At 38.4% G+C, this 250,590-nt stretch overlaps 1 protein-coding gene and 1 long non-coding RNA gene across 4 annotated transcripts; both read left to right on the top strand.

Annotated features, from left to right (window-relative positions):
• The first annotated feature begins 118,847 nt into the window (after positions 1–118,847).
• Positions 118,848–165,478, top strand: LOC116999549. 2 transcript variants are annotated; one of them, XR_004418580.1, is made up of 6 exons: positions 118,848–118,919; positions 120,963–121,040; positions 163,136–163,308; positions 163,747–163,838; positions 163,939–164,417; positions 165,316–165,478. It is a non-coding gene; the product is annotated as an uncharacterized LOC116999549 (long non-coding RNA). The 2 variants fall into 2 exon arrangements; XR_004418579.1 differs by having other exon boundaries at positions 164,171–164,417.
• Positions 165,479–165,555: 77 nt separating this feature from the next.
• Positions 165,556–239,097, top strand: RET (ret proto-oncogene). Of its 2 annotated transcripts, XM_033066415.1 has the most exons (20): positions 165,556–165,628; positions 206,552–206,800; positions 208,360–208,641; positions 209,115–209,356; positions 210,377–210,578; positions 211,013–211,212; positions 215,370–215,628; positions 216,790–216,915; positions 217,689–217,799; positions 220,322–220,441; positions 221,074–221,330; positions 222,111–222,258; positions 225,436–225,543; positions 227,006–227,220; positions 227,316–227,438; positions 229,026–229,096; positions 232,954–233,091; positions 234,941–235,040; positions 235,975–236,122; positions 238,030–239,097. In XM_033066415.1, the coding sequence occupies exons 1-20, from the start codon at positions 165,583–165,585 to the stop codon at positions 238,185–238,187; spliced, it is 3,303 nt and encodes a 1,100-aa protein (XP_032922306.1). In that variant the 5' UTR covers positions 165,556–165,582; the 3' UTR covers positions 238,188–239,097. The 2 variants fall into 2 exon arrangements, with proteins under 2 accessions (XP_032922306.1, XP_032922308.1); XM_033066417.1 differs by lacking the exon at positions 238,030–239,097 and having other exon boundaries at positions 235,975–236,971.
• The last annotated feature ends 11,493 nt before the right edge of the window (positions 239,098–250,590 follow it).

Below are 250,590 nucleotides of genomic sequence, written 5' to 3' on the forward strand. Positions count from 1 at the left end.
TATTACCTAGTGAATGGGAAATTCTGCTCTGGACTTTGAAACAGACATTTTTCTCTCTGTCTATACATTCTCTGTGTGGGAGTATGTGTGTGTACATACGTCAGAACTTACATGTTTTTATTTCTATATTCGCTCAACACTGCTCCATTACTTCTCCTTTACAATGTGTTTTGTAAAGCAGAATGGTATTTTGATTTTACAGAAGTCATCTTCATGTAGTAGGCCAAGCATTGGTGCCATGTTTTGCTGGAGTGTGATTTTTATATACCCATAGGTGTGTATATATATATGGCTGTATAAAATCAAACAACACCTACATAATTGCTTACAGAGAGGGAATGAGGTTTATATAGCAATTTATCGCAGATTTTGTCGGTGAAAAGGAGAGAGATGATCCTGCCTCCAGCCATGGCTCTAATCTTTTCATGAAGGGAACTGTCAGATGGGCTTTGAGTCTTCCTATCTAATTGTGTCAAAGAGTTTGTATCCTGTTTCTGGCAAAGAAAGAATAAAAACTGTTAGTTTTTCTATAAATATATATGCATAAAAAAAGAAACAGCCTGACTTGAGGATTATTTCCTGCTTTTCTTCCTATTCTTCCTTGAAATGTTCAGAGATCCCTATCAGTGTTCTGAGATGTTAAATATTGAACATCAGCAAGTACAGAACAGTAAGCCTCAAAATTGCTCAAAAAAAAGAAGAAAATGGACAATGTAACTATTCTCATTTTACAGATCAGAAAGGTCTATCTTAAGGATTATGGACTTTACCTAAGGCTGTAAAGAATCCTGGCTGAGCCTGCAATCAAATGCAGTGTATCTTGTGTGTCTTGTTCTAATATCTTATCTATGAAATGATGCTCACTTTTAATTCACAATTCACCTATGGGTACAGTACACTGCAGTTCAAATTAGATGATTCTTGTGCGTAGGTATGATTTTTAACACTCAGGTAATCGGTTGGAAAGGTACATCAGAAAATGTGTGTGTAGGGGGGAGGAAGAGAGATCTGTCTGTTGCAATGATACAGCATCTATGAGGATGTGCATCATTTGGAAAAAGAGCCCATTAAGAACAGCAAGCTTGAAAGGCAAAACAAATGGCAGGATACATGAAGGATTAGTTGGATAGAGCATCTGTTATTAATACTGAACAGTACTTTTTGAAAACAAGTGTGAAGCTTTAGCACAGTGGTGAGAATTAATTTTAATGCCCTTCCATGAAGCTATGTATGAATTAGAGTAATGATTTTCTTTATTTAGATGTAATATTTTCAGTTCTTGCTTTATGAGAAGCCTGAATGCAAATTCAATCTGGAGTGGTGAAGTGATGCCTGGAACGCTGGCTCTTTCTGATCCTCTAGAGGACATGGTGTCTGGTATGGTACAGCAGATCCCTTCTTTTGGGGACAGTTAATGACGTGCTTGATCAAGGAAACGCAGGCTGGCAAATGCTCCTCTATTGAATAGTAAGCAATGGAAAATTATCAGGAAACTGTGTACTTCTGGAGAGATTTATTGATCTAATTTCCCTGCAGTGCTGATTTCTGCATGAAAACAATATACCTGTTCTCAGGACCCAAAACATATACACACAAAGTATAATTGTGTCTGGCAATTTTGATAAACACACATTGTTTTCAGAAGTCATTCTCAGATAGCTCCAAAGCATGAGCACACCATATTGTGATTACTGCGTGTCTGTAGCAGACTAGGGTTTGAAGGGTTTCTAGAATGCTGTTCTTCAAAATGTGCAATAATCATCCATTCCTTCTTAGAATTTACTTGTCAGTCAACAGCGACAGTTGTGAATGTTTACAACTGTTGTGAACATTAAAGGTTGAGTACATTCCATACTGAGGTCTGTACAGTTTTCCCTTGACTACAAACACAGTTTTATGAACTTCTAATCATAGAACTTCATCAACTTGAGATCATGCACAGAAAGGTTCAATTTCAGCTATACAATAAAGATGTTCATTGCTACAGCCTGTCCTCAGGTGACTGTTTCTTTAACTTGGTAGCAGCAGCATTCATGGAAGGATCATACACCACCATGAATAAGCATATTTATAGTTATACTTGAATATATTTATTATTTATAAATACAAGCTGTACTATATATTGAATGCACTGCAGTACCTCTAGCCTTTTTATCTGCTTTGGGCACGCAGTGGGGGTGAAAGGACACATCTCAGCAGGAACACTAGGGATTGGCTTTCATTTTTTATTGTGTCAAGAAGCTTGGTTGTCCTCCCTTCCTGTGTTTAGACTCGAAGCAGGCACTAAGGAGGAAAGGTGCCTTTCTCTGTGCTAATACTGAGAAAGCAGAGACAGAGATTTATGTCATTTACAGCATAAGACTTCTCTAAAAAAGGAAAAAAAAAGATTAAAAAAGCCCATCTTTCTACTTGACTTTATGCCTTGCATCATTGAAATGCATTTGTAGATCTCATGTTTGCTCGAGTCTCTGGCTGTCCTTCTGTGAAGTGAGCAGCAATTCTAACTTGTTAACTTGTAAGTGGAAAGGTCACTTCTCTGTTTCTGATTAGATGGCAGGTAAATGGGAAAGATGGATTGTTGGTGTGTGACAGGAAAGACCAAGCAGCATTTCTTGGCTGCTCATGGGCAGGCAGATGTATATGAGAGCACTGACTGTATGGCCTTGGCTCAGGGCTTAGTGCTTGTGATTCTTACAACACGACAAACTCCTAGCTGTGTTGGAAGTCCCTGGCTAGATTAACCCAAATGGATTTGAGATTTTGCTTAACTAAATTAATTAAAATAGTTTCAAGTCATATTACTATACATAACTACGCAGGCAATATAATATTCTTTTCTTTGTGTAAAAATTCTTTTCTGAACACAGAAGATGCCTAAAGGACTGAAGTATCATAAACACCCACTGTCTTTCCAGCGAGTACCTTGCAACGGTTCTGCCAGTTGAAACTCCAGTGGAAAAATTATTTTGCAAAATTTTATCATCAATCATGTGGATATTTTCACTTCCTGAAAGAACAAGAATGGAACTTTGGGCTTTGAATTGGTTAATTTTTATGGCTTGATGTAGGAAGAAAACTTGCTTACTTGTGCTGTCATTTTCTGTTGATACCAAGCTATCAGACTATGTGACATAGTACTAGATGGCCAGAGTACAAGAACAAGCAACATTTTCTAATAAACTAAAGCTGAAATGGGATGAGCTGCAGAATCTTCTATGATTGCTGAGCTTTAGTACCAGCCATATAAAAATACTACACCCCTGCATCCCCAAAGAAATAAGTGTCCTATCTTCAATTATAAAATAACAGATGAATATCTGCAATGATTTTTCATCTTAAAGCTACAGAATCCTCATCCATGAGGTGAGAGGGGCTGGGCTTTCCTCTCTGGGGTCTGCAGGGTGAAGAGCTGAGTGGCAGCAATGTGTTCTAGCTATTGGCTGCCTTGTGAGGAGGTGCAGGGCTTGGCTTACCCTGGTGCCCAAGGTCCTCAGACAGACTTTTGATGAAGGACAAGAATGCTTTATGTGGCCTTGTAGCCTTTGCAAGTCCTAACATGGCTAGATTGATTGGAGAGTGAGGAAAATTTGTCCATTAATTGTTTGTTTCTTATGTGACTAATGTGGGTGTTGCCAGACTCTGTGTGAAGGTGTGTCTGAGTCTTCTGTTAGGTAACACCGATCAGCTCAGGCCTAGAAATGTATACTGCCCTTAGTGTTTTTGTTTAAGAAAATCATAATGTTTTCTGCTGTTCTCCAGACCAGAGGAACAGGCAGTAGGAAAATTAGTCTGTTTTCTAGCACAATTCTGTCACACTTGGAGCTTTTTGAAGGTAAGACTGTAGTGCTAATTTTTTCAAGTGAAAGTCATCACTGATGGCTCCCATTTGTGTGTGTGTCTCCCCTTGTTTTTGTTTAGTTTAGTGTTTTTCTTTTTTTTGGTGCGGTGTATTTTTTTGTTTTGGGTTTTTTGGGTTATTGTTTTTACCCTGTTTGTTCCTGTAAATCTTTGTGTTTCTACTGTTTTCACTAGGATGCTTTGTGTGGGAACTTTGCAGAATTGCCCTCTTTATATCCTTTGAATTATAAATGAAGCAAATTGAAAATAGCATTCTCGCTTTTAAGCATTTCTCACACACTAACTTTTCCTTTTGGCTACTTTTTGTGGTTAATTCCGCCACCAATTAAGAAATAAATGCAGGCAGCTACTATCACTTGTACAAAGAGGGATGTAAAAGCTGACTGCTTCAGGATACATTTAAAAAATCAGCTAGTGTACTGGTGTTGTTTTATATTGTAATGACTAGAATAAGGTTATTATCAAGTTATGTAAAAGAAATTTCCTAATTTCCTGTCTCAAAGAACTCTGTGTAAGAAGGGTATGTGCTACTTTCTTAACTTCTCCACGTTGTTCTGTTGTCCACTGTTTATCATCTTGAAGCCTTCAGACATGTTTCCCAGTGAATTTTCCTCTTTGTGAATATGTTTGTATAAACTTGATTTATCTGCACCTTGGTTTTTGATATGTGGACTTTACAGCCCACATAGCCCTGACAAGGTTTTTTTTTTCACTGTGTCAATTGTGACTGAATGTTGAAGGAGTAAGGATTTTTTTTTTACTTGCTATGTAACTATATTGAATCAGCAGGACAAAGTACATTTAAAATTAATTTTTAATTAATTTCCTCTTCCCTAACATAACCTTTCAAGCAAAACCCTAAAAGCTGCTTTTTAAGTAACACATGGAGAGAGCAGTTAAGTGTGTGTATGAAAGATTTTTGTGAAGCAAAACCACTACTTTCCCAGCTGGGATCTGCTTTCAAAATATAAATATATCAGAGACACACAAAAAAAGCATTTCTTGTATGACAGCAGTAGCAAGCAGGGGGTCTCAGACCATTTGCTGGTGAACAAGATTACATATCATAAAGCTGTCATGAGTTGGCACTAATTTGACAGTTTGTTGGCTCAAGAGACTCCAGCACTGTGAATGCAGGGGATAGAAATGTTTCTGTGATGCCACGAGGTTCACGTGGAGGGCATTGATGAATGGCAGACAAATTGGATTCTTAAGTAAAGTTGTCTTGTGCTGGGGGGAAGGGAGCATGTTAAACCTGACAAATGTTGGGTTGCAAAATGTGTAATGGAAGACAATGGGAGAATGAGGATGTCTTAGAAGTTGAAATATCTGTATTTTTGCTATTCTCTATCCCTTTGGTGGGCCAATTTGAAATATTTTAACCTTGAAATGGCCTGCATACTCTGCTGCTTTATAGAACATGAAGTCTTTTATACCAGTCAAAACTTATTGGCTATAACTGATAAGTTTGGGCAATATGCAAGCTATTCTTTGTCTCAGAACAAATGGAAGGAGAGGGAGTGTGTATGAGTGTCTGAGGAAAAAAAGTACATGAATAGATATCAAGGGGACTCTTCTGGGAAAAAGTGATGGGCAGACAACATGGGGGATAAATGGGAGGAAGAAAGAAATGCTCATGGGCAAACCTTTGAAAAACAAGACTTCTTTTGTCAGGACTGCGTTTTCACGGAATATCAGTAGAATGTTTCAAAAGCCATTTTACCATGTTTTCCTGACCATTAGTCAAATAATCACTTTAATATTTGCTAATGTATTTGTTGCACTTTTCTGCAAAGTGCCTCATTCATGTTGCTCTTGGGCTTTTTCTCAGCCTTGCTTACTAATCCATATGGAATACTGGGAATGTTCAATGAGAATTGCTCAGTTTTTAAAAAGATGCATAAAGAACTGGAGCTTATTTTTGAAACAACCCAAACAAGCTAAAAAAAAAAAGTATTCTATGGCTTTTGCACACCTGAACTAAAGAAATTCAGGTGATGTTTTCACAGATAATATTTACTTTGAGATCCTTACACTTGAAGTTGTATGTCATGTAAGCTTAGAATGGCTGCAGACATTTTTAGCCAACACTGTAGATAGTGCTTGCTCACAGTTTGGTAATTTTTCTTTGCATGCGTTGATTTGTAATTTTTTTTTGTTGTTCAGTCAGACAAGCAAGAGATGAAACTATCAGTTTTTGAAGAGATGATATTTGTATTTTTTTTTCCACTGTCTTCACACTGTGCTTTTTTGTACTTAATTTGCCTACAACCATTGGGCAAATAATCAGTCTGCTCTGTATTGTCTGCTCTAAATTAAATATTGACTGGATATGCTGGTTTAACAGCATAAACTTGCACCAGGACAAGCCAATCTAATTTGCACACTGAAACTCGCTCTCACATGGTTTAAAAACCTGTATACCTGTAAACCTGAACAGAGTGTAATAACATATATGGACTCATTATAGGCACAAGTATTCCATGTACACCCTGAACAGGTTTGTCAGGCAATGTAGTCCTACACCAAGACATGGGTTTATGTATGTGGGTTGTTATAGTCACCATATCTTGGTAGAGTATTTATTTCACCTCTATGAGAATCAGCTAGAATTATTGCTGAGATATTTCAAGGTCAATGATTGTGCTCAATTTCAAACACAGTGTGAGCAACTGAATTTCTATAGTAAATCCATATGTTATTTCAAGAGTGGTTACATAACTGAAGCAAATGGAAAAGTTACTGAGTGACTGGAGAGGTCTAATGCAGGTGGAAGGAAAGTTCAACTGAATCTGCTGAATTGTCTTTCCTAGTAGCCTGAAGTTGCATAAAAATCCGGACTGAGGTTTGTAACCCAGAAAAGACAAAGGAAACCTAATAAAATCTATTTAATCAGGTTTAGGAGAAAAGTATTCTGCCCAGTTTTATCTGTCTGTATCTATACATAATAAAATAGAGACTAGACTAATCTCAGAAAACCAAGCCTGGGCCATAGTCATTGCAATGTCTGTCTATCATTAGTCTCTGGTAGGGAGATTGCACTTCAGAGTGTTGGGGAGTTAGAGATCCCTGCACAGGTGAGGGTCTGAGCCTGACACCTGGATCAGAAGGAAACCTCCAGCCCAGGCACTTGTTTATGCGCAGTTTTTATTGATTCTCTATTGCTTTCAGTGTCTGATGTGCTGAGGTGAGGAACAGAACAAGAGCAATTGTTTGTGCCTGTTCAGTGCCTAAGAAAATCCATGACTAAGGTACATTGAGTTGCTACCAAGAGTAAGAAATAATGGAAGTTAAAAATCAATATTTTGCTTAATTTATATTCTTCCAGTTTCCTCCAAATCACTGATGTGAATGAAGGGACTGTTCTCCCATCAGGAGTGATTGGTCACTTTAACTTTTCCTATCAGTCTGTACTGGCTGTTTGATTTTGATAACCATGAGGTGAAGTTAGCTGTTACAATACACTTATTTAGTAATGCCATAGGTCTTATTTTATGACTAGATAAGTGTTAGAAAAAGTGATAAGTGTTAGAAAAAGGCTAAAATGTAATCTGTATGTTGAGGTGCTTAGACTCCTTCCAGAATAAAGGAACAACAAAGAATAAGAACCAACTCTGTATCTCATCTCACAGACAGAGGTACCTAATCTTACACACAATCTTGGCTCAAATATCTCTATGTTTAAACTTGAACAAAAAAATCTCATGTCTGTGATAATAAAATAATTTAGAACTATGGGTTCCAAGACGGAGGTGGGGGGAAATAGAATTCATATATTGTTTTCCAGTAGAGTCCTGAAAAAAACCAGATTGATTTTTAGTTCCACTACGTGATGTCTTGGGCCAAAATTATTTCACTAATGAAAATCACCACTTACGGCAAGTGAAACAATAGGTGTAAACTACTGAAGGCAGCCTGCTGCTTATTTGCCCACATGCTTGCATCTCATTGTTTGTCTGTGTTGCAATAAAGTTGAGCTTCAAATGGAAAAGCACAGTAGTTTCTAGGCAACAGCTTAAGTAAACAGGGCTACATGCTGACTATTGGTCACTTGGTGGTAATAGGATATGAATGACACCCTGTGGAAAATGCCCTGTCATTTGTTAGCTAAATGTTGTGAGCTATAAAACAGAAAAGACAGAACAATCTATTGTAGACAATGCATGGGAAGTGGCCTTCCTTTGGAAACAATTAGAGATAAAAATCCTTTTTATTCCTGAAATGTACAGAGCTGGGATCAGAGGTGTTTGCCACCTTCCCGAGCCTGTGTTTGAGCTCTACCATCTGCAATCAGTCACAGAAACTGTTTCCAGGTGGAGGCAGTTGTTTTAACACCATTTCTTTGCTGAATTATCTGGATGAGGAGCTGAAGTAAAACTGTAGCAGCTGGTACTGATTCTGTATGATAGAGACTCTTGCTTGGGATAGAAGGTGGGTAAACTTACCTGGGATAAACTGTGTAAGAACTTACCAAGGAAGGAGCACAACAATAGTACTCTGAGGAAATGCCTGAAAATTAGTATACAAGCTTGAATATCCAGATTTGAAAGATGTCCCTGTCTTGGACTAAAACCTGTGTGTCCACATCCCAGTGTCTTTTTGAGAGCAGATAAACAAGTTACTGAGTACAACTAAGAGACAAGGATTAAACAACACACTGATTTGGCCCTTCTTTTTCTACCAGGAAAATTGAGAGTCCAAACCTTCCATGCAAAATTCCAGAAGAGACCTCGGTTTCTCAGCAAGACACAAAACTCAACAGATGGGAGATGGTTGCCCACTGAGCTACTCTATGAAGGGAATTAGTAAGCCAAATGAGCTGCACACCTACACACTAAAACTTATTTCTGTCCCAGAAGATGTCCAAAATGTAGATTATTTTTTATACTGGGGATCTTGCAGTGATTTAAATTGTAATAATGAAAAACCAGCCAAAAAAAACCCCCAAACAAATCAAACAACCACCCCTCAAAACATGACCAACCAACCACCCAAAAAACCCTACCAAAACCCCCACAGCACTATAGCAAAATACTAAGTCATTTAACAGTTTTCTTTTGAGAAACAGGATTGACTAGTGATGTGCACCATATGCAGGATGCTAGTGTTGTCCTCCTTGCCTCTGTCTGGCAAGGGCTCTGCCCCTGTCCTCCCTGGAGCTGTGCTGTGTGTGAGTGGAGGCTGTTTTACATGGAGGCATTACCAATCTCTCCTGCTGAAGCTGGTCTGCTCTCTGAGAATTCAAGAGGGACTCTAAGGATTCAAACAGAGCAAATGGAAAAGGAATGGGGAGCATTTTGTGAGCTGTAGGAGGAAATCTGTTCTTTTAGTGATGAATCTTATAAAGTCACTTCTGAATATACTCAGAACAAGAGCTTTTGCTTTTTTGAGTGAATGTTCTTGTTACTAGGATATCCTAAAAATGGATGAACGGGGCAGTGTCACTGGGGTTGAAGCTGATGATATACATTACTTATAGTATGGAGTTCAACTTATTCAGTGTAGTGTGGGAATGTCTGCTAGGCCAGGCCCTCAGCTAAAATATCTAAAAGTACTTTGGCTTGTGTGTTTTAACAAAATAGAAATACAGAGTTCTGGATCCTTCAGTCTTCCTCACCTACCTGATGTGCATGTGCAGAAACCAAGCCCTAGGCAGATGGACAATTTGGAAAAACAACTTATCGGAGGAGTTTAGGCAGTAAGTGAAGCCTATGATTATTATAATCTTGAGCCTATGATTAAAATTGTGGCTTATGTTCCTACATTGTAGTAACTCCAACTTTCAGAACAAAAATCCCTCTTGGATCTCAAACTTGTTTTGCATCTCACTCTTTTGTGCATGAAGAGGACATGAATGATGCAGATTTCATGGTTGTCGAAGCCATGCAAGAACGAAGCTGCCATAAGTATGAACATTTTGGCTGATGAATTTCAACTGATGGAATAGATTTTAAATGTTATCTATAATGACAAATCTTTGCAAGGCTTTGGATGCTCTGGGGAAATGTTGATTTTGTTATGCTCACCTACTCCAAACCAAAAATAAATTCGTAGAACGACAGTAGTAGCAACAAATTGTGAAAATAAACTTTGGGCCAATTGGTGGCTTACACCACAACTTTAAATTATATTTGTTATCTGGTTCCTTTGTGAATGAGTAAAATCTTCACTGGCTCTGAGATGCAGTTAGTGCTTAGAAGAAACAGGGAATTATGCCATAATTAGAAAAAAATACATGGGCAGGGTATTGGGAAGAAGCAATTTTGCTAAATTTAGTGTTTATATTCTCATCCTCTTCTCAGTAAGTAACCATGCAGATCACCCCCTCCCCCCACTGTTCTTAGTCAGCTCTGCTTACATCTGTGCTTGGTGTTAAGCATCTATTCTGGCTGTTATCTCCTCTTAGGCTGCACAGGATCAAACCCTGAAAGTTCAAGACATTCCATCTGCCTTCTGTTAATTACCACTTTTATTCCTTATGATTCTGCTTCTTTCTAGGGGAGTTTTTTTAATATTGCTTGCAAAGGACAATTTTCTCTAGTAAGATATGTAAGCACAAGGCATTGTATTGATCTTTTCATGACCTTTTCTAGTAATAACATGTGAGATGTACTGCTACCTTCAAAGAACAGAGTGCATTTTCCCAATATCATGGAAGATTAAATATTGCAGTGTGAAATGTATAGTTCATTTAAAGGCATGTAAATACTTTTTATGGCATTTAAGAACTTTAGACAAAGATGTGGGGGTAGAAAGCAAAACAAACATTTGTAAATTTGAAAAAAAATCCCAGCCATGACAAGCCAACAAAAGAATCCAACCAAAAATTCAGCCTCCCATCATTATAACACAATTTCAATTGTGCTTACACATAAAATCCAACAGTAATGCTAATAAGCTTAGTAGGTTTACAAATACTGTACTACCAACAAATGCATGCATATTTTTACTTATTATCCACATATTTCTTGTAAGGAAACCAGGCACTGGGAAGGGAAGTGGCAGGCTAATATCACTCATGAAATCTGCTTGGGGTGCTCTGTAGAGGCAGCATGAGCTTCTCTCCACATCTAACTGCTTTATTTCCACTACTGCTGACTTCCTTGTGCTCAGGATCAGCAGTGAATTCTGTATCACAAGGCAACTGCGGGCTTATGACAGAATTGGAAGGTCTCTGTGAGAAGCTGAGGGACATGCCTCTGTTTAGGCTTTGTTGGTGTGCTTTGTCATGTATTGCTCCTGAACTAGATTTAAACTGCTGGGTTGTTGCAGGAGCACTGCATTCATCCTAAAAACCTGGTCTGAATAGCTGAGCACTTTGCCCAGCAACTAAAATCTGAATTTCCTTTTTTAGCAGTGGTGCTGATTAGATTGTCTGTCTGCTTGGATTTGTTAGCTTCAATCTCACAAGTGTGGTAGGTGCAGCTAGGCATGGGTGAAGAGTAGACTTAAGTATTGTAATTCTCCTATGTATCTGTTCTTCCTTGCTTTTTCTCTTTACACCTGTGTGTGTGTATTTTATTTTTCTTTTCTTTCCATTCACCAACCAAATGGATGAATTCTAAACTTGAAGCAATGAACCAGCATGTCTGGAAAAGTTTATCTGAAAGTTTTCTGTGAAAACTCATCATCTCTGTGTGTGCAGGAAAGGAGGCCAGTGCTTTTAGAAAAGAAATCTCTAGAAACAACTTTTATTCTACTGCACTACTTCTAATCACACCCTACAATGTGTTAAGACATCAGAAAGCCAAGTATCATCTTACCCTGATCTGCATCTGGTTTCTCTTCAGGCAGTTGATGAGAAAAATGCTAAAAAATATTCAACTGATGAAATACATATTTCTCAGCTTCAGCATGTAGAGCTTTCTCAGAAAACAAACTCAGGAGAGCAGTCTTGGTGAGCAGATCCACAGCACAATAGTCACTGCTAAAGATATAGATCTAATTAGGATGTAGTCCTAATTAGAATGCATTAAAAAAGTTGACCATATGGTGATAAAGATGGATAAATTGTGAAACATTCTTGCCTAGTGTAGAAAAATATACTTTTTTTTAAAACAATCTTCAGGGATTCATGGCTACCAAAGACCTTTTTTGATTAAAAACGTAAGAAAGTGCTACATTTAAAAGCTGGGGACATGTAGTGCTTGGGAACACAGTGGCTGATACCTGACCCAAAGTAGATGTGCTCTGTTACAAAACAAAATTGAGGAAATTGTAGAAACCTTGGTTTTTGTTTGTTTTTTTTCTAAGAGTTGGTGTAACTGTTTGCACTTAAGACAGAACCTGGTACCAATTCAGGCAGAATCATCGCAAAGCCACTCCCACCTTTCCCATGCACAAGTAAGTATTTTAAACAAAAATATTTTAAATGTACCACCATTTTGGAATTATTATTTTCAATTCGCCACTCCCCTTCATGTTCCAGTATGAATTGCCTGCTTTGGAAAGTCACAGTTTGTGTGTGAGTGTATTTGTGTTCACAATGCTTTGTTTTTCTTAAAGCAGAAATAGCAGTGCAGTATGAAACCTTGAGTAACATCAAGATTAATGTCCAGGGGTTCCTAGAAATTATTATTTCTTTTACCTGGTTTCTGTTACCTGATGAGCCCTATTTTTCTCGGGACACAGCTATCACCAGTCCAATAAAAAATAATAGCCAGAAATATACAGGGAGGAATTACAGTATTTCACATTTGCCACTAGAGAGCTGGAAGGAGCTTCAGACAGACCAATTTTGTCCTTGCAGCTGCCTGCTGGCTGTTAGCTTTGAAAATACCCTTGTTACAGAAAATGTGGGTAACTGTCCTGAGGCCCAGTTCATTTACTGCACTCCAAAACTGCAGTAGAAATGCACTGTAGAGGCTATTAAAGAGGAAACCATCACCCAGAAGGGCTATTTCAGACCTTCTGGCTGGTCATCCTGATCTCAGAGGTTGGAAAGGAGCAATGAAGTAAAACCCAGTGTTTGGGTTTGTACCATTCTTACCATCTTTGAGATAGAGACATAACTGTTATGGTCGAAAAGATGTTACTGCATCAGGTCAAGCTTCAGGTGGTTAAGTTGGTTGCATAGTCTGTGTGTGAAATAATGGTATTTTAACCAGAATAATTTTCTTGATGAGCAAAATCAAGGGCTGAAGTCAGTTGGTGTGCCTCATCAGCATGCCCAGGATCCCCAAAGAATGGCTGTGACGGAAACAAAATTGATTGCTGCAGAGTTGCAAGTAAGAACCTAGGTTATTATAGGTGTCTGGTATGTTTGCTTGTTTTCTCCCTGCCACCTTCCCTTCTTTCAGAACATTAACTTTTATTAATCAATTGTTTCCAATGATTCTTTGTGGATTTGGAGATATTTTGGACAAATATCCAATATTTTGGAAGATAAATATACCAATAAACTTTATAAAATTATTTTTAGCTATTCTCCTGCATTGCTAATAACATTTTTAAAAAGAGTGAAATATTAATTAAACTAATTTACTCTTCTAGACTTGCTGGACTAGTGAGTAGAATTGTCCTGCTCCTTCACTTTGATTCTCCTGGACTAGTACATCTATTTTGCTTTTCATTCCCCTTAGTAGTTACACACTTCATGAAAATGAAAATACAGCCTAAGCATTTGGATTGTGAAAAATCATTCTCCCTGTTACTTTCTTCCAAAACAATCATAAACATGACTGAACTATGTGAGTCTCCTTCTGTAATAAATTGAAGAAAAATTAATATCTGGCAAAGACTGACCCCTGTTCAACTTTTCATAGCTCACTCACTTTATTGACATTATTCCAAGGATGACAGTGATGTCTCTACATATCTACATGACAGGTTATGGAATTTTTGCTAATATATTCTCTATGAACTTGTATTAGTTTTGTTTCAAACACATGTTAATAAGATTGTGTTATTAAGTATAGAGTAGCATTTCAATGATATATTTAACCACTTGGTTATTCTCCTTAATGCCAGACAAGTTTCTAAAAATTCTTTTTAATGTCATTGCATAAACTCTAGCCAAGGACAGACAATATCAATCTCTTGACTAATGTCTGTGTGAGTCCTTCAAATGTTTCTCTTCTCTTGCCAAAAAGAGTGAGGAAAATATATGCTGACAATAATTCAAAAACTTCTGTGGTCTCAAGAGTTTAGGCAAACATTTAATTTGTAATGCAGACAGGATAGCTGATACAGTTCATGTTGTCTGTGGACATGAGCTGCTGCTTGAGTTTTGGCTTTCCCATGGTACCTATACACTCCCCCTTCTGTATTCTGCATTATGTTCTTGCCTTCCAACAGTCTTCACTTTGTACTTAAGGACCCTTTTCTTGTTAAATATATTTATGAATAAATGGGGGGTATGAGTAAGAGAATGTGAGTTCCTGGGGAAGATGTGTACCATGTATGTGGAAGTACATACTGTGAGAATAGGTTGTCTATAACATGTGGGTGTGGATAACTTCCAGACACATCCAGCTGAGTGCAGACTCAGGCCCTGGCACCAGCAGTCTGCTTTAGAAGGCTGAAGTTAGCAGGTGCTTGATACAACTGTGTTGTACATCAGATTGCTTTGAAGGCATTCCATTTTCCTGCATGTCCTCAGTTAAATTTAAAGGGCTTCTACAAGGGTTAAATTCAGCTGCATGATTCGTATTCATTTTCCATTTGAAAACTTCACATATTCCTATCTCAGAAAGCGAGCAGGTATATAATGATTAGAGGATGTGTTATTACTCCCTTTGCCAGGTACACAACCCAAAGGTAAATTCTTCTGCCAAGGAAATGGTTTCTATAGAAATATTGGTCCTGTGTTCAGGAATGTTACATGAATTAATTAAAAAATTGTCAGTCACATCTGACTTGACAGGTTCGAGTACTTTATGCCATTCTTTTCCTTGTACCTTTCTCAGCTCTTTTCCAGGTCACCCCTGTTAAAACACACAAATACACAAAAAAAAAAAAAAAAAAAGGCAACAAAGGAACTCCTTTTGTCCCAATTCACTTCTACCTTACTGAAGATACAAGAAATTTTGCTTTTTGTTGGTTGTTTTATGTGCTTCAGAAACTATTTTTAATACTTCAGGAAACTGAGCTTTAAAAGATTTAGAGACTGCTGCTTCATAATGGAGTTGTAGGTTGTGGAGAGGAATTGGTTAATGGAAATGATCCATCTCAGCTCACTCAGCCTTTCCATTATAAAACTTTTCATTAAATGCTTGTAGTGTTGATTGATAGTAAATATTTGGTCTCTGCTCACCGATTCGATGCATGGCACAGCACAGGACTTCTCCTGCAGCAGGCAATTAACAAAAAATCTCCTTTTCAATTATTTTTTACCTGCCAGTCTCTGATTTCACCACACCATACTTCAAATTTTCTTGCCTCTGAAATTTTAGTGAAGATAAACAAGCTCCTGTCTGAAATATTTCAATAGAGCTCTGAAATATTATATTCCCTTTTGCTATCACTGATTTTCCTTTTGCCCCTGGGGACAAAAAGAAGTGATGGTGTTATGATTTCAGCAAGAGAGGTTCCCGGTAGCACTAGAAATTCAAAGGTCCTATAAATGCCTTCAGGAAGATGACAGAGCTGATACCAGATACCAAACAGCCCTGCAGTTGAATAAAGAGTGGGTGCTAAGGAAAACCAGGTGGAGAACACTGAACTTTAAAAACATCCCTCGAAGACTTTAGTCTTTTCCTTGAGAAGGTGAGAAATCTGAGAAAGATCTGTGCTTTCAAATCATGGTTGATGCACTGATTGTGCAGAACACACTGTGGGGTGAGAGAAGTATTTTCAAGGGTTTTGGAGACACTAACATACCAGTCAACGCATTCTGTAATTTTTCCTATGTACATTCAAACCGAGGAGAATTGTGTGTAATTCACATTGAAATTCTAGCTATTCTATTTACTACTTACCTGTATGTAGAGGAGTAACAACTGTCAAGTCTGGTCTGATGGCAGTTTTGCCAGATGATTGCTAGATACTCCTGCTGACTGAAAAGAAGAGAATGAAGCCTTTTTTTGGGGAGGAATTAGAATAGTTAGACCTGAAAATTCACAGTAAAAAAGGATTGTTTTGAACACCACATTTTCCAAAACACTTCTATTAGCTGAAATGTTGTTTCTGTATTCATTTAATTTTAAATGAGTCTAGTTTCATATTAATAAAAAATATTCCTATGTTCAGTGGCCCATATTGAATTACTTAAAAAAATAAGGTAGATAGATATGTTTAAATAGATTGACTCAAAATTATCCCAATTTCAAGTCCTCTTTATGTTTTTGCTTTCAATGTCTCAAAATTTTACCCTACTGTTTTGACCACAGGCACATTTGCTCCCCCTCCCATCCCCACCAGTTTTCTTGAGACAGGAATAATAACTTTCAGCCAACAGAATTTATAATTTAGTTCTTTGACAAGGTCAGTGTCTGAAGCCATGTCAGTTAGCTGATCCACAAAAAAAAATATAACTCTGCATATATTGTCAATAGGCTTAGAAGTATGTACACATGTACATAAATTATCAGAGAGCTCATCATGCAATGAGAGATTAATTTTAATAACTTTGTGAGCAGTTTCCATAAATTTGGAGAGTTATCCAATAACCCATAGAAGTAGTTGAAAAATCAGATTGTCTCTCAGAAGTACCTTATTTGACAACAACACAGGTGAATAGATCAACTCTGTTATTGATGAATATTAAGAATTAGATCTGAGTTAATATGTTAAAGAGTTCAATGCAACCCCTTGCTTTCCAAAGGTCCCCTTTATTGACTATTGCCCTACTAACCTGTTCCATGGCAGGAAAAATGAGTGATCATTTGCAGTAAAATATGGTGAAAATACCTGCAATCCTCCTGTTCAATTTCACTTGGCCTTCTCAGTAAGACTGTGCTTTCATGCTACATTAATTCTGAACTTAATTGAGTGCTGTCATCTGTGTGCCATTTCACTGCAGGGATTGAGCCTGGAAAAAAAGAAAAGCTTTATTGATGGAGTAGGGGAATGTGCTGGCAATTACTTCTTGAAATGAAGGAGTGTGCTTCTATAACAAGTATGCCCTCATGCTACCTGATCAGACTAATTGTGAAAGTTGATGTAAAAGCAACTAAAATTATCTTATATTGTTAATGGCATGGCTGAATTAAGTTTTTAAACTATTAACAGAAATGTAATGGACAAAGCTTTGTGAGGCACATTTCTCTGAATTTCCAGACACAGTTCTCTCTCTTTTCATATATTGATTGTAGGAATCAAGTTGCCAGGTACAGAGTAACACATGTAAACATGAGTATTTTGGGGTCTGAGCTGTGGATTTTGCTTAGGTTTTGGCTTTATTTCTTGTGATTTGTAATTTTCTTTCTTGGTCCTGAGAATGTTGAAACTGAACGTGTGTGTGAATAATCTGAGTGTTGAGGCTGTAGTGTGACTTTAGGCAATGGTTCCCGACAGTGCTTTGTTTGAGAGCTGCTTGGAGCTTCTTGCAGAAACGGTTCCTGTCATACCTGGCATGCTCAGTCACCCAGGGGAACTCTCTGCTCGTTCACATGATGTGATTTGTGAACTCCTGTTTGGGAAATAGGAAGCATTTTATTACCTGAGCTAGCAGGTGCAAATATATGTAAGCCTGTGAAACGTGGCAGACCATTGCTTCTGTGCTACTGTGAACTGTAAAAGGTTTTGTTTAAGTCACATAGAATGAGTTGGTGAAACTCATACAGTGCAGGTATCACCTTGTCCTCCTAGAAAAAGCGTTACAGGGATGAATATTTAAATAAAAATGTCTTTTTTTTTCTCTTGTCTGTTTTGAAAAAAGAAAAAAAGGGAGACTTTTGGCCCACTTGCTGGGGCTTAGATTGTTGCCTGTGCTAAAAAGGCATACAAAGCACTGTGCCAACTACTAGGAGGAAAATTAAATCTATCCCAGCCAAAATCAGGATGAACTTTTGAATGGTAATTGTGGTTTTCCTTATATTAATGAAGATTTAGTGATCAACCAAGCACAGCATTGTAGGTCAGAACATTTAATTTGGTTTCTCTCTGTATTTATTTTGTCATTTCTAAGCTCCTTCTCTTTACGTAGAATAAGACTGCCCCTGATATTACTTCTCATTTACCTTCTATGAAGACAGGCCATAAATCCAAAGACTTGTAAGGTTACGCCTTTGCTAAAGCTGAGTCCAGCCTGAAATCTCTCTCAGTGACAGAAGCAGAGTTTCTGCTGGTGACTTTCATTTTCTAGTGAGCAAAAATTACACAGAGAGTGGCTGAAAATTCATTATTGCAGAGCAGGGTTTGACTCTGGAAAGAAGAGAATTATTTCTCCGTTTCAAGTCCAGCTGGAATTTTCAGCAGAGAAGTAACTGTCCCCCTTGGTTACATGAACACTATCTCCCAGAATAGATTCTGCCAGCCCTTTTTAGGGATTGTAAGTCTTATAGGCTTGGAATAGGTAATTTTTCCTTTCATTTGTACCCAACAGAGCAGAAAATGCTGTAAAGCCATTGAATTAATAGGTTATATAACAGCCTTTGTATGCTCCTTAAACTCTGTTCTCATCCCACGACCATTGAGCATTGCCCACTTTCTGATTTTTATACACCCGTGGGACATACACTTCAATCCAAGAGCTTGTAACAGAGACTCCTTTACTAGTAAAATTCATTATATTCTTTAAGAAAGCAAAATAAACTTCCCCATCCTTTTTTGATGAGTAGTGCCACTAAAGATAAATCTGGCTTTGAGGGCATTCTTTCTGCATGGTAGGAGTGCCCAGTGTGGCAGTTTTGTGTTTTATAAATTAAATAGCACAAAACCATCACAAACCTGGAAAATTTTAACTTTTTGATGCAGTAATGTGCCAGGAAACCAAGGTTAGTAAAGATGTTTTAATATGTTTTTGTTAAGTTTGAGGGTTTTAGTTTACTGTGAAGAGAGAGAGATAGGAGGTTTTGCAAATTGTGGTACCTGGTTCTAAAACCTCTGTGCTCATCTCCCTTGCTCTCAAGAGTGCAAACTGATATGAACTGTGTGTATTTCTTGGTTTCCTTGATTTCTCTTCAGTTTCCAGATTCTAGTCTTTTGTGATTATGGCTCTTGTGGGATTACAAATAGTGAGATGACAATGTGGGAGTACAAGTGTACAGAACAATGTTACTGGTTGAAAACGCAAGCTGCAGTCTCCTTTATGCTGCCTTCAGATAAAACAATTGATTGCTCAGTTAACAAGCAAACCAGAGCCTGGGGCAATCGGTGTGTTGGATTATCTAAGGGATAAGTGGGTAGATGGGTGACAGAGCACATTCAGAGAAATATGCCACATGAGATTATTTTCAGAGCAGTATCAATGTAAACAATACTTTTCCAATAGGAGAATGCGCTATTCCATAATACACTCAAATGAGAATGACTTTTGGAATTAGCACAGGTAAAATAATTGAGATTCTCTTTAGATTCTCGTGCTTAAATCAGCATTGCTGTTCAAATGTCTTATTCATACACAGCATATGGAATTGTAACACTTGTACACCTGTGCTGCCTTGAAACCTCTCACACAGGTTGTCCATATGCCAGCATCTCCTTTGAGGAATTACATGGTGATAGTTTTATGTTTTATGTTTCAGAGATTAAATTTTTGATAGGTTTCTGCTTGACTACTGTTGCAATACAAAAATGGATAATGTTCTCTCTTAAGGCCTTGTTATTTTAAGGGTCCTCTGCAATGTCCATTGCACAGTTAGAGTACTTACTTTTCACAAGGTGTTGACATGTGCTGAAAGCAGATTATATTCCTAGAAACCACTGTCTCACACTGATGCCTTCTTGCTCTTTCCCCTTTGTCTTTGCTCCTCCTGAATGATAGGAATTAGCTAAGTTCTTTATGTATTTGTTGCTGGAAAACCTTAGCTTCTGATAGCTCAACTTGAAATGTGTCTTCCCAGTGCAGATAAAGAATCTGTCTTTCATATATCTGGACTTGATTGCTTTACTTAAACAGAAGAACAGAAAAGAAACTTAAATGAAAGATATGAGTTTAATGTCAAAATAATGTGTATTTCCTTTGTGTGTGTATTTCTTGTAGAAAGATAAGGGTGATGCGTAAAGGTGTTTATAATGTTGCCTTTATAACACAATCTAATGACTAATGCTATTGTTGGGATTGTTCTGGATTTATTGGATTCTGCACAAGTGTCACTTTAAGACATGGAGAGCTTCCTTAGAGAGGTATAGGTCCATTGTTCTCAGTGTTAAAATTTCACTTATCAGTTTTCCCCACACAGATCATTAAATAGTCCTAGGGGAGGAGGAGGAAAAAAAGTCAATAAAATGTTGATAAAGCAAACTCCAAACCCTGTCTCTTGCTGAGTCTTTTGTGCATGGAATTGCTAGTTACTGTTGAACTTTACTGGAAGATTAATCATTTCTGCTTTCTGTAGCAAATGGGATCAGATACTGTGGGATGAACACCATTGCCAGATTTTTGTAAACAACATAAAAAAGGGACAATTTAGTGATGTAGGGGTTACTGCCTCTGAAATATTTTTGTATTAGGTCTTTTATTCCATTTTCTATAACTTTCTAAAAGGACTGTTAAATAAAAAGCATACAACTACTTTCCTTCTAACAAACATCTTTGATTGAGTCTTCCCATAGCAAAATGAGATGAAAAGAGATGAAACTTATTTGTAGGGGGGAAAGGCTTGGCTAGGTATCACTGATAAATCAGGTTTGGGAACTGTGGGTGAGAGGAGGACTTAGTCACTATGTGGATAATTTTATCCTAATGGGCTGAAAGTCAGATGTTATATAAGGCAGTAATTAAAATATTACGTTGCAATTCTGAGAATGGCAATCTGTTTTTCTAATCAATAAATGGTGTCAAACAGCTGAAGAGCTGCAAGTTACAATTCCCCAATCACATGTATGGGGTTATTACATTGCAACTGTGTAGTTAATCAATTGACTAACATCTGTGAAATGTCTCTTCTGTTAGACGCTGGGAGTTTGTCTTTTGGCTAAATTCCTGACTAAGACTAAATGCTGGTAAGCTTCAGCAAGGCTCTGAAAAGTGCTAATACAGTTTCTGGTCTTTTTTAGTTGGAAACCAAAGTCAAAGTGTGAATTGGTGTGCTTTTCTTGAGGCCAGTACTGGATGGAATGCGACTTTTCTAGAGGTGACATGCACCAATCTAGGGAAAGAGGGGAGGAAAATTACAATATTCAATTGCTTCATGTTTTTTTCATCAAGGATATGGCCAAGCAATTGTATTATTTGCATCACTACCTTGGAAAGACAACATTGTGATGCACTAACTAATGTTTTTAAAACACATTCCCAAAGACATTCACCTTCCACTGCAGCCCTTAAAGTGAAGGAAAATCCTCCATTGATTCACTAATTAAGATATTTACATGGTAGCTGCTGAATTGTTCAAAGAGGCATTTATATTGTCTACTTGAATTACCTAAAGACAATTGAGATACTTCATGGTAAAAAGTCTGTTCTTGTCTATGGCTGCTGCCTGGTAGAAAGCCAATTAGAGTCAAAGAGCATGAAAATTGCAAAGAGAGATACGTTAAGGAAATTAGTAGCTCTGCTTCCTACAAAAAGCAGAATACATGATGGGTCTAAAATAGATGCAGGATAAGATCATGGTAGAAGTGTGGGAAACCAGCAAGGAATTGTGTTGGGAGTTTAAAAATAATAAAATTGGTATTTCCAGAAAGATAAGTTGTACCTTATTGCCCATGAGTATTATAAGGGCAGATGAACTAAAAGGCCTTAAGGGGGCGGGTGCTGCCTTGATAAAATAGGCATCTTAGGAGCATGAGGAATGCTGCAAAACAAATGGCATCCTGTGACAGCTGGATCACAAACTGCCTTAAGTTAAAGGTGTTTTCCACAAGGCCATTATGATACTGTTTAGAAATGGAAATCGCTCTTCAGTTGGCTACACTCTGGGCTGTAAGAAAGTGAGTTTATTTGTAGAGTAGTGGCTGGGAGAAGGTGGTGGAGGAGACTGTGTGATAAAGTGTATTAGGTAGGCAGGAAAACTCACTGGCTCCTCACAGTGGAGCACCTCCTGTGTGCTTACCGCATGACCCAGCCAAAGGATGCAGTTCTGAAAGCTGCAAGCAGCAGGAAACGCCACGGCCTGTGGAGCCATGGCCTCCTGGAGCACTTCACTCTTTACAGCTCCCTGAGAGGTGTTTGTGCTCAGGTGGGGCTGTTCTCTTTCACCAGGCAGCAACTGACAGGATGAGAGGACGCAGTCTCAAGCTGCGCCAGGGGAGATACAGGTCGGATATTACGAAAGAGTTTTTCATGGAAAGTGTCCAGGGAGGTGGTGGAGTCACCATCCCTGGATGTGTTTAAAAAAAGACTGGATGTGGCACTTGGTGCCATGGTCTAGTTGAGGTGTTAGGGCATGGGTTGGATTTGATGATCTTGAAGATCTTTTCCAACCTGGTCATTCTGTGATTCTGTGAATTCCCGCCACAGCCGTGTGAGGGGAGGCTGCTCCAGGCCGGGCCTGGGCCTGGGCCGGCACTTCTACAGCGGATCCGCGGTGCCTGGCGTTGGGACATTGGTGTGGAAGGCTGGCACTGAGGTGATGAGGTAGAGCATGGTGAGAGCCCTGTCATGGCAGGCTCAGAGCTGGGCTTCTGATCCCAGGAAACCCCAGGGTGCTGTCAAGGAGGACAGCTGGGAAACATGGATGTGTCAGCACCGCCGTGCCATGAGGGCAGGAGTGGAAGCTCTGAGGAGCAACCAGTGAGCTGCGGAAACCACCACGGGGGGATGGAGCAAATCCATTGTTTTGTGGAGGATTGCCTTCAACCTTATGGCTTAATTTGCTGTTTAAGTGTTGTGATCAGCAGTTTTCTGAAGTGTTTCTGGTAGACAGCTGCTCTCTGCTACTGGAGGGGAAATGTGCACTGGGTTTCAGCCCATTGGCAGCAGTGGGGTGTGAGAGCAAACACCAGTGCCCAGCCAGAGAGAGACCCTGAACCAGGCTGGGCAGGCTCTGCCACTGCTCCTCAGTGCTTGTGCTGGCAGCACCAGTGACTGCTTTTAGTGAATATTGGCTTTACACAGAGCATACATCTCAGCAGAAAATATCACCTGACTGAAAGAAGCTTGGGAAATAGATTTTATCACTAAATTAGGATAAAGGGCTTTTTAGATATATTTGCAATTAGCTCAGAAGCATATTGTCCTTGTATTCTATTGTTTGTGATTTTTATATAGTCTCCTGAGAACATATTGCATTGAAGTTTTAATTAAATTAACTAATATATGATTTTGAAATGGACTCAACTGCTGCAAGGTATCTGTGAAGGTTTTGGGCAGGAAGGAAGCATGGTACAGTATCACTATGACTGCAGAGGAGATTGTCTCATTGTTGGCATTAAAAGCCCTTTCTTATAATCTGACTACACCAGATGGGTTTACAATACATAATCCAATTCGTTTAACTAACTGTGACATGCATAAACTTGAAAAGCCAAACCATGAAGACAGCATGCTATCTGAGGTCATATTTGTGTTTTAAAAGTGGAAACCTATTCAAAGTTGGTAGCTTTTTTTTTTGTTGGCTGCCTTTTATAGATCATCCGAACAGTATTTATCCTGCCCTGTATACTAGAACAGAGTCAAGTGAATTTTGTAGTTGACTGTTCCACAAAAGCTTCACTATTTTTTTTTTGCTGGGTAGAGATGCACATGGCCTCATCTTCTGGCAACTGCAGCAGTTCAAAAGATGAAGACAAACCGAGAATCTAAGGGGTGATTGTGCAGGCTGGCAGAGAAGACAGAGGTGGAAGTTCATTCCCTCCAACTTTCCTTGCCACACTGGATAATCATTTAGACCTGATTCTCAAAAGAACAAAAAGCCTGAAATCCCATGACTTTAGTAGTCAATAATCCTTATGCTCCTAGATACTTTCAGGTTTGGACTTTAGTCTCTCCTTGTGTTTGTTCCTCACCTTATCTTACTGGGTTGTTAAATGCTTGAAGGACCCTGAGGCACTATGACAATCAGGTAAAAGATGCTAATGCTACAGAAAAACTAACCTCACCCTCTGCTGTCCCATATCTCACACAAAGACTGTTTGTTCATTTTCTGGTAATCTTCTGTTTATACAGCATGTGCTGTATACATATCCATCTCAGAATTCTTTTATGTTTTGGTGACTGCTGCACTGTATACCTTCAAACTGGTTCTTAGAATTACTGGACTTCCATCAAACTATGTTTGTGTTATGAATCACTTATAAATACTTGAAACCTGATCCAGTAAAATTCTGTAGGCATTCAAAAAGGAAAAAAACCCTGATATTGGTACTTTAAGATTCAATTAGATGTGCCTCAGAATGAATGAAATCTAGACTTTAGTGCATCTCCAGTACTCCTTACGCGATTACAGTAAAGGATATTACTAAGATGGCACAATTGCTGGAAATTGCTTTAATATACTGAAATCTTGTTTTAATTTTCTAATGTCAGCTTATTTCTTCTTTTTCCCCTGAAAGACTGTGTATTTGAGTTAAAGCAATGTTGCAAGTTCTTGATTCTTTTTCTTTGGCATATGGAATGTGGTTAATCAAGGTCAGCTTCAAGAAGCCAAGTGAAGTCTGTCAGAGGCAATATTTATGAATGGACTTTCACTCTGCTGTAATTGAAATTAATGTTGAGTCATTCTTTCCAGTAACTTCATGAACAGACAAATGTGAGTTGACAGAGGGATAAGAGGCTCTCCAAGAGATAGCTCAAGAAGTGGCCAGGGTTATATATCACTTCCTGAAATGATAATACAAATGCTAATTGATCTAGAGACTCTCCTGGAAGTCATGTAGCAAAAGCGTGTTTTCATTTTTATCAGGGACTGCTATTTGCAGAGTGAGTCAAAGAGAGCAGGTGAACAAGTTTAAGATACTTATTTCAAGGTTAAAGTGTACTTCCCATTAAAGTACGCAGTAGTTGTATAATCTTCATACAAAAGGTTAAAGCTGGGCTTGGATATTATCTGCAATAGGTCTCATAATGTGTTATCTGCACTTTCTTGTTATATTGAGTTGCTTATTATGGTATATAGTCGTATTTTGTGAGATCTGTTTGCAGTACAAATCTCAGTAAAAACATCTGCACTCTGTTGGGACAAAACAGAATCATAAAAGATTAGGGAACACATAGGACTGGAACAAATAACATTTTGGCCATAGAAATTATTCAGAAGAGAAGATTTGGAATTCATTTTAATCCCCTTAAATTCTACACAGAGACTGTGAAAAATAAGGATTGGAGAAAATGAGAGAAATGCTGTGAATTTAATATTCCTTTGGGGTTTTTGTTTGAGGGCTTTTTTAAATTTTTTTTTTTTTTTTGGTTGGTTGGTTTGAGTTTTTTTGAGCCAGTAGAGTTTTCAGATATCTTGTTTTATTGAAACCTAATGATCTTATAGTGTTGATTGGAGTGAATTTTAAGTGATTGAAAAACTAATTTCAATTAAGAAACAACAATTATGCTCTAGAACTACTTTTTCCTTATGTCTGAGGCATTGAGTACACGCAAAATTTGTATTTGTTAAGGCTTTTGTAAGGAGTATATTGTTAAATAGACACTCCTCAAATAAATGCTAAAATAAGTTTGAGAAGACCTTGAAGTTAACTTTCCTTTCAATCGTTTTCAATTTTTTGGTCAGCTGATTTTTTTTATTTTTTATTGGTGGGGTCTCTGGATCTGTTTGGAGTTTTCAGAGAAATATTTCTTGTTGTACTTTGAGTTTTGTTGAATTTTTTTTGTTCCTGAACAAACGCTATGAAACACATAGATTAATATTTTCTGTAACTTTGACTGAGGCATGCTAGAAATCTGTTGAAGCAGCATGAGGACTTAGCATTAGGAGACTGTGATAATAATTTTCCGTTTTCCCAAATTTGATATTCTAGACTTATTTTCTTATTTGTTATATCACTTATTTTAATTGCTGATTATCTCTGGACACAGAAGAAAGGTTTTTGCTGAGCTATCAGTCTGTTATGTCACTTGTGGAAGATGAAGTAGAAACCAGCAGGGTACCTGGAACTGGACAAGAGCTGGTGTCCTCTCAATTCTGGCAGCTGGGCATATGCCAATGGTACATTTTGCCTGCTGTTTTCTTAGGAGGCTTTTGTTTGTTTGAGCTCCTCAAGCCTTCTCTGATTTAAACAGTGTCCTCTGCTTGCTTCTGAGGTTCATAGTCAAAAACAAACTACTGTTGCTTGGAGGGGATTTAACCACTTATTTCCTTCTTGCTTTTCAGTCACTGGTAACTGTGCTCCTACCAGTTATCCTGCAGCTCCGCAGTCATCTTCAGAATACTTTTTGAGGAACTGTCCTCTAACTCTACCCATTTTTTGTGCACCTACCTCACATTCTTGGAGAAGTACTGTTTCTTTTAGGACCTGACATGTCTTTATGACCTTACTTCCTGATGTTTTTCCCTAATGGAAGAGGATTGACCTGGATTTTTCCAGGCTGCAAACGAATGTCTACTTCTCTACTTCTCATGTCTTATCTGCAGCTCCTTTGGAATTTGGCATAGGCGGGTACAAAACGTGACTGTGCCAAGAGCGTTTATGCCTGTGCTGGGAGATGGTACAAGTAATCTTAATAGCACTGTTAGCATGTTTTATAGCTCTGTTAAAGAGCCTGTCATCAGATGCTATGTGGTGTGGACAGGCTGAATCAAACAATCTTGTCCTACAGGAGAAGTCTTCCTATCACTGTGATTTTTTTTCCTGTTTTTTTCTCTGCCTCTTAGTTAAATTGAATCAAAATGTGTAATTTTAAGTGCAGGGTTTTTTTGTTTGTTTTTAGTTTTGTCTTTTCCCTATAGAAATTTGGATTCTTAAACGAATAGATGGAAAATTATGAGGCACAATATTATACCATCATGTCTGCTAACTATTTATACGTATGATTATTTCAAAAGCATACTTCTTCCTGTAAATTCCTCAAAGGGAGTATTTTATTACAACCAGCACTGTCTAGATTTTAGGCTTGTAATATTTTTTCCCTTAAGTGCAATATACCCAGAAAAGATGATACAAATAGTATATTTTTGTTTTCCTGTGCCTTGTTATCAAATACCTCACAAATTACATTTTCTATATGAAGTAGGATGCATGCTTTTAAGCATTAGTAAGAGTCATGTCAACCAAAGGGATAAAGCCCTTGCTTATCAGCTGTGGAATGGAAATAGCACACAGAATAATTTTTAAAGATCTAAACATTTGCATGTACACTTATTTCTTGTCAATGCTGGATTTACTTTTTAATTTCTAATTTATTTTACTGTTGTTTTGATTAACACATTAAGGTTATCACAGGAATTTGAACAGTTCTTCAATCTGCTGAAACAGAAGATTTTTGAGCCTGTGAATGTTATAGACTTAAAATTTTTGGTGTGAGACAGGACCACAAATGAATGATCATTTTTCACCTGCAATGAGTAATACAGAGTACAAACAACCTGTGTAGAGATTTTGAAGTTGTTTTTCTTAATGAGGGATTTTAGAGGTGTGATCATTTAGATATAAATATTTTTAAAGCTTATTGTAATTATTCATTTGCAGTGACAAGACACAAATTTTGATCTGCTCAATATGGATAGAATATGCATAAATTAGTATTTTGAGTAGCAAGATTATCACATGCACCTCAAAAGCTGAGTATAAATATTTATCTGCAATGAGTGATGTATTTGAGCATACATTTTTTAGTTAAGCAGAAGGGGCTGTAGATTTGCCTGTGTTGTCCCTGGCTATGGCTATGTCCATGTCCATCTGTGTGTCACATGAGCTGCTCTACAACCCCTGCTTTGGCTGCATCATGGTGTGATGTTTGTGGAGCATTTGGTTGTGTGTGATGGAATCGTTATCTGTGATTCTCCCTTGGCACCCAGACTACCAATGCAAAGCCAAAAGCACTCCAGAAGCAGAGGATGTGGGAGTCTTAGTTGAGACCATGATTAGAAACTTTTTTATCTGGTGGGAAATTTTCCGAGAAATAATCTTAAACTTGAAATTTTTCGACCTGATTGTGCAGCTCTGTATTTGAATTCAGCATTTTCCAAATTCTGCATTAAGGCTGACATTGCAAGAGATGTTATTTTGAACTAAAAATATGAACTCTTCACTTTTCCACATTTATGTGAATGTAGCTCAATTGTAGGATTAAGACATCAACAGTAATTTTCCAGAAAGAAAAAAAAAAGAGGTGATGTTCTAGACTGATATAGATTTTGATGATAAAAATCTGTGCATTAGGGGACTAATGTTTGGTTCACTGATTTGTTGTAATTGCCTATTTTCTATGTAATCATGCATGGGAAATCTTGTTACCTTAGTTCATAATTTGAAAAATGGTGATTTTTCTGCCCCTAACTGCAGAAATTGCTGTACTAAATGCAGTTTTACTGCACTGTGAGGATGTTTGTAAAGTGACATTTTTGATTTATAAAATATGTAACATGGGCCTTAGGGTTTTTTTTTGTAGTTGAAAACATTAGGAGAAAGGTTTGTGTAATGAGTCTTTATTGCCTTTTCACGGGATTATGGCCATTAAAAACAGATTTTATGGATCGTGTCTGGATTTTAATTGCATGACAAAATATCTTTTTTATATTAAGTAATTTGGATTGACAAGAGTTGTTTTACCCATTTTCCTGAGTTCATCATCATGCCTCTCTAAGTTTCTTAGATCTTGGATGTTTACCAGCTGTGAGTTTGCACTGCTCCATTGCCTTAGGCTCTGTGTGTTTGCATTCACCTCCAAAGTGCAAAGTGGGTGTGGGACATTCCTGCTTAGAACTGAAGGGCCTATGTTCCACTCAGGCCAAATCCAAACTGTTGCACCTATGTTCAAAAGCTGTGTTTGAACAGGGCCAGTATTCAGTGGTGACACCAAGCATATTGCATTCCATGGAAACAAGCTCTTTCAATAGTATGATGCTGTTTCTGTTGGTGTAGGACAGGGAGTTGCTTCAGCTGCAACTACAGACATGGAAGAAAGAAAACCCCATTTCAAGCCAATGCATTTGTTGGAGGTCTTAATTTAAATCTGCTGCTCTCATAGGGCCAAACTGCATGACAATCAGTAGCAAATGACAAGAATATTCACTGCCATACTGCCTATCGCTGTGGACTTTGCCAGAAGTATTTGTCTCTTACGTGTCTAATAATTTATAAAGGGCAATAAAGCTGTGTTGGAGAACTTTGTGGCTGTGATGTGCTATAGTTCCAGGCTAGAGATGATTTACTCCACCTGTCATCCTGGAGAACTGCTGTGATATAGTGCCCAGGTTGCTGCTAAAACATCCATAAGCACCTACATCATATAGGGTGGTATAATTACAGTATGTAACTTCTCAAAGCATCTGTGCATTTATAGATTGAAATAAGCTCCAATCTTCCATGCCAACTTTTACCAAATTCATCAGTTTGCCCTGCAAGGGTTGAAAATCTAGGAATTCTATAAGAAAAAAACTTTGTGCTCAGGTCCTGAGCCCTTGAGCTCCAGCCTCTGGCTACCATGTATCATGAGGGATTTCAGTTTGCTAAAAGTTGTCCAGTGACATCGTGTTTTGTGCATGTTGATGAACAGGCATTGCTTTGAGCTAGCTAGCAATAATTCTTCACAGCTGATCATCTTTGTCCTCAGCCTGCAGAGACAAAGTAGTTGTGTATGACTTTCTTGAATGAAAAAAAAAAACCAAAAAACCCTCAAGTTATAAAGGAACTAATTCCAAAGTACCCACCAAACTATGGAATAGAAAAATGTCAGTATTAGGCTCAGGCCAAAATAAAGAAAAACATGATAATTTATTTGGTGAGATCTTCTGAAGTGTGTGATGATGTTCTTGTTTGCTGCCTAGCAACAAGGCCAGCTTTAAGAGTAGGAAAGTATGTGCCTGCCTAATCTACCAAGAGTAACTGTCTACAGAAAAAAGGAAATAATTACAATCCTTAGTAATAAATTAAGGGATATTAATTATTTTAGTAAGTTGCTTGCAGTTAATATTGGCAAACAGACAAATGCTGAACCCTATACAGAAAAAACAGCAAGAAGTTGATCTAATTTTATGGTGAAGGCAAGAAAAGTTGCCTAGAAACATTCAGTTCCCATACTGAGTAGGATTAATGTACTGCAATAATACACATGAGCTAATGTGAATCTACCCCTGAATGTGGAAGGTGTTCTTTTCATAATTAGTTTACATCATAGGTTTCGTGACTGAATGGAAATGCATCATCTGGTCTTATACTACAGTACTTCTTCCCCAAAGGTGCAGGGTTATAGTTGCAGTAGAATAACTTAGATATCTCTGGATATTCAGGCTAGATGGTCCAAAATTACAATGTTGCTTGGTCTTACAGATGCACTTACTGCTCATCATTCTGTATTTTATTTCATGTCATTAGAGGTAGAAGAAGGTTTTTACTTTAATGTATTAGTAATTCCCTGTGTGCAGTTCCATATTGCAGTTCCTGGAATTTCCTCTCACAAAAGAAGCGCTCCCATTTCTGATTTTTCAAGCTGCAGCTGCATACCTCAGACAGCCAAACACTTGTATTAATGTCTGTGGTATCTTCTAAAATGTTCCCTGTGATTCAGTTCTACACAAGTTTTACAGCAGGCTCATAATTTAGTCAGCTGAGCACGGATAAGGGTGGCTAGCTGCTGATGCTCACACTTCACTGTGTCAGGGATGCTCAAGAACAGGGTCTGTTTTAAGCATATGTGTTTGCTAGGCTGTGCTGACAGAAGAGAGATGCCATTTATTCCAATCCAAGTGCTTCATTTTCCTTTTTAATAGTGTAAATACAATAGTAAGGAAAACCTACGGCACTTCTTATTTCCACACATTTTTTTCAGTGGTAAAAGTAACACTGCAGTATTGCTGCAAGTAGACAGAAGGCTTTTCCTGATAACAGATGGAGAGGATCTTGACCTATCCTTTGTCAAATATCACATGAGTCAGGCTACCTGATTGCCATCAGGCTGCGTGCCTGGGTGGGCGCCAGGGTGGTCAGGTAGGGTATAACAATGGCCATTCATCACACCCAGCCTGTCTCTCCCCTCTGTCAATAAGATAAAATGATCTAATATAATCAACTCTACAGGAGACACCAGGCTTGCTGGTGTTTTGTTCTTGGTGGAGAACCTTGTAAAAACAAGCACACGCAAATACAAACAGGCCAGGAAAACTCCCAGAACATTTCCAGTGTGGTAACTGATAGCAGTCATATTCATGGGCTGAAGTGCTTTGAGGCTCTTCTGGGGTTTGGGTTGTTTTGTTTTTTTTTTTTTCTTTTCCCTGTAGTTGTGGTGTCAGGAAAAAAAAAGTAAGGATGTTTGTTTGTTTGCTTATTGCTGTATTTCTGCTGCAACAGATAATGATGTGGCAATGGCAATGGTGCCACATGGCTTCTGCCCTTGATGGTGGCAGAAAGGAGCCAAATAAAGGCAGGTAACAGTGAAATTATGTAAGATAGTAAGGGCTGGACTAATCCTGGGAAAGATTACTGTTTGAATTAAACAGGCTTTGAATACTTTTCTCTGTGCTGTTTCTGGTAAATTTCTGATTAGCTATTAGCTGTTATGTTGACTTTGCACATACTTGCCTTTGTGTCCTAAAATATTTGTCAAAGAACTGTGTTCATCTCATGGGACTTGCAACAGCCATGTCCTGTTAGTCTGACAGGAACCTGCATTTATTATTTGAAATGAGGAAGATTAATGTAACACCTTATCTCAGTAGTTGCAGTTTGATGCCCAGAAGCCTGGATGGTCCTGCAGGCCTTACCCTACTATGAGCAGATTTTGTTATAGAGAGAGACACTGAAAGAAAACCTACCATGAAGGATTCATGTAGACAGTTCAAAAGAAAGAAATTTTCTTCCATGATTTCCATTCTGTGAACACAGGACTGTCAGGCTTAGTGAGTTCAGCAGCAGTTGAAGATGTCTACCACATGGGTGAGTACCCCCACCATGGTCTGGATGGCAAAATGGGCTTTTCTGCTTTGAGAGGTGGAACACCCAAATAATTTGTCTGAGGGCTCGTTATTAGCTATTTAGAGAAATGAGAGTAGTTAAATGTCTCTCTTTGTTCTGTATTTTTGTTTGTAGGACATGTAATTTCTTTTAAAAACTCAACTTTTTATATTTTTTATACCACATTTCCTCTTCATACTGGCAAATACAACAGGGCTAAGCTTAGTTCATTAAAGATATCTTATAGAACACAGTACCTTGTACTGTAGCTTTTTATTAAAATGGAAAACATTCAAAAAGCATTATATAGCATTATAGATGTAAAATAAACTTATATACATGCATTATACAATATATTTCATATAGCAGTGCCATATGAAAAGTGTATATGCTGGCTGTGTATGTGAGTGTGGCTTCTTCAGCTTCTGTGAAGCTTTGGCTATTTAGACCATCTAAGAAGTGTATGGTTGCTGTGCCTAAATTTAATTTTCAAGACTTTGACTGCAATTCTTATCTCTTGATAATGTTTTAATAAATGCAAGTGTTTCAAGGCCAGTAGGTAGCACTGCGATAATCTTACAGTTTTCCACATAACAGCTGCTAGGTAATTTTATCTACATGAAGCCCATAATTTCTAATTCTGTTCAGCTCTAGGCTTGTTCCTGTTGAAATTAAAGAAAAAAAATTGCCCTTGATTTGAGATCATCTAGATGAGAGCTGATAGACCTGGGCCTTGCTGTCAGTCTGCAGAGCAGTGAAATTACTGAGTGTATTTGAGAGTGCTTTGTGCTTCCTCTGGTTCTGTTAGTCAGTTTTGTTGTGCCTCACTACCCAGATTCTACTTGGATTAACACCTAAAATTAAGTGTACTCTGTATTTTTGGTGGAGTGAGAAACCGCCAAGTATAAGGAAGTTGAATGGCGGGGGAGGGAGGAAGGATAAATAAAAATGACTGGTAAAATATGCAGCAAAAATACCCTCCTCATTTTTAGAAAATAGTAAATTGGGAACTTGCCTCCTTGCCAGTGAAATACTCTATTACATTGACATGAAAGGATTTAAAATGCAATGAAATCAATAAGATATTTATTTCAAAAAATTAATCAAAAGCAGAATATTTTACATTAATTTTCAGGTGTTAAAACTGAAGTAAATTTGGCCTTGAAACTATATGTCAGTTTTTAAACTTTGAAAATATTGCAACAAAACTTTGACATCTCCTTTTTTCTCCCCTTTTTGAATAAAAATATTTGCCAGAGTGGTTGCAAATTTGAAAGATACTGATAAAAATAGGTTTCTATTCTTCTGCTGAAAAATTACTCTGCATTTATTTGAGTACTTGAATTTCTTAAAAAAAAACTTTCAATGATATGACTGTTCAGCCTACAATGAACGTTACAATCTATATTCAAGGCATTAGTATTTAACGTGATCTATTCCAGGAGACCCTAATTCTAAATATAACTAAATGTAGATCACAATTTTCATTCTGGAGTTATGTTTCTAACTATTTTTTTTAAAAAATGATGGCTTTCAGAATTTTAAGGCTTTATTTCAGGTGTATTGCTCTTTGAACACAGGATGCCAGTCAGTTTGAGAGCTTTTTACTGGCTACAGATGGATTTCTTCTCTGAGGTGTCAATAATATGAGTGTGCTTTAACCCATTTTTGTTGAGCTGGCCATGACTGACTTAGAGAGCATGAAGGCAGTGATTTGCCTGTGTTTTTTCCAGGTACAAAAAGGGAAATCCCACCCTTCTGCTTCTCAACCAATTTTTCTGCCACCAGACAGCAGTTTGCTGCCTTCTTAGCTGTTTGCTTTGGCAGAGGTTTATTTTGCTAGCTTTGCAGCCCAGAAATGCTGTGTTGGGAAACCCCATGGAGTGCTGGAGCAGTGGTGGGGCCAAGGGGAGCCCCCCAGCCTGCCAGGAGAGAGCCTGTCCCTCACTGCCTCACGCCAAGTGGATCAAAGCTACAGGAAATGCAGACAGCCCTGTGTTTCCCAGCGAGGTGTGGTGCAGATGCTGATCAATATTACAGTGTGACCAACGTCGGTAATTGTGTTAATGAAAGCTGCAGTGCAGATGTTGGGCACCTGAGTTTGTCTTCAGCAAACCATATTGCAAAGGTTAGCTCAGTTCAATAGGAATGTTCAGAAAACTGGAATTCCTATGGTACAAAATCCTCACTCGGTTATGTTGATGTTTTCATGTACTTAGTACATCCCTCACTGTGAAATACCTGACGTATGAAATACTTTCTCAGATGCAAAAGCTGACTTAATTATTGGAATATTATTTTCCATAATCAACATTATTTGAAGATTTGAAGATTTTAGATTTTCTAGATTTTAGTTTTCTTTCTGCCACACTAAGCCAGTGTTCAAATGTTACATTGTAGAAGAAGCAATACTGACAAAACTTGTCTGTTGGATAATCTGTTTATACAGGGCTTGTTATCCTAAGTGGCTTTAATGGCACGCTGCCGACCATGTGGAGATCCAGGGGAGATTGCTCCCACTGTGGGAAATATGATGTCTCTCGGTGTCTCCTCAGTAGGATGGTTCTGTCTGGCTGCTATGGGCTGATGGCACCATCAGTTTTTTTGCCCGTGAAAGCCTGTGGAGCTAAATTCAGTCCTTTAGGAAACAGGCATAGCTTCTTCACTGAAGGAGTCAGTTGATTTTTTTGCCTGGATAACATCTGGTCTGAATCTGGCCTCTTGTGATATAATGAAATTTGAGGTAGAAATAGGAAAGGCAGTTCAGAGACAATGTCAGAGCTGACCCTCTAACCTGAAAAATAATTATAAATAAATATATATTTTATTAAATAGTTTTTTTTAATTAAGTTTTTTTAATTAAATGTTTTCTCAAAGGTTTGGAAATATTTGGTCTAATTTTTAGCATATTTCTGCCAATTTATATCATAGCCCATTTGTTCTAGAGTTGATATTAGAAAAAAAATTGCTCATGAGTTACTTAGGAAGAAGTCCAATTTTTATAGTTTAAATCTTATTAAAAGTGTCAATACAGACAAGTGGTTCAGATTCAGAAGCTGATATATGCTTGAACTTCTGGGCATGTGCCAGATAAATTCTTCTTACCCCTGCAAGGTTAATATATTCAAATATCTATAACCAGGTTGGGTGCTGACAGTCAGGACAGTCTATAAAAGAAAATGTAAAGAGGCAGAAGAGTATCTGACTCATGGGATGTTTCACAGCTGCATGGCTGTAGGATGCACTAAGCCATGCAGGTGGTGTGGACAGCCTGGCTGTGTGGCATCACCCCAGCTCAGTGAGAGGGCTGGATCTACCCAGTGGGAGGGTGCAGTGAAGATGGAACTAGATGAGGGACAAGAGACATAATGGCAAAGAGGGAAAATACTATGAGATATCAAGGAACAATGCCAGGCAACAATCCAGGGTCCAGAGAGGTGGTGGAGCCTCCATCCACAGAGACACTCAGAACTCCACCAGACAGGAGCTTTCTTCAATCAAAATTAATTGTTCTCTGACCCTGCATTGAAACTTAAGACTGTGACCTCTTATTCTCCAGGCAGCAGCTGACAGAACGAGAGGACACAGTCTTAAGCTGCTCCAAGGGAAAGAGGATAAGTTGATATAGGGAAATAGGCTGGATATTAGGAAAAGGATTTTTAGGGAAAGGGTGCTAAAGTCTGCCTGGGGAGGTGGTGGAGTCACCCTGGATGTGTTTTAAAAAAGACTGGATGTAGCACTCGGTGCCATGGTATCGTTGAGGTACAAGGGCATGGGTTGGACTCCATCTTAAAGGTCTCTTCCAACCCAGTAATTCTGTGATTTCAAAGGGCTGACTTCCATGACATCAGTTTTTCTTTTTCTCTCCTCATGGTGCTAACATGGTCATACAGGAAACCTTTTGTATCTCATTGCTTGCATTTGGTGGGCATCACAAATAATTTCAAGCAAAACAGAAGAAGTTGTACATTTTTATATATACATACATATATATATATATAATATTATATATATTTCTACAACAGGTATTTAAATTGGGACCCTATTTTCACTAAATCAGTACTGAAGACAAGACAAAAGAACCCCAGGTATTCAGGCTGACCAGGACAATTAATCTTTTGTTTTAGGTTTAGACTTGTGTGTGTCTCACACTGTTCAGCAGCTGGTGTGGATACCTGCTAATGTAAAAATACATTATATTCAGGATAAGATTTATTGCATTTGCTCGTTTGGGGCAACTTCAGGTATGCCAAGTTTCTGTTTTGTGATAAACCATGTTTGATGAACCTACTGCTTGGAGAGAAATGGAGAAAGAGGTAATGACAACAACAGGATTTGTGTGTTTGGGTGATATTTAAAGTGGTGTAGTCTGACTTTCATTCCTAATGTTCATTCTCACAGTTTCATAAGAAGAATGGATTACAGTTTTGATCTGGTTTAAAATGAGCTTCAGTTGATCAGGTCAATATAATGATATAAAACTGAAATAAAGAAAGTGATAACATTCATCAAGAGAAGAAGGAATTGAGTTTCCACAGGATGCAGCCTGCCCTGGAGCTCAAGCACTCCATCTTGAACAGAATTTTTTAATGTGATGTGATTGCTAATATGAGTCACAACGGCATCCATTAGGTTTATTTTGGAACCCTAAAAGATGCGTGAAATTCAAATCCAGATGTGGACTGGTCAAGGATTATGATTCATCCTTCCATTTAAGAAACATAAAAATTATCTCTCATAAACCTTAGATGTTGGATCAAGTTTTATCTCAACAAGTGTGGTGTGTTTATATTGATCCAACTTCAGCACAAATAAACAAGTAAGCCATGTATAATTTGGGGGTGCACTGAGTGTAAACCTATAGTTTTGTGTGTTTTTAAAGGAAGCTCACCCAGTAAAAGCACAATCTGGAAGTTAAGGGCATGCCCTGTCCCATTATGAACTATTTGCGTTTCCTGCTTAATGTATGATGTCTGTGAAGGGGTTAACACACACAGAGCTACAGCTTTCTTGGCAGAAGGTGTCCTTGGGACAGAGATGGTTCAAGGGGGAGTGATGATTTGCCTGTGTGAGCTTTTGGTAATGTAGAGCTTTTAACATCTTTTTGGAGGGTTTTGGCAGAGGATTCTCTTGTGGCATCTGACAGTGCAGGAGATGTCTTCCTCCTGCTGCCAAGTGCCATTTCACTTACACTTAGTCAAATTAATGTCTTCCATTTAATAAAGTGAACTGGTTTTCTAATTTCTCTCTCTAAGTCTTTAACACTAGTACTGTAAACAATAGACAAACCATAGAATTTGTTCCAAGGATTGATCTGGAAACCAAAATGGAGACAAATAATGGTAAAGACCACCTTTGTGACCATTCAAGCTTTCTTCCTTTACCAGTGGTAACTTCCTTCCTGTGGGACATGACCTTGCCTTTTTGGGACAGCACAGTGCTGTGAGCAGCTTTGGCACAGCAGCGATGACCTTTGAGTGCAGTGTTTGCTGGTGCATGTTTTGTGGGCCCTCACCAACTCTGATGTGCTGTGCGCTTCATTTGAGATGAAACATCAGTATTATCTTCTTTCATGGCAAAATGCAACAGTTTCCAGTTACTGCTTGCAAATACCAAAGCATAGCAGAACCTGCAATTTACTTTAGGAATCATTTCCATTATCAATGAATCATCTCCTTTTTTTTTTTTTTTTAATTAGATGAGAAAGGCAGGCATGCCAAGTCCCAGTGCACTAGCACATTAGAGAAAACTTATAATCAAGATGTGTACTTTTCCACTAAAGTACCTGGTGCATCTCTGCAGAAGAGCAAATTATTTAAAATATTATAGCCAAGGAATTCCTACATTCAATGATATATTAGGTTATTACTGTAGGACTTATGCCTGTTCCATTCCTTGGCCTTTCAGCAACTGCACTGTTGTTAATTTGGTCTGTTAATTTGTTAATATAGCTCTGTTGTTAAAAATGGTTATATTTTAGTTGAATATAATTGAATAGCATTTCTAATGAAAAATGCAAGATTCCTCTTCTTTTTGGGTAATGTCATCTGAAGAAATGTAGGGACTAAGAAAATAGACACAATTGCTACCTTTTACCATGTTGTGTAAACTTAAGAGTCCTTACTGGTCTTCCCTAGGGACCACTGTCATATACTTGTCTAGAAGATGCTCAGACTAGCCTTGATCTGTGAAATGACACCGCCTTTTGCTTTCCGTTTCTGTGAATTGCCAGAGTCTCTCAGCAAAATACATGTCTAAAAATTTCCCATATGCATTTTGAGTCAAAACAAATCTCTGGAATATGTAAACAGATATTGCTTTTCTGAAAACTAGTAATTCTTTGCCTGTATCAATTCCCCTGCATCTGGCTAGATATTCCCTCCTTTGTGCTAGAAACAACATCTGTGTGTGACCACATGTTCAGCTGTATTACAAAACTCATCCAGATAAGCTAAATAAAACAAAAGAAATTAAGAAAAAAAAATCCCAAAAAGCCAACTTATATGCACTATGGGGTTTAAAGAGGTCTAGCTAAGTAAGGCTGAAGCTTGGGACTTCCTTTTGATGAGTTTTATCTCAGATGCTTTACCACAAGTTCAGGATGCTGTAGAGGATGCTGACAGACCTCATTCTTTTTCTTGAAGATGAGATTGTGTATTTCAAAAGAGTTGAGAAATCACCACAGATGGATTAGGGCAGAACACATTTTTTCATCTAGATCAGTCTTTCTAGCTTATACAACTAACCTCATTTGGAATGACTGAATGATTTAAAATTAGGAAAGGTTGTATTTCCATTAATATTCTATTTTACACTTTACCATAAAATCCCCCAACAACCTCCCCCCCAAATAGTCCAAAGTCTAAGAAAGGATAAAGAAGTCATTAAATAAAATTACTCTGCAGAGCACAAGGGTATCTTTTTACTCCTTTGGAGGTCACCCAGCCACTGTTGCTCTCCTGTGCTTCCATGGTTAGTTCTCAAAGCCTGGCCATGGTGTGAGCTCTGTCAGCTGAGCCTCTTGTGGCTCCTATTACAATAGTGAGAATTCAGAAAAAGTGGGAGTAGAAGAAAGTAGACTTATCTATTCATCTTTTTGTCTAGTTTGTGCACCCTGCTTCATGTTTACCCACTCATGTCTATCCTCTCTTAGGGACAGAATCTCTTCTCCAGTTTTAAACTGGAGCAGTGCTGTGCTCCAGCTGTTCCTGTGGAATTTCAGGAGACAATGATGTATTTCAAATCAACAAGATTTTCATTCTGTCTTCCTTCTGCCCCCCAGTTGCAAATTCCTGATCTGATTCCTTGTTAACAGTCTGACTGGGAGAAGGGAAGGAGCTTTCTTCAGCAACTGCATGTGTTTTAGTGCTAGTTCTTGTACATGTAGCTTCCTGCATATGAGCAACTTATTTCTTATGAGTTTTATTTTCCCAGGTAGTGTTGCATGATTATCATAAGGAATTAAAAATATCTTTGGAAGAATTAAGGTTTTATTAAGACATAGTGAATGAATCTACTTACAAAAAATTTATGAAGCATAGATACTAGAAAATTGACCAAGAATGGGTGGCGGTCATGACTAGATTCTCAACTTTAACCCGAAAAAACTGCTTCTGTCTCTCTATAGAAATGCCAGACTTCATCTCTGAAATGTTTTGAGATGCTTGAAAATTGCTTAGCAAAGATTAGGTATGATTATTTCAATATTTTTAGGTATACAAAACTTGTCAAATGTAACTAATACTAACCTTACCCCTAGAGGGCCTGTGCAGTTTACTATTTCTTCCTCTGTGTATGCATCTTATGGGAAAGGTCCTGTGCAAGAGCAACATGTTATTGTAGTAGTGTATCAGAAATATTTGAGGCTTCATTGCCAGTGAGCCCCAGGGGCCTGTGCACTGTTTGTTGCTCAAGCAGTTACAGCAGAATAGCAGCCTGTTACCAACTGCCTGAAAACTCCTGAAACCTTCTGCCTTTGTTATTTTAATTCCTTTTTTTTTTTTTTTTCTTTTTTTTCTGTGGTTTAGTATACTAGAAAACAAGATCTAAGGGGCAGAATTTGCAGGCTTTTAGCTGTATGTCTGAGGTACAGTAGTTCCATATTGGGGGTGGTATTGCATTACTTCAGCTGATAGGTTTGTGTGTAGACACATGTACATTGACTACAGTCTGGTTTATGTCTTTCAGCTTGCACCTGATAAATTGCAGAAAGCAAAAGCCCCCTACAAATACTAAATAGGGATAAGTGAAAACAAGCCACGAATTTGTTCCATTAATGGGCTCCACATGTTCTCAGATCTGCCTTCATATTTTGTCTATTTTTTTCCCTGATCAGCAATTTGAGAGCTGTACAGCAAATTAAGAGAAGAGCTTTCAACAACCATAACTAAACATGAAACAGTTATGATAAAGAAGTGCCTTTGGATCCCCTCAGATTCAGAATGAATGGGGAAAAAACTAATTTCCTGAAGAAACTTTTCCCATTCATTCTGCATAATCTCCGCTAACCCTGGCTCCTATTCTCATAGGATGATTCCCCAGTCAGCACATCTGCAGAGGTGTGCGGTTACTCTGCTGTGCTACAGCCCAGAGCACCTTCAGCTGTGACTTCCACTTCATCTCACCCAATTTAACTCTCCCAGAGTACAGAAGGCTAATAATGAGCAGGTTGCCATAAGTTTTTAGAGAAGCAGCAGGAAACATCTTAATGCAACTGTCAGTCTGTGCACGTACTGTGGACGCTTGCTCTCTCTGATAGCCTGGAGCTTAAAAGCGCTGTTCTCTGCCAAGGGAGAGGCGGCTATCTTCAATCTGGCATCTGAAAATGACAAAGTGATCTATCAAGCAGAATTAGGAGCACAGATCCTTCCTGTTCTGTTTAGCTTTGTAATTTAATCTGAGTCAAACCAGAGGCCTGGCCTGAGGAGAAGTGCTCCTTCAAATCTAATGAAGCAGTCCCCCAGATTTACCATCATGCAAACATTAATATGTAAACTTCCTATGTATATAAAAGATAAAAAGGCATATTGTATCTGGTAGAAGTTACTTTTCAAGGTATGCTAATTCTGAAGCTCTCCTTCTATTGGGATTGTTCTTCACACTCTCTGCAGGCTTTCACAGCTATCTTTCTTTTTTTCCCATGTGCTCCAGAGATCCTGGCTGAATTCCTACCCTATGCCTAGGCATATTCTTCAAAATAGACTTAGAAGTGTCACATGGAGCTTGTGAAAAACTTCTCTGGGCTGCCAGTAACTTGGAAGATTTGATAAGTCTGCTTATGACTTCATTGATTTTTGTCATGACCCTTCTGTTTCCCCATACTTTTGTCTGGGGAATGAACTTTGTGTTTTCTGTACTAGACGAGTATGGTCTGTAATAAGACTACCCAGACATTCTTGTTGGAGTGTTTTTTGGTTGAGTTGATTTGTTTGTTTGTTCGTTTTGTTAAACTTTTTGTGTGTGTTGAAAGCTTGATAAAATACAAGCTACAATGACAGCATGTATGTATGTAAGATATGGCAGGTAAACATGCAGTAGAACGTGTGCATAAAGGAGGAACTCTGAATTCCTCAGATCAGCATGACTTTTTTACTATTTCCTATTTCTCTTCCTGGAATGTTGTTTCATACCAGCTGTGCAGTGCTGGTATAATTATGAACATATTTATGATACATATTTAATTAAGAGACCAGAGGTACTGTTATTGAAATATAGCATTTAATATTTACCCCTAAAATGGCGCATACAAAAAATCACTGACCAAGCATACTTTCATCTGACTTCAATGACTTTATTTTTCATTCTGCCTTGCTTCTCTTCCACTCCTGCTTCTCTGTGTCATTCCTGGTTTTTGATTGTAAGTTTTCTGGTAGAACCTGTCTCTCATCTCGTATCTGTCTAGCACATCACAAAAGGACATCAACTTCAGAGGGCTTTCTGGGTAAAACTGTTAAAACCAGAAATCTCTCTGAAGGATAGTAAAATGAGTATGTTCCTTTTGTTGCTGCTCAGGATCTGGTAAGAGATCAGCTAAGGTATGGAAGCCTAAATATGTGTGACTTCCTCTTGTGGACCCATTTATAAGCCTGAACTTATTATCAGGGCTTCTGTGTTTGTTAACTGCACAGCAAAGTTTTAAAGATGACATTAAAAGTCATTACAGATGCTAAAACATTCTTAAATTTTCCCCAGTAATGCAGTGGAAATAATGGCAAATAATAGAGTAGAAATGCTTTAAAAACAACACCCCTGATGAAAGTTGTGAGTACCTTCTAAAAATGGGGTGATTTGGCTGAAATCCTAGGCTGGCAGAATCTTATAGCTGTGCATTTTTAAGAGAAACACCATTTAATTGTTCATTTTCCACTGAAGTTCAATATTGGTGCACAGCCTTAAACCAAACTCACTCAACAAATCTCTCTTTGGGCCATTTGAGTTCAATAACCTAACTTGGCTGTGGAGATTTTTTTACAACAGCTAAGCTCAGGCTGGATTGCCTGAGGCATGTGTTCCATTCCCTACTTTAGCCTCTGCTGCTTTCCTAAATCCTTGGGAAATTTTGAAAACTGAGTTTCCACTCGGAATGAAACTGGCTGTCGGAAAACAGCACAAGCAATAAAGTGTAGCAGAGTAGTGCATGAGTTTAGTGCAAACTTCAAGTTTCTTTAGCTCACTTGTGGCAATCTTCAGCAATTTCCTTTTTTCATCTAGCATAAGAGCTATTAAAAACTGATACACAAATGAGGTAATGTCAGTTAATTTCTTTAGCAGAGTACACAGATAGCAATGGAATATTCCTTTTCATCGGTGATGGGGAAGGTTCTGGGATTCTCTCTTTTATCCCCATGTCATTTTGCCAAGTAATTTTCCAGTAATTCAGGAGTTGGCAGCCATGAAAGGCTGTAGCAGGAGCAGCTTGATGCTCTGACAGCTGGATGACTCCAGCATAGGCAGTAGGCCAGTAAGGGCATTGCAAAAGTGTCCTGATTACTCTTCGGAATGGGGACAGCAGGCTGGTCTTTCCTCTGTAGAGTTCTGTCAACCTGATGTGATCTAGAAACCACTTGACATGTCTTTGCATCCCTGGTTTTATTCCATGCTGCTCATGCCTGTAAAGGCATGTACTGACTAAGCTATCCAGATGTTTTGTGTGTTTGAGGCTGTTGTGGTTTTCTGTATAGTTCCTCTGGTCAGGTCCATTTGCTTGACTCTTGGAAACATAGCAACAGATAGCAACTAAAAAGAAAACTGTTTAACTGTTTTTCTTTGCTGGAGTTTTCCTTGGAGATAGCTTTTGCAATTTGTAGTAAATGTTAGAGAGCCATGGTGTTTGACCCTTAGTATTTCCTATGGAGAATGCACATGTGCAGATCACTTCTTCCTCCCAGGTGTCAAAGGCAGCTGAGCTGTGATTGCACTGGAACTTTGATTCACATTATCAAAACACTGAGTACAGAATCACAACTCATTCCCTTTTGCTTCCCCAGATGGATTGGATCTTTTAATTGTTTCGTACTCCACTGGTTTTTTTGCCAGGAATTATTATGCTTCTACATATCCCTGACAAGCAAACCTGGCTGAATGAAGACCTGCTTGTCATCAGTAGATTCTAAGCATGCACATGTTTTATATATCAAATCTGGAACATTTTTAGTATAGACCTCTTGAGTGTAGGATCAGAAAAATGTCTCAGGTTGCTGTTGGCACTTTCTTTCCTTATTTAGTTGAAACCAAAAATTGTGTAGTTGTTCCAGCCTTTAAGAATGTGTTAATTGACCCAAAGCCCAGAAGTGGTCAGGGTACAAGCAGCAGATAAGAGGCTTTTCTCTGTCAGTAGATAAATTGACACCACCACTGAAAACAGTGGCACAGCGTTAGTAGTGCCACTCTGCTCTCAGTCTCAGGCAGTGTGCTCAAGTCCGGTTCTTTTGGACACCATAGAACAACCATTTCAGGAGGGAAAACCAAGCTTTCCCCCTTCTCCATAGCCTTGGGCTAGAACATGTATTATTAGGAAGGAATGACTCATATAAAAATAGCAACTGTTCTCTGGTAATGGGTTCTTGGTGGCTAGGTTTATTTTGGTATTCTTTTTTCAGTTCATGAGAGAAATGTGTTCTTTTGTTTGTTGGTGTCTTTTTTTCCCCCCTTCACGTGCTCATAAATTTGCCTTATTTGGGAGATTTTCTCACATGCAAACAAAAAATATGCTCTGTTCTGCCAAAGTTCAAGTTCTTGCAGAATAAGAGATAATGAAAAATTTCAATGAGGTTCCCAGATTCCTGTAAAACATGAACAAAAACATTGCTCCTGAAAGGGTCGAACTTTCAACAAGGATTGTCGAAGACAGGCATCAGTATGCAAAATTCATCCCAGGTGGCAAAGGCATAAAAAGACTGAAACCAGGGGTCACAGAATAGGAAATATTGAGCAACCTTAATAATAGGTGATGCTATCAGACTTGCCTATAAATAATCCACATTGTCAGGAAACTAATGGATATTCTACATTCAACATTCCTATGAGTCAAGAGTAAGTGGTTCACCAGATTTTCATTATTGGTGTGCCTGCAGCTTTGTTTAAGTATTATGCCTGCATTTGGGACCAGGGAAAGTTGTAAGAATCCTTTCACCACTGGGTGCTCTGTCACAGCCACCTTGCCTTGCACAAACAGCTGAAATCCTGTAAGTGTATTTTCAGAAGAGTTGTTGCCACAGCTTGGGAAATGGAGTCAATCAATATGTTTTATAACTTTTTGTGAAAGATGTCCACAAAAGATTGAGAGAATTGATGTCTATTTCAAAAATAATTTTGAAAAGTAGGTGTGGATTTTGCTTTTTTTTTTTTTTCCTCCAGATGCAGGGAGAGTTTCTACCACTTGCTGGCAGAGGGGGCTATCTGTCCATGGTTGGCAGAACATCCTCCAGTCAGGAAACACAGCAGGGGAACCAAAGTCACTCTCAGGAGCAGTGTGGTACACAGGGCAAGGAAGCAAGAAAAACATGAGTTTCAGTGATTTATTGGATATAACAGACACCCTTCCTTAGAACCTAATGGGGAAGGGGAGGCAATATTTGACCTTTTAGATCACTATTTACTAATATTTTTCCCCCAACAAAATATCTGTTAAATGTAGATGCAGAGGACAGCCAGCAAACTAACAAAAAGGGTCAAAGAGCAACATTTCAGCCATTGCAAAAAGGTAAAGAAGAGCTGTACAAGAGAAATTCTGATGTTAATTCAGCTTTAAGGCTGTAGACATTGGTAGACTTATTTAATTCTTCAAGCCTATTCTTCAATTGTGCTGATACGGCCAATTTAAAAAAAAAAACAAAAAACCTCTAGATTCTTAAGTTTCTGCTTCAAGATTCCAAGAGGAATGAAAGATATATCAAGGAAACTGGGCTAGAATGGCCAGTAAACAGTAGAAATCTTGTTTGGGGAATGCTGTGGAAAGTGAAAATGTTAATTTGGTGAGTGCCTCTTTGTTACTTTGGAAATAGAGAGGGGGAAAAAGATTTTTAAACAGCAAAAATAAATACCTGATAAGATGCCTTAATAATGAAAGAAGAGAGGTGCAACTTGCCCTAAACAAGCCTAATTCTGTAGAAAGCCGCCTGTGGCTACTGAGTATTCTCAATGAAATACAGGACTTTTGTTGGGTTTATCTATCCACTCATTGACTCATGTGTATAAACTAGTTCAGTCTGAATCTAAGGATTAAAAGAAGTACCAACACCTTCTGTTAGGAAGTGAAGGAGTTGGAGAGAATGCAAATGACCTCCTGAAGACTTGGGTGGGATTTGACCATGCATCCTGGCTATGCTGCAGCATCCAAGTGCTCAGTATGAGCTGGTTGAACTAGTTGCCCACATATTTTCCTTTCAGGTGTTTCTTTCCCTGCTGTTCTGTGATCTACCCAGGCTCAAGCTTGCTTAGGTGTGTGTGCAGGATACTGCAGCCACAGCAGGGGTGGAGCAATTAGGCTGCTCTTGGCTGGCAACCAGAGCGCTGCAACTTGAAAATAAGCACTGTTGAATTTATGTAGGGTACACATTTCAGAAGTAAGACACAAGATCTGTACATTTGAATACACAGTCTGTATTTCTTCTGTGTGGGGTGTAAACTCCCCCTTTCCTGCCCCACATGTCTATGTTCACTAAAGGCCACAGGGAAACCCACATAATTAAAAGGCACCAGGGTCATGAGCTGGTTATGAGGCAATTTAGGTTTCTTGTACAGGCCTGCTGGGTCGATAGAGATACAAGTCTGCTCTCTGTAGGAACAATGATCTTCTTTTGTAAAACATGAAGGAGAAAAACATGATTTAGGAAAGCTTAGTGCCTCACTGAGGCTTAATTGCATTTTCAGAGATGCATACAGCATTCTGTTTCACTTCAGGATGCACAGGACTGGTCCTGTCACCATGAAAGTACTAAGTGTGAGATGTATCACAGTTAAAGTAGCATCTCAGTTGAAAATAACATCTGAGTAAACATTTGCTCAACTGAGAAACTGAGTGTGGAAAATACTGCTTGAAAAGCTCTCATTACTATGAAACAGGACTAGGGGGAAAAAACCACAATTTCCTGAAATTCCATTTGGCTTCACACCTCTGTGGTTCTCAGAAATCCCACAAGGAGTACGTGCTTGGTGAATGTCAGCTGACTTTAGAGAGTGAGCATGTGTGGGGTGGCAGATTTCAGTCACTCACCTGAGCCAGGAGCTGTGCTTCTATTGTATCAATACACATTCATCAATCTTTAGTAGCTCCAAAAACTACATGGGCAACTTAAACTGTATAACTGCTTCTGATGCTCACTGTTCAATATTTTTATCACTTTTCTGCCCCAACCTTGCTATAGAGATAGTGAAAAATGTGACAGTGCCCTTTGAGATTAACAATGATGTCAATTTATAACACTTACCAAACACGTTGATACTTCTACCGAAGCTCAGTCTTTGTGTATCCATAGGCAAGTCAGATGTCCAGAGGATGGCTTGTGACTTGCAAAAGAGTCATAACTAGTTTACATATGACTTTATTTACACATTTTACAGCTTCTCTCACATTCTGTTAAGATATTTTAAGAGTATCGGACAACAACACCAGAATTGAAGTAAAATTTTTTCCTTTTTTTGTAAAGGAAAGAAAATTCAGATTTTGATTGTGCACCTCTTATGAGAAAAATGAGTTCTCAATTTGGTCCTTTCTAAATGAAAACAAATGGCAGAAGGAAAGGAAGTGCAGACTATCCGGATGGTGAAATTTCATCCCAGGGTTAATGTTTTTCGTTATCAAGGAACCAAACAAGATCAAATCTTCAATATTTTAAATTGATATCCTTTCGGTTTAAATTTCTTGTATTCAAGATTTATAGTCTTCATTTGAAATATATTACTTTACCTCTACCAGCCATGAGGGAAAGACTAATACAAAGCCAGTACAGTTCAACAAAGTCAGATTTTCTTGCAGGCTGAACCTGTAGCTTAATCTAGCTGGTGAATTTCAACCTAATGGCATGGCATGTGATGCATTTGATATGGTTAATTTTCTTTCAGCTTTTTCTGCTCAAGATGCATTTATTAATCCATAGCTCAACTGCTTATATTAATGTTTTCTTGAGAGTAAGATGGCACCCACCTGTGACAAATTGTGAACAATGGGTCATGATCATGATTCTATTTAGTGCAGCCTGGCAAAGGAAAAGCAGCATGCACTTTGAGTAGTTGATACTGCTTTAAATAGCATTACATGGAGTGGTGTGTCCCAGCTGTCCTGAATCCTAACACGGCTCTCCCTACATCTTTGTATGAGGTTAGATCGATCTGTTTCTCATTTAACTAACATCTGAATTCTTCTGCAGGTGCAGGATTTGTTCTGATGTACTCCCTTGATCTTGACCCATATCTGAATAATTGAGGATTGGGTAGAATCTTTTATAAATGAGCTAATCATTATACATTAAAGCCTATTAGAGTCAATTGGTTTAATTCCCAGTAGAGCTAGTGAAGTCCTTATCTGTGTCAAAATCTTCACAACAAAAGGACTGCCTGTAGCAGAGAAGATAAGCTTCCCCTCCCTTTCCCCCTTCTGATGGTACTTTTAAAGAATCTCCTATGCAAAGGTGGCCATGTGGAATTAGCTGTGAGAGCAGGTGTCAGACTTGTCAATAACTAGCTAAATGTCAACAGTTTGTGTGGGGGGCTTTTTTAATCCTTTAAATGATGCATGACAAACATTGGTACAAGGGTGCTAATGGCAAAATGATTGTAAAAGCATGTGTGCCAATGTTTACAACTCCATGAGCAGTAGTTCAACAAAATTAGGGTATGTAAAATCTACTGCAACACTGGAACACTCAGTGCCTACTCATAATCCTGTCTTCAGAAGACATTGGACCTCCCATGCACCTGCAGATCAGGCCTACAAAGCCACACTGTCTTTTCTGAACTCCATGTGCAGGACACTGCTAGTCTATAACCCAACTGCCTGACATTTTTGGTGATTAACACAGAGATTGGAAATTGGTTGAACACAGAGATTGGAAATGATGGTGTAATATAGAGTGCAAAAATTATGTCTATTTTTTTAATGGCATTTGTTTAGTTGAAAAAAGAAACAAAAGTGGGGATTAGCATACCTGTAATCTGGAACTAACCAGTAGGGAAGTTAAGATTTATGATGTGATAACTTTGAGAAGGGAGGAATAAAAATCACTTGCTATAGAAAGGGATTTTACGCAATAAACAGTAGATAAATTTGGAGTTTCATTCCATTTGTTTGGGGATTTTTTTGAGGTGGGATGTGGTTTATTGGTTTTATTTTTAAGTGTTATTAAAGAATGAGTTAATGTATCTTGTTATAAATGTGGAATTAGGAATTGGTTACTGATTTTAATAGGAGAGGATGTTTTCTTCTGCAATATCTAGAACAACACATAAATAATATACATAGTTGGTTCAATGCAGATTTTGAGCACTAATATTTCTGCCAATAACCTCAACCCACATATGAAGGAACTAAATTTCTTGAGTGAGAATGGGGTCATTCAGCCTCTCTGCTAATTTACTTCTTGTCCACTGCCAGGCAGGCATTGCCAAGTACAGTGCGTCAGATTGCATGGCAGGAACATGATATGTTTTATCAGGATCTGCCTGCCAAAGCTAGTCCACATAATATTTTGAACTGCTTTCAAACTACAATTCCTAAGAGAGGGGAGAGAGGCTGATGCTCTGATCTTCCTCATTGGTGACTTTTTCTGTTGCAGATGTATTAAAATATTCTTTAAATAAAACCAGAACTTCCCATTCATACAAGAAGGCAACATTAGTTATATTACAGTTCTTTGATAGTATTAACCATAGGAAAAATTGGAATTTTATAACCTCATTTTCACCAAATGAATGAGCCTCACTGGGATGATGTAAAGCTGATTGCTATTTGTTTTAAGTTGTGAAAGATTATATATTCCACTTACTGAAGAAGACAGGGAAGTAAATAAGAGGAGGGTCACTTGAACTTTAAGACATATGTAAATTGCAGCACGGCTAATTCCTGGAAAATTATTTTTTCATTTATCAAGATAGGAACAAAACTAGAGCACACACTCACTTTGGTGGCCTTGTTTTCCTGCGTTCATGAAGATAAAACATGTCCCTTAAATGATGGGTTAAGAAGGAACAGAAGATAGAATTTTGGAGACAAGGACTCTTCAGGAGTAGCTATATAATTTCTATGTATTAACGTGGTGCTGCTGTAGAATGTGCACAAAGATAGAGCCCACTAAATGCTTGTCAGTGGGGGGGACAGTGTTTGCCCCAGCTTTGCTGCAGGTCCCTCCCTTTGCAGACAAGGAGCAGGCTGAGCTGCACGTGCACTGGGACAGAGCTGGGCTCCCTGTCACAGCCTGCCACACACCACAGCACAGCGGGGCTGCTCTGGCTCCTGCCGGCTTTATGGAGGTCAGCCTGACTGAGAATCACAGCATTTGTCCTGACACTGCTCCTTGCCTGTGTTCTCAGCCAGGAGCACAGCAAAGAAAAATTGCATCTACATTAACTGTGGAAGAATTTTCTGAAGCTGTCCTAGAGGGCACTAAATCAGTTGTGCTATCGATTTTGTAGAAAAGACAGCTGCAAAGCAGATGTAAGGACTGTGATAATCAAAATCATTAGCTTCAAGCTTGAGATAATTTAAACTACTTTGTTGTATGCTCAAACAGATGAGCAAGCCTAGTGAATTATCTAATGAGTGCACAACCTAAATATCTGGTTAGTGTTGTTCTTAAAAGACCTGAACAGAAGATGAACATATGAATATAATGTGCAATTGGTTGAGTTAGCTTGGTAAAATTTTGGTCCCATCATTCTGTCCAATCCAGCTGGAGATGTTGAGAGAAGGAATGGCTCAGAATAACCAATATCTCAGCCCTGTCATGCAACTGGTTATAAAAACTAGGTGCAAGCTGTATTAACAAAGTAGGTTTGTAATTATTTTTCTGAAATCTGTGCAGTATCAAAATGGGGTAGTTTATATTTTTTAATGTAAATTGTATTTTCAATAGCTACTTTTATTTTGAATAATTCAACATAAAAGCCCTCTCATAATATTATTAGTTGGAAGCACTTCTTCTTTGTGTATCTTAGCATCTAGATTTGGGAAAATAATTGAGCCAGTTGAATATACTGGATTTTCCTAAATGTCTGTCAAAGAACTTTCTTTACTTTCAGAAGATGGTGGCTAATTATGACAACAACACAGACAATAATGAGGAAATTGCTTTAACTTCTCTTCACTTGTAAAATGTAGACCTTTTCTCAAAGTAATGCTTTCCATCTGGCCTGAGATTTCACCAAGCTGCTGGATCAGGGAAGCAGAAGTAAGAGGTTTGATGGCTTTGCAGCTTGATGTTCTCATTGCCATATGAAATATGGAGAGTGTATTGTGCTGGGCTGAGTCAATCAGTTGAATATACAGATATACTGGGCTTATGGGCTGTAGTGGAATGAGTGTTTTGGGCCTGTGTTCTCCTGTGGGGTATATGGGTTTAGGCAGCAAAAAGGGAGGGCAGGACTACTTTCTAAGCTATAGATTTTTGCATTAAACTGCTGTGTACTGATCATTCTCTGTACTTTGGTAGAATTTATGGAGGTAAAGTAGTTTTTGAAATCCCTTTGTTCCAAGTTAAGATTTGCATGGAGTTTATTAATGTGTGGAAAGCATTTTGGACACTGACAGTATGGTGCAAAAATATTTGGTTGTTTTTTGTAGCTTAGAGGATGACTCTGTACCAGATGGCAAGTAAGAAGGTCCATGCTTGTATAAAAAGTTGAAAAATTTTCAAGTAACTGTCTTGAAAATGGCAATTAGTTAAAAAAAGATGTTATGTAGGTAATAACTTTTTGATGAATCCTTTTAGGAGCAAACTGTATGGGGAGGATCAGCAAACTGGATGAATCTGTTAGAATTTTCATCTGAAACTCATGTGTAGAAAGCATCCCAGATAGTCATGGCCTTTGCTGCACTGTATGTCAAGAGTGAAATGGTGGTGTGCTTAGAGAAATGTCTTCTAGCCACCCACAGCATTTCAGGTTTCTGTGACCTTATTACCATTTCTCTCTTCATGAAAGCTGGTGATGAAAGTGCACTCAATAGACCTCTTACCATTATCCAGCCTGTTTCCTGTGATCTTCTTAAAAGAGTTAGGGAGAATTCCTCGCTGGGAAATGAATCTTAGGGTTAATGCAGTCTATCTTATCTCAGATCCCACTGGGAGAATAGGCTTTCTGTAATTCAGCTGCAGGTTATCCCTTCTTTGTGCAGACAAGATGGATGGGGAGATAGAGCTGCTTGTTTAAAAAAAAATGACCAGAGTAGGTTTTTGGAAGACAAGAAAATATTTGGTTCCAGTTGGGCACATGAGCAGAAGTGTTTGAGTGTAATAAATGGGATGTTTTTAGAAATGATCATGTTTTATTTAAAGTAAGACCTTTAGAGAAATAAGGAATCTACATTACTGAAAGCGATAAAACCATGTTGTCAGGGTCTGAATGTAAAACCAGGTTCTGCCTCATCCCCCAGTCATTACATCTGTTAGCTATCTCCTGATTAAATAAAAGCTCTTTTAGATTTAGTAACTTTGCTCTGGATATTGTGGCATCACTGTGCATGTAATGGTTTTAATAAATTTCATTTATAGAACTAAACAGAAAAGCAGTCGCTGGCAGAGAGGGCTCTGGCTGCAATATGTTAACTCTTTGGAAACCCATTGTCAGCCAGCACACGTCTGGAAGCTCACCTACACCATTACAGACAACTGCAAATGATTACTGTGGGCTTAGGTGGTGTTTTAGGGTTTTGGAGGTGGTCATGTGTCGTTTTTTGTTTGTTTGTTTTTGTTTGGGGTTTTTTTGTGGGTTTTTTTTGGTGTTGTGTTTCTTTCTATTTGTTTAATTAGGATATATAAAGTAACTGGATAGTGCCTACAGTTGATAATACACAATTTTATTTGTTTTACCTTTACAATGTGGGAATTTTTAGTAAAGATAGAATTTCTTATAGAATATAAATTTACAGCAAAATATTAGCCCGAGCCTTTTTTTTCTTCCTGATGTGTTTTGACCTCAGCCAGCAAATTAACACCACCCATCTGCTCACTCACTCACTCCCCCTTGGTGGAGTGGGGAGAGAATCAGAAGGGTGAAAAAGTGAGCAAACTCCTGGGTTGAGATAAGAACAGTTTAATAGCTGTGCACCTGCTCACTGGCAGAGCATGGGAAACTACAAAGCCCTTGACTTAGGGTCAGCCCTGCTCAGCAGCAGCCAAACATCAGTGTGGTATCAACACTTCTCAAACCTGAAACTAACCACTGCACGGTACCCAGCTACCAGGAAGAAAATTAACTCTATCCCAGCCAAACCCAAGACTTTAGATTTCCAAAAATCCCAGAGGGTGCATCAAAAGTGTAAAATATTTGGAAGATAAGAGCAATCTGAAAGAACCATGAAATAGTAAGCCTATTCTCTAGACTCTTGACCTGCTCTGGAGCTGACTGTAAGCCTATCACATCTGTGATAAAACAACACATCTGTGTTTTAATTTATTTTCAGGTAGGAAACAAGGCTCTAGATCAAATAAACACATTTTTGGTAGTAAAAGGTAATTTTTGTGTGATCCCAGTGAATGGCTGCTAAGTCTACTTTGTGTAAATCTACAGAGAATATGCTAACTTTCAGCTGCTTGGCTCTAAGCTCAGACTGAAACAGGACAGATGTGTAAGTCGGGAGGTTGCCAGTTCAAATTCTTCATGTTGGCCAAAGGTTTAGTGCCGTGTGTGTATGTATTATAATTCCTTATTATTCATTGTGTGTGCTGCAGATAGAAGGGAATATATCCACTAGAGCAGAACCATCGTTTTAAGAGTAGCTTCATTATTTTGTGACAGCAGGAAATTGCAAGATAGCAGTAACTTTTATTCATAGGTGTCATTCTCTGATGTATAGCAATAGCACTGGGAGCAGCCCTGGGCCCAGGCCCATTCTGTGCATGTTAACACCTACTTATCTGATTGTTCCTTCAAGAACTTTGGAGAGGGAAAACCCAGAAATTATTTAGAAGTAATTTTTAGGGAATATGAAAAGAGAAAATGAAGTGTGTGTAAGAGATTTTGTTATATTTTCCTCTCAGATTCCAGAAGCAGAATCTGCACAAAGGAAAGATCTTCACTCTTGCATACATATTTCTTCATTACCCTCCTTTGTGTGTTGCCTTTTCAGGGACAAGGTAATACTGTTTTTAGGGTAAAATCTACCTCAATATGAAAGGAGTATTTTACCTTTGTGTAGTTGTTGTTCATGGATAATATTGATTGCTTTTACTATCACTACTTACAAGCAAGGTATTACACCTTGCTTCCACAGAGGACACCAGGCAGCTGTGTGGCTTGCTTGCATCAAGTTATTGGCATGTACTTGGGAGATGGTGGGCTTGAAATTACTCTGCAACAGGAGCCATCTTCTTGGAGACTTCTCCAGTGCAAACTGTGCTGATTGAGTAATAATCTCAGGGAATTAATTTTTTTTTTCCCCCAAATGAAATTTGTTTCAGCATATCTGGGGGAAGAGAGCACTGTGTTCATCAGCAAATTACTTCTCTGTTGATATTGCTGTTTGTACATGGGTTTTGATGAAAGAGATAAAATTATCTATGAAAAATGAACAAGCCAAGTGCTTTTCCATTGACATGTGTGAACTTTGGGTCAAAGCTAAGCAGAAAAGGGTGATTCGGTTTAAAGGATTGAGCTTGGGGAAGAAAAGTAGCAGAATTAGAAGTCAGATAAACTTTAACATTTCTGAGGCCAATTCTGCACCTGCTATCTTTTCAGGGGTCTCAGATCATTAAAGTACTTTACTTGACAGTCTAAGTCACTTTGTGACTTTGGAAGAACTACTGTTATCTTTTAAAGAATAGGAAGTTAAAGTGTGTCTTACTGGCTTACACATTAAAAAATTACATTTGTTCTACTTGAGTCAAATTTGAGCTGGCGATTATCACCTCTTTTCATTTGATTACCTCAAAATTATTTCTTCTTTTTTTTTTTTTTTTTTATTCAGTATGTTCTACTAAAGATCTCTAAAGTAAATCTTTCTCAGTTTTTGAAAAAAGATGTATCTTGGAATCCATAATTTTCATGCAGAGGAAAAAAATGGGAAAGCAATGATTGATCAAGAAGAGAAAAAAATCACCTCTTTCCCAGACTACGTGTTATATTGATCAAAGGTTCATTTATCCTTCAATGGTTTATGCCTGCTTTTAAGTCAAAAGTAATTTTGCTGCTACTTCCATGGCAAAACAGGTCTCCTTTAATGGCAATCTGATTTGAAAGCTCACCAACCTGTAAGACCTGACATGAAAAGAAGATTAACTAAAATAGTCTATTAGATACCTTGGCAAATATATGCTGTTTTCACAATTTCCATTGCTCTTCATCTTGCTCTTCCAGTCAGTTCTAAATTGGGCATTCGAGACAATTTTTATCTTTCAGCTCTTTCCTGTAGGCAATGTACTACAAGTACATAATGAGTGCTGTACTAGTGGATGGCTCTTGTAGCCTAAGCAGTAAGTTTTGCTCTCCTCCTCTCAGTGGCAAGCAATTGGAAGCAGCAGTAAATAACTAGTGACTGCTCTAGCTTTCAGGAGCCCAGCAAGAACATATGAGAGACATTATCTCAGCTGTGAGGGACAGAAAGTTATTTGAAGAAGAGTCTCTTTGAACAGTGGATCTCCTTTCACACTTCAACAGGTGTCAAGCTACTGCTCTAATGTCTGGAAATTACTCCAGTGACTGCAATGGCCATAGCAGACCAGACTGAGAAAATAGGAGTCCAGAGGTTGTACACAGTTCTATATTTTGTGTCTGGATAAAAGATGAATAAAATGAGCCTAATCTCTGGATTTGTACTTGGCTACTATCTGCAAGACATGCATAGCTATATAAAATGCAGGAATGAAATCTTTAATTAAAAATTTTCTAACTATATGAATAAACCAAAGATGCTTTAAGAAAGTGGTGGATGGAGCCATGGGGAAAAGGAATGGCAAAAAGAGCAAAGTACATGTGCAGAGATTCTGGAGTGAATCACAGCACTCTGGATGCCTAGATATGAATTGACTTGAATTCAGTGTGAAAGTGGAGAGACAGTCATTGACCTTTTCAGCTGTTTCAAACAGAGCTGCACTGTGACAGGGGTGTCCAGAAAAGATTTGCTGTGGCAAAAAGACATGCTTTGCCTATGGGCAGGGTCAATAGGCTAGCAAAGTCAGCCCAAAGCTTGTCAAGACTGATTACATATCAGAAACGGCTCTTGGGTGCAATTTATTGCATATTTTAAACAGTGTTTTATGGTGTGGGTTTCTTGTGTTTGTGGCGCAAAGAATAACAAGGCTGATTGTGAAGTGCTTTATCCCATGATATTGCTAGACTGACAAGGGTAACACAAGCTTTGGTTTGAGGATGCCAATTGTTTTATGGGAGGAAACATCAGTTAAAATCTCATGTGTTTTAATGTTCCTTTTTCTGGATCAGCACTAAGTAAAAAAGTAGTCACTAGCACCTTAGGTTTTGGGGTTTTTTGTGATTCTACCTTTTGTTGTTCTGTGCTGTGTACTATTTCACTCTGTAAATTCTTAACTCAGTCAAGAATGGGTAGAGCTGCCAGTTTCAACTTAACAGAATGCAATGGTTTTCCTTTTGATATTCTCAATAGGTTTGAATCTTACTAAATGGAATGAAGTTACACATTATAATCTAATGCAGTAAAACTAAAGTAGCAGAGATTAAAGCTTCGTCCTGAAAGCTTGAGTCAACGTATAAATCAACCTTAGCAAATTTTTTTAGTATCCTACGTTAGAGGTCTTTTATGAAATTATCCCCACACCGCAAAACTTACACAAATTTGAAAGGTGTTTTAATACTGAGCTGCAGGTGAATAAAAAATCTCACTGCCAACAGACACAAACCCAGCCACGTACATTTGGTGAGTTGTAGCAGTTCTAGACATAGGGCCCCGCTGCCTCCGACTGACATATTTCCTGCTAAAGGCTCCATCCTATTAAGAAGGTACTATACATACTGTACAGGTCCCCTATGCTTCTCTTCCACATGACAAAAGACTGTATTTGTTGTGCCCCTGTTTGTGAAACAGAGACACTGTTCTTGGAAATGAAAAAGGAATTAGACCATAAAATGTTATGGTCCAGTCTGAGCTGCCAGTACCTCTGTATTAAGTTGTGGCCCATGTGAGTTATGAAATTCAGATATTTCTGGTTAATATGCTTGCAGTAGGCATATTTACTTTGTCAGAATTGCTCTGACAAAAAAAACTGCTAACAGCCATGTTGAATAATTTTAAAAGAACAGATGTAAATGGGCTAACCAACAGTTTCTGCATAAAAGGATTTAGGTTTTTAGTTGATCAGGAATTGAATTTGAGTCAGCAATTTCATGCTGTTGTGAATACTGAACAGGAGTTTATAAACAGACATAGAATCTGCATGACACATGGAATTGCCTTGCCCTGCTTGGCATTGGTGAGGCATCAATAGGGATCTATCTTCATATGGCCCACAGTTTCATGGAAGATAGCCTGATTGGAAATTCAGAGAGCAGTGCTGTAAGTAAGAAATGTGTTGAGAACGATATAATTTGAAATCCTTATGCTGAAAAGGAACATGAAAGCAACCCTCAGAGGTGCAGAAAGGCTAAACTAATGCTTTTTATCCATATTTTTAGAGACAGAAAATAAGGAAAGCTTATGGTGATGGAGCACTGGCTCTGTCACTATGGATGCTCTCCAAACAGATTAGAGAAACAATAGGAGAGACAGAGGCATGAAAAGAGAAACTACCCAAGTTTTTCCAAATAATGAGAAGCTCTAGTACTGCCTACAGAAGAGCAGCTGAGTCAGAATGTAAGTTTAATTTGTCAAATGCAGCTGATAATTCTTTTTATTATTTGCTGAGTAAACTCAAGAACTTTGAGATGACTTCCCTGCATTTTGTGTATCATTGAACTGAGTCATGCAGTTATGAGTCACTTACCTTTGGATGGAAGGGAAACTACTCTTTCAACAGTACTAGTGTCTGCTGCTTGTTCACTGGGATTTATTTACCTTTTAGCTACAGTAGTGCTTCTATCCAGAAACCTTTCTTCTTTAGTTATCTATTTCTGTTGTCTGTTTTACAGAGGAGTTGAAGGTAATGGTGACTTTATGCAATGTGAAATAAACTGCACTATAATACTTCATGCTGCTCATCAGATTCTTCTGGTGTTATTGAAGTCTGCAATCATCCATGGTTTTTAAGACTAGTGTATATTTTTTGTGAGTGTTGGAGAGCTACTGTTTCCATTTCTTCGTATGCCAAGCTGTCTATACTGTACAGTAGGCAGCATGGATAAACTGTGATCAGGAGAGTCCTTGAAGGGAAGAAAATGTTTTTGGAGATCTACATCCCTAACCCTTTGCCCTGATTTCTGTGTATCTGGGCTGTAAGGGAAGGTAGCTTTATGCAGTTCAGAGACAGATTTTGAAAACCACAAAATCTTCCTAAACCACTTCTTTAAGAATTGCCCTCTAACTTACTTCCCAATGAAAGGTGTTGCTGGCTGTTTTGGCTTGGTAGGAATGTGATACTCTCCTGCCAGCTTCAGCTCAGGAACTCCTGCTCCTGAGCTTTGTGCTTGGAGCTGTCAACATTCACTTTGGCAGCAGCTCCACCTGGGTTTAAAATAACATCAAGCTTACTACATTTTTTATATCTCCAATCAGCATTTGTTTGCATATGAGCAATGGGGGGGGGTTATATCTAAACTATATAATTAACAAGAGAGGTGAGAGGAGGATGAAGACCAATTGACTCGTGCAGGTAGGTTGCACTCATTTCTCAAGGAATTTCAATGCACACCTACTTAAGCCTGATTGAGGAGTTTACAGGAGATCCCAAACGTAAGATAGCAGTGGGTCTATACATATTTCTTCATGACTGCTTTTGCTGGCTGCTGTGGAGCTTCCAGAATGCAGATTTTACACTGCTGAAGGGATTCCTTCTGTCTTACTCATGGCACTTAGTGCCTATGGGGTCCTACAGGAAACTTGTAAAGCTACTGGCTCTGCCTCATTTCACAGCTGCATCTGCAGGAGAGCACCTCAGAGGCTCTGGAGGGGAGAAAGTTGATACCTGCCCATGCAGTGAGGAGATGAAGAAAGCTTTAATGAATTAGAAAAGTTCGGGGGAATAGGCAGTGCCCAGTAACTTCACAGCTGTATTTTTTATTCTGTTAAGTGTTTATCACTCTCTAGAACCATCATGAACTAGAAGTCGTATGTTTTGTATCAGCAGGGGGGTTTGTGGTGCACAATCATACCATGTAGCGAGCAGTCAGGATACAATATCTTATACCACGATCAAATATCTGATACCATATCTTATACCATGGTTTCATGCTTTCTATCCACCATTTTTTGCAAACTGGATTTTAGTCAAAGGGAGGATGGGAAACCTGTTTCTGGAGAAATCATATAATGAAATGGTGCCTGGTTTCTGCATTGCTTTTATACTGCATAATGCTTAAACTTCTTCATAGTCATGTAATCAAGTGAGGGAAGATAAACTGTTCAAGTTTCTAAATTATAAAACCACTATTATTTCCTTCTTATTCTATTTAATAGTTTTAATAACAAACTTCAGTGTTTATTGTATAAGCCAAATTAAAAGACTATATTTTAGAGATTTACTCAGAGTAACAGAAGAAACAGAGTATGTAGCATGTTCCTCTCAATCAAGGACTCATTCTCAAACATTTAATTCATGTTCCCTTTAGACTACACTCAGAATATTCCTAATGGTGTGGATTTTTCTTTTAGTTATCAACAGTTAAAAAAATAATTGTTCCTGAAGATATTTAGACCAGGATTCAAATGAAAATTATGAGATGGCAAAACAGAGAATGATAACTCTTATTTCAGTTTTAAAGTTGTAACTTAAAGAGAATGTAAGATTGGTAAGCATGAAATATCCTTAAATGCAAATTTGGCTTCAGTTTCTGTGTTCCATATGCTCTTGTGACCCCTTGATATCTGTCTAAATTAGGCTAATAGTATTGCCTTTTTGAAATTATCCAAGCAAGGAGCTGTAAAACCTTTTTATTGAAAGAACTTTTTAGCTTCTTAAACACATACAAAAATACTGTAATAATAAAGCCCACAAATTGTACAGCAATTAAAAGAACAAAAATAATGTAATTCTGTGATTTATCCATGAGAATGATACAGCACTTTTAAACTTAGCTGTGATTCAGAAAACCTCTTGCAGTGAGTAAAACCTATCCTGTGATCCCTTCACCATCAGCGTACAAAACTTATCAAAGTACTGCTTTTTTTGTGCTCCTTAAAAACTAAATTTCTGAGAAGTCATGAAACATTCTTGGTGGAAGAGATGTTTTTATGCTTGACAAATACCTCCTTGTCTCCCCTACACTTGCAAATCTGAAGTAGCTTTAGCATTGATTTGATATATTATTTTTTCTAGACAGTAAATTTTATTTTCTTTCTATATGAATGACACTTGCGGTGAATCTAAATAACAGGAAGTGGAACATGGATCTAATTTTCCAATGGAATTTTTAAAATATCTGATTCAATTATCAGCATGAATTTTTGCTCCTTAAAAATAAAAGGCAGATAGAAAGGATTGAGTGTGAATCCAGATGCAAGTTCAGGGCAGGGAGGATCAATGTGTATGGTTTGAAAGGGGCTGTCAGATGCTACTTAATGGGGGACACAATTGTTGGAAACATCAATCTGCAGCTGAATTTATTTGGCTTTCAATAGCGGATAGTATTTCAGATAGAAACACCTAATTGGTAGTATACAGTAAAAGTGGCACAGTAAAAATGTCTGGCCTGTGTGTTAATTGCTCTGTCTGAATTAATACAGCCTTATTATTTATTGGAATACAGTAATCAAACCCGCTGCTGACTGTTACAAAGGGGGGCCATTTCAATTAACAGGCATTGCTCCCAAAGGGGCAGTAAGGAGACATAAGCAACAGAAGTGTGCAGGTATTCAGGGCAGAAACTGTAAATGAGAGAAGGAATGGCTCATTCTTGCAATTTTTGCACATGATTGAGGCATGAAAGGACTTACCCTTTAAGTTTGAGTGGTCCTGAGGATGGTTTCTTGTATCTTTTGTTGTATAACAAATGTTATACAACATTTCATGTTGGCAGGTGGTCGACTGGTATTGGCAGCAGACATATTTATTTCCTTGTGGGTAGAAATCAAATCCAGCAAAGCCCAGCCAATCTTGGTTCATCACAGTTACTGAAACAGGAGCTCAGATCCATTCTCTGACTTTCTAAGGGTAGCAAGGTAAATTTACATCTCCTATTGCTTGCCATATAATGTTTGGATGGTGTTGCATGCTCCATGTTTTAGGTTTGAGGTTATTCTCATTTATGTCCATATTGACGTAATGAGTCAGTGAGAGGGAGAGAGGTGGAGCAGTGTACTTCTCTAGCAAAGCCTTCCCCAAGAGTAGGAGACTCACTTGCTATGTATTTCTTCTCTACCCCACTGAAAACTTCCAAAACACAAGAAAATTCTTAATCCACTGAGAATTTGTGTTAATGGATAATTTTTTAGTCTTCTAAATGAGTGAAAAAAAAATCATATGGCTTTTTTGAGGCCAGCATGAGGTACATGTGGTCAATGTAACTGAAAAAATGGTCTCAATGTAAAAAAACTCTTACCTCAAAGATGTGATTGCAGTAATATGTGTCTACCCCATCAGTTTCTTTCTTGCCATTTGTTTTATGGACTTATAATACTGTCCTTGAATTGCCTTAATAGTTAGTGTTTGAGCATTGTTAGTTTTGTTTAGTTGTTTGGTTTTGGTTTCTCTAATAGGTTGATTCAGGACTTCAGGATTTTCAGAACCCCCTTGGTCTGAGGAGTGCACCACCCCTGAGCAATGCATTGTGTGGCTTGGTGTTCTTAGTCTATATAAAATATTACACCCCAAATATTTCATTTAAATGAAATATTGTGTGCTGTCAGTCTGTGTTACATCGGGTTAGGGACTTTACATGAGGAAAAGCTATAAGCAAAAGCAAACTAAAACAATCCCAGTACACAATTAAATCTACTAATTTTCCAATCTAAATGAAGACAGTAAAATATAAGCATATAAAAGTCCAAAATCATTGCATCAAGAGAGTTGTTTATAGGTTACATATTTCGACCAAGACACAGCTTTGATGAAAAGGAGACCTCCAGCTTTTCAACATATCACATTGCTGAAAGAAAGGTGAAGTTAAACATAGATTTCAGACAACAGATGATAGATTTCAGAGCGGAGGTGATAGAAGGTTTGGTGGCTGAAGTGGAAACCGGGCATAATTTATGGGAACTAGGTGTTTTGGAACTGAAGAAAACCTTCAAGAATCAGTTTGCAAAGATTCTGTTTTCTATGAAGGCACTAAATCATAGAATCTAGAACAGTCTAGATTGGAAAGGACATTAATGATCATCCAGTTCCCATCACCCTGCCATGGGCAAGGACCTTTCCACTAGATCAGGTTCCTCAAAGTCCCATCCAACCTGACCTTAAACACTTCCAAGGATGGAGCATCCACAGCTTCCCTGGGAAAGCTGTTGAAATGCCTCATCACCCCCACAGTAGAGAATTCCTTTCTAATTCCTAATCCAAGCCTGCCCTCTTTCAGTTTCAATCCATTCCCCTTTGTCCTGTCACTATATACCCTTGTAAAACTCCCTCTCCACCTTTCTTGTGGCCCTATTAGGTACTGAAAGGTTCTTTAAAGTCTCCCAGAAGCTTCTCTTCTCCAGGCTGGATAACCTCTCCCAGTCTGTCTTCATAGGAAAGGTCCTTTGCTCCTCTTGGAGGCCTCCCCTGGGCTCCCTCCCAAAGGTTCATGTCCATATGCTGGGAACTCCAGAGCAGGATGCAGTGCTCCAGCTGGGTCTCACCAGGGTGGAGCAGAGAGGCTGAATCCCCTCCCTCACCCTTCGGGCCATGCTGCCTTGGATGCAAGTGCTCTTCTGAAGTGTTCATATTTGTTTGTTCATGTGTTGGGTTTCTCATCCACCAACACTCCCAAATCCTTCTCCTCAGGCTGCTCCTCATATTTTTGGTTTAAAATCATGTGAAGACAGTAAAGGAAATACACAAATTTTTCTGCATCTTGAGTCAGCATCTTGGCTCTTATTACAATATTGTTTTTAAACATTCATACTCTTGTTTTGTTTATATAAATTGTCTTGCAGTACTGTACTAGACTCTATCTGCTCCTCCTCCAGTGGAAAGCTGGTCTAAAGCCAAGGTTTCTTGAGTGTTACAATTAAATTCTTGATGTAAAGAAGCAATGCTAGAGTGTGGGTATGTCTATGGGTGTACATATTATCAGTGTAAAAAGTCCTTGTATAAGTCAGAATGCCTAGTGGTGAGGAAGATGGCACAAGATGAATTTGCAGGATGGCTCTTGTTGCCCAAAAGGCTACGGTGGTGACAGTGTGGGTGGAGGTTGATTGGAGTTGTTTTTTGCTATTTTCCCCCATTAAAGGCTTTGCCTTGTTTCAAAAGATTAACCATCAATCCATTTGACTTTTGTAAATATTTTAAATCATTAGTAAAAGAAGCTTTTCCAAGGAACTGTGATTTTTTTTTTCTAGCTACCAAAATCTAAATAAAATTTAGACACATGAAAGTGTTGGTTTGAAATAATATAAACTTTATCAATAGTTTTTTTTATTCCTGTGTAATTTTCTGAAGTCTTTGATGTGATAGAATTCACAAATGTTTGCATTTTTTTCTAAAAAGAAGCTAAGCTTTAATTATGAGTCAATTAAAACTAAAATTTTTTGTCAATACATATTTGTTTTGAGTGAGTTCAAATATCAAATGTAGTTTGGAACAGCATGCAGTAGGCTTAAGAGCATCTTTATTGTGATGAAATTCAATTTGAACTGTTCCTTATCAGGCTTTACACATAAATAGTTTTCCTGTAATTTCTTCAAACCTTGCAATCAATCAAATCAGTGGCTTAAAAGACTTAGCAAAATAGTATTTGACTCATCAAAATATTATCACATATTTGGAATAGAAGAAGAATCGTTTAGAAACTTTGGACTGCATGTGCATGAAATCCACTTTTTCTCAAGTATTCATTGGTTGGAAAAAATTATATTGTTGTATGTAAGGCCCCGAATTAGCAAACTAATTAAAAACTTGCCTTGAATTCAAGTGGGTGTGGTTTCAGGAAAGTTTGATTTACCAGCCTGTTGCAGAGCTGGGAAAAAGTTGATACTTTATTCTAAAGAAAAGTTTCTTCATTAAAAGAGAATGAAGGAATATCAACAACCCCATGTCCCCCCCGCTCCCCAGAAAAAAAAAAAAATCATTATAAAGCACACACCCCAACATTTCATTGTTGTATTTGTTACTATTATGAGCAAGTGACAGTGTCAAACAGTCCAATCGTATCAATATTTGGTGCAAGTCAAAATTTCTCCTTAAACTAAGTATTACTAATAAATGCAGGATATAAAAGTATATGATAGTCTTTAGGTTTTGTTATATCAGCCTTCGCAAATTCTGATATCAGTTTATCAACCTGGAAATAATAAGAATAAAAATAAAACCCAGAATAGAGGTGTTTTTTTTTACATTAGGCTTTTGAGTTAAAGGATTAGAGTTACATTTGCAGTTTTCTGGACTGACAGGAAGATTAAAAATAGCCTTTTTGAGAAAAAGGTCCTATTCTTATAAGAGTTCTTTTAACATGACTTCAGAACCTAAGGCTTTAAAGCACTTGCAGTGCTAGATGGAAGCTTGCAAGGGGCTTGTATTATAAATTTTTGGAGGTAGGAAAAAGATTTCTGATTTATCATATCAAATACTATATTCTTTAAAGATAAAGACTTGTTTTTATGTTGCTATCATTGGGTTCTGCTCAGCTCGTAATCTGTGAAATCAGCAACAAAACTCTACATATCTATAATCTATTTCTTAAAAATGTGTGGCAAACTTCTCAGGGTTTCAAAATAATCATACAAACTGATCTTGCTGTGTATGGAACTAAATAGGTGATTAGCAGAGAAAGAACAAAGAAAGTATTAAAATGTTTCATGGCTTGCAGCACCTTGAAAACTTAGCTTTTACGAAGCTTTCATGTTCTTTCTGCCTATTTTCTCTTTACAAATTACTAGTATTCTGTTTGTATGAAGGTGCTACAGTAGTTATCTTAATAATTTAGAAGGTCATCTGTAGAAAGAGCTCTATATTTTTTATATATATTTGTATGTTTTAGAGAGTAGGTGTCTTTTTATGATTCCTCTTAGGTTAATTATTCTGATTAGCTCCTGCAATTAGCTGAAGAATAATGGCTTTGTCTTAATGGGCGTTTTCTTCTTACTTCAATTTAACCCTCTTTTGAATGTACTTCTTCAACACAGTGGGATGTATAATAAAAGAGCATCTTAAGGTATATTCTGGTGCATTTTGGAAATCTATCAGCACATGAATGGGTTACTATTATTATTATATATTCAGAATTTTGTTCAATCAAAGCAAAAAAAAAATCATCAATGTGCTTTAGTTTGCAATAAATTGGATATAGGATTTATAAATGTATTTTAATGGTAAAAAAATAGACCCCTAAGGTATTTGGTTGGAAAGGACTGGTCTACATAGGAGCTAGGAGAAGGTGATTTGGCTACATCATTTCTTTCACAGCTCACTCGCTGCCACAAGAAAAATGCTCTTTTCTGTATTTTACCAGTATTTAAATAGCTTTGGACCAGCTTTCCATAGAAGGAACAGATAGAACCTATTACAGTACTGCAACAGAATTTATATAAACAAAACGAGAGTATGAATGTTTAAAAGTAATATTGTAATAAGAGCCAAGATGCTGATTCAAGATGCAGAATTTTTGTGTATTTCCATTACTGCCTTCACATGATTTTAAACCAAAAATACAAGGAGCAGCCAGAGGAGAAGGACTTGGGAGTGTTGGTGGATGAGCAACTCAACATGAACACTTCAGATGAGCACTTGCTGGGCTGCATTGAAAGGAGTGGGTAGTGATTCCTTCTGTATTGGCTGTCAATTTTGTGATACTTTGGCTATCTCGCAGTAGTGACTGCATGCTGGACCTGCTCCTTCCCTGCTTTCTACCTGTGCTGAGACTCACTCCCAGAGTCTTCGGGCCCATTTCCCTGTTTCTTGACTTACACTGCATGCACTGTGCTCTCTTTAAAATCTGTCACCTGTGCAAGATTCTCTCTTCTGTGGTTTCAAGGCATTCCCCTAGTTCTCAGGTGCATAAACCTGGATATACTGGTTCTCCTGCACTCTCTAGCACATTTTGTGGAAATGAAAAATTAATTTTCACCATCACAAAGGCAAAATGGGGCAGCCATCTTCTGCCTCTTCAACTTCCTCATGTAAAGAAATGGAAAAGTGGTAGAGGAACACTATGGAAAATGTATTCTTGTTTCCAGTATCATGGATGTGTCCACAGCACAGCGGTAAGTGCCTAGAAATTCTATCAGTTTTATTTGGTGTTGCATGTTTAGAATGATGATATTGTATTTTTCTTATGTTGAGCCTGTCTAGAATGATCTCGGTTCTTTGCTCTCTCTCCATCAGTCCTACCCAACAGTAATTAAGCTTCAGTGGGCCTTTCCAAAGGCAGGAGAGTTTAAATATCAGTAATTTGATCTGCCCTGTTTACTGATCTCTGCTGTTAGCTGAGTTGAAAGCGAAATGTTTTAATTAAAACGATTGGCAATAAGTTGGTATAATGCCATAATTTGCACTGGGCCTCTTCTAGAAAATGACTTAACCTCTGCCTCTGTTGCTAAGGCAACTAATGGACATAATTGTAACTGGGTGCATATAGACAGCAAGTGGAGGGTCTAAAGCTTTTTTAAATTGCTGTGGTATCATGATGCTGAATATGATTAAAATGTGATGTTAGTAAGGTACACACAGAAGTGTCTCTTCCATACTTTAATTTTCACATTTTAGTTTTTGGTACTGTTTCACGCTTCTAAGCCTTCCAGTTTGGACTCTAAAATCTCATGATGTCATACTTAAGTTCATTAATGCAGCACTGTATGTGTAATAATTTGTGATATAATTTGGAAATGGCAATGGCTATTCTACTGGGATTTAGAATAATGTGTTTGATGGAATCTTATCACCAATCTATATTGAATCAGTAAAGAGTTAAGACTTAGATCATACATTGTAAAGTATCCTGAATTACATTTTTAGAAAAAATCCACAAAACCCCATCTTTTTCCTCCTTCACTTGCTGGACCTTAAGGTTCTTAATGAACCTGGACTCAATGGTAAAAGGGGGGAATTTTTCTGAAATAGCCTTAGGAGCTCTGACTAGAGCTCAATAGATGCCTTTGACTTGATGTTTATCACTGCTGACCATGTGGAGTTTGATGGGGTCTATTAAGTAATGTTCACACTCTGTACTTTCTAATTTCCCCTGTTTTCTGACAATGAAAAAAACTAAAAAAGTAGAACACATATTATGCTATTTCTCTACTGGAAAATAGTCAAAACTAGAGTTCAAGGAAATTACTATTTTTACTGAGAAGAAAAAAAGGGTGTACTTTGTGTACTTTCCTCTTGACCTGATCCATGTGTAATATTTAGGCTCTTAAAGATAAAATTAAAGAGAATGTCACCATACACGACAGTGCGAAATGCACACCTCAGAAGCATAGATTTAAGCTTGTGCAATCACAAATCAGAACAAAGGATTTAGTTACTTGAGGCCTTTCTCCTGCAGCATCCTGTTTACTTTTCCTGTCTTTTCTATGTGTGTGCAGTGTACTCTGAAAGCTGAGACTGGGAGAACAGGGAAGTGGCAGAGTGAGGAGTACTTAGATGAAGGGAAAGAGGTGCCTGAAATATCATAAAACTTAATTGCATACCTTGTTTGCTTTTTCTTCATTCCTCTATTAGTACATGTAATTGGGCAAATTAATTTGAAAATGTATGCAATTTATGAATTTATACCATCACAGGAATGAAATAAACGACAATTTTTTTTGGCTTTGTTTGCTTTTAAAAAATATTGCTGAAAAGAAATTTTATTCCAGAATTACTAAATTATTCAACCAATATATCTTGAAAATTTAGAGCCCGAATTAAAAACTTCTTTCCTATCCCAAACTGCTTCCCTCTGTTTTCCATGAGACAAAATTAGACTTTGCAAAAAACTTCATTCAGTAGTTTTACTGAAAGCTTTTTAGTGCTATAAGACCACTAATTACTTAAGTATTGACAAGCTGTATATAAGTTATTGACAGGGGTTTTTACAGCTTGGCAAGCATTTTAAAAGAGAAGACACTAAAACAATGATTGTATAAATGGCTTTACTAAAATATTTAAGTTTGGGCCCTAAGGCTAGAACTCTGAAAGCACTTGAAATTATTGAACTTCATGGTACATGGCTGTCAGATTGAAAGTGTCTAACTTCGTCACTTGTGAAAGGCCACTTCATTAGAAAATTATGAGCTTACCTTCTCATGGTGAAGATTTTAATAAATTCTTTGCCATTGTGGTTTTTTTCCCCTCTTTGCTTTGCTACCCTCCATATATATGTATATGGAAAACACTTCCAAAGAAAACTCATTTATGTTAACATTTAGGAAACTAAAGCAATCTAGACTAACAAGACCCTATTAGGGACATGGAAAATAAAAACAGCATTCTCAAAATATAAATTTTGGAATATAGTTTCCATGTCTCCCTGTCCTACCACAATGCCTGTTAAGAGGGTGGAAAGGGAAGTTGAGAACAGGAAAGGGAGAAGGTGATCTCCCTAAATCAAGAATGGAATACAGGGAATAATCCTCTATCATAATAAGTAGTCTCTCAAGATGAGTGTTTCAAAATGCCTCATTATCTATAAAAGCATGGAACAGAAAGAGGAGGGAAGGGACTTAAAGGCAAATGTCACATGCACGTGCAATTACAGCAGCTGATGAAAGGCAGCCATGTATGGGTAAGATGTGGGAGGAATGAAGGCTGAACTTATTCTAACTTCTCATATGCTTTTGCTGTGAACTTGCTGGGCAGTCAGCTGTGCTGGTCATCAGAGGTTATAAAAGCACCAGGGCAGGCATGTGTGCTCCCCCAGAGAGGCCAGGGAAGCTGCAGTGCAGCTGAACAATGGATGGATGGTGGTGGGAGGTGTCTCAGGCCATGCTTGCTCTCAGCTGCAGCTATTTGTGGGGATTTCAGGGCATGTCCCTACAGAAAGCTGTGCTGACATAGCTGGGGTGTAGGAGAAACTCCTTGTCCTGGATTCCCCAGGCCTGCAGCCCAGGCTGGTCAGAAACCCCAAAGGAGGATGGCTAAGTCTGGCTGCTCTGCCAGTGTAACTGGACTCCTGGCACTGGCTGGGGTATTCAGCCCCTTCTCCTACATGTGCTGCTCTCTACTGTTTTGCCTCACAGGGGAAGTTTGTGCCATCTGCTTTACATGTTTCCAGTTCACAACGTGCATTTGTGATCACTTTTCTACTGATGATACCCTCCTCTGATATTTGTTCTTTTATACAAGTAAGATATCTTATTTCTTTTCAAATTGACTTCTGCTAGTAAAAGTCCCCAAATGCTTGATAAAAGACTTGCGAATTGCAATATAAAAATTACACTTCTATACATAAATGTTGGGGTACAAGTTCAACAACTGGTAAAAATATTTATTCTTATGTTTCTCGTGCACGTAACAACATGTCCCTTGTGAATTAGACAGAAAAGGGCAGAATTGGCAAGTGAGCTTCTAAAGGAAAATGTTAAATGGTTTTGGAAAAGAAACACAGTGTATATATATATATATAATTTTTGAATTTAAGATCACAGGTTGATTTTGAAAAGGAGGAAACTCTGAAAACTTAGAATAGGGAAAGAAAAGTGCAAAAAAAATTAGAATGCAGCTAGTAGAATCACAACAATTTCAGTTGAAATCAATAAAACTGCATCATCTGTGTACTAAAATTGGGTTTTATCTTTGGTTATTGAAAACTGCAACATACCTATTGAAATGAAATTGTGTGGTTATATACCCTTATTGTTACAATGAATGTTATTTATCATTTATAGTGAAATGATAGCAATAGATCTGAAATGTATTAGTTTTGAGCAATTGGAAATACAATTCTCATTACTTACAAACCAGGTTGTGATAGCCTTTGTTGAGCAGTCCTACTCAGTGCATGAAGTTCACTCTGAAACTGTATGTGGTCTATATGCCTTATAGGAAATTCATTCGTGTGTCAAGGGCATTTAGTTGCAATTACATACCTTAATATTGCATTTTAAATAGTACATCTGGGTGTGACAGTGCCTACAACACCAGAGTTAGATGGTAGCCACATAAAAGTCTGTATAAGTACAGTTTGGCCTGTAGAAACCTTCTAATTTCCTGTTAAACTATGCTGAGTTACAGAAAATGTAGACATCTATTCCTGTATAAAGATATCTGTGCCGTGCACTTAATGGATAGTGGTTCTGCAACCTGTGTGTTTTGGCAAAGCAAAGCAGAATACTAGCATTTGGCAGCTTTGAGTCACCCACAGTTTTTTCTTCACCTCTGTAAAAGAGTGAAGATTAAAGATTAAACCATCAGTGCGGTACTTTTTCCCCTTTGAGTGTAGAACTCTGCATTTAGAAAAATCCCCTTTACTGGTATGTAAGATGAAGTAGCATGGTCTGATTTGATGAATTTCCAGAACAAGTAGAGTTTCTGACTGAGGGTGTTGAGGGATCACCATTGATATGAACAATTTAAGACCTCTGCAAGCTCTACCTTTAAAGTTAAATTCATGCTATTGTACTATGTTGCCAGTACTGCATTTTTCCTCTGTAAGAACGAAATAGGAAGTTTTGAGGAGAAGGAAGTGGTATTTCCTAGAACAACTTGTTTAAGGCCAACTCTGTGTACCTCAGCAGCCCAAATGGGAGGGAGAGAGACTCCTCGCCTTTCTAATCTTCTTTCCTGCAAGATTTAATCGATCTTTGCACAACAAACACCAGACTATGAATATTTAAACTCTGGCTTAATAACTGCCACAAAAATCACCGCAACCTAGATCTGTCAATCTCCACTGTTGTTTTTTCTCCTAACAATTAAAATACTTGAGTAGCTTATATATCATCACATTCATACTATTCATAGTTTTAAATTTTCTCTTCAGTAATATTCAAAATAGATGAACAGATGACTTTTAATCTTAATGGCAGGGGCATGGCCCTGAAGATTTTACACATATTGCATTGCTCTGGGGTCTCTCTGGGCACAAATGAGTTACAGCACTGGTGGTGTAGGTGTCGATATCATGTCAAACTCTTCAGCAGAATGCTACAGTGCACTGTATTATGTGTATTTCAGGGGGAAGGAACATTTGAAGAAATTACTAGCTTAAAATGTAGTATACATCATTTGTTCATTACCCTAATTCAAAGCTTGCAGAAAAACCATGTAGGAACAAACAATAGTTTATAAATACCAAAAGTGTCATGGTTTATTAAGCTTTTTATTCTGGGGATTTTCCTGGTTAAAAGCAAAACCCTAAGAAATTGACTTTTCTCTCTAAGATAAAGTGCAAAGCTTATGTTTTTGTATCTTAAGATATGATACTGACTAACCTGTAGGATGACAAAACAGTACCACTCCTGCATGACTGAAATTCATGCATTTGAGGTCTTAGGGACTATTTGTAAGGAAAACACTTTTCAGAGTAGATTGAAAAAATGGGTTTGGGACTAAGTGATTATTTTTAAGAGTTTGGAGCTGTCTAAAGCTGCTTAAGGATACAAAATAGTTAAGAGTCCTATGGGAAATAACTTAGAGGGAACAAGAGTAGACAAAAGAGGATAGAAAATACATTAATTACATAGCTTTCACCATATCACATGGTTATCACTGTGATGTGTCCCAACATAGAAACACAAGCTGTGAGAACTGCGTTTAATCTGTGTACTTGCTTTATGGATTCACTTTCAGTGATTGTCGGTCAGAGTTTTTTTCCTTAATTACAACAGATACCTACTAATATAGTCACAAACTGAGAATAAGCAGACTGATTCAAGGGCACATGGAAACCCAAACCAAATTGATTCCATAGCTCTAACATGAGGAAGATAACTTGGCCGAATTGTATGCTCCTGTCACTTTCCAGATTTCTGTATCAGAAATCTGTGCTGAAGGCTGTAACACTTATCAAGAGGCTGGATCCTTCAAAACAGGCGCATTCTTGATTTTCTAACTCCTGGGAGTAGTTGCACAGTCTCATCTTTAGTAAGGAGAGTTTGTTGTGCTAATGAAGTCCATTTCTGACCTCCTGGAGAGTGAACCATGTGGAGGGTGAATCTGAAATGATCACAGAATGCTACACTTGGAAGGCACACCTGGAGGTCATCTAGTACAACCTCAGAGCCCCCAAGAACACAGCAGTCAGGGTTGTGCCTGGGCAGCTTTCATAGATGTCCACTCAGGGAGACTCCACAAAGTCTCCTGGACAACCTATTCAGTGCTCAGCCACCCACACAGTAGAGCTCTTCCATGTGTTCAGGTGGAGCTTCCTGCATATCAGTTTTTGCTCACTGCCTCTTGGCTTGGCACCAGTGAGCAGAGCCTGCTCCATCCTCTTGGCAGCCTCCCTTTGGATACTCATAGACATTGATAAGGTCCTCTCTTGGTTATCTCTTCTCAAGGCTGAACAGACCCAGCTCCCTCAGCCTTTCCTTTCAAGAGAGATTCTTCAATCCTTTCATCATCCTCATTGTCCTCCATTGCACCAGCTCCAGGATCTCCTTTTCTCTCTTGTACAGAGAAGCCCAGAACTGGACACAGCACTCCAGGTGAGGCCCCATGTGGCTGAGCAGAGGGCAGGATCAGCCCTCTTGACCTCCTGGCAATGTTCTTACTAATGCACCCCAGAAGGGGTGACAACTTGAAGGTTGTTGAGGATGGGGCAGAAGTACTTAGGTTCCACTGATGATTATTTTGGATCAAAATTTTTTTCCTGGCAACCCTTTTGAATTTGTAGCCATTGCTGTATTACTATTGAGTTTGAAGAACAAATCTATATCCATTATATTACATGGCTAGAAGAGAATATATTCACTGAAAGTTGTTCATAAAGATCTTCAGAAAATGAGCTATTGACCCAAAGTAGTAGAATTTGTAGTTCAAAAAGATAACTGGCACTAATTTCTAATAATTGCTAAAATTGTATGGAGGTGTTTGAAGTCCACAGCTGCTCTACAAGAATTCTTTTACTACATCTTGGACTACAGGCAGTAATAGTAACATTAAAACCCTCTAATCTAACTAAATATGCAGCTTGAAAATACAATTACTTGATGACTCCTGGTAAAATTAAAGGCAAGTCTGGAAAATGTGGCAAAAGAAAACTTATGGTTGTGGAAGGACTGTTGAATTTCTTTTTCCAGCTGCAGTATCTGCTGCTTAACAGTTACAGAACATTAATATGCCAGGCTTTTGGGAATACTAGCCATGAATTTTAATTGGATGGTCATCCTCTTGCAGATATCCAAGAGGATATGCTGGAACAATTTTCTAGTAGCATTTCATACAGAGAAGATGGAAGATCAGTATAGCAGAATCCCTTTTAAAGTTCAAAATAAAGGTCAGCCAGGACTCACATCTAGACTGTTACTTCTTTTATGTTTTGTTTCTACATTTGGATTATTTTCTAAGTGCATGTGATGGTCAGAGATCTCAGGTGATATTCAGCCACAAATAATTTTGCTCCACCAGGAGGATTCAAAGGGCATTCTCCTAAGCCTGATTCTTGAGTCAGTCTTCTACTTCACCATTAGTGTGAATGTTGTGTCCCCTTCATGTGTGCACAAAAGACATCCATGACACCATGGGAATATGGGCAGGAAGAAGAACGTAGAAGAAAAGAACTTGGAAGGGAAGGAATCCAGTAGTGAAGCAAATAGTAAATGGTTTGTGTCCCAGTTATAATTGTAGGGGAGGAGTTGCAAAGAATATGTGAACTGAAGGCAACAACAGGCTAAAAAGCTCTCTAACAGGCCCAGTGAAAGGGTGATGTAAACCAAGTTGTATCAGGCTTTGTTGGCAAATTGTAAATAGTTCTGTGTGGTTGTTGTCCTGGATGAGAAGACATTGTGAAATTGTTCCATTCCATGCTGCCCCAGTGTGTCTGGAATGGGAAGCTTTTTACTTTGGTCTGCTCAGAAGGCAATCAATAACCCTAGGTGTTCATGTTTGAAGGAGTGAGGTGCAGAAAACAAAGCCATGCAGATTTTTCCCATGCATTCAAGGAGCTCTTTTTGACTATGTGGTCAGCAGTTTATGACAACTAGCTTTAGCCACTGTTGCAAGAAATTGAAAATCTAAGAGCCAGTAAGCTGGATGTAAGGGGTATGAATTAAACTGCCAGTGATTTCATGTCCCTTCTCTTAGTACAAGGTGTATGGCCAGGACTTATGCAGATTTTCCCAGAATGGCATTGCACCAATGGGAAAAGTGATGTGTTAGTGGTGTTCATATTTAGATCTGTGTTTGGTAATGCACACAGAGAATTCCCCAGGCAATTTGCAAAGTTCAGGTCAGAATATTTCCTTTGCTTGATTTGTCTTTTATGTCCATTTAGGCTGATTGCCCCAACCTGGGACTGTTTAGATCCAGGTAGAGTGGCCACCTGTCTTCAGGAATAAGTGATATTATCTCTGTCCACTGAGGACACAGAAAATAGGATTGGTTCTCATTTGCCTTGAGAAGACAGATCATTAGTAACACCAGGACAAGTTTTACAAAGAAGTAGCTTGGGGAAGTGAATACTTTCATTTTCTTGTACTCCCTATCTCATCTTTTTTGGGGTATGGTTTTCATAGAAAGGTATCAAATGCTGTGCAGAGATGCAAAACAGTCTTCCTGGGTCACCTCTGTTAGCGAGTGATTCCTGGAAGCTAAAATCTGATTATGTAGAAGATTGTGTCGTACTCTGGGAAGGTCTGGGGGCAAAGATTGAACAGTGCTCTGTGAAAAAGTGCTGGAACTAGACAGTTAAAATAGAAGCCTAGGCTTTATTAAGATAGTACTGAGAAATGGAGATAAAGTTTTTCTGTCAACCTAGATGATAGTCTTGTGAGATGATTTTATCTTAGATTGTATGCTCTATATACTTCAGCTTTTCCCTTTTAATTTTCCCAAATAAAACCAGTGATTAAATAACTCAAAATCCCAAATCTGGCAAAAGGACAGTACTTTCCCCTTGCAGTTCCTCTGTTGTTGGCCCCAAAGCCTTGTGGCTCTAAACACTGATGATGCTATTATTCCAGATTTCATACTGATGTGCAAGTCACCCCTTTATACCCCTTTTTCTACCCTTTGATTGTAACTTTTGTTTTGCAGTAGGGGATCAATTAATTTGCATGTACAGAATTTACTGACAATCAACAATGTGGCAGCTGCTCCTCATCAAAAGTGCTCCAAATTTCCCTCCCTCCCTCCCCCTTTTCCCCTAAAAGGTATTTCCACTTTTAGACTCAATGTTAGAGAGGGACTCTCTAACAAACTGCTGTGAATTTGAGCCTGTTTTCAGCATCCTTTCTACAGCACCCTGGATTTGATGTGTGTTAACCCTTGTTACAGAAATAATATTTTATAATCTTATATATCCCTTGAATGCATCCAGAGGCTAAAGCTCTCTGAGGAATATTTTAGCATGTCACACTTCCGTTATACAATTCTTCTACTGTGGTAAGTTAAAAAACCCTCAAATTATAAACGGAACTTTTAGCTGTAGTATCTCATATGCTGTTGACATTAAAGATCAGGGTTTCAGAGTTGGAGGGTTATAAATATATGAGAATAATCTGCGAAATATAGTTTTAAAAATTAAGTGTCATTATAGTGCCATTATTATTAAACTGGAAAGTATATTCAGTACACCTAGGTACTATCCTGTCAGCTAAGTATTATTCGGTGATCAAAAAAATAGTTAAGATTTCTTCAAGTGGAAACCTAAACAGAATTTACAAGTTCTACAGTGGCAGGATACTTATAATTGAGGCTGCTTTTCACATTAATCAATATTATATTTCACAGCAGAGCATTTCTCTTCTTTCTCAGTTACAGAAAAATAGTATTTTTTTTCAACAACTCTGTGAATTAATTAATGCCATTTATTCTTCTGATTCTAACCAAAGGTTGTCAGGTTCCCTTAGCCCGTATATTGATCTGTAATATAACCTTCCATTTCCTGCATCTGCTATTAAATGGAATAGAATTCATAATGGTTGAACTCCTGAGCAGCTGTTCACCTATCCAGTATTGTCAGGTCACCAGGGAAAGTTGCTAATACTTGTGGAGAACTTCACTGGTATATTGATGTCTTTTGTTGTTCAATTAACATTTCTAATGTGGAAGCAAAGAAGATAGTATTTAATATGTCAGCCAGCCTTAAGACAACTCTGTTTCCATTTTCTAATGCCAAAACCTAATACAATGTTTATGTCCATTAGAGTTAAAATACTTTTCTTATTAGCTGCCTAAGTGCATTTTTTCAACAATAATAGTGAAGGGCACTCAGTAAACTAAGACTAATTAATCTCCTCAGTCTCTCTTTTGTATTTATCTGATGCCAAAAGCAGATTAAAACTAAACTGTGGATGGTGCCTCCTTCCTGAACAAAACCTGCAAAATTATCAATTTCCCTGATTATTGTTATCTCTCCTTTCAGAATGCTCCTTATTGCTAACGGGGTTTTTGTTTCTGCTGCTCTCTGACAGCAAAGGTTTGAAATATTGTTGCTAGAATGCAAGGAAGCTGCAGGGACCCAGAGCCCAGGACCTGCCATTCATAAATTCTTGTGTGGTGTTAGAAGCACTCCAGTACCAGGCTTTGCTACAGCCCAACAATTAAGATGGTTTGGGGGTACTTATACCCTCCTAGAAGGCTAAATCTCCATGAGCACATGTTGAAGCAAAGCAATAACATTTTCTTAATGGTTTAAAACTTACTTGGGAATAGTGGAGCGGAGGAAAGGAGCCAGAGCACACAGTGGTATATCACAAAAGACATTTCCCTGGCCATCTGTGATTGACCTGTGCTTCTTTGAGCCAATTCAGAGTTTTAAGAATTGAATGGGGCCCACTGACATAGGACAACAGGCTCTTGTCTCAGGACAGTGTCTGCTGTGCCAGGATGTTTCAGAAGAAATGGATATTTCCCTGTATGGGATGCACTAGATTATATAGGGACCTACCAGGCACACTGAGTGTGAACTTTATGCTGAATTATGATTACTTCTTTTGATCACTAATGAAAGGATGAAAAATATCATTGGCTTGGCTGTCTAGACATTAACTTCTGCTATTATTGTGTTGAATTACTATTAATGCACTATTATTATTTTATTTATTAACTGTATTAGTTAACATGGAATTCAGACATCATATGTGCTAATGATTTAACTATTAACCAATACAGGTTTTTCAGCCTTCCTCCTGTCACCCTCAATGAATGACTCCTTTATCATTCCAGCATTCTTTTTCAGAATGAACGTGGATTGCAAAATTTGTAATTTGCAGAAAAACTTTAATGTTCATCTTTACTTTTCTTGCTAAGAGAATATCCTTATTTTAGAACTTTTGTTATCAGTTGGCAACCTTAGCTTTGACACAAAACACTGAATTGCAGTGTTCCTTTGAGGGTTTTTGTTGTGGATATTTTTGCATAAAAGTTGATATTTTTATTTTCATTCTTATTCCATGAGTGTATCACACACAAAGGTGCATCTTATTCAGTATCCTGTATATACTGCAGACAAAACCACACAATTTGGGAAGAATGGAAGATCAAGGAAACAGCTTTGATTTTGCTTGAGTTTTTTTCAATGCTTAGGACCTTCTCTAAGGTTAAAGGAATGGACTTTTCCTGGTTTACTTCAGAAAAGTAAAGATGTGTCTATTTTAAGTTCAAGTAAGTTAGAATAAATGTTGTAATCAAGCAAAGTCTTGAATACACCTTCTTAGGAAGGAAGATGATAAATAAGTTCTGACAAAGTCTGTAATGTTGCAATAAAAGAGTAAATTTTTTTTTTCTTAAGCTATTTTACAGAATAAGATACTATGAAAATATCATAATGTATCAAATGTAGAAATGGATGTGATGATTCCTAATTTTTTTGTCTTTAAGGACAGTTATAAGGCAAACTGCCTAATTTTCTTTAGGGGTTTCCTTAGGAGTCAGCCTGCTCCTGGAATCTTAATCCTTGCAAATATTCTACAGGACACCTCCAAGCGTTCTGGAGGATTTTAGTCTTCTCTACACAGCTTGTACCTATACTTATAAGCCTGAGTGTGTCCTTATTTTCCATCCACAAGTACAGACAACTTCTGTTTATACTCTTTCTCCAAGGCATAACCCTTCTCTCTAAGGAAATTTCACTCTGCTGATCCTGTAGCATACCTCATTTTGGAGTTCTGCCTGGTGAATAGGGCAGGATTACTGAGCACTTTAATGTTCAAATATAACTTTTAATCTCTATGGTAGCTGGGTAATGTCTTCTCTCCTGCTTCCTTCCTTACCCCTAGCTAACGAGAATTGTACTGGGATCACTTCAAAACTCAAGCAGCTCTTCTCATCGAAAGATATTCTGAATATCTTTTTGCTTCAGTCTCTAGGCTTGCATCTCCATTCTTACAGTGTACAAGTTACACTGGGAAGATGGACTCAGCCCAAGAATTGTTTGTTTCTGTGGACTGTCTGTTATGGTGTATATTGTTTTGTTTATTTAGGTTTTCATTGAAACTTGTATAGAAAAAGTTTCATACTTGGTTTTGATTCAATTTCATGTTGTTTCTGAGTGTCATAATATTCATTAAGTGTGATAGTATGAGTTACTGAGCCTTTCAACACGTGATGTAGAATGGTAAAATATAGCTTCCATATTCCTTCCTTTTTTTCCAAAGCACTTTAAGCAAATTGGCAATCTAATTATTGATTTATAAAAGGAAAGGAATTAATACAGCCTCCCATACCCATTGGCGGTAAGAGTATTTAAAAGTGAACTATGCTTAAATTTCATAAAAGCCTCCTCAGCAAATCAGTAGAAGAATATTGATCTTGAAATAAGTATGTGAATTCTAATTGTGTTTTGTCTTTCCACTGGAGGACCATTACTTTATTTAGCTGGAGTTCATTCTTTACTTTTATAGTCTTGGTGTGTTGTCTATGAAAACTGCCTTTATGTTTGAGCAAGGCTTGTAACCACCCAGATTTGCTGATCTTTTCAAAAGGGTGTATTGACATGTGAGAGCTCAAGAGAGGCTTTTAAGATCAAGTTACCATCACCAAAAGTCTCAGCAACATATAACTATGGTTCCTGGTATAGAGCTGTCTGTTAAATGAGTAAATCAGATGCCAAGTACAATAATTGCTTCTTGCTGTACTTCAGACTTGCAAATCAATTTATTCTGATTATAAACCACCATCTTAATAACATACCGTGTAATTACATATATATTTTCATCCTGAAAAACCACATACATATGTAGGTTAATCCTGGTACTTTCACAAGTGGATTTTGGCTGGTAAAAGGGAACAGACTTGGCTATTTTATAAGTTTTGAAACACCTCATCTGGATATTCTTTCATTAGATGATTTTGGAAAAGAGGGAGGAAAGAAGCTTTAATGGTCACACAACTCTACTGCATTCCAAGGCAAGGGAAAAGAAGGAAAAAACATGGAATGTGAATGCTTAACAATGCTTTTAAAATCATTAGTTTTGAAAATAAAATTTCAAAATTTCTCTTTTTAAATTAAAAATTCAAATCAAAAGTTAGTTTAGGCAATCCCTTCAACAAGTCAAATATCTTTTGACAGAAATCTCTGCTTCTGTCTGAACAAATAGAAGCTGCTTTACAGAATGTAGCACAAGAAGGTTTCAGCATTGGTGTGAGAGTAGGACGTTCCTTTATCTTCCCCTCCCTGTATGTTAAATTCAAGTGGAAGTTTCTTCCTGTTTCCTACATTATAGTTGATATAACACTGTGCTTTGTCTTAACTGAGCTCTAGAGCCTTTTAAAAGCAACTCTGCAGTGCAGACATTAGTAATTTTTTAGTCATCTGTAGTCTAGCACTGAGTAGGCATGAGGTGCTCTCAAGGAGAATTTAAGCAAGTTTTGGTGGGGGAAAATAGCATTCTTTGGGTTTGGATTCTTTTAATCTAGCATTAAGCTAATACCTGAGGGGCATATCGGGGAATAGTGAATGGAGATGAATTGTAATGTGGACTCTGGACCCCATAAAAATCCCCACCTAAACCAGCACAGTTTTGTCATCCTAGAGCAATGGGTCACTTGAGTGCAGCACGGTGCTATACACTGCTCCTCAGAAGTTTGCTGATGGCAACCACCTATTGGTCTCTTCTTCTAGGGAGTGATAGCACAAGAAGTGGCCCCAAATTGCTCCATAAGAGGTTTAGATTACCTAGCAGTCAAAATTTCTTCACCAAAAAGTTTGTCAAGCGTTGGAACAGGCTGCCCAGGGAAAGTGGCTGAGTCATCATCCCTAGAGAAATTTAAAAGATGTGTGGACATGGTACTTAGGGATATGGTTTAGCCTTGGACTCTGCAGTGTTACATTTGTGCTGGGACTCAATGATCATAGAATAGTTTTTCCAGCCCTCCTGGAGTAAGCAGGGACATCTCCAGCTAGATCAGGTTACTCAGTGACCTGGCCAACCTGATCTGGAATGTTTCCAAGGATGAGGCCTCTCCTACCTCTCTGGGCAACCTCTACCAGTTTTTCAACACCCTCTTTGTAGCGAAAAGACTCTTTTCCAGCCTAAATCATTCCTTGATTCTATGGACATGACTGACAGCTTACTCATGTCTGCTTTGACGGGCCACAAATTCACATTTTCAGAACTTACTTCTATCTGGATTTTGTACCATATTTGCATTTCCTAAAAATTCTATTGCTGCGTAATTTAAACAAACCAACAACAATGAGCAGTTGGGCTGAATTCCAGTTCTTCAGTTTAATGCCTAATTCATGTTTTCCTGACTAAATACTGAATACTCTCTGTATACATAGTGAAGAAATACTTTCCAAGAATTCAAATTATATTGGGTAATTTAGGTGCATAAAAATTTAGCCTAATCAACAAGTTACTGCAGGGTAAAAGATTTCTCAAATTACTCTGCATTTAAGTTCAGTGGGGATTTAGTAGCAGATTTAACAACAGTTAGAATATCATTTTGTGTTGGCAATTTCGGAGGAGTTACTTCAACTGCAGTAGGAGAAATCTTTATATGATGTGGAGAGCAAACATTTGTAATAAAAAGCTAACAACTCAGCATCAGTTAGTGCAGTTTCAGAGCGAACCTACGTCAAAAATCTCTCAATTTTAGGGAGGGAGAGAATATCTGGATATTTATATTCATTGAACTGGAGGAAAACAGCTTAGTTCACTACTAGAAATAACAACTAGAAAAGAATGTGTAGCTGACACCACTCGTGTTCCTTCTGGCATTTGCCTTTACTTTTCTGTGCTTATCATTTCAATTGCAACTCTGAAACACCATTTGGATACTCAGTCAAGTGCAATAAAATGAAAATGGAAGAGAGGATTTTTTTTCCCCCTCGCTTGCCTGTCATAAATACTTCAGTTGTTTTACTTGGAATCCTCATATCATGAAACTGAAATCTTTATGGGAAGATTTTTAATATCCAAAGTTAATATTGGGTTCATATTATGTTGAACAGCATATGAATATAAATCTTGCCTTGGAAAACCTTAAAACTGGATGAAAAAATTAACAAGTGAGGGTAATGAGGGAAAATATTATCTTCATTTCAAAGAGGAACAATTGGCACATTAGGAGAAAAGTGTTTTTGCCAAAGCCACACTGCAGGGCTGGATGACAAAAAAAAATAATGCTCTGTTTCCTCTAGCAGCAAAGGCAGCTCCCAGTGTGTCTTGTTTGCTTGCTTTTCTCCACTGCTCTTTTTCAGATTTGTATTTTTTTACTCAGACTATTTGTCTGCTTACAAGTCATCACAATAAGTTGCAGTAGTCACTCAGAAGAAGGCACATCTAACTGTGATGAAAGAAAGTAAAACCATTGTCTGAGAAACTTGGTTTGAAACATTCCTGGGCTGACATTGGCCCTGAGGGCTTGAGGACTTACTGTGTCTGCCTCAGTCCCAGTCCAGTGCCTGACCATGAGCTACCATTCCTGTTTAGGAGGGATAAGGAGCTCAAAAACCCCTGCTAAATGCAGCTATTGAACGCATAACTGAGTGTTGAAATGAGCTCATTAATGGTAATTTTCTTACAAATGTTTGAAAAATTCCTGTTGGGTCACTGAAAAAACTTCTAGAGTTTACTCTTAAGAAGGAATGTTGCAGTGAGCAAGAGAACCATTCAAAAAATGGAGGAATGGCTGGTGGATTTTAGTGTTCTTTTCTAAAAGTTACAGTGTTTACATAGTTTTTGATTTTGTCTCTTTTATAGCATCTTTAAAAATGAAGCAAAACCCCCAGGCAGGAACCCAGAAACATACAAATGGATAGCTTTAGGATCCTGATGGGAATACTGCCAAAAAGGTAAAGAGAAATATTTAAAAAGTGCCAAACATGCAGACCTGTCATCCTTTGCCTTAATGGGCACTTACAAATGTGCTACTTGCAAGAGATGTTCTTCCACAATATGATTGTGGTTATAAAACAAACAGCATGGTCAATAATATGATCTAATCTGATTGAAGAGGTCAGTTAGAAAATTATTACCCACTTTACAACCCATTAACATCAAACCTACATTACAGGAATGTATGTGATAGATTAAAAACTTGCTTACTTAAAGCAAGAAGGTCTAAATAAGCTCCATTATGAATGTTTTTTTATATTTGAAGCAAAAAAATTACCCCCTTGGTGACTGGAATGCAATGGGGAGAGTCAGAACAAGTTGCTGAGTTTAGCTTTTTAATCTCTCTGCCTGAATCCTATCTAGTAGACATTTGAGGAAGTGGAAAATACATTTTTGGATGATTAGCTTCTGCTTTGTGATTGACACACTGAGGAGGCTGCAAGAAAGCAATTCAAGGGAAATTGAAGCTGTTGAATGGAGTTACTGGAATTAAGGAAGGGGGGAAAAATGCTTTGCTTGATACTGAGCAAATTATTTGCTGTATCAGGAAAGACCCAATGACCCTTCTAATCTTGTATCCTGCCTGCAATGTTGATTTATACCAGATGCTTCAAATTAAGATATAAATCCCCATAATACATTTACCTGTAATTGTATAATAGTGTGCAAGGAGGGTTTGCTCTTTCTTGACACCGACCCATGATCAGCATATGCCCTGTAGCATATATATTGAAAGCTTCTGTCTTTACTCCTAGCTGATGAAATTGCAGGTGTACAGCTTAGAATGTTGTGTGGCAAACCACTCGTGCTCACTGCACTGCCTGAATTTTAGCTAGTAAATTCTAGGGCAATTCCATAGGATGTTGTGCCACAAAGTTAGGAGGACATTTTCTTGGGCTCTGTAGTGGCCTTTAACTGGTAATGTCAAAGGAAGGTGCTAACAGTCTTCTGGGTCTAGTTCCCTGAGCAATTATGCAGAATCTGCATGTATCTCTATTATCTGCTGGATCAGTTTTTATCCAGTGCAAGGTGTTATGTGATCAGCTCCTTTTTTTTATTTTTCAACTGACTTAACTAGATGCCAACATACCTTTAAGGTATATTGCCTGATATTGCAGATTGCCTTAGGATTACTTTCCTGCTTAATTTCTATATGAATTGCCAGATGCAACCTTCTGAGGGAATCTATGGTTATGTTTGCCTCCAAAGTCCCTGGGGAGTAACGTGAGATAGAAGGGATGATCTAGGTCTAGTCCTCTTTGTTTCTAAAACCCCATCTGTCCTGGGGTGACTGTATGCATCCTCACCTGTAATTAATATTGCACTGGTGACAGGTCTGTTTCATGTGTGAGCGCTGGGACTGTGCTGTGTAATGTGCACTTCAGCACTGAGTTGATCCAGCAGCTGCCCACAGCACCAGCCTGGCAGATTTTGCTGGTGGTTGTACCCTTAGTACCTGCTCAGCTGCCTCCTCAGCTTCTGTAGGAGGTTCTGAAACTTGAGAATGACTTGTGATACTGGCCCTTGCTATAGATGTGAGAATAGTGCATCCATGTGCTGCATTCAGGATGGCAAAGAGGTGATGAAGGTGGGGTTGGAAGAGCCCTACGGAAATGCCTGGAGTCCCCTTCATCAGAGCTATGAACAGATGTTAGGCCATGGAGGGCAGCATGCACAGAGGCTTCCCTTGCTGCGTTGGTACTACAATGTTTGTATCACCATTGCGTTCCCTGTGCATCTGCAGGCTGGAAGCAGCTCTTTAGCAAGATCAATTGCTTCTGAGCTGTAGTGCTTCCGGGCACAGATCAGACTTCTGTACCTCTGCCTTTAATGTAGGGTGGTCTGTGGAGGTTTGTACTGCCACTGATTTGAACATTTCCAGGCTGGACAAGGCTATTCTACAGGCCTATTTACATTTGGCACAGAGCCTGTGAAGCTCCATGCCATCATTTCTGCCTGGCATTCCTATCTGTCTGAGCTGTTCTGACTCAAAGGAGCTTTACAGGTGACCTGAATGCTTGCCAGGAAATACTTATCTCCTCCATGACCATGGCATGGCAGGGGAATGTGCTTTTTGGCTGAATGAGGAGGAACTGGATGTCCATCAGGACTAGACTTGAGTGGCATAAGGTTTGTAAACTGCATCATATTTGTGTGCCATATCCATCACAACATCTGTGAGACAAAGAACGGGTGGCAGGCTGACCCACACTGTGCAGCTGCAAGAACTGTAAAGTCAATTCCATGCAGGAAGCCCCAAATGAGTCCTTTATACACAATGCATTACTGTGTATTCACTGCTTCAGTGATGTGGTTTCCAAGCTGTTTTTTTTCTTTTGTCTTTCCATTTTATTTTTTTTTCAGGTGATAAGAGGGAGGTAGAAAACCTTTTATCATGTTTCTGTTAGTGCTTCTTCTGAAGCACTGTATTCCTCACCTCCTCCGTGCTGTGTCTGGATGCCTGGCTGGCAGTGCCAGATCAAACCATAAACCCTTCATAACATGCCATGTTCACTTCCCATAAGTTTCCCTTTCATACTCTTTGCTCCTCCATCTCTCTCCAGGGATGGAATGATTTATGCCAAGGCATATAGCTATAAATGAGACATTTTTCTGCAAGCATTTTTCTGTGAGAACAATGGTGCAAAGCTGCACTACTAGCAGTAAAAGTAAACACAAAGAAGCAGCAAAACTAGTTGTTAGCCAGGTATATAAACAGGTATATAAACATTTCAAATAAGAACAAATGAATAATTACCAACAGTTTTTAACAAAGGCAAACAGGAATACAGTCAGCGCAGTGGGATTTTATTTTAAAATAAATTTTACCTTAACTGGTTTCAATTATTTCTGGTTCATGTTCGTTTTACTCAACTTGAAGTTTTGGAAAGGAGAGTGGGATTCAATATAACTGAATTGCTACAGCACATCTTACAAATGATGTTGCTCATCAGTAAGTGGAATGTGAGTAGAAATGGGCTGAAATGGTAAAGAGCAATGTTGGCACAGGAATTAATAAAAGTTTTTGTAATACTTGTCCTATTTAAATCTTATGTTCTTCGAAGGAGATGTGAATTAAGTTTGCTGGGAGTATTTAACAGACTATTTTTGTTGAATTAATATTGATTTTGTAAAGTTCATTTTATGTAATTGCCTTGACCTTTACTTGGGGGCTGGAGTCAGTCTCACATTCTTTTCTGAAAATTCGAATTACCTTGGTTTCAATATGACATAAAGAGGTAAAACTAACACCTCAAAGATAATTGTTAGAAAAAGGTACATTCCTATCTATCTCTAGTTAGTTCCTAGACTGCTTTTTGCTGTGGGGATGGTTCAGCACAATCAAGTTTAACTCTGTATATTGATCTATAATGATGAAGTTAAAACCAAGCAAAATGTGGGTTTGCATTCAAAAGGATTTAGGAGAGATTTATGATGGTGTCTCATGAGCCATGAAAAATGACGTATTTTGTTAAAGTATTCATTTCACTTTTTCTTCGCACTTTGGTGAGGCCTGCCATAAGGGGAAGGCCAAGATTAATCAGCTGGTACAGTGAAAAAATTCTTTAAACATCTAGGTCTACACAATATTTTTTCTTGTGTTTCAGGACTGTGATTTTGCATCTAATCCTTTAAGTCAAATTGATTTTGCTATAAGGTTTCTTTGGGTACAGGAATCTTACATTCTAGAGTCCAGAAAGGTGGGGTTTTGATCTAGTAGGCAGGCTTGCCAAGAGAATGCGTCCCTTTGCATTTCAGTAAACTGTGGCTTTAGCTTTTGTTTTCACAGTAACTTAACACTACTTTTCTTTACACTGTGACTGAGATATTGCTACTTACTAGAGGGCCTCCAATGCTGATATTTTAAAGGAATAACCACACACATAGATTTTTATTAAAACCCTGGCATTTTGCTAAGTATTCTTTTGGGCAAATTCACAATCAGCACTTTTACTTTGTGAATTGCCATATGCTTCAATGGGCAGTGGGCAGGATTTACCAGCAGCATAGCAGGTCTGTGAAAGCCCAGGCATTTACTGTGGTGAATGTTGTAACAACAATTAGCACTTTGCTGCTTCCAGCAAGAATAGCTCACTAATTCAGTTTAGTAAAATATGGTGATATTTTAGTGCCTATAATCAGATCTGGAGACTTTCAAAAACAACAGTTATGGTGTATTATTTCTGCTGCCCCATGGCAAGGCTTTAGGCATTGAAACAGTTTTGGAAAAACAATATATATAGTGATTCATGTATCTACTGAATCATTTATTTTGTTTGCTGTTTTTCTCTGTTTCTCTAGTTCAGACAAGACAAAGCAGCTCTTTTTATGGAAAGGAAATGAAAGAACATAAATAGGGTAAGATGCAAACCACAGAGCTTCTGTCATAAACAAGAGGCAAATGGCGCCTTGTAGCAGTTATGCACAAATGAGTAGGTTGTAGCAAGTTGTAGCTGAGAGCATACTTTTGGCCAGGGTTGTCATCAGACATCAATTTGGAAAGTTGTATAACTAGATGCTGTTAAAGAAAATCAAAGTGTTGTCTGGCATGATTATGAATTTCCAGCACAGTTCAAGTGCTTGCTTCTAATATTCCCTTGCTATTAATGTTATTTAGAACACCGGTTTGCCTTGGGAAATAAAGGATGTTGCGTGTTTTTCCAGGGATTCAGAACTTCCATGGGTGGAATTGATTGATGCAATAGCCAGTTGGGGTGTATGGCCTCTGTAGACTTGGAATACTGATTTCCTGTCTTGTGGAGTTTGCTGTAAGTAGAGGTTCATGCCCTACAGATTCAGATGGGCTCTGTTTCCCCACTTCAGTTTATATGGTCATCCCTACTATTAGCATGTTCTAGAAAAGTAAGCTGCCAGCTGGCCAGTACCTGACACACAGGCATTAGCTGCCACTGGGGAAAATCAGGGTGAAGTTAGTCATTTAGAATATTTGGCACAATGAAGTTCTGAATCCCTGGTGAATGGTAGTATGTTAGATAGAGAAGCATTATTCTCCAGCTGAAGTGCCAAAGAGCCACTGTTCTAATACAGGCTTAAAGGAAAGCCAGACCTCTGAAAATAAATTGTATTAAGGAGAGTTAGTGAAACCCTGCTAGTGAAAAGGAAAGTGAACAAATGAGGTAAGCATGCCAAATATTGTGTTAAGTGTTATGGCTCTGGTATGGCACGAGATCCTTATATTCTTCTCAGGTTCCTGACCTTGGTAAAAAGAAGCTTGATAAACCAGGCAAGACATGTTTCAGTTTGAGTCTTTTCCTCCTGGGCATTTTCCCAATGGGGACACTGTTGACTATCAAGTTCACAAAATAAATGATAAAGTAAAGACACCCCAACACATTGTAACAGAAATTTCATAACCTAATGGGAGTTAGTAATCTTATGCTGTGATTTATCTGGATTACTCATTTCCTTATTTTGAAGAATATGTATGTTACAGAATCAATGCCTTGAGCCATGCTAGTTGATAGTGCTGTTTCCAGTGCTCATGTTACTACTTAGATGCACTTTCTTCTTTAGGGGAAGAAACAAATATGCAGAATGATTCTATTTTCGCAGTATATGTAAATGACAAATTTACAAGAAGGTATTTTACTGCTTTTCAGAATACATTGTGTGATAAATCCAGATACATCTATAAGGTATGAGCTCTCTACTCTTGATATATCTATAACCATTGTTTTCGCATAGCTCCAGTTAAAAGAAGTCCACAGAAAAATCCATCTTGTATAAGAAAGTGATCTGCTATAATACAGAATATCAGCACACTTTAGACACATGACTAAATTAAACATTTCTTATTTATCAGAAGACCAATAGGGAGTCCAAAACGTAGCCAAGTGGAAATAGTAATGTGAAAATTTTTCTGAAATTAGCTAGTAACAGAGAAAGTCTGGAGTAAACATCTGCAATGAACTGGAGTCATTTTCTGAAGACGGTTCTTCCCTCTTCTTTATCTGATGAGAGTGGGAAATTTGTCATCTGAGTGATCTGCAGGGGAGAGAACCCTAAGGGTGTTCAGACCATAGAACGAGGGGGGTTTTTCCCCTGTTGTTTTTTGGTCTTTTTTATTCTGGGGTCATGTGGCTAAAGGAGCATTTCTCCATTTATCTTTGACTGGGCAAGGTAAGATAAAACATACATACTGTTGAGACTACAGCTGGCTGCATATCATCCATCTACCTTGGATCCTATGTTGCAGAGATTTGCACAAGGGCCATATGCAAGAGGAATCCCCTGGTGCTGCCAGCAGGTCACCTGCTCCCCTGGCCTGCAGGACACTACTTGAGAGCTCTGGGAAATGGATGATGGGGATCAGATGTCAGCTTTTCACAGATGACATTCAGAGACACTGGAGCTGCCTGCCTATATCTCAGCTTATCAATTGTGTCTTAAATATCTGGTATCTTGTACAGGAACAACAAAATTATATGCAAATGATAATGGCTTTTTATTTTCTTTTGTCCAAAAACCACTGGTATGTCTTTTCACACAGAAACCTCATTAAATGTTTCAGGTAAAATCTGTAGGGGATTTTTTGCATAAGAAAATGCATGAATACTTGAAGGAAAAACTGCAAATAAAAGAATAGGGGATGTCTGTGTTATTGGTTATAAGTAATATTTCTTGACTAATCAGATAAGCTTAACATTAGTACTCTGTGCTTTATGCACACAGATTCTTCAGTATAGGGAAACTCTAAAGCAGAATGCTCTGAAAGATCATCCTCATCCGTCTTTGTCCCCTTTATGCTTGCACCACAAAAATGTAAGAGTGTGTTAGGAATAAATGGCAGTAATGTACTGATGGGAATACTTTCAGAGTGGACAACACAGCCTGGATGAAGCCCAACACTTAAGGATATGAAGCCTGTGATTAATCCTTAGATTCTCATATGTAACACTGTATGCACTCTAAAGTCTAGGAAGCTAGTTTGAAAAGGACGGCAGCTCTTATGCAATAAAGATTTATCAAGAGGTGTGTATTTGCAGGTAGGGAAGCGATAAGCACCAGGATGTATTGGGGTTTGAATAATTTCCAGACATTTGAGGAGAGTTGCTAAGAAAGCAACTCCATGATGCACTTTTCTGTGAAGTTTTGGGAACGCAGGAGTAAATCTGGACATAAATAAATAAATAAATAAACAAATGTAGCTTTATCCTTTTTGCTTTCCTGGGGATCTTCTTCCAGAGTCTGTGAACTGCTCATATTCCCTACCACCCCCTGTGATTTTTTTTTTCTTTCTTTTTCTCTGAGAAGTGCCATCTGGTTTCCAGTGTTTGCTTCTTTTTCTGAGGAGACAATATTTTGGGATAAGAAGTGTCCTTTTTTCTCTGATTTCTGCGTGACACTGGTTTACTATTTAGATATGAAATGTGTCAAAAACTTTCTAGCAGTTTGTTTATCTGTAGACATGCTGTTAGTTACCAACATCCTTTGCTTTTTACCATTGTCATTTCTAATGCTGACAATTTACCTTCAAAAGATAAATAGGTTATTTTTAAGAAAACTAAATGACTGACCCTACCAATATTTGATAATTGATGGTTGTATTTTTACATATACTATGTAGTTATTCCTATGTTAGCTATGGTATTCATTACCCTTTTGAATCCCAGGCTACTATTCATAGCAAAGGCAAGAATCTGCACAAGAAAACCTGGACTTGATTAATATCCTTAATTACTCTGCACTGGACCAAAGGGTAATATTTCTTACTGCCTCCTGTTAATAACCAGTTATGTCTCAAAGCACTTGGATCAATAACCTATATTTTTTTCCTTCGGAACTGTGCTTATTGTATTAGTGGGAAAGTATTCAGCTGAAGAAGCTTGCTAATGTTAACTAAAATTTTTCAGAAATTTGTTATTGATTTTCTAAAAGTTTGTCCAATTGGAGACATTAAACCAGCTCAGCAGTTTTTTGGGTTTTTTTTTAACAGAATACTTCTGAGGGTTATCAGCCAGCTCTGCAGAGTGCAGAAAACATTAGGAGGGTAGTATTTTATACAGGTATGTGTCCATCTCTTGTCTGCCTGATAAGGCAGTAAATCATTCCCACTTTATGCTAGAGCAGGTCTTTGCTGAAGTAAATGTGGTCTCTCAAGAACATACTTATGTATTATTTTAGGTACAGCACTGTGTCAACAGCTCTCCAGGCTGGGGCAGTGGGATCTTAGCCTGGATGCTGTACCCACACAGACATGATTTAAACTGGTTGTCCTTTGGCTTCAACTGTAAATTCAATGTTAGCTGTGTGGTCATCAGCAGTCTTGTCCATGTGCTCTTTGATAGTTTGCATTGTCACTGGCTCACAGCACTGGGCTCCTCCTCTTGCTGTTCATCCTCTGGGTCATGTCATTAGAGCCTCCACACACATTGCTGAGTGAATTATCAATACAATGGGTCCTTAATTTCTTTGGCAGCCTCATGGGGCCAAGGTGGCAGTGAGAGAGGATTGAGCTTCTGTAGGTTTCTATTCATGCCCGTAACTCTTGAGTGCTGTGCTGTGTACCTGTGTATATGTGACCTTGAAACTGTCCTAACACAGAATTGTTTAACTATACCCTCAATCCATACCTATAAGCCTGACCTTACTGCAGCCACTCTATCTTAGAGAGTGATCATCATGATGATGGGGACAGACACTTGTCAGTGGAGACCAGCAATTTGGCAAAGGGCAATGGGCATGAACTGAAACACAGGAAATTGTCTGACTATAAGGAAAACCTTTACCTTGGGAGTGACTCGAATGGGCTGCCCAGAGAGCTTCTGAAGTGTCCTTCTCTGGAGATATTAAAAATCTGCCTGGGTGTGATCCTGTGCAACCTGCTCTAGCTGATCCTGCTTTAGCAGGGGCCTTGGACTGGATGACCCCCAGAGGTTCTTTCCAACCCAACCATTCTGTGATTCTGTGATAATACTAACAACCGACAGTCTGCTCTTTGCTCCCTGCAGTGTTCAATCATAAAGGCAAAACCTTGCACTGCTGTTAGTTTTGTGGAGAGTGGGAGGAAGAGAAATCCCTGAAGTGAAAGTGATAGGATGTGGATAACAGATTTTAATTGCTGCTTTCTCAGACTGTCTGTAGCCTGGCTAAAACAGATTTTCCTGCTGATTCGCATGAAAGAAGACAATGTTTTAAATATTGATGTGTATATGAAGGGATTATGAAGTGCCCAGATGGACCTCTTCCCTGTACTTTTCTGGTAATGTGTGTTGTGTTTTTTCTAATTGGCAGCCACTGGGTTCCAGTCCAGCACATCGTCCCTCCTGACCACTGCTGTTCCCCAGGCAGCGTGGCTGCCTGGTGTTCTTCCTGCTGGCAGCTGATATAGTTCAGGTATGTCAGTAACAGGCATATGAATAGATTTTCTTTTTTCCCTATATTTTTTTTGTTTTGTTCAGTCTTTGGTTGATGAGCTATTTCACTTGAGACAGGATGTAAGTATTTTATTTTTAAACTACAAAGATACCCAGCAACTCAGTTTTTCAAATTCACTGGGGTAAAATGAATCATCAAAATGTTTGAAGTTTAAGTTTTACAGGTTGAGGTTTTTAAAGATTTTTCAACTAAAAAATACAACCTTCTAAATTTTTTTTTTTTGCTAGCTTGGATTCACTACCATGTTTGTCAGCCCAAGACTGCTTTGTGTAAACACATTATCCACACTTCCTCCTCTCAAATTGCCCAGTCCTAACCATGTGATTTCAGCAAGACAGCCATCTCAAGGCTTTGTGATGTAAAGACATTTTAAACAAGTTCAAAGGGTTAACAGGCAAGACAAGAGAGGGGCTATTTCTGTATCTGAGATTTCAGTAGGAATGATTTACTGTGAACAGAAGAACATATCTCAAAAGTAATCTTTTTATCTCTCTCTGCCTGCAGAAAAATTTATGATGACGTAAGGATATCTATAATGCCACAATTTACATGGCACCTTTTGGCTGATGGGAAATGGCAGTCTCAAAATGACTACAGAGATTAGGAGTTTTAGACTTGTTTCCAAAAATAATGTACTCACAGAATGTTGACAATTTTTTCTGGTTTAATCATTTCACCAAAGCATTTATTAAATGTATGTCAGAACTCAAAGTAATAATGCAAGTAGAGGCCTTATCAATCAACCAGTTAAATTTTCACACTCTTTTGGTGTAGCTTTTTTGGTCTTTGGAATAAATTTGACAGCTTCATGTGATGCTGCTTAACACAACTTGAAGATGTGCTATATGATTCTATGCTGTTTGATATAAGTGGCAAAAGCAAGGGTAGAAAAGCAGAAGTATAATTTCAAAAGTATCAGCGGTTCTTTGAGACTTAAATATTACTGATACGTCACTCAAACTTTAGGTTCTAAATGCCCAGGTTTTCTGAGTTAGTGGTACTTGAACTTGCAGGACACTTGAATGCTTGGTATTATTTCCCTCCTTTGCTCTGAATTCAGCTCAGGCATTTTAGATGTGAGAACCTGATCTCATGCTGAGTAAATGTGGTTAAGAGTGCTTGAAATGTAAACTTTTTGGAAAAAAGGGATATTTTCCTTCAGATACTGTTGGAGAGGTTTCTGAGGTATCAACAGAGAAATTTTTGATGAAAATAAATGAGTGGACTTGGAATTGCTGTTGTTCTAGTGTTAGGACACTCACATGGCAGTGGGAGTCCTCAGTTCAATCAGATGCTCTTCCTCAAGGCAAGCAGCCCAGCACAGCTTTCCTAATGTTGAGGGGAAATATTTTCATCACAAAACCCTTAATTTGGGGTCTGTCTCAACAGATTGGTTTTGTTCCGTTTTGTTTTTCTTGTTTGTGAATGGGAGGACAAAAACAAGTCCTTGGCCTTTTATGGTAATGAGGTAGAGGTTTTTTTGTTTGTTTGTTTATTTATTTATTAAATAAATACCAGGGGTTTTTTCCCCTATTTTCCTCCTAGTATGAAGGAATACATTGGGGCTCCCAGTGAAAGGCCTATTGTACTTTAAGAGTAAAAAGATGGAAGATTAAGCCATGTCCATCTACCCCCCACAGAGCAAAGCCAAACTCTTTTGTTTCTCAGGGTTCATAAAAACATCTATAACATCTTTATACTTTTGTATTCCAACATCACTTTTTCATTGAGTTTGCATTGCTGTGACTCCACTAACGCTGTTGAACAATTCTGTGTGTCCTCAGGTGATACATCCTTCAGAAAGGCAGTGGTAAAGATCAGTTATTATATCCTCTGTGACCTTTTGGTTTATCATTTCAAATGACCTGCAGCAGACTCTGCCTGAGGTGTGCAGTTGCTTTGTGGCACTGTGGCTCCAAATGTCAGTATCTGTTTTCATTCTGCACTGATTTTGCATGTAGTTGTTTGTTAGCTTAGGTGGAGATGGGGAAAGTTGATGAGTACCTCAAGGGGATTGGATTTTAGGTAAGGCTAGCTAAGGAAAAAAAAAAACATGGTTAATTGCTATGCAATAATGTAAATAATCACTTCTATGGTGACTATAGGCAATATCAGGGACACTATAGCAAAAATCATCCGATCAATGAAAAATGAATGGGACCAGCCCAGCAATGATGGGACAAGAACAGGCTTCATGACCCAGCAACCCAAAACCACACCAATTTTTCTCCCCTGAACAACTGTTATGACAGGTGGAGTCCAAATCACGGAATAAATTAACTCAACTGACTCTCACAGGAATGGTGCATAGCCTCAGGGAATGGTAGCTACATATATATATATATATATGTGTGTGTGTGTGTGTGTGTCTGTATATCAAAGGACCAAGAAGAATGGTGGTGGCTAGCTGTGATGCATTACAAAATGTGGGACCTAGGCATGGCATAATTGGTATGGAATGAGGGGTGGATACTGTCCTGGTTTTGGCAGTGATAGGATTATTTTTCTTACTTGTAACTGGTCCAGTACTGTGTTTTGAATTAACTATGAGAATAATGTTGATAATACACTGTTTTAGTAGGCTTTAGTTGACTTTTCAGTTTCCCCTGCCCTGCCAGTGAGGAGGTGCACAGGAAGCTGGGAGGGAGGAAAGGCAGAACAGCTGTCCTGAACAGTCCAAAGAGATATACCCACCACAGAGTGTCATGGCCAGTATGCAAATGGAGGGAGTTGGCCTGGAGGTGCCAATCAGTGCTTGGGGAGGGATTTGGCATCAGTCACCAGCTGGTGATCAGTCAGCTGGTGATGACCAGTTGTATTGTGCATCACTTGTCTTTCCTGAGTTTTATTTCTCTCTGTCTCTCCTTTTAATATTACTAGTAGTAGTAGTGGTGGTAGTAATTTAACTTTATTTCAATTTTTCAGCAATTCTTAGCTCACGGGTTTTACCTTTTTCTAATTCTACTCCCCACTATCCTGGCTGGGAAATGGGGAGTGAGTGAGCAGCTACGTGCTGCTTATTTGCCAGCTGGGGTTAAAACACACACTTAAAATAAGGAAATATTTATACTGAGTATTTTGGGTCTGCTTAATTGGTAATTTTCTAAAATCCTTTCATAATCACAAATGAGACTTGTATGCTTTTTTGGTAGGGAAAATACTGTACTTTAAAAGGCTGTGGTGTTTTAATTTCTTTGCAGAAAAACCCTCAGAGTAGGTGAAAAGACTGTGTAATGCTCAGGGAAGGTCATTAAAGTTTTCAATTTAAATTGATTACAAGGAAATGATATGCCAGGGGAAAAAACAATAGATGAAAAGAAGTGTCCTGGATGGCAAGAGAAGATGAATGCTCTGTGTTTTCCCCACCTCAGATTGTCTATGACAAAGTATGATTGTCTAATATCTCAAGATGAGGAGGCTAATACAAGGCCATAAATCACGGTGAACAGCTTTTCAAATAATAAAGCAGTCTGCCTTCTTGCTAATAGGCCCCAAGGTAGGACCCTGAAATGCTGAAAAGAAGGCTAGCACTCACCTCCCTGTGGGTGACAATGACTTTTGCTTAGCCTGTATTCACACATTGTCAGGGGAGACAGCTGAGAACTCAACATATTGCGAGTACAGCAGATTTGTAGCCTGCTTGTTAGTTACTTATATGTAAAGATTAATAGGAAAATTATGGAAGATGTGATGTTTTTGTGCAGTTTAACTCACATCCATTATTTAGACTCCTATGACCTACCTAAGTGTAGAACTGGGATTATTGTGTGTTGTATAGTTAGATTTTCATGCTTGCACAGAACATTTTAAAGCTGGAGCTCATGCATGAGACATTATTACTGTGCCTCTCTCTTTTTCTTCTGACTCTTCCAGCCTTACTGACTGAGAAAACGTGCTTGTTCATATGAGAGCCTTGTATGATACAAGAGCACATATAATACTCATTTAAGTTTATTCTCATGGACAAAAGTGGAAAGAATCCAGACTGAAAACAGCAGATCAAAAAGTGAGAGATAAATATACTCATAATCTGTGGGCATTTTAAACTGCATAACTAGGAAGGAGCTTAGGCTGACTTATTCTCTCTAAAAGAATCCCCTCAATGGCAGGAGAAAATTCATAACCTTGTTTTAAGGAAAATAAAATATCTCATGTGATGACAATGTGCAAGAATTTATGCACAGCCAGCACACTAATAGTTTCATTGATGGAAATACAGAAGAGGTCCAAATATCAGATATTCATTTTCTAATTATTTTTTTGTCGTTGTTGATTTCCATATAAACATCTAGTTAATAGGAAGCATCTTTGTGTTCTTTCAATTAGAGTAGAAAATTGAGAAACAAAACGTTTCCTTCTGATATAGGTTTATTTATATGCCTTTGTTTGTGTTGGAACTTGGAGCTTGTCAAAAACTTGCAAAATGTGGGATGATTTTTTTTTCAAACAGATTAAAAATACTGAAACATAGCAAACATCATTTGCTTGGGTTTTTTTAGTCATTGTATTTCTCAAGTTAAGAATTTGGTTCAATTAAAAAATGTTATTCTCCAAAAATCAATAAAAAATACTAAATGTAAACAGCTAAATTATACCAAGCAAAGAAGACAATTTACAGAAATTGGAAATTTTAGTACATCCTCAATGCAAGATTTAAAAGTTGAAATATGTTACCACAAACAAAACTAAAATGGAACTGAAATAAAATGTCTTGGTAAATGTTGAACTATAATATAGTAGTATTTCCAGTTAAGATACAAAACCTCTGAAATCTATCACTTGATGGGCTGAAAAGTGTTTGACTCATACCAGTTGTTATCTTAGCAACTAGCTACACTTGATTAATGTTAATTGGAATAATTTGGTGGAATGCTCAGTGGGATGATGGAATCACTTGGTTCTCTTTTGAGCCCTGCTCCTAAACTGCTTGGCTTTTAGTACTTTTGTTGCATCTAAAATAGGTGGTATCTTTTCATCAGATTTGAGCTCTGAGATGAAAAAGCACAGTACTGAGAATTATTATTATTGAAAGATGCTAAGATATTACAAGAACAGATGAGCCTTTGTGCACTTCTTCAAGCCTCCTTACACAATCTTTCTTCCTTTTGAAGTCTTATTTATTTTTTTCTACATATGTCTTAAATAAAACAAACAAAAAAACCCCACCTGCTATAATTATGATAATTTAAATAAAAAAAGAACACTGGATTTTTGGCAGAGAAGGGAAGTGAGAACCTAAGGGACCACAGCTCTGAGATCTTATTTCCTTTGCACAGATGCTAAAACATGAGAAAAAATAAATGTGTACATAACTTTTTAACTTTCTCTTGATTATCTTTTTTTTAATAGAATTAAAACATAATTTTTGTTGTTATATAACTTTTGTGGAGCTTCAAAAACAATTTTTTCATTCACTTGTCAACCTTAGAAACAACATCAGCCTTTGGTCCCTCTTTCATGTTGAGAACATGAAAATCAACTGTACAAACCCAAAACCTTTCCCAGTGTAAATATGGAATAATCTCACATGAAGTGAAACTACATTCAAAATAAGAACTTTACACTCAAACTCGAACTAGTTCAAAAAATTAAGTGAATCAATTGAGCTTAAATGTGTATTTCCCAGAGAAAGTGGCCTTAAGCTTTATCACTGTCTTATAAACCAGAAAATCCTTATTGATTGTCCTGATTGACAGTGGTCCTGAATTGTTTAAGAAGTTCCACGTGTAGGTCATAAAACATCAAAGGGAAAACTCTCTTTGCATGACATTTAAGTATCTCTCTCTCTTATCCTTGTCCTACAAGACAGAATCCTTTTCTTGTAAGAGGTACACAAGGGGATTAAGACAAAATGCTTTGATTCACTGCAGGTTAATCCTCCTACAAAGGAAGATTTATTTGCTTCTTTAATGTTATTCTTTCAGTTGGTTTGCCTTAAGTTTTAAAAATGATTCTCTGGTAGAGAAGTCCCTGTCTATCTAAATGCAGGTTGTTCTGTAAACTAACACACCATGGAGCAGACTATCTTTCTGGAACAAGTCCTGTGCTCTTCATGGACTAAAATATTCTCAGTACTGACATGCTAAGATAAAATAGCATGGACCTCAAACTTACAACTTTGAAGCACATTTTGTTTAGTATGTGGAGAGAATCCTATTTCAAGCTATCAAATTTACTTCCAAATTTTAAGTATTTTACAGAACAATAGCATTTGAGTTGATAAAAATTAGAAGAAGTTTCAAACTACAGAGGCATAATTTAGAATGCAGTTTTCTGTAAGTCATGAGCAGGGATAATCTGTGACAATTATGTGTGAAAAATAACTGGTTTCAGATATTTCCCAGCATAAAATTTAAATTAATTTTTGGAACTGGCTAGCAGATAAAATTACTATTTTAGCTTCTCTGAGAATGAAACACCTGTAAAATTTATTTAGGGTGGAAGAACAGGAGGACCAACTAGATCTCACAGAAGTAGCTCCACTGGGTGCACATGTAAAACAAATATTGCTAGGACAAAAAATTACTTTGTATTCTAATCATGTTCATATTTCCTGTTGTCAGTTGTACAAAAGCAGTGCATCAAACATCCAAATGAGTTGAGATGTGTTTTGCTGATTACTGGAGCAGATGGTACATCTCAATTAGGGAAAAATATTTTCTGTTGGCTTATTATACTTTTAAATTAAATTCAGTTCGAGTGGAAGATCAAACATAACAAAACAAAGGATTTTTTCTTGTTCTTTTATCATCAGGCTGGGTATTGCAAGAAATAGTGATGTATTACTATCACTAAGCAGTAACATGAATGGCAAACAAAGCTGCTGATTCTTTTTAATTCTTTCCCACTGAAATATCAAGATGATGATGTAACAATATAGGCTAAGGACTGGAACTTGGCAATTGAAATTAATTTAGTCTGATTTGCACACAAGTTACCCAGGATGTGAAGGGATGGTGGAAAACACATGAATTGAGGAAGAGAAGCAGCAAGTTGCAGGTGACAGTATGAACAAAACTGAATAGAGCAGGTACACTTCCTTCTGTTTCATTTGATCCAAAGCTGCTGTCATGTAGAATATAGTTTTGCCTAAATTGCATAAAAAACAAGTAGTAATATAATGCAATTATAGTAGTAATAATGCAAATGAAGTAGTATTTTATTGTAAACTATAGTCTGGCAGACAAAACAGAACACTAGGAACTCACTTGGCTAAATCCTGTCAGGAAAGTAATTAGAGGATATAATGTTAACTGGTACAATTAACACTGATTATACATCAATGACTTGGATAACCTAAGAATTATAAGGAAAGGGATTAAGTTGTCTTTGATTTCACAGATCTAATTGAAGTAGAAACACGAAAATACTTGTTATTGATGCTGTGATGTTTACTCAGAGAAATGTACTTTTGTGACAATCCTTTCATTTGAAATAGATCCCTAATTAGTAAAATTGTAACACTGCTGCTACAATTTTTCTGTTTGCAAAGCTATTTTGTTGTATTCTGAATAAAAAAGCAAAGGAATTGAAGGGATTCTGAAGGAAATGTGTCACATTTATTCCTGCTGCAATCAACCTCTTTGTCAATGGATAATGAATTACATAAAGAATGAGTTTTGTCTTACATTGAAAGAGAAGCTGACCTTCTTTTAAAAAACCACAAATGGGCAAAAGTGGTTTTCTTAGTCATTTTCTACCTGAATTCTAAGTGTTTATTATGATAATTCATTTATCATTCTAAATATTTAATTGTAAGGCAGTCCTTGGGGGTTTATACTTCCTGTTGCTATCAGGTCAAAGCATTTCTGCCAGGTTCATTTGAAACAGGCAGTTTGGCTTTTGTCGAAACATTTTTCATTTTCTTCTGTTTTACAGGTTTTTTTTTGTATCAGAGTATTTTCCACTATCTTGCATAGAAAAATTATAAGCAATTATTGGTGTCAACTAAGTTTGAAATTGTAAACACAGCTTCCTACAAAGTCTTCATGTCAACCATGAAAATGACAGATTATTCTCTATTGTCCCTGGCTGTGAAAAATTGTAGTCTAAACACTTCAGCTGTTTGCAAATTTAATTATATTTTATTTGTTTAAAAAAAGTTAAATACTTGAATACTGTTGAAACTGAGACCATAGAATATTTTTCTTTAGTTCATTCAGCTGAAATTCCTTGGAGGCGCTTATCAGAAGAGCAAACTAACCCACTGTACTTTATTTAGTAAAAATGCTTAAATTGTGTCTGCAAGTGCTTTGCAGTTGTGAGAACTGACTTTGGGGACACTGGCTGTAGTCATGGAAAATGGACTGTATTATTCAGAAGGTTTACTGCAAAATGTGGGTATTTTGATGATGGTTGAAGGCTTTACTCAGTATACAGGTTTTTGCTAACCTCTATGTATGAGCTGCCAGGTAAGAGGCAGCAGGTTTAACAGTGTAACCAGCCAGCCCAGCACTCGTTGCTGGCAAACCTTGGCACTTCAGGTAGAGAAGTCAGTGCTTGAATGAGCTGGTGAAACTAAATTATTTCTGCACTAAAGCTAAACTTTCTGTGTCGAAGAATGCTAGCGTATCTAAATGAATTGCTTGTTTCTTTGAAAAAGAGAACACAATTTTTCATAGTTGCCTTTTACTATTTATAATCAGACAGTTCTAGTCACTCAGCTTTTTTTTTTTTTTAGCATTACAGGCAATAAATGCTGACTACAATGAAAGTAAATGAATTTTTGTCTTAGGATATAAAGTAATTAGAAGGTAAATTGGAAGGTAAAATGTAGTGAGATTTTGCTTATGTAGATATGGTTGTGTTGACAAACACTCAAGTTTTAGAAAAAGAGGTTATGAAAGTCAGTACTGGTTAGGACAACAGCTAGAGCTTTTTCTCTCAGCTATTTTCTTTGACAATTTAGAAAAGTATCAGCGGATTTCTTTCATTTTCTTCCTAGATTTTTTTGGGAGATGAGAGCTGCTAGTTTGTTATGTTGTACTTAAAGGAAACATAAAGGAATGCAAAAATCTAAAATGTAAAATATGAAAGGCAATATTAATTCGTTCAAATTATGTATTTCTGTATATGAGTAACAGTTATCTGCTATGTAGGAAAGATCAGAAAATTTCAGTAGAGATTGATGTTAGCTGTAATCAATTCATGTTTAGTTTTATTTTTAATTTCATCAGATGCAATTTTGTTTTTGCTTATTTTACTTAAAACTTTCCTTATATTTGAAGTACCTTCATTTATTTTGCTCAGCTGGTCCCGTATAAATGATGTCAGCTAAGCCAGAGAACCTGAGTGTCTGTCCTTTATGATGTCCTGTATTTTGGCCTTGATTAGTGGTGTTGCTTACACTGTCAGTTATTAGTAGATACTGCTGGTGCTCTGCTCTTTGATCCTTTCAGCCTTTCATTCTGCCATGTCTGGTGAATAATGATGATGGGGAGAGCAAGGTCTGCTTTGTTCGAGGATTGCAGGCCACTTGACATGCATTACTTCTTCAGCAGTGCTTTCTGATATTTATGGAGGTAAAGCCTGATTCCAAAGTAGCATAATGTCAAATGAATACAAATCCAGAAAGTACAATGGGGCTTGGAGCAGGCCTTTGTATTGTGTTCTCCAAAGCAAAAAATAACTTTCAACTGTGTACAATGACACTCTCAATGCTGCAGGACTGGAAGCAAAGAATGGTCTTCCAGCTTTACTCAGCAGCCCACTGAGTTCTTTCAGTGAGCTGTGAAGATGAATACTGGTCAATAGATGGTGTCAAAAAGAAGGAGTAAACCCCAGAGTTAGATCTTAATTAATATTGGATTTAGGGTTAAGCATGGTTAAAATAATTTTTCTGGCCCCCACTTTGCTCTTCAGACATTTGTGTGAGATAATTCTTGTGTGTTCTTATTTAAAAGGTGGGGTGGTAGTCACTGGTGCACTAATAGCCAACAACACCAATGAGCTTACTTGTCCTGAGAGGGAGAAGTGTGGCCTGTGTCTGTCCTGTAAGTTTGTGAACTCTTGCTGGTTTCCAGCTTACCTTGCTTCGGAGTGTACAGCTATGGCATGGCCAGCATTCAGCCTTGGCCTGAGCTCTCCCAGAGACAGGGCAAGAAATGGGACCCTACAGATCTGTTCCAGAAATGGAGTCAACATGGCCTTGGTATCCCATTGCTGATATTCACAGTTTCATCATGTACAAGTAATCTGGTAAGGGAACAGTCCTATCCATTAAAAATAACAATAATAGCACATTTTCTCCCATATTCAGTTAAAAATTGAACTTCAAACTTTAAATATATTTCTATTATTGTGTGCATTTCTCCATCACACATGTGGACATCACTAGATAATATGTATACTCTGAGATATTTTCACCTATTATTAAAACTAGTTTATTCTAAATTCACCTAAGCCTGATCAAAACTGGGTCTAGCTACTGCTGTAATAATTTGGCCTTTGTAATGACATGAGGGCTTTAAACCAGAGCATATTAATTGTAAAAAGCTGATATATAAGTGTGTGCAGAGAGTGCAGGAAGTACAGAAGGTAAGTTGATATTTAAATGTGTGTTCATACAGAAAGAGCATGCAGTACAGAAGGTAAAGGAACTGGAAACTGTTCAGATGCTTGCATATGCTTTTTGTTTCCTCTCTACTGCATAAATGCTTCAAACTAGCAAGAAAGTTAATGTTACTTAAATGTAAATTAGAATGTGTCCAACTAAAGTAGTGAAATTAGTGAAATTTCTATGAGATAGAAGAGTGAAGAAAAAGGAAAGCATATATGGAGGCAATGGTGCTGTCAGAGAGAGACCTTAAATAATCTTCCATTTAATCCACTTTAAGTCTGTATACAGATTTCTCTTGTAAAGGTGACCAAACTAAGTATTTCCTAATGTCTTCTTTTGTCATTGTTTGGGATTTCAGCTGCAAATTCATTGTTGTTTTGACTTAATGCAAGCAATGTGCTTTTTTTCCTTCCTCATTGTGGGAACTGACTAAAATTGCAGAGCCTTTTGACCTTGAAAGTGTTATAGGCAGAGTCAAGTTAGTTTTCATGGCAGGTGAAGGAACCCATTACCTTTCTCATTGTTGCTCCTATTCATAATCCTTTTTTAGGTAATTGCAGTGATGTTTTTGCTTGCATTACTTCCATAGTCCTATATACAATATGAAATTGCTATGTAATACTGTAAGTCTACTGGGAAATTAGGTAAAGTTTTGGAAAACAGGCATAGAAAAAGTCATACTGAAAAATACTGATGGTCAAGTATCCTGTTTGCAGCAGTAAAAAAAAATAAAATCCCACAGCCAGCCTGTAATGCACCTGGCTTGTAGAGCAAAGATCCTCTCCCTTTCCAGCTGGGTCAAACTTATTCCAATTTTTTGTCTATTGGTCTTCTAGGCTGCTATTACTGAGCAATAATAAATGCATACAATTTTTGCTGAGAAAAAAAATATAAAATATAAAAAAGCAAGGTATCTATTAGTTTCCTTCAAAAATATTAATGACACCGGTGAAGAAAAATTGTTTTGCAAATTAAACACTTTTTTATTTGCTGCTACAAAATGATCTGTCTCAACCTGGACCCAAATTATGTCAGGAATTAGGCACTTAAATATTGTGATAGAATGTGATTTGAATGGGGATTTGAATGAATATTGGGAAAGAACATATAAAAATACACAAATCTAGTCCTGTGAAGCTTCACTTGCAATGGTGGATCATTTCTGAAAGATTTTCCATTAAGCCTGTGTTTGTGTGCTGGAATTTTAGCCCCTGCCAAGACTTACATATATACTTAATGCAGTAATAATAATTGTTTTGAGTGTTTATGCAGTGCACACACATGCAACATACTACAGGCATTTGTATTCCACTAATGCCAGCAACACCAGGAAAGCTCAGAAGGACAAGTGCTAGCATGCAATTGCTATTTATGTCATCCAGTGGAAGGGCCATTGAAATTTAATTATTGCTATAAACTAGGAGGAAGTTGAGTATTTCTTAGGTTTAAAGCAGAATTGAGAAACCAGAATCCTGACAGAGCAGCTGTGGAATTTTTTTCTTTTTTTTTCTAGCCAAACACCATTTTTTCTTAAGGAACAAATAATATTATTTGGGGAAAAAGTAGTCTACAAGCCACCTGCTCACCTTCCCCATTGTATGGGAATCTCAGAATTAAATAATGCAATGTAATTTCACGGACTGCAGGGAAGAATAAAATCTAGCATTATATCTGATTTATGTGATCTGTATGTTTAAAGCTTGGCCAACTGACAGAGAGTTAAGAACATAATGGTTAATAACCTTTTGTGAAGGATAAACATTAAAAATTAAGAATAATTTATCTTCCTGCAGAAGAAGAGCTTATAACATGGAATAATGTATTGCTGTTGAGAAAAGAGAAATTTAGGCTGAACATCATAAAAAATTTCCTGACAGGAAGTTTTATTACACAGTGGAACTGAATCTCAAGGGAAGACATAGGAACCCACTAGGTTCAGACATTCAAAACAGAGAGAAAAATATCAGAAAAATGGCAACTCTGTACAGATGTTGCACAATTCATTATTAACCTGATAGACCTCTTTCATTTTCACCTTTTGTAATTCCATGGTTCATTAACCAGCAACCTCTTTCCCCTGCCCTCCGGTACATCCAGGACAACTTCCAGGCAATTTGCAAAAACACATTTCTTAGAAAATGTGTAGCTTTTGTTTTGTGGCAGAATATTCACCAGCCACTCTTATTATGAGGTCACTTGTCTACTCAGACTTCTGCTGTTTCTGCTTTTTTTAATTTTAAAGGGCTCTGGCAATGATGCAGTTACTTTCAGTCAGTGAACATTGGTTGGAAATATTTTTTTCTTTATCAAAACAGGAAAATTCAACCTTAATTAAAATAATCCTAAAATGAGTTGGGGCTTTTAGAAGAAAAATGTGTGTGCTCATTCTGCTTTCAGGCATTTTAAGACCTAAGCTGTTTAGCAGATGACTTGTTTCATGAGGATGGGAAACAAAAGACCTGTAACCTCTGTTAAAAAATTCAGAAAAAGGACACAAGCTCTTAGAAAAGCTGTTTTAAAGAAAGTTCTTGAGACCTTTACTCAAAGATGAGCTGCCAGCCAGCAGAATTCATAAGCTCAACGCCTGTTCAACTTTACGAGACTCTTGTTCATTCATTTTATAAGGACAGTTAATTTTCACCCTTGTCTGAGGTGTCAGGGCTGTCAGCTGGGAGGAGGAGGATTAGCAAGCAAGTCAGAAAAAACCTTCTCCCCAGCGTATCTCGTGTGTTGTCAGTGCCTTTCAGCAGAGCTCCCTTCAGTACAGCTGCTGTGTGTGACATCATGGTGTGCTACAAATCCCTGCACACCACTGCTGGGTGATCTGCCGGGAGATTTTTCAGCCCAGCCTTGTTTCAACACCACACTTCTAAATATTTTGGTGCTTTAAAGACTAGCAAATGTTTAGAAATATGAAATATTGATTTAGTAGATGAAGAAACCTCTGTAACATTTTTCCAAGCTACTTTACCAGTGTAATACTCTCCAAGATATTCCAGCAGTATTTATGTGAACCTGAGTTACTGGTTAGTAGCAAACTATTGCTTCAATGGGAAACTGAAGGAAATGTGAAATTGAAAGAACACATTTCTTCACCACATGTAGCTTTTTTTTTTTGTTTTCTATTCTTCTGGAATGTGTATGATAATATAAGACTTGCTACCTACAAAGAATCAGCAGAAGGATTATTCACCTCTTCTTAGAGTCAGCTATTTAATAATGTTTACAGGTTACCCTGAGAATTGTCTAAGGACTGAGGCTGTGTGACTTTTTCCCTGTGCCTGTGGAGGTTGGTTGTTTCATTACATCTAAGTATTCCTTTCTTGATCAGTATCTGTGACAGCCAACAAATGGGAACTCATAATGTCTATGTTGTAGAAAATCAATTAAAAACCAACAAGTTCAACAAATTCCTTCATCTCCCCTAATCAATATTGAGATTAAAGTGTCTGATAAAGTCCTTTGGGTAGGTTGCTGCACCTGAAGCTAAAGAAAAACATGTAAGAATAGTTTTTACTTTAAGAGTTTTCTCATAGCTTTTACTGCTACACAGTTAGGAGAAACAAGTTACTTACCAGAAATTAAACATTATTGCTGTCAAACTAAATTACCTTCTATATAAAATCTACATAGTAGTGCTCTGACTAACAGAGCATCTCAGGAATCTGAATGCTCTGAGAACTGAATTGTATGTAAAGGTTTCTACTTTTTTAATGAAAAAACTTAGTATAAACTGTAATTCTTTTTAAAAATGCCAATTGGTAATTCTGATTGTGTGCTATATCTAATCACTATCCATAGTAGAATGGTAAATAAAAATTGTGTAAGATACTTACTTTGTAATATGGACATTGAGATGGGAAAACTATCATGTTGTTCAAATAAAAGGAAATTTTTTTCCCCTCCTCAGATCTACTGTTAATTTGCACCACTGAAATAAGAGTCAATCTGCCTGAGGTTTTGGAAACTGGAGGATACGTTTAAGGTCTCTTTTAGACTTGGGTTGTAGTGTTGAAGCTGCAACCTGCTGTAATGATGTAATGCAAACACCCTGCCTTTGTGCTTTAACTCCAGGGGGGAGGTGTGAACGTTGTCCCTGCAGGTAGTGAGTGTGCAGAGGGGACACACTCTTGGGAAATACAAGAACAAAAAAGAACAGCTCACAAAACCAGTGACAGATGACTACTGAGAAAAAAGGTGCAGATAGTGACTATATAGTTATTCAAAATGCCTCATGGGGTTCCAGAAAGTTCTATTGGAGACTGGCATCTTCCTGTTCCTTGTTTTCCCAAGAAACTTGGCACAGCTTTTAAAAGATTGTCCACTCCTAGTTCCCATAAATGTCTCTCCAAATAGTTTATGTTGCTTCCTGCTTTGTTTGAGAGTGTAAAGCTTTCAAATTTCTGTGCCAGAGTGTATAAATTATAAATTAACTTAGTGACTGGTGAAAGGTAAACCTTTACATTTAAACCTAACTCAAAATACAGTCACCTTTCCTACTGTAGAAATTAATTAGTCTTTTACCAAAAATACAGTTCTTATCTTAGCTGTGAGATGTATTTTAACCATGGCATCCATCTGGAAACACAGGAGTGTGACTCTTCCCTGATGTCCTCCTCCCACATTTTTCATGATTCCTGTTTTATGAGAAAGATAAGATAATCTAGACCTTTGGCCCCATGCTTTACAATGCACCTGAAATGTTCATTAATGGTCCAGAAATTATTTATGTGTCATATCTTATTGGATAAATATCACTTACTTCTTTATGGCTTCGTGCTTCTTCCCAGTGCTTTAGACATTTATACTAACCATCAAGGGAAAGCTTAGTGTAAGATTATTTGGACAAATCAGCTTTAAAGTGAGGTTATCCAGAGTTTGCTCTGGCAGCAGTCTGCCTACTCCCTACAACTCTCTTTCTTTTTTGGTGTTATATCTTTAGCCAAGTGGATTACTTCTTTAGAACTTATTTTAAATGAGTGTTTTCTCTCATTCATAAGACCTGCCAGTGTTGTCAATATTTTTCTGTTTTCCTCCTCCCTGTACAGAAGAACATTTCTATTTTGTAAACTGAGACTGGAGCACAATGGTTTAATGATAAACAGTTTAGCAGTGGCTCTCTGACACTGCTCGGGCTGAGCTGTCATTGGTAGATGAGACATTAATCACCATTTGCCCATTGCAACTTACTGATAAGGGACCAGAGACACACATTTAAAACTAACTTTACACCTTACTGCAGGTGCTTGTAAACATTCTTCATAGCCATTAGTAGAACAGTACTAATTTTAGTAGAGGGCACAAGGAAGAATGCTTCTGTTTTGGACTGGACATGGTTGATTGATGTGCGTCTGATCCATTTGGAAAAAGAGTCTGATGGGAGTCCCTAAGCTGCACACTGTGACATCATTAGGACAGTGATATGCTATATTTTTTGCAGAATTTTAAAAGAATTTATTGGGAAATCTATTTCTTCTACGGCTTTTATTTGTGCAGTACCACTTCTTGAGGCAATGCATCTCTAAGTTATGCTGAGGTGTTTGTCCACACTCTGAATAGTTTATACTTTGTTTATCAGAAAAAAAGTGGTTTTTACTTTGTTTTTAATGAAAACACTTCAGAACTTTCAGTATCAGCTCTACCAAAGAGATGAATTAGCTCCAAAGTGTTAAGTGTCTTGTTTTTCCCATCTCTTTTATTCAAGAAAGTAAAACCTGTGAATAGGAAAACTGTTTTCCTTCCTTCAGAGTATAAAAGCCTGGAGTGCTGATGTTTTCATTTTTTAAAGAAATGTTTATTACAGGATTTTGTTCCTAATCTTGTTTTTTACTTAAGCAGTTTCCTCTTTGTGTTAATTTTCATGGTAAATATTTAAATTATTAATGTATCTTTATAATTCTGAACTGTTTCTGCAACACTTGTTTTGATTTAACTTACTCCTTGCTAATGATTTGGCCAATTGGTTTAAGGTTTTAATTGCATATAATTGAATTTTAAATTAATTTAATTATATTTTAGAAAATAATATTAATGTGATTACAAATTATTTTGCAGCTCCATTTTTGAGAAAGGATTCCTTGTTCCTATATCTTTTAAGATTACCTTGTTTAGTCTCAGTTGATTAAAAAAAACAAACAACAAATTTATTTATTTATTTATCAGTGCAATAGTGTTGAGTGAAATATTAAATTAGTTCGGTCGCTGTTACTGATTTTTGCTGCTCCAGTAGGAAGAACAGCTGATTGTGTACTGTCTTCACAGCATTTTTGTAACCCAACAGAGGATTTGTTTTGAAATTTGTTATTGACATCAACATATGTGCAAAGCATTAGCCAGAGGGGGGTTAGGATTTCCACTTAAATTGAAGCAGCAGTTTATGCCTCTGCCTTGTTTCCCTTGGACAGTGCTCAGCCTCATGTTGAGTGGCTAAATAATAAATCTGTTAAGCGTTCTCCTAAAGTAATTTCACCATGTACTTGTTTTATTTCTGACTGGTTTTTGACTTGCTTGCTAGTCATTGAGACTGGCTCTGTTTTCCATTTCATCTGTACCAGATATATTTACAAGGTTTCTTATTAGAGTTTTAGGAAGGTATTAAGTCCTCTGTTACAGCCTTAGTCATCTGGAGTCTTCGAGTCATCATGAACCTCAAGTCTGTACAAAGTATATATTTGTTCACATTTTTGTTCTCACTGTGGTCCTTTTGTGTCCGATTGCTATTTTTGTGAAAGCGATGCATGTTCTCTTTTTACTGATGCAAGGAAGAAATATCAGTCATTTACATTGCAAGCACACAATATTTGAAAAGATGCAATTGAAAAACCTACCCTGTGTTTGGGGCACAACCTCCCTAGAAAAGCACAAGTGTTCTAAAGACCCAGAAGCAGGAGCCACATCCCTGTCATTTAAGTTACTTCTCAGATTTCTAAGCTAAGCCTGCTCCTACCTAACTTGCTGAGTTTGTATCAGCTTCTGGCCACTAGCCCTTCACCAGTTCTGCAGTTTAGAGCAAGCCTTTAAATCCTCCCAATTGTTTTCTCAACCACCACACTCACCTTGAAGATAGAAAGCAGTTAATGGAATGTTTTCATTCAGTGTTACATGGAGGGTGCATAGAAACTGTAGAGCAATGGAAAAACAAACCTAGAGAGGATTTAAACAATCTCCTCTTGCTGCCCATTGCTGTGGATTTGATTTTGTGGTGATTTTCCCTTTAAAATGTCAATGAGAGAAAAATTATCATGGGCTGTAAATGGAAAATCTGTTACCTAATATCTGTAGAAAAGAGCCCACAGAAGGATGTTTTCTACTGTTTAAAACAAAGCTGCTTCTTGCTTTCATTTTCTTGGAAGGATCAATTCTGGTATATACAGGTTTTGCCCTCCTGAATCAAATTATTGGAATATTTGTTGGCAATATTTGGGAATGTGTGCTTCAAAGGGATCAGGAGAATTAATCTGTAATCAATCTCTCAAAAATACTGCAAAGCTTAGAATACATTCAAGAGAGCTATAATTTGTGTTTAAAAAGAACCTTTCTAAAGAAAAGCTACACTTGCAGATGTATGTGTGGGGATATTACATAGCTGGATAAAAAGCCTTTGGTTATTACTGAAGGAGACTTTCAGGTGTTTACCCAAATCTTGCGTTTTCATGCCCATGCTGACTGTGACAGTGCAAACTCCTTAACACACAAATGCAATTTGCACACTTTTTATTTAATAATTCCACATGCAGCTTGGTTTAGTGGTTATTATATTAGAATTAGAAAACAAGGGGGAAATGTTGCTTTTTCAGGTTGGCATTAGTTTCATGCCTTTGCAGTTTTGTAGGGACTTTGCAGGTAAAAAACAGAGCCTCAATTCTGAAGTCCCAGTTGAGTGTCGGTGGTTGGAATATCACTACCATGTGCTGAGCCTTACTGTTTTCCTCTTTTTCTTCTGGTTTGTTTTTCCTAAGAGATGAGGAAAGTAGGGGAGAGGAGGTGAAAGCAGGCTGAAAACTGTCATTCAGCACACTTGTACTGAAAAGCCTATTAAACAGTGCCCAACAGCTGTATTGATTGCTGCTACAGTTTCACAGAGTGCCAAAAGGATCCCTCTGCCTGGTGATTTGGGGTTTGGCCTTCAGGGGAGCCCAGTACAGAGTGACAAAGTGGTGCATGTGCTCCCAGCCTGGTGGGGGTGACAAGGGCCAGGGCATTGTGTGCTGGACAGAGGTGAGTGATGCTGTAGTTTTGACTGCTTGGCTTTCATACAAGTTTTTCCAGATATATGAGTCCTGTTATTAAGAAGGAAAAAAAAAATCAGAACTTTACAAGTCATGCATTTTATCTGTGTCAGTGTGGCACTGAATTATATTCTGCTTGAAGTCCAAACACTCAAGCTCTCATATATGTGTATAACAAGCCTTTCAACAGAAGCTTTAGCATACTGACATTCTCACCACATCTGAGACTATCCAAACAGAAATTCAGATGTGAAAGCCCTGGGCCAAAACTGCATTAATACTGGATGACTACCAGCAACTGGATGACTGGCAGCTCAGATGAGTAAAAATTAACCCAGTACCACAAAATTTCATTCACTAATATTAACAAAACAACCAAAGATTACTGTAATCATTTCTTCTATAAAGCATGAGAGTACTAAAATGCTTTAAAGCTCTATATTGGTCCTTCTGTTTCCAACCTCTTCTGTTTACACTAAGCACTCTGGCTAGATGACTCTTCCTCTGCTTAGAGTTTCCCCAGTTTATAGCAGGGTTGGTTTTATGATGAGATTCCCATATTCTGTGGTAATGCAAACAGGCACCTCTTAAAATTTTCTTATTTTTTAACTTGGAAATTGGCTATTATATTCTGCACCAGTCATCCTCATTTTAATTTCCAATTTTTCAGGCTCTTTTCTTTAAATTTCTCTAGAATTTATGATATTCATTCTCTTCCTGTTGAAGGTCCATAATCACTTCTATCCCAGTAAAAATTTCCTGATGGAATATTATATTGTTCCATTTTTCAGTTATTTCATTTGTTAAGAATAGAATCTTCTCAAATGTGATATTCTGTCTTTTCTCTGAATAAAAATAACAAGAGTTCTTTATTCTTTTGAATCAACATTGCAAAAAATCTGATGAACTTGGAAGCATTTCAGAAAAGTTTAAATTTTGAATTCATTAACAAGAAGAACATTTCTGGTGTATAAAAATATATTCCTAAGGAGACAGCCATAAATTAGTTTGTGAAATTCCCTCCATCTCTCCTCTGGTCTTGTTAGATAAAATGTCCTTTTTTATCTGCAAGTTTGTTTGTGTTCTCTAGAATTTTGGAGGACATGAGTAGAAATTAAGGAATAAATTCTAAAGATTTTATTTTCTTTTAAAACTTATATAAAAGGTTTACATTAATATCTTGGCAATTTTTCAGTACGACTGGCAAATTTTAATGCTTTCTTTATTGCTTTCAATTCAGAGAGCAACATATTCTAAGATAAATTTGAGTTCATTTTTAGCCAAACACCATTTTTTGTAATTTTTTGTTTTGCAGAAGTCTTGACTAATTCCCATGTCCATATTGTCCAATGACAGTTTCAAGTTGAGCTCATTAAATCTCAGAACTCTTCTCAAAAAGTTAGTTGGTGACAGGGTGTTGATTAAATTTGTTAAATGTTGAAGTAAATTGAATCAGTTTTGGATTATGCAACCTGCAACCCAGCTCGGAGAGCTCATTTTCATTTCATTTCACTTTGTAGGAAAATATTTTTTCCCTGTTTCCAGCTTCACAGTAGATGTGGTTACCAAATGTTCACGATGGCATCTCAAGCAGTCAAAAGGTGAATGTGTCTCTCTCTATATATACCAGTAATTTCACGATTATAAACTGCACCATGTTGACTAAAATTTTGGACCAAACCCTAAGTGCGGCTTATAATCAGGTGCGGCTTATATATGGACAAAGAACAAAAAGTTGCTGTTTTAGTTTGGAGGACAGGTGTCTGCTGAGAAAGGCAGGAACTTCTCTTTGAAAAGGATAATGTAAACCCCCTCCCTCCAAATTATTATAATTTTGAAATCAAGGGGCTTTCAGGCAAAAATATGGGAATTAGGAATAACAGTTCTTTTCTAGGGAAATCAAAATAGAAATACAGTACTACAAAGAAACAAACCCCAAACCCTGACAAAGTCAGAGTACAACCTGACACCCCGTCAGGCAGGGTGTTGGTAGCAGTCCCATTAAATGGTGGCTGCATCCTCCTGCAGTGACAGATGTGGTTCAGTTGGAGCAGTGCTCCTGTACAAGGTGCAGTTTCCCTCCGGAGGTCCAGTGGTGATGTGGAGAAATCCCGTTTTCCTCTGGAGTCCAGTGGAGAAAGGGGCTCCCTTAGTGTCCCAAATCCTCTGTTTTTATTTTGGTAAGAAATGCTGGGCTCTTCCCCCTGGCTGGAGCAACTTCCAATGGGATGCAGTAATTTAATCAGTCCCACAGTGGGACTCAATGGGCCATTAGCAGAAAATGACTCGCTGGAGGAAGGATGGGTTGTGAGAAGATAAAGAACAATGCCCTGCCTGGTTTCAATGGATGGCCCATTAGCAGAATATCTGCCGTTGAGATAAGGATCACTGCCCCCACCCTCAACAGATGGTGATAGAACAGATACCTTTTATCACACTCTGTATTGTAACCCAAGACACCCGGACATGCGGCTTATAATCGTGAAATTGTGTAAGAATACATTTTTTCTTGTGCACAGCTGCACGTTTTTTTGATATGGCTTTTTTTTGGTCTATGTTTTCCCTGGCTTATAAGTGGAAGAGGGAAAAGAATCCCTATACGCCATGGGAAATGGATATCACCTGCTTGTATTAGCAATTACAAAGCAATTTTTATCACTGCCTTCTAAATAGCTCTTTTATTGCTTCTCAGTATTCTGTTCTGTCTAGTCCTGGGAACATGTGCCTTCATATGTACTGTCATAGTCTTTGATAATACCAGCTATTTCATTACTGAGAGTGCTCTGACAAAATTTTTTTTTGCTACACGGAAAATCCAAATAACCTGCTGAATTGGTTTATGTCGCAAAATGAGAGGTGGCATGTAACTGTCACAGGCAAATTCTACAATCCTAAAATTCGTGTAGATAAGAGGGCTTAATGCTCTTATTCCAACAACAAAGAAAAAGCACAAGTAAGAATGAGTTTAATACTTCAGTGTGCTTGTACTTTTCTTTATCACATTTAAAAAGCAGTAAAGGCTTTTAGTTTTATTCCTGTGAATTAAATTCTTCATGAATTGTACCAGAGGAAAGATTGCCACCTACCAAGTGACTGAAAGCATCTTGCTATTGAGCTATAAACTTTTCAGTGCTTACATTAAAAGCCAAGGCTTGAACTTTATACATCTGGTGAAACTTAAGCAATGAAAAAGCCTGACAAATCAAGTAACTGAAAGTTAGAGAGAGCTGGATCCTTATCTGAAGAAACAATCACCAATTCCACTGCAGAAGTTCCTTTGAAACTCCTCATCTTTTCTTAAAAATTCCCAGTTCTCTGCAAAATTTGAGATGCAGAATATAAGTTTGAGTGAATTGTCTTCCATTCTGAATGCTGCTATGATCTTAAAATACTGATTTTTTTTCTTGATTTCCCTCGGTGACTCTGGGATGATGCTCAGTAATGCTTATTTCAGTTGCAGTATCCAAGAGAGCCAGTGGGTCATCAGACATCTGTGGTCCCTAATCTGCTTATATCAACCTATATATATTTAGGGTGCATCTGAAAGAAGGAAGCTTCTATTAAATTCTTAGAATTTTTGAAAAAAACATGGAAAACCTGACAGTAGCTAGGAATAAATAATATTAACAGCATTTTTCTTGTTAGAAGCACAGTGCAAGCAGTTCATTGCAAATTTCCCTCTCAACTCTCCCTGTGTATCTGCAGAAAATATGTCTCTTGGTGCTCTTGTGCGCAGAACACTTTCAATCCAAAAACTGCATAACATGAAAAAAATATATACTAGCAACCAGGACAAGGCTGCCAAAACTTGTGTTTTTCCAGGGCCTAGGCCTCCAAAAAGGATATATGTTTTTAATTAGCTGTGTGATGACAAGATTAAGAAGGCAGCCACTTCTTTTTACTTACCATAGTCCCACAGCTGTTTTGGGCAAAATACAAAGCTGGGTGTTTTTTGGGGGGAAAAAAGGAGTGCAATAATTAGAACTGAATTCCCTTAGTTACAGCTAAATGGTACATGAGAATATTCAAGGCACATTATTTGTGGGAATAAATTGATATAGATCCATTAAGTTAATTGAAGTTAAGGTAATTTAAACTTGCTGAGAATGTAACTCCTATGGTGAAAAACATGAGGGAAGGCAAACACAATTTTGTGTGATTCATTTCACTGGGGAAGGAATGATAACTCAGGGTCTGTCTTTGATATGCAATGGGGCAAATCTGGGCTATTTCCATGTCTATAAAGTGTTCTAAGCTCCATTTAGGAGTGGACTAGTGTTATGAAATAGTCCTTTGACGGACTTTGGAGAAATAATCTTGGTTTGCAACAGTCATACATAATATGTAAAGAACTTGGAGATCACAGAATGAAAAGTGATATGGACAGGCAAATTATTTCAATTTCATATAAATATTGATATCATATCAGTTGTTTGTTCTTATATGTCAGACTTTAGAAACTGAATATTCTCTATCATTAAACTATGTAACAGGTTTAACTCTACTTCCCTTTCCTAATTTTGGGTGGGTCTTTGAAACACCCATTCAAATATCTGATTGTTTGCTGACTACCCTGAAGTTGTTTCTACATCCTAGTGTTCTTCATGTACCCTTTTTACTTTCTGTGTGCTGGGAACTGTTATAAATTATTTTCTTTGGCTGGGTCAGGAAGTATTTTTCCATTTGGCTACTCTTTATTCCTGCTTTTCATTTGCAGAGTAATTTCATAGTTAGACACTAGGCAGCTGGTCTTCTAATGTGTGGACTGGCTTAGCAAATAATTTTATTATGTCTACAGTGCACCAGGTTGCATTATAAAGTTTCAGACAAGGCTATCTCCTTCCTTTCTCATTCATAGCTTTTAGCTACGTCTATGCAATTAAATGGGGTAGCTGATGCTCTGCACATCTTGATAGATACAAAGAGGAATAGCCTCTTTGGGTTCTAAGGGTGTTGTTTCAAGATTAGTTTAAGCCAATCTAATTGCAGGCAGCTCCTGTTGACCTGCATTGTCCCCGCTTCTCTTCCTCCCCAGCAATATTTTCAGCTGAATCAGGCTCTTGGCATGCTTATGTGTGCATGTGCCAGTGGCAGCAAATGGGAAAAGTAGGAGGGAGGGAGGGACCAGGAGGGAGGAGGAAATGACTGGCACAGTCAGGACCCAGTCATGCCAAGCCAGGGCCAGAATGGTGCCCTCAGCAGGGCAGACTCAGTGGAATATTGTTGACTTTGTGCAGGTGACCTTCAGCAGCGCTTTCATCTCCTGTGCTCCAGTAGCACTCTGTACATTAATAGCAGTGTTTGGTCTACTTGTTCAGACATGGAATCTTGTAAGATTCTGTACAATTTCAAAGGTGAGCTGAGGCAAAGGACATGAGTAGAGGTTTTTATGATTTCCGTGTTTATGCTGAAGACAGATTAAAGAGTTTAGTTTGAGATACAGCAGGTAAATTTTATCAAGTAGTATAGCAAATACATTTGTGATACTACTTTTATTTTGAAAATAGTATAGATTTAGGACACCAGGACACAAAAACAGGACAAAATAGTCATTATTATATTTCATGGTAAACTTTGCTTTGCATTTAGAAAGGCCAGCTCCAGCATCTGTTTTTCTCAGTGGCAGAGCTATTTCAACAAGGTAGTCATTTAGATTAAACAAATAAACTTTAATTCTGTTAAACAGACATCAAACTCTGAGGCATGCAGATACTCCCATCAGATGTAAAGAAGCCAATCTCCTCAGCATTAAAAGAAAACATTTTAGGCACATGTTCAGAGAAATCCTGCCTCTAGTCTTAGAGCCAATAGGAAACACTTGTCAATGATATTTTGATTTATTTTCCTCTTTATAAATGCCTCCTGATGACCCACTTGAAAGGATCCTTGCTAAGTACTTTTGGGCAATGCGGGAGACTAAGCTAGAATCTGGCTTTTTTAATCTTTGTCTTCAGTATGACTCCCATAACTGTATATATTTCTGAGCTGCCTATCATTATAGGATTTGGGCAATATCTATACAACTACTTTTGCAAGAATTACCATTTCTGGCATATGTAATCTCAGCAAATTAAAATTTTCACTAATAAGAGCCGGAAAACAATTATAATAGCAGTGTGTTTGCAAAGCTGAGACTCTCCATATCAAAGAGACCAATTGTGACTTTGTGAGGCTGATAATAGTAGAAAAAGTTTGGCTATAGTGTAAGACAGGAGATTATGAGAAGCTGTCACCATTTGGGAAAATATTCTCTTTCTGTTCTTTACATGAAAGGGCTGTAAGTAATCAGTATCTATACAAATGGATCTTTCTGTAGTTCTTTGCCAACGTATTTTGCCATTTGCTGTTGTACCTGCTCACTGTAGGTCTGTGGATACCCTTTCTGTAGAACCATTAGCAAAACATGCTTAACCCAATTAATTTAATCTATTTCCATCTGGAAAGTAAGTAGATAGTGTGTGGAGGGAATGAACTTCTATCAAGGCATAATTGAGAAATGCCTAACCATTTCCTCTGTCTCTAATTCTATCACAAATTTGAAAAGACTGGTTTTGCCTTTTGAGCTAATAGAGACAGAGGTAGTCATCCCTGTGGGTTTGAGAAGTGCTTTAGGATGTACAATTGATGCATGTATGTTGCAGCATGTCCTGCTTGTCAGGACCTGTTTCACAGTGCTGTTTGTCTGGTTGTACCTTGGGGAGGACCCAGGTTGTACCTGGGTGCCCAGGCTGAGGTTATACAGCCAGCTCCATTTGGTGTAGCGCTGTAGTGGTGTTGCAAGAGACAGTCCCACACTCCATCCAGAGTCTCTGTCACTGCCAGCTGCTCTCCCTGTTCCTCCTGCACTCTGGCTAAGTGTCTGGGTGATCATGGCCTGAACATGGAACAAGGGAGCTTCCTGCTTACTTGGCCAGCTCATGGTTGAATCAGGCTCCTGATCCAGCCATGTTATGGTGGTGTGGTCATTAGTGTCAGCCCAAGGTAGGAGCAAAGAACTGGGAACAGATGGTAAGGCCACATTCTGTGTGGCAACTTATAATGGTGTTTGATTAAGGCAACTTTATAATCAGCTTCCTAATGATTAATTTTACACCTCCCTTAAATACTAACCATGTTGAGTACTCTGTCATTTTGCTTCTGTCTCACAAAAGCCTTTCATTATATTTGTGATAATGTGCATTTAATTAAAAATAAAAATTATGCAGGTGATTGCTATGAAAGTTCCCAATGAGAGGGGATATATCATATATCCATATGATCTGTTTCACTGGAGTCATACATTTCCTTCATGCTCTTTCCTTGCGCCAGAGATTTGATTTCTTCTGATGCTTAAATCCACATATTCAGATGGGGATATTGCTTCCCCTCTGCTTTTTTTATACTACTTTTTTTTTAATTTTTAAATTCCACTGAGGTTGTTTATGTGTTTATTCAGTGGTTATATCTGAAGTTACTGAATTTTTCCTTTATGAGTTCCAGTGCTCTGTTGTGAGTCCCAGAAAGGAAGCAGGGATGGGCTGCCTCTCTTCGGAACATACTGATTGTTTTTTAATACATTTTTCCCTGAGTGTCTTCCCTGTGATTCCATGCAGAACTCTCCAGCATTCAGCTGAAAAACAATTTCATATTTCCTTGCATTTCTCTGCCAGCACTACCCTAGACTCTGACTAATGCTAACCAGTGTAATTATCTGTGACTTTCCTCCTAAGCTTTCCATTTCCACTCAGGCCACAGAATGGTGTTCTCCAATCCACAGCAATTATGAGTGTGATATATGAGACATCTGGAAGAGGGTATTGAGGATGAAAAAATGAGATGGTAAACAACAACCACTGCTAAGCCAAATGAATAGCAAGCCTCAACTTAGACTCTCTTCAAAACTGCCACTAAAACCATTGAGGATTCTGCTTACACGTCCAATGCTTTGATCTTTATTCTTTAGTTATTAATTCTGGGTTTGAATTGACTCAACTCTGTTAAGATATTTGAAACAGATAGTTCTGAGCTGTCTTTGCTCTTTTGCATGTGACAACCAAGGCCAGCCTGGTTTTTTCCTCAACAGATGGAAACTAAGTCCACGTTTATATAAAGATGTGTGGAGAGCCATGTGAAGGTTTTTGTGTGAATATGTCCTAAAATAACATCCACATTTGATAACTGGGGATATAAGATTGAAGGGTTGGTGGATTTCTGTCGAGGCCCCAGGAAAACATGGTTTTGCACTTCTTAAAGAAGGGGGTCAAGAGTCTGGGTGCTTGGAAGTCTCATGATACTGTCTTTGCTGGATGCCAAAGTTATTTGAGAACATCTCCTGCAGGTCCCCTTCAACTCCAGCTGTTTCTAGTAAGGGATGCACAGATCCCAGAGGATTAATTACCAACCTCAGATAGTCAGTACTCCTTCTTGCTTCCATTTGTGCTGAATTTCGCAATTTTGCTTATCTGTTTAATAGAAATATGTAAGAGAGGTTTCTCAATTTCTTTTGTCAGTCTCTGACCTTTGCTGTTGCTGTTACCTTTTCATGAGGAGTCCACATGTGGAAGGCAACACAACTGAGGTAAATAGGCATATTTTCTGAAGAGCTTATACATATACTGCACATGGGGTATAGAATCTGCTGATTTTATAGTATGACTGGAATTATAAGGTATACACATTGAAACAATAGTAGCAAATCATGGAGAAAACAAGTAATGCAAAGGCCATCGTTTCTTGAACTAAATATGATTTGCATTATTATTTGGATATTTCTTTTACTGTTGTTGTATTTGAAATGCAAAAAAAGAGAAATGTGGGAAAAGTAATATATTGAACAGTAAAGTGTGTGGTTTTTTTTTTTTTAATTATTCCTCATACAAAGCTTTACATCTTGATTTTATTTTTGGTTTCTTTTACCTTTTTTATTGTATTGAAATGGATAGGGTTGCAGTCATTTAATTATTGCTAATCCCTTAATTAACCTCATACTCAATTTATCTGCATATCTTCTTGATCCAGCAATACAAGTATGCCCCTGAAAAATAAGTTCTCTGTATTTTTGGCTGTTGAAGGAAGAGCATGATTTTCAGAATTGTTACATATGCTCTGTTATTATCTTAAAACTTAGAAGAAAAAAATACAGTATAAAAGAGTAAATTTACAAACTCCCTCTTGTTAAGAAATAGATCTTTTAAAAAACCCAAGTCCTAAAATAGTGTTAGAGTTATATGCGGAAAGATCTGAAGCTGGTTGAAATATTCCAAATAAATGAGAGCAGTGTCACAAAATTAGAAAGAGCTCCAAACATCTGTTTTATAGTACATTTTGGGGATTTGATTTTGCCATTTAAATTGCAAAAATAAAAGGTACCTAGTATCAATGACAATATTTTATATAATGTTGCAAAACATTAATATATATGTGAGAGAAATTATCTTTTTGTATTTCTAGTCTCAATACTATTTGAAACAAGTTTTAAAAAATTATACTACTTAGATTTCTATGCAAAATACAGGTTCTGCTTCTTCAATGTTTTTAACTTTATTACTCACTCTAAATCTGCAAGTAATATCTGCTACAACAGTGCCTGCCAGTTTGGATTACCTTCTGAACTCTGCTGTAACAGAATCAAGTTTTTGGGAAACATGTAGGGAAATAACGAGTGGTTTCCATGGCCTTAAACTGTGACTCACTGGGATCAGCAACTTAAATAGCTCCTTTGTTAGTGTCTTAGTGACATCGGTCACCTTTGTGATTCAAAGGAGATTTGAGGGTGCTTGTAGTGAGGTCAAGTGATACAGGATACAAAAAATATTGATACTTTAAGTTCTTCCCCCCAGCCCCCTGTGTGCACACACAAGTGAGTATTTAATCTCTAACACTGTCAGTGTGCCCCAGTCTCAGTGGAGGAAGATGTTACTTGAGAGCTGGTGATGGAGTGAACACAAACGAGCTGTTGAATGAGGCTCTGGAGTGGAAGGGCACCTATTCCCACTTTTCGGGGAGGCTACTGATTTTGATTGCCTGCAGAAACAGGAAGATTGCACAATATTTAATCATCTTCTGAAAGTTGTTTTGCAAATGTTAAACCTAGGAACCAAAATTCTGCTGCCTCATTTGTCGTGTAAGGAATTAGGTGTTAGTGAGCTGCAAAAAACATCTCCTACAGCTCAGAGACAGTATCGAGTGTAACAGCAATAAAATAGAATTCTGTGTTTAATAGTTTTGGAGAGACAAAGGACCTACTGTGTTACAGTCCTAGTTTAGAGCTATGTTTAAGTTCCACTTTTTAGCACCCCCGAGTTAGAATAATGTTGTCAGTTCCACTGAAGCTGAAGGTGGATTTTGTGGGTTTTACACAGAATTAGTAGGGCACAGAAATTCAGCATATGCAACATTCTGCTCTTCATTTTATTCCATGAAGAAATAAGGGTTTCTGCGAAGAAATGAGAAAATAACATGAATCTTACAGCACTTTATTCAGTTACCTCAGGCTTTCTTGTGTGAAGAAAAAAAAAAGCATACTTTTATGTCAAGTATCAATTAGTTAACCCTTACTTTTTCTTGAATCATGTCCACTAATGTCTGCTTTAGACTTCTCATTTTATTTATTTATTTCCAGGCTGAAAAGGTTATCCTGTTGCATTGTAAACAACCACTGAACCTTCAGAAGAGATTTCTCATCTGGGCAGTTTTGCTGGTGAGTTGCTCGAAGCCTGATGCTATAAAGATAATAGAATTAGGAGACCTAGCAGGCCTCATTATTTTTAATTACTATTGCTGCTGCTCACACACTACACGTAATTCAGTAAAGCTGGAGTGGAGTGAGGGGGGGACCCAACAACTCTGCATTTCAAAATGGGCCATCAGAAGCGGCAGTTGTCAAATCTTTCTGTTAATTATGTGTTTTTCAGATGTATCATTCTAATAATATTTTGAACAAATCTCAGAAATTCAATAAAGCAAAGAAGAGAAGGGAATGCAGGTCTTAAATAGGTCAAAATCTAAGTACCTTCAGCTCGCTTTTTGGTTCATTTATCAAACCAAATCAATTGTTATTATTAGCCTATTATCATCATCCTTCCATTGAGCTGGCTTCATTTTAATCAATATTTCTAATTAAATTACATCAAATGTGGTTTTAAATTGTAGCAACCTGGCTTCATGTGGGCTGAATTTATATGCATATCTTTATCCATTATTTTCATTCTCTCTTTATTAATGAGGCATTTCTTTACAAATAAGCAATAAGCAACTGTGTTGAAACAACTATATGGCAGGGTTGGTAGTGGACCACCTGCTATGCTGAAATGCTATTTGTCTTTTATTTGTATGGACTGTATGCTTTAAATAGCTCTGAAGCTGCCATTGAATTTTCCAGTCACAACCCAGAGAGACTGGGGACCAGTGCTCTGGGCTATGGTTTTCACTGGCTCCTTTTGGCTTGTAAACTAACCATTCATGGACATGGATACAAGCAGTACAAATACCATTCCTTGGTAGTTTCTTTTCATCCTGCAAGTATCTGCTCTGCTCCTTCAGCTACCCAGCTGTGTGTGCCTCAGTGACTGACTTTCCTTGATTTTGTATTTCTGCATTGAGAAAGCAGTGCTAAAAGAAAAAGGAGAGTTAGTCTTGCTTTCGTGTCTTGCAGTGTCTAGACCAGGAATTTTACAGCTTTTGAGAGAGCAACAAAAATGCACTTACTTAATTTGTTGGGGTATTTTTTTTATTGTGGCTTCCCATTAGAAGGCTCTGCAGATTGTCCTCTTCTTCCTTCCCATTAATACAAATACAGTAACTGTGCTATGGTTGAGAATAATTGTTTTGCTTTCCTGCAGGGATTTAGACACTAGTTAATCATGCAATAGCAGCTTCCATAAGATGTACTTTCCAGGATGATAATGTGGTTCCAGTTCAAGCATTCATGCCTTGGAAGCATTCAATATCTGTGTGGTTTTGGAAGTATTCAATATCTTACTGCTAGTTTATGGCAGCAAGGGAAGTCTTACCTTCACTATGTTTTTCATAAACAAGTGTGTGTGGATGGGTGTTTGCACACTTGTTTATGTGTGTGAGTTTTTTTATATGTAAATCAGCAGCCTTTCTCTGGTGGGCAATAAAGAGATTACTGGGAGAAGCCTAATCCTGTTGCCAGTGTATGGAAGTCAATCTGAACAGTGAAGCCAGCAAGGGCACAGTCAGTACTACATCTTTCCAAATAATTCCGTTGTAGTTTAATTGATGTAACTCTAAGGCCGTGTTTTGAATTTAAATATAATTCTAATCCTTAACTCTTATGTATTGTAGCTGGCCATCCAAACATTCCTTGTAGCAGCAAATTTATTGAACGATCTAACTTTCCTTGGCTATGGTTCCCTGCTGACACTTGTGCATGCCATTTCTTAAATATGCAGTTTCTTCTTCTGTCACTTTGACAGGCTATTTTGTCAGTTTTAAATTTCATATTCCCTCAAATGTTTCTGAAGGCAGATGTAGTTTTCAGTAATACCCTATCATAAGGGAACTTAAAAATATAAAACCAAAGTGACCATTACCCTAACGGGAGCTGGAGTGCAAGTAACAATATTATGCTTCCTTCTGTGCCAGTCATATGTGTGGTCAGTATGCGTGTAGTGCAAAGGAGAAAGTAGTTTTAGAACTGAAATATGCAGAACCTGTAAATGTTTCAATGAACATTCAATTCCTTGTTCACAAAGTTTCTCCATTCTCTTTCTTCTTAGGCTAATGTGCAGTCTAACATACCCACAACCTAAATTAGGCAGGTTTCAAGGAAGAAAATGTATGGAAATCTATTTGAAGGCACCTGTTCCTGTGCCTCCCACAGCCTTTTTTTTTTTTTTTTTTAGACTGTTTTAAGGCATTTATAAAGTTCTTAAGAATGCTTTCCTACGTGGTATAAAGCATTCATTGAAATAATACTTCTTCAGTGCCTACAGTTTCTCTGTTATCACAGTGGTTACAGGTGTTTGTTAAGGATTGAGTCCTGTGATGAGAATTTTAGTGTTGTATATATTTTAGAGTACTTTCTTCATCCATAGACATGAAATATGACACGTTCTCATGTGATTGTACTCTGCAATTTAGAAAATTATAGTTGGTTGTGTGTGAATTAATCTTAACACTCAATACTCTAAAACCAGAATAATCAAGAGTGCTAAGTGAAACACTTTCCCTGTGAAAGTTGATTCATGATTTTGTCTAAGCTGTTTAAACACCAATTCTGCATATTCCCAACATATTCCTTATACTGTCCAGTACATTTTAACAGAGCTGTTGCTGATATATTGTATATACCTAAACTGATCAAAAGACATAAAAATCCTTCCAAAATATTGGGGGAGGGGAGGGGAAGAGGGCTCTCTGAGGATGGAGAGAGTATATTCTGAATACTTAAAGATATAATGAGTGCCAGAGTACTCAAACCTTAGCCTTTTAGTCCTGATTTCAGTTGTTGCATACATGTGGACTCCTTCCCTCTCATTTCTCCCTTTACTGTGCTGATGGCATGTGAGGTGACTTCTGTGATAGAGGAAAACCATGAGGCTTCTGACAAGTGTAAAAACAGAGTCTTCTCTGTAGTGAAAGCCTAGGAGAGCAGCACGTCACTTGTAGGTCAAAAAAAGTGTTTTTCCACTGGTAGTCAGTGGTGTTTTCTGCAATAGCTGATCCCTCTGACTCTTGGCTCTCCCTTAGGGGGTTCCTTAGTACATCTTGTCCAGGTGACTGAATCAAATGGAGTCAACACAAAAACCAGTATGTGGTCACAGAGAACATTTTTTTTGGTGAGTATTATAGCTGCGCAAGATAAATACTGGATTTTTAAAAAGTTTAATTGTTAATATACAAATCTTAAAGCACGTTCAGAAGAAGAGTTAATGTAACTTTTCCTGCCTGATGTACTTAAAAAGAGGTCATGGCATTGGGCAGATGTGGCAATGAAGACAGCAATATAAGCACCTTTGAAGTATAGGTTTGGCATGGGACAAAAGACATATGGTGAATAAATCTTTGTCCAGTTAGCCATGTGCTAAAACTGGTGGCCTGTTGATGTACTTGTCACAGTATTCAAGACTGGATCTGTCATTAGCTGTCTTGCACTTCACAGTGCACAGACATGCTCCTGTGAGCACAGCTGAAATCCTGATTTGTAAGGAAGGCTGGTGATATGGAGTATGGACTGGAGTTCATTTGCATGGTGAAGGGAGGAGTAGGGAGAGTAATTAAAATTTTAGTACTTCATGTGATGCATCTTTCTGGGAAAATAGTCACACTGTGACTTCTGCAGTGTTCCCATTCATATCACAGCTGAATAAAATCATGGCAAGGTGAAGTTTTATAAAAATTGATTTTGTATTGTAAACAGAAAAAATTGCTAGCAAAGAGTAGAGACAACAATTAATATTAATCAGAGAAAGGATGTTCAGTACATGACAATTTTCCCATTCCTTTACTTCTGCAATTTTTCCCATCCAGCTGAGGTGATTTTAGGTGTATCTTTATTTCAGAAGCAATTTAAATACAGATTTACAAGTTTATTTGTGGCTTGGGTTAATTAAAGGTCAGTATTTTGGGAGAAATTAAGGGGTCTGTGCAGTTTCTATGGGAAAAAAGGTACCAGTGATTTATCTATCCATACTTGTGTGCGTGTGTGCATATAAGGTATGGTACTTAAACATCTATTACAGAAAACAGCACCCTGGGGACTTGGGTAGTAGATCATTTTAATGTATGAATAGGTTACATCCCTAACTACTAGTTGAGAAGGGTTACTTCTTATGGGAAGGGGGCTAAAGTAAATGACCAAGAAAATTTATAGTGTTGCAATTCAACAAAAATATTGATTAGAAGATGAAGAACTCCATTTTTATAAACTTAATCAACACTGATTGTTTGATTTTAGCTAGTAGTTTGTCAGGGAGAAATAAGAGCTTTGAGCCTGGAGTGGTGCAGAGCGGGAAGAGAACTGGCAATATTCTAGGGGAACAAAAAGTACCAAAAATCCTAAATCCAAAAGCACTAATGTAACTTTCCAGAAGATTCAAAGACTAAATATTTAAAAGGGGATAGAAACTGCCTAGGTTTTGTTTTGCTTGCACTGCCATATATTTCCCTGACTGGAAATTATATTTCAACAAGCAACTGCTGTATTTATTGGCTTATATTTTATTTTGCTAATATTCTTCTGGTGTCCTGTATTTCCATAGTAATCATGTAATAATCCGTTCCACAAAATAGAAGGTTGCCAAGATCCATTTAGAGCTGTGAGTGCTGTGGCCAAAGGTCAGTGCTGGGGGAGCTCTGCTCCTCAGTGTGCAGGTGCCACTTGCATCACAGCCATTAAGCATGAAACTAAAATCAATTTCACTGCATCTATGCAAGCTGGCAAACGTAGGAGCCACCTCAGCAGGAAAAAAAAAAAAAGAACTGGCACATATGGTGTGCCTTTATAAAGAGCTGGACAGGATCTGAAGGAAGTTGTGGAAAGTCTGTAACTCTGGTTGTGTCTCCAAAACCAGCAGTTGAATTGTCTCTGCTGCCACCATTCAGGTCTTCTCTGCTGCATTTTTATACTGTGTTTGAAGTGACTTGCCAACAACAGCTTGATGAATTTGCTTAAAACAGTGAAGTTTACAGTGGTATCAGAAAGGTATCAGAGTATGGGCTTCTCATCTTGGATTTAAAATTACAACGTGTGTCTCCTCCTCAGTACATGATCCACTATTGACTGTATGCTTTCAGTGCCATGCTAGAGATTCTGCTCTACCTCGTTGCTGAAAAACTGACTTTCCTTCTTTCTCTGGTGTCGGAGAGAAGACAAACTTTTAAAAAGCTTTTCCTCCTGAACTCGAGATGGTTTATGAGGAAGATGACAATGCCTCTCAGGTAATTTAGTGAAAGGACTCCCAATTAATTGATGTATCAATTTTGAAAAATCAGTTGAATACCAGTAATTTGACATAACAGTCTTGGTTACTTTAAAGTCAAAGTCTAATTCTTGGTGAACTTAACAATAGGGAATAAAAATCCCAAATCTCTTTGTCCCTTGTGTAGAGTTTAAGTTGAAGTTGTGTTATAATGTTCTGAAGTACCCATGAATGGCTCAACCTCCCAAGATTCTGTCATACATGTCATAAGTACTCATCTTTTACCTGAGAACCTCATGTGTTCCAAGGCTGAAGGCTTCCTGCCTTGGCACAGCTATCTGGAGCAAGAAGGAAGCTGTAATTTTGCCTGGAGGACTTTTCCTTTTAAAATAGTCCTTGGACTGGGGAGTGATCCTTGGCTCTGAAGAGCTGCTGCTGAGGTGCACCCTGTAGGGATCTCTAGGATGTCTGTCACCCACCCTGGCTGCCAGGAAAGCTTCTCCCTGCTCCCGTGGGCTTTACTGGTTGTGGGGTGACTGCTAGATCACTTCAGTTTCTGTTTCCTTCAAACTTCTCTTGGATGACCACTAGCGAGTGCTTTTAATTTGACATTTTCTTTAAAAGCTATCAACATCCCTGGAAATAACATCTGTCAGGGAGGTGGCAAGCTGGGAATTGGGTGCCTGCCCAGCCATAGCATAACAAGGCCACAGGGCACAATTGACTGGAGTGAACAAGGAAATTTCTGAGTCATTGATCCACAAGCCCACATAATGTGTGGAACTGGAAATGTAGGCTGTCAAAAGAAGCTAGCCATGTATTTTTAGATTATCTTTTAAAAAAAAGTGCCCTTAACCATTGCTCAGTAGAAAACAGTCTTTGTTTCTTTTTTCTGAAGACTGTTTTGAGGGGGGGGGCCTTGTTTGTTGTTGTTTGGAGGGATTGATTGGTTTTTTTTTGGGGGGGGGGTGGTTGTTTTGGTTTTTAAAATTATTTTCTACTGGTAATGATTGTATGATTTCCTTTTAGAATAATTTTAGTAGACCAGTTTCTCTTTCATATCACAGAGCTTTATGTGAGCACACATACATACGTAGTTATTTATATAAATGTTTTTCAGAGGCCAGCACTAAGAAGCATTTTGCATTATATTTCTGGATGGTAGACCCAAAGACCTGGCAGGACAAGTAAGAGTGCTGAGACCTATTTAACATGCAGTGTGACCAAGATAAATGTGTAACTGCATGCTTTGGAGAAGTGTAATCTCTTCCCACTTGCTTTCTTACATAGCTTGGAAGTATCTCTTGGCTTCAGTGGAATTATTTCTGATTAGCATGCATGTGAAACCATCCATGGGCTATCATATATTTCTCTTTTGTCATTTTTCCCTCTTTTTGGAGGGTTATTACTGCACCAGTTCTGTAATTCCTGATAGAGGTTTCCTAGTGGCTGTGAAAGGTTTGCTGGAATCTGCACCGTACCTGTTTCTCATTCTGTGAATGGATTTTTCTGTCTCATTTGCCAAAATAATATGTGAAATAAGGTGGCTAGGCTGGGACAGCACCTTTCACCACAGCTACTCTCTTGTTTAGTCTTTCCATTCCTACTGAGCAGTAGGAATTACCTCTTGCATGAAACTTTTGTATTATTAGGTATGAAGAGAACATTAACTATTCAGAAACTGGAATATTGCCATCTCTACCTGTGGAGGAAGAGAAGTTAATGCAATTTGGGCATTGACTATGCTGTAATGTTTGCAAACCTTTTCAAGTTTGGGAGATTATCTTTTGTGCTATGTACCAGTCTTCTGCCAAAGCCCTTCAGCAATTCTTTCTCACCAATTTTATTCTTTCTCAGAATAAAATTAAGGTGACGAACCCTACCTATAATTTTCTTTTTTTAACTATACACAGTTTGAGAAGTGTTTCTATATTACAAATATGAAATAAACGTGAACCAATGTTTTACAAACTACTATTTAGTAGCATGTCTCTCTAAAGGCAAAAAACCTCTTCACCTTTACTACATGTTTAGTGTCAGTAATGGCAATTGCACAGGATTTTTTAAATGGAAGATTTTCCATGACTCTTGCTAAAGAGTAAGCAGATCGTTCCTGTAGGACCTGTTAACTTTTACACAGATTTGAGAACAAAGCACAGTTAAAGACCTTCCATTTGTCTCTGAGATGGGAAACAAACTAGAGTTCTACGTCACCTGGTGGTTTAAAGAGTTGGCCAATGTAAAAGGAAACTAATGAGCTGTGCTGCTGGTTTGGTAAGAATTAAAAAGCGAATCAAATCATAAATGTATATGGCTTTTCCTACCATCTCTTATGAGTTTCTCTACTTTTGGCTGCTGAGGGCAAATTTTTTTAACTGTAGTAGTCCTGTAAATACTCTGTATTCTTGGCAGCAAACTATTTAACTAGAAAAATCTAGAAAGTTATGACCTAACATCTCACTTTATTGCTTCTCCAAAGCACATTAAAATGAGTTCAACAGGAATTAGACCAATCCAACTTGAATCTAAAGTTTACTCTGAAGAGCAAATATTACTGTTTAAATAAAGTTGGTAAATTTATTTAAAAAAGAGAAGAAAAATGTCAATGAAATAGCCTCTAAATACACTTATTCATTCAAATAGTGAACTTCTAATATATATTAAATTAAGGGTATTAAATAGGAGAAAGGACATTTGCTGAGGAAAGTTTTGACATTTCCTTCATTGTGTACCAGCAGTACTCGTACTCTTTAGCACATGGAGGGAGAAAAACCGTGCTTCCAAACATAAAGATATTTACTGCAATTATAATCTAGATAGAAAATCAACGAGATGCCAATGAAGTTCCTTGTAATTTTATTTAAAATTTGTCTTCTAACTTGTTTTACATATGCAGCCAAGCTGAAGCTTATTTGTGCACATCGCTAACCCATAGACTTCAGTACTTCTATAAATATTAATTTTAATGCTATCACAGTGTTTCCAGTATTGCTGGTTCATGTAGCAAATTATGTTCTTCATAAATTACATCATTTTTGTTATTAGCCTCATATAAATAAGTAGATTTGCCTGGATTTTAAAATGTTCAGTTTTGCTTGAGAAGTTAAGCGATAATACTAATTTCTATTATTTATCCCTTTTCCAATAACATATGAGACATTCTGCAGATGCAGAGCAAAACTGCTCCTTGTCTCAAATACTTTATAACTTAGGCTGTGTTATTTTCAGTTTTAAGCTTCTCAGAATATATTGAAGTAATTTTTCCAAAATAAAACATTTCAAACTTGTTTCACAAATTCAGCTAAAGACTTTCTCAGAGCTAGCTGAGTTCTGACAGTAGAATTACTTCTAGCATGAGTTCAAACAGAAATGGCAATGCACAGGACCATGTGAAGGGTTTTTTGGGTTGTCTTGTTGTTATCATATCCATTGGCATAGCACTTTTATTCAGGTGGTCAACAGGACCTATTGAGATTTTTGATACTTTTATATATAGATATTTGTTGTTTCATCCCAATAATCCATGAGTTTCCTCTCTGAAGGACACAGAGTCAAATTCCAACAGCCTTTAATACATGTCAGATAGAAGAGAGAGGTGTGTGGACCTTGACTAAGATATTCGTTTATTGTTGCAATGATTCATCATTCTGTCTGATCTTGCCCTCTTAGGGTCCATGTCATTAATGAACATTGGCATGACACAAAATCAAAACTAATTTCATTTTGTAAGGGACACCCACAGCTGTGACTCTTGCTGTAAATATGATCATGGTGTTTTTCTGTCACAATGATGAGTAGATGTATGTAATGTTAATAAGATAGCCTTTCTAGTAGTGATAGGGGAAATACTGTATTGTGTAAAGCTTGGAGTTTATATGAATGGGCTGAGAGAGATTTCTAACTATTCATCATATTAAGATAGTTCACAAATCAGGTGGAGTGTTCTTTACCTAATTTGAAACTGTTGGATTAGATATTTAAAAACCTAAAATCAATACTATGAATCATGAAGGAAGCCTACTATAAAGCTTTTCTACACCAGAGTAGGAGGACAGCTCTGGAATTAAAATCATGCACAGGATTTATCAGTACCCTTCAGTTATTTTTTCAGTACTTTTGTAAAAGAAAGACAGAGTGCTCTGTGATTACTGTGTGTCATAACGGCAACACAAGCAACTGGAAGGTTTAAAGACAAAGATCTCACTTCCCTTTTGATAAAATCATCATTGAAACGTGATAAAGGGACTTTATCCCTCAGTTCTTGAGGTAGTTTATTAATTTCTGAAATCTTCCATCATCAATGGGTGAATTACTATGTTATAGAGAGGGACAGAAAGCTAAAAAATAAGCAGCCTCTCCTCTGATCCCACAATCACAGCTGGCCATCAACTTTTCTGCTTTTCAGCGATTAATCTACATGGGAAAGACTTGCTTTTTCTGTGCAAAACTTGCTCTCACATGCTGCATGACAGTTGTGTTAGCATTAAGCACTTCAGATCATATAATCAAATCGAATCTGAATCTCCCTGTTCTTTTCAGTGGTGCTTTTTGAGGACTAGTCTTGACCTCAAACCTAAATTAGACTGTTAGGATTATTCTCTAATGGAAGCAGATCCATTTTGACTGTTTTTTTTCTTGAATATGATAACTTTATTGATTCTATGAAGCATTATTTATGCTTCATTTTGGTTTTTCGTTTATTATCTATACTTCTGACCCTAATACGGAATGGTTTGGCACATAAATAGGTCAGGTGACAGCAAACACACCCACAAAAAGGCAAGCAAAACTTCCAACAAACAAGCAAGCAAGCAAACAAAACAAAACATAAAAACAAAACAAAACAAAAACCAAAAAAACCAAAAAACAAAGAAGACCACCACATCAAAAAAATTTACCAACAAACCCTCTCCACCCCTAAAACAAGCACCCAATATTAACTCAACAGCAACAAAGCCCCTAATTTTTCATCTTCCTTAAATTAGTCACTTCTATATTCCATTCTTGTGCTCTTTCTCTTTTGCAGTTTGTGGCTGAAATGAACTGTTGGAAGAAATTGCTTCTGTTCATTCTCTGATTACAGCATTTCCATTCTTTCTCTCTGTTATACTTCAACCAAAGGTTTGATTTCAAAATCTTTGTAACCATTATCAAAAATGAAAGGACATAATTTTGACAGGTCAGTGTTTACTATTGCAATCCCGACCCCTTATTTTTTTCAGGTTATTGCCGCAAAGAAAAATTAGCATTTATCTCAACTCTCTATAAAAAAAAGAAAAGAAAATATTATGGGAAGGAAAATTTTATTTTTTTTCTTGAACTCATAAAGTTTAGAATTCTCATATAGAAGCAACCATTAAGATATTTTATCTAGGTCATGAAAAAAGGTGCTTTTGTTAAGCAGTTTCATTTTCTCTCCAATGTACTATGGTCTTGTCAAACTGGCTGTTGATTACCATGATTAAGACAAAAAAACCCCCAAACCTATTTAGATTCTAACATAAAGAGGCTGTAATTACCTGCTAAATCAGATCTGAAAACTGACACTAAAGAAAATGTTCTGGATCTGTGGTTTGTAGTTCTGGAGTTGCAATGACAGTTCATTAGAAGTCATTCTTGATCTTTAAGTGTTTAAGGATTGGCTTTATAAGTTTGAGCTTTCAAATAAGCTTTCAAATATAAGTAGAAAGACAGAATGGTAATCCATGTGACATAATGGTCTACAGAGCCCTAAAACTTTCAGAATAAACTTTAAGAGTATGATAGATGAGTAAATGTAAAGGTAGAGTAACATGATGTAACCTGTTCAGTTCTGTACCAGCCCTGTTGCACTAGACCAGCTTCTGGAAACCCTTACATTTTAAGCCTGACTATGATCCTAAGTGTTCATCTCAGGATAGATACATTACCTCTCTTTGCAGGCTTCTGTCTGTTTGAACATTATGATGGCAAGCTGGGAGAGTGGGAATCACCATTTAGTCACTGTGCCCAGGCACCTCGGTGGGGAAAGAAACATCCATCGGTTCACCCTACAGCTTAAACTGCATCCATGCTCATCAGCACCATCAAGCAGTGCTCTCAGTAAAACAAGGGGAGTTCTCTCTGCCTTTAGTAGTTACTCTTTGGGTGGATGCTCCTGAAAATGTTTAATATATTAACCCCTGTTAATCCTCATTTCAAAGGATTTCAGTTTTGAGTGAGAAGGGGAGATTAATCTCAGTCTTCTAGTGGTCTTAGCCTGTACTCCACAGGAATCATTCCCAGTTTTTGGAACATGGTACATCTGGTTCATGTTTTGGAAATTACCTTTGCTATTCGTGAAAGCTTCATACAATTTTGAAAGAGAATTTAAAACAAAAAAACAACATAAACTCAAATCCAGCAGTATGGAAAGATTTGTACTGTGTTTGGTATGCTTTTGGGTCACACTGTAAGTCACTGCAAAGGAATTCTATTTGATTCTCCAGCCTTGCTGTCCCCTGCCAGGACAAGGAGTGACACTCCTGCTTGTTTCCTTTGATGAAGCAAGTCCATCACTCTGAACTGTCTCTTTTTAACCTGATAACCTGAAGATGAAAATGAAGACCAAGAGCTGGATAGCACCCTCCTGTTTTCCTATGTCACTGTGTCGTGACACAGAGAATAAAACACAGATTAGCAGGCAGCTCCCCAGGCACTGAATCCACTGGTATGGGCCTATGGCTGAGATGGTCAGCCTGCTCTGGGACTTGCTCACAGCTATAAATTGTTCCAAAAGCTATTTCTAAGTCACTTTGATTTTCATTTGGGACATATTGACTATGAGAAAATATTTTTATTTCATGTTTTCCCTTCCTCCTTGATCCCTTTGCATGGTGCAAAGGTGAATTAAGAATATAAAACTCTAGCCAACCAAAAGCATGTTGTTTTCTGTTCGAGGTGCTGCTTGTCATGAGAAAAATCCAGATTGCTTGTTAGTACTGAAGCTTGAACTTCAGAGGAAACAATTACTCTTGTAAAAAGAACTCTGTTTAATGTACAGTGCATAATGAGAGGACAACAGGGAGGATCATTTCACTACTTAATGGACTACAATTAAACTTAAAGCAAACTTTTGTCCTCATTTTCACCAGTGTAACACAGGCCAGGATTTTCCTCCTATGGCTGAACAAAATATGAAAGGTATAGCTCTGCAGCTGCTGTATTTCTGTGGAAAGTTTCCTGACAGTGAAGTACTGTGCAAGAAGCAGCTGCAGAATCAGGCCCTTTGTACACATGCACTTGTAGTAATCTTAAAAGAAATAGAATAGGACCAACAAAATGGCACTTCAGCTCAAAGAAAAATCCAACGTCTTCCATCTGCTCCCTGATCTTGCAGCTGCAGTGAATTATGATGTGCTGTCACATTTATAGGGTGATTTCATCAACTGATTTATTTAATTAATTTAGATTTAACATTGTACAAAGGGTATGTGATAAAGTGGTGTAACTCTTTCCTCAGCCACCACACCAGCCAAGATTTATTTTGAGTATCCTCTGCCTCACTGTGTCCTCCCTTGTGCTTTTCAAGCTGCAGCCAAGGGAGAGTTTGAAATGGCTGGTTGGAACTAAAGCTGCATAACTAACAGCGCTGCCATGGAGCAGAACTGGCAACTTGAATCTTGGTTCTCTCCACCAAAACAATATCACCTCAGTGTATCCCTAGTGACTCCTGAATGTGCACAATGCTTCTTGTAGAAGAACAGATACACCTGGGGCCAGGTGGTTCCTTGGGGTGTTAACAATTTTAGGATATACTTCTTTAATACACTTCTTGGATATAATCTTGAAATTGCATAGACTGCATTCTTTTACTTTGTTTCTGTAGAACAACGAAATCTATAGGTGCTAATAGATAAAATCAGTAGCATTATAAATCTAGTGTATTGTGTACAGTTGTGGTTTGGTGACATGCTGTTTGCAATAACAAGGCACTCTTTTCTATGATGGCTTCAATAATCATAATACATTTAGAGAATGTTACTATACAATGCAAATATGGGGAAATCAGGGCACAGTTTTTGGCCACAACTGTATGGAGACTCAGGAAGTCATGATCTCTGTGCTGAAAAACTTCATATCAAATAGATGAGATAATAAAATAGAAGTATTCCTAATTAAATATACTCTGGTATACATTTATATATCTGTATGTGTGTGCCAGAGAGTGAGAATCAGGTGTTTAATTACACTTCTTGGCTGGGTGGACACACTCTGAGAAACCAGAGGAAGTTGCAGTTTCAAAATATTTGTCTTAATATTTCTCCAGTGCTCACTTTGAATGAGGGCAAGAGCTATGCTGAGTAAAACCCAGAAAAATACCAACAATGGTTTAACTGAGTTAATGCAAAATATCTGCATTTGTAACACTTACTTTGTAGTATTGATCATGCTGCAGTTATGTGTCGTAAGAACTCAATGATTCTCATACATAAGGAAATAAAATCAATTATTTTTGGTGTAAGAGAGAGTGAAAACAATCAAAAAGGGACTGGATATTTATTACAATGTGCACAGAGAAGTGGTCCAGACATCTTTTTTGTACTCCAGCTTTATGAAGCCAGAGATGATAGAAATATCTTCTGTGTTTCATTTTCATTTGTCTTGCTTTGTTTTTCGTAGTCCTGAAAAATATTCAACCTTTAAAACTGTATTTTTCTGGATTATTTTCCTATAAATTAATATTTACTAAGAAAATAGATTATTTCTATGGAACGAGAGCATAGAATTAAAATGTTGTTTAGCTAGTAGCAAAACTGTAAAAAGTTCAGTTAAAATGCATGTGCTTCATCTAAAAAGCTTCAAAATTCTGTTGGCTGCTCTAATTTCACAATATTGGGTAAAATCAGTACAAAGGGAAAAGGATTATTACAGAAACTAGACTTGCTTCTACAATGCTAGAATTAGAATTGTGACCCTAGAACCCTAAGCAGCATTCAGCAAATAAAATTGAGGAACAACCCAGTATTTTCTTGTGTTAGGTAATCATAAAAGGAGTCATCATGTGGTAGCTTGAAAAAAATGAGTCAAAACAGTGTAGGAACTGTATCTTAATTTTGGAAATGATAAGAGTAATTAGAAGTTGAGAATGTCATTGCGATAATGACAGACTTTTTTGAAGTTTATTAATCAAAAGGTGGAGATAAGAGGGAGAAAACAGCACAGTGTGTTCAGTAGTACAGAATCATGAACTATGACTAAATTACGCAGAAGATCTATTTTTGTAATAATACCCATTTCTAATTCTTTTTTACCTTGTGTCTACAGCTAAAAGTGGATGTTTGTGTCACAATCAAATCAGATTTGCCTTCTCTATCACTATAGTTTATTTGAGTTAATAAAATTCTTTTTCCCCCTTCCCCCACCAAGGGTTTGTGTAATTCTCATGTTGCAACAGACCCATGTCTAAAACAAATTTGGTTCTCTGTCACTACTGCACAGATTAACTGCTGTTCTTATTGAGCAATTCACCTTTTGGTTCTCCAATCAATACAAAAGGCTTGGCATGGATGCTGCTGCCTTCCTTCATTGCACTCTTTATTTTTTGTGATTTCTACAGTAGATATTGCTTGTCATGGACCCATGTCCTGGTTCCTCTCGCTGAGGGGATTATTTAGGCTGCCCTAGCTGAGCACATGTGAAATCAAGGATTCCTCCTTGTAGAAGCAATCTCTGGTAAGTGCTTTCAAATCTGAAGCAGCATCATGTGAGTTGATAGTTATGGGGAAATATAGCAGAAAATACTATGTTTAGCCAGAAATTTTATCTATTGTTTTTGATAAGGTGTTGATTTTTATGAATGCATCACATCTGGCAGATTCTTTCAGGGCTGTGTTTGAATTTTTTGTTCAGTTTTATTTTTTCCTTTTCTTCTTCCTGTTAATGTTCAAGTTGAAAACTAGCACCACTTGCATCACTTCCAGACTGAACTGTGGTTTGTCTAGGAAGTGAAAATGAAATGCTTCTCAATCAGAAGTCTGATCACCACATGGTTTCTCTCCACATTAATAAGCAGCTAACAAAAATTTATTCCCTCTTGTCAAATGCAGAATGTTTGACTTTCATATCCACTTTTTAATTAGAGAAATATGTCTGAACCTGGGAGATCAAGCAGTTCACAGACAACAAGATAATCCATCACAAGCCTAGCAAATCCGCATTTAAAAATAGTCTCAATGCTATCCTTTGGTCAGTAACAAGCATATTGTTATTACTTTCTTATTAATGCTCTTTTCCAAGTAGTAGTCATCTGAGATGCCTTCTTCAAACTGGAAATGATCTGGTTAATGAAACAATGGTGGGAAATACATTATTTGCCCTAGCCAGCAAAAGAGAGAAGCAAAGTTTGATTTATCTTTACTTACATGATACAAAATAATGTTGAGACATTTTGTGAACAAATCAAAACGTTCTCTGTTCAACACGTTAACAGATTCCATTTTTTTTTTACACTAAACCACTAGAGGAGCTTATAGAGAAAAAAAAAAACCTTGTTTAAAGATTTCTTTGTTGGGTTCATTAATTCTTGTTTGATTGGAAAGGAATAAAAAAAAATTGCTACCACTTCAAAAAAGCATATTAGTGTAGCTATCCCAGCAGAAGACTGGATAATCGCTAACAAAAATTTCTGGAATCAGTGCAGTGAATGTGAGTGAGAATCAGAAAATATTTGAAATCACTGCTCATGCAGGAGGGTTAGCATCTCATTAGGTAACAGATTAAGACTTTGGTCAAGACCTTCCAAGATGAAGTAAATGACACAATGTGTGTATACTGTGCGACTTCTTGCCAGGCTCCTCTGAAGTGAAGCTAAGATCACTATTTGAACTCTCTATGTGCCTCTTTCAGCAGCACCTATCTCTTTACAGACACCATTTTTGAGTGTTCTCACCACCCAGGTAGACTTCTTTTTTCACTCCTAGAAGTTTTCTGACTCTCTTACTCTTTATGGCAGTCTTCTGCATTTTATGCCCCATATCCTTTCTCTTCAGCGTTTGCCTCTGCACTGTGTGATCACTATATTTTCATTCTGCCTTCAGAAATCTCATCTCCTGTGTCAGGCTTTTTGATTCCATAGCTGGTTATAGATCAGTGGTGAAGGGGCCATCATCTTTCCTGAGAAAAGTGCAGCTTTAATGGTCTGTAGCCATGTGAAATTGTAATATCCTTCTGTGCTTGCCTAGGCTGTAAGCATGATGCACTTAAGCAAAAGGACTCCAGGCATCACATCAATAACAAGAAGAATGCAGTGAGTATTTTGGTTTTTTAAAGCAGATGAACAGATCATGAGTAAAAACACTTTCTAACCAAAATCTAGAGTAAATGCTGTGAAAATTGTGAACTACATAATATTGGCAACTCTTGAATATTTTTATGACTCTTTCTACTTGTTTGTCAAAAACACCACTTTGTCTCCAGAGATTTATGTGATCTCTTGTCTCTTTTTACTCTTACTGCTTTTCTTTGACGTTCATATTTGAACCTTTGGAAGAGTACATAATAAAATTCATCCCCAATTGCTAAGATTTGCTTGGTTTCACGTTAAATGATACAAAACCTCTGCGTTCAGCATAATTTCAACCTGAAATCATAAATCTGCTTACAGTCACTCAGCCTAGGATCATGGAGAAAATTTTAAAGGGCTCAAATGGAAGTTTCATAATTAACCTGTCAGCAGGTTTGGATTTCATTACAAACAATTTGTACGGTTCTTTTACAAAAACATGCTTGAGCAACTGGCCAAAAGACCAATCACACCTGAGCCATGCTGCCACCAGAAGAAGGGCATGAGTTTTGCCTGCTGATAATGGAACAAAATGCTAGTAATATTCACCACTGCTCTTCTTCCTTGGACAGAACAAGGCATTTACTGGTGCTCAAGATTAGGATTTTGGCAGCTAGATTAAGAACTTCGAGAAAGTTCACCAGACACAGCACTCATCTTATGCTGTAAAAAGGTCCATGAGAAGGTAATGAATGCACCATAAACCATCAAGCCATGAGCAGCTGTCTGTGAACCTAAAGAAGACAGCAGGTTAATGTTATGTGTTGCAGAACTACCTGCCCATAGAATTAGCAAAGCCATAAAGGCTGGAGTTGCTTTGTCTGAACTTTCATGGCCTTTTGATTGGTATTGAGAGGAGTATTAAAGAGAGCATAACTCTAAAGACTTCTCTCTGTTAAGAGCTATGCTGCCATTTTTTAAAATTAACTTTTAAAGAAAATGACAGGACTCTGAAGGCCAAAATAGCTGATATCATTTAAAAATGGGGAGATTATTAAACCCATGAACAGAATTTGAGAAATTGTCATGGAACTGAAGCATTCTTGCAGACATATTGTCCATGCTCAAGATATATGACAGGACTCTGGGCACCTATGTGTAATATATCTTAAATGACTTCCTAGAAAGGTCTTGCTAAAAATACTGCTGTCTGTCTTCATAATTGAATGGCTCTAATATGGGCCTTTTAAAATGCTTAAGCCCAGAAATTGTACTAAGGTTACTATAGCTCCAGAAGTTCCTTACATGTGAAAAAAAATCAACTATTTTAATGTGATATTGATTATAACATGATATATTAATTCACAGTGTCCTTCTGAATTTTTATTTCTTCAATGAATAAAGGGAATTTAATTTAAGATACTTAATTTAGTTCATGCTTTTCATGAAACACAAGGAAATGTGTTTCTCTCGATGGAGAGTTAACTAGTCCTAAGACTTTATGAGTTTCTTTGAAATATCCATGTACTATCTTCCAGTCCTGTACACTAGGTATTTAAGGAAAATATTGGAAGAAGGCATGATGATTTTAAAGGAGAAGGAAAAATCAATAGGCAGCTACTTAGAGTATTGCAGTATGCAGATAAGCAGCTTTGCTAAGTCTGAACTTTGCACAGCAACATCAATACAACTTGTAGAACAATGAGCTTCAATACAAACGCTGTGGAGGGAGAAGGGGGAAATGCCTCTTATAAACAGAGCTGTAAATGGTGTTAATGCATGTTGACAAGAGCCTGCTTGAGTAATTTACAATGTTCAAATACTTTGCAAACCATTTTTAGCAGTAACTGCTTCAGAAAAAAGGTATGGAACTGATGTGGCTTATTTGTGTGAAATGCAGCCTTCCACCACTACAGAACTGACATGTTTAGGAATGCTTCATATGCACAAGGTGTATTAAGAGAATAACAGGGTTTGAGGTTTTTTTAGTTGTGTAGACTTTAAATGCCTGTATACAAAAAAGTATTTCACATGTTGTAAATATTTCAGTGTAAAAGATTTGAGGTATTTTATGAATCATAGCTTCTTAAGTGTATGCTGCAAGGATTATATTGGCATGTGTCCTGGATAACTGCATTACATTCATGAGTGGTGAAGGCATGAGTAAGTTATTGGTTAAAGAAAGGATGTGGTGAGGTGTAAGAGTTTTAAGTACCTACTCCTTATGCCTCAAAAGATAATTCATTGCATACCTGGCTATTCATTCAACTTTCTAAAATGCAGTAGTGACAATGATCTAGCCATCAGACTTGCCAAGCACTGAGTGGGGCTGCAAAAGTAATTCCAGATGTAAAAGACAAATACTTCTGTCAGACTTCTAGGTTTGCTGGGAAGGCTGGCTTCTAGGATGTTCTTGGGCAACCCTTTGGAGAACTTCAAGTGATCTTTTCTCCTCACACCTGTGTCTGGAAGGTATAAATATTCTGCCAAACTCCTGGTTTCTTGTTTCTGGGGAGCATCTGATAGTTGTCTTACTGAGTTTTTCCTGTCTTTTAGTATGTATATTGAGGATTAATACAGTGCTGGAGACTGACTGGTTTGGGTTAGTCAAACCAGCTGTTAAAATAATCACTGGTCCTTGAATTAGTTGCTAGAATGGGCTTCAGAATGCTCTTAGAGTCCTCCTAGCTGCTGCCCCCTTCTCTGTAACTTGGAGTGCATGGATGTTGTGGGGTGACAATTGGGTGGGCAAGTGTTTTTCTCTGCCCTGGCTTTCTTACTCCTCAAGTCCAGCAAAATCAGATGAGAAATCAACCTCTTCTTATTATACCAAGAATTAATTTTCATTGGAGGAAATCCTGGATGTCCTGGTAATGTCAACATTTAAGTTTAAAAGGCATAGCTAGAAAATTTGAGGAAAAATATTTGAATTAGAGTAAAAAACTAAACAGTATAAGTATGGGAAACAGTGTTCTCAAGAGTATGCATCTTGTTTTGATTCCTAGAGAAGTATATCCCAGCAGAATCTTCTGATGTTAACTAGATGAATTATAATCAGAAAAAAAAAATACAGTAGTTTCACGAATACAAGCCGCACGGATTATAAGCCGCACCCCCGGTGCCTCGACAATGTTGCTGTCTTTGTCAATAGATAAGCCGCACCCCGAATATTAGCCGCACTTTCGTTCGTAGCGAGAATCCGTGCGCAGCTTTCACAAATTGGCCAATTAGTAACAGGATCGCGGCATAGCGGGCTTTACTGGCTCGGGGCGGGGCCAGGCAGGCTCGGCCCGCTCATGGTTGCCGACGGGGCCGGGTGGTCCAGCTCAGCGCCACGGCTCGGCGGGGCTGGCCGGGTGGTACTGCCGCCGCCGCCGGGCTCGCTGGCCCCCCTCTCCCGTCAGCACCGCCCCGCTGCCGCGTTCCCTAGCCCCGCCGGCGGGCTCGCCGGCCGCGGCGCGCCGCCTTCCCTAGCCCCGCCGGCGGGCTCGCCGGCCGCCCCCTCCCATCTGCACCGCCGCCGGGTTTCCTCGCCCTGGCCGGCACTGCAGGCCCCCGCACCGCCGGGCTCCCCCACGCTGCTGGCCCCAATTCTGCTGGGCTTCCCCCGCTGCCAGGCAGCCCCACCCGTCGGCCTTCCTGCTTCTGCCATGCTCCCCTGCACTGCTAGCCCCAGTTCTCCCGGGCTCCCCCGCCCTGTTGGCTCAGGCTCTGCCGCCCTCCCTGCCCCGCCCTGCTGGCTCAGGCTCAGCCGCCCGCCCCCCACACTGCTGGCCCCGCCTCTGCCAGGCTTTCCCACCTCAGCCGGGGCCGGCCGGGCTCCAGCTTGGCTTGGGGCTGCCGCGGGCTCTCACTTCCGTGTTGGCAGCTTTTAGAATTTTGTTAATAGATTAGCCGCCCCGGAATATTAGCCGCACTTCCGGGTTTCCACCAAAATTTTGGTCAAATTGGTGCGGCTTGTATTCGTGAAATTACTGTATGTTCACTTCTATGAAAATGTAACTGCTAAATGTTTTGCTGTTTACCTATTTCTACATTTTATAACTATGAATATCACAGTAGTAGGAAAATTGGAACTGAGTGGAACTGTCATTTTAATTAAAAACATAATGAAAATTGACACTTCATTGCAGCATAAGTGATTTTAACTACTCTCATTTAAATGTTCATAACAGTTTTAATATCTCATTTTTAGATAATTGTAACTTTCAAAAGATTGCATAATTTCATACATTGATCTTGACCCAGAAAAAAAAAAAATTCTTTTAGCAAGCAGCCTTCATTATACAAAGGGGGAAAAAAAAGGCTATGGTGACGTAGGATGCCTGAGATCAGATCCAGGAACACACCTTGGTATCTTTTTCAATCCTTGTAGTCATTTACTGCACCATGACCTCAGGGAGCACTAAAGATTCCAGTCTTTCTGACCTGATATCTCCCAAATGTCACTAAAAAGTTGTGGTTTTTCATTATGCTAGCCCCAAGTCAAAATGCTGGAGGTTTTTGGTTAGTTTTGTTTATTTGATGGGGTGGTTTGTTGTTTCTTTTTGGTTTTGGTTTTTTAAAATTTACTGTTGGGAACAATTCATCATAAGACCTTTAAACTGAGATGATGCTATTACAAAATGGTCAGCTACAATTTCAGCTCTGTGTTTCCAATCCTGTGATACCTCTGAGTCAAATACATTAATCCTGCATGACAGTCAGGAAGCTTCAAACTGTTCTTGTTGCCCTTTTGTCTTTGCTGGATACTTAAAAGTCTATCCAAACTTTAATGTGCTGAAGTCTTTACTGTTAGATTTGTTTTATTGTGAGTTTTTTTAAAATCATGGACTTAAGAAGAGCTGAGAGCTGGTATGGTTGAAATAGGCAATTAAACAGGCAAGACAATTTTTGCAACATGTTTGGAACCCTTTATATCACTTTCTGTTGGAGATCTGAATTACATAATTTAAGAGAATTTTAAAATATTTTAGTATTTCTGCTTCTAATAAAATTGTATGAATATTTTTGCTCGAGGTCTCCCTGTTAGCATGGAAAATGTCTAACTTCTCTTGTCTCAAAATAGTTTTTTGAGCTAGCTGCCTGAATTTTGGTGCTTATATTTGCCTCACTGGTCTTTGTTAATGGCACAAGTTACAGCTGACTTTATGATTTTTCCCTAAAGCATTCAGCTCCAAGGAAAACTTCTTAGCCAGGAATGCACACAACTCTGCCTGACTGCAGCAATGCTGTGGTACATGTGCTCAAAAATCACTTCCATGCATTTTGCTGGTCTTTTCAATGACAATGAACCATGATATTGCTACTGTGCACTTTTCTCTCCTGCAGTGGGAGGTGTAAATCTAAATGTGACTTTCAACATTCTCCACTCTGTCTGATGGGGATTTTTTATTTGTCACATCTCTGCCCTCTGTGACTACAGTGATTTGTTACTTTTCTGTCCTTCTGAGAGTAATGTTAGGTGATGTTGATTTGAAGAACTGGCAGAGAAGCCAGTCGTCCATTTATCTCAGGGAGGACATTGGAACTAAATCATTACTCAGTTGCTGAAGTAAAGGAATTGTGCAGGAGCTGCTCAGCAGTGAGGACTGTAAGCTTTTTCCCAAAACAGTCTGTCTTACTGAAAAGTAACTGCTGTGTTAATGAAGCCCTGTTCTTCATCCAAATAAGTGAAAAGAGAGATCCTTTGAACATGAACCACTCAGAAAATAGGATGTATGTTTCCAAGGGAAATCAGGAATCATTTCTGATCATCATTTTTGCTTAATTCAAAATCTCCTCTGGACACATTTGGAAAAGCTCTACTTCATGGATATCAATTTGCAGTTTATGAAGCTGTGATGCCAAATGTACTATTTCTGCAGTAGGTCATAATTCAACATTCTGAGTACACAGCAGCATGCTGTTGATGCTCAGCCCCAAGAGAGGGGGTGGGCAAAATACGTGAATCTGATTTCCAGGACTGACTTCAGCAAAGGAAAATGTAAATAAACTGGGAGCTTTTATATCTTTTATAACAAAGATTGTTTCCCTTTTTATTCCTCTTTTCCTATACAGGAAATAGGGCTTTTTCTGCATACTGCTGCATGCCATCCTTTCATGTTTCCACTTTTAAAGATTTTTTTCTTCCACATTTTTCATCTATTAGGTTTCTATGTGCAGTATTATCTAATCCCAAGAAGTGTTTGATTTTCATACTTTTAAAGTATTAATGTTGTAATTTTGGGGTATCTACTTCTCTTTTGTCTAGGAAATGAAATTTCCAAAGTTTACATGTTCAGTTCCTCTTTCCAAACCTACTGGGTAAATCTCTCTCAGATTCAGTTATATTTTGAAGAACTACTTCTTCATATAGAAGAGAATAAATAGCAAATAGCCTATTACTTCTTTTGTCCCTTGAGCTCCAACGTTTGAAGATATTTTTTATCTGGGAACAATGACTCAGGTAATGTAACTGGAATTATTAATTAATTGTGGATGATGTTAAGCTCTTTTTATTCTGTATGAATAAGAAATAAAATGACCAATGAGATCTTTAACAAATGTATAAGCATAAGTTTAATTCCCTGAACTTCATGAGGAGCCCTCATTCACAATTAACATATGACAAAAAATTGAAATTGGGGGTTCCAATGTCAGAAGAGTAAGAATAATGCTTTTAATAACATAATATCTCCTCATCAGTTTGGAAAGTGGACATGTAAATAGACTAAGCATATTTTAAAGATGTGATGTCAAAATGTTATGAAGAAATGCAAACCTAATACACAGGCTTGGTTCACCAACATTGGCTTTTGTATGTATCAGCAGGCTGAGTCAGATTTTGGAGACATTTAACTTTATGCTTATTCTCTTGAGGTTTTGAGGGTTGGTTTTGGGAAGAGTAAAAATATTATTTTAAATGTGGTCTGAGCACTTAAATTTTGTAGGATACAGGGCAAGTGATTTTAATTTTACCATCCACATTGTTCTAAGCAGTGTTTTCCATACTGCGTTTGCTAAGCAAATTCTACCTGTGATAAATGTAAGCAGTGAGGGATGGAAAATATTCAGAATTTGAAACTTCTTCTACAATGATTTCCCACCTAATCATCATTGTGGTTTTTTTGAGAGCTGTCTCTGAAATGGAACTCCCTATACAGGCAGTCACTTATATGCATTACTAACTCATGTTACTTGATTTTCGAGATTTTCCCAAGATAAGAAATTGGAGCAGGGACATTGCTGCTTGAATTTTATTCAAACTAATCAATCAGAACAGAAAATGAAGACATTATTAACATTCAAACTGCATTTTCACATCCCACAGACATGTTTTTTATTATTATGACTAACTGTGTCAGCAGTCAGACTAGACATAGACTCTTTGCCAATTAATATAAAAATTCCTTTCTTTGATTTACTAGGAGAGACTGAGGGGACAGAATTGTTTTATTTTAGTTCATGCATTTCCTTTCCTCGGGCTTCACCTGATTGAGGTATTTGCTCTCTGTAGGTCAGTGTATTTTAAAGTTATTAATTACTTCACTCCAATCTGTAATACTTAATTAAAGCTTTAAACAAAAATAAATTGGTTACGTTTGGTGGAAACGTTGTCAGTCAGATGGGATTTTAGCAACATAATAGAGCTGATACATTTGTTTTGTTTATAGCGATACTGAATGACCTTGAAGCGTTCATCTGGCCAATGTGGACTCTTTAAGATAAGAACCCAATTTCTTTTCTTCTCTTTACCTGGGTTAGGATTAACAGTCTGCATTATCAAAAGGATATTAGTACATGACAAGCCTACAGATATTTCTTCCTTGATTTTGCTTGCTGTCACTTGGAGCCAGCATGAAGGCACTGTCAGCAGAACTCATGTTTTTGACTGCAGCTCTGGCTGAACGGAGAAGGTGGTGCTTTAATATTCACCCTCCAAGATCTGCTATTGTATTTCTTAAAGTTTCATTGTGTGACTGACTGAACAACACTGTTGTTCTGTTGCCCTGAGAGGCAGAATTCCAAAATGAAAAAGTTACTAGATTGAAACAGACATTTCCCTGCATCCTTAGAACAGAGAGCAACCAGATTAAGAGTTAGGTATTAAGCTCTTCCAACCCTCTCTCCTTTGCTGGAATGATTAAAGTCCAGAGGACTTTGTAGCTGGTATCGTTTAAAACCAGCTGGGCAAGTAAAGCATTTTCAACGCGCCACAAAATATTCTGCCCTTTTCTAGACATCACTGATAGCTACTCTGCTATTTCTATACTTTTCAGTTGCCAGCCAGGACTAGGAACACATGTTCTTTCTGTAATAAAAATAGAAACATTTTCAGTAAATAAGTCTATTATAAACTACATTTTTATCCCAAATTCCACATTTATGCAACATATCATGATGTCCTAGTTTTCATCCAGCTGTTTCTCTAAGGTTAATTCTCTGTGAACAGAACTTGTTTTTGATATCCTAGAGAGACTTTTATACATTTTGAATAACATAGATGCTCTGTTTTCTTTGGAATAACTACTATGGTCTTGTGAGGTGCTTCCTCCCATCTTCCTCCCTTCTGTAGTACAAATGCACTCCTTTAAAGGCAGCATCTGGGCCAAAGTTTTCTCCTGCTTATATAAAACCAAATGTTAAAAATGAATTTTAAAAAGGTCATTGTTTGGGCTATGAGTGCCAATCTGATATAGATGTTACTCAAAAATGAACACAGGCAAATGCCCTTTTGGCTAAGATCAAATTTAGCTCTGGTTTAGTATCTGATTTATCCTACATTCAGCATTTTCTAGGTTAAAACTTAAAAAAAATGGTATGTAATTTTCACTAACTTTTTTTTGGTGTTGTGTACTCTTGAAAATCTAGGCACCAGCTTTTGAGATGCAGTTAGGTGTATGTATTCACTGTAAGTTGAAAACTCTTAAAACACCTGTAAAAATTCTGCTGCAAACAACCCTAACATTCACTAGTCTGTAAACTACTGCACGGTATTACAGGTTGCAATCCTGCTGATCCTGAAAGTCAAAGCTTCTCCTTATTCCCTGATATTTTCTGTGTGTATGATCTTCACACTCGGAACACTCTGGAGGTTCAGACTGTCAATATGTACCTTGCTGGTTGGAAAATGCTGTCTCCAGGCTCCTGGGACTGCTAACGCTCAGGAAGCAGGCTGAGCTGAAGCACTCACAGACACAGAGGAAATACAAGGCAAGGAGCTGAAAGAGGAAATGGAGAGGCAGAAAATGCATGAAAATATTTCCCTCCAAGTCATATATTTGTGTCATGTGGAGCCTTTGCTGCACAGATTTGGCAGGCCCTTTAGTGGAACCCATAGCTCTCTGGCAAGAGGAAAGGCATAGTGTCAATTTATCTGAGTCAAAGAGCCAGTTTAGTGGAGCATGAATTTGCAGTGTACCTGAAAGGGTAGGCATGGATATACAAGCAGAATTTCTTGTTTATATTCCCATTGTGTAAGAGAGATTTTCATAGAGATTTTATTGCATTCAGCAGAGATTCCTAACACACAGGAAAGTCTTGCACAAGGTATGCAAGTCCATGGCTTCATTGTATACCTGGCTGAGTTACTGAATATTAGATCTTGTGTGTGTACATGGAGGCACTGAGAGAAGATGCACAGAGACACATAAACCTAGGTATGTATTTTTTGCACCTTGCAAATTTTTCATTGGTGTTGAGAATGTAGCCCTCTTTATTTTTTCAGAAAAGATAGGAAGTTGGAAAATAATCTAAGCATCATACACATAGGAAAAGCAGGCAGTATGCAGCCAGTTCATCCCTGAACTTTTTTAAATTGAGATATTTGTAGTGGTTCAGCCTGTGCAAAACAGATCAATAAATTGAAAAGTTGTTGTTCAGCAAAAGCTTGATCAGTTCAGGCTTGCAATTATCTTTGACTCAGTAATTACATAACTCTGGATCCTTTCTACCCATCACATCCTCTCACAATTACTTTATTTCCCTCACTGTCACAACATAATATCTTAAATTAGTTGATAATGACTTTGCTAGGGTCATTTTATAACCTGTTTCCTGTTTTGCATCTCTAGTGTGAACCTCACGATACTGTGTAATGTTAATAAAATCCCATCAAATTTAGAATGTCTAACATTTTGATACATAAAAATGGCATCTCTGATCTTCTGGTTGTTTATGAATGTCATAATCCAAGTCAACATATAAAAGGGAAACACACTGAAGCCATGAAGAATTTGGTTTCATTAAATATCTTGGGTATCTCTGGGAGTTTTTTATTATTTGATGCAAGACCTTCAGATGGCTTACTTTAAAATGCACATAGGTAAATTTTCTTAGTTGCATTAATTTTCCCCATGTCCATGCAGTCAGTGATTAAACTTTCCAAGACTCTTAAACTAAGGAAAGAGTGATCAGCCTGTGAAGAATAATATCCTCAGCATATCAGAGTCACATGCAGAGGGCATCATTTATTTTAAGCCAATACTTTTGTCTAGAATTAGTAAACCTGCTGTGAGGAAGCTCATTATTATGGGAAGTCGATGCCAGTGGACAGCAGTGTGGATATTGGTGTTACCAGAGTAGCATGGCCAGGTATTTTCTCCATTCCTAGGGCTCAGGAGCAGCACTGTTGCTGGCCAAAGGCTCAGGTGAACACTCTGGTGTTACTCATATTCTGGCTGCTGGCTTTTTAAATCCCATTGTATTGGCAGAGGGGTCAGTCCTCTGAAGGTGCTGTCATATGATAGGGGATGCTGACATTACCAGTGCTCCCCTAACAGAAGGCAATATGTGGGTGTGAAGTGGGCTTAGAGAACCTAAGCTCTGTACAAACATCGTGCTCTTTCTGCAGGTTAATCAGGTCTTTAATAAAAGACCATGAAAATGTCAGCAGTCTGAACAAATAAACCAGAATTGTAACTGAGTGTTCATTCAAACAAAGAAATATAAACCCCTTTTTTATTAATGTTCTTCACACAGAGAGAAAATGGATTAGAATTCTAATTAGAAAATGTATCTTTTAGAAACATTATCTATAAATTTCATAACTCAACTGAAAATACATTACACACTAATCTTAAAAGAGATGACTGCATCTCATTTAGGTCTGCAGTACTCATTTTTTAATGAAAATTTTTTCTTGGTAAACAGATTAAATAAATAGAAGAATTAACTAATTAAGCAACCCTTGGTATGGGATTGAGAGATGATAATGACAGGAGAGAAAATGTAATAGTTTTTATATAAAGCAAAAGGCTAATAATTTATACTTCTGGTCAGAAATATAAAATGCTCTTTAGCCAATCTTTTCTTGCAGGTATTGGTGAAATACAGTTATCCATGGAAATATATTTTTCTGAATACTGGATGATGAGACTGAATGGTGACTGGTCTTAAAAGATCCCACTATTGTATCCTGGATTCTACATTAGATATAACTAATTATGTTTCCAGTTAGTGTAACTTCCATTACACTGCTCAAGAAGGGGCTGGTTTATGTATTGGTTTTTTGTGAATGATATTTTTAAAATAATATTAAAACCAGCTGACAAGCCAGTTTGTTTGCTTGCTATTCTTATAACACTTCTCTCACTATTTTTAAAATACTGTAGTAAGTTTTCTTTGGGCTTGCTTACCTGTAAAACAAGGTTAATATAATTGCATATCTACTAATTACTAGAAAGCAATTACTATTGAAAGACAGGAAAACTCTGTTTTGTACACTGCAGATAGGTGGTAATACAGTTTCTAAAGCAAGATGTGTTCAATTGCAGTGAGGAAAACTTATATTTGGTATAAGGAAAAACACCCACTCTTTAATACGGAGGAGATGAAGCATTGGAACAAAGCCTAGCTAGACCCTGTAACTTTTATTTTTTTAAGAATTGGTAAGACAAATATTAGGAATGAGAGTCATGTCTGATCTTTCTCTGGAGCTGGGGATTGACTGTGTAACCTTTATAGAAGAATGAGTGTGGAAGGAATCATGAATCACCTATCTAAAAAGACTGATGAGAAAGTCCGTACGTGCTTCATCATTTCTCACTGTATGAAATGGTTTCTGCCTTTTCTTTTCTTTCTTTTCTTTCTTTCTTTTCATCGTTTCCAGATGAAATGGAACAGGGTTTCCTAGATTCTATCATTCTATGGATGTTGTCAAAGTTGATCATACCTGCAGAACCATGACCACATCCTCTGGATCCTCCCTGTGCTCTCAGATTTGCCTCCATTTGCATTGCCCAGCTGGAGATAAGGTTAAAAAGAAGATTAATACTTAGTAATGCAAGGTTAATTCTAACTGACATCTTGTTTTGGCAAGGCTTCTCCTCTTCTATATGCTCACTCTAAGCTCTGGGGTTTTTTGGTGTTTTTTTAACACAGGTGTGGTGTAGTGCCATCGTGTGGATTCAGGATGGGTGGAGGCAGAAAATTGGCTTGAAAGAACAGCACAGGTGTGGGGTGGGTGCGCAGGTAGTATGAATCACCACAGCCAAAGAAATTAAGGTGTTATTCTAGATTATCAGGTTCTAAATATCCAGTCCTCCAAGATTTCTTGAATAATGAGCATCATTCAATCTAGTAAAGCGTGGAAGCAATAAAAATTTGTCACCAGCAAAACCACAGATTTTAAGAAGAATTCTTTGTAATTGCTCTTCTTTCCTAAATGTCATTTTTTGTTGCATATCTATCATGCTTATTGCATGACCAGTGCAGGCTGGTATACTTGCAAAAATGTTTTGTTCTTTGCATGATACTCTCCTAGTTAAGCTCACCAGCATAAATAGTGTTGATTATGCCAGGACAGTGGAGTCCAGAATGGGACAAAAAAAAGACATGCACAGAACAGTCGTAACAGACTATCAACTTCTTTTTACATAGAAGCAACTAAGTCTGGAAAGGGAGTTTGCAAGCAGTCCCATAAACTGGACCATATTTTGCAGAATCTATTAAAGAAAAACATCACCAAGTGGATTGTGAATTAAAATATAATGTGATAATTCATGTTGCAATTGCCCATGGAAGAAAAATGCTTTATTGTTTGCCATGTAGAAAATAGCAATGCATATTTTGAAACTTTGTAATGAGTTAAATTAACAGTCTGGAATTCATGCAATAACAGCTTAAAACCCTCTAATGCCTACATGGTTAGATGGGTGAACTGCTGTTGGGTTGCTGATTCAGCTTGCTGGTTTTGGACCAAAGTATAAGTAAGTTTTCATCATCATTAGTCTTTGCAGAAAGGTGTTTGAGTGTCTGACAGAGTTCCTGTTGGGTACTGTCCCTGTCATTGAACATATTATCCAGACATTAATGCTGATAGCTTTGCCAGTGTGTTTATGAGAAAGGCCAAAATCTGAAGAGCCACAGACTAAACTAAGTCCTTCCTTCCTTCCTTGTTATGGCCTTGATACTGTACGTGAATAGGAAACCTATTATTACCTCTGCAGTGCCTGTCTTATGGATTAATAGCAGAATTTAGTCTCCCTGCATGTTAACATGCACTACTCTCTCAGCAGCAATAAATTCACACAAAGGTACCGGCAGTTCACCAAAAACATTGAGTCCTGTGCTCTTTTGTTTCACCTCAGGTGCACTATGCCTGAGATTTCATGTGAGTGAGTCTGCTTGATGACTAGTACATGAGAGAAGCCACATTACTGCTTTAATTACTTATAATGAAGGATCACGGGATGATGATGTCATCATTTCAAGGCTGGCTATGTCTAAGTGCACTGCCAGGAAGAGGAAAGTTGAATGATGATTTATGTACCTTGGACAAAATTCAGGTAAAAACCACTTCAAAAATGTTAATTATTTGAGGTCATTTTCTATTACATAGGATCTGTTCTTTAGAATTTCTTCCAGGTTAATAGTGTTCAGCCTGGGCTGGTTTCACAAGAAAAAGCATCAACTGTGTGGGGGGAGGGAAAAGAAAAGAGACAAAGGGTGTGATTTATCGATGTGCACTTTGCTATTTGTGACTAACAAAGAGATGGTTCACAAATGTCTCAGACTCAAAGCTGTGATCTGTCAGAACTGCTGAGCTGGGGAAATACTACCACTAAGTAAAAATAGATTGGTCAGCAGTTGCAGACTTATCTGTAAGCAGGTCATCCCATACTATCTGCATGTGCAGCAGGCAGACCATTTTGCTGGGTTAGGAGTAAGATAACTTTGTTGTTGTGCTGTGTTTATCAATCAATGGTTTTAATTAGTTACATCATTGCTAATAAAAATGCTCCCTGATTAACAGACTTTTTTTTCTGGTCTGGTTTACACTTACTATATTACGAGGTGATTTTTCATTTGAAATAAATACTTTATTATCAAAGTGCAGAAGGTTTTTATCACTTCTGAGGGAGTGGAGGAATAAGTGTGCAGAGGCAAAGGAATACTGACATCTGTCAGGAAAAAAGATATTAAAGGTACTACTGATCAGTGTTAGTCTGATAAAAAATATTTGAAGGCCCTGTGAAATAGTTGTGAGGGTCCCCATATTTTTTTGAAGTCTACTGCCATTTGCAAAACATCAACCTTTTTCAATGATGAAAGAGACTTGGTTTAATATTATAAATATTTTAACACTTCTTTGCTTTTTGAGAATGTTGATTGCATAATCTGTAAATACTCTTATATTTACTAAACTAGATTAAATTTATTAATTTATATAAATTTATATAATTTATATAAATTTATTAAACTTGATTAAATTTACTAAATTTAGATTTACTAAATTAGATTAAATAAATTAAATGCTTATTTACAGTTTTCTTAACACCTCAACTCCAACACAGTTATATATATATACACATCACAGATTCAGAGACTATCCTGAATTGGAAGGAACCCACAAGGATCATCAAATCCAGCTCAGCCCTGCACAGGACCATCCCTAAGAGTCACGCCATGTGCCTGAGAGCACTGGCCAAATGCTACTTGAACTCTTGAAAAGGCAAACTGTTATCATGTGTAGTTATGGACATATGAATTTGCTCACCATAAGCCTGAGGCCAGCTTTGCTGTGGTTAGCAGATCCCATCACAGTAAACATTGGTGGCATTGACTTGGCTCATGAGATCCTAATCCACACTTGTATGTCATTGTAGCTCGTGATAGTATCTCTGGAGTGGCAAATGCTCTGTATGTGTCACAAGAATGAGTTTGTAGAATGTCTGGAAAAGCATCTTGAGTAAGACTTCCAGGGGAAATGGACTGAGCTGTATAGTACATGTTGGGTTGTAGGACTTGGAAATGCTAGGCTGAAAAGTGTGAGCCTTGAGTAACAGTCTAAGCAAAGCAATTTCTCCTGGCGTATGGACCAGGATCTAGTTTTATTTTTCTTCATCTCAGTGGCATTACACTGTTCCAGCATTAAATAACTTTATGTTCCAGTGTCTGTCATTGACCATGTTGGCCGTTTCCCTTGATTGAGAAAATAGTCCTGCTTGCTTGTTTCTGTCTGGAGAAAAAAATTTTATTAGACTAGTGACCCAGAGCACCAACACAGTAATGTGATTGAAGTCCTCCAAAGACTATTGTGGGTTCATCCACGGGCCTAGAACTCTGATTAACACCTGCAGGATCAGAGTGAATTACACATTTATGATTTCCAGCAGATAGAGATTCAATGAGAAAACATCAAACTGACTTATGATGTAGCAGCCTGGTAACTGATTTTCAACCAGGTCAGGCAGTGGGTGTTTAGTGAGGACTGTGCATTGCAGGGAATGAGGAATGTACGCAGCTAAGCTTACCTGGGGCTTCCTGCCAGCTTCCAGCAGACAGGTAAAACTTCCTCTGTCTCTTTCTGCCTATCAAATAGTGTGGTGTTTGTCCTGGTCTCTATGTAGTGATTCTGAGCTCCATTCCCAGCTAGGGACACAGGGCAACTCACCTTTTATCACAGACCACCTTTGGCATGTCTGATAGCAAATGTGTTTTTTAATTACTCCCTTTTGAGATGAATAAAAATAATGATGATAATGGAGAGAATGTGGTTAATGTTCATGTAACACTAAGAGAAACAGATGAGAGTTATTTCCATGAACAACACTGAATTTCTATTACAGAAAGATAAATCATAAGCTTATTTTGCACTGGAGTGACAAAAGCAAACTATGTTCTTCTAATACTTGTAGTGAACTTTTTTTCTGGCATAGATAAGAAGTAGTTGAAGGGCTTCTGCTCCAGCAACTGTGCAAATAAGAATTACTCCATTCCTGCTAAGGCATCACAGCTCTGCTTTTTTGGTACCTGATGGTTTAAATGCCTATTGTTAGCCAAAGGTTCTTGAGCCAGTAGTTAATGAATTGCTTTCTGCAAATGGAGAGCATTACTGTAATTCTCATACGGGTGCAATATTTCCAGCTTTGAGTCTTTGCTAAGCTTTGCATCACCCTTATGCAAAAGCAGTGAAGCAGATGATGTGTGAAAGGGAAAACTGTCACTGCCAGATCTTGTGTTTCAGAGCATGTCCACTCACACACTGGAGACACTGAGCAGCTGCCTCAGTCAGGCTGTGAGCTGAACTGGCTGATGACAAAATCACTGAGTTTATTCACTGGAACCCAGTGCAGCTGATGAAACCCTCTGCTAATAACTCTGGAGTCAGCATTTTTACACTAGGCAGGGGGAAAAAACGTTGAACAGGTGGCACATTCTATTTGGGAAAAAAATGTACTCTCCTGCCTTTGCCTTTAAACTCGGTCAAGAGTCCTGTCCCAAATGTTGCAAGCTCTGACACATGGGACTGGCTTTAGATGCTGACTAAGGAGATTGCAGGCTGAGCCATATGTGAGCTGCTTGCTGATTTGTACTGGGTCTTGGATGGCAGCAAAGCAACTTTCCCAGGTTCATTGCACAGCTTGGAGCAATAAGGCAACTCCTGTGGGCTCTACTGACAGTGGCTCTGGGCCACTCTCTCTGCCACTCTGCTCTGTGACTTGCAGTCAGTCCGTAGCACCCAGTGCCAAAGTCCAGAAATAATGTGGGCCTGGGGCCCTAATTTCCCAGGAAGCAGATCCTGGTGAGCCCTATACAGATAAGACATCTTAAGTCAATCCTGACATTTCACTCAGCATTTGTGCTGGAAAGGTGTTGGCTGTTGGACAGGACATTGGCAAGGACTGAGCTTGTCCTGCCCTGAGGGTGTCCTCCTGAAGAGCATTCACTGCTCCCATGCAGTGATGCATGTCCTTAGTTCAGGTCCTTTCACTGTGCCTCATGCAGGCCCTTGTGCTTTTACCCCTGTATTACACAGTCTTCAGGGAAGCACTTGAACACTTGGTTGCAAAAGGCTCATTAGCAGACAGAGAAATTACATAGAGAATTTCAGTAAGATGTAGACAAGAAGAAAGTGAACCTCAAAGTTCAGGGAGGAAGTTGGAAGTACAAACAAAAAATGTTCAGAGGACAAATTTTTAGTGTGATCTCATAGTGGAGACATTTTGAATTCCGACTCATGTAGGATTGTGTAGTGACATTATGTCACCCTGCTTAAGTTGAGTCATCTTTATGAAGTCACTGCAGGTTTCTTATGGCAATAATCAATAAAAACTTCTTTTCAGTCTTATTTCAAGCATTTCCTGGAGGAAAAACTATTTTCAGGAGTTCTCTCTCATGGGTAATCACAAGAAGTTTGAAGAGGACAGGTACAATGGCATTTCAGGATGTATTTGAAAAGGCTGGATTAGATTCACAATGAGTGCACAGAGCAAATTAACTTTGTCTGAAAATATTCAGCAAAAATAGTTTGATTAATATTGTAGAGCAAGACTCCTACTCTAGCAGCCACAAATTTGGGATGTGTGGGAGACTTAGCTAAGGTTAAATCTTTGACATCCAAAATGGAAGACGTTGAAGGCAGTAGGCACTTTAAGATTACTTCTGGGTTGTGATTTGAGGTTTTTTGTTTAATAGCTTAGAAGAAGCTATTACTCTTAACTTCACGCTCTGATAATGTGGTTCCAGTTGGTTTGTGCTAGAACCTCCTGTCATTCTCTGTCTGTTTAAACTTCAAGTCCCCAGTGACTTGGAAATCAGTTCTGACAGAGCAGGCATTCTTGTTTCCAGTCTTCTACAGAACAAGATGTCAGCAGGTGACAACAAGTGTTTCCTTAATATAGTTAACAAGGTTCAAAGGACTTAATCCATGGCCCTTTCTTGTGAATGTCTTATTATTCTGACACTGTTTCCCACTAGCATCTTAGGCAGTGGGTATTGAGGACTGTCAGCTTAATGTCTAACACAGTACTTCAATGCAGACTGCTTAATTTCATGTCCTCTAATCTGTGGAATCTTGTAAAGAATTATTGTGTTAGGTGTGCAAAATAAAGAAGACTCACCAAAGGCAGTGCTCACTTAGCTTCTTGGACAACTCTATTGAGGCAGTCTCAGGTAGTTTTAACCTTTTCTCTTGTTTCCTGACCAGTGGCATAGAAAACTATGTATACTTTGCTTCAAACAGGCAATGTTTTGTTTAATTTGATTTGGCATTAAGCATCTTTTCTATGTAGACATACAGCAGCCTCTGAAAAAAGTGCAGAAAACATCTCTAAAAAAGATCCCAATAGATCTGGGACTGTGGTCAGCAGAGTACAGATAAATTCCCTACAGAATAATATGTAAGTAGTTACTATTACATAGGGGGTACACACTGTAGTATGCAGAGATCCCTTGTCACTTTAGGCTGTTTCTGTGATACCCCCACAAGTTGTGGGGGCACCTTCAGGAGACCCAGCCTGCCAGTGTGGCTGGGGATTGCACTGGCTGCACAAGCCAACCTCTTTTATGTCCACACCTCTACAACTCTCTGCTCTAGGACCTTATTTCTTACAGTCACCATGATCATTGGTTAGAGGCATTGCTGCCTTTTAATACACCAGACATCCCTTTCACTCAGAGATGCCTTATGCTTTAAGCATTTGCTGCGGAACCAGTAGAAAAAACTTAAGGCAAAACCACCTTCCCCACGGGAGCACTTCCTCAGTTCTTGTTGATGAAATATGTCAAGACTCTCTAAATTGACTTCTTAGGTTCACTGCACGGTTTCTCTTTCAATCAAATCTTTTGTCCTGTCTGTACCTTAGTTGTATATATTTTGTTACTCCTTCAGTGGTTGATTTATTGGTGGAGAGACCAGCTGTGCCTAATTTACATGAGCTGTGATATAGGAGGCCTGAAAAGGTCTGGTTTAACTTGGAAATACTGGAGATGTAAAATTGATTATTGCAGGTTGATTGATTTACCTGATTTCTGTTTACCTGGATCAGTAAAACCAGTTTCTCCCACGTGAAGCACTGACCAGTGCTTCAGTTTAGAAAGTATAATGCAAGTAAAGGCCATTTCAGGTTGTATCTCATTAATTTTCTTTGTCAGAATCTAAGGGACAAAGGCAAATATTTCCAAGCTTTCTGTTCCAATTATTGCGTGGTGAGCCTGCTCCACAACTATTGCTCTGCATCAAACACTACTTTGTGTGGCCTTGCTTGTATTCACTGAGCTCTTAGTTTTAGTTAAATGCTGCTGTATGTGCTAACAAAAGTGAAACAGCTGCATTGAATTGCTCTGAGTTGAGGTAGTTGGAAACAAGAAGCTATTTCCTTCATATATGCTGCTTCAGAGAAACTCCAAGGAAGACAAATTTCTCTGAGCTAAGATGCAGGATGCTCCACAGCCCAAAGAAACAGACTCTGATAGCTGAGCTGACCCTGGTAACTTAAAAGAGAAACTGCCTAGCCGTTGATAATAGGAAACATGTATGACTGTCAGCTCATCTTGTAACACGCATAAATTAAAAATATGATGGTAACCTACTTTTGGTTAGCTGCTTTAGGTACTCAAAGTTTCTCTTGTCTTTTTCCCCTGGGCTCTGATTCCTGCTCTTTAAGTTCACGGAAGTCAAGGCACAAAGGAATAGTAGAATGAACTTCTAAGGGTTTATATTATTTCTATGCATGTGTGTAAAGGTAGGCATAATTTCACTAAAAGAGAAGTCTGTCATTCCTTCTATATGAAAATGAGGAAAATAAATATGAAGCTGTCCTCGGTGATTTGATTTGCAACACTAACATGAAAGAAAAATCCCTGTTACTTTTATAACCTTTTAAATGCATATTTTGTGCAGGTAGAGTTCCATTTATTGTTATCTTGTGCTGTTGTTGCTGTTTTTACTAAGGAAAGTGCAAGTCAGAACCTTGTGCTACATAACAGGTAACTGGACAGAGACCCTGTCTCTTACCCTCAAATAAACCTTCTGTAATATTTTGCATTTTCATATAGGTAAATGTATCTTTCAGGAAAGAAATGGTGTCAGTGTATACTTTGGAAAGCTGTCATGACCTGGCATTTTGAACTGGGACCTCAGGGGAAAGAGGGTTGTTCCCATTTCCTTGAAAAATCAATCCACATCTCCCTGTGCATTAAGCCTCTAACTAAAGGAACTTGCACCCTCAGCACTTTCTGAAGACTTTCTGCTGAATCTCCAGAGAGGTCTGTTTGACCAACATGTTCTCCACTGTACAGAGCCTCAGGGCCATGCAGGGTCAGGATCCTTGTGCACCAGGGTGAAACCCTACTGGGCTGGCCAAGACTTGTTTGCCATGATCATTTTGAGAACTTTCTAGTCCTTTTAAAGCTCAAATTATGATTAAATTCCAAAGTTAAAGAAATGGCACTTTTTTTTTTTTGCTACATTTTATTCGTATTTTGGGGCTTGTTTTCTGTTTTATGCTTTTTTTAGAAAAACCAGTTTATACTAATATGCTTGCCATTTTGGTCATGGCTACCTACAGTAACAAGTACAACAGACTCTTTTCCTTTTAAATAGTTGGATTTGGCCATTTAAAATCTTGTTGTAACTTGTGCAGCACCCAGTGTGGTTCCATGTGGTATAATTCTGAAATTTTGATTTCAAAAAGTTTTAGGAAATTACATACTGGAAAAGCCTACATTAAAGAACAGTATCATAGTATTAGTATTATCACTCAAAACATGAACAAGGTTTACTTTTTCAATCTGAATTCACCCCCTTTGTTCAGAGTGTTTGTACATGCAATTGTATATTCTTGCATTTACTGGACTCTGGGCTCAGTCAATGCACAGGAAAATCAAAAAGTCCTTCATGAGTCTCAGGTATGTTATTTTGAGGTTACATCTTTAGGTTGAATCCTACATTTGGGTTGAATTTACAAGTTCCAGCACTAGTTCTGACACTCATTCCTAGCTGTTCCTGAATGAGACTTGTAAGGCATATCAGAGAGCAAATAAAAAATGCATGGGGCAATTTCAGTCCTAACATTTCCTCACAGGCAAGCTTTTGATTTCATTTTTAATGTAATGCTCTTTAAATGTAGAGACCGTGTGCATGTGTAATAGAAAAACACATCCTGTCAGATCGATGGAATACAGGGGCAAACGTGCCTCTATAAACCATGGCAAATGAAGATGTGTGACCTGACTATGAGTGCTCTCTTTTATGGCCATGATACCATATATTTAAAGTTACAGTACAGTGTGAATCCAGATCTCTTGAATTAGCCAGGATCATATTTCCTGGTTTCTAGTGATTACGATTTAGTAACATATGGTGTTGAAAGTAAATCAGATTATGTAGATCATTTAACCCAATACAGGTTAACTTAGAGGTGAAGTCCCTTATAAGTCCTGATTCTGATATTTTTATACTAATTCCTATAATGACAAAATTAATTGTTATTCCATTGAATGTAATCTTCTCTTCATTAACTTTGGTGTGCATTCATGCTTATATTCATAAATGAATAATGATTTTGTTAGCTCTTCCCTGACAGAATTTGACCTGATGATTTTGGAGACTGGAAACTCTCAGGTTACCATTTCTCCTGATGGCATGGGGCTACCCCACCAGTAACATTAGTTATAGTGTCTCTGGCACGTACTGAGCAGGAAGAGCAGCACTGCTGGGGAGTCTTTCTTGGCTCCCTCATGCAAAGTTGGCTATGCCTCTTCTAAGGGAACGCTGAGGCAAAGTCAGACCTGACAAGATTTCAGGGCTTAGCTGTTGAACTTAAAGCATACAAGATTTGATACTGCCCAAGGAAGACATACTTTTTTCAGTCCAATTTAACTGGTTCTCATACTGAAACCCAAATATTTGTATATTTTTGAGTTACTTTCTCTACCTTATTAGTTATTCCTAAAGTTATGATATTTGAAATGTCTTTTCTACATTTTCAAACTACATTTGCTTTTCAGGTTGGAAACCTCTAGGGTATAGTATGATTACGCTTTCAAGTTCTCTGCAGTAAAGAGTACTAAGGAATGAAAAAATAAAGTTCAGCTTCACAAACATTTACTGGTTATTTGGGATGTATCACAGCTTTATCTGGCTATTACCATTTTCAATTAAGTTCTTAATGGAGTATTTTTAAGGTCACCTACAAATATATAGTTGTAGTGGGTAAAGCTGACTATACTTTGGACAGAATCACCCTCCAACATTCACCCTCTCCAAGTAACTATAGGGGTACTACAGCTGGCAGGGAGCAGGAAGCTTGCCTTGGTCATAACCCGGGCTGAAAGTTCTTCATGAACTTTATGAACAAGTAGGGAATTGTGGTTACACATCTCTCATGTGGGCTGTTATATTTGACACCAAATTCTAAGAAACTAGAATGAAAATAATATTTTTATTGTTATGATCATAGTAGTGTATTAACTGCTGGAAATGGACCTGGAGAAGAGTCAACAAAGGATGTTTTCTATTTTGTTAGCTGGTTTTAATTTATCAGCTGCCAGTTTCAATGTATTTCTCTAACTAGTTGTTGGAAAAATATCTACCCCCTACCATTCAGATTCTGATGGAGGATATGTGAATATCCTTGTGCGTGTTCGTAACATTTCCAGGCAGATTCCAAATGTTTGTTTAAAAGCCAGAAAAATCCAGCCTTCAAAGTTCAGAAGAACTTTACTGCTCATACTGATGCGAAGAGATTTATCACGCCAGTATCTCTTAATACCTCGGGGAAATTAATGCCTCTTGAGTAATAGGATAAATGTTGAGCCTCAATGCCAAGGTGCCTGTGGGTTGCAACTGTTGGGTTTATGTTATAGTATGGTTCCAGGCAAAAAGGATTGTCTCTGCAAATGAGATAACTGTGAGTCATCAGCCCTGTTGCTGTCGCTGATGCTGGCTGGGGATATTCCTGCGGCAGTGGAATGACAGCCGCCAGCACAGCTCTGCTGGATGTCCTGCTACAGGCACACCAGGGCTGCAGGCTCTCTCACATGAGGCAGTGCTCATCATCACAGCAAGAGGTTTGCAACCCCATTCACTCACATTCCTGTAATCCTGCTGGTCCACGAGAGTACAGAAATCCTAACTTTGGATTTCGCTGAGTTTTGGAACGTACATTACTGAAAGTTCAACAGTCAAGCTCTAGTGTGCATCAATGCCTTTTTCTGACATAATAGGTGCATCCATGGCACTTCCAGGACAATCCTTAGAACAGAGACGTGAAAACTGAGCTTATATTTCCTGTCAGTTTAGAGGGCTGTAACAATAGAAATGCAAGATGACATGAAATTCTGTGTACAATTGAAAGAAGAAAACTCCTGTTGTTTGCAAATATTGGGACAATTTGTTTCCTCCTCACATGGAAATGCTCTAGCATTGTCATCCTGCACTTCATGGAAACCTGCAGCAATAAAGGCAAGCAGATGAAAATTTTAGATAAATCAGTGACTGACTTAGTACTCACTTCTGATGGCACCAGACACTGAGCCTGTGATTTATGAATGCATGATCGTTTTGATAGTTAAGTTTATGCTTTCAGTGAAACAATCTGATGGCCAGGAATCAGGTAATTTTTGTGGATTAATGTATTTTCAAAAAGGCTCTATATTACATTTACAGTGACAAAAACTGCTATTGTTGGAGGAACTTACAATTTTATTGCCAAGAAGAAGATGTGAGGTCAGATAAGGGCAGTCCTGGTGCAGCCAGCTTCCAGGAGGGATAGCTTTGTCAGGTCACCAAAGGACACTGGTTCTTCCTGGTCATGGTCCTGGCCCAGGCTCATGGTCTATTCTGTTTTCCCTCACACAGCATCTTCAGTTATGTCCCTTGTCACTGTTTTCACAAGATTCCTGGTTTTGCCTTGAAATCTATTTACTGGACAATCCTAAGCTCTTGCTTAAACTTCTTGTTATCAGGACAGTCTGTAGAACTTTCTCCACAATGATTTCTTTCCTTCTGACTTGAAAGAAATAGCTTCTTGGTTCCCTTCTCTAGGTGCCATGATGGAGATATCTCCTAGCACAGGTTTGCTGCTTCCTTATGGTAGTCAGTGTTTCTAACAAATTCATGGCACTTTTGGATGGGTATTTTGGGAAAACACACTGCTTTCAACTCTTTCAGTGCTCTCAAGTGAACAAAAATCAAATAGGTAATGTGGATGCTGTGCAGTTTATGTGTTAGCTGTATCTAACAAGTAGAAAAGAAAGAAATTGGCAGAAGAATAGAAAGCCTAGGGATTGTGGAAAAACATGTATATAAGAACTTCAGTTAAGTGTGACAGGCAGATAAATTCTTTGTCACTGTTAGGATCAAAATTTGATCTGTCCATTTATTATTATTATTATTAATATTATTATTATTATTTACCTCAGAAAGAGTATCTGTTCAGTGCCACCCTAGTTGTAACTGTACAAAAGACTTGACAGTTTGATCACAAAGTAGTGTTGAATGTTATTAACATGTTTATTAACCTGTTTTTGTAGTTTTATAATAGTTTTTTTTCTGCATGATGAACAGTAGCACCTCAGACTGAGTTTCTACAGTAACCAGCCTCATAGCATAGGGGGACAAAGTATTAAAGTCCTGAACTGATCAAGATTTGGATTTTAAATGCAATTGTAGGGGTTTTACCTGAAAATATTTCAGTGTTCATGCATGATTGTTTGGAAAACGTGGAAAGGTGGTACAGTTCTCAAGTGTCATGCCCTGATGCTAAATGAACATGACCTAAGACTTCTGATGAAACCAAGAAACAGTTATCAATTAGCATCAGTTTCAGGAAGCATTATTGTATTGAGACATCTCAGGGTGCCTTTATCAAAGAAAAACCTACAATAATTTAATAGCTCAGCCTGCTGTGCCAAATAAATGAGTCAAAGTGGGGGGGGGGGGGGGGGGGGGCGCGAGAAAAGAGAAGGAGTATGAGCCATAGTTTCACAATTGCACTAACCTGCAGGAAAGTGTTGATTTACTTCCAAAGTATTTCTGCTAGGAGAGTGATGGGAGATGTAAAGCTTGAGCTTGTCTGGGAAATTAAGGACACCTCGCTTTTTTTATTCCCCATTTACAAGCACTGATTTTCATTCAGTTCTCCAAAGGCCTTCAGACAAAGAAACCAAGTGAATGACGTGAATGTGTATTTTATGCATAGTGGAGCAGAAGTTAGCTGTTGGAAGGAGATGGTTGCTATAGGATTGTATTGCTCATATAAACTCAAGGGCAGATGGTTCACAGCCTGTGCTGGGCCTCTTCAGGGATGTGGAAACCAGGCTGGGCAGGAAGGGTTTAAGTTTTTTCTCCTGAAGTTTGAATTTCAAGTGGAAAATTTAAAATGCCTCCATTTTGATAGGCTTTTGCAGGGTTTGAGAGATGCTGCAGTTATGTTATTTTTGTCTTCCATATGGTAGGCTATGTGTCTTGGATGAACTGTTTCTTCCGTACACCATTGCTGACCATAAAGGACAACAGCTCCAGGAAGAAGGGTGACTACATAACATGAAAGACATGATCACAGCAGCTGGAACACAGAAGACACCCGTATTTAGTCCTGTTATCATCCAAGCTGGCCAGTTTATTCCAGGTATGTTTGTATGTAAGCTACAATCCTCTGAAAACATATAAAACTGCTCAGCTTAAAAGCCTGGAAATCAAATGAAAAAATTATTCTGGTGACCTTACTTCCTTGTATGACGAACATGATGGCATCTAAAACCAGTTTTAGTGTGCTGGAGCAGAGCCTGAAGCTGGCAGAAGAGTACAGCTTTGGCTTCAGTTGCTGAGATGCCAGAAGAGATTGTAAGTCCTTGAAATTCTTCCAAGAAGTCACTTTGTCCTGGATGAAAACTGGCATTTATCAGTGCAGATGATAGTGGTGTATTTTAGATGGCATCAATATTGATTTGTATACTGCACGAGCTTTTAAATATGATTTAAGATAAAGCTTAGCTTAACGTAAGACATTTCTCCACAAAGCATTGATTTAATGTTAATGTTTTATGTCTTGCTTTCTTTGCTATAGACTTTCCTTTGGTTCATGGAGACTTCCCAAGTATCCTTCTCAGCTCCCTCTTTCAGGCACTTGCAAAAGCCCAACAAACACTTGACACGTGAGTAAGTATTCAAAAGTTTAATTTATACTATCTGACAGGCAGCTTCAAAAGCAATTACTTAATGGTGGTCATTATTGCTTATCTCAAATTCATTATTACAGTTCTAGTTGCTTCGACTTGGCTTATTGTTTTCCCAAGCCTTATGGGAAAAAGAGCTAACTTGGTGAAGATGTAACAGAAAATTTTAAATAGGTGAGTTCGTTTACCATTCCAATAAGGCAATGTCTCGTACTTTGTCTTTTAAAATGCTGGGTATTGTAATTAGAGTCCTTACTAATCTAGAGAGAGAATTTCCTATTTGACTTCTATTTAAATAATAGCAATTCTTTCTAGGTGCAACAGCAGTGAGTGCCCATCCACTCTGTGTGTCTACTTGACCTTGCTTGGGCGTTTCAGAGTGTGAAGGCTGGGGAAGCCGAACGCTGTAGCTGCTGCTGATCTGTGTCTGAATCCTGACGATCAGATCTCTGGAGCAGCGCGGCTGTGTGGAAGCAGCAGCAGCCTTCGGGAGAGGAGTACAAAACATCTCCTGGGCAGGTTGAAGATGCCCTGACAGGAGAGGCGCTGGGAGAGGGGCAGGGTTTGTTTCAGCCGGCATCGCGGTGGCCCCTGCGGAGGCTGCGCGGGCGCGGTGCCCGCCCGTCCCGGGGCTGTGCCCGCCCGTCCCGGGGCTGCGGCACCGGGGCAGGGCCGGGGCTGCGGCGGGGCCGCCGGGCGGAGGCAGCGCCGGCAGCGGCGCACCGGGGCTCTGGGCGGTGTTAGTGAGCGGCGGCTTTTTCGGAGTGCTTTTCTCGCCGAGCCCGACCTGTTAAAGCGTATTTCTGCTTTGGCTCGGTTGGATTTCCCACCCCCTCTCCCGCTTGCGGTTTAAAAGTGCCGTTTCGCCGCTCAGCGGGACGCGTGCGTTCCGGCTTACTTTGGTTGCCTGCCAGGTAGCGCACATCTCTTACAGCATCCTCCTACCATCAAGCAAAAATTGTCTCCTCTCCCAAGGATTAATTATTCAACACGTTTAATGTGTTTCGGCTGACGGGGAAGGCGGCCACTCGGGTACATCCTGGTGCCGCAGCGCCTGTCCCCGCTTTGTCTCGCACCTGGTGTGTTTGCGCGGCTTGCCCGTCTTCCTCCCCCCGAGCCGCCGCCTCCCGCTGCTCCCGCCGCGCCCCGCTGCTCCCGCCGCGCCCCGCTGCTGCCGCGGGGCCGGGGGAGGCGAGGGGCGCCCCGGGACGCGGCCGGGCCCCGCACCTTGCCCGCGGGGATGCGCGGGGCGGGGCCGGCGCTGCGCCCTCGGCGGGGGCTCCGCGGGCGGGGCGGGGCGGGCGCTGCCCGCCGGGCGGGGCGGCCCGGGCACAGCGGCCCGGCGGCCGCGGAGGAGGGGCCGGGGGCTGGCCGGAGCCGGGCGGTGCCGCCGCCCGGGCAGCGCGGGGGGCTCGGCGGCGGAGCGGGGGCTTGCCTCTTGACTTCGCTTCTCCCCGCAGAGCCCTAGAGGCGCCGGCACCGCGGAGGGGACGAGGCGCTTTTTTCCCGGCCGGTGGCGGCGGGGCGGCTCCGGACCCAGGAGGAGCGAGGGAAGGAGCGGCGGAGGAGCATCCCGGCGCGGGCCGTCCCGTCCCTGCCCGGCTCCGTGCGCCCCATCGCGGCCCGCTGCCGCCGGCCCGGGCCATGGACTGAGAGCCCGCGGAGCGTCCGGCAGCCCGGGCGGCGCTGCCCGGAGCGCCCAGGCGGGGCCGAGCGGCGCGGGGAAGATGCGCTCGGCGGCGCGGACAGCCGCGCTCCTGCTGCTCTGCGGGGGTAAGTACCGCCGAGCCCGGCCCCCGGGAACTTTGCGGAGCTCAGGTGCCACCAGCGGCTCGATCCGGCTCCGAAAATCCTGCCGTGAATACGGACAAGATATAAATAATACTGATAGGTTTTCTTCGTTTTTCTAAAGCTAAGTTGGAACAGATGTGAGTTTGCTTTTCTCTGAATTTATGATGTGAAAGGGAAAATATTAAAGTACATTATCATTTTAAGTTTTGAAAACATGATTTCTTCTCTGTTATCCCACTCCTAGTGCTTTTTGTATCGTCAGGTAAAATGCGTTTTGGATTGCTAAATGAAAATGACCAGAATATGCATGGTGATTGGATTGTAACTTAGATGATGCTATCCACAGATGTCAAGTTTCTAAAGCAAACAGAAAATCCATTATATCTCTTTTTCTTCCATATGGCTTTGTTTGCTGATGGATTTCTGACGTTTACATGAATAAATCAGAGTTTTATGCTAGAGAATGTGGTACAACCTTGCATACCAAAAATGCATTTATGAAAAAAGTAAAGCCAAAACCAGCACAGTAGTTCCCTAGTTGGTCTAACAGTGAGTAGAATGCAGTATTAATTCTGTTCTTGTGATTCTCCATAAGTGTGTGACTTGTTCCTTTTTATTAATTCAGATTAACTGTATTAATTTGCACCATTTTAAACTACTTTCTGTACTTCCAGAGATTACAAAGCTCCTATTTAATGTTTTCTTTTTTTTTTTTCCTTTAGTATTCTGTAAGTTACAGTTGCCCTTATTTTTTCTCTTCATAATACATTATTGTTAAGGCCTCATCTTTGTAAAATCTTGCTGGTAGTGAAATCAAGGATATAAGGAGATAAAATGTGAAGGATATACTGCATCTAAACACATACATCTAGTTAAAAAAATAAAGTGGGTTGTATCCCAAGACATTTCACTGTCAAGAAGAATTAGCCATACTTGTATTGCTAATGGATGATCTATCATGCCTACTTTGCTTTTATCTTTGGCAAATCCATTTTCTTTAATGTTTTTGGCAGAATTAGGAGAAATGTAATTTATGTAAGTTCTTCAGCTTGAGGGGTATGTTTTCATTAGCCAAAATGATTCACATGCATTTGCTTGAAGATGATTTTCAGTGATTTCTGTTTAAGCTGGACAGATGACCTGACTTTGATTCATGCTGTGATACCCCAGATTATTGCACATCCTGAACTAGCTGGTGTTAGGAATTACGGAGCTACTTTCCCAAATGGCTTTTTTTTTTTTTTTTTTTTTTTTTTTCCCCCCCGAAGCATTTCCCTTTCAGATGGACCACGATTTGATTTTACTTTTAGTTGTACAACTTTACATGAATCTCATTCTGAAACTCTCAAATGGGAAAGGTGTTCTCTCCACTCAGGATAGATATCTAAACCTTTATAAATATCAGACCTCAGCAGTTAGAAATACTTTCAAAGACTTTTTATTATTAAGTGTAGCCATAAATTGTTAAGTTTTGGATCTGCCCATAGTTTGGAGGAATATTATAAGAGCTAATTTATTTGAGTAGAGTAGAGTAGCTGCCAAGTAGATTGTTTTTGTATACTGCTTGCTTATACTTAAAATTGCAAATATTTTGCTTATGTTCTCAGCTTTGACTACTGAGGCTTAATACTTGGTTCCCCTTAGTTTCTACTAAAACTATGAGGAAGAAAAGTTGTATGCATTTATGCTCACACTTCATAGTTATTTCAGGAAGTCCGGTTGCTAGCAATGTTCCATGGGTGTCTGTTGGTAGAGAAGCACTGTTTCACATTGATTAGATGTGTGACACTAAGTACCTTTTATGCAGTAGGAGCTGAGTTTATGAAAGGGGTGAGATGAAGCATTATGTCTTGGAGGTACAAGCAAAACCCTTGCATGCACAGAGTTCCAGTTTAGAAACAGAGCTGTTTTAGGAGTGATGATGCATTCCCCTCATGGGGAACGCAGTGAAACTTCAGTGGGCTCCATCCTAGGGGAAAGCCAGGGATTCTTCACTGGTTACTGTCATGCTCTTGCCAGGTGTTGTGAAGGAATCGCTTTGAGCTGGGCAACACCTCGTCATAGAGGATTCCCAGCCCAAGTTTACCTGCAGGGATACCCTTGCACGCAGTTGCTATTGGTACATCTTTGGATTATCTAACTGTGAGGTTTTGGAAAGCTCAAGACTGCTGTAGTTCATAAAACATGTGCTCACAACAAACCCAAAGGCGTTTTGCTGAGTGAGCTGGTGTAATCTGGTGAGCATGCTGTTAGTTGAAAGGATTAGATTTGGTTATTTTGTATTGGTGGGTTTCAAAAAGCACACTGGACCATTTGTTCTGGAGCAGAAAGGCGCAGCCTTGGCGCTTTTGCACCACAGGCAACGTGTGAGTCTCCTGCAGGCACTGCTCTTAACGTGCAGTAGCCTAGAAATAGCAAAAATAAAAGGAGCATTTCGTCCCAAATTAAGATTTCTGTCTCTTTTACCAGTTAAAAGAAATGCAGGGTTTTATTATAGAGCATGCACATCTTTTTCAAAAGTTTTACATCTTGTGCGTTGTAGGACTTCAGGGTGTTTACTTGCATATCATACTGCCTGGCTGTTTGGTGCTGGAATTTTGATTTTGAAAGCTCACTGATATCAGAGGAAGACCTTGTTCAGTTAGGTGTAGAAAAGACTGCCTGTGGGAAAGACTTGGTAGGATTGTCTTGTCTGAAAGGTAATTTTTGTTATTAAAGGGAATACTTTTAACGAGGTAATTTCTTTTCAGTGAATAAAACACAGTTTGTAAGCATTATGCTATGCACATTTTGTAAAATTGGAAGGGAAACTTGCTCATGGAAATGATGGGGATCCTCCTTCAATGATGTGCTCTTGAATGCAGATTATTCAAACTTTTTTTCTATTTTATTGACTGTGATATAAAACTACTGATGAATGTGCTAGTTCTCATACTCATTTATGGACTGTTTGGGATCGATTCTTACAGTGCATTTCCCTGCTGCTAGGAGTGCTGCTGCTGTTTTGACTGGTTACAATTTACAGCAAGTCCAGGCTCAACTCATGCATCCAGATCAAGGATAGACAAACTTCAGAAACCAACTGCAAATATTGACATTCTTCTCCTCCATGTGTGGATATTTCAAATAATATTTGTATTTCATGATAGAAAATGGGTACTTTCTCTAGGAAAAGAATACCTATGTGATTGTGCCAAATGAAAGATTTCCTGTGTGCAATACCTTTAGATCAAACCAGTGCTGGTCAGATCAAATGGTGGAGCACAGACCATTGACTTGAGTCAGGAACTCACAACACTTCATAAAACTTAATTTGTATGCCTACTCTTTTTTTTTTTTTTTTAAACAGTTGTCTGGTTAGATAGTATATTATCAGGATTTTTCAATGTAAAGTAAAAATTCTTCTGTTTTGTTATAACCCTGATTGTGGGCAAAGGGAATCTGTGGAGGAGCATGAGAAGAACTTCATTAGGTCTTAGGTGTCTTAATCAGAAAGAATCAAAGAGTTATGTGGTAATTTCAAACCTTTTTGATAGGAAAAAGAGTATTAATCATGATGCTTTGGTTCCTTCCTACTTTGTTGTTTTTTTCTGCCCAGAGGTTCATCATCTTACCTTCTGACCCTTCCCCAGGTGGCACTTGTCCTCTCTCTGTCACCTGCTGCTGCCTCATTGGACCGTGAAACTGCTGCTTCACTTGCTCGGCACTCACCGGGGTTCATCCCAGCACTCCTGCCAGGGAGGAGCCTGGGCCCTCTGTGGCCCTCCAGGCTTCATGTCTCACCTCATTTTGCTCCCACTGTCAGCTCCTTCACCTTCCAGTTTCTTCACAGATGAAATTGTGCAGTGAAGTTCACCTCCTGCAGCATTTTCCCTTTCATAGGAAGTAATTTACTGTGTTGGGTGGTTTTTTTTTTTTTAATTCATGTTAATTGGATCCATATTTGTGTAATATTTAGTTCCCTTCTCATTGTTCTGTGCTGCCTTCTCAAGGTGTCAGTCAGGACAATATGTGCTACTGGCTTGATTATTTCTGCCAGTCAGATAGTTGGAGTCATGGTCTTCGGCTTCATTCAAGGGTTTTGTTACTATCATGGAGACAGTATAAAGGAAATGAATATGAAGATAACAAAAAACCAGCATTTTAATGCTTAAAACTCATTTGTTAGTCTTTGATTAACAGACAAGATTTCTCATAGCATTAACATCAGCAGTCATTCTGTATTACACTTTGGGTTCAGCACTTGAATGCAAAGATGCATATTCAGTAGCATGCCCACCATCAGTTTTTCATCTGCATGTCATGTCACAGTCCCTTACATTTTTGGGTTTTTTACTGAAATGACAGACATGGCTGGTGAAAACACCTGTATTTTGTTAATTTTCATTTCTTCCCTTTCCCCCAGTTTGGCCCCTGGCAGGAGGGAAAAGATTTGTTCACTTGTTGCTGTACTTTCATGCTTGGCTTGGCACTGCTGGTCCCGCTCCTCCAGGCTGCTTTCTCTCCTGTAGAGCAGCCTAGCAAACACAAATATGCCATGGGTTGGAAGAAATCCATACTATAGAAGCTTGGTGTTTTCTGGAGAGCCTTGTTGTGTAAAGGTCATTCAGAGCCTGTCTGCGGTCAGGAGAGGGTTTGCTTTGTTCAGGCATTGGCATCCTTCTGCTTTCCGGCTGAGCCGTAAGTGGTGCCAGCTGGTGATGGACCACAATTATCTCTTGGTTTTGAAATGTAGAAAATTGCCTGGCAGTGCTTATTGAGTGTGAGTATTTGTATCAGGAACATTGCAAAACTTACCTGAACAGAGGTGGCAGTTCCCTATGGGAGCGAGGAGGATGTTAAGAGCATCTTCTTCCAGGATTGAGGCACGTTCATGCTGCAGTCTGTTCTTAGTTCTTACTTTCTACTTCAGTTTCGTTTGGCAGAAGCAAAGCTTAAAAATTCACCAAAATGTTCTTAGGAAACTTTGGAATTGTTTATTCTCCAGATGATTTTGGTTTTTTAAACTGTTTTATGTTTTGGAAAGCAAGCAACTGAAGCATTGCAAGGATAAATACAGCAATTACTGTGGGAGAAGGACAGATTTGAGGTTTGCATATTAGTTTGGTTAGATCAGGATTCAAATTCAGTTGACAGCTGTGCTACACATTTGCTTGTTGTCTCACACTCTCTCTCTTTTCTGTGAAGTACCACCATCATTGACTTTACCCTTAGAATACCATGTGTATTGTTGATTAACTAACACAGTTCCAACTGGGCTATACTGGAGCTGATGCAAAGTTGGGAAAACACAATGGGAAACCTTACAGAATCTCTAGAGCAATAATGCATCAATAAAAAAACATCAGAGAAACTGTAGAATCAAATCTATTAAAAGGCTTTATTTTTACAATGTGTTTTTTTTTCTTTTACCGGGGAGATATAATAAGATATTTCACAATGTTTTGGCAAAGTCATTGTGAGCTTTTTGACAAGCTTTCATGTAGATATGTTATTAGTTAATAAAGTTATTAAGAAAGTTTTTGTTAACAAAATAGTAAGTCAGATGAGGTGTGAATAACCAGATGGATTTTGCTCCTTTGGGAGCTCAGGATTTTTAAAAAGTTTGTCTGAAGAGATCTCTTTTTTCTCCACATAAGGAGAACACAAAACTGGTTTTCTTAAAGATTGCTTCATAAAAATGGCTAAATAGTTTCAGATTTCTGGATCTTGAAATGAGACCATAAACATACTAGGAGCATTTTAACCTAAGAGATGCTCTGTAAATCTGCTGAAACGAAGATGATCATCAGCGCTTTAGAGCCTAAGGGAAAATTACAGTGATCACAGTCAAAAAAGGGAATTGGAAACTTTGCTTGGGTAATAGTGCCAGAAATGTTGTTTGACTGAATTAGTTTAGAAATTTGGCTGATTGTAAATCAGGTGATTGTAAAAAGAAAATGGATATATTACTCCTAATGGCTGTCTAATGGCTTTTCAGTGTATGCATTTAGAAAACTAATTAAACAATATATTTAACTGATATAACAAAGTTGCTTGTGTTGCTGTAATGGGTGGTTGGGTTTTGGGGTTTTTTTTGGTTTTTTTTTTAGTGTCCATTATGACTCTTTCTAAGTGAGACAAGTTTCAATCTCAGATAATAAAATTAAATCTAGCTTTTTCTCCTAATTCAGAGGCACCAAGTTTTTTATATGGACAATTCCATTATCTGTTCTTTTCACTTGTGAAATGGAAAGACTCATATTGACATGAGTAGACCAGAATTTCATATATCTCTGAAGCCCCTTAAAGGCTATTTTTGCCACTGAATTAGAGCAGACATCCTGTGGTCTTGTCAGTGCCATTCTGAAGGTGTCTTGGCAATGAGACTTAAATGTCCCAGTGACTTAAAGACACAAGTAATGGTTTCTCTGGGTTTGGGAAGAGTAGAAGCATTATTGTGGGTAGTTCTTTATCATTCCTACATAAAGAGCTGATACTTTCAGTTTGGCCCCTAACAAGGATGATATGGAGCGGCTTCCTTTGACTCCCTTGAGAGGTGATATTTCTACACTGGTTGGCTTCTGCAGATTTTTTGTCTTTGTTGATGAGGTGCCCTTCCATGCCCTATTGTCTTAAAGTAGACGCTGAAAAGTGTTTCTGTGCACAGAGAAGTAAGGCTGTAAAAATTACAATGGTTCACAAGATGTTGAGAAATAATTTGGTTCTCTGGGTTCTCTTTCCACCCCCTGCCACTGTGTTGCTTAAAACTTACCTCTCAAAAGTAGCTCTGTGTGTTACTGCTCTGCGTTTGGGAGGAAAGGTACTGACTGCCAGTTCTCTGCTGCTTGGTCAAGAAGGGGAGTAATAATTGGGATTAATGCTAATAAAATGTAACATAAAGCTATTGTTTACTGAAATTTAGCCCATAACAGTCTATGCCTTTAAAAAGCTGATTAAAAAAAAATAATTAATTATGTCTATTTCCATGGGTCTACCCAGAGATTAACCATAGAATGATTAATACATATGTTTATGGCAGTCAGTTATCTCAGAAGACCAGAGGGTTTGAAATGTATATGTACTCTAGGGCAGCAATCAGCTTTCTTTTACACAGCATAAAAACAGAAACTAGGAAATTATAGGAACGCATTTATATTGCCAGATTGTGGTGTGCAAGACTGTGAGTCAAAAGTGTGCTGTTCATGAAATCTGAATAACAGCGAGGGAAAAGGAAAGAATCCAAAGAATTCTCATCAAGAAAAGGCTTGAAGTTTCTATTTTAATAGGAAAAGAAGTTTATTTTCCAGAGGAAAAAACCACAAAAATTAAAATTGTGAGTATTGGAAGAGAGTGGATTTGGGTAGAGAGCATTGGCTGCCATGTGAAATTGCACTGTGATGACTGGGAAGTTCTGACAGGACCTTTTGGAGAAAGTGTCCAACACTGATTATTAACAAAACAGAGTGCTGCTTTGGCACCTGCAGTGACAAGTCATAATTTTGTAAAACACTTGAGTGGAGCCTTCTCACATCTCTGAAGTACTTAGGCATATGCTTAGTTTTATCCCCTGTCAGCAAAGCATTTTAGACTGGGTCTGATGCATCAAAGCCCTGTAAAGAATTGCACAGTCCCCAAAGTTCAAACTCTCTGGCAGTACATTCAGGTGCCAGATTTCTCTTTGCTCCCATTTAATCTCAAGTTCCCCTTTCTTGGTGTGTGCTGTCTAACCATTGAAATGGCTCTGAGGTGCAGGATTCCCTGTTTGAGACCAACACACCAATAGGCAAAATAACATCTCAAATTCTTTTGCTGTGTGGAGAATACAAAGATCCATCTAGATTGAAAACTGCTGCATGTGTTATTACTCAGGTATGTAGGTGAGGTTGGCTTGCACAGAACTCTCTATTGCCTTGGTTTACAATATCAGAGCTAGTTTGTTTAGAACTGGTTTGGATGTCTTTGCCCTCCCTTGTCACCTGAGGTTTGGGTATGATGTTCCTGACCACTTGGTCAGTGACAAGGGTAAGATACACATCCGAGATACTGTTCACTGACAGCATGAACTAAGTTCTGTGTGTGTATATATAGCAAGAGCAACTCTTTAGACTGGATTGCTTTAATGAGTAGCCTTAATTGTCTTAACTTTCTTCAGTTAGACGAGGGGAGATGCCCTTAAGCCTTTCTGCAGGTCTGTTGTTTCCCTGGGCTGTACATTTTTGGCAATGGTTTCTGGTGCTGCCTTGACTTGCTTCTGCTACATTTGAGCTGTGAGTTACGTACTGGGTGCCCCATTTGTATTTTGACAGTCACAGTGACTTTGGAGAGAAATACAGAAACAAATATTAAAAAATTGATGATTGTGTTACTGCTTTTCAGCAATCCTGTGTAGAGCTTTCTCTAGCTGAGCTGGTGGAGCCAATGAAGTAAAAAGGACTGAGGAAGATGATTTGTGTAAAATGGCTCATCCCAATTGCTATTATGAAACAAAAAAAGCAATGGGAGTGTTTAGATTTTGGGTTTGAACATACACATTTTAAAGTAATGAAGGGGAAACAATATGGCTGTAATATAAATTTTATGGCACATTTCAATTCAGCATTGCCGACATGCTCTAGATGAGAAGGCGTTTTAAAGAATTTTATTGCTTTGGTAAACTTTTGCCTTTGTGAAGATTAGAAAAGTTGTCTAAAATTGCTTTGCTGAGGGCTTTCTGGCTAGTGAGAGAGAGTTCATAACATACATTTTCCAGAATTTTTTTATTTTAAGAAGGAGACAAAAGCCTTTAAAACTTAGTTTCTGTAGATTTAACAACAAACAGGATCATCTTAAGAGACTGCAATAGAACACCCTTAAAAGCTCTGTGAAAACCAGAAACATTCATGAAATTGTTTTTTCTTACTTAGGCATTGAACTGAGCCTGTTGTTGGAAAAAGGGTTTTTAAAACTATTTATTTTCTTACATTCTAGTATAATAAAATTTGAAGTGAAGGTTGGACCAAAGGTTTTAGGGCAGTAAATGTCTAAAGAAAGTAAGCAATAATAGAAAGCCCAAGGTTTTACTTAGCCTTTGATGCTGCCCCTTCACCTTTTTTTTTTCCAATCTAACTGCTGTAGACTTTTAAAATTTGTTTTTATATTATTTTTTTCAATAATTTCTTAAATCCTTATTTTCTCCTTCTTTTTCTGGCATCATGCAGTTGGGTGTAAAATTTTTAGTTTATTGGAAAAATTTGTCCTCTATCTCTGGACAGACAATTTTGGCATCATGGGAGAACCATCCTTAATACCTGATAATCAGAAAGCAAAGGGGATGAATCTGTACAAGTGTCTATTCTGGCCTTTCAGAATGTGTTTGTCCACAACACAACTTCCAAGAGACAATAAAAGAATGTGCATTATTTAAATATTTGGGTCAGTCATCAAAAACTCAGTTTAGATTGAATATAGCAGTTATATTTGTCAGTGTAATAAGACTGGTAGCAAGGACTTTTACTTATTTTAGGTTCTGTTGATAAAGAGTCTTTATGACAAAAGATTTTGTTTTCCTTTCCCTGGTAAGCCCAGGTAATATTATGTAAGGTAATGTTAGAATTACTATATAGTCATATCTGACACACAGTAGTTTATTTCCTGATGATTCCTGGCACTATCCAGTTTCGAATGGTGCATTTTGGTCTTCATACTTCTTGAAATGCAAAGGATAATAACAAGAAATTTAGGAAATTCTGTTTTTGAAGAAGAATATAAATGAGTGGCATTATTTATTCACAAAGACAGGGTTCAATTTTTTCAGTTTAAGCAGAGGTATTACAAAGGTGGATGTAATGGTGGAAACTAACACTTGGTGTATAGCAGGTGGTAAAAGGGAAACATTTTGCTAGCAGGGACCTACAAGGTTCCGTTGTTTGTAGTCATTTTGAGGTTTCTGTTAATTGGGAGTATCTTAAGAACAGGGACAGCAGTGTATTCATGTTGGTTATATATAATCAATCCTTGGATGAGTAGATGACCTCTCTTGGAAACTTTTGCCTTCACATTCTTATGGTTTTGTACTTGGGGTGTTAAAAACAGGACAAATGCAGCTTTTGTATGTTTTCTGAAGCTAATGTCTGGTGTTTGGTCAATCAGGGCTCCTTATGAGATCATGATAACTTAGTCTGCAGTTAATGCAGCTTGAGAGTTAATATCAAAATACTTACATTGTTAATCATCAACAGCTGAATAGACAGGAGTTAGATGCTTTTGATGTCAAGACGAGATTCTGGAGTTTCTGGTTTTCAGAATATCCCCAGGGATGTATTTGATATATGGTGGTCTTTGTCTTCTCAAAAATCAATTTCTAATTCCATGCTCAGCAGTCTCAAATCCCAGGCAGTGAGTTGGGGACCTCACACTGGCACTGAGAATTTTCAATTAAGGTCTTGAAAAAGTCTGTGTACATATGGCCTAACCTTGTCACCCAGAAGAGTAGAGAGTGCTGTTTTCTTCAGATAAAAAATGAAATGCATTGGAGTGATGATGTTTGTTGAAGTAGACACAGGGTTTGAGGATCCATTTTCTTAAGAGTTGAACTGGATTTATGATTTGGTAGGCAGTTTTTGTTAAATGAGAATTTAATGATAGCAGAGAGACCATGAAAAAAAATTAGCACTGGGATTGTAACTCTACTGTCAATATTTTCCACCCTGAATCCTAAATTGCCAGGACCATTTATCTGTCTTTGACATCAACTACTGAGTCCTCTCCCTTTTTTCAATGCAATGCTGTGTTAGATTTTGATCTTTGTAGAACTGCAGCAGCTTGTATTTTTCTACTGTTGGTTCTGTTTCACAGCTAGCGTCTTCCGTTCATTACAGTTTCTCATTTTCAATTTAAATGTTTATGTTTAAATGTGCTTAATGTAAAATGGGGTTTGGGACATGAGCTACTTAACTACTGTTGGTTGGCAGCACTGGTCTCGTGGAAGGAGCTGGTGATAAGGGGTTTTACAAAACTCCAGGGGAATATGGTGCAATCCTGTAGTGTTATCCTATTTTCCATTCTTAAAAGATTTTTGTTTACCCTATACTTGCCAGCGTGACATTATCCCACTCTGAATGCAAGAAAGAGGAAATCACTATGAAGAGAAAAACTATTGTTCCTCCTCTCCAAGGACTAAACTCAATCCTAGCTAGTCTTGATTTAAAGCAGAATTGTTACCTTGTCACCTTTTCTGGCATTTGGACAGAAACCTACAAATGTGTGGAGCTGCCATTGAAAATGAAATTGCACTGGGTGCGTGATTACCTTTCCAAATGTCCTGATAGAGAGTGCAGACAATGTCACAGCATCTGTGATTGTTTAGACATGTGATTTTTGTCTGGGAGGAATGTTTTATTTGGATTTTTTTCCACATTTAACTTTTGAATAGCTTGTGAGTCCAATCTGTCTTGCAATAGAATGAAAACATTGAGCCTTTGCTCTTTCTGCATTTGTTAAAAAGATAGGAGGGAATGTTATCAAGGCAGAGGTGATTCAGAGAAACTGCAAAACCTCATTTTTCCCTTTTCACACCAGACACCTCTTTCTGACATCTTTAATTACGACTGCCCTTGGATTCTGCCAGATAATGGATGTAGATATACCCTGGATCAGGGAGTATATTGCCAAAATGGTCACAACACTGAAGCCTTTTGTGCAAAGGCTTGCCTGTACCTTTTTTTGTTAAATGTCCATATGGATTTAGGGTTGACCAGAGTTCCAAAATATAACTGTGTTTAGAAAGAATGAGCCTTAAAAAATTGTCAATGAGATAACAAATTAAGATAATAAAAAACCACAATGAATTAATTCAGCTGCTACATTCCAGCTTCTATACCTGTTTTACTTGCTTGGGAAAAATTTCAACAAAGTGAATGTTAAAATGCTTGTTTCTTTTCTGTTCTTTATACCAGTTTTATTGGATGAGAGAAAACAGACTGAAGCTTAGGAAAAAACAGGAGACTGACAATGCAAAAGTACTGTCAAAAGTGGAATGGGCGAGATTTTCAGATAATGGTTTGCTTGCATGCTTAATGGGGTCATAGTTTTTTTAGCATTACTTAATGAAGATGGATTTCTCACCTAGATTTCAGATAACCTGTGGACTGTGAAATGATTAAAACATGGATGCAGTTGTCACTATTATTAATAGTGGCTTTTCCTTTTAAAGATGCTATACTTGCTTCTGGAGAGCATAGTGGGACTTACTTTCTATTGCTTTTACCATGGTGACTTTTCCCAATATCAAATTATGAAAAACACATTTGGTGACAACTTCCAGAGTTTCCAAATCACTTTGGAAGAAAAACTGTAAGAATGAGGGATTTTCCATTTATCTCAGGAGACATTAACATTGAAATCTTAAAGTCATTAAAGTGTGGTCATTGGCAACTTTCTCACTGCTGATGTTTTTGTAAACAGCTGTCCGGGTAAACGATTTTGGATTGTTGTGGGAACAAATGGCCAGTGATGGACACGGTCGTCTCTGCCAGAGTTAAGTCAATATTTAACAGGGTCTTCAAGCCCTAGTCAAAAGTTACCTAGCAATCCTCCCAATGGAGTATTACACAGAAATTGCGCGTGGACTCCCTGTTTAGAGTATCCATGGGTGTTTTTTTATAACAAGATGTTGTATGGTGATATATGAAGTGTGAAGTTACAGAGTGGCATGAAATGAGTACCCTGGAAAGTAAATAAGCCACATGGACTGTTTTGCTGATTTTATCTCCCTAAATAATGTTTCTTTTATTTTGCAAGTGCTGGTGGAGAATCAGATGCATTTAAAGCACTTTGCATTTTCAGGAGTCTGTGTTTGTCATTATGAAATTAAGAGTCTACTTACTGTAATGTACACAGATAAATATACACAAAGTTATTTGGGTTTACTCTTTCTGGAGTGGTTCTTCTCAAACTATGGTTTCCTTCAGTACATGACTGACAGATGGTGGTGGTCTTTGTCTCAGTGTCAGTGTTTCTGTATTGTGCCTCTGGCAGCTGAATATCCATGGGAAAATGTCATGTTTTGATCACTGGTTCTTGAACTGTAGGTTTCTGATGGACTGTCAGCCATGGTGAAGATCAGAGATGCCTTGTTAAACAGCTGTTTAGTAGTGCTTGCAGTTAAAGTCTTGGTGATAAACATGTATTTGGTCATAAGAAGGGGATGAGGATTGAGAGACATACAGTGATACAAAATGCTGGGAACCCTCTTGTGACAATCTTCCATAACAAAATTTTTGTTAAACAATTCGAATACACAGCTACTCCTTCCTCTTCTTCTTTTTTTTTTTTTGTTTTCTATTAAAGAAGGGGTTTTTTTTGTGGAAAAAACTCAATTATATTTATATGTATATATTTATATGTGTGTGCATGTGTTTAAAAATAACAAGTTGAAGAAAAAAGTCAAAGCAAAAAAGCTTCTGACTGTCAAATAGCTTGAGGGCATTTGCTGCTGTTCTTAAGGTATAGAAAAGGACTTTAACTTTTGGAAACAATGGGCAGTTTCATTATAGGAGGCTTAAAAATATGTTTAAAAATAAGTTTAGAATCAAGCCTTTGTCAGAATATATCCTGTCTGCAGCTGTTAGGTTACTTGGTTTGTTTAAATGTGGAATTTGTAAATTCAGGACTATTCTGCTGGATCTGTAAGGTAAGGATTTCCTTTTTGTACACTTAGGCCTGTCAGATCTGGTCTAGGCACTGATGTCATACTAAATATATTATATTTTAGCAGTGGTTGATGAACACCAATTCCTGTCAGCAAAGCTGGATGCATTTGTCAAGGGAGAAAGTGAGAAAGTGCCGTTTTGCTTCATACTGTCACATCCCAGCACTTGTGGTATTAAGCCCTGCTTCCCTCACGCTCGGTATGCAGAATGAATGAGGCTGTTTGAGTATGACTTCTGTTTTTATAGTTAGCTGAACTTTGAAATTGTCTCCTAAATCATCCTTGCCAATAGCATTAACTACCCCTTTGCTGGTAGTCAGAGATTATTCTACAGTAAGTTAAAGGGTAACTCATCTTCTTTTGTGATGACAGGAAACATGGAGGGATGTAAAAGATAATGGCTAATTCAAAGCAGAGCACTCCACTCTGCTTCTGGAAATCCATCAACTCCATTCAAACACAGATCTGAAATTCTGCAACAAACTTGGAAAGCTCTTTCCTTTTCGCTGCTTCAGTAAATTGTTGTCTGGGGGAGGATGGTGCAGATGCCCGTGAATTATGATGCCTTTCATTACAAGGGGGTGAATTGCCCATTAGCCTGGCATTCAGAAGCCTGGAGGTTTCAGCCACTGTGCTTTTGCTGTTTCAAGAAAGGTAAAAGCGTGATGCAAAGTAGATAAATGATGTGGTATTAAAGAAAGGTCTTTATCCGTCCTTCTCCTTTTGCAGCACCAAAGCCTGAAAATAGATCATTTAAAAATGTTCTCGTGCAGAGATGAGTCAGCCCAGCTGTACGGCTGGGCCAGGTAGTGAGCGACAGGGCCAGGTGGAGCAGAGCAACAGCAGGTGAATTGATCCTTGGGTAAACACCTCTGTTTGCTTTTTTAAAATTTTCTTGTTAAAGACAGCTGCAGCAAGAGAACAAGAAAAATCTAATGTAACAACAAGCCATGGAAGGATATTTCAGAGAGTTACTTTTTTCAGAAACAAGCTGTATCTGGCTCTCTTCACATGGCAGTTCCATCCATGCTTCCTGTCCTTCACCTGGGGTTGCTTCTGCTAAGTAAAATCTTACTGTTGTGGTTGACAGCCAGATTGTTGCTCCTCATTAGCTGCTTCGAAAAAGCGACATTATTTTCTGCAGATGGAGGGGTGGGATCTAGAAAACATTCATGCTAAGTCAAGAGCATTACCTTTTCATTTACTGTGTTCTTCTGAAACAAGGCATCTTGTAAGACCTTGAGCAAAACACATGAAAATTCTGGATCGGGCTGTTTACTCCTGAGGAAACTTGGACAGTGAAAAAGACAGGGTGGAAACAGGAGCAGCCCACTTTTTAAAAGTTCTGAAAAAACTTTAGGAAGCACTGTGTCCAAGACAGATTTAAAGACATCCCTGTGCTCTGGGGAGCTCTGGAGATGGAGGGGAAAGACCAGTTTCTTCTGTTACAGCCATTCTTAATCTTTTGAGTCTAGAAATAATTTACTTAGGCAGCATTTAGGTATGGCAGTCGAAAGCACTGTAAAAAATTATGAAGTAGATTGGTTTTGTTAGACTGTGATTATACTTATTCACTACTCTTGATAGGTGACATGTACTGTGAAGCATTTTTAATTTCCTGAGAACAATGTAACTTAAGATATCTTTCTTCACCAGGCCATTTGATTTATTAGAAAACTGCATGATCCATGCAGCGCAGACTCTGTTAGTGATTGTTGTGTGCCATTCCTGCTGTGAAAAAGTGGAAACATGGTAGCTTGTGTGTGTTAAATTGTCAATGCATGTTTTAACATGCTATATACACAATATATTTCTATATAAGGGCTGTCAGACAACAATAAAACAAATACTCAATGCTGTCCCTCCACAATCATTGTAACGGAGAGTAGGAGTTGCCTTACTGAAGCACTTTTTCTTCCTACTCTGCCACATGCAAAAGGGATTTATGGAAAATAGAGAAAACAACACTGATGAGAGAAACAGATTTACAGTGAAAGCCACTATCACAATATAGATACACTGTTTAGCAAACACCTTATGGAAGACAATACAATGTGCCAGCAAGACTGCTTTTATTTTACAGTATTTCTTTACTAGCTAATAGACAGTGTGCTTGATACAATTAATCTTGTTATGACAGATGTCTTGTCATTACAAGTAAGTTTTACTAAATGAATTAATTTGTTTCATTTACTCCTTACAAAGTCAATATGTTACTTGAGAGTGAAGCAATTCTTTGCTGTCTCTGTGTTAAATTATTAAGAGGGAGGGGGAAGGTAGATAAATAAATGAACTAGTAGGAGATAAGATAGGCATCCACCAAAGAGTTTAAATTTTGTCCAAACATTGACAATCCCTGCTACCTTCAGAGGGCTTGGATCAATCCTTATGACTCACACCCTTAAAAAGAAAAGAATAAAATTAAAAATGCCTGAATATTTGCATCCACAAGCTTGTTATCCATGATAAATCAGGGAAAGATATTTTGCACAAAGTCAACTATTGTCCGAAAAGTTTATAGCTGTTTAATAAAACAAGTAATTGGTATTATTTTGTTGCAAGGATGCACTTTTTCTCCAGATAGTAGGCTTGCATGATTCTGACTTGCACTGTTCAGGTGCTTTTATTGGCAGCTTTCATGATTTATGGCTTGCTGAGTGACATTTTATTTCCTATTCAAGGTAGTAACAGCTTAGAGTCTTCAATTAATCACTTTTATGAGTAAAACTGCACTGGGTATTTCTAGAGCAGTATTCAGACCAGGTTCCTTGAGAGATCCAAATTGCCAAGAAAACCATGTGGATGAGAACAGTCTAGTGGATGCAGATACATATGAGCCAGAGAGGATTAAAGAAGGAGGCTGTAGCTGTAATGTCTAGACTAGCATTTGTGACTGCTAATACACTGCTAATATGGGTCTGTTTTTTCAAACAGAGGTGTTCAGAGGGAGCTTAAGGTCTATTATGAATTTTCCTCCTGTGACAGAAGTGAAATAACTTCGGGTAGGATCAAGCTTTGTGGATTTCAGCTGCAGAACTCTCATTAAGTTTCATTTCACCTTTTGTGTTGGTTTTGAGACCCTGTCAGAATTGCATTTGGCACAGACAGAGCAGTGAGTTCATTGAAGAAATACAGTTTTAAAAAACATGATTGCTTTTACAGTCTCGTGGTGTGTAGCCTGGCAGGACAAGTGTCTGTGCCCAGAGACTATGTAGTTCATATCCCTGCACTGATGATTAGATTTAATTTCTTAATAAAAACATTGAGTGTGGTTTAGGGAAAATGTTGCAGTGAGATGATTAGTGGTGGAATGCAAAGACGTGCTCTTACTGGAATTCAAGTGCCTTCCTCTGATTTTAAGGCACAGTGATGAATATGCTGCTGCTAATGTGTGTTTTTCACTCTTAGCCTTAGAAGTCAAGGAACACTGAAGGGGCATGAATATAAAAGCCTGAGGAACTGAACTGGTGTAGGCATCTGAAGGGAGGTTTGTTCATACTTGGGGGAATAATGGCAAGTTGAATGAACAGGTTAGTGTCAGAGCTTCTGCATATCAGGATTCTTTATGTGGGAAAGAGCAACCTCCATGATCTCATGGGATTTTGGCTTCTGAGAGGGCAACACACTGACTTGTCAAGAAGAGCTTGACAGCTGCAGAGACAAAATGTCAGATGAGGAATTAGGAAAAATGGTTTCCTTTTCATTTCAGTTCTTGGCCAAATTTCTTCCACTTTACCTGTTATTTCCCCCTCCGATTTATGGTGATGGAGATCCAATATTGTAAAAGCTCTTTGTGGTCTGTGAATGGAAAAGTACTCTTAGTTCTAGTAACTAAATATTACAGTCTTCTTGTTTGCTATTCTCAAGTATTGCTGTATTTTTTTAAACTATTTCTGTATAAAGGTTAGTGAAAAATCCTTTGTTTCTATAAAGAGATATTTCTGATAAATTTCATCGTGTGAGACACTGCAGCATTGAGGGAATGGTGGAAAAAGATAAATGCTGTTAATCCAGTCTTTTGTTGGTTTAAGTAGGATTCTCTCTTGTGTATTTCCTCCATTTGGAAGAATCAGGCGGTACTTTTGCCTGTTGTAATATGGCGTTTGTTTAAAGGCAGGATTCCAAATATATTTGTTGGCTTTTCTCCTGAATCATGACTGTAACAGGGACATGGATACCTTAGAGAGCTAAATATCCTGCAGTCTGGTTTGCTACTGATGTGCATACATAATTTCCACTGACAGTAATGGGAGTTACATGTGTATAGAAAACAAAACAGACCCTTAAAAAATGTTGGTTGGGTAATAAAAGCTAGTCTGAAGAAAGGGTGGAAGTATAGAATGGGAGGGAGACCTTTTTAAATTTTTTTTAACTTGCATTGTCTTATCCTCACCACACTCATGTTAGCTTAATATTATTTTTATGGATTCCATCCTACTCTATTATGACATGAGGGGTAAGGCAACATCCTTGTGAAATAGGTAAGCAGAAGAAGATTTTAAAATACATTTACTCCCTTTCCCAGCTCCCTGAGGAGTGAAGTTTCCCTTTGTAGTGATGGTAGCACATACGAGCCTGCCCTTCCTGCGTGCTGCTGAAACTCTTTTATTGTGCAGGAAATTGTAGTGTAGCCCCCACAGCAAGGGCTGGGCTGAAGATCCCCCTGCCACTGAGTTAGCACATCCCAGCAGCATCCAAAATGTGGGATTGGCTATCCCAGTATGTTTATTGGAAACTCTACTGTCCTTTGCATGCTGTGTGTAATTTTGAACTCTGAAAATGAGAAACGTAACTTCCCTGAGGCTGTCAGGACTTTGAGTGTTTTCCTTGAGCTTCATTGAGAAGGGAGAAGCAAATTCCTGGATAGTTAGACCCAGTGCTCTGTAGTCTGTCCCTTAATTAAATTCTCTGCAACCTGTGTGTTTTTATTGTTAATCAATGGACATTTGTCCTCAGAAGTAACTAACTCTGGGGAGCGTAAGAAAAGATAAAACTGTTCAAAACCCCAAATGTTACACAAAAGGCATAAAAATAAAATTGTCCTTTTCCAAAATAGCTGAGCATTATGGCATCTTAATAAAGGGAGTGCCAGAATATGTTCTCCTAATAAACCTCAGTAAAACCTCTAAAAATAACTACACAGATATATTCTAAGTTGATTACCAGTAATTGAACTGACTTAATGTAGTTGGATGATGTCATGTAAAATATTTGTCTAAAGTAATTTCTGTAGACAAACCATTTGAAGTCCTCTTGCAGGCAGCACAAACATCTTCATGCTGCTAAACCGAGCGCTCGGACTAAAGCTCTCAGCGGGAGAGCTCTGACATCTCTGTTTTATCTCGTTCCTTTGAGCAGCTCTGGCCTGCCTGTTAGAGGCAGCTTTGCAATGACAAATATCTCCTTGTTTTAGTGAAAACCTGGAATCTCTATAACTGTTCAGACCTGTTGGTTGTAGAGTAAGAAAGGCTAAAGATGGAAAGGACTTTTAAAAGAGTCTGGCTTCCAAGTTTCCCTGCAGTATGCATTTCCAGTGTTCTGTCCAACTTCAGCCTGCCTGAGCAATGGGGACTGTTCCATGACCTAATTCATTTCATGAGAAGGAAGCTTGGAAAATGATTTTCCTAGGTTTTGGTCTTGTTTTGCATTTGCTTATGCATTTCCTTGTATATTGGCTCTTGTATTTTTATAGCCTTTTAAAGCTTTGTAGCTGGTTAATGCAGATAATATCTTCTTCCAAAATTTGTTTAGCTTGGATTGTTGCTTTTGTGGAAATGGTTTAGTAGGGTTCTGCATGAATTTTTTGTGTGTTTATTTTTTTTCTTTTTTTTTTTAGTTTTCTCTTTTACTTTTTTGTTTGGGTTTTTTGGGGGGATTTTGTTGTAATTTTTTTGGTTGACTGTTTGAATTTTTTGTGTTTTGATTTTTTTCTCTGGGGGCTAAGACATCCATAACAGATTCAGGTATTCAGGGTGCAAATGTGGATTCTATAGAAATAGAGTGCTGTATTCCTGCTTTGAGATTCTTCTGTTTACTGATCTGGCTTGATTTAACATAGAAGCACCTTGGAGTTTTTCTTCATCAACGCTCTGTATTACCGATGATTTCCTTCTTCATGCCCTGAGGTACTGACATATCAGTAACTCTTGGGCAGTTCTGTTCACTGGGGCACCAGTATATCAATTACTGAATAATCATTTTGCTGATACAATGGAGAAATTCAATCTGAGGTTTATAGATGCTGCTCATCCAAAGGTTTGGAGCAACACCCTGTGAGAAAATGTCGTAATTTTGCTGGGTTTTTTCCTAAGGCCACAAGATTTTTTGTTTGTTTTGTTTTGTCCAGAAAGGTTGGTTAGTGAGTGGTTCAGTAAAGCACTGATGTGCAAATCCTGTCAGAAATGTGCACTAACCTCCTGAACCTGTCAAAGTGCTGAAGGCACTGTTAGTTACGATGCTGCCCTCAATCAAGAGGCCTGGCAAGGCTAGAACTGTGGCTTCTGTTCTTGTATTATTAAATATCAACAGCTAATAGCGTGCTTAGTTAGTACTAGTTGATTCTTTAAATGATAGCTTATGGGGAAGAGCACATCCTGTGTATGAGGGAAGAGTCATTAACTTCCCCTTGAATAATGACATTTAGGAGCAGGCTTCAACATGCCCATGTTTTGCCCCTTCCCCTGTTAGCCTTTGAAGAGATTTCCTCTTTCTCTTGCATTGTTCTGCCAACTGTCCTGGGCTACCCGCCTGGAGCAGTGAGTTCTGTCTCCCCAGAGGCCTTGTGACATGTTGTTCTGGCTGCTGCTGGAGCACCAACCTAGCTGGCTGAATGAGTATCCTTTATAAAACCTCTGTTCTCTGTGCACTTAAGGGACATGTCTGTTGTAACCTTTAGCAGAATCGGATGCGTGCCTTGCAGGTTAGAGAGCTGCTGGTGAAAGCTCTTGTCTTCCTAGGCATGGAATGCCACCAGGACAAGGAGTGACAGCTATTGGAGCCTTTCTGTCGCTTAAAGACAAGTCTTAGTCATTCAGACCAGGACTGAACCTATAGTGTTTTGAGAGGGGCTGACAATGCCATTTCTATGTGCAACAGTGCACTCTCTATTCATCAAGGAAATGACCGCAGAAATGTGTACCCAGCTGTCTCTGTATCAGTAGCATCTATGCATAGCAGCTGCTGCTGTTTGTGATCATTTCCTATCAGGCCCTTCTTATTTTGATGGATAAGCCTCAAAATAATTAGCTAAAATCTTGGAACTCAAGAACACCTAAGATCCAAAACCAAAGCCATTTCAGTAACACTGCTGTTGCATTGCCTTAATCCAGTAAATTTAAGCTGCCATTGAATGACGTTCTCTCAGGGAGTTTGTGGCAGTATTCCCTGCAGTCCTTGTCCTTGAGTATCCCCTGCTGCAGCCCTGGTCTCATGCCACTGAGCCCAGAGGAGCCTCTGGAGTCCCTCAGCACCCTGCAGACCCTGGGTGAGCTCCATGTGCTGTGTGGGTGTTGGGTGCTCACATCTCCAGCTGCTCAGGACATGCCTGCGGCGCTGGATGCAGAGCATGCCTTGGCCATCAGCAGATACCATCTGAGAAAAGTTCTGCTCTAATGCTTTGATTTTTTTTTGTTATTTTTAAGTCTTTGTAGATGCCTTCATAAAGAGACCTTCTGGCTCTTTTAAAGTTGTTTTTGAAAGTCCTTTTTGTACAATTTTACAAGAATCACAGCAAGAAGAGAGATGATATCGTGACCAGGGCTTTAATCTATAATTTATTAGACCCTCAGTTCAGTGAGGTGCCTGTGACAAAGCAGGGTGCATGGTTTTGGTTATGTCCCCTTGGTTATGGATCCCTTGGTATGCAGTGTATCAGTGCAAAGCCCTCTTAGAGAGGAACTTTCTGTTCAGATATAACTCCCTTACTACTTCCAGCTTCTCTTTGCAAAGGAAATTTTATCCATAAAAACAGATTGTAAGTGGATTAGGTGTGCACTGGAGACACATCTGTGTTAGAGATTTTACCTGATGGACATAGTTTTGCCATTTAGATATATTCTTGACCTTTCTGTGCCCCAGTTCCCAGGTGTGAAACAGGGATAAGATTCTTGACAACTCAAAGAAATGGAAATACATTAAACATGGTGAGACCACTTAGTACTACAGTGATGGGGAAGAATTCTCTAATGAGGTGATACAATTTCACATTTATGTTTTTAAGGGCTTGGCAATACTTATCCACACAGAAACTACACCGCAAAATTGTATCCATTATACTGTGAAAACCCGCAGCAAAGAAGAAATCGTTTGCATCTTAGAGTAGCTTAGAGCTGTTGTAGAACTTCATATTCAAACTGTCCTGTGCTTTTCTGTTTGGGCCAGTAAATATTTGTCACCCTAGTGTTGGAACTTCTTTTCATGTCCTAAGTCAGATACTTGTGAAAAGAGCATAAGGTCTGTGAAAAGAATGAAAGAAATATGCTGGCAATTCAAAAACTTTGTTGCTACCAGCAAACAACCATGAATATGTAAACAAACATGACTTCTTTTTTTCTCCCTGTTCATGTGATTTTAAACCAAATGAGTATTTACCCAGTCAGTACAAAAAATATTCCATAATTTTGTACTATTATGGTTTGGCAGGAGGAGATGTGGACTGGGAGACTTTGGACATTGAGATTCTCTGTGGATATTTTGCTCCTCAAAGCGGCAGTCCCCATCAGACACTTCTCAACAGCCTTATTTTGTCAGTAACCTTAATCATCTTTCAATGGATATTAGTTTGAGAGCAGAACTAACACACTGAGTGCTTGCAGGGGATGGAATGACATTTAAGATCAGGTTTGCCTTTCTTCCAGCCCCTTGACAGTGTACACAGAATTGATGTAGCTGATGGTGGTGTAATCCAGGAGGCCTCTCTAAGTGGCTTTTTTCAACCACTTGTTAGAACCCCTGGTCTAGGCTTTGCTTCCTGAGCCACTGAAGCCTTCTCTGTCAGATCAGTGACTTGGAACAGTGATCAGTGCAGCAGGTTCCTCATCTGCATGGCTTCCTGGCCGGAGGTAGACTTAATTCTAAGAGTTGATAAAATCAGAACTCAATTGCGAGGCTCCCAGTCTGCATCCGTGTCAGCTGTGTATTAGCAGGATGCCTTTGTTTTCTAAGGTGTGTAGAGTGATACTACACATCCACAGTGCACCTCACATACCATACTGATAATAGTTCTAATGAACTACTCATTTACTTTAACCCTCTTTTTTTTCTTCTCATGAGTAATACCAAGCCAATTGTCTTAATACTTCAGTTTCACAGTTGGTTGCTTGCTTTTGTTTTGCTTTGAAGCTTTTCCCTCTAGTTCTTTCAACAGTTGCAGTAGTTGTCTTTACATGGGAAACAGGCAAATTTGTAGTCATTACAAATAGTTCAGAGAACAAACCCTAATAAAAGGGAGAAGTTCAGCAGTATGCTTCCTTTGGTTTAGAATGTGAAGAAAAATACAGACAGAAGAATCAAGTTATACCCAAGTAGTGTATACTGATAAGACAGAGGCACTTTTCTATGTAGGCATACTCATTGATGATTTGTGTATGTGGCCACCTAACTATACATTAGTATCTTCTGGATGACACGCTGCTAAAACTGTATTCCTTGTAGTTACCTATAAGTTTTAAGAAAACAAACAATCCCAATCGAATAGTGTACAGAATATAGCACTTTACTGCTCAAACTGGTGTTTTAGTGTCAATGAAGATTGATTTAATGGTATTTTCCTCATAAGAAGAGTTCAGAACACCAGTTTGCCATTTTTTCCTAGTATGTTGTCCAGGAAAACAGAATTGGAGTGAATTCTGTTAAAGTTACTGGAAAAGTCATGGAGGCTCTCCTCCTGGAAAGAATAATGGCAAATTTCATTGGGACATCTGTTTGGTTATTTGAAAAAAAATTGGCATGATGTTAGCTTGATCTTTTTCAAAGAGATTATTTCAAATATTATTTGGTTGAAAATAAATATTTTATAATTAAAGTTATATCCAGCGCTTTTCTGGGTACACGTTTGTGTACATGCAGAGGAATAAAAGTAATTGTCTTATTCAGCTGTTCCTTTCTGACACAGTTTTATTCCACTCATGGAAGAATAAGTAGAGATAATGTAATAATAAACTTTATTGTGGTTAATGCCTTAAAAATTGGAAATCATCTGGAATCTGTGATCAAATTACCAACTATTATTATTTTAAGTACTCATTTCTGTTTCCATGTAAATAATGATGAGCATTAGAGAGCTGCTACATTACTTAGCATGTTCATTAGCAATTTTTCCTTTTGATGGGGCTTTAAAAAAGGGAGGGAGGGATAGGTAGGAGCTGAGTCTGAAGGTAATGATGATTTGGATTAAGTTAATAATGATATTTCCATTTGGAATGTTCAGAGGAGCAAAGTACAGACACAAATTAAACTGTATGTGAATTCAGCAATTTTCAAGGCTGAAGCAAAACAGAAGTTAAGGTTTTTTTCATGTCTCTCTATTGAATTGTGATAATTTCATGAAATTACTCTGCAGCTGATCTGGGCAGGAAACCAAACTTCTCAGTCTGCAGTCTGATCCAGATATGTAACTCTGAGAGCAAATTTGCGAACATGGAACTCAGTATCACCTCTTCACTCATTCAAAAAAATTTTAATTAAGGCATCTTTTTTGTCTCACTTGTAATTTCAGAAGCTTATTCCCACTGGTTTGCTCATCTGCCTCTGTATCTTGCTTTTACCAGATGTAGCCAGTTATGCTCAGTATAAGATACATTAAATCATTTAAAGTATTATAGAATTCATGTGATCTGACCATCCAGAATATTTTTTAGATACTTAGAACATGTTTTCCAAAACTACTTCATGAAAATAATCTAACCATCTCCAAACTCATGGTACCTTTGAGAAGGAGATCTCTGTGTTTTCTGGAGTCAGTATAATTGAAAGGTAATGCAGATAAAGGGATGCAGCTTGTAAGAGTGCAGTCAACTACTAAAATACTCTGAATTCATCCTTAGATATTTGCTGAAAGCTGCTACCTTAAGGTGAGAAAGGTGTGAGGTAGCTGTGTAGACTGACATTTGAACAGTCTGTTCAAGATGCACTTTCCCTGATTTAATTTCTGCCTCTCAAGGTCTGTTGTCGTGGTGGAGTTCATTTTAGAAGAGCAACTAGTTTAGTTGTTCAATCATGATGGAGAAAATTTTATCCATTATATCCAGATGTTTTCCAATGTTTGTGCTAAAAATCTGTTGTACTAGCTGTGCCCAGTTGTTGAATGTGCTTAACCTTGGTTTACTAGTTTTCATTGCTTTGCTTTGTCTTGTAGTTTTTGATGGTTTTCTTTATGTGTTTGACATAAAAGCACATTCACAGATTTTTTCAGTGCAACTGCCTGGTTGAATGTGTTTCCTCCATGTGCAATTTTGTTGGTATCCAAATGGACTGTAGAGGACTGGGGTGTTTTGTCTGTTGTTTGAAGTATAAGAGCTGTAGTTTGTTCATTAGGAGCATGAGGTTCAGGGTTGCAGATTAACCAGCTGCACTGCCTGCATTCATGTGGTCACAACCTTCCAAATTTACCCCATCATGAAAGGAAGAATTAATTACAGTCCTAATTGACTGTTTCCTTGGCTATAAGCAGGAAGGAACTGCTAGGAGGCAAAGTGATTAATCAGTTAAGCTGGTTACATCAATCAAACGTGTGAGAAAGTTCATCATCCCAAAGGCAGAGTAAAGTAAGGCCAAAATACAAAAGCCATCAACTCTTTCATTGGGTTTTGCTATGTTTCTTTTGTCGGTTTTCCGAGGAATTGTAAAAAAACAAAAACAAAACAAAAAAACAAACCACATGGTGACCGACCCAGTCTGCCTGACAATCTGTCTGGATTATGGTGGAAGAGGTAATGCAGCAATCTGTTCTCTTATCATATATTGCATGTAGTCCTCATTAAAAGACCTTAGCATACGTTTTTTGTGCAGATGGACAAGTCACACGTGTTTCCCAAACAAATAACTCGGTGCTGCTGTCTCACAAGTCCTGCCAGTGGAATGGAGTCTCTTGGTTGCGGTCTTGGTGAGTGAGCCGCCCTCAGAGCTTGATCCAGTGAAAGCCTCAAGCTTTAACTCAGTTGACAGTGCCTCACAGTGTCATCCCTGTGTCCCCTGGCTGCCAGCCTTTCCTTCCCTGGGGAACATGTGGCACCTTGAGGGCAAGTGAAAAAATTCTGGAAAATCCCTTTGAAGCATTATCGTCTTCAAGTGAGGATGTTTTGAGTAATTGTAATTGACTGGATTGCAAGCAGCAGCTTTTAAAGAGCAGTTAAGTCTTCCTTGCTCTGGCAGAGGGGAAGGGGGAAGGAATGGGAACCACTTTTCTCCTTTGCTCCTTTGGACAGGCCATGGGCTGTCTGTACATCCTTCCTTCTGGACATGGCTGGTTTAAGCCCAGCTTGCTCCTTTAGTCACATGCAGTTCCACAGTGGGTGCCACAGCTGAGGCAATGGAGTTGGAGAAAAAGAGACAAAATGTGGGTGAGAGCAGCTTCTGCTGGCATTGCCAGTAACAGCAAAGGTTGTGGCACAAAGGTCCCAGGGCCTCAAGACACGAGCTCAACGCAGACTGCCTGAGTACCTTTGCTTCACCACTTGTGAACCACTTGTGCTTTTACAGCCACATGAACTGTATTTCCAGGACTGGAAACTTGATTGTGGTGCATTATTTGTGAAAACAGTCCAGCTTCGCTCACTTTTCTCTGTCTGTAGCTAGAAGCTAATAAATAGGAGGCTTTTGGTTTGCCGGAGCTCTGGAGGGCTGTGGGTGCCAATTGTTTGATGATGAAAGGAAAACTTGGGAACTAGAGCTGTGCAGGAGGTTAGGAGGGGTGTGAAACTATAAGAACAAACTTACAGGCTTCTGGAAGTTAACACTGGAAAAACTAATTACAATTCTGTAAGATCTACTGGAAGTAGTAATGCATTCAGATATAAAATCCGTGCACACTTAATACCCTATCTAGAAAAAGAGCATATGAGTATTTATGCTGAGCAGTTCTTGACTGTCTAAAAGATTGGGGTTCAAAGAGTGTGTGTATCTGTGTGACTGCTTTCATGAGATTTTCACAGATGTGTATTCATGCTTGTGAATGAGCATATGCTAGTATGTAGTGTAGTTTGTGCATAACCAGGACGAAGTTTAAGTGTTGATATGTAAATTGTTTAAAAAAGAAGAGAAATATGGGCAGCCTTAATCTTGTTCTTGCTTTGTTTCTGTATTTGAAACATTGGACTGTGTAATAAAGATATGCTGAATGTTAGCTAACAGCTTCATTTATGAGCTTTCTAGGGTAAATTATTTGTTTTAGAGAACAGGGTTCTCCATAATGAAGAGACAGATTTAATCCAAATTGCTCCAGAAAAAAAAGCATGGTTACTGGTTAAAAAAGCAAGATTTTTTTTTTGTAGTGCAGTTTTTATTAGCCTATATAGATTATTAAGTGTGGATTCTATGTATATTCATTTTGTTTGCTTTTATCAGTATCAAATACATATAAACTTGCTGCTGCTTTTAATCCTTGGCAGACAGCTCTTATTTTGTAAAAGGAAACATTTCTAGGAAGATCATTTTCCGCTTGCGTACAACTTAATTTTCTTGAATCAAAAATGAAGTGTGTGAAGTACTATTGTGACTGTAAATGTCTCTGTGTGATCAAAATGTCTTTTGGCTGGCCTGCTTCTGGGCTTGGCATGAAAAAGGTTGTCTTGAGTAACAGGACAAGTGGCTTTAGGTGGTGTTGCTTGAGTAGGAGTGTTGGACCAGATGATCACCAGAGGTCCCTGCCAATCTCAAGAATTCTGTGATTCTGTGATATGCTGCTTTTTAAAAATCTATAGCACAAGACCACTGTTTCTGATCAAATACCATCTGTTGTGCCTTCTCAATTTTCCTTTAGAAGTGGAGCAGCTCCTGGTAACTGTATATGCTTGAGAGATGGCCAAGGTGTCTCAGAGATGGACTAACCTCCCATGATTAGGGTAGTGCTGAGGAATTGGAAATGCTGTCTGCAGGTGAGCAGGTGGATCCAATTTACAGTGGATCCAAGACATACAGCCATGGAGGTTGCCCAGTCTATTCTGGACTTCAACCTTACCACAGAAGCCTTTTGTATAACTCTGTCTGCTGCTCCAGAAGAGTTATATTTTGCTCATACAGCTGTATAAGTTGATTTGCTCTGCCTTTTTTCAGAGAAAAGTGGATTAAACCCGTAATGAATAAATCTAATTTTAAAATTACATTGTTGATCTTCACTGCAGCAACATGTGAGACCCTTTCTGAGGTTTGCCAATCAAATGTGCAAAGACAAAACAAAATAGAATATCTGCAGCTAGGCATTCCCATTTGCAGAGTGAGAGCAATGTGATCTTGGTAAAAAGTCGTATTTCAGCAAAAATTGGGTCAGCCAAGAAGGTTTGAGTAGGTCCACAAAGTCCTTATGGCATCCAATAAGAAATAGTGGGTTTAATGATATAGACTGAGTGACTCCACTGGGCTTTTTGGTAAAGTAGCATTCATTCAAATGGATGGGGATCATTGAAAAATTACAATTGATGTGCTACATTAATTTTGGTTTAAAAGGGAATATTGTCCAACCTTCAAAACAAAATATTGCTGAATTAAAGCTAGAGAAAACCACATTAAACCCTTAGAATAGTGCTAATCATCCAAATAACATTTTGAACCTAAATTCTGGACAAAGAAGTTTAAAACAACATACACCATTACCCAGGGAATTGTAACTGAGACTTTTAAATATGTTTTCTTTTGTGTAAGTTCTTAAAACATAGCACTTTCTCATTCTTTTTGACTAAACATTTTTATGCAATAGTCCTCCAGGATGCATCTTTCTCTCCTTAGGTGTAACCCATACTCTCACACATTATGTCACTGTGGATATGATAAAATTTGTCTTCTTAACCTGTCAGCAAGTATTTGCAAAATGTTGCCTGTACTCTCAAAGCTGGTGAAGTCTTACAGAGTTCTTGACCTCAGCAAGTCTGGGTGAGGCTGTGATTGTATTAAAAATAGGTATTTTAGTGAGGTGTGCCTGGGGTTGTCAGTTCTGCGCCTAGCCTGGTGCTCAGCACTGCTTAGGCAGCAGCATGGACTGCTGTTCAGGAACATGAACTGTATTAAAGCAGGTGGTTCCTGTGCTCCTGATGTGTGTTCTCTGGGGAGAGCTGGAGTGCTGCACATCCAGCGCTGCTCTGTGAGTGGGGGCAGGCTTGGCAGTGCTGCCAGCTGTGCTATCCCAGAGCTGGTAGGGCTGGAAGGGACTCTGCACATCATCCAGTCCCACCCTCCAGCCAAGGCAGGGTCGTGTCTGGGTGGCTTTGGAATGTCTCCAGAGAGGGAGGCTCCCTGATGCCCCTGGGCTGCCTGTTCCACTGCTCTGTGGAAAGAAGCTCTTCCTCATGTTGAGGTGAAACTTCCAGCCATTTTACATGTCTCCTGCCCGGCTCTTCCCAACTTCTTTTCAGTCTAAGACACAAGACTGCTGATGAAAAACACCTGGTCCTTAAAACTTTGGAGCATTTAGGGAAATTTTTGAGCCCACTGTGTGTCCTTGAGTGAGACATAGTTGTGAGTCTGTGAAGATCCTTCTTTTTCAGAAGGACCAGTCAGAGGTGAACTTGAAAGTTAGTCAGAAATGCTGACAAGTAGAGGTCTGTTTCTATGAATCTTGCCCTATTGTTTTGCTCCCCAGACTTCTGTCTTTTCTTCAACAGTAACTGTAATCCATGTAACCAAGCATCTGATGCCTGCTGATTGTCTTCCATCTTTCTGAAGCACTCAGTTCTATGTGCGAGTTTGTAAGCTCATGCAGAAGGTCATACTGTGGTCAGGGCTTTCAGTGCTCCTGACATTTTATTTTTTGTATACCATTAAAATGTAAGTGTGATGCCAATGCTAAATATAGGACTTGTATGAATTCCTTCCTGCAATTGTCTTGTCTCTCAGTGGGCTACTGGATTTGCAGGATTACTGGAACTGATATGTTGAAGTACTTGGAGGCAGATCTGTGCAGAGAACGTCCCAAGGAATGTTCAAAGTGGCATGAGTGGGCCAGGCTTCCCTGGAAGTCCTTTTGTACCAGAAACGAGGTTAGATCCTTTTTTCCTTTTTCCTTTGCTTCATTGTGCTCCAAATGCACATGCAATTGGGTTGGCTAGCTGAGCAAAGTCTTCTCCAGTGCGTGGAAAAATATGGGAGGTCAAGCCCTTTCTAATAACATACAAAAACAAGGGAATAGTCACTGGGAACAGCATTGCCTTTGAAATGATTCATGCAACCTGAAAGCCAGAATCCTCTCTTTCCTTTAAACCAGTGTTTGTTAAATTGGTAATTGCTTTAAATTGGAGAAATATGGAAAGGGATGACATTTATTTTCCTTCTGACTGCTTTCATCTCTGCCAGCCGGTGTGTGGGAACTCCCAGGGAGGGCCAGCAGAACTTGTCAATGTTCATTCCAGAGCAAAGCAATTGGAAAGCCCCAAAATACTTTTAAGCAGCTCTGTCCTCACTTTTTTCACACTGAAGTATGCTTAGCAAAGAGAGCAGTTGCCCAGTGGATTTTACTGTCCTCAAAAAAATATTAGCACTTCAGCAAAAGAAATGTGTGCCAAAAAAATGTAAAAACATACACCTGTGGTTGGGTAATGCTATGGGAGGTGGCTTTAGTGCTCATCAGGGACATTTGTGACCTGAAGATTGAGTTATACCCTGAACCTTTTATTCTGTAGCCTGAAACTATTCCAGAAATTTCCTAGGTATCTGCATCATACACATAGTGGTGGAGTCTAGAATCAATGTAGATCCATGTTAAAACTGAAACTGAGTTTCTGACTATAATGATTTACACAGGTTATGTTTTGTTATGGACATGTAAGTATATTATAGAGATCATGCTGCATTTCCTTCTTCTCTTTCTCAGTTTTTCTAATTGCACCTGCAAATTGGACCTTTGATCTGAAATTTCCTAAGCCAGTTTTTCTTAATCCCATGCAGCATGAGAATCCCAGGGGTTTAGTCCAGCACGGTTTTTATTGTTGTTGGGATTTTTTTCCATTTCTTGTCTTTTTGTCACACTGACTTCACAAATTCTAGGAACATTTAGCTTTGACCTTGAGTCCTGACCCTGTTGGCAGAGGAGATTCATGAGAGAAAGAATCCACCCTACTGTGAGCATATTCATGGTAGCTGTGGCACAGAAAGAAATCTGGAAGTTGTAAAGGTTTGTATGTTGTCACCTCCTTTTGGCATGAAATGTAGCAGGTGTCATTAATGATAAAATGGGAATAGATAAGTGTATGCTATAAACTTAAGCTTTGTTAAGTCTTTATAATAAAAAACATCAAGCCAGGGAGCTTTTTATTCCTGATGCAGGGAATCTGTTTAATGAGAAACTTTCACAGAAAAGTGAACACACTTGAGTCACATAGCATGACTTTAAACCCCAGCTTGGTTTGTTGATGACAATGTTTGTGGTGTAGGGGGGGGTTGTTTAAGGCATAGGTAGGAAAAGGCACTTCTTAACAGTCACCCAAGTTTTTAATTTGCATTTCTGTGGTATTCAGTTGAAATCTGAACTTGTGTTTTCATTGTATGTTACAATCTGCTAGCCTGTGAATATTGCTGCCTTGATCAGGAAAGAGAGGAAGCAGAGGAAATGAGGTTTTCTACTGACACTTAAATTTAAAACATGAGCTCTTGTTGAAATAGTGCAACAGGCACCTTTGCAGAGGAGTTGAAAAATCAAAATGCCTTGATGAAGTGTGCATGGAGATACTGTGATATAACAAAACCTGATTACTTCTTTGTGACAGAAGATGCCACTGGAGGTGTTTTAAGCCCATGGACAGAGCAGAAAGCATCAGTCTCACCATCTGAGGAAAATGTAAATGTATAAACTTTGTGTTTCAATATGTTTTTGGGTCAGGCTGCCCAGCAGCTAATCTCTGAAGGATGATAGCACTTCCTTTGACTCTGGGTCTGTCACTTACAGTTTGTTTATACATCAAAAACGTGTGATCAGAATGACTGCTCTGGTAGTCTGAGTTCAGAATAAATGTCAGCATCAAGGACTATCTGTGTGCATCAGTGCAAGCCAGGACTCAGTGCAGACCTTGATGTAGAAGAAATAACTAATAATTAAAGACAGTAAGAAGTTATCCAACAGAGAAACTGCAGCATAGCAACATTAGCAAAATCTTTATCAAAAGTGACTGTATCTGTCAGAGATACAAAGAATTGCTTCTTTTCTGTTGTCAGTGGAGGGTGTAAACATGGGGCAAAGTTTTAGCTCTTACAGTAAAAATGTTTGTAAAGTAAAAAAGGCGTTGAAATAGTTATGAAATGCATTAATCAAATTCATTCTTTAATATTCAGAGGAGGATTGTTTTGTGCATGCGCTTGCTTGGCAGTCTGTGGTGGTTTGGCATGCCCTCTAGCAAGGGACTGGGCTGGAACCCAGAAGTTCACTTAAAGGAAAATAAAGTAAAATCCTGTAAAGCCCCCTGCTATTCCAGATTTTACTGCTGCTTTTACTGTTGTTTCTTTTAGACTTCTCTAGTTCATTGGTATCCTTGTCGGTGATGCGATGGAGTTCGTGTCTGTCTCAGAGCCAGCAGAGAAGAGCTGTCTGGAACCGGCAGCAGTGCCCAGCACATATCAGTAGTGGTCTGTCGGCCCCTTTCCAAGCCTTGTCAATACAATTCTGCCCTTCTGCTGACAACATTCATGCTTTAAGACAACAGCATAATGAGTAGCTACTGTGCGGTAATGACTGAAAGTCCCCAAAGGAAAAGTTCTATTTTATTAAACAGGGATGTTCACAGTTGGGTGATTGGTGGGGGTTCTTGTCTTTTCTTTCTTTTTTTTTTCCTTTTTTTTTTTTTTATGATGGCAGGTGTGATATTGATTTTTATGAAACTATTTAGAAGCAGTCTGCCTTGTAAGAGCACTTAAGAAAATGTATTCTCTGCCAGAGTGTCTTAAGGAATTAGAGATTCAAGAAGTGAAAGTGTGTCTTAATAGTATTTTAGTTCTTATTTGTATATGCATTAGAATGATAATAAAATATAAAAACAACAATAGGATAAGAGCTTATGTTCTGCATTTGATTTCACAGGTTACCTAAAATATAATGATTGAACCAAAATGCTCTGTTAATTCAAGACAAAACTTTAAATAAATCAATAAACAAATAAGCTCACAGTTGCAGTAAGTTTTCACTTCCTGGACTGAAAAATTGAACTGCAGGCTCATAGCTCCCTTGAGTGTTTGGAAAGAGAATAGCAGCTCTTAATAGCAGAGCACTTTGCAGTGAGGGGTGGACGTTCATGTCATTATCATTTTTCTGGCAACTTTTCAACCACCAGCAGCAAAAGTTTTCATTGATTGCCTCCTGCTGTATGGCAGTAATTATACTGCCCTGTCTCTCTCTTTCATGAGCTGCAGGAATTGGAGAAAATAAGGGAAGCTAGAGATTCTAGATATGGATAAAACACAATTCAGGCTGAGCTGTTTCCTATGTTACTACAAGATGTCTAGCGGGCTAATTTTTACACATCTGCGATAAATACAGAAAACAGGTTTTGCAGTGCAACAGTGGAGAATCCAAAGTAAAAATTCGATCCAGATGCTGTGAAGTCATGCACTCCCTAGAAAATGAGAAGGTATTGCATGCAACTTTTCTCTGAAAGTCAGGCTCTTCTCACCAGAACCCAGGTGCAGGGTCACTGGTGTTGATCAAGACAATAATTAAACATTGTGCAATTATTCTGAATTGGTGCTGTTACATTTGGTCAAGGTTCTTTGGTCAATTGCTCCAGTCCAGTGATGCTGAGGGGGAAAGAAGCTATTGGTGAGAAATACTGGTACTTATTTCACCTGAGCATGTTTTCTCTCTGGAGGTGGCTTAGGCAGAGGAAATGGATGGAGGTGTTTGTGAACTGCACTGAGCTGTCAGAAAGTGATCCCTTATGTCTGACTTCATCTATTTATAATTGACAGGAAGACTTGTGTTCATTTTAGTGATGCAGAATCAAGTGCAGCTGGAGGAAGAGAAATGGAGAAATTTGAGCTTAAGTAGTAATGGAATGCAGGAGTTTGTGCATATACAAATCTTTGTCATAAATCAACAGTTAATTGGTTTTCATTCATTTTCATGACTTGGGATTGTGAAAATGTTGTACTCTATATTTATTAAGGAATCAGAACAGTTATCTAGATCTGTATCTTAATGTAGGAAATGTATTGTGATGCCAATATCCTTTTAACGAAGATAATGAATTTAAACTTATTTGTCTTTGGCTTTAAGGATCTTTTCATCTTATCAAGTATGCTGAACAATTTCTGCAGATAAGTGTCCTGTGATTTATTTTTATGTTTTTATGAATCAAATATATTTGGTTATCAGTACTTTGTTCTCCAAATTGCTACTATAATGTTTACCTTCTGTATGAGCTCAGCACTGTTAGAGTAAATATATGTGAGAGCTAATTAAAGTATAACAAGGCTGTAGAACACTTGTATGTCTCAACATTATTAATTGAGGATTTTATGGTTTTGATACAAGTATTGTGTCAGTTTTAGCACAGAACAGTGAGACACATCACCGGTCTTCTCTAGCTTCTCTTTATTGCAATCCTTACGTACACATAATACATAAATAAATTCTATTAAGTATTTATTAATGTAATTTGTACTGCAATACAGTAGAGAGTTTCCTTGTCTTACATTTCAGCTCTGTACTCTTGCAGAGCAAAACTGCATCCAGGTATTTTCAGACAATTAAGCCATACTTTAAAGAAGTATTTAATCACACAAATATGGAGAAGTTGCAGAATCAGTATCTAAAGAATTTTCAGAAACTCCTGCAATCTCTCACAGAAGCTTTCCATGCATATTAATTTCTACAAGAGGTTGTTTAAGTTCTGCTAACACTGGCATTTAGAACAATGAAGCATCAAAAATCTTTTTGCTAAAGTAATAAAAAACCCCAAAACAAACAACAGATCCTAAGAATGCAAGAGGAAGGAAACTTCTAGCCTTTGTGGCACTTAGAGGAATTTTCTCCAACTTATGTAGAGGTGCTGGCTCTGAAAGAAAAGTGTAGGCACAGGTTTGACCTCGATCTGAACTCACAAAAGAAGCTTCAGCAGAGGTGCTGTCCTGTTCTGTGGCAGATCCTGAGCTGCACAGATTTTCCTGTTTTGAATTGAGACAAAAATTATTCTCACAAATGAAAATTTGTTACTTTTTGATAAATTTAGGGTCTGTCTTTGATCTGAACATTTTCTGTATTTATATTCAATATGCCTGATATAGGAAACAAACTTTCTTTTTGTCAGGTCCATCCTTCTGTTTTACCATGTCTGTCTTAGTTTCCTGTACCAGAAAGTCTTTCTCATTTGGTTGACTAGTGGAATATTTACTACTAATTCTATATTTGTATCTTTTATAATTATATGTTATATAACATTATATTTAACATAATACCTGATATAATATTTGTTTCTACCTAATTTCTATATTTTCAGGCTAAAATTCAGGGTTATTTTCAATATGAGCGTGGGAATCTGGTGAGGAAAATCGCAAGAGAGGCAATTAAGTTAAAGCAGAGCAGTTTAACAGGTCTGGAGTATATTCCAGTTAAGGACTGTTTCTGCTTAGCATCACTTCGTAAGGACCTGTTCTCCCTGGAGGTATCATGTTCTGCACAGCACATGTATTTCACTGAGGCTGCTGGTACTGAAATTTATTCTGTTGTTCTGCAGCAATTGTGCTGCATGTAAATGTACACAACAGGTGACATCTTGCAATTACCCAGCTCCGTAAGTTTGGTTACAGCCACTGTAAGAAAATTCTGGTGTGAATCCCTACAGTGGTCTTTCTCTGATCCATTCTAACCTAGGCTCCAGAGGGGAAACCTTGTGAAAAAATGGAAAAAAATTCATTTTCACTTCAGTACAGTTTCTTACGTTCTTGAGTTCATGCCACATCTGTTACAATTTCTGTAGTGATCAGCTTAAAAATGCCACACTTAAAAGCAAATAGCATCCTGCTACTGAGCTGTGCTAATGGCTGGTGCAGGCTGGCTCGTGCCTGACCACCTGCTCAGCTGATGACTGAATCCAAAGTGATGTTTCTAGCTCTGCTGGCCCATACTACTTTTCTGTCAAGTGACAGTGTTTTTCCTAAATTACAGACTTTTTGGTTTATGAGGGCAAGTTTATTTCCTAATTGTGTAGAGACTAGAAGGGAATTAAGTGGACAAGTTCTTTAATTTAAAATAGAAAAGTGTATTACTGGCCTTGTTCTCTGATGAATGGAACATTAGCTATATTAATACTAGTAATGGAACATAATGGCTACTTGTCAGAAGTAAAGATAATTATTTCAGGAGCACAAAACTAACCTTGACAGATAATTGCCTGTTGAAATCTGATGCTGTGCAAGAAATGGAGGATTATTAACAACAGACTCCCATGTTCATCTGTTATATCATTAAATCTTGTATGTTACATTGACAGGGCTATCATTGCATTAAAAGCATCTCCCTTTTCTTGGAGATGCATGTCAAAAATTTTGATTGCGTGGGGTGTTCTGTTCTAAATAAATTGTTCTGTTGTCCTCCAAAATGCTGAGAAGCTCTGAGTAAATTTTGTCAAATGTGGGTTATATAGATGTATGCTACTTGCTGAATGAAAAAAAAAAACCATTTCCATTTTTCCCTTTTATCTTTTTTTTTAAATCAAACTGGTCCTAGTGTTTTTAAATGCATGTTCATCCAGCAGGCACCATGAGATCTGTGAAGATTTTAATTTACTGGAAAAAAGTGTATTAACATGACTAGTGAGAAGAAGTTTGAAGGTGACAGATACTCAGGCTTGAGAGACAGTTTTCAATTACATGAGTAATGAAACCCAGAATAACTTCAGCAAGTAATGTTATATTTCAACAATTTGAATTTTTTAAATCAAGAGTGAACCTTTTGTTCAAATGCATAGTGTAACTTGAACCAAGCAATGACCATTCAAACTTTGAATTTTGGCTGTGAACTCCATAAGACATCTGCTACTTCAAAACTGTTTGTTTGAAGTCTGTAGTTGTACCTTCAAAGGTGGTTACAGACATTGTTTGGGAGAATGCCTTACAGTCAAGTCTTCCTCTATATCTAATAAAAAATTTCCTGCTCCTTCATTTTGTGGCTAAAAACTTAATGTGTATTTTCTGTCATCGAGGTTGATATTAAGAATGTTGCTGTTATCACTTTAATAGTTCTCATCAAGAGCCGTCCCCAAATGCTACTCCAGATGATAGTGGCAAGCATAAAAAGCACTAAAAACAGCTAAAGTTTTGTACAGCATATTGTGTAGAGAAAAAAATCAATTTGAATCAAAAAAGGCATTATTTACCTAATCATTCATGACTGAAAAAAGCCACATGAAAAATTGCCTTATTTCAAAAGGCAATCATGAAGGCTTCAAAGTACACATAATCTCATTTCTGTACTCTCATTTTACCTGCTTTCTCTCCCTGAACTGGAAAACTGCTGTCATAACTGTATCTATTTCCTGTAGGAGCTATTAGTTAGTAGCATTACATCCGCTTAAACGTGATCACTTTTCTCTTCTGTGTGTTACTGATATGCTATTATCCCATAATACTGCTCATCCATCAGAAGTTGCCATGTTTCCTGTGCTGACTGTAGTAGAGAGAGCTGAAGCATCCTCTAAAAAATGTTCACAGATGCCAGAATATTTTAATGATACTGTGATGTTACAGAGCACAACCTTCTTGTGGTGCATTTCATTCAAGCTTGTAACACAGAATTTTTCTCTGCTTTTAATTCCTAAGCAAAAGCACTTTAACCATCAGTTTTGAATGTAACCATCTCAATTCCTCTTTATTTAAATGGCAGATTCATTAAAAACTCCATCTGGCTTCCATAGGAAGCTTGCACAAGTCCTTAGAAATGGATTTTTTGTTTTTCAGGACACAAGGAACTGTGACCAGGATTAGAACCTCTTCCTCCTGCAGCATACTTGCCAGATGGCAAGTTTATTGAATCTGGTTTAAACTCACTAGGACTTAAAGGAATGAACACAGCTCTGAGAAATGGATGCTACATTTCTACTTCAAAGGTCTCCTTTAAAATTAGCCGCAGAGATTTATATGCAGTGTGGCTGTGACCTGGGCAGTCTGTTGCATAGCTCTCATCTCTTTCAGTGCTTGAGTCATAGCGACACAAACCACTTTACAAAATCCCAGTAATGTCACAACATTGGGTAAATCTTACTATGTGGCTAAATCAAATTTATATATATTTTGTTATTTTATTTTGCAGTGTTATAAAGTCTCTTCACTTCAAATACTTGTTTCCTAAGTAAAATATGAAAGTTTGACATTTTCGCTGGTGTCACTTAAAAGTATCCTTGGATATTGTCCTCAATATGGAAGTCTGCTCTGTACTAAGAACTAACACTTTTGATGGACAGAATTTAGTTTAATAAGTTTTAGATTTGAATTGAGTAGAAAAATATCACATGCTTATTTAAATCTCCTAGAGCAGCTTTCTCTAATTCCTTGAAGTGACTTTGAAACTTGTGAAATAGATTTCCAGCTAATTGGTGTATAAATGCTAAATTATTTTATTAAGGAATCCTTCTTTCTTCAAAATACAAAGCATTGCTTTGTATTTCTATTATTTACAGAGAAATCAGGTTTTTTTATATTACAGGATTTTTTTTTCCCTTTCTTTCTGACAGTGAAGAAGACTCCTCCTGTGAACTGATGCCAAAGAACTTCAGAGAGTCTGCAGCATCAATATTAACTTTTTCTTTCAAATGCAGAGCAGTTGGGATGCTGACTGCTGAGATGCATTACATGCCAGGTTTCAGGCATTCAAGTGGCCATGTCTGTATCATTATTTCTGTGCTGGGTTAAACATGACTGTACCTGCATGCAGTGTGAGCCCTCATTTGTAGAGCAAAGCATTTAAACATTAGCACACTTGTTTAAGATAAGGAAGCAAATAATTGCAACTCAAAATATTTCATTTTCTTCCCTTTCCAACTTCCCATGCTACACATTGATATTGTTTATATATACTCTATATGTGCTCCTTCTGCTGGAGGTGATTTATCTCTGCAGTGGTGCTGGTTCTTGTACTGCCTGATGTGAGCACACAGGACTGTTCACCCCAGTCTTGGAAATAAGGAAATAACAGCTGCTCTTGTGTAACCCTCATTTGTATGCATTTGTGAATTGAAAGTAATTTTTTAGCCTTGAGTAGTGAATTTTCAGTGCTGCATTTTTTGTGAAGAAATGTTCATTATTTTAAAATCAACTTTTTACACAAAATACCTCAGAGGAGTCTTGCACTGGGACTGGGCTTTGTGTTTAGATATCACCTTATTCCTCTTGTTACTGAACCCATTTGTTAGGAGTTCTAGCAGCACATATTCCCCAGGTTTTCCTGCACTTCAAAAAAGATGAAGAGACTGAAAAAAATATTTGAAATTTAATACAAGTGTTCAGGAATCTCACTTACAAAGAAGAGAGGGTGATAGCACCAGAATCAAAAGTAGGGATTTTTTTCTGGACAGAGAATGTCAAGAGTTAATGCTTTTCTAAAACTCTCACAAAGACGCTGGTTGGTTTCTCTTTGGATTAATTCCTTTGGAACAAATTCTCCTACCATATTACTTTACCACTTTATTCATATATTGCAAAGTATATGTAGAAAAAAAAATAATGGGCCTCTGACAAGCTGATGGATGTAATTGCATCCAGGGATACAGATGATGTCATAAATCATTGCAAGGTACAATGGTTTCTGTGGTATTTCTAAATGAAATTAGAGGTCTCTTATGTACAGTTTGTTTGTGGTGCACTCTGTTCAGTAGAACAGTGAATGGATCCCAGACTAATACATAAATATGTGCTATAGGCTGATGCTATTCTGAAGGTGTTTTGGCATTATATCCCTGATTTTACTGCTGCATTACCATCATTTCCAGTTGTATCTGGCTTGATTTAAGCTGCGAGAGCTTTGTATTAGTGGCATATGGAAGTTGTTATTGTTTACATTTGTTCAGCAGATGTGTGAGTTTTTTATATGCCTGACTCCTTATCAGTTGGATGAAATGATGCGTAATTCTTCAGTGTTCATGTATTCTGCTGGATGACAACAAGTACATAAAAGTCCAAGAGTGACAGTTCCAGTATTTCAGTCTGTGTGAGCAGTGAGCATCACTTTGTCCCCTCCTTGCAAATCAAGCATTCCACTGTGATCACATTTGCAAGAAGTGAAATTGGAAGGGAAGCACTGCAAACAGGTAGAGAGGCCATTGCCCAGTGCCCTGGTGAGGTGGGATCAGCTGAAGAAACAGGCATCAAGGTGCAGTTGAACCCTGTTAAACGCAAATACCTTCAGTGCCAGGGTGGGAAATGATCAGGGCAGTCACAGTCATTGCACTAAAAAATAAATGTATGTTTCCCTTCTTGCTCACTTCTCAGCTTTCCCATCTGTCATATTTGAAATACTTAGAACACTTCTAGTATTTTTTAAAATAACTCCCATTTTCTGTACCAAAAGTATCATGCTGGCCTGTTTAGAAAGAGGAGAGCCCAAAAGGCTCTATAAAGAGGGGTTTTATGTAACCTGAGGAAAAGTGGGCAAGGCATTGATAAATTTTTGTGTTTTCTCTCAACAGAGAGCATGTTTAAAGGCTTTGAAAGGGTGTGATACTCTTTGAATATCATCTGTGAGGTGATGGCATCACAACTGAGTGTGCCAGATAGGAACTTAAGTAAAATCTGGCAAGCAGAGCTTCCTTAAGTGTTCATCTTAAACTGGGCCTTGTCTAAAGCAAAGCAGTTTTGCTTTCAAAAAGCAGTTAATTTTGTAGTTGAACATAAATGATATGTTTATGTCATATTTTTGGTGACTGTGTCCTTTGCTTCAGTGAAGTAAAACTGTATTTAGTTACACTAGATGAGGATCTGCCTTTTTCCACATCCTTTTTAATGCTTCTTTACTTCTCAAGAATGCTTTGTTTCTTTGGAGAACACATCTGTTAAGAAAACACCAGTGCAAAAATCATTTGGCTGGGCTTACCTCTTGTCTTGTGTGCCTTCCTTTGCAGTGGCCTTGGGGCTGTACTTCCCCAGGAAGGAGTACTTGGAGAATGTCTACATTGATGAGCCAGCAGGAATGCCTCTCCTGCGCATCCATGCCCTGAAGGATTCACCTGAGGAAGTCGCCCACTTCCATCTGTGCCAGAATCTCATCATTTCTCGAGGAAGACATGAAAATAATTGGTTCCAAATCAAAGAAAAAACAGGGCTTCTCTACCTCAGCAAAAGCCTGGATAGAGAGGACTTTAACATGCTATGTAAGTATGAGATGAACCAGCTTTTCTTCTTGAGCTATCTGTTCTTAAATATGTTCAGACAATGAGATTTCTCCATTGGAAGATGAGCATCAAATTTGGAAAATACACATCTGCCCTTTTAAAATGAGGAGCCAGACCCAGTAAAACCCACAGCAATATGCCAAAGCAGATGCTGACCTGAGACAGATCCTGTTGGTCACACTGGGAGCTCCAGTAGGTTGGGACTGTTGCATTATTGGAAACTTTTTTTTCTGCATTTCACAGCTGTCTAGGTCACAACTTTACACTGAGATTTGCAGTTTATTCATCCACTGATTCAAGTCAGACCAGTTCCATTGTGTTAGACATTTCCAGACAAATGCTTGTGAGAGTGGTTCAAATTCTTACTTAAATGGTCCTTGAATTCTGGTGACATGGATTCACAAATTATATTGGCATGTAACACCAAAGAGCTTTTAGAAGAAATGGGTAATTGTACCTCTCTCCTCTTGAGATTTGGTTTTGTTAGCGAAGCTTACTGTTGAACTACAAAAATTCATTATCTCAGTTTTTTATCTCTTCTTTTATGCTCTGGCAGTAAATTGGTTGTGGTGATTTTGATCTATGAGGAAATTAGGTATCATTAGATGGTGGAGGAGAAAATGGATGAGGAGATAATGACATACCACTGTGATCAGTTGCAGAAATTTTACTGTTGAGGAGAGTCTCTAGTAACTGTCTTCAGTTCGTAAGATCCATATATCAACACTACCTTAGGTGCCTTGATGTTTAAATTTTCAACTTCAGACACTTAATGCTTTATTTTTGAAGTGCTGAGTGTTTGATAGTTCATCCATTTTTGGTACTTGGCATTCATGTATATCAAATGTTTGTGCTGAACAGAGGAGGAATAGCTGCTTAACACTTGAGAGCCTTGTTTCGTTCATACAGATCAAAGTGACCTAGAACTTCTTTTCAAGTGAGTTAGATCTATTACAGAGGTATTACTGTGCTGTCTGTAGTCAAGCCAAGGGAATCAAAACAAGGCTTGAGGATGTATTAGTAGATGCCACAGGTTGGTTTTAACTCCTGTTTTATCTTTTGTCTGCCTCTTTATATTTCAAAATGATGAAGCAGTCTGTTCTCTGAACCTAGACAATTTGGTCCATACTGTTGGAATGCTGTGACTGAAATGTTGGTCCTGAATATCTGTTGGTCATGAATATCTGTTGCCATCTCGTGCATTATTTTCCTATTTCTACCCCCTCTCTGCCCTAGTCTTTTCAAAAGGCAGTCCTGTCAAAGAGCTGATTACTGCCAGTAATGTGTTTTTATGTCAGACACTGGTATTGGTTTTGAGATTCTATAATGCCAAGTTGGTGCCAAGCCCGGTAGTTTCAGGCTTATTTGGATTATTAAGGTTTAAGGTCTTCCCACCATCCCTGGCATATTGAAGAGTTGCTTTGCCACATAGTAGGATTAAAAGATCATTTATGGAATAATGGACTAGGATAGAATATAAGGAAAAGTTGGCATGTCTTCTGTGAAATAATTCTTATGCTGGTTTCTTCCTCCTGAAGCTGTTGGAAATTGGAAGCCATTACCCAAGGTGATGCTGTATGTCCACCCTTTCCAAGAGAAAGAATGTGACTCCACTACACGCACCACAATTTTCCTCTCTTTGATCAATGCTACTGCACCAGCTTGCAGTTCCCTGACAGCAAGGCAGCTTTGCTTCACAGAAATGGATCTCTCCTTTCACATCAAGGAGAATAAACCACCTGGTACTTTTCATCAGCTCCAGTTACCCTCAGTTCATCATCTGTGTCAGAATCTCAGCATTTCCTACAAACTGATTGCAGGTAAAACTGGATCTGGGCTGCTCATGTATTAGTGATAGATTCAAACAGCTGCGCTGTTAAAGGATCTCTTTTGTAGTGGATGTTCTAGATTTTGTTCTGTAAAGGAAATTCATTTGCAAACGTAAACTGAGCCTGAATATTTTACCTTTGAGATATGCAGAAGAAATGGGAAGAAGGGCTATCCCCTTCCCTAAAGAAAAGATCAGTTTTAGAATTTTATATCTGCTAAGAGTAAACTGATGATATCCTGAGCTTTAAATTGTGCTGCTTTAGAACTGTGGAATCTTCCCATATATTCCATGCTTTCTCCCTACCCTAACATAACCACACAAGTTCCTTCTGTTTCACTTCTGAGTCTGTGTTATTGTGCAGTCATGATGTCCAAATGGATTTGAACTGCAGAAGAGTATTAAAGCCATGAGAGCCCTGTAGTGGGGCTGATTGTGCCTGTGTGTGCTGGGGCTGTTTTGCAGCTGAAGGTGTTCCCTTTCGGTACAACGAGAACTCCACGGCCGTGCGGGTGACGCAGCGCCTGGATCGGGAGGAGAGGGAGAGGTACGAGCTCATTGCCAAGTGCACCGTCAGAGAGGGACTCCGGGAAATGCAGGTGGAGGTGCCTTTCCTGGTGAACGTGTTAGATGAAGATGACTCTCCTCCCTTCCTTCCCAACGGCACCGATACTGCAGATGCTGTCGTGGAGTTCAACAGGAAAGAGGTAACGTTGGTCATGTTCTCCTTTACCTGGTCCCTGAAGTAGGAGCACAGCAGTGGGAGGCAGGACTCGTGGGAAGCACCATGTTCTGCCTGGGTAATGGATCTTGGCAACAAGCCCATCACCACGCCATGCTCTGCACATCTGTGGTTGTAAAATGCTGTTTGTAGGATTCCTCTGCCCCAAGTTATGTCTCACTCAAGTCCCAAAGAATGGGGAGTTTGGGTTAGTGATTAAAAGTGTGAAGAATTTGGAGCAGTTTTCAAGGTCAGGATGGACAATTGATGCGTCTGTGGTCAGGATTGCTCTGGATTTCTCCATACTTCGCTCCGTTTGTTACAGGGTTGCTTCCTCTGGGGTATTAAAATAGTGTTGTTAGAGCAAGTGTGTGTGTGTGTATTGGTTGCATACATGCAAATCTGTGTAATGTATCAGGACTATGTGCAGAACATTTATTAGGATGCTGTAGAAGTAGCGGTTGACTTCTACAGACAAACCACTGCACCTGTGAAGTTTCCAGGCTGTTAATGGTGAGCTCCAGGATCTTGTTTTAATGGTGTCCTCCCATTTTTCTCTTACTTTTGCAAGATGATCTTGCAAAAGGTCTGAATCCCTGGTGTCTTTGATGCCCCTGCACACACACTCCCCTTACTTCAGTAGAGAAGTACACATGTGGGCTCTTCTGTGGGAGCAAGGACCCTTTGTAAGCCAATGGTATAGAGAAGAATTGGGAATGGGGGGGCATAAATGATGTGCGTTTCATGAGAGAACTTCTGTTTCCTAACAACCAGATCTCTTGGTAGCCAGTTTTCCCTTCAAAGTACGTTTTGATCCTGCTTCTGTCTGGAAGGGAAAAGACTGATTTTAGGAGTTTGCTGCCATCTCCTGACTAGAACAAGTCTTGACAAGACACCTATGAGTACATTTGCCTGGGTTTCTTGACCAGTATTTCAATCTCCAAAACAGTTATCAAAAGAAGAAACTTTGGGTCTTTCAGCAATGCCATTTGTTGTTTCCTACCAGGGCACTGTTCTTTCCACGCTGACCGTGTACGATGCAGACACCACACCTATTTATCCCCTTGAAAGCAGCAGAAAGAAATACACAGGAACCATCATCACTGATGACCCCTGGATAAGTGAGACATTTCGTGTGGAGCACATCTTCGATGAAATCCACTTCAGCCCAAATGGCAGCCAAGTGAGGGGAACTCGGCATGAGTACAGTAAGGACTCTTTCTTCAAGTAGAGGAGAAGTTGCTTGTTAGTAGTTGACTAATAAGCTCTTGAATTTTGCTGAGATATTTCAAATAATGACAAAATTTGAGTTTTAAATATGTACTGAAAAAATGAAGCTTGTGCATCTCTGCAATATGGAATGTGTGGGATGATGATGTATAAACTGATAGGCAGGAGGTTTTGATTGTAGGGTTCTCAGCTTGGTAGGTAAAAGGGAAGAAGGCCTCCCAAACATCTTGAATGGCAGAGAGCATAACTCCATAAGAGCATACTTCATATTTAACTTGCCTTCTATTTCCTGTTAGGAAACTTGGATGTATATAATTAAATTTGATACATCTATTTTTGTTGGGCTTGCAGTATTAAAAGATACATTTGCAGATAATGTGGGTTGCTAATAGACTAATCTTTTCCTTCACAGAACTGGTACTGAATAAAAGCATTTCAGTCACAGAGCATCGTTCCTTCCAGCTGGATGTTTTGGTGAATGACACAGAATTTCATGGCCCAGAAAGATCAGTGATGCTTCATTTCAATGTCTCCATCCTCCCTGTCAGCATTCAGTTTTCGAACATAACTTACCAGTTCACAGTGAACAGAAATGCTGAACGCTTTGCACAGGTAAGAACCATGATAATTGTACATCCCCTTTCTGGTGGAGCTTCAGAGCTGGCTCACTGGGGCCAGATGCATTACAGTCCTCATTGGTTTAAACTGTTTTAAGCAGCATCACTGAACAATGTGTTATCACTGTGGTTGTTGCTGGATGTAGCAGGTAGAAGGTCAGCTGGGCATTACCTCTCCCACCACGTAATGACAGAGGAGGGGCCGCGCATGGAAGTGCTAATGGAGAGAAATAGTGTGTTGTGGACAGAAGGACTTGAAGCCATGAGTGGCCTAGGGATGAATAACTGCAACAATGTCAAGGGCAAAAAAAAGGAATTTGTCTAGCTATTGCAGTCTCAGTATATTAATGGCTTTTCTTTAGGTAATGGCTAGTTAGTAATTAATGTGTTTCCTAATTTAACCCTTGTTTTAGCTTAATCACCACCGTTGCCATTAACAATGCTTCCAGAGACACATTCTAACAGGTTGACATTAATCAGGTGAAAATTAAAATGTAATTCCTATGGAACATGTACATTAATAAGGAACTAGTTCAATATAATTAGTATTATGAAAGTGAATGTTAAAAACATCGGTGGTGAACCCTTTTGGGAGAGCTGCTGGAAAGCATGCCTTGTAACTATTGTAGCAGAGAGGAGGACTGAGATTAAATATGGTCATCCCAATTGCAGAGAAAACCAATTCATTAGAAGAATTTTTAGGACAAATTAAGTTGTATTAATCTTTGAGCCTCTGGCTAATTTTAAAAAGAAAGAAAAAGGGAAGTTAGATATATTGCATGTTCTTATATCTAATCTGATGAAATACATTGGAGCTTGATAGCTCTTCAGAATACAGAACAGGCTGTACGTGACCAATAAAAATTCTACTGCTCTGACAAGGGATATTTTGTCCATAGTCTGTAGTGAAAATCCTAAGTAAGAAAAAGGTACCAAGTGTGTTTATGTAGTAGCCTCACTACAAAAGCTACTCCTTTATGATATTTAATGGTGCCTTGTGGCTGTAATTTTTCAATTTGCAGTCTGTTAGAAACTTCAGAGGATAGTCTTTTCTCTTTGTGCAGATCAAATTATTTTTGATGTTAGGTTTGAGGCTTTTGTAGCACCAGACTGTGAGAGCTTTATCCTTGCCTGTTGCCTCAGGATAGGGAGAAACCTAGGTTTCCTCCTAAGAGAAATAATAGCACAGGTGTGTAAGATAGTCATAGTCTAACCCTTGCATTTAGAACCCTTGTATCTGTGTCACAACATGACTGTAATTGAAACAAATGTGGGAATGATTTTATGTATAAGTGTACGCATACAATATTATGAATGGCAGTATTATGAATGAATGAGTTCCAGATTAAATCTGGGCAGCCATGGTCATCTATGCATACCCTGCATTGCTTGAACACTTTAGTTTTAAAATCTGGGACTATGTGGCTTTTTTTAGTTTCAGAGTGCAAAACCAAAAAAAAACAGTTGACTTTTAAAGCTACTGGTGTTGAATGTTGTCATGTGAAAAGGAATTTTAGGATCTTTGAAAACAGTGGCATTTCCCACTAATTGTGCAGTTTCACTGGGTGGCAGTAGTAGCAGGGAAAACTGTTCCTGGCAAGAACTCCAGGTCTCTGGGAAGAGATCTTTCTCTTTGTGCTGCCTAAACACAAATTCACAAAGAGATTTTGTTCTGGTTCTTGAGCAGTGAAGTGCAAAACTCGTCCTGGCTCTGGAGATGGTGTTCTCAGTTAGTTAAAGTGTCATCCACTTACTTCTGAAACTGGGTTTGAATTTACAGTGTGCTCAGCTTGGAGCACAAGTCAGTGTAAGCAGCTTAGTCCCCAGCACTTCACATTATTAAAGTTGGCTGCATAATTAGCCTTGATGTGCCAGAGTAGTCAGGGAAAGTACTGGGCCAAATCAATATGAAGGCTGAACTGTCTCTTGCCCTAAGGAAAACACAGGAGCGTGAAGAAATTATTAACTGCTGGGCTGATGCCATTTGTCTGTTTGAGCAGCTAAATGAATTGAATAACAGAAGCACGGCCTGACAGTGCAGGCTTGCCCAGTGGCATTTAACTTATCAAAGGACTTAAAGCTCTATTGACATTTACTGAGACAAATGATGAATAACACTGGCTGAGATTTTTAGAGAGGTTATACGTCCAAATGTTCCTGGAATTCAGTGAAGAGGAACAGTATCATTATCCAGACTTTATTAAACATTGGAACTTGAAAGATGGATTTTTCTGTTCTTATTTCTAATAACAGTATTTCTATGTTAACTCTTGAGAGTCTTGCAGGTTTGTAAGTTCCTCCCCTGTAAGCTGGTGTTATACCTGACTGCCCTTTACCCTGATTACTTGGTATTTCACCCTCATGAGAAGGGGGAAGTACCTGCTTATACCTTTTTCCTCTGGAGTTGTGCTCTGCTGCTCCTGAGAGTTGAGCTGGCTCCAGAACTTGTGAGGCAGAACAAAGTTACAAGGTTGGACTTTCCTTAGCAGAATTAGGCAAAAAGAGAAAGTCTGTCTTTCTCATAGAAATTTCTTGAGGGATGCCTTTATAGCTTGTTCTCAAATTATACAAAGAGCAAAACTGGCCAATGTGCCAGGACAATCTAAGGATAATCCGCCCTTCAGGGACCCTGAATTTATGGGATCTTCTCCAACCCCATTGAAGGAAATTGCTGTGATCAAAAAGGTGCCTGGAAAGAGCAGTTATGGCAGAGTAGGCAGGAAGGACAGTTTGATGTAGTTAGAGGTTAATGCCATGGAATCAGCACTGGAAGGAGCACCATCCGAGCAGTTGCAGAGCGCTGCCAGTTGTGGTGCGGCACCAAAGCTGTGGTGACGCGCTTCTGGAAGGGACTTGTCTAGACCTTGTGTCTAGACAGAGTTTATGAACAGTGGAAATCTTGTCTTCTTCTTCCTGCCAGTCCCAGCATGTTGTGGAGAGGAGACAGCCAGAAAGAAATGTCCTTGCTTCTGATGGCTTTAATAGTCTATGTTATCCTGCCACCTAAAATCCCGACAGGAGCAGTGCCAAATGAGCCATCAGTGATGTGAATGGGCATAAGTCAGATGAAGTGAGATTATCCTATAACAAAGCATGCTTCTAGAACTGCAAAAGCTTCCTCTTTGACTTTAAATAGTCCAGGTTCATGGGAAGAGGTCTTAGTACACAAAAACGTCTTTGTTTTATAACATTCTTTAGTAAGAATGCTGAAACCAAGATGTACAGATATGCTTTTACCAGCAGTGGTGTTTCTTGAAAACATTTCTGAACTGCAGCATTTGAAAATAATCCATCACCAAGTTCCTTTCAATAACACCCCACCCTTCACATTGTGGTTTTCCCTGCAAAGAAAGCCAATGCCTCTGGGCCTGATGGAAATCCCACTCTTTTAAATGGAAAAAGCAAAGTGAGCTTTGGATCAGTTCCTATAAGAGCTGGACAGGAGATGGAGCTTTACATTCCTGTGCTTCTTAGATGATGTGTTTTAGACTGAGGAGTGTTCTAGCCTAGATACTCTGGCACACAGAAGTTTAAATGTGGCAAACCAACATATTTTCATTTTTAGATTAAAATGTTTTAAAATTGCAGATGAGAAACAATGAGGTTCTTACTCCTTCTAAGCCTTTCAGAGAGCTCTTCTGTCCAGAAACTTTTGGACTGTAATATTATAAAAGTTATGTCATAGCCATTTCTGTTTTATTTGAAGAGAGTCTCAGCCTTTGTTCATGCTGAGCTCTTTGATTTCTCAAAAACAATAAAAGTTATTTTGGATGGTCAGCCTGGGATAAAGCAGAGATTGAAATCAGGGTTTCCCAAATCACAGGGTCTTGTTTTCTCTGAACACTGCTGACCATTAGCAGTAGGCCCCAAATACCACTGAGTCTGTGTCAAGACTTTTTTCCATTTCCACTGCTGGTTTGAAGACAACAGTAATGTTTTACATCTCATTTTTACTGAGAATAAATTGCATTTAAAGCATTTACATATTGCATTTATAGGAAAATAACAAATCTGTAAACCCCAAATAAACACTGAATTTGGCAAGGTATAGTATGCTCCATTTCATTTCAGATATGTTTTGAGAAGCACTAAATATTTTTTGTGTAGAGTTTTGTTCCTGTCTGTGATTTCTTTGTTGGTGTTTGAGCCTAGATAGGAAAGATCTGCATTGAAAACTGCATGAAATTCCGTGGTGTAAACATCAGCTACAAGCTGCTGTCCCCCAATGCGAGCTGCTATCCTGTCAGCATCCTGCAGGGACGAGAGGGCAAGTATGGGAGCCTCTTTGTGAACGATTCCTCTGCGCTGCGCAGGCCTGACTGCAAGGAAATACAGTACACTGTTCAAGCTACAGACAAGCAGAGCAGGAAACACACCAAAACCCTCCTCACTGTTGTCCTGGAAGGGACTGGTGAGTACCCCAGTCAAAACTGTTCATTTATTAACAAGCGTTACCAGTACGTGGTGATGCATTAGCAGGCTGATCTCTAAAGTGATGGCTTTAACAATGGAAATGTGATACAAGATAAGGATCACAGAGTTTGGATTTTGAGGTTTTCTTTTATTTTTACCTTCCTGTAGTAGCTATTTGTTTGAAGAACTAATGCACAGAAAGGTGGGATATTATATGCTATTCATAGTGTTCATGGTGACCTTTGATTTAGAAGAATCTTTAATGTGTGTGTGTGTGTGTGATCTTTATTTTGTATTTCATGTATTCCATTGAAAGAAGAAAAAGTGTCTATAGGTATATGTGTGTATGTATATATATATCTATTTGAAGAAAGAACTATATGGTCTAAATATGTTTGTTCACTGATTTTTTTCCTCCTCCTGTTTACAATTTTTTGAACAGTTTTCTTAGTATTCATGTAGCAGTCACACCAAATTCAAGTTCTTAAGGGCAGTGTGATGATCCACCCTTGTGGGGAAGGAAGTTAGAAATATCCCGTGACAGCTGCAGAGGAGGATTTCACTGGAAACATACACATTTCTTTATAAACTATATTGCATTTTATACAAAACCATACAATTGTACCTGATAAACACCTCTGTTATGTTTTATCAGATCAGAAACTCCTATGCCAAGAGCAAACTGAAGAAAAAGAAACAAAAACATGAGGTGGACTTTTCTTTTTGTACAAGCCTCATATTGTCTGAAAACACACATTTCTAGCTGGTGCTCTTTGGGTTACTACTGTGTTAGCCCAAGAACTAAGTATTAATTAAACATTAATTAAACATTCTGTATGAAGCTCTGAGTATTTGTGCTCTCCATTCTTCTGTTATCAGTATGTTTGCACATATCCACAGTTCTTAGGCAATGACAGTGTGCTGTCAAGCAGACATAAACATGCCTTCATGATCTTGCTTTTTATCTTTTATTTCACAGAAAAGGAACAACTGGGCTTTTCTTTGATTGGTCTCTTAAGTTTACTGATAGTTGAGTCACTCAGTTTTCAGTCTTTCACTGCTTTCTTCATTTTTCTTTCCTTCCTATCTATCCCTAAAAACAAAGTTGTCCTGTTTTGAGCTGACCTGCTTGTGTGTTCATTTGAATTTTTCCCGACAGTTTTAAAAAAAGAAGAGGACTGCCCTGACTCTTGTGCTATCAGTAAGCACCGTGCTGAATGTGAAGAGTGTGGTGGCCTGGGAGTGCTAACAGGAAGATGCCAGTGGAGACAGGGGAGTGGGAAAGGTACATTTATGTTGTCAACCTTCTGTTTAGTTGTAATTGTGCATTTGAGTTCCGTAGATACAAACTGATTTATTCTGGCTGGAAAACATGGTATGTTAAACTACACAGTAGCTGGGGCTAAAAAAAATAATCATAATACCCATATGAAGTATGCAATAAAAAGGAAAATGAGGTGAAGTCGGAAGGACCGTTCTTCATCTTGTCCCTGGTGATGCTGAACATGATACATACACAGCAGGTAGTGAACTGAGCTTGCAGCAGTGTTCTGGAGCAGGTGCACCCAGAAGACAGTGAGCACAAAGCAAGGTCTCTTTCTGTGGTCTGTAGCACAGATCTGACCGTACTTGACTCTTCCAGAGCAATGAATCTGTATCGGTGCTTGATCCTTTCAAACTGCTCAAGTGTCATATATTCTCTACAGCCACTTGTAACCCTTGTATTCAAGTGGGTGAAATTGTGTAGAGAAATCTCAGTTGTGAAAGCTGCTCTTCAGTCTCAAGAGTGGTCAGCCAGCTCTTTTTCAAGCAGTGTTCACAGTAACTGCAAGTGACGTGACCAGTGGGCTGTCAAAAGCAGAAAAGATAGCAAAAAATTACTTCTTCCAGTTGTCTTTATCTGTTGTCTTGCCTATTACTTTAGCAGGTGTTTGTAGTCACAGATGTTCGTTTTAAAAGGCACCATAACCTGGGCATTGGAGTGTTAGTGTGCCCTGAGAAGATGCAATGCACTTTCCCTCCCCGTGGTATTAGTGCAGCTTGTTTCTGTGTTAACAGGGATCACCACAAACTACTCCACGTGCACCCCGAGCATCAAGACTTGTCCAGATGGCATCTGTGATGTGGTGGAGGGCAGAGACCCGGCTGTGTGCCCGCAGGACTGCACAAGTAGGGAATGTTTTAGGATGGGCTTTTCTGTTTCACCTCTGATCACTTCTCAAATGTCCTTTTCCCAAGTGCAGATACCTTTACAAGCTCTGCATTGTCACACTTGCATTGGAATCATACAAGTGAGTTAAGGTTATGGGGATTAATCTTGGCCTTTTTTGGGCCAGGCAGGTGACACCCATTGGCTGACTGATGGAGGGATGAGGTTTTCTCAGTAATTCCCATTCTGCTCCCTGTTCATTCTCAGGTGGTGTATTTCAGTGCAGAAACTTGCTGAAGAGCTATAGATTCAATGCCGCACTTCCTAACTCAAGTACAGTACGATAGGAACCATGCCTATTTGAACTCCTGAGTAAATAAGTAAGAAGCAAAAAATTTTCATTTAAAATAAGTGTGTTTACAAAAGATCATCTGGGGAGATGTACCTGCCCTATTTTGACAGGTGGCCATCAGGATGATTCAATGCCTTACCTGTTTGAAGATCCAGGCAGAGACTCATCTAAGCAGAGTATATGAAGGAAGAATTGAAATGCATTTGTGTTGGTTCTTTTTACTTGAGCATATATTTCTACACTCCACTCATACACCTGTCAATACCTGCAAGTTCACAACTCACCCTGAAGATATACAGGGTAGAAAAAATAGTGTAATTCTTTTGAGAAATTTCCATCTTCTGTGAGATGACAATTTTTAGGTGGATCTTTTTATCTGACAGTCTAATTCAGGAATAAAGACATACATATTTCTTGAATACTTATTCTGACTCTGACATTATGTACTCCAAGTTTAGATATTAAATAGAGTCTTAGAGGAACTAGCATTTTCTTACAGGTTGGGACTTAATGTTCTTCTGTAAAATTAATTACTAAAGAGGCTTCTCAGTATTTCTTAAATGCAAGAATGGATTGTGTATTGTAAATTACTGTTATCAGACAATTATTTCATCAGAGTGCATAAAAACAATCCCTTAAGTGGAAGAAATGCTTGAAGGAAATTCAAGTGACTTCTCTAATCATCTGAAAAGAATTCTTTATTGGTAATAATAGCAATAATTTTTCATTTTGAAAGTGGAAATATTTGTGCCAGGGGCTGCAATGCTAAAATATGTACAATATATGCAACATCAAATGTTTTGCTCAATAAAGCCTGAAAGAAATGTTGTCTTACTGGATAATAACCAGGCAAGTAAGACAAGTTTTCAGGATGTTATACATGCCCTTTTAACACCTGAGTTGAATAATTGTGTACATGACTTGACACAATTGAGAACTTGGGCTGGTGCCCAAAAGCAGTATACTTGCAGACAAAAAAATGAGTGTGTTCTGGGAGCTCAGAGCTGCAGGAGTACCATTTTATCAGCTTTTACTGGCAGAGGACATTTTTTTGGGAATGACAAACAAAAAATAGGCCAAGATGTTAAGATCAAGGATATTCTTTAAGTACAGAGAGTTGTGAAAATACTTATTTTTGTAATTCATTTGTCATTATGATGGCCATGTCCTTGAGTCCCAAAATTGCTTTCTCACAGTAACACTATGAATATTACATTCAAGGGCACTGAGCTGAAGCAGCTGCTGTGGCTGTGTCTGTGCCTATCAAATAGAGGCAACCTAATTGCATTCTGAGCAAGAGATTTTCATGTAGTAAGCAACTGCTCAAGAACAGGTGAGGTAGGACTGGCTCATTCCCTGCTTTCTTCTTCTTCCAGGCCTTCAAACATAGGCAGATACAGATAAATACATAGGATTTTCTGTGGCAAATGGAAACTTTATTTCATCACCTCTTCATGATGGAGGAAGTTGGCTGGGGAGAGGCAGGGAGGATAAGGAGGAATTTCTGGGAACACCTGTGCTTTTAAGTGTCAGCTCAGAGGGCAGTGACTCAGCAGTCTCTTGCAAAATTAACCACCTGAGCTGTCTGTAAGATGCTGTTTGTGATTAAGGCAGTTTAGAAATAAAAGTGTAACTACTGTTTGGTCATTTTTATAAAATATACAGAAAAAAAACTACTTGCAAATGCAGTTGCTATTATTCTTCATGAAGAACTACTTGAAATCAAGAGTATGGGTTTCTGCTCTTTTTTCTAATGTTAAACAATGCATTTTTAGATAGTGAGATTCATTTTTTTGTCACTTGCACTTGGCATTTGCTCTTAGTGCTTTGACTAGATTGTTATGTGGCATTTTGCAGAGATGGTTAAGTGTTTTTATCTCCATTTGACAGTGGAACAAATGATACCAGAGCAGTAGGCTGTCTTTTCCAAGGTAAGGGGAAATTGGCATCAGAAGCAGGAACAGAGCTCACTAACTGCTAATGAGGACTAATGTTTAAACAGTGCAAGGTCCCCCCATTTCAGGACCCCAGAGATTTCAGAATTTAGAGTCTTCAGTCTCCCTCAGGAGTCCATGTAATTGTCCCTGCACTGTGTTGCCTGGTCATATTTCAGATTCATATTGGGGTAAATCCATGGAAATCCCTTTATCTACATGTGAGAATCTTAGCCTGTTGTCTGTATTTGATTAGGTGGAAACATTATTGGTGGCCATGGGAAGGGCATTGGAAATCTTGGAATTAAGTCAGGACATGGGATTTGTTACTGCTTCCCAAGACAGAACTGTTACTGTGAGAAAGATGATATCAAAGGTAAGTCTCTCTGCTGTTCTCATTGTAATATTTTTCTCTGTATGTATCATGTACACATATAGAACAGTCTACACTTATGGCCATGTCAATAAATCCTATCTTTGGTCAGAGACTACTAATACACAACTAGTGAGAAACTGGCACCTTGTCATCCCCTATGGAGCCTGAAAATTTCCAGAGTGGGTTATTTATAGCTTCGGCTAAAGATTCGTTTTTATTCATTGCTACTTGACAAACAAGTCGGTCATCCTTTGATTTCCAGCACCATTTGCATTTCAGTGAGATTTACCTGATATTTGCAGAGGCAGCTTGGAGTATTAGAATAATGATTTCTGTTACTTTCAAGTAATTCCAGCTTCCTGATAATTTCTGAAAAACCTCAGCTTCAAAATGTCAGAGATAACCATCACCCATGCTGTTAGCAGGAGGAGTGCATTACGTTTTTCCTTGACCTTTGTTTAAACAAAAAAGCTTTGTGCAGTTGTTTGAAACAGATAATGGATATTTAAAATTGTTTTTATTTTGGCTGATAATAAACAGAGCATGAAGTAGTTTGCATCTTTAAAACTGAATTATTATGCAAAAGTAAGAGACCACAAGGAAAGTTCTAAGAAGCTCTTCTTGGTCCACAGAGCAACTGTGTGATGACATGTGCAAGACAGTGATCACGGGGGCAGTGGTGCTGTGCTTTGTCATGTCCGTGCTGGTTTCCTACTATTGCATCCACCGTTACCACAAGAATTCCCCGAAGCCGCCCATCGCCTCCGCGGAAATGACGTTCCGGCGCCCGGCGCAGTCCTACCCCATCAGCTACTCCTCCAGCAACGTCCGCCGGCCTTCCCTGGATTCCATGGAGAACCAGGTGTCTGTGGACACCTTCAAAATACCAGTAAGCCTGATGCCATTTTGCAAGCTCTGTTTTGATGTCAGCCTTGTTTGTGCATGCAGACGATGTTACAAGAATGCAGTCCATTTATGGAAACACCCATGACCTTCAAATAACAGCAAAGGGAGTCAGGTGCACTGAAGATACTTCTTGAGTAATTGGATAAACATTTTGATTTGCTCTATAAGGCCAGTATGTTCTTCCTTTTTTGTTATGCTTTAATACACTGTATCATTTTAGGTCTAATTTAAGCCAATGATTTTTATTAATGTAACTGCATGTGACAGTACTGTGGTTTTGCCTTTAACACTGTCCAGTTAAGTACTAATGATCAGCAGGTCTGTACTCTCTGTGATGAGCTGAAGTACAACAAAGCTAAGTTTAAAACATTACAAAAAGTCCCTTCTGAGATCTCTTCCTGATTTCTGATATACACATTGTAGGTCTCTGTTGGTGTGCGAGTTTTGTCCACATTTAAGACTTTTGCTGTCATACCTTTACTCTATTTTTTCCTGCTTTGAATGACACACTGCCCAGGATTCCTGTCAGATGGGGCATTTCATGAACCAACATGGTAGAGAAACACTGCCACTTTACATCAAATCTATTTGAGTGTTAGGTAGTGAGGTCTTCATAGACCTTGTGCAGTTCCTCGATATCCAGAAGCTTTTATAAGAATACACTGATGCTGATAAAATGGGCAACCAAACACTGCACACTGAATAGGAGGAATAGCCACTCCTTCCCTCGTTTCATCTTACAGAGTTTCTTTCTCTCCTGCAGGAAGATCCAAAGTGGGAGTTCCCTCGGAAGAACCTAGTTCTGGGCAAGACCCTTGGAGAAGGAGAATTCGGAAAGGTTGTCAAGGCGACAGCGTTCCGACTCAAGGGAAGAGCTGGCTATACCACTGTGGCAGTGAAAATGTTAAAAGGTACCTTCCCATCAGAGCTTGAAATTATTTGCAAACTATCTGTGGTAGCCTCTGAATGGATTTTAAGAGGGGCAAGTGTGAAAGCAGAAGGTCAGCTAAAAACCCAGCAGTGTCACAGCCTCTCTTCCTTCCAGCATTCTGATATATTCTGACAGTCACAATCTGCAGATTTGTGGCTTTAGCAGTTAGCATCGCATTGATTCAAATAAGTAATTCTAAGTCATGATGTGCAAGGAGCCTCTGTCTTAACATAGCAAATATATTCAATTTTGTTTGGCATTGATGGAAATGTTGCAAGGGTTTGTTAAAGCTTTCTGATTCTTTTCATCTATCTAGTTTTCTTGGACAAAGCATTTTAAATAAATCATGTTGCAATCATGTGAAGAGACAGAACAGACCTGTTAACTTACTCTCCTGATTTACAATTCTGTCTGGTTTTATACTTTCTGATCTGCTTTTCAATCACTAGGAGATTTGTCAAAATGGCTTGAATAACCTAGTGCTGTCTCCTGCTGTTTTCAGTTTTCCCTAAGACTTTAAATCTGTATGCCTAGATAATGTTAAGATGATAATGCAAGGCCTTGCACTGAACCGTTCACTGCTGCTTATAAAGTAAAAGCATGTAATTACAGGAAAATGTTATACTTCTTATTACCATTTCTGTTACATTCAAAGCACACTTACTGCTCCTTGAGAGGAAAGATGCTGTATATCCCCCCACTTTACCTAAGAAGTAAATGCATTATGCAGTGCATGCCTTCATTGCAGGAGGTTCAGTGCTCAGTAGGTACATGGAGGAAGTCTAAGATTTTTCTGAAGTGAAGATTAATTAACTATTGCTTATAATACTCAAGTAATGACCTGTATTGTATTACACTGTCAGTACAATAGTCACTATTTCATCTCATGTTTGTTTGTGCACCTAGTGATACTGCTTTTTCTAGCACATTTTCATCAACGTGTGACTGAGTTCAGATTTCAAGACATAGTGAAAAACATTTCAAAAATAGTTTCATAGTTTCAAAAATGTTGCTTTTACTTGCAAATGGTTTGACATTCAGTTTTCCCTATCTATTATGAAGGAAAAAATTGACAGAATTAACAATGCGAAGGAGTAAATCTTTATTTTAAGCACCTTATTGAAATAAATTGATCTGACATTTACAGTAATTCTTCAGGCTCTAATGAATCCCTCTGTAATGTAAATTAAATTGCGGATAGTCACCTGAAATTCCATTTTCCTACTTGACTGTGGAGAACATTTGTCATTCTGCAAACATTTATGTGCTTTTATTGGCTTAACTTTACTGTTCACACATGGCAATTGAAGCATAAGGATTGGTGCATTAGCTTCAGTGGCCTTTGCATTGCTGCCAGGAAGGACAAAGGACAGTTACTTTGGATCAGGCCAGCACCACCCATGCTTTCCCTGTACCAGATGCAGAGCAGGTCATTTGTCCAAGTGTTTGGGACTGTTACTCACTGACTGATATTCAAAAGGCAGGGGTAGGCACACGGTATGGTGTTGCCTTTTGCTGCATAAAAGAGATCTCCTGCCTGAGCTGAGCGGATTGGCACAATCTGGTTAAGAACAGACCAGGGCAGGGCTCTCCCTGCTGTGACACCTTGGCATTAGGTACTGTGGAGGGAGCAGTGAGCAGTTAGCTGAGCCAAAATAGTCTGGAAGCTGTGGATGAAGATTTAAAGGAACAGGTGGATAACGTTTTTTTCAGCCCATTATTACCACTTTTCTCCTACAAATTACCTCCTGTGTGATATGACTGGCCTCATTACAATAAAATAAAAGGGGAAATCACCAACCAGTACATAAATACAAAGTATTCACAGTTTGTTAAAATGAGTGGCATACAGCTTTAGACCTAAATTTCTCCATTCATAGTTACTTTCTTTGGCAGACAAACAGGCATGGTAGATGGGGAACTTTGCTCTATTCTGTTTGCTCACATCACACAGCTCCAGAGCTAAAAATTAGAAATTTTCATACAGGAATTACCTTGAAATTCTTAATTTTTGTTTCACATAATTTTTTATAGTCTTTATCAGTAGTGAGAGGCCAACTGATATTTTGCTTCCTGTAATAGAAGATTCTCTACTCTGAGTGCAGATTTAGACTACAAGATAATATAAGGCAGATACAAACATACAGTTCTGATACAAACATAAGAGCAGAACACAATAACTGTTTTTATAAGGAGAGCAAACTGGTCACACATGAATAGGCAAATAAATCCTTTGGTGTTCACAGCCTTTATGAAAAAAGCACACAGTACAAAGAGCAGAAGCCAAACTTGTTTTTATTATCCTTAAATCAGAATGAACACATCCTTGTCAATGCCCAGTACTGACACTGGAGGAACTATCCAGGCTCATTCTGTGTGTCAGAGAGATTAAGGATGAGGAAGAAGAAGGGTTATCTCTGACCTTTGGTGTCTTTATGACTGGGGATCTCCTTCAGGCTCTGCTGCACTCAAAGAGGAAGCTTGTCAGTCTGAAGAATTTTGCAAGAAGGCAAAACACATGAGAGGCTCAGAAAGCCTGTTAGGGCCACATGATTCTCACTGACATCAGTGAAGTCTGCATGCATGTCCCCCAGTAAAATCAGTCTGAACTGTACATTTAGCTTCTGAACTCTAAATCTGGATGTATGCTACAAGAGTAAGCCAGTAAATTAGTGGATGTTTACTCTGCTGGAAGATGTCTTTTGCGGAGTGGATTAGTCTTTTTTTGTTTGATCAACATGAGGTCTTGGCTTTCATGTGCTTCTGAAATTTTTCTTGCACTGATTCACCCTAAGAAGTTGCTTTAGAACACTAGAAAAGGTCAGTAATAATTTCATGGCATGTTTAAGACATTACAGACTCTGCTCCTGATTCTTGCCTGACCTCCTTGTTCTGCTGTCATTTGTGTCAGAGCAGAGCAATGCTTAGAGCAGGCTGCTACCGAGCCAGGGCAGCAGCGGTCACGTTCCCTTGGTTCTGATGTGAATGACTGCAGGACACCAGAGATGGGACAATTTCTCTCCTGTGGGGAAGTAGAGTTTTCCAACCTCTTGCTAACTCTGGGAGAGATGGTAGATCTCATATTTCAGACTGTATGTAGAGAGCTCTTGGGTGATGCTTTCCTAACCAAAACTGTGTGTTTGGTCACTTTCTGCAGAAAATGCTTCCCAGAGTGAGCTGCGAGATCTCCTGTCAGAGTTCAACCTTCTGAAACAAGTCAACCATCCTCATGTCATCAAGCTTTACGGAGCCTGCAGTCAAGATGGTAAATACTAAAACTCCTTACTAGGATAAAACCATCCAGAAAGGAAATAAAATGCAGTTTGTTGATGGATTTCAACAACTGCTTAATAATTCCTGAGCATCTTTTAAATTTGCTGTTGGCTGAAAAAAGAGGGCTATATAAAAAAAGTATTTGAAAAGAAAGGGAAATACTAATTCAGTGTAACTAAGCATTCTTCCTGTGGTTTTCCTCAATGCACATTTTGATTCTGAAGTTATTTTAGATTAACAAGTGTCCTACAAATTCTCTTCCAATCAATATATATTTTTATATTAGGTTAATAACCAGTGTTTTCAAATATAAGTTACATTTCAAGTTTGAGTTTTCATTATTGTTGTTATTATTTATACTAAAACAATTAAATAGACAACTACAGCCATAAAAAGACAAATATAACTGGATAGTTAGGTTGATACTCAGTTTTCCCCCACTGTCATAAAACTATTGTCTCCCTCTAGTTAAAAAATGGTTTCTAAATGACATAGTCATCAACAAGTATGTTTCAAGGGGAAAAATCTGCAGACAGATGTACTATAAATTGCCAATGAAGCAAATTTTGTTGTGCATAGGAATTGCTCATTTTAAATGGAGTGGCATGGCAATGTTCTCATCCTTTTGCATCTGCAGTTGTGCAGCCCAAAATCACAGCATGGATTCTGCAACCTCTTTGCCCACCTTGTTCTGCCTTCTTTGCCCACCCAGTTCTGTTGCAATTGTCAGTTTTAGTTGTAGACTGTAGAAAGTAATTCAGGAGTGAGTCATCTCTGAGTCTTAGTAAGGTAATGAACCAGTGGGGTGGGTTAGTTTTTTTTCCTTTTCTGTACAATGTGTTTTTTATCCCAAAGGAAGTGAAATGTTTCTGAGTCACAGGCTTTTAATAAATATCAAGTTAATTCTTTAGCGTATGAGGTAGGAGGGCTTTGATACAGCAGACAAATGTATTTAGCATTACAGCACTGAGAGTAGGTATTATTCATGGGGGTAATGGGTAGGAGAAATTAATGGATTGTAATGCCAGAATCTTTCTAAGTACTCTCACAAGGCACCTTAAACACAGTGCTGGAATTAGCAGGTGATTTGAGCTCAATATCACAAGAAGATTATTTTTATTTGAAAGTTTCTCTAAGTTTGGCTGTTTCACAGATCTAATTTTTATGAAGGTTGTCTGTTTTTTTGGTCTGAGATTATCTAGCTGAGGGATTGTAGACAAGAGCCAGCATTCTGCTTCAATTTAGCCTGAAACTTGTTCTCTTTGCATAGAGGATCTAAGCTAAAAATACTCTTTATTTCATGGCTGACTCAGTGCTTTTAACATAAAGGGCAGAGGTGTCTGGAGCCTCTGACTGTTCAAAACAATGTGCTGATTAGAAGAGACTTGTTTGAAAAACCCCCTGAAATGGTTATCTATTAATTGTTCACCGAGTTGTGTGTTTGTGTATTTCAGGCCCGCTGTATTTAATTGTGGAATACGCCAAGTACGGCTCCTTGCGCAGTTTCCTCAGGGAAAGCCGAAAAGTGGGCCCGAGCTACATGGGCAGTGATGGCAACAGAAATTCCAGTTACCTGGATAACCCGGATGAGAGAGCCTTAACCATGGGAGACCTGATATCGTTCGCGTGGCAGATCTCCCGAGGGATGCAGTACCTCGCAGAGATGAAGGTAGGGCAGGGCAGGGCTGATCTCAGGCTGTGGTACACACGGAGCGTGGGTCCTCCACAAGAAGCATAAACACTCCTGTTGTTTCCTTCCAAAAGCTTGTGCATCGGGATTTAGCAGCCAGGAATGTGTTGGTGGCAGAAGGGCGCAAAATGAAGATTTCTGATTTTGGCCTCTCACGTGATGTATATGAAGAAGATTCGTATGTAAAGAGGAGCAAGGTACAGTGTGCATTAAAAACTGTAGTGGAAATTATTGCCTGATCAAGAAAATGAATCTATACTGTGGGACTTGAGCATGGATCAAATGGAGAACGGCTGTTCTTATGAACTTAAGATAATTATTTTAAGGAAATAAAAATTACAATGAAGCAACATCATAAGCTTAACCAGTGGGATAGAAATACATATATATATATATATATATATATATATATAAAAAATATGTATAATCTTTAAGTAACCATTACCTCTTCCACTCCTCTTTTATCCAGTCCTCCCATTCCACTCCTTATTTATCCAGTTCCTCACCAAACTACATGAAAACACAAACAAAAAACCCCATCTTTTTTCTCTCTCTTCCTATTTATAATTAAAAATATAAACTAAAAATACCATAGAGTTGAAAAAGATATGGACAATTTATATAAAGTTCCACAAGTCAGTCCTGTGATATTTGTGAGCACAGCTTCCCACTGGCTGTGTCAAATGAGCAGTGGTGGTTCAGTTCCTTCTGTGGCTTAATATGAAAGAGTTGGCAACAGAATTTTTTTGTGTGTGAAAATTACAAAATTTTATGAGAAGATTTCCATAAATACTGTGAATTTTTAGTTTAGCATTCCCTGTTTTTAAAGACCAGTTTGTGTGAATGTTGCATAAGTCAAAATGAGTTGTGAAGAAAAAAACTTGTAGAAGACATGCTCTTATGTAAAAGGGCATTGCCATGTTCATTTAGCTGTCTTCTGATGGGTGTGTTTTTACATTGATTTATACCAATTGCTCTGTATTTTGAGAGTAATGCATTTGCATAAAGGCAGTTTGGCAGTTTAGTTTCATTTGGTGGCTATTTGCTCTTTACTTCTGAGATGCTCATCACTGTAATATTATTCAGAGCATCTCTGCTTGGATGGGGAGACAGGGAAAAGAAGAATTTGAGAAGGAAGAAGTTGTTTCAAATCCTACTGAAATACTTTTTGCATAGATATATATGGCTTTCATGAGAATGAGAAATAAGGCATATGAATGCTAATCATACAGTGAAGGTTATGAAACATCTTGGAAATTTTGCAAACCTAGATTTTCATGAATATTTGGGGTGGATTTCTCAGATTTTCTCAGTGAATTTCTGCCAGTGAAAAATAGCAACTTGTAGATTCCACTTAGAAACTATTAACCAAATATGACTGTCCAGGTTCAGTTCTAAAACCATCCAGGAACTTCTACTTGTGCTTCATCCCTGGTATAAATGAAATAGTTCTCCCTCTTTAATCATCATTTCTCATAATTTTTGCATCTGCACATTTTCAAAGTTCTTTGTTAAGAGTTGAGTTTATCTGACTTCAACTGGTGACCACACCAGCTTATCATGCATAATTAGGTTGCTGATGTGTGTGAAAAGACATTAACTATTTTTTTAAAAAACTCCTGCAATTATTCTCCTCACTGTTTTTCTTACGAAATACTAAATCACAAGTGCATTGGCAAATGCTGTAGTATGAACTAACTGTGTTTTACCATTTTGAAGATAAGTACCTTGTTTATTCACTTGGAAACTTACTTTTCTGACCATAACTGCTTTTTACCTCCTAGGGTCGAATCCCTGTGAAGTGGATGGCCATAGAGTCACTATTTGACCATATCTACACAACACAAAGTGATGTGTAAGTGTAAATTCTTAAATATTTTCTGGTGTGCTTGTTTATGGAGCTGGGGGAGGAAGCACAGCAAGGTGTGTAGGAGCCAAAGCCATTACTCTTGCAAGAAAACATGAAGAAAGTCGGGATGGCACCATCAACTGGCAGTGATGCCCAGTTTTTTGCTGTTGAGTTAAATCTGAATAAAAGTTTATCAGAGGTGTTTATGTACATCATTCCTGTTGAAATCAGCAAGGGTTGGATCTGTTCATGTGACATAATTGACTTTGAATATATAGACATGAGTTGTAATGGTCATACCTGAACTTCTCAGTTCTGTTCATCACTTGTCTGTAGCACTGAGTGGCAGGTGAGGGATGGAGTGGAGGAAAGGAAGGGGAATTTAATGCCTGACCTCTCTCCTGTTGAAATCAATGACAGAACTCCAGTCAGCTCAGTCCAGTTTCAATGCCAAGATACAAGCTTATTTTCATGATTAAGGAAACAGAGACCCTGAAGATGGGATATGCTGGAATCTCCACCTATGATGAAGGGGAGGCAACAACTCAGCTAAGCTATTCCCATGTGTGATAAGCATGGGGCCAGCAGAGGAGTGTTTGTAGGCATTTTAAATTCAGGATCAGATTATTTCATTTCTTGCTGGGGTGAACGATGCTTGTGACCAGTCACCAGGCAGACTCTAAAGCTAAAGATTATTTAGGAGAAAAAGCCCTAAAGGATTGTAAAAGCAGCAGTACTTAGGCCTGATTTTCTTCTTGGTAGCATTTTGATACTTTTAAGTTTCTCTTGAACAAGAGAATCTGACTAAAGTAATGGTTTTGTTACATTCAAATGGAGTAAAATGCTGATTTGGGTGGCATTGCCCTTTGAGGGGAAAACCATTTTGATAATAGCAGAATATCAAAATATGCACCTTTAGATTTGTACTTCTAAATTATTACTATTCACTTTTTACTCTTCTCTCTGATCAGAACAGTTTTAATGAAATAAAATATTTTGTGTGCCTTGGAAGTTCCTTTAAAAATGAATTTCCAAAGTATTTTCCTTTACTTTGTTTCTGTTGGAGTAAGAAAAGAAAAAAATAGGGATGATTCTGGTGAGAATGTTCAGTTTTACTTAGGTCAGCTTATAGGTTTTTCTGGGTCTCTGTTTTCCTCAGAGTACCCATTGTGCTGACATGCTTCTCTAAAATTACATTTCCCAAAGAATCCTTAAAATTCCTTCAAAAATTTCTTAGCATACTTTTAATTTCTTCATTTTCTTCAAAACAGTTTTGTCACTATGGTTTGGGGCCAGAACAGATTGTGGTGTTGTGTAACTGCCTCTTCTTTGATTGCTGATTGATCATCTGGATCCTGTAGCATTCCTCCCATTTATTCCCTGGAGGGCTGCTATTAAGTAAGCCCAGGAGTGTGTTTCTTGTGCATGGGATCCAACACCATGCAGAGATTGCCCAGCTGGCATCAAGCAAGCCAGCTCAGAGCCCTGGGCAGCACAATGTGCTGGTGCTGTGTCACTTCCCTGCTTCCCAGGGCTGGCTCAGGATCTCCATGCAGAGCTGTGCTGATTGCCCAGCTTTCCTGAGATGCCTGTTCTTGGGGAGCACAGCACTGTGCTGTGCACATCTGCTCCCGTGCAGTGCCAGAAGGGGTCCAGGTGTCTGCTGTGCTCACACTGTGCCTTTGTGTCACTGCTGGCTCACCTTTGCTGTGCCATTGTACCTGAAATAATCCAGGAGTGCTGTATAGCAGCTCCTAATTTAGCCACAGTCCTGCAGAGCAGAACTGAGACTCACACACAGAATGCAGAGCAAATCCTCTGCAGCGCCAGGTTCCACGATGGCATTTCAGCAGCTGCAGACTGATCAGGGGAGTGCTCCTTTTGCAGTATTGATAGACATTTTTAGATCATCACACTTACTGAAAATACTATTTTATGGGTATTCTTTGCTGTTTGTGGTGAGGCAGTTATATTTTAGGTGAGCATATTACTCAACAACCATTCCAATATGCTCTTTTTTCTGCTACTCTGTGTTTCTGTTTTCCACCCTCTTCCTTCTCAAGCTGTTCTGTATAGTTAGTGGTTAGCAGAGCTTAATAACAGTACCACTTGCCAGCATTTAGAAAAACCCCATTTTTGCTTCAGGGGTTGATGACATCAGTGGAAAGCTAACCTACTGTCTTCCTTTTCACATACTTTTCTTTCCTGGCTTTTTGTGATCATGTTTTTATTCAGCAATAAACATAACACAGTGGGAAGTTGTTAATCTCTCATTTCTCCTCCTGCAGTACTTAATATGGTAACAGTCTGAAAGTACTGCAGCATTTTACAGCATTCTATTCTAATATGTTCACTTAGTAAACAGCTTCAATTAATAAATTGTTCAGCTGATCCCTCCCTCCATATTCTGTAAAATTCCTCTTAAGATGAAGTGAATTTTAAAAATAAAACCTGCCATGCTCCAAAGTTTATTTGAATTAATCATGGACAGAATTGCAACCTGATGGTGGAGCATAATTGGCTTCAAAAGGGGTATGAGAAGAAATATTAATAAAGTATATGAAAATGCTATAAATATTCATAAGCTTTCAAGAATGTGCTGAGTGATTAAAATTTAATTCAGTGAATGGCATTAGGGAGAAGAATGGCAGCATACCACTTGGGACCATGTGAGAGTCACATTGACTTCTCTGACAATTTGGGAAGTTTTAATGCTGTGCCTTTGAGGTTACTGTTGTACTTTATAAATGTGTGAAGGGCAGGTGGAAGGGAGTCAGACAGGAGGTGAGGTGTTTGGCTAACACTTTGAGATGGAATTTTCATAGGGAATTAAACACGGCTGTTTGCTTTGGCAGTAGGTGTCTAATACTTCCTAAAATTTTCTTTAAAATGGAGTTTACAGAGAAATTGCCCAAAGCTAGCATTTTTCATAAATTGTATGCAATTTTGCTTCCAGATGCATCCCATTGAGCAGCCCCAGTGTTGGCTGGTGTCCTTCCTTTCGAACATCCAGATTTTGTCAGTTGCCAGTAGAGCAGATTCAGACTGATTTGTAGCTTCTTTGTGTCTCAAAAAAAAATTCACTAAGAAAAGAAAAACATTTTTGCCTCTTTTCTCCTGGCTTTCTCTTGAGAAATGGACTAATTTATCTAAATATTTCTCACCATTGTGCAAGGTCTTTTTGTTTGAGCTCAGCAGTAAAGTAGGTTTAAAATTTCAGTATTTCTTCTGTTCATTTCAGAAAATTGTTTTTTCTGTTCTATGTCAAAGTTCATTTTAGGCATTTGGTGTTTCCTGACGAAATTCTTTCCTCTTCTTTCATCAACTCCAAGAAGCAAATCACTGAAATGTCCCAACAGACTAGCTGAAATCAGAGGTGTTACTTGTGATTGAAATAAATACATTGTGCTGTCTCATAGTTGAGACAGCGAATCAGTCCTGTGGCAACTCTGTAAATTTAATTTGGAGTTATTTCTGAACTCAAGGGCTAATTAGGGAGGTTAGACTGCTGCAGGGGCACTGTGCAGCAGAGGAACAAGTCTTTGGGCTGGGCCACCAGAGGAAGGACTTCCTCTTTCTGCTGTCTAGAGAAGATGGACATTCCCAGGGTATAATTAGTTTTTGTAAACAGATAAAAGAGAGGGGTATCTGTTTTCTCTACTGTCTTAGTAGCTAACATTTTCAATGAACAGTAATTTGGGAACAAGGATGGCCCTACTTGCATCTGTACAGCCCCTCTGGCTTGAGGTGTCTTGAGTTTTGTTGGGTTCTGAAAATGCTAGGAGGAGATTTGTTGTGTAAATGCTGACACTAAGCTCCTGAACCCTACCACTCTATATCAAAGCTCATTTTGTCTTTTTCAGATGGTCATTTGGAGTTCTGCTATGGGAGATTGTTACTTTAGGAGGCAATCCTTACCCAGGTATTGCTCCTGAAAGACTCTTTAACCTCCTAAAAACAGGCTATAGAATGGAGAGACCAGAAAACTGCAGTGAGGAAATGTAAGTAACTCTTGGTCTGATTATATTCAGAAAACATTAATAAATATACTTGAAAAAAAGGTTTAAATAAATACCTCATAAATACTATATTTCTTAGAGATATAGTCAAAATATGTTGTGCATTAAAGAATGTCATGCAATTAGTAAACACTTAAGTGAGGGGAAAAAATTGCCCACAGAATGCCTACAGCTATATCCAAACCACTTGTAGAGTATTGAATAACATGCTTGCCAAACAATTAAAGAATTTGTACATTCAAAACTTCTGGGGGTGGGGGAAGGAGGAAATGTTCATAAAACACAGTAGTAGCTGAAATAGTCAAGAAAATATCTTAGTATTTTCTGCAAATGAAGCAGATATTCCATGCACAGTCATTGTCTATGAGTTGTCAGAGCGTTCCAGAGGAAAAAGGATACCTTGGCCCAGAAATCTATACCCTTGAAGATAAAAATTTTCTGTGACTTGATAAGCCCATGGCTTTGGAGAAGTTCATTATTTGTTGGCTTATTTATTAAACACATTCAGTGCGAAATGTCTTCTGTCTGTGATCTTCCAAGGCTTTTGGAGATGAGGCATGATTTTATGTTCAGCCTGCAAATTTGATGGTGGTTGCGGTTTTTTGAAAGTTCCCAAGCTTTTAATCATTGTGGCCACTGTTTTGACTGATTTTCAGTTGTAAGGATGCTTTGACCACATCTGGACTGAGAAAAAAACGTTTAAAAAAATAATAGTATAAATAATAAATTTTTTTAACATATAGAGTAAAATACTAAGTATTTCCAAATTTAGGGCAATATAGAAGTTTGCAAGAATGGTTGGCAAATATTGTCTAAGAAATGTATAATACTAATTTTTATTTGTTTCATCTCAATGAGGAATACTCATTCTGCAAGCATGTTATGTCATTGATAATTACTAGTGTAGGCAAGCTGACCACACCTGAATTTCTGGGATTTTTTATTGAAGCTAAATCAGTTTTCTGACTTTCTTCAGATTTTCTGTTTTACTCAGAAATTTTTCTGACAGCTTGTGAAGGCCCACTTTAAGAGCCATTTTTCTCAAATGCATTCTCTCCTGTACCCAGTCAAGTACGAGAGGATCATGGATGAAGGCATAAAGTGCAGTGGTTTTCAGTAGCTCCCTATGGTTCTCACAGCCCACTATTTCCACCATTAGAGCACTTATGCGGTCAGATCTCTCAGTCCTGAGAACAGCCAAGCTAGAAAAACAACATGAATGGCACAAGTTGGAGAGTTACACGTTCAGAACTTGCCAATGTCTGTCTGATAGTCACTCAACTATAAAACTTTAATTCTGTTCCCTTTCCTTTTTACACTCTATGCTATAGAAGGCAGTTAAAGAGAGAATAAACATAGGTTTAATCAAAAGAACAATTATAGAAGTAATCAAAAGAACATCAGTTTCTGCAAATAGTCTTAGACTAGGCTTTGCTTTGAAGAAAAGTTTACAGAAACTTAAGAATTTGAACAAACGAAAAACAAAATTCTGCTTTTTGGTGTAACAGCAGAGTTCAGCAAATTTCTTCAGTGTCATATACAAAGTGAATATATTTGTATTCGAGAAAGTGAAACCTAAGACTCCAGTTCTTCAAGGACAGCCAAGTGCATCATCATTTAAACTAATGGAGACGCTTGAAAATAAAAGCCCATTGTTGTGAGTGTCAGTTGTTAATTCCAAGGGACATTTAACAGAACTCACAACAGAGATTGATGTACTTGTGGATGGTCTTTGTGCCACAGTGAAGTTCAGTACTATAAATGATTAGAACAGAAGCATGACCCATTTCTAACAGTTTGGGGTTTTCTTTCACCCTGTGATGGGTCCCAGGTACAACCTTATGTTGCGCTGTTGGAAGCAAGAACCTGATAAAAGACCAACATTTACTGAGATCAGCAAGGAACTAGAGAAAATGATGGTGAAGAGTAGGGTAAGTGTGGAAAACATGGATTTTGAAAGTTTTTGTGGTCTTCTGAGTTTGAATATACAGAAATAATTATTTTAAAATTTTATTTTAAAGCATAATAACTTATTTTTCATCAAATATTAAAGCATTTACATATCTAGTTTTCCACATGCATGCAGTTTTTTGAAAGCAGTACTACCTCTTCTAATAGCTTGGGTGACTTCAACCCAAAATGTGGATGGATTATCCTTAACCTGTCTGTTTTCTTTGAATAACAGTCATAAGTTAAAAACTGTTGTGAAAAGTTACTCCTAAATTTCACTCCTGAATAAATAATGTTAGAAAGCCAGAACTAGAAGAAGGTAGTATTTCATGCATTTTAAATAGTTGAAAATGCCTCACATTCTTTTTTTTTTTTTCTCATCAAAGCAATTCAGAAACATAAATAAAAAACAATTAATTCTCCAGTGACCTAAATATGTAGTTTTAGAAGAGCAGCTTTACTTTGGCAATATTTGCATATTTATTTTATGCATTGTTATGTAATAGCTTTTGTAAAATGGTTTTGAGATCTGAGCACCTTGTCCTTTAAGCATGCATATGTATCTCCATATATATGTATATATATTTCAGGCATACCAGAAGCTGAAGGTCAAACAAAGCAGTTAGGACAGCTTTTAATTTGTTGGATGTTTTGCTGATGTGCAGAATTAAATAGAGGAAGCATTCATAGTCTCTAGCAGGGATATCAGCAGTTCAGGCAAATCAGATGTCTCCAGAGCTGCTGTGGCTGCTGGAAAGCAGAGCCTCCTGAGGTGCCAGAGGGTCTAGAGAAAGATAAATACAGTGGGTCGGGAATTCCTTGCTGTAAAGAAAGCAGGTGCACGTTTATCCTTTTTACGCAGACAGCAACACTGCCACGTGCATTAACAGAGCTTTTTGTGTGTTCATTTCTCAGGACTACTTAGACCTTGCAGCTTCCACACCCTCTGACTCCTTACTGTACGATGATGGGCTCTCAGAAGAGGAGACACCTCTCGTGGACTGTAATAATGCTCCCCTCCCTCGAACCCTCCCTTCCACATGGATTGAAAACAAACTCTATGGTAGAATTTCACATGCATTTACTAGATTCTAGCAACACACAAAAAAAGTTGATTTTTCTTCTGCACTGTTCTCAGACTCTGTAACCCCATTACAGTGTTTCTTGTCTGAATGAAGGCAATCAAAATTTGCTTGGAAGCTTCTTTTGGGTTTTTTTTGTTTGTTTGTTTGTTTGTTTTTTTCTTTTTGGTAAATGTCAAAGTTTGCATCAGGATCATCCTTTAGTCATTTTGCAGCTGTGTCTAAAATAAACATTTTAAAAGGATGTGAAAATAAGTAAAATGACTAGATATCATACAATAAAAGCAAAAAAAGATCAGGGAAGTATTCTCAGGGGAAATATAAAATGCTAATGAGTATCTAATTCAACGATCCTGTTGGGGGAGGCTACAACATTTAAAATATGTTAGATTGTGCACCTCTAATTTGAGCAATAGACTTTTTTTTTAGTACTGTTTTTTGCCATAATTTAGTGATAGGACTCATCTGCAACATTTTTCATTTATTAAGAAGGATGTCTAAATTTCAGCTGCTACTAGTACATTTTGGATCTATAAGCTGAAATGTATTTAATGTATCATAGGATGAAAACAGATTATTATATACAGAAGGTAGAAATCCTGTATATAAATATTATATACAGACTAAACTGACATGTAAAATCCTTTGAAAACTTAATTAACAATGGGCATTTTGAAAATATCAGCTGTTTTCACGTCCTTTGATTTGTTATGAACATGTTAGTACTAAACCTTGACTGAATGATGTAGCAAATGTTTTTAAAAAGAACATATGCTTTCATATTGTGATGGTGAGATGGACAGTAAAAATGGTTCTTGCCAAAACTCCTATATTTTGTCTTCTGATTAAATATTCTACATGGTTTTAGATACTTACTAACATCACAGATACTTTTTTCATTCTTCAAGCAGTATGACTTTTGAAAAGTTGGATCTTTTAGTTTAAAAGTTGCCATTAATACATGGCTTTGGGTCTATTTTTGATCTATATCTTAGATATTATTTTCTTCATTAGGTTTTCTCAACTCATGTTGATTTTGGGGCACTTAGTGGTTAGATTGTTAAAAGAATGAAGTAGCAGAAAAAAGTTGCCACAAGGTTGATGGCAGATGCTGAATGCTTAATAAGCAACAGAATCAGATTTCTATTTTTGAAAATCTTGACCCTGCTATGGTTCTGTGCTTGCACAGCTGAATCAACATGGTGCTAAGCACTCTGCATCCATTTTGGTGATCACTTGTGCCTAAACACAGAAACAGTTACTGCACTCAGTGTGAATAATTACAGGCCTGAAATACAACTTTAAATGCTGAATCAAGACAGGAGTGCTCAGCACTTTGTTGGACTTTACTCAGTTGCGCTCCTGGGATTTCCTGGAATTAAGTAGGGGATCCCTGTGGGAGTGTGGAAGTGTCCCCAGAACCTCACTGAAGCCAAAGGAAAAGCACCCATTTAAGTAAATGGAAATACTCTGTCACTGAAATGGACTTTGGATCCTGTCCCAAATAGGTTTATTAATTCTTGGAGCATTTCCTGTACAGCAAGAACTTTCTCTTGCAAAGCAATATATTGCTACATGATTGCTAAAATATAAAAGCTTGAAAAGTTGGAGGCTTATGAGAAGAACAATTCTTAGCATTTTACTATGCACATGTGCACGCATGCACACAATTTTTTATTAAGTAAGCACTTTAATTTATCCAGGGTTTTTTGCCTGTGTCTCAATTTCTGCTTCAGGGATTTCAAAACATGATTTATATGAATTGATTTGGGACAAAATCCAGTGGACTGGCTTAAAGTATTGAAGGGAGTTTTGCCAAGGGCCTTACTGTCTGCACATGAAGTTATGGTTCTTCAGTGCAGAAAAAATTATCTGTTTTCATTTTTAGGCATGTCATACCCGAACTGGCCTGAGGAGAGCCCCGTTCCACTCACAAGATTCGATGGCACTAACTCTGTGTTTTCAAGATATGCAAATGATAGTGTATATGCTAACTGGATGGTTTCACACTCAGCGGCAAAATTTATGGACAAGTTTGATAGCTAAAATTTTCTTTGTGAAAGGTAATGGACTCCTGAGGAAAACAAGGAGGCAAAGAGTGAGAAGTCTATTGGCTCGTTCTTTGTTCAATTAACAACTAACTTTTAAATTGGCGAATCCCTTTATTGGTAGTTTTTAAAGTATGTTATTTATGCTGAAGACTATAATTGGTACTCTCCCCTTTCAGAAAACATATCAAGCTGGATAAGAGTTGTAGTTCTGGTACTTCTTTCTAAGTTGCCAGTTTGCATATGGTTCCATTTGGCAACTTCTTAGTGCAAATGGCCTTGCACTTCATCCTCAGTGTTTTTTTAGATGAACCATCCTGTGTTACAGCATTCTGGGATGGTAAAATGTACTTGAACTGCTACTTTTATAGTGGCTGTTAGCATACAACCACTTGATCTAAGCAGGAAGCACAAACAATATAGAGAAGGGAGGAGGGAAACAGGCTCCCAGATTACTGAGCTTGCTATCAAATGACAAGTGTTAGGCTGATGTTGGCACTAACAAAGCCAATATCTTGGTTTGGAAGCAAACATTTAGTAACTCAATAGAGGACTTGAGATTCAACATTTGAAGTCTTGTAAAATGTATTGTCTTGTCTTAATGAGCATTTGTTTTATTAGTCTAAACTTCTCTTACCTTTAGCACAATGGAGATAAATTTGATACAAGATAAGCTGTATAGACTGATGGCAATCAAGAGTGTTCGTCTGACATGTTTACTTTCCATCACTGACATATTAGTAATGTTAAAACATACAGTCTTGTACAATCATAGTTTTTCTTTAATTTAAAAGTTAAAAATAGGTTATACAGGATTTTTAGACTGAATTCACAGAATAGAATAGAATAGATCAATACATCATAGAATGGTTTGTGTTGTAAGGGAACTTGGAGGTCATCTAGTTCCAACTCCCTGCCCCCTGTCTGCTCCTTTGTTGTGGGGAGGGACACCTTCCACTAAACCAGGTTGCTCAAATTCTCATCCAGCCTGGACTTGAACACACCCAGGGATGTGGTATCCACAACTTCTCTGGGCAACATGTTCCAGTACCTCACCACCTTCACAGTAAAGAATTTCTTCTTAAAATCTAATGTCAATCTGCCACCTTTCAGTTTAAAGCCATTCCCCTTATCCTAACATTACATGCCCCTGTAAAAAACTCCCTGCCCAACATTTCTGTAGGCTCCCTTTAGGTACTGGAAGGCTGCTCTAAGGTCTCCCCAGAGCCTTCTCTTCTCCAGGCTGAACATCCCAAATTGTCTTAGCCTGTCTTTATAGGAGAGGTGCTCAGGCCTCTGATGGTCTTCGTGACCCTCATCTGGACTGGCTCCCACAGGTCCATGAATTCCTTGTGCTGGGGACGGCACAGCTGATGCAGCACTCCGGGTTGGGTCTCACAAGAGTAGAGTAGATGGGGAGAAACCCTTCCTTGACCTGCTGCCCAGGCTGCTTTTGATATAGCTTTGGCTTGCTGGGCTGTAGAAACACATTGCCTGTTCATACGGAGCATCTCATCAATCAACACTCCCCCAAGGTCTTTTCCCCAGGGCTGCTCTCCATCCTTTCTCCACCCAGCCTTAGTGCTTGGGTTTGCCCTGACCCAGGTGTAGGACCTTGTCCTGCCTTGTTGAACTTCATGAGGTTTGTGTGGGCCCACCTCTCAAGTCTTTCAAGGTCCCTGTGGATGGCATCCCTTCTCTCCAGTGTGTCAGCTGCACCACACAGCTTGCTGCCATTGAAAAACTTGCTGAGGGTGCCCTCGATCCTGCTGTCAATGTTCCAACAAAAGTGTCAAACAGTGCAGTCCCAATGCCGACCCCTGAGGAGCAGCACTCATCACTGTCTCCACCTGGACATCGAACTATTGACAGCGACTCTGAGTGTGACCATCTAGCCAATTCATTATCCACATTTCCATCCATCGAATCCATGCTGCTCCAGTTTCAAGACAAGGATGTCAAGTAAGACAGTGTTGAATGCTCTGCACAAGTGCAGGTAGATGGCATCAATCACTCTTCTCTTGTCCACCAGCACTGTAGTCCTGTCATAGAAGGGTATTTGTAGGGTTTGCCCTTAGTGATGCCATGTGGGCTGTCACCAATCACCCTGTTTTCCATATTTTCTCATCGGGTTCCATGGACTTGTGGACCCTCAGGTTCCTTAGCTGGTTCAGAACCTGATCTTCCCCTATGGTGGGTGGTTCTTTATTCTCGCAGTCCCTGCCTTTGCCACTTCAGCAAAGGGGCCTGTGCAAACTTGTGCCTCAGTGGCTGAAGAACTTGCTGGCAAAAATGTCATTGAGTACCTCAGCCTTCTCCATGTCCCAGGTCTCCCATTTTTTCTGGGGAGGGTTCACATCTTCACCAATGTACCTGTAGAAGCTTTTTTTTGTTGTTGTTGTCCTTGATGTCCCTGGCCAGATAGACTTCTGTCAGATTAGCCTTCCTAATATAATCCCTGGCCGCTTGGACCATTTCTCTGTATTCCTCTCAGACTATCTGTCTTTGCTTTCACACTTTTTCTGTGGGAGAAGCATAGGCTTCCTTTTTGTGTTTGAGTTTGTACAGGAGCTCCTTGTTCATCCATGCAGGTCTCCTGACATTTTTGCCTGACTTCGTTGCAGCGCTCCTGACCTTGCAAGAGGTTATCCTTGAATGCTAACCAGCTTTCTTGGGTCACTCTTCCTTTCATGGGCTTTATCCCATGGTACTCTACCCAGAAGATCCCTGAAGAGGCCAAGGTGTGCCCTCCTGATGTCCAGGTTAGTGAGCCTGTTGTGCACCTCCTTGCTGGCCTGAGGATCTCAAACTCCACCTTTTCATGGTCACTGCAGCCAAGGCTGCCCTTGAGATTCATGTTCCCCACCAGCCTCTCCTTGTTGGAAAGAACAATGTCCAGCATAGCAACTCTCCTTGTTTACCCCTCTGTCACTCGGAGAAGCAAGTTATCCATGTATTCCAGGAATCTCCTGGACTGCTCATGCCATGCTGTATTGTCCCTCCAATGGGTATTGGGGTAGTTGAAATCCCCCATGAGAACAGGGCTTGTGAACATGAGGCAGCTCCTGTCTGTCTGTAGAGGGTCTCATCTGCTTGGGTCTCAATCTCCTGGTTGGGTGGCCTTAGACCTCCACTATAATGCCACTTGTCCTTGCCCATAAACTCCTAACCCATAAACTCCTCATCAAGCCCCAGTACAGCTCCAAACACTCCATGTGGTCCTGGACATAGAGGGCAACACCCCTTTCTCCTGTTCCCTGCCTGCCCTTCCCAAAGGGCCTGTATGCTTCCACTCCAACACTCCAGTCATAGAAGCCATCCTACCACATACTGATGCCAGTAAGATCACAGCCCTGCAGGTGTGCATATCTCCTTCTGCTCTCATGCTATGTACATTTGCATAAAGGTGTTTAAATTGGGCCCCTGATGGAGCAGACTTACTGCCAGCAATGGCAGGAATTCCTTTGTACAGCATTTCAGCATTTCTCCTGCTGATTTGCAGTCCCTCTCCAGGCTTTGGGCATCTCTTGCTGGTGCTGGCATCAAACGAGTAGAAGTGGAATGGATTGAGGATTCCCTCTCCCAGCAACTTCAATTTAATGCCTTCTTAACCAGCTTAGCAAGCCTGTGACCAGAGATGCTCTGCCTGTTCCCTGGCAGTTGGGTCCCCATCAGACTCCATCCACCCAGGTTTTCAGTGTGAGTCCCCAGGAGCAGCCAGAGCCCTGGCTGTGGCACTAGACCCCTAACCATTTGCTGATTTGCCAGATTCACCTTTCGCTTTGACAGGGAGGACTGATGAAAAAGCTGCCAACACTTGAGTCCCTTGCTGCCACTCCCAGGGATCTGTAATGTCTGTGGTCCTCCTCAGACTTACATCCTGGCTGTATCCCTGGTGCACAGGTGAAACAGCAGCAGATAATGGTCAGGAGACTGTGTGAGGCTTGGTATGAGGCTCTGGCTGACATCCCTGCTACAGCTCTCTGGTCATCAGTCAGGCTGATGAGTGGGTCCCTCTGTGCCTCTCACAGGAGAGTTCCCTGCTACTCTCACCTGTCACCTTTGCTAGTTGTGCTGGTTGTTACACAGGGAGCAGATGGGGCTGCCTTGCTCCAGCCTCACTCCTGATGTCATGGGTCCTCCCTCCAGTTTGCAGAGTGCTGAAGTGGTTCTGCAGGGGCACCTCAGGCGTCAGGCAAGTCTCTTCCTCCTGGTCCTTGTCATTTCAAGTGTCCATTCTTCTGCCTTACTGACACTCCTCCTCCCTTCTGTGTGTGCATGGTTGGGGGAGTTTTTGCCTCTTTGTCGGTGGGTTTACTGCAGCCTGCCCTTGAAACCAACTTCAACTCCTTCACAGCCTGAAGTTATGTAGCCTTCTCACCCCCTCCTGCAGCTCTGCCACAGGATGTCCTCTGCCTCAGCACACCTTTTGCAGATATTCAAGAACAGAGATTTTGTTTGCAGTCTTGTTAAGTGGGTTGGAGACCTCCTCTCAGATCCAAATATACTGCCATGTACAGGACACTGCCATAACATAATTCCAAATAAACCTGTTACCTTGAAAGTAGCAAATAAAAAACAGTTGCACTGCAAAATTGGTCTAAAACTCTGCTGTTGAAACTACATGAGGAAAATGTCGCTGGAATTTCTTAAGGTGAAATACAAAAAAGTTGTCCTTACAAAAGTGACTTGATATTTGAGAGAACAGTCAGCCTGTGAGTCATGTTCTATGTGGAAGAGTAAATGATCAGCACTACTTTTGTCTTTATTTGTAATCTACCATGGTTAAGGGTAACCTTTCATTTGCTACAAATGTTGGGATGTAAATCCCGAGTGACTCGTTGTTAGCGTCGTGATGGTTATTCTAAATAATCCAATTCTACCAAAGCTTGCTCCTGTCACTAACAGTCCAATTTAGATGTTTCAGATCTGTTTTCAGATGTTGTTTTGTGTATCAACTTTATGTTTCCATTAAAGTCTGTGATTTCAGAAACATGGTCTCGAGTCAGACTGCCAAAACCTGAACACAGATTTTCATTTTGCAAAAAGTGGAATATAAAGTGGTGTATTGGAGTCGAAAGAGCTTCCCTGTTGGATTGCATACTTGATCCTGTCCTGGTTTTGGACAAGCAGTAAGCACAGCTTTTCCTTTGCACAGACATTTGCCATGCTGAGTAGTGCTTATGCACAGCACACACAGAGCTCTGTATGCAGGAGAGGCTCCACTGTGCCACCACGGTGATCTTCACTGGCAGGACACGACTGTCAGAGTGCATGCTTGGAAAACAAAGGGCACTGAAAATTAAACCCTTTATACAGACTGGTTTTTCTGGTAAGAGATATATGAAAAAGGAGAGAAAAATTACACTTGTGGTAACTTTATGCTTTGTCTAGTTGTTTTCCCATATTTTATGTCTGTGGGAATTCCTCACTTGCCATGAGCAACCAAGGCATCAAGATTTTTGGTTTTGTTTGGGTTTTTTTCTTCCTTAAATGATGAATGCAACCTTATCCAGTATCTTCAGCAGTAGCATGCAACTGAGAGAAGTGAAACACCCAGTTTCTAATCTGACAGCCCTGTGACAACATTGCTGTACGGAAGGTGAGTGGGACAGTAAGTGATGCTGAAATAACCAGTGGCTGCAGGGAGTAGTGTGTACTTTAGACCTTCAGCATAAGTCAATATTGTTTCAACCATTCATTTGTGTGAAAATTTCATTAATAGTTATTGCTACCTATCCTACTGGACATAGATCCTGCATATTAAATACATACATGGCCCATAATTACAGTTTCCATGCACAATTACCTGCATCAAGTGCAGTTTAATGAAAAATTACATGTTTCCTAATATAATTAATTTTGACTCCTTTCCTGCTCATGAAATAGCAATAAATAGATTATTGCTTTTAGGTATTCATTAATAATATGAAAGCTGCTTACGTCTTCTGTGTATGCTATTTTTGTAAATATTTCCCTTGAAGTGTTTCCTGTTTGTTCTGCGTTGCCACTAGTCAAAATGGTGACAATTTTGTTTCAGTTCCTCTTTGGGGAGTAAATGTACTTCCCACATGGGAATAAAGTGATAGAGCAGATGATTATTTCCATCAGTGCCAGAAATACTTATGTACTTGACTGCCCTGTGGAAAGTGAATTCGGAGAGAACAAATGACTCACCTAAATACACAGGTTGGAGAGAATAACTTTCTAAAACTTTGTGCCAACCTTTTCTAAATATCTACCGAAATGACATGGTTTGCCTGATCTGTGGTTTGAGTTGTGACAGATGGGGGAGAGCATGAATCTTACAAGTACAGTCCTTAGAGCAGCACAAGGAAATCATTGCAATATTGGTTTCCACAAACTTCCAGAGGTAGGATACTCAGAAAATCTACTGTGAGCTCTACAAATTTTAAATTGCAGACATTAGCCTGTTCCATATAGTAGAAGTTCTTAAAAATATTATCCCATGGATATGAGGTACATAATATTTAAATCATGGGGATTTTAGCTACAACTCGTCATGCAAAATATGCATGAATGTCTAGTGGACCTTAGCAATTCTGAAAAACATACAGTAAAAGCGAGCTTGTATTCCTTATTGATTTAGTATCACTCTTATATGAACAATACAAGCTTCAAAATGCATCAAAAAAAGAATATTTCTACTCTAACTTTCAAAAGTTCAAAAAACATTGCTTGTAATTTTGAAATACTTTGTTTCAAAACTCAGCTTACATGAAAGCATTGTTTCTCACTGTAGCTATAGTGATAAATTTATAACAAAATACTGTAGATAAAATTTAAAAGCACCAGAAAATGTTCCCCATGAACAGTGTGCAGATGGGCTACAGTGTGAGGAATAGTTTGGTCTTTTCAGCCCAAACTTCCTGAAAAAGAACTGAATAATTCCTTTAAAATGTATGCAAGTACTTAAAATCTTAATAAGAAAACCTAAGTTGTTCTCTATCTAAGTTCATAAAATTTAAGTAGTCCCTCTGAAGTTAGTGTATTCATAAATACATAATTCCTAGGCATTTGCTGGTCTAAAATCTAATATCCCAAGAGTCAACTAGCAAAAATACAAAGGGTATTATAAACATGTGGACAAAGTAGCAATAGCCTTGGTGTACCCTTCCCTGGTACAACATCTTAACCTGCCTATTAGAAATCAGTCTGTAGAGTTAGGTACTAAACACTAGAGAAGAGATAAGCACAAATAAATTTCTAATTTACACCGAGAAGAGACAAGTAATGAAATATTTTTTGGTATTTATCAAGTTCTCTAGTAAAGCTGAGTTGTTCGTTTAAGCTGTGTTTTGTATTTCTCATTTCTAAACTTTGTGACAGCATCCTGTGTCTTCCAGTTACAGTGGAGAGATAAATACTCCTAATGCATTCTGAGAAAATTAATAGTTCCTCTCCTGTTATAGGGGGGTTTTTTGGGCTTTACCTGGTCTTTTAAAGGGTTACATGTATCTTAACAAATTTTTTGCTGAAACCTCTTTCTTTGAGCCTATATCAAAGTTCATTTTGCTGATAATGTTCTGAAGTTAAGTAAAAGCATTTTGCCTGCCTGAGGATACAGCCTGAGTACACCTTCCCTTAAGCTCATCAGAAATAATTAGTTCCTTGTTTGGGTTAAAAAGGTACAATTCATAAAAATGCAACTTTATCTCATCTGAAAGCAGTATCAGTATATTTCATATGGATTACAGAGTAATCTGAATAGTGAGAACAGTTTAAGGGCATTGCATTTGTACTTACCATAGATTTGAAACCCTGAACAATTCAGCCTCAATTGGGATATCTAATCAGTCATTGCAGTTCCTGGTCTGATTTTTCTGCACTCAGCAGGTCACATAAATTATTGTTAAAGCCCTTATATAATTTTTTACTTGTTCAGGGCTTTTCTTCCTGACATGATCGCGATCGAAAGAGTTTGATGTGAACACTGATTTTCATTTGGAACATGTGCCATTTTCATAGCTTCCTGCCAATGCAATTTCCTCTCTGAATTTACTGTGCCTAAGCATGGAAGTATTTTAAAGTTTTTAATAAAACTAAATCAAATGAATATGTATTTTAAGCATTTGTTTTGCAAAGAATCTTGCTTGCCTGTATTTAGGTATATTTGAAAGGGTTTTTTTTTTTGGGGGGGGACCCCAAAAACTCCATTTACTCTTTCAGAGAATGTAATGTGGTGTAAGCTATAGCCCAGTGCAAATCAGTAAACCATTAGGATACAGTCATCCTTCTTTTTTTGCCAAACTGCTGCAATAACAAGTATTCCTTTATTGGAGAGTATTTCACAAAAAAAGAAGAGATTCAGAATAAATTATCTTCTGTTGGAAAAGCACATGTCAAAAGAGTGAAATCCCAAGTAAAGGGTCACTGATGAGACAGGGGAGGAGGCTGAGAGGGAGGCCTGATCTCATTCCTTGAGAAAGCTGGTAAGGATTTATCTTCAGATGCATCTTCAGAGCATTGTAAAGACTGAAATGTGGAAAAAGTATATTAAAAGATCATATCCATATGGTACAATTGGTACCATAATTTATGGAGATCAATACCAGAGCTATAGTATATTTTTTAAATGTGTACAGAGCTTTGAGAACCAGCCAGCAAGAAACAAGCAGGGTTAACTGTTCTCCAGTATACTTTTTGTGTGGTCAAGAGTGTCAGCAGAAGACAAAAATTATTCTTTCTGGTACAGGGTATAAATAATTGAGGGAGGTTTTAGCATCGAGTCAGGAAATCATTTAAACGCTTACTTCACTGTTTTCCCTGAGCACAGGCTTTCTGAACAGTAGCCTGGTCCAGCCAGCAAACAGAAAGGCATAAAGTTTATGCTGACTATAAGGATTTTTATTTTAAAACATTGGTATTGGAGGTCTAACTCCATGTTGTTTTTCCAGGATCATTTGTTAAAGTGAACTGTGGCAGTTTGTTAAATACCAAGAAAAAACAGATTATGTGAGGTTTTGTAAAAATACTATGAGGAATACTTTATTTAATACTGCAGAATATTGTTCCCCATTTTTAAATGCACAAAGATAAAGTAAGTAATCAAATTAGGCTACAACAAGTTAACATCAGAGACAGCTTTGTGACCAAACAGAAATAATGTTTATGGAATCAATTCTGTTTGCTTACTGAGTCTCCATGATGGTTTCCTTGTGTTAGAAAATGTGAAATGCATGCTTTGAAATGCTAGGACTTAAACTAGAGATTGCTTCTAGTTGTTACCCTTTCTAGTGATAATAATATTTACTAGGCAATACATAGCAGAACACTATCCAAGGGTATTAAACCTTGAAACCCAGTGGTATGAATAGCACATATTACCTGAATTGCTATGAAAGGCAGCAAGCCTACACTACAGACCTTGTCATACAAGATTTAAGCACAGCTCAGGGGGAGCAAAAAACATATATAAAATTATCAGCAGCATTTTAGCATTCACAAGTTAAGCTTTTTTTTCACCTCCTACATGTGGCCAAATTTTATATTTTGCATTTGTCTGCACTCATAATGAACATCTTCATGTTTTCAGTGTACATCAGTAATTTAAACTTGCACACAGCTTGCACACAGCTTGCACACAGCTTCTGAGATACTTGAGTTGCAGAAAAAGTCAGTTTGAAAAAAAAAAACCTTTTTCTCTGTGTTTATCCTGTCATAAATATGATTTGTTTTTTAAAATAGTGCAAATCCTTGCTTGTCTAGCATAGTGCCAGAACTGGTAACTGACATTCTTTAAATTTAAATTAAAAAGCAAATGAAACTGATATAGAAACGTCATTTATAACTATTCAATTCCATCTAGTAAATACTTCTGAACTTGATATTCCATAATTTATATGGGGTGCAGGCTGCCAGATCAGGTCTTTCTCATTCTAGTTCTAAAAATAGGGACAGGAAAGGAGAAGAAAGAACAAATTTTCCTTGCTCTTGAGAAGGAGTGGGAACAAATTCAAGTGATTTTCAAAGTGTCTTGCTGTTCAGCTCTCCTGTAATTGCATTTCTGATGTAAAATCTTGCTTTGAATTAATTTGATTTGGAGTTTCATTTTATCAACAGATGTGAGTCATTGTAAGATGCTCATTAGCAAAACTTTTTCCTAACAAAGATAAAACAATCGTTACAAGTCAGCAATTAAAGAGAAGCTTGTGAGACTGCTAGGAATGCAGTGACATTTGATCCTGACTTTGCAAATCAGTTCATCCTTACCCTTTGGTTTCATAATGATAACAGTGAAGTCTCGGCAGCATACTTTAACACTTCTCCAAAATCAGTCACTGCTTTTATGCACCACAGAAACAGATGCCAATTTCCATGAAAATCTAAACAAAGTATTTTCAACTGCTCAGCTGAGGTATGGTGGTTTTTTCTGGTTGTCTGTTGATATTCTGTGGTACCCAGGAGGGTTCACTCTTGAAAGGGAACCTTCCTTTTTCCCTGTCTTAATACTCTTACAGCCCTGTGAGAGTTTTTCAGTCATTGAAAAAGTACTGCTAATAAAATCAAAGTAGTTAGGTGATTTTATTATTGCTTCCATGCCATTTTATGGGAGGAATTTAAAAGTATGAAAAAATGTTGCACTAAGCAGATTTTAATTATGTATATGCAACAATGAATGGTACCAGAAACAAGACAAATAATTTGTTTTATGAACTAGTGGAGTTTTCACTCAAATGGAGAGAGATCTTTTTTGGGCAGTGACTGAAAAGTCTTAACACTAGCAAAAAACCCAAACCCTAAACTGGAGTAGATAAATCTTGCAAACAATGGACCAGCACAGTACAAACAATTGAACAGAAGTTTCTGGTTCTGTCTAGTGAACGAAGAAATGAACACTGGCTTTGTACTGTGTTTGCTAAACGATCAGCATGGATGATCATCTCTGTACTGTGCCTTTCTACAGTTTTGTTTTTATTTTGTGTGGAAGGTGGTGGTGATTTTATTGACTGTTGGGCAGGCTCAGTGGGTACACCTGATCATACACTAACACATATTAAATACTGATAGACATTATTTTTTATAAAACATGAAGTATATCAGATTAAGCCCAAATATTTCTCTCTAGAGAGACTGCATTTACAGTAGATATTTGTCTGAAAAACTTGAGCTTTGATGCATGAGGCTTTCAAGCACAGAAAAAAACCCAGCCAGATAACCAACCAAAAAGACCTTGATAATTTATATTGTTATCTCATCAGACAAGTATTCATTAAAGATTTTCTGGCTTAAATCTCAGATATATAGAACATTCTAACTTAATTCTTTTACTGCATCCTAGGTGGTCAAGTCTACAGTTTAAAAAGTAATTTAATGGACTTGATTTTAAATATATTACTTTATGGTATTCATAGGTTACTGTTCTGCAGTACTGAAGGACAAAAAAAAAAAGGAATGTGTATTTTTTTAATATAAAAAATTTAGTTTTGCATAACACTGAGTCTTCCAGTCAAAACCCACCTATTTGTTTTCCATTCTAGGCACAGAATATGTTTGCTTGGACTTTGTTTCAGAGCTGCTTTGCAGTCAATGTATTTCTGACAAAATTTTCTTCTCTTTTTAGAAAACTACCTGCAGCACTTCTTGGTGCTATTAGATAGAAGCTATATAGTAAAGGAGTTTTGGAACAGTCAGAAATAAAGCAGTACAGAATTCCAGCACTACCTACATGGATTGGTTTCCACACATGTTACTGCTGACTCCAGTATGATACCCTGGTGCAGCTGTGAGTGAGCAGTGGAACCCTGGGCAAGCAACCCATTGTTCCTGCCAGGAAAAATAAGGCCATGTGGCCAGGAAAAATGCTCAGCCACCAGTGCAGAATACTGCCTGCTGCTCCCAGCTGGAGCAGCAGCAGAGCCCAGGCATTTAATGCAGCTCCTTGCTTGTCCCCTTCTGTATTCCTTTTCCCCGTGGCACCAGCCAGAACCACACTGAACTGGTGGAACAGGAATTTTCCATTTGCTACTCGGCAAACATTTGTTGCTAACAGCAACTATATGTTGGTTTCAAAGAGAGAAAGTTATATGAGGAGATTGTATCCAAAAAAATTCTGATTTATCCTTCCATATACTTTTCCAGATGCTAAACTATCACTATTCAAAGAAAAAAGCAAGTGGACTACAGTAAGCACTTCTGTTATCAGAAGAAAGCCTTTTCAGATAGTAGATAAAACTAAATCTTATTTACATTCACTTACAGCTGTGATTGTATTGATTATTTTTTATGATAAGAAATGTCTTCTACTTTCATGAATTAGTACCATAATTATTGAGTCTGCTTTAATGTATGAAAGGACTCTATATAAATCTGAAGTCGGTTGATACTGTTTTCTAATGAGAATTTTTGAAAGAAAGTAATTTAGCAACTGTGAACCCAAA

The sequence above is a fragment of the Catharus ustulatus genome, chromosome 8 (assembly GCF_009819885.2).
Source record: "Catharus ustulatus isolate bCatUst1 chromosome 8, bCatUst1.pri.v2, whole genome shotgun sequence".
Taxonomy (NCBI): domain Eukaryota; kingdom Metazoa; phylum Chordata; class Aves; order Passeriformes; family Turdidae; genus Catharus; species Catharus ustulatus.

Bases quoted from the DNA above. Each gene is read 5' to 3' on its own strand.
- RET (XM_033066415.1), top strand. From the start codon at position 165,583: ATGCGCTCGGCGGCGCGGACAGCCGCGCTCCTGCTGCTCTGCGGGG. The intron at 210,579-211,012 runs GTAAGGACTCTT...TTTCCTTCACAG, and splicing joins GGGAACTCGGCATGAGTACA to AACTGGTACTGAATAAAAGC. The intron at 233,092-234,940 runs GTAAGTAACTCT...GATGGGTCCCAG, and splicing joins GAAAACTGCAGTGAGGAAAT to GTACAACCTTATGTTGCGCT.